Source organism: Podarcis vaucheri (genome assembly GCF_965113315.1).
Source record: "Podarcis vaucheri genome assembly, chromosome: 10".
Taxonomy (NCBI): Eukaryota; Metazoa; Chordata; class Lepidosauria; order Squamata; family Lacertidae; genus Podarcis; species Podarcis vaucheri.
Window position 1 is genome coordinate 30,681,420 of NC_138748.1, and position 288,358 is coordinate 30,969,777.

General features: G+C 40.8%; 1 protein-coding gene across 1 annotated transcript; it reads left to right on the forward strand.

Moving 5' to 3' along the window:
* Positions 1–35,685: 35,685 nt before the first annotated feature.
* TRHDE (thyrotropin releasing hormone degrading enzyme) lies at positions 35,686–238,713 on the forward strand. The gene is made up of 19 exons (XM_082241082.1): positions 35,686–36,661; positions 44,142–44,415; positions 88,101–88,227; positions 133,796–133,950; positions 138,587–138,700; positions 150,003–150,140; positions 160,854–160,919; positions 185,238–185,303; positions 186,830–187,017; positions 202,544–202,632; positions 211,814–211,947; positions 212,053–212,108; positions 220,111–220,258; positions 223,027–223,124; positions 224,066–224,173; positions 231,451–231,618; positions 233,990–234,130; positions 236,905–236,986; positions 237,938–238,713. Exons 1-19 carry the CDS (start codon positions 35,811–35,813, stop codon positions 238,079–238,081), a joined length of 3,147 nt encoding a protein of 1,048 aa, XP_082097208.1. The 5' UTR covers positions 35,686–35,810; the 3' UTR covers positions 238,082–238,713.
* Positions 238,714–288,358: the final 49,645 nt, after the last annotated feature.

Here is a 288,358-nt window from a genome sequence, read left to right on the forward strand (position 1 = left end):
TAGTTCCTCGTAGAACTGATCCTTGGTCTGTATGTCAAAGCACATAGTTTGGAGTGTAGATGCTCAAGATGTTAACCTGACCAGAGATGGCTGAGAGGTAGAGGGAGAACAAGCATTTTGAGCTCTCACTTGGTGGCTCTATCAGAGACAGAAGAGAGTTTGTCACTGTAAAACCTATACTATGAATATGTGGTTCTTCTGGCTGCCCTCCTTGCTATAAAGCAGTATAGTTCTTCTCTGAGAGGCTGATATTAGAAGCGAGTCTGGTCAGCTAAGCAGTGGAGGTTTAGGATCAGAGTATTCCTTCTGCTAGATGGACCAACTTGCCAGATTGATGAACCCCATTTGCCCTTCATTTCCCTCAATTGCCTTCTTAACCATTGAACTTGCTATTGGTGTCATCTGCTCAATTTTCCAAAGCTTATCTTCACATGCAGGGGATAGACAATTCCCCAAGTCACCTGATTTATCAAGTGTTTAAGACCCATTGGCTGCCCTCACCTGGTTTAGCCAGTCAGTCGAAGCCATTTCCTGGGGTGTGGCCACTGTTTCATGCTGATAGCTTCTAGGAGCCACAAGGGAGAGCTGAATGCAGGGTGGAGCCCAAAGTGGATGAACTATCCCAGAAGAAGCATGACATGTCTCCCCCCAGAGATCATCAAATCCCCAAAAAGGTATATAAGACACAGGCCTGGAAATGGCCTGAATTTAAAGCCGTTTCTGCACTATCAGTTATGCTTGCCAGCTGCATTTGTAAGTGTGGATTAAGCTATACTGTGGTGCAGACAGAAGATTTTGCTGATCCGCAGGCTGCAAGAGAGTGTGCTTTTTCAAGCAGGACCCAGCACTAGGGCTTTTCTTCTTCTCTTTTTTTGTATTAAACTGGTGTATTCTTCCATTTCTATCAAGAAAATGCACTACAGACAGTGCCTGTGCTATAATCCCAATCAATACCTACTGCTCAGTGCCTGGAGCCTGAAATTGCTTTCCATGAACTAAAATATATTAGGGCAATTCAGGTTATTTCATGGAATCAAATTCAGAAAGGGAAAACAGAAGGCTGACTATCAGCAGAAGCATCCCTTCTGTGAGATGCATTAAATGGTTGCTCAGCCTCTCACACACCCTCACAGAATCCCTTTTCCTGGGTATAAGAATGCAAAATGAACAATATCTAAAGAACATCTGCAGAATGTTACAAGGGCTGGAAGACAGTGAGACTTATTCAAAGCAACCTATGCCAATTTATTTACTTGGAGACAAGGTCTGCCAATTCCAAGGTTTAGTCTCAATTATAATTAAACAATAATACAGGCCATTCTAGAGAAGAACTAAAGTTGGTTACAAAAATTTTCTCCCCTCCCCCATGTTGACCCTGTGAATGTGGGCTCTGCAAATGTTGAGTATTTGATATCTAATTATATTTTATATTTGACTGTATTTTATAGTTGATATACAATGCTATTTGGCATTTTACTGTATTTTGACAATTGACATACAGTACTGTTCAGTATTTGAGAGAAGATAATAAAAATGGTATTTAATTGTGTTGCAAAGCTGGTTGGCAATAGAATTTAGTTTCTCTGCTACATAATAACTGACGTGCAATGGATTTAATACTTTAATGTTAGTCGACAAGTTATAGAATTTGCGAAAAGCAAACGCTGAAGAATTTGTTGGCAAATCCATAACATTCACATTTTACTTTGAAATGTTGATAGTTTTTATTCATGCCACTCGCATTATCCAGAGACCAGGATAACCTAAAAAAAAATCAGTGAAATTTGTACGAAACTATGCTCATCTCGATTCTGTGCTCGATTGTGTTCCTGTGTGGAAGAGCGCATCAGTATGAAGTCACTTCCATTCTTTCTGGGATGTTGTAGTTCCAAAAGGAAAATAGTAATTTGTTTTGTGCTGATATTTGCTTGACAAATACTACTCATGGTTACACTCCCTGAAGCTTTCATTATGTACACATTATTATGAATGCAGATAGTTTTCTTTCTCTTGATGCCATAATAAATAAATACTGTAATTAGTCAAAAGTGCATTTTTGGAATCCGAAACATAGCCAGAAAAAGATATTTATAGCTGTTGTGACTGGCATATTTTAGTAGATAAAACTGAATTGATTTAAGTACTTTTTGTGTGCATCTCACAATTGATGTTGATTGATTTTGAGTAGCCTGTGAGTTATGGGAATTGTAGATATCTTCCCCATTATGACCGCTTTGAGGTTTCCTATTAATCTATGTAACTATTGAATAACTTGCTGTTTATTTCACCACAGATAGCTACATTTCTTTTTATTGTAAAAATGTGCATTAATATGAATGGAATGCTTGGTCTTTGCTCTTTCAAAATGTGTTGGAAACCACCACAGACCACTCTGTGTAAGCATTTCTGTGCTCGGGATCATAAGGATTTGAAGTGAGGTCAGTTTCCAAATTAAAAAGTATCTGGTAACACCTAGATTTTTCAGCTAACCTGTGCTTCCCTTTTTGTTGAATCCACAAAGTGAAAATACAGTGCTAAACATCAGGAGAAAACAATCTATTGCATTCCGGCCTTTTAGTCTAAGCAATAAGATACATTGCCCCCTGAGACGTTCCCCATGCATATGTGCTCTTAGACACCTCCCATTCATTTCAATGGGAGTTGGGGCCACCAGCATATCAGCCATAGGCACCCATGTTCCTGTCAAGACCTCTAATAGCACTTGTGAAAGGTCTCAGTAGACATCCGCTCAAAAAACCAAAGTGCACAAGCAACTGTTTGCTCTTCCCGCTCAGCTCCTATTTACACAGGCTTGGGCTCTCATGCGATGAGCATTTAAATACACCCAAATTGCAGTGGATGCCAGGTTTAGACACCCATCCTCCCAAACACATCTCAGGTACAAAGAGCTTCTTTGAAAGCAAGTGTGGCAGTGGCTAATGTAGATTCCTTTCCCCCATTGATGGAGCTGGGACTCGGAGGGCAGACGAAGGGCATATCCGCATCATTTTCAGGTCCCTTATCTTTCCCTGGTCTTTCAGATGCAGCAGGCAGACATCCTATTTATTTATTGAATTGATTTCCTCTGAGGAGATCAAGAGGGTGTACAAAGATCCCCCATCTCCTCACAACAACTCTGTGAGGTAGATTAGGCTAACAGACGGCAACTGGACCAAGATCACCTGGTGAGCTTCGTGGATGAATCTCAAAGGGCGTTCCAAAATCTGGCACAACAGCAATAAAAAACCCTCGCTCCTTGATTGCTGCTCATTTCCCATAAGTGTTTGGAACAGGCCACTCCCACTGCATGTAGGGAGAATGAGTCCTAAAGCATTTGAGTCCCGAGTCATGAAGGGGTTTAAATTTAAGCCCCTTGAATTCCATGCAGAAGCAAACTTGCAGTCAGCACAGTTCTTTCAGCGTTTGCCAAATACCTTCCCATCTCCTGCTACCCAATCAGGACGAGCGATGGCATTTTGCCCCAGCTGCAGCTTCCAACTTGTCTTCAAGGGCACTTGCCCTGACACTTCCAGGTGGACTGTACAGTACTCTATTGTGGAACGAGCAGCAGGGAAGGGAGAACAAATACATGTGTGTATTGTAAAACCTTCAAAGAATCGGTAGAGAGGAAATGTTCCATGTGATATATGAACTCTTGTCTGATACTACACAGCAGCAGAGCACTCTTTGATTGTTTCATTTACTGTTTGCAACTTGCCATAAAGAATAAAAAAGACTATATAGAGCTCTTGGCTCAGGGATTCTTAAACCTTGCCTAAGATACAGCGAGGGGCAGGTAGTGGGGAAGAACGAGACAAAGCAGAGAGAGAGAGCTCAGCTTGTGCCTCTTGCACCCATTGAGACTGCATCGAAAAGCTGATCAAAGAAAGGAGGGAAAGGCCATGCATTCAGGTCCAGTGCTTGCTAGCTTCTGAGGGAGAAAGCACAGGAAAACAAAGAAGCCTACGAATGCTTGAATGCTGCCTCCTTGTCTCCAGTATTATGGAGAGACAAATTGCTTGCATAGCTACCCATAAAATGTTAGGCTTATTCACATGTTACACTGAACATCTACATGCCCTCTCTATCCATGTTCAAGTGTTTGTGTGAACACTTGTTCAGGCATAGGCAAACTTGGCCATCCAGATGTTTGGGGACTACAACTCCCATGATCCCTAGCTAACAGGACCACTGGCCAGGGATGATGGGAATTGTAGTCCCAAAACATCTGGAGGGCTGAGTTTGCCTGTTCCTGCACTTGTTGATTTGTACAGCTCAGCTGCTGTGTTCACAGGTGCACCTCACTTGTGAAACATACGTGAATAGCTGCACAAGTTTGCAGCACAACTATTTGCGTGCACAAGTTTGCAGATTGCACGCTCCTTGAATGTAATGTGTGAGTAGCCGTGTGATTCTTATAAGATGGGAGAAGTGTGGCATTGTGCCTTCTGGCCCTGAGAACTTGCTAACAGATTACTGTGGGACTTCTTGTTGGAAAGTTTTGTCCACTTCTCTTGCATAGGACTTAAAAAACACACAACCCAGTTCCCAAGATGATTTTAAAGAATAGAGAGGTCAAATGCCATTGGCTGCATTGATTGACAATGCAATGTCCATAAGAGCCTTTTGGTCTGTAGTTCATGTCATTGGAAAACTGCCTTCATTGTGTGTTATTCACACCCTTTTCACATTTTGCCAGTTGCAGAGAAAAAATGCCTTGGAAGTTACATGCCTTCATTATGGGTGAACAGGCAGATGAAGCATGGGCAAGTTGTGTCCACTTATGGTGCCCTTCTCTAGAGTTCAAGGACACCCATTCTGTGAGGCAATGTAAAACGGTTGCACCAGGAAGCAGTTTCCATGGGGATCATTTATCTCTGTTTCCAGTTTCCATCTCTCTTCTTAAAAAGAAAAAAGAAAATTAAAAATATGTGTGCATGATTCTAAGCCCTATTCATGCACCAATAGTATTGTGTTTGACAACTCATGTAGGGAAGCACAGGGGTGTGCTTCAGTCATCACCTTCCATCTCTATAATATCATGGCCCAATTCAGACAAAACAACAATTGCATAGGTGACTAAAAACCATGTTCTATTCCTGCTTCCACATGCAAGAGGAGGAGAGTAAAGGCTTTCATATGCCTTTTAGAGCAAACCACAGTTCTGAACTTGGGGACATGTGTTTGCTTGTTTTTTAACCCAAAGCTGGTTAACAAACCAGGCTCTGAAACCACAGTTTGATTCTGATTTCTTTAATCTCACCTTCGTTAGAAAACACACACATACTTTTCTGAGTTTATATATAATGAGGGGCTGTGGTTTGTTCTACAGCAAAACAGAAACTTCCATTCTACTCCTCTTGCACTCAAATGAGGAGGTTAGGAGGGAGATGATGAGTGAGCTTGAGACTTACGGCAACTCATTCCTGATCATCTACAATAATTTAGGTGATTATCTGAACTGGGACTGTGCTTCCCTGATGGCTACTCTTTCAGTAGGTGGTTGTGGCTGGAGGTCATCTTGTAATGCTCAGCAAATCAAACTTTCTTTGGACACTCTTGATGATGATGATGATGTGGCTTGTATGTTCTTAAGAGTTCCTATAGACAATCCTGTTCTTTACCTTATGTGTGTTTTCAGGAGAGTGGCATTCATATCAAAATCCAGATTGATAGCTACATTTCAAGTAAATCACAATCATAGGAACCATAAAAACATTTTCTTGGCACATTATTTACTTGCAAATATTCAGTGGTCTGTGGCAATTAAATGTATATGTCAAACTCTTGTCAGTACACAGCATGCTCTCTTGACACCTTCAGTGATAAGGAGCTAAGGCATGTAAATCATTAAATGAGGGAAAGAAATAGTTTCCAAATCATTTCACTTGAATGGGTGGTTCTTCCGTTAAAGTAACAATATTTCTCAACTTAAGGTGGCCAGAGACCTTTGCATCCCACACACTATGTAAGGGTTTTCAGTGCCCTACTAAAAGCATTCTAAAGTCTGACTTAGACTAAAGGTTTGTAAACTCACAGCATCTCTAACATTTCTGCCTAAATATAAACCTCCAAGCGACAGCCATCAACATAAATTTATCAGAGGAATGAATGGGAAACACTTGGGGGTAAGCTATTACCCTCTGGCAAAAATGTGTCATATGTGAACATTCTGAAATGTCTGCTGGGCTGTATGATCAAGTTGAGATTTAAAGGGAAATCTAAGCTATGCTTTTCGTTTTGGTCTTCGGAAGAAGGATCTGTCATGGAATGCTTAGAGGACTCCTTCCAGATATAGCTAAGCAGACCCATGCAGAGCTTTTCTGAGGCCTGGGGTGGGGGAATGAAGTTGTTATAAACTCAAACAAAAAAGCAGTCGGTCCCTGGCAGGAGCCTCTAAGCATCTTAGCCCTCCAAGACTCGAGGCAAGTATACTCGGCTTCTTCCTGCCCTGCAATGGGCCAGCAGCTAAAGATAAGTGCCTCATAGTGGCTAAGCTATATAATTATTAAATTTCCCTCTATTTAAAGCAGGAAAAAAATATTTTTAAACAATGAAGGTTATTTAAACAAACTAATCAGCACTGTTAAATGTTTGGTAATTAATCATACCCTCCAGCATCTCTCTGATAAAAATAGGGACATCCTATTCGACAACAACTACAGCAATTTTATCATTTATAGCCCACCCATTAAAAAAACTTCCCTATATAGTGCAGTCTTTAGATGTCTTCTAAAGGTTGTATAGTTACTTATCTCCTTGGCTTAGGGGTCACATAACTCCATACCTTTCAACATTTATCCAATGAAAATGGGAACAGCCTAAGGAAAAGCGGGACATTCTGGGATCAAATCAGGAACTGGGACGGCTTCTGTAAATCTAGGACTGTCCCTGGAAAATAGGGACACTTGAAGGGTCTGTAATTTAGATAATGTCACACCTCTCAGTTTCAAAGGTTTGTGAGTAATTTGAACCTAAGCGAGTGACAATCTGAGTAGCAACATTGCTGTCTGTTTTACAACACTGCTCAGGCAGAGTCTTAAAATACGAACCTGGATTTTCAGATGCCTCTTATGTATTTGCCAATTGTACCTTTCAAGGTAAGGGTAGCCAGCATTGTGCCCACCAGAAGATGTTGGACTCCAACTCCCATGAGTGCTAACCAACATGGAAAATGGTCAGGGATGATGAGAGTTGTAGTCCAACAATATCTGGAGTGTGCCATATTGGCTGTCCCAATTCTAAGGAAGAGGAATAAGATGTCATTTGGAGGGGGGAGGAGAGAACCATTAAGGCTGCAATCATAAGCGCCTTTGTTTGTTGCATTTCTATCCTTCTGCTGTTTATCTTCACAGCAACTTTGTGAGGTAGGTTAGGCTAAGAGTGAACAACTGGCCCAAGGTCACTCAGTGAGCTTCATGGCTGAGTGAGGATTTAAATCCATCACTTCAAAGTTTTAATTCAACACTCTAAGCACACTGGATCTCATCTGCAAATCCCACTATGTCTCACGGAGAGGAAGCATACCTAGGACCTCGCAGCACATCAGCCCACTTGCCTTCTGTAACATAAGGCTTGCACCCCAATAAAATGCTTATAACTGCTTGTTTATGGTTCATCTCTGAAAACAAAGGTCTTCCCATATTTTTGTTACATACATGTGTGGAAGATTAAGTGGCTAATGCTTGTAAACTTCCTTGAACATATGATGAGAGTCATAAATGTTAAGCACTGGTATTATTTATTATGAGATGCAGTTATTGCCATCAAAATGTTGAACGAATCTTGCAGTTTTTATAGGCACAACTTTTTCCTCACAGCCACAGTCTACCAAATATGTGATCACTAAATCAACAGCTGCTACACCTCAAGCAAGTTATGAATTTTTCCTGATTTACAACAGCCACTTTCATATTTGTTTTCAGAGAGCAGCTGGGAAGGGGAGGGGGGCTGAGACATGCTCTTGGGGGATGGGAATGACATAAGGCCTGAACTTCCTAAAAGAAGGTAGATTTTCAAAGGCAATTTCAGCTGCTAGGTTCCATTACATTTCGGTGTGGGCAAACATGCAATTTTGCCTTTGAAAAAGTAGTTCTTTATCCAAGTGCATAAATCTGCATGGAAGCACTTAAAAGTGAGACTTGATTTCCAAGGGCATTGAACACCCCTGACTTCAATGGGTCCTGGATCTCAGGATGCCTATATCATATGGGGGCAATTAAAGTACCCCTTACAGGTTGTGTGTGTGTGTGTGTGTGTGTGTGTGTGTGAGAGAGAGAGAGAGAGAGAGAGAGGTTCATCTGCCTGAATGGTCTGCTGACTGTCTCACATGTTTGGACTTCAGATGTAAAATGGGTAAAGGTAAAGGTAAAGGTAAAGGGACCTCTGACCGTTAGGTCCAGTCACGGACAACTCTGGGGTTGTGGCGCTCATCTCGCTTTATTGGCCAAGGGAGCTGGCGTACAGCTTCCAGGTCATATGGCCAGCATGACTAAGCCGCTTCTGGCGAACCAGAGCAGTGCACGGAAATGCTGTTTATCTTCCTGCCAGAGTGGTACCTATTTATCTACTTGCACTTTGATGTGCTTTCGAACTGCTAGGGTGGCAGGAGGTAAAATGGCTACATGATAGCTAATAGCTATCTGATATACTTTGCATCATGGCAACATTGGGCAGCTTTGTGTGTGCAGCCATTGTTCCTTGTGTTGAAAGGTTGCATTACTGTTGCTAAAATCCATCCTAATGACACTTTCATGTTTATACATGTTAGAACCAAAGAATCAAAGTTCTTCAGTTTAGCTGAATTGTGGATCAGGCTGCAAACAGTCACTGAATGACTGCCCAGTGCCACAAGAAAGTGTGCTGAAGATTGTGGCTTCAACCTAGTCACCTGTTTTCAACAAAGTTGGGCAGAAGTGCCAATTCTGCAGTCAAACTCTGTCAGTGGGCACCAGTGGGAACTGGGGAACTAGTCAATCCAACCAACCCTCTATATTTCAGGACTTTAGTGTTTCTAATATAATATGCACTTATTCACACAATTCACTTTCTGATAATCTGCCACACCCACTTTTCTTTGGAAGTATAACCACTGCTGCTGATCAATGGGATATGAAATCCTATAGTTAAAAATTTATTCACAGCCACTAGCTACCTAGCATGAATCTAGGTTTCATATTTGCCCATTAGCTGATTTTTACAAACCCTTCATGCAAGTGCATAAATCTGTGCATAAGTATATTATTATAAAACCATGAACTACCTCTAGATTTCTCTCTGGTATTCTATGGCACACTTCTCTCCCCAAATAAAATATATTATTGGAAAGGAGAGAGAGAGGAAGCCACAAATAAATGGACTCACAGCTTGGTGCATCAGGTAAGAGTAGAGTGGATGGGGTAATTCTAACCCCACCTCGAGATGCCAGGAAGACTGCCATATTCTCCTGGTACCACTAAGCTCCACCCTGAGATAATGCTGAATGACTGTAACCCATTTTCATTGCAGGGAGAGGCAGACATGAAATAGTTTTTTCACAGGGGACACCTAAATGCTGTCTTGACATCAGGAATTGGAGCGAACTTTTTAGATCCGGCAGTCAATTGTCATGGTGATGTTTTATTTTGACAAACCTTTTGATATACTTGGCTAGTGTATTGTTGGCTGATTTTTTAATTTTAGTTTTCATCCCCCACCTATTCTTAAAATGATTTTTTGGGGGGTGGGGTTGTATTTCTGAAATCTATTTTGTCTTCCTTGGAAAATCACAATGGTCATTGGCTGAAAGCACCAAAAGGACTGCCTAAATTCTTAGTTCTACCATAACCTTTTGTCCCTGGATAGCAGCCTTGCTCTTGAACTATTCCAGACTTGTGAGTGTCCTGCTATCCATCACGTTAGCCATCACAGGCTCCTGGGCACCTTCCCAATTTTATTTTCCATATCTGCACTGGTCCTTCTGCTATCGGAAAGGGTCAGCCTAACTTAAAGCTTTTCATTTCCCCACAAGCCTGTCAATAAATGCCTTGATACCTGTTGCTTTGTTCCTTAAATAAATATCACAACTTCCTTCAGGCAAGCAAATCCCCCTTCATCAAACAGACAAAGGTTTTCAGAAGCAGGAGGTAGCTGCCCAGTGGAACCTATAACCAAATACTGATGGGAAATAATGCCGAAACCTCTAGTTATTTTGCTCCCAGTGCACGCACTATGACCTCAGCAAAATCCGTTTAGCTTCAAGGATTTCATCATTGCTTTCTATTTTCCACTTTTGAAATTAAAGCCTTTGGGAAACTCACAGTTATTATTTTCTCAAAAACTTGAGCCCATTCTCATGCAAAACTCAACCCAGCTCCATCTTCCAGACAGACTGGCATTAATGATTCCACAAGTGAACGCTATTTTTTACTTATGGTTTGACTTATCCATTGCTAATACAATGCTGGTAGCATTTGTTATATTAAGTGGTAATGTAATTGCATAGTTGCAGAGGGAGAAGAATATCAGAGGCCTGAAAATGGTTTTTTTGTGGAAATAGGCTGTCTGCTCTATCACAGTGGAAAGATGTTGGGTGGTTCATTCATTCTTCTTCCTGAAGATCTTCCAACATACTTGGATGTTCCTTCTAGTTAATTTCCCACTGGGCCCTTTACCAAATAGCTCTTTCTCAAGTAAGAATTCAGCCATATGTGATGAATCCAGTGATATTAGTATGTTTCCTAATTCTTACTTAAGTTAGCTGTGTAAGAACAACATAAGTTTCAGTCTTTGCTGCTAGTGAGTGAAGGACATTCCAAATAATCCAAAAGCATTTATAACATTTCTTTCTTTCTTTTCTGAACTGAGATGAGAGAGGGTTGCTCTAAAGAACAACAAAAGTCCGTAAATTTCTGGTGTTGAGAATGTAAGAAAAGACCTCAAAGCCTCTCTATCCTTGCATCCTGTTTTCACAGTGACCAACCAAGTCGCAGTGGAAAGTTTGCAAGGGTTTCTGTGCCACTTCTATACCTCTTTTCATAAAATCCCTACTATAAAACTGTAGAACCCACCTCATAAAGATCTGACAATAGTTGTATTTAGAAGAAGGCATGCTATGACCAAAAACCATAGTTATGGAGTGAGGGTCCATAGCTCAGTGGTTGTCAGGGACATGGCTGAATCGAGTGCCTAGGAAGAGTCTGACTCTGGAGATGAGTGATTGTAGCCACAGACAGAGCAGGAGTGGGTTAGTCCCCCCTCCCTTCATCAGGAGTTCCCAGACTCAGATAGAGCAGCAGACTTGGAAAGCTCACAGGCAGAGGGAGGGGAGGAGATAGGTGACATTGAGAGGGTTGCTATGCAACCAGGAGGTAGGTAGCATTTAAAGGGATCTTAAATTGATAGTGGCAGGGGGGAGTTCATCCACCTTCTCCCTGAACCAGAAGAGCTGAGAGGGTTAAAATGCAATGGAAGTACAAGATAGGAAGGACTGGACTTTTATGCCCTTCATGCTGTGAAAGGGGCGGAGACTTAGAGTGACCAACCCGTACCATAAAACTGCCGGAGATTCATTACTGTACTTTTCCATGTGTAAGACTGGGTTATTTTACTGTAAAACAATGTAAAAAATGGAGGGGGGAGTCTTATACATGGATAGTGCATAGGGTGGACATGCGATAGGTTGCATCCGTGAGCAGGAGCTTGTCATCGGCAATTGGGTTGTAGAATGGTGTATGCTGCAATGCCTGCTGTGGATTGGCTGCCCCTGCAGGAGCTTTCTTGCAGATGATTATTTTGTTCTGCGTCGTGTGCGATTGGCAGCATTAGTCAGTCGGGTGAGTGATTTTTGGCATCTCCCCCCCCCCGAAAAGCTCAGCAACTCTGGGGACAATCCTCCCCCCCCCAAAGCTCAACAACTCTGGGCCATCTCCCCATTTTCTTAAATTGTAGTCCCCCAAAATAGGGGTTGTGTTATACATGGAAAAATACAGTAATTCTTATAGGGGCTTGCCTGCCTGCCTACCTGAGATCATTACAATGGTAGAGTTTGTGTTTTGAATGCAATCCTTGACACCTCTGGTTAAATGGTGCTTGGATAGAAGGTTGGTTGGAAAAGACTCTACCTGAAGCCTCAGAGAGCTGCCATTGATCAGGGTAGACAATACAGACCCATGACCTGACTTTCAGGTATGAGACATGTTCATGCAAACTAGTCCTTATTCTCTTCAAACAGCAAGATGATGTGGGGAAAAACCCAGTTTGTTGCCTGTAGCACTTCAGAATGCAGGTGGCAACTTCCGTGATTGAAATCTGGCATGACAGTTCCAACCTGTGCCAATCTGGATACCTCTTGAAATATCGTTGCCAAGCTCAGCACAAATGTTTCCGAGGTGGAGGTCTTTATCCATGTTTGGATGTCAGGCACCATTGGTAACTCATGTGGATATTGGGAGTGACTTTTTACAAAAGTTAAGAAACAGACTAGGATGTTTAGAAGTAGCTCCACTTGCAAGCTTTTTCTTGTTTCAGCAATTACGCAGTTCCAAAAATACTTTGCTTTAATTTCCCCCCTCTGTTATTATCTTACTGTGTTTAGAAAATACTTTTGTACCCTTTTCCTACTATATTTTCAGCTTCTGCCAGATCTCTGTCTCAATTAATGTATTTGGGCAGCATGGAAGAAATGTTTCTTATTTGTACAAACTGATACCATGATGCTCTAAATTGTAATTAATTTACTACTTGGTATATGGAGATTGTCAGCGGGTGACTGGGCGGGTGATTGTTGGCTGCAACAAGGGCTGCTGTCGATTGGCTGCTGCTGGCAGCTTGTGGGCAGATGCTTGATGGCTTTGGCGATGTGTGTGGTTGGCAGCGTTGGTCAGGCGGGTGAGCGTATTTCGGCCACCCCCCTATCTCAACAACTCTGGGCAATCTCCTCCCATTTTCTTAATCTGGACCCCCCCCCCAAAAAAAATAAGGGTTGTCTTATACACAGAAAAATACGGTATTTCTTCCTGACATTATACCTTTCTATAAACAGGGAATTATTTCTATGGGAAAGGCTTCATATGCAAAAATGCAATGCCAATATCTGCCTTCTGAAGTGGCAGATTTCCAAGAGTGCACTACAATATGACATCTGACGTGTGATCATTACATATTCTGAATATGTCTAAGACATCTTTTGGCATCTTTTCCTATTTGGCGGCATTTGAAGAATGGTATATATCACATTACACCATGTGTATCACATTACACCACGTTCTACCTGATGACAAACAAAGCTAATGTATTATCTAGCCGGCAGTTAAGCTGGACTCTTATCTTTTTATATTTTATCAGGACAAGGTGGCATTGGCACTAAAATTAATCTATATCTATCATTGGCAAAGTCGAAAATAATGTGAGTTATAATAAGAAAAGCATCTCTATACAAATCAAATTCATGTTAGGGGAATTAATTAGTCCCCCGACTTCATTTCAAAGCTACAAAAGATAGCCTTCCTCCAAGGGACTGACTCTTCCATTATTTCCAAATATGATGTTCAGATATATTAGCCAGTCTGTAAGTTAACAGGATTCTGGAGGGTCTGGAACTTTATTCCAGCCTAATGATTTCAAGCGGAACACAGTTGTAGTAAAAAGGTAAAGGTAAAGGTAAAGGACCCCTGGATGGTTAAGTCCAGTCAAAGGTGACTATGGGGTTGCGGTGCCCATCTCACTTCAGGCTGAGGGAGCCGCTGTTTGTCAACATGAATAAACCACTTCTGGTGTAATGGAACACCGTTGACAGAAACCAGAGCGCACGGAAACGCCATCTACCTTCCCGCCACAGCTGTACCTCTTTATCTACTTGCACTGGCGTGCTTTCGAACTGCTACAGGTCGGCAGAAGCTGAGACAGAGCAACAGGAGCTCACCCCGTTGCAGGGATTCAAACCGCTGACCTTTCAATCAGCAAGCCCAAGCAGTTCAGTGGTTTAGACCACAGCACCACGCATATACAATTGTAGTAGGTGATGGTCTCCCCATGTCCCTGTGTCTTGCAACCCCCTCACCATCATACAGATCTAAGTGGAAAAGTGATAGTGAAAACAGTGTTGAAATGGAACAAGCCCAATGGAAGACTAACTGTCAACTGCTTTCCATGTGGGTAGCAACAGAGTGGCAACAGCTCTGTCTCTTATTTTTGGCAGGGAAATGCTTTCTCTCTTGTTCAATACTGACTGCCCTAAACAGATCTTCAACTTCTTTTGGTTTGCCTTTCCAACAAAATGTGTGATTTTATTGGCCATAATATTCACACACATAAGACTCAACATCTTAGAGCTATTTTATACTTTTAGGTAGTGAGTGTACTGTAGTACTTTCCATTTAAGATAGAAACTTGAATCAAAATTAAGTTACTGTTCTTTGAAACTCAAAACAGTTGGTTTCCTCTATATCCATATTTTTAAACTATACCAGCACAGCAAGATCAGAGTCGATAGAGGAAAGAGAAATAAATCATCTGGTGAGCCATTATCATTCACTTTACATGGGGTGGAAAACAAATATCGCTGTCATTTTCTGACATTCATTGTAGATAAATTGGAAATGTATATCATTCTTTAACATAGTAAAGAAACAAAAAAGCACCACCTATTATTCTGTGATATATGTTGCTTTTGTAATACATATTATCAAGAGAAAAAACAAACTAGTTCCCTTGACTCCCAGATGTTGAAAGCATATCTTATCATGTCCCCAAATCATAAAAGCCTCATTTAGAAGAAAAATAAAGGAAAAGCTTTTCAATTATAGGAAGAGCAAAATAAATGACAATTGTCTCTGTCTTCCTACACTACTGCTCTTGGAAAGAAAAGCGAGGAAGAGTGGGCATGTGGACTCTTGATAATATTAGAATTCATATGAGAACTTAGTTCACAAAATAGTGAAGGGTTGTAGTAATGTCTTAGGGTGCATTTTTTGGAGGTTCAGTCCCTAGGAAGGGGTAGGAAAGACGCTTCTCTGAGAGCCCGGGAGAACCATTGCCAGTTAGTGAAAAGACGACTGAGCAGCATAGACCAATGCTTTGACTTGATTCAAAGCAACTTTCCATATTTGTAGTCTTGTATTATCATGGTTGTGATTCGAGTACCTGTCCCCCGCTTTGGGTTAATAAAGACACGTGGACACAGTATGTTAGGTTAATGGGCTAGTAAAGGCCACAACTTTATTGATTACAGCATGTGAGAAGGTATTGGCTTAGGCATTGGACAAGAGCAAATTTGACTCCACCCACTCGGAGAGGGGTGAGTCTGACGAGGGGTTAACCACCAGTAGGGGGAGCCTGTTGATGCCAATACAACTATAAGCTCTCCCCTGATGTCACCGGGGGTCGTGCCATGGCCCCCAGCCACACAGGGCAGGATCCACGACCGCCGGATTCCTTTAACGGAATACCCATAAGTGAAGGGGTAGGCGATGGCCACACCTTGCCCTTCCACACACCAACAACACATTCCAATGCCTAACCACCACCCGCGAAAATTGGCAGCGCAATGGCGGGGAGAGCTGGCGCGGCCACATTTGAGCGGCTAAACCACACCCCCGCAGTGTCTTCCGATTGGGTGCCCAGCTGGGAGGCGTGGCGCGCCAGCGATGATGGCAGGGCAGGGGGCAGACACAAGAATCTGGTCCCGTTCACAACCCCTTCCCTCCGGAAGGAGGAGAGGCTTTAAGAGTATTCATACAGCATTGCGTGTCTTTGTTCTATGAATTATGCACAAGATAAGAGAAAATAATTGTCTCTTTTTCCAAATACCATTATACCTATTTAAATTCTAAAATTCTTTTTTTAACATCTTATTTTCACTCTAACTGAAATAGATTCACAGATATACTCGGCCCACAAATGTTGCCTCTCTCTTTATTTACAAGTTTTATTTATACTGCCTTGTTTTTGTTTTTTGTTTTAGTTCTGAATACAGAAAAGCAGAATCTCTTCAGCCCTCAATAAAACTGAAGATTTTAATGGCTAAGAACAGCCCTCTCCAAAGAATAATCAATGTCTGGCTGAAATTCTGTGGTGACAACAGCTAATTGAACTTCAACTGATGAGAGTCGTACACACTAGGATAAATGTTACCTTTCAGATTTAAGGTAAATATCAAGTAATCTCATTCAGATGTCTCCTAGATTTGTGATTGGTACTGTCAGTTTACGGCAGTGCATTGATTATCCTTTTGTTAACACAATTAATTGTTACTCAGAGATTTTTATCCTTGCAATAGGAAAATACTAGTTGTCAAATTCCATTCAGTGGTCTATACACAGGTAACATTTGGCTTGCTGAAGGTTTGATATAGACAACTAATTGCATACATACCAATAAGGTATCATGAGAGCTTTGCAGATCTAAATTAAAATTTCAGTGCCCTAATGTTGTTGGCTTAGAGAATAAGAAATAAAGAAAATTCATTCCAAATAATATACCTGACAAGTGCCTATTTGGATATTTTGCCCGAAGCAATTTTCTGTCTTGTAGCCTGTCTAATTAAAAAGTTAAGGAAAGCGTGTATCATTGACAGTTACAAAAGTAATGGAATGTCATAATTCATTTAGAGATAACAGTGAAAGATAAAGATAAGATTTTTCTAGATGACATTAAAAAGCTTCTACGAAAGAACCACTAATAATCTGGGATGGAAAATTGTCAACCGTACTTAATAACATGGTTTGCTTTTCAACATTTAAAATTATCCTATTGCTATCTTTACATTTTGCTTTGTATTCTTGTATCAGCTTCCTAGATCCTAATTCAAGATGGTACTTTTCTAGCTAGGTAGATAACTATCTATGAAGAGACAGTTCCTTTCCAAAGAAAATATGTTTTTAATTTATTTTTAGATGCAGATATGTACATTAATTGAACTTGACTGGTTGATACAATTATCATTTTGCCCACTGACATTATATACATGGAATTTTTGAAAATGTGATAATATGGCAATTTCATTTCAATGAAGCTTTAAAAATCATATTTATATGGCTTATTTGCAGACTGTAAGTTGCAATTACATTTCTATTCTCACCACTTAATAACATTTGCTTGGTCTTTGAAGAATTGACATCGTGTCACATAACATTAATCATTCCCTACTTTATGAACTGGATTTGATTGGTTTTACAATAGTCTTTATTCCAACTTCTTTGTGAGTTTTCCTGCCTTGTGCTTCTCAGAGCAGCTGATAAACTTAATTCTAATTAACTGATGTGCATACATCTTTAGCCATATATGCATTTAATCCTAGAGGTACTGTCTTGACTAAGGCCAATGTCAGGACCTGGACTGTTATGTAAAGGCAACATTTTGTCAACTGAACTGAAGGACAAGATGGCACTCTCCCCCAAGGCCCATACTGGTAGTTGAATCTCACTCCAATACTGGTCAAAGGTTAGTGACCTCCAGTGGCTATTGTAGGGGTACCAGGGCATGCCAAATGGCACACACAGCTCTGTCCCTTCCCTGCCTCACTCTGCCTCACCATAGAGCCAGCCCTGGTACCTGGACAACAGGCTTAACTGAAAGACAAGTCACTGGGCCACAGACCTCTCCAACATGGTGAGCTGTAAAAAGGTAAAGGTAAAGGGACCCCTGACAGTTAGGTCCAGTCGCAGACAACTCTGGGGTTGCAGTGTTCATCTCGCTTTACAGGCTGAGGGAGCCGGCGTTTGTCTGCTCGGCAGACAGTTTTTCTGGGTCATGTGGCCAGCATGACTAAGCCACTTCAGGCACAACGGAACACCAAAACCAGAGCAGCGCACAGAAATGCTGCTTACCTTCCCACCGGAGTGGTACCTATTTATCTACTTGCACTTTCTGGAGTGCTTTTGAACTGCTAGGTTGGCAGGAGTTGGGACCGAGCAATGGGAGCTCACCCTGTCGCGGGCATTCAAACCGCCAACCTCCTGATCGGCAAGCCCGAGAGGCTCTGTGGTTTAGACCACAGTGCCACCCGCATCCCCCATGGTGAGCTGTATTTATATTTAAATTGCAGTCATTGTTTCTACATTTGCACCCATACATATAAATTAGCATATGCAAACATGCGATTCTGAGTCTTTTTTATCTTTTTTGTGAAACATTTCCTCTTTTTCAATAGTGAAAAAATGGCCACTCTTAAGAGTAAACTTTACATAGTGTCATTTCAAACTCAAGGGTCAACATACAGGTGTCTGGCACTTCTTTTTGTAGCTTAAATTCTGCATAGTTCTCCTTTCAAATTGTATGGTGATGGTACAGATGGTGAACAAATTGAGAATATACCACAGCTTTGTGGCAGTACATGTGGTTTGTATACAAATGATCCCAGGTTTAATTTTTTTACATCTCCAATTTAAAGGATATACAGAGAGATCTGCTAGTTAGACAATACGTATTGGTCTCTAGATAGATCAATAGCCTGATTCATTATAGGGCACCTTCATGTCCATATGCTTCGTTGGTAATGTCAGTTTTGATGTTTATAGATGAATGTGGCAATGATCAATCTTGAGGCGTCATGCAGGCTTGCATCAGGTCTTTCTCCTTTTTTGTTGTAAATTAATTTTTATCGGTTCTATAATTATGACAACACGCATAAACATAACAAATACAGTGTTCCAAAAGCAATTAGGTATACAGATGAAGACTGTGTCCATTGTAAATTTATACTTTTTCTCTTGGTATTTCTTCCCCAAATGAATCTGACTTAGTAAAGTGTGATTGCTCCAATCTCAAGAAAAAAACTGGCAGTTAAGAGTTGCAGATAAGAGCATTAATATAATGGTTGTGCTCTATTTTTATCCTTCTTGTTAGCCGAAGCAACAAAATCAAACTAGTCTGAAACAAATTTGCCTGCTTTTATATTTACCCTGGCCATTCTCAATTTCTCTACCAATTCTCCAAATTCTCTTGTGCCAGTATTCCATTGACCCCTGCTTTCATATATTTCAAAAACTGTATGACTGTCAGTCTGGTTGACAAATCAAGGTGTTACTTTTTAGGTCTGTATTGCTTTTAGAAAAAAATATTCAGAATGGCTGTGAGTCCATATCTAACTGTTGCTTTGGTAGATTTCATAAATTTTGGAAAACTAAAGACCCAGAAAGAGATGTTGACACCACCACCACGTGTGGTGGTCTGTACTTTTGGCCATGCAGCGTCCCCAGCAATTGTGAGGGAAGCTGTAGGTTGGTTTAGGAGAGCTTTGGGTAGATAGTATGCCACCAGTGTGTCAGTTTTAGTATGCTTTCTTTGGGGTGTGCAAAAACTGATTTTAGGTGTAGTGAATTCCAAGCCTTTCCCTCTATTTCTCTGCAGTAACCAGAGAGCTTAATTTGCATTTCTGAGGTAGAAATGATACCCAGAGTCACTTACCTCTCAACCTACCTGGTAGATTACATTGTCATTAAATGTTGCTTGCTTTTTGTGGTAATTTATGGTCTCATGCCAATACCACTTTACTATGTGACTGCTGAAGGGCAAAAGCCAACCAACAGACTTTTCCATGTCAAAAAATGTTGGTTTCAATTAGCTTTGCAGCACAGTGTGAAAGACTTGTGGTATGTGGTCTGTTTCTAAAGTTTAAATAACAGCAAATTAAACGGGAGGTGAGACCAATAATTTAAAGAACCTCCCTTAAAGCGTTCCACTTAAAGTCTGTATCTGCAGCAAAAACATAAAAGATTATGTATACAATTTACGAAGAATGTTTGCAAGCATTAGCAGCAATGTCTGCACCTTATCAACGTACATTGATTTAAAATGCATCCTTTCGTTTAAATGGTTTTGATTTTCTGCCTGGAAGACAAAAGAGAAAATTAGTAGCTATCACTTACTGAATTCACAGAATTGTACATTTGCCTTCAGGTGGAAAGATTTGTTTTTCCGTTTATTCACAGGGTAATGTTGACTTGGAAAGTAACCACATCAATTGCTTGCTCATGCATTTCTCATGTACAGACAGTGCCATTAAAGTGAAAGACCAGGTCATGGGATAGTGACTACCACACTGCAATGACAACATACATATTGGGCCTGATGTAGGAGAATCTTATGACACTTTCAGGAAATGCTTCTGCTATTCAGTGAGAAGTCCTCCCAGGGTGGTGGGAGGACAGGTAAATGAGTTCTGGAAATGTGGATCCGCTACTGGGAATAACATTATTTATACCTATCATCAGATAAACTCAGTAGGCATATGGATAAAATCACAATAGTGACCTCAGTTGATCTTAGAGACTAAGACTGAGCAAACAGCATGCAGCTGTTTCTCATCTAACTCTGTGAACCTTTAGGTCAATATCAGCTAAAAGAATCATACCCAGAAGGCTATTGGAATCCAGTGCAGATATTGGAATACTGTCCCCTTGGAAATCTCTTCCATTATTCAATGTACTCTCCAGGTTCATCCTCTTAGTAATCTTCTTTTCCAAGTAATTTACAGGAGTGTAGTAGAACCATAAGCATGAATGAAGGGTTGTTTTTTTTTTTTGGGGGGGTGCATTTCTATTGCCTCTTCCACACTTAGAGTGTTTCCACACAGGGGCTTAATACTGCAAACAGATCTTAAAATATCACAAAGGAGTCATTGACCACAAACTTAATGGATTTTCTGCAGGAAAGGAAAGTCTGGATTAAACTGGAGGGGGCTGAATATGATCTGTGATTCCTGCATTGCAGGGCATTGGATTAGATTAGTTTGGGGCCCCTTCCAAACCTGCTTTTCTATCATTCTATGAACTGTATGTTTCTTCCAGCAACTTTGTGTAACACTTGCATGTACCAATTCCCACAATAAACACCTGTTTGGAAGCACCATAAGGGTGATATCCATCTAAGTCATACCCAGAGTAGACTCATTGAAATTAGAGGGTGTGTTCCCTATATTTGTAAAACCCATCTAGATCTTCCATCACTGTCTCTTGCTTCTCTGATCCGCACAAAAGCTGATGCTTGTACTTAGGTGAGATTCCCCCCCCCCCAAGCACTTTATGATTCTGTGGAATTCTTGTTTGCTTGTTGTACAACTCTATGACCGCAGCAATTTGTAGTCTGAGTTTCAGTGACCATTAAATTCACTAGTGCCATAGTATTATGTCTCCAGGACCAGATTAAAAACACCAGCATAATCTAGCTTGTGTAGACAATATATAAAAAAAGAATGTTCATGAGATATTTAGGAAATAGAAAGAATAGATGTCCAAAGGCTATTCTACATTACTAATAAGGCATATGAATATGCACCACAAACCAAAAATAATGGAAACATATTGCTGGGAAAAGATATAGTGTAGCAGACTGTAAATGATGTTGCCTTAATAGAGGACAAAATGAGCATGGCCTCTCTGCTAAGCCATAACAAAAGCTGTCATATCTAGTTCAATTCAGTAGGTTTATTTGTACTAGCCAAAGGCCATGACAATTGCCATATCTAGTTGTGAAAGCTAGGAAATGGCAAACAGTATGAATTTGTGTCCTCAGATTTTCCGCCTTTGAATCTGTTCATAGAATGAAACATACCATTCCAGTATCTGAGGGTTGACAAAGGAAAATAATTTACAGAAAACTTTTTAAAATATCGCAATGAGGGACAAAGCATTCATTTTGCATGTTAATAAACTTATGAAAATCTGATATAACTTTAGGGGAAACAAATATGAAAAAGATATAACAAGAACTAGCAGATCAAGGTTAAAGGTAAAGGTAAAGGTACCCCTGCCCGAACGGGCCAGTCTTGACAGACTCTGGGGTTTGTGCGCCCATCTCACATCTATTGGCCGGGGGCCAGCGCTGTCCGAAGACACTTCCGGGTCACGTGGCCAGCGTGACAACGCTGCTCTGGCGAGCCAGAGCCGCACACGGAACGCCGTTTACCTTCCCGCTGGTAAGCGGTACCTATTTATCTACTTGCCCCCGGGGGTGCTTTCGAACTGCTAGGTTGGCAGGCGCTGGGACCGAGCAGCGGGAGCGCACCCCGCCGCGGGGATTCGAACCGCCGACCTTTCGATCGGCAAGCCCTAGGCGCTGAGGCTTTAACCCACAGCGCCACCCGCGTCCCTAGATCAAGGTTAGGAGCATACAAATTCCAATTACGAAAAGGCTCAAATTTACCAGTGAGTGAACTTAGTGTTCAAGGAATTTTGTATGAGTTAGCTACATTTCTTAACTATATGTTTTCATCAAATTCTGGCCTGCACAAGATGGAAGACAGTTTTGCTAGAGTCAGCTTAAATGTATCAAATGTGATAATATGTATCGAATCCTGTCAAAGAAAGGAGGTGGTGGTTTCTTTGTTTTATTAGAAATTGTAATATTGGAACAAGGGCTTGTGGGATATGAAGATAACTTGGGTGAAGTTCTAACAAAATGCTTGGCTGGCATCCAACTAACGGATTCTCTAGGAGGCTTAGTTTGGTCAGAATTGAGTATACACAAAATACATTACTTCTGCTAAATGAGCCACCATAGTCACTAGACGGCTGTGAAAATTTGTGTCCTGGGCTTTTTAGACTCGTCTACCCATGTACTCTCTGAAACCAAAGAGGCACATTGCTTGCCAGATGTGAAATGTATTGACATTATTTTCAGCTCTCCTACCCAACTAGATGGGGACCAACTTTTCCTCCTACTTACCCGGTATTGGGTAAGATAGTAAATGGATCTACCAGGTTATACATTGGTGAAAATAATTATTTTTTGGACTGAGGTACCACTTGCTTTTTTATCCAGGCTGATTGCTGCTGGTTGATAATTTGCTATCTGGGAATGACATGTTTTTTTTTTAAAATATTCCTTATATTCCTTTAACCCAGGGTCTGATTGGGGTTATCTTACACATTCTTCTTAAAATTGTATTAATGGATCACAACATTGACCAAAACACTAGGGCTTATGTGCAGTTTAAATATTGGTAAATACCATTACTGAGGACAGAACTCTAGTGTACTTCAGCTAGTAGACACAGAAGACACATAAAAGCATTAGGAAATTGAAAATAAAATAAAATAAAATAAAATAAAATAAAATAAAATAATAATTTTCTTTGTATCTCGCCCTCCCCTGCCGGAGCTGGGTTCAAAGCAGCTAACATCATATCAAACACAATATACATAAAAACAAATGAACAATTGATTAAAATGCATCCCAAAATTAATTCAAATAAATTAAAATTAAAATTAGACTGGACAAATGGCCATCCTCAAGTTTAGCAATAGAGATAGATAGATAGATGATAGATAGATAGATAGATAGATAGATAGATGATAGATAGATAGATAGATAGATAGATAGATAGATAGATAGATAGATGATAGATAGATAACAAAGTCTTAGGTTTTTCAAGGAATTATCAAGCCATGCATCCAAAATGGAGTGTCTTAACAGCCAAGTTTAAGCCAGTAGCTAAGTGCTTCAGCACCTTGGCCAGTTCCATAGTTCCAGTCTGAAGATCTCATGTCCTCGGCATACCATTTTAAGATACCTCTGAGACTGGGAGGTAGGGTGATGGCGCCGTGTGCCTATGACATTCAGCTCCTCCTGTGCGTACTCTCCATGGGTTCAGAAGCTTAATTACCTGTGCAGATTGTATTCCCAACCAATCTGGAGCATTTCCTTGAAGTCTGCCCTCCCACGGAGATTTATAATTAATATACAGCAGCATAGGGGAGTTTTAAATGTTATCCAGTTCAGGCTCAAACTTAAGGAGATTTCTCACACCTGTCTATTTTTATCATAATCCAACTTGGTTTCTGGTAGTTTAACCATCTGGCTGGCAGGAAGTCTTTCTTGATTAAAGAAAAAGTGCACAATGGGCGTGACTCGGGTCATAGAATTTGCATTTTCAGAAGTGCATGAGGCCAGTATTGGTCAGGCCAGCTGTGCAGTATGTAGTAAATAAAGCAACCCCTGTGTTGCAAAATATGAGTCAGCAATATCAAGAGATGGCCAGAAACGATTTATGGAATAATTCAAAACACCAAAACTAACAAACTGAAGTCTATGAAAGTCTCTGGAAGTCCTTAAACGAATCACAGTGGCAGTCTTTCAGAGACTTCAGTTCGTTAGTTTTGATGTTTTGAATTACAGTGGTACCTCGGGTTACAGACGCTTCAGGTTACAGACTCCACTAACCCAGAAATAGTACCTCAGCTTAAGAACTTTGTTTCAGGATGAGAACAGAAATCGTGCAGTGGCGGCACGGCGGCAGCGGGAGACCCCATTAGCTAAACTGGTACCTCAGGTTAAGAACTGTTTCAGCTTAAGAAAGGACCTCCGGAACGAATTAAGTTCTTAACCTGAGGTACCACTGTATTCCATAAAGTTTTTCACATTGTTATTGTTTCTGGCCATCGTGTTGCTTTTGATATTGCCAGCTGCGCAGTATGGCTACACTTGAATCCCACCAAAATGCAAAGGTACAGAACATCACACATACAACCTTTCAACCACTGTACTTGTTGTGGAGTGATCATATGGCTGCATGTCAGAATTCATTTAGAGGGCACTTGATCTCTTGCCCACTGAGACTCATAAATATATATTTAGAAATACAACAGTATTTGCATGTGAAATATTTTGGTTTAAAAATAAAATCAAAATAAACCAGGAAGGTCTTTTGACGGATCTTACTGAAATGGGGGGGGGGGGATTGGGTGTGAAATGGAGTGTAGGATCGCTGCCCTTGTTGCTGTCATTTAGTTCGTTTTAGCGGTTAATAAGACTGGTTGCTTTTAAACAAAGACAAATATCTGGCAATGGAACCCCCAAAAGAACTGGCAGTGAAAGCAATAAAAAGCTAATTTAAAAATTATAGCATCCTAATAACTCTGTCAGATGCTCACAATGGGAGGATGATGCTTGCCTGCGCTTTATCTCTGTGGTGATCTGAGGACAACCACGTACATTCCATTTTAATTCTCTAGGGTTTATTTGCCAATCCTGACAGTGTGTTTTCATGCTGAGCATTGCTCAGAACCTACTGCGCTCATATAGCCTTTGGATCTCGATCCTGTTTGCTAAATTATTATGTTTCTAAGTCATGTATATTTGTGTATATCCATATAAAACCAGCATGATATTTGGTATCTGAAGAAGTGTGCATGCACACGAAAGCTCATACCAAGAACTAACTTAGTTGGTCTTTAAGGTGCTACTGGAATGATATTTACAGTTAGTTTTGCCATCAAGCCAAATCTGAACATATATACATTCTTTCCCCCCCTTTTCTTTTTTTTACTGAAAGAGGATCAGAGAAAGTTCAAAATGTATTAGCTTTGCTTCTTCTGTCAGATGGTTGAAAAATGATACAGCATAGACATCTGCATCTTGTTTACCTGCTCTAGCTAGAACCTTCTTTTCAGTTTATTAGGACCCAGTTTGGCAATCTGAGCAATCCCTTTCTTTTTCCCTACATCCCAAGCCTTAGTACAAGAAATGACTGTGAATTGCAGGTTTAGCAAATCTGGAACTGGTGACTCGATGGTACAAAAGTCATAAGAGATGCTGTACTAGGGTACCAATAAAACGTTGATCCCTCATTGAACCCTACCCCCCAAAGAGCTACTACATTCATTCAGTGCAGCAGTTTCATGATGAAGCTATAAGGCAATTTCCAACACAAGAGTGCTGTTGACTTCTTTTGTGGATCATATAGTTGGTACAAATCATGATATCGTTGGGATCCAGGGTCATAACACCAGCTGTGCCTTTCATACCAAGTCCCAGGGCATGGCCTGCAGGCATATGGTATAGTAACCTTGTTGAAGTTAAGCAGGTCTGGTCAATGTCTGGATGGGAGATACCTGGAAACCTTGGTAATTTTCCTGGAGTTCCATCATGAAAGAAAATTGAGATATGAATAGAAAGGAAGAAGAAAACACCAGTGTTGGAATGCTACCACTAAGTCGTAAAAGCAGTTTTCTCATGCGGTAACCAATAGTATTCAACCATATACTTGGAGTGCCTCTTCATATTGTCACTCATACAAAGAAGACATTGTCATGAATCTTTTGCATTTGAAGATTATCATGTAAATGACTATAGATTTTTGTGCAGATCCCATTATTCTGAATCCCAGCCATACTGCTCTGTCTTTCCCCCCATGACAGACACAGAAGTATGTCTGCAAACAATGTTCTCCTGGGTTTTTCTGTAAAATCAAAGACTTTCTGTGTACTGTACAATCTTGCTCCAGTTTTTAGGATCATACTTGCCATATACTACAGGAAGAGATACCTTCTTACTTATTTTTGCTGGCTGACCCACAAGATGGCACTAAAGAGAAAAGCGACAATTTTCCTAATAAAAAGTGAAAAGCAAATGCAGGAGACCATATGTTGAATCAATGTTGTTTTAATTAGAAGCATGCTTCTTTCATTGTCAGTTACATTATATTTTGTGACAATCCCTAAAGCTAAATAACTGAAAAGATGGTTCATTTTTGCTCGATTAGCTGTTACTTTTGAAAGTAAATGAATAAGACTTAAATTGTGTACCATTCCAGAATACTATCTCAGAATCATGTGCATATTGTCATCAAACTGATGTTCGTAATTGTTTCCTGCTGCAAAGCACATATATAAAATATCAAACAAGAAAACAAATTGGCTTGATGCTTTTCCTAAAATGATGATGATGATGGTATCTGCAATCCTGGAGACACTTAGATTACTTACATCCCATTGACATCATCCAGCACTTTAACTGGTAGTATTTGAACAAACAAAGGTAAATTAAGTTGCATTAGAACACAATACATTTTCCTCCATCTGCAACTAACAGAACAATACCCACTTGCATAAGGCTGTAATTCTAATGTTTAGGGTTGTGTTGTGAATGTGTTTTATGCTTACTTCAAAGTCAGTCCTATCGAAGTAAGCAGGATTTATGTCTGAGTGCATGGGAATATGAATGTCCTGCATGGCTGCCATCTGATCACCACTTTGGGGAAGTAAATGAATTTAGTACACCCATTTTTTGAGTATGCAAATTGAGGGTAAGGTGGTAAAATAGTAAAGGGATACTTACATAATTGCTCTTAACCAGTGACAGAAGTCTGCAAACTGGAGATTTCTGATCATGGATTTGTTGCAATGGGGACTTAAAAGGGTGTGTTGTGTGTACGAAATACTGCATTCAGAATCCCCCAGAGCTTAGACACAGCTCTCTGAGAGAGGATATGTGCAGTCTTAGTCCGATACATCTATGCTCCCTGATCAGCATTATAGGGGGGCTATAGAATCCTCAGAAGGGCAGTAAGATTTTGCTTTCTTGCACACTGTTATCACTATCAGAAATGGGACAATGATGGATACATTCAAAGTAACTTGCACTGAGTGAATCTATACTTTTGAACTATGAGTTTTTATGACAATGGTTAGCTATTTAAATAATTCATTTTAAGCAGCAGAAAATGGAACACATGAGTAAAGCAGAAAGAGAACCAAAGGCACTGAGATATTTCCAACTGAAAAATACAGAAAATATTGACATTTAAAGGGTAGGTTAAAAAAAAAGCCTGTGTGGAAATATTTCTGCATATGGAGCTCAGGGAAAGAAAAATGATGGGACTACATCATAGCTGGAATGCACAAAGTAATGAACAACATAAAGAACAGCACTTCCTGTTACAGTGGCAAAAATAAAATCTATGCATTTCAAACTAAAAGAAGAAAATACTTTTAATGCAATAATACATCAGTGACATGTAGAACTCTGTTGCAAAATGTAACCAAGGGCAAAAATACAACACTTTTCAAAGTTTTAGATATGCAGATGAATTAAAGTACTTGTGCCTTAAATTAATTAAGACAACAAAATTAGGGATGAAGATATTTAAACACTGAAGAAAATGCAAACAATTTTCCAAGGAAAGACTTATAGTCATTATAAAGACTTTTTTGGTTTGATCCCATGCATCTAATCCGGCTGATTTCAGGACCTATGTTACATCACAAGCTGGGGCTGTAAGCCAGTTCAGGGCATCATGCTGGCACAAGATGTCACCAAAACCTGGAGGTAGCCCTGGGCATACTTACGCATAGCACAGCCTAGTTCAAAAGACTGGACATAAGGGAAGTCATTGCTGAAATGAGGACACAACTGCTTATCAGCGCGCTGCTAGGACATGAGCCCAGCATCCAGAGAAATGCCGGACCAGAGGAGCTGGCACTCTAAGGAATGCAATCTCTTCTGTAGCAAAAATATATTCGTTCAGATGTGTACCTTTTAGAAATTGGGGCTGGGATAGATGGATGGGTGTGTCCTAGTAGTGAAGCATAGGCAGACATTAACTGCTCCACAGCCTCTTAAATGGAAAGGATTCGACCGCATTGCTGCAGCAAGAACTAAGCATGGGAAAATGTTGAGGTCAGTCAAACTCTGCTTTGACAAATGTGGTCTTAAACATACTTGTGTTTTATAATCTAACATCTTCGTCCACTGTGCCACTCTTCATTCTTCCATAGCAAATTCCTTTGGTGCCATAAGCCATCTTTGCACGAGATTCTCTTTTCAGTAAAAAACAAACACATATTCTGCTATTCTCCACTCAAATGGACAACCATTAGATGAAGAGAATGAACACATTATTTCACCACAGTGTTGGGATCCCCACCTTGTTATGAAGCATCAGAGGTTGTCGCAGCTAGATAGAGGATGTTGTCAGTAGTGGACATTCTACATAATCTTAAAAATAGGAATTTGAGGTTTAGTCATGTACTAACATAATGACTTGAGAAGAGCCTGCTGAATTAGGCCAATGGCTTATCTTGTCCAGCATCCTGTTGTCACAGTGCCAGCCAGGTACCTATGAGAAATCAGGAAGCAGCAGGACCTGAGCACAAGAGCATTCTGCCCTCCTATGGCTTCCTCTTGTAACTGGTATTCAGAAGTACTGCCACCCCTAACTGTGGAGGCAGCAAAAGCCTTATACTATATGAGGGTAAGTAACCCATCATCCTATTTGGAGCCAGGAGGGAAATAGTCCATCCCAAGACTGGCTTGGGAAAGGCCTGTCAAACTTCTTCAAAAGTTCCACATCTATCCAGTTATGAAAGAAAATATTTGATGTATCCCGAAAAATGAAGCATAAATCAAAAAGGTTCAAAGGCATGTTTAAAAACAACACAAGCCCACATGCATTCTCTGAAATTTATACTGCAACGCTTTCTGTTTAGGTGAGTTCGGATCCATGAATAAATTGTCCCCCCACCTGTATGATATATGGCTAAGGTCCCTTATTTATAGACTCTTTCTGCTAAGAGTACAAAATGGCAATATAGATGCTGAGTTGCACCACTGGAATCTCAACAAAGAGAATTAAACTGATGTTGCCAGTCTTTTTTTTAAAACTCTCTTACCACAAGATAGGAAAAGCATTATCTGAAGTGTATCCAAGTGTGTTCTGAAACATCTTGTCCGGAAGGACAGTTTTTACAGTGAATGTGTGTGATGATGTGCTCCTTTTTCAGCACAAGTGAAGTCTTGTCCTGTATCTCATAAAATGTGATTGCATACAAGATGCTGATGGCCTAGAGGAATTTTTTTAATAATGGAGTCTCATTACCAAGATGCTGCTAAAGAAATAAGACTTGATTTGTTAACTTTTAGCAGCGTCATAGAGAAAAGTCAAGGTGAAGAGTGAACTTCAGAGGGAATGTGTAGGAAACCCATTTGTGAATTTACCGTAGGAATAAAATACCTAAGGCTTTGGAGGACAGTTAGGCTGTCCCCCACACACTTACCAGGAACGAGTCCCATTGAACTCAACAGGTGTACAGTTGTACCTTGGCTCTCAAATGCCTTGGTACTTGGACGTTTTAGCTCCCAAATGCTGCAAACCCGAAAGTGAGTGTTCTGGTTTGCGAACATTTTTTTGGAAGCTGAACATCCGGCATGGCTTCCGCAGCTTCCAGTTAAGTGCAGGAAGCTCCTGCAGCCAATCAGAAACCATGCCTTGCTTTTCAAACCATTTCAGGAGTCGCATGGACTCCCGGAACAGATTAAGTTCGACAACCAAGGTACGACTGTACTTCTGAGTACAGGATTTCCTTCTAATATAAATGAATTGTCCCATAATAGTCAAATTTATTTTCTCCTACATATAAATTACCTGTAAAGTCATAGATTAACCTCCAAATATTCTGTTTCAAAGATAAAGCGGGAATATTGAATTGCCATGGTTGAAAGTATTTCTGAAGCACCTCAGAGTCACCATCGCTGCCACAGAAAATGGTAAAATGCCAATGGCAATGAGATATCAAATCAGTAGTGTTTTGAATGTTGCTCTGGAAAATCTGGATCCAGATCATAGCTTAGCCATTTTCCCATGGGGTGGCCCTGACCAAATGACCTTCTTCCTGCCTCTGTGAAATAGGAATAACAGCTGCTTTCTCCATTGAAATACTGTGATAGGAATTCAGTAAGGATTGTAAAACACATGGCACCCTTTAAATAACACTGATAAAAAGAGTTGTTCCTTTTCTAGTCAGTATAAAACTTCTCTGCTGGGGTATTTTCCCCCCAGACACCTGGGAACAAGTGGGTTTTTCTCTTAAAGGAGTAGTCAAGTGATGTTCATTATCACACCAGTCACCTGTCCTGTCTCCAATGGATAAACTGACCTTTTTGGTGATCTTGGCATGTTGAATATAAATGCTTCAAGCATGTACTTGGATCGTAAAGCCACTCTGTAAACCTTCAAAAAGTGAGTTAAATCAGGATGTGTCAGGTTAAGATCTGAACATCTGTTGAAATATTATGTTGACCTCTACATACGAAAACTTCAATGTGACTTTAGTGTGAGAGTTGGCCTTTTGAGAGCATAGGAAAAAATTTTTTACAAAGATGACTGTGTTTCTGATGGGTGCTTCAAACAGTCTGCACATAAAGGCTTCAAAACAGTTAGATGCATGTATCCATGTAAAAGCATTTAATGAAACACACACACATCTATAAAGCTCAATGTTTTGTTTTGTAGTCTTTTCCTCTTTCTCCATGTATCTCCTGGCCATAGTTTCCCAATAATTGCTTCCTATAGGAAAACCAATTAAAATTACACAAAGCCAGCAGTGCTTTTTGGGAACACCTCTTCAGGAAAACTACTTCTACAGCTCCACTGTCTCTACACCTCCCACACTGTCAGTGTCTCCACATTTCCCCTCAACATGTTAACTGTATGCACTTTTACATTTCACGTTCAGCACACTGACCGGTGCTACATCCGTAGCATACCACCTTTATTGCCCATCCTGGACGGATCTCTCTAAGCTCTGTGGTAAAAACTGATGAATGTTCAGAACTATGTCTGGAAGGACAAAGCTCCTAGTTATTACCTTTCATAATCCGTGAGCTTGCAAGTCTGCAAGAGAAACCATTCCAGTTGCAATAAAACCTTGGGCCATGTGGCAACAAGATATGATGGAGGAAAAACTAAGGGGCTGAATGACAAAAGAGGGCTGGTATCTGAGCTCCCCAAAGTTCAGTGAACCAAGTACTTCATCAGTGCAGTGGGATGTTTAGAAAATCAGTCAAAGCTTGTGGTATGGATATATGGACATATGAACCCTCCTCCCTCCACCACGTGGTCTTTGTTTTCAGTGCCACTTTGTAACAACTACAGACGGGGAAGGAGCGTTTATACAGTGGTACCGCGGGTTACAGACACTTCAGGTTACACGATTTTGGGTTGCAAATGTGCCTCCCACATGGATCACGTTCGCAACTCAAGGTTCCACTGTACAAAGGTGGAGGAGCTTAATGTAGCATGGTGGAAGCAAACTTCTTTGAGTAGTGAGTTCCTAAAGATGAGCGGTTTCTCTGCAATGGCTGGCTGAAAGTGGCCACCACGTCAAGATAACTAAACAGTATGCCCCATTTACCATATTTTTCCATCCTTAAGACGCCCCCATGTATAAGACACCCCCTATTTTGGGGGACTCAGATTTAAGAAAATGGGGAGAGATGGCCTTGTGCATAAGACACCCCCTAATTTTTGACATTATTTTTTAGGGGGGGGTCTAGTCTTATACACGGAAAAATACGGTATATATGCATATGTGTAAAATGCCACTTGACATTTTGCTTCCCTCTTATGGGACCACAACAAATGTGTACAATTAAAGTTGAAAGAAATTAGGTTATGAGCTACAGAAATACGCATAGTCTAAATAAATGCAAGCATGAATGATATAGATATAGGGCTGAGCTGAGGACAATGGCGGATGAAGCTTGTAGTAAGAAACAAATCTAAGGTGCAAAATAATTTTGTAGAGAAATCCTGTCTCATAATTCTTGAAATGAAACCTCAACTTTTTTTTTTGAGGGACCGTTTATGTGCATAATTCTGCATTCAGCATATTAGCGTTGTGCTATTGATATATTCTAGGTGTTGGAAAGTTGTTCTCCTTAGAAATGTATTTGAGAAAAATGGCAAACTCCTTCTAATGATTCCAGCTCTTTGTGTCTCTGCCTCCTACCCTCTTTTCCTACCTTCATTCATTTTGCCGATTTCCTTTTTTGCTTACTGTCGGGTACTATTAAAGCCTTGGAAATGTGCTCAAATGCCTTTGTAAAAAGTTTTACACATATGCTAAAGGCAATTTCTTACAGACTTTAATGTTTCCATCCATACAGGCAAAAGAAGAATCACTTTGCCTGGGAGAGCAGCCACATTTGCTGTGCAAGAGGGTGCTTCTTCAGCCGCTTAGTTGCTAGAACTAGAACTGCTGAAGCTTGGTGCCTGGGAATTCCAGATTTGCAAGGGCTCCTTGCACTACCTTTTATACTCAGGTCCAGGCTCTTAAGTATGAAATGCATGTTTAGCTGGTCAGTTTTGAGGTGGCTGCCTATGCAGAAATAGCCACTTTTACCTTCAGAAAACATACTTCTGTATGTATAAATTTTTAAAGGCCATCTTAAGAAGTCAAGTATTTCTCTTAAGGAGGAGCATGCAGTTAATCACCACATGCACTTGCCTACCTAACCTTAAGTATTGTTCTGATATTGTAAGCATCAAAACATTGTGCCTATTTGTGCTGCGACTTCAATCCAATTCCAACAATCGGTAAACTTGTACTGAGCCTCTTTACTTCCAGTCTTGGTTCCTCGTCCCCTTTTCCTTTTGCGTTGTGACTTTTAGACTCCAAGGTTTCTGACAGGGACGGTCTTGTTTTAATTGATTGTATGTAAGCAGCTCCGGGAGCCTCAAGAGCAGGTTGCAAGTGCTCTCCATGGTAGTAACAATAATAATAAAGGTGTGTCCTTATGGTAAACTGGTCGTGGGAAACCACTTCAGGTTTTCAGCCTGGTGTACAAAATTGTGCCCCGTGCTTATGATGAACTGCTTTCCTCACATAAGTACATTTGGGCTGGAAACAAGAAGTAAACAGATCAGTCAACTGACTCACTTAAAAAATGGAAAGAAATCTGTCTGGTGTGTGATGATTGAGATGTTCTGATGACAATAAATTTCTCAGCAGTGTTGTCACTGTTGTTAAGGGGCATCATCAGCTGTGTCAGCGTCACTCTGAGTGGCTCTGCAGCTTCAAGGTGGGAGAAAGTAGGCAAAATGTTCAAGGGAGGCATCCTGCCACTTTGGTCAGGTATAGTCTTTGCATGACCCGACCCAAGCAGTGCTGCTTGAACCATAAGGACACTGGCCCATTGGGATAGGTAGTTTTTTAATGTATGATGGTTTGCTGTGGTTTTTTTTATGTTGGAAGCTGCCCAGAATGGCTTGTGCAACCCAGTCAGATGGGTGGGGTATAAGTAAGTTGTTGTTGTTGGTGGTGGTGGTGTTAGCCTGCCTTGAGTCAGGAGGCATCTACTCAGGCAGCCCACAGATAGGGTTAGGAGAAGAGAATGACTGACCAATCAGGCATTATCAAGTGTTGACCGATTTGGAGATACTTGAAACAGATGCCTGTCTTGGCCACATGACACCGGAGTCCTCAGGGCAACTTTTGATAATGCCCTCAGAGTAATGCCCTCAGATAATGCTTGGCAGGGGGTTGGACTCGATGGCCCTTGTGGTCTCTTCCAACTCTATGATTCTATAAGGCAAGTGTACTTCAGTTTCCTGCAAGGCATGCATCGCCCTCAACGTTTCCTCCTGCCATTCAGAAACAGCCAGCCATTCAATCCCCCTAAAGTATATCGAGCACAGACTATATACCCTGTACATGTTCAATATTTATGTGGAGAACAGATTCGTTTACATAGTATCCCGGCAAATCCTGCGGCGGCGAGGCGGATTTATAATCTGACACTTGCCAGATCGTAAGAGCAGGATCTGCCAAAAAAGAGAGGCTGTCTGTCATCATCAGCCTGGAAGCCTTCCATGGACTCGGGAGCCCGGCTGGAAGAAACACAACATCTTCGCTGGAAACGGCGAAGCTCCTCCCGACCCATTGCCCAGAAGAAGAGAGTGATGACTTGGGGAAGGAGCCGCAGATCTCCAGAGAGTGTCTCGTCCTGTTGCCCGAAGCGACTTCATTCACACTGCGCGCCGGGCGCGAGCGCCCCGAGGAAAGCTCTCTAACCTCTCGCTCTTTGTTCCTTCTCCTGGGATTTGCTCAGCTTGGCAAAACCCCTTTAAAGTGGTTCGTGCGGTTTGGTTAGTTAGACACACACACACACTCGCCCGCGCGCTCCCCCTTCCCCCCTCTCTCCCTCCCGACAGGAGCTCTGTCAGTTCTCTCTAGAGGGCTGTGGGTAGTTCCCAACCCACAGACCTCGAGCGAGCAGCCGAGCGCGGGACCGCCAGCTACAAAGCCACCGCCTCGCGCTCTTTCCTCCTCACTCGCCGAGAGGCGCGCACCACAGCAAGAGCCGCTCGCTCGCTCGCTCGCTGTCCGGGCTCGGGAGCCTCGCCAGGTCTTCCGAAGTGCGCAAAGCGGCGCCGAGGAGAGACTTGGTGCTGCCTGCAGGTGCTTGGGAACCGCTTGGAGACAAGGAGTTGGCGCCCGGCGTCGCCGGCGTCTTCCTTCTACAACAATCCTTCTCTTTCTCTCTCTCTCCGCTGCAGCTGCTGCTTCTGCTTCTCTTCCTCAGCGTCCTTCCCTCTGCGATAACCTGGGCGCGAACTGCTGAGGAGGGGAAAACCAAAACCAAAAAAGACCCGGCGAGGCGAGAGAGCGAAGCCAACCCGAGGACCCGGCAAGGCGAGGAGAGTTTGGGGCGGCGAGAGTGTGAGGGGAGAGCCGAAAGGACGCCAGGAGCCGGAGTCCCCGCCCGCTCTCCTCGCCTGCCCTCGTCCTCAGCCGCCCGCCGCGCACGGAAGGGAAGAGTTGCGCTCGCGGAGGGCGGCGATGGCAGCGAGGCGTCGCGGCGGCGCCCTGTTGAGCGGAGCGCACCGGGCGCCCTGAAGTGTGGAGCTCGGCGCTGCCCAATCCGCGCTCCGCGGGGGGTCCGGCGGCGGCGGCCCCTCCCCCCGCCCCCTTTTCCCGCCTTCCTCCCACATGGGGCGCCAGGAGGAGGCTTCCCTCGGCCGCCGGGGCGGCTCTTAGGGAGTGCGATGGGGCGCCTGGCAAAGTGACACCCGCAGCGGCTGCGGCAACAGCGAAGGAGAAGAAGAGAGAGAGCAGGCGGGGTGGGGAAAGAGAGAAAGAACAGGAGGGCAAGCAAGCAAGCAAGCCAGCAGTCGGGCCAGCTCCCCCCCCCCCTTCTTCCCGAGGTGCTTCTCAGTCCTTTCCCCCGCCTTGGCTGCTCTCCTGGGGAGCTTCGCCCATGCCTTCCCGGCCCCGGCGGGGGGCGGCGGCGGCGGCAGCCCCGGCGCAGGAGGAGCCGTCCCTGCGGCTCCTCTGATGTCCCTGGCCGAGAAGCGGGAGGCGAGCTTCTCCTTGACGCCCATGATGATCGAGGAGGACGCGGCGCTGAGGAACGGCAGCCGGGGGCTCTCGGGCCAGTGGGCGGACGCGGCGGCCGTGCGGCCGCGCACCACGGAGCGCCACATCACGGTGCACAAGCGCCTCGTGCTGGGCTTCGCCATCTCCATCCTGGCGCTGCTCGTGGTCACCATGATCGCCGTGCTGCTCAGCGTGCGCATCGAGGAGTGCAGCAGCAGCAGCAGCGGCGGCGGCGGGGACGCGGACGGCTCAGCAGGCAGGGCGAGCAACCGGAGCGTCCCGGCAGCGGCAGCCGCCTCGGCAGGAAGTGCCCGCCGCAACCATCCCAGCGCCGGGGAGCCCCCTGGCCGCGGAGGAGGGGAATCGGAGGCGCCTGGAGGGGAAGAGGCGGCGGAGGAGGAGGAGGAGTGGCAGAGGCGTCGGGAGCAGCCGCCCTGGACGCAGCTGCGCCTGCCCGGGCACTTGCGCCCCCTGCACTACAACCTGATGCTGAGCGCCTTCATGGAGAACTTCACCTTCAGCGGCGAGGTCAACGTGCAGGTCGAGTGCCTCAACGCCACGCGCTACATCGTGCTGCACGCGCACCGCATGCACGTCGAGGCGGCCCGCGTGGCCGAGGACCGGCTGGCCGGAGCCCTGCGCGTCTCCAGCTTCTTCCTCTACCCGCAGACGCAGGTCTTCGTGGTCGTCCTCAACCGGAGCCTGGAGGCGCACAGAAGTTACAACCTCAAGATCATCTACAGCGCGCCCATCGAGAACGAGCTGCTGGGCTTCTTCCGGAGCTCTTACGTGCTCTACGGCGAGAGAAGGTAGGCAGCCCGCTCCCACCCTTTGATCCCTGGTCCTACTACCACTACAGTATTTCCCTGCCTGTATTGACTCAGCGCACGAATCCATATGCCCCAGATACCATCCCCGATTTATTCCCTATAAAAATGGAAACCATAGGAGCCCTTTTCTCTCCTGGTATCCAGAACAGCTTTATTTTCAATCCGTAGTTTTCATTAAAGCCCCACTCCCTTTATTTAAGACAGTAGGTTTTTTATGACTGTCCCCAGGTAATGGATTTTCTGAGCATCTCAGAAAAGGATACTTTTGCAAAAGTTTTCCCCATCATAACTTAAATGCTATCCCCACATTCCATATTTAGGCTTGTTAGGTTCCTATATGTGCATCTAAAACTCATCCCACAGATGTGATATTTATTTACCCTCTGGCTTTTAAAGTACATATATATCTCTTAACTTCCTTGCCAGAAGAGAGGCAGATAGTGGTGGGAAGCTAGGACCCTGCAATCTGGAGGCAGGAAGAGCAAAATGTTGGATCTCCCTTATAGACTTACCGGACTCTTTATGTTATAGATCTTACAGCTGACACTTCTGCCCTTTAAGATGTTTTGATTCTGAGATACAAAGAGAGAAGGTCTCCTGGGATGTGGCCATCGCATAGAAAGGCCACCAGGGCTCTCCTTTTATTCTTCTGCACCTGCCTTTCCATGCTGGGGTCCCCATGCCACTGCCCCTGCTTTTGTGTCGCAGGAAGGCAATGTCAGAGCAGAGGAATTCATAGTCAGAGCAGAGGAATTCATCAGAGAGACTTGCCCTGGGAAGAACCACGAATAAAAAGCAGGCAGTCCTGCATAGTTAATTCTCCCATGGTGTGGGTGGCACTGGCTTTTATAAAGGCATGAAAGGCAGGATTTCTCATTTTGGATCACCTGATAAGCTGATTTGTCTAGGCACCGGGCAACATCTATGATATGGTACTGAGAAAACCTGAGGACCACTTGCAGCTGGCATTCAGGATTCTAGAAAATCAGTACTTGACTAGCTTTGCCACTTTCTCCTGCACTTCAGCGTAGTTTCCTCCCACCACATTTAACCCCCTTATTTCTCTCTCTCTTTCAAATAGACACTCTTCACTTTCTCTCATTTGTACAATCAACAAACAGAAAAACTGATAAAAATGGAAGAACAGTGCTTTTTTTAAAAAAAAACTAAACTAAAAAGAAGATAGATTTGGAGAACTTAAAGTTTTAAGTTACTAATGAGGGACTTCCCACAAAATAGGCTACTTGAACCATAGTGTATTGAAGATACATTTTGTGATGCGTGTAAGATTCTAAAAGCAGTTCACTGCAGCAACCTGACAACTTAGGTGCCAACTTTATGTTACTGTAAAGCCATGTTTAAGGAAGCCTTGGTGGACTGCACATGTAGCATTTGAAACCCGTGTTTGCAAGGTGGGGGCTGGGGTAGGGGCTGGGGGAGCAGCAGCAGAAGAAGATGGAAGCTTCAGCAGAAGAGTCGCTGGTGGGAGGTGGGTTAAGCAGTCGCTTCTCTGCCATGTGCAGATCCCACCCTCCCAAGAGAAGTCTGCAAGTGAGAAAGGGGAGTTGGGGCTTCCTTACTGGGGTTAAATGGGTGCTTTGCCCCTTAATCAACTAAGACGAAACCTAGAGTCTGCATTTTAAAGTCCCTTAAGTGTTTATCTGGCTCTACTTATATGAACTTACATATCAAAGAATACATGAATCAGCAACTTTTCATCATATGCTACAGTCAGAGGGACAGGCGTGTTTTAACTTTGAGCTCTCCAACAAAATAGTAATGTACACTAAGAGCCGAATGTAATCAAATATTGTAACATGGATCTGATTCACATTATTTGTAGAAATGTAAACAGAATGCATAGAACTGGCTTTCCTTTCATAAGAATGGGACTTAAAGAGACTTTTCACCTGTTTGCCTTCTGGCTGGGTTTTATTAACAGAGTTTGAGGCAACTCTGAGAGCTTTGTGCCTCTTCTGGTTGTGAGACACCGCATACACACAAGTCTGTGTAAGTGCAGGCTTAGGGTTTTTATTCATGCAGCAAATCAAACATGGAAAGCGAGGCTCTAGTTTAAAGGAAGCAAGGCTGGTTTCCTGCTAGCTTTGTTAGCAGAGATCTATACTGAATTTATTTTTAAACTGCTTGTCATTGAAAATCCAACCACAGAATCTTATTCTGTAAACCTCATCATTTCTTTGAGAGTCCCTGCTGAGCAAATGGTTTACTTAAGCAATTGGCACCCGGAAAGTAAGAAGAATGTCTTTCAGCTCAGTTATGCCAATAGCCTCATCTTTAAGCATGCTAATGTTTAGTCGTTTAGTCGTGTCCGACTCTCGTGACCCCATGGACCAGAGCACGCCAGGCACTCCTGTCTTCCACTGCCTCCCGCGGTTTGGTCAAACTCATGTTTGTAGCTTCGAGAACACTGTCCAACCATCTCATTCTCTGTCGTCCCCGTCTCCTTGTGCCCTCCATCTTTCCCAGTATCAGTGTCTTTTCCAGGGAGTCTTCTCTTCTCTTGAGGTGGCCAAAGTATTGGAGCCTCAGCTTCACCATCTGACCTTCCAGTGAGCACTCAGGGCTGATTTCCTTAAGAATGGATACGTTTGATCTTCTTGCAGTCCATGGGACTCTCAAGAGTCTCCTCCAGCACCATAATTCAAAAGCATCAATTCTTTGGCGATCAGCCTTCTTTATGGTCCAGCTCTCACTTCCATACATCACTACTGGCTAATGTTATTACATATATATTAAAAACTCAGTGTTATAATCATGGTCCATGTTAGGATTTTGTCCATTCCACCATAATGGCTGATATAAAATGTTTTCTTTGCAGTTAAGTTTCAGGAAAGGTGCTACTATGTTGAATCTTTTATTGCATGAAGATCAGAGTGGGGAAGATATCAACAGTCTTTCTCAGAAACTTTTCTAAGTGATTTATTTGTATAATAGTATATCGCCTCACCACTAAGATATAAAGCATTTACTTGTATTATTTTCAGATTGACAAAAAGATCTTGGTTAGCTGTGAAATACAACAAGAAGAAAAGAAATGTAGCAAAATTTTAATAGATCAGTATATTTAGTACATAAATTTTACAGCATAAAGTCTTTACATTGCAATTAAAACATAGTTCTACAGTGTCCAGAGATAAATTAACTAAAAGCATGACAACTCACATACAGTCCATTTTTTCAGTTGGATTAGAATTCCCTGCTGCATGGTTTTCCTTTCTGAAATGTGAAAACTTTTATAGAGCACCATAATTTAGAATTCTGTTCCACGAGTCCAGAAAGTATGGCAACTTGGTAGTACTTTGCCACAAGATGGTTTGAAGCTAACATTATTTAATAACTGCTATGGTGTTATAAGATAGTTGAAGAAATTAGTAATCAGAATGCTAAATTAACCCAGACAAAAGTTTACTTAAGTTGTTTGATAGTTTTATGCAGCAGACTTGAAACATATTGTAAAACTTTCATAGTTTTACAATGTAGCAGAATTGAAACATATTTTACTTGTTTTGTACATTTGAAGCAAACAATCTTATTCTCTGAGGCCTGACAATGCACTTTCATGGAAAGTTTTACTAACCTTTTCCTAAGTAGGGCAGAGCACTCACCTTAAGCAAAGCAGGAGCCCTTGATTTTATAGTCAAAAGTCATAAATCTCTCTATAAATGGCACCATAGAAATGCTAATTTTTGCCTCTCAGGTTATTTCACCTTTAGTGGAGAAATGAATTGCTTATTCATATATATACAGACACCCACCCACCCCTTGTGCTAGAACATAAGTTTTTTTGCTAGAGCACAACATTTCCTTCCACCTAACTGCTTGATTTCCTTTCCCCCCTCATATCCCCCAAGGTGTCAAAATAGACAAGTTGTTGAGAAAACATGTCTACATTTTAATAGAAGAGGTAGAATTACCGTAAGATAGTTGCAAATTACAGTCATCTGTACGCAAAGAAGCCAACCTGCAAGTCTTTTATAACTATAATTACACATTTAAGATTAAATCCTGTCATCAGTTTATGTGTGTGTAAGTTTTTATGTGTGAGCATCAGACTGCCATCCTGTATACACTTATCCAAGAGTAAGTCTTGTTGAAGTCAGTGGGATTTATTTCTGAGCAAGCATGCATAGGATTTCACTGCTTATGCAGGATTACAGCATGACAGTTAAAATTGATTTAATTGTACTTTTCTGATAAATGATTTTTTGATCGTCAGGACCTGTAGTATGTCTTCCAGAGCACATTACCTCATGTTGAAGTCACCATGTATTCAGAACCTCAATGTGCCCACTAGCTGTGATTTTTTTCTCTCCTTTACTTTCATGCAGTATTGGGACATTGTAGATGAGATCGTATTGCATTTTCATGAATGTAACAGATGTGACATAAACATTTGTTACTTGTCGGGAAGTTAATGCAAAGAAATCATTGGTCTCTGGCATGTGTGTTTTAGTATAATGCTTTGAGGACTGAAAATTGCATTTTGAGAACTTTCATAAAACTGAATTTATCACTAGCTAAACTTCGGTTCCAATCCTAAATAATTAAAGACAAAAAGCATGTCTTGTATCTTACTGTAGATTTAAAGTATGTCAAACATTTGCATTTTTGCCTGTTTGGGCATAAGCCCATTGATTCCATTGCCTTTTAGACTGCAAACAATGTGCAACAATGTTAGAATGTGTATTTTACCACCATATGTTGCTGAATTTATGAAAATTAATTGTGAAAGACAACTTAAACATTCAATTTTATACATGTCTACTCATAAGTAGATCCTATTGAAATCAGTGGGACTAACTGCTAAGTAAGGTTAGGATAACAGCGGTAGCAGTGCTAGCTTTTATCACAAGGGTTCTACCAATTATTTCTTAGTGAATGGACCCAAACTAGGTGGTTTAGATTCCCAGTGAGTGATGCTGAATGTTCACTTGAGATTGAGAGTCAACAAGTAACATACTGAAAAGTTGAATAAGGCCTTCAGAAATATAGTTCAAGAGGATAAGAAACCTTTAGGTAAAGGTTCACATTGCCTGTTTATTAATACATACCCCAAAAGTTCTGTTTTTGATACAGCAAAATACCGAGTAATCCAAGGGCTCACCCACACTTCCACTTGTCCCATGCCTAGAAAGCATGAGTCCAAGCTGCTTTCCGCTTGTCCCAAGGCTTGTTATGCACAGGTCTAAGCAGTTTTGCCATTGCCCCGCTGTTTTTCCATGGAAAACCTGTTCTTTAGTGCTAAATCAGAGCAAAGGTCAATCCAGAACAAACCCGATGGATGTTTGCTCCGATTTAGCAGTAGAGATCAGTTTTTCCTAGGGGGAAGTGACAGGGCAAGTGGAAGTGTGGAAAGCCTTTTCAGACGTTGAGAATAAAACTGGTTTTAACAGAGGCTTTTCACCTTGTGAAACTTGGTAGTTCAGATAGGAAATGCATTGCTTGAAAACTAACAATTAATAGTATAGTATCTTGTTAATTTAAGACAGCGATAGAATGTTGCATATGGAATAGTGCTTTCAATGCACTTCAATGCAAATTACAGTGTTCAAAAAAGTAAAGTAAGATAGATGCTTTTTGCCTGTCAGACATTCAGATTTAAGGATGAGGGACACTGAACTCAGACACAGTGTGTCTTTTATATCTAACTCATCCAGGAAGAAAAAGTAGAGAGTGACAGAGGACTAAAAGGTAATCTTGAGCAAGTCAGTATCCATAACCATATTTTAATCATGGTCAGAGTTCTGTGATACAGATAGCCATGTCCACGTTTTCCCGACTTTTGCATAGTAGGATAATACCTTCAGCGTTCACATAATGACACAGACAGCCCTGGGCTTGCACATTCCCTCTCACACATGAGACAATGGCATTGGCCACTTCCACTGTTGGTGCTGAATAAACCACAGTTCTCCATTACAGTTGTACCTTGGAAGTCGAACAGAATCTGTTCTGGAAGTCCATTCAACTTCCAAAACGTTCGGAAACCAAAGCACGGCTTCTGATTGGCTGCAGGAAGCTACGGAAGTTCGCAGACCAGAACACTCACTTCTGGGTTTGTGATGTTTGGGAGCCAAAACGTTTGAAAACTAAGCTGTTCGAAAACCAAGGTACGACTGTATATCTGAATTTGGGAATTGTGGTTTCTTCTGTTTCTGGTTAGTTAACGAACTAGGATCTGAAACGAGCACCTCATCTCGATTTGTATGAGGGAACCACATTTAGAATAAGCCACAATTTCCTGAGTTCAGACATAATTGGAAACTGCAGTTTATTCTAAAGTAGAAACATTTAAGGGGGAGGAGGGGGCACAAGCGTGAGGTTTGCTGCTGGTCATTTTCTAACGTTTAGCATTGTGTTTGAACTGGGTCAATAATTTTATATAACTGCCCTCATTTTTTTCTTAACGGAGATGTGTTTCATTCATGTTAGCAGTGTTAGGAAATTGTTACTGGTAGAGCCATGATTTGTCCCCTTCTGCAATTCAACTCTGCAATAGTAATGAATTAAAAAAATAACTTAGTGATTGCAGTTATTTATATCTCATCTTTCAGGATATAGATATTCCCAAGGTGCTTTTCTAAGAACAAAATACATTTAAAAAACCTCCACAGTAAACACTTACAAATCTCCAGGGTCCTTTCCAGGGCAGGTTGATGTCCCCGGGGGGTGGGGGGTGGGGTGGGGAGAGTTCAGCTGCAACAGGCTTTTACAACTCCTTCACCTGCCTTCTCTGACAACGAGACTGCAGTAGCAGATTACGTAAGAATTTGTATTTAAAATGCTAAAGCATTTCTCTCTCCTCCCCCTTCATGGAAATTTATTCTGAAATAAATTGGATCTGTATGCAATCATGTCAATCTGCTGCTGTTTAGATATTTGCTTTGGATACTTTCATTACTTGCAGTACCCAACTTTGCTGCTATATTGGGAAGGTGTTACTGAGATTTACAGGTATCGTCAACTTTTGGAAATAATGGCTCTCCAAAGCCTTCTTAAGCAAGAATACTTTCTATATGGCCCTAAGAAGCCAGTGTACCCTGTCAGCACTGAAGGCCCTAGAGATTTCCCTGAGGGTAATTAAATCACTGACGCAGCAGTATTTATTTGTTTTACTTTGTAGGGGTTAATACTGGCTGATGTTCTGTTGGTTTGAGGTTTAAATGTCAACATAAATAAATAAATACTATATGTAGTGCTTCAGTATTTATTTAATCCCAGCATCCTTTCTCAAGTGCTGCTCCTTGCAGACTGAAGCAAGCAGAAGAATTTAGCTGAAAATAAAAACTAACAGTTTTGGGGAATGCTTCATAGTGACTTTATTTTGTATATCACACTGCAATTTCCACCCCCCTTGTACATTTCACTATTTTACCAGCTATCTTTGCATTAAGATCTGAATAGAAATCAGTGTTTCTTTCATCTTTTTTGTCTTCAGGTTTCTTGCAGTTACACAGTTCTCTCCTACCCATGCCAGAAAAGCCTTTCCTTGCTTTGATGAGCCCATCTACAAGGCCACGTTCAAAATCAGCATCAAACATCAAGCAACCTATTTATCTTTGTCCAATATGCCTGTGGAAACTTCTGTTTTTGAAGAAGATGGATGGGTTACGGATCACTTTTCACAGACTCCGCTCATGTCCACATATTACCTAGCCTGGGCTGTTTGCAACTTTACATACCGTGAGACTACCACAAAGAATGGAGTTTTGGTAAGTATTTTATTTTATTTTTTTAATCGGCTTACATATATTTATTGAAAAACCTTCCTTTTTTGAGGGGGGAGGAAATGGAAATGACATGCCCCCCCCAATGCTTGCATATTCATTATCTATTACATTTAAAGTCCTTTCTGCCTCCTGGTGAATCTGTTATAGTACAAGCAGAAAGAGCCTAGGATCAGGCTATTAATATCTGCCTTCATTGCTGCTTCCATGTATGAACAAAGGTTATACAGATGTTTGTGAGAGGAATTTGTCTCTCTTAGAAGTGTTAAAGTGCATGGTTTTTTCTCCCTTCAGTTCATGGCAATGATTTTTTTTTTTTACAAGTAAACAATGCTTTTACATATATACGTTCAGCCATCTCTCGTTGTAGCTGCTTCACATACTATCAGTTAGTACAGTGATGGCCAAACTTGGCCCTCCAGCTGTTTTGGGACTACAACTCCCATCATCCCTAGCTAACAGGACCAGTGGTCAGGGATGATGGGAATTGTAGTCCCAAAACAGCTGGAGGGCTACGTTTGGCCATCACTGAGTTAGTGTATATATTTCAAGCGTAGCTACAGTGCAGCTGATTACTTGAGGGAATGCTATAAGTTTGAGTTTTCTTTTCTGTGTGCATTCTACATGTACATTGTGTGTGGATCCAGTCTCAGGGCTAATTGTGGCTCCATGTGGTATGTACACATGGTGAAAGAAAGGCATGACTTGCTGGTTTCTGTGTCCTGTGAAGTAGCACTTAGTTAACCAAATATCCTGTGGGTATAGTATAACACCAGTCTGTTTTCTGAGAATTCACATACACTAAGAGCATTGTGATGCTAGACCACCACTAAGCATGTAGGCAGCATACTGCAACTCATGTGTGTGTGATAGCATGAAGATGACAGTGAGCGGCATAGTAGCTGTTGCTTGTACTTCATTGACCGGCTCCATGTTGGCTAAACAAATCATTAGCTTAAAAGTAATTATTATCAGGAACAATAACTAGTATTTCTGTTGCAAAAGGAAGTTGCCATTGATTCTTTCTCAGGGCCAGTGGCGTAGCGTGGGTTGTCAGCGCCCGGGGCAAGGCAAGTAATTTGTGCCCCCTAACCCGTGGATTTGCGCCCCCTAACCCTAACCCCCAGATGTTGCGCCCAGTGCGGCCGGCCCCCCCCAGCACCCCCCACGCTACGCCACTGCTCAGGGCTGCAGTGAGCCAAGTCCTACAAAACAGTAGACCTATTGAAATTAATGAACCTAAGTTAGCTATGTCTATTTACATCAGTGGGTGTACTCTGAATAGGATCACTCTCAGGCTTTATTCAGTTACTACAGGAATAATTGTGGAACAACTTATATACATTCAGCCATCTCTCGTTGTAGCTGCTTCACATACTATCAGTTAGTACAGTGATGGCCAAACTTGGCCCTCCAGCTGTTTTGGGACTACAACTCCCATCATCCCTAGCTAACAGGACCAGTGGTCAGGGATGATGGGAATTGTAGTCCCAAAACAGCTGGAGGGCTACGTTTGGCCATCACTGAGTTAGTGTATATATTTCAAGCGTAGCTACAGTGCAGCTGATTACTTGAGGGAATGCTATAAGTTTGAGTTTTCTTTTCTGTGTGCATTCTACATGTACATTGTGTGTGGATCCAGTCTCAGGGCTAATTGTGGCTCCGTGTGGTATGTACACATGGTGAAAGAAAGGCATGACTTGCTGGTTTCTGTGTCCTGTGAAGTAGCACTTAGTTAACCAAATATCCTGTGGGTATAGTATAACACCAGTCTGTTTTCTGAGAATTCACATACACTAAGAGCATTGTGATGCTAGACCACCACTAAGCATGTAGGCAGCATACTGCAACTCATGTGTGTGTGATAGCATGAAGATGACAGTGAGCGGCATAGTAGCTGTTGCTTGTACTTCATTGACCGGCTCCATGTTGGCTAAACAAATCATTAGCTTAAAAGTAATTATTATCAGGAACAATAACTAGTATTTCTGTTGCAAAAGGAAGTTGCCATTGATTCTTTCTCAGGGCCAGTGGCGTAGCGTGGGTTGTCAGCGCCCGGGGCAAGGCAAGTAATTTGTGCCCCCTAACCCGTGGATTTGCGCCCCCTAACCCTAACCCCCAGATGTTGCGCCCAGTGCGGCCGGCCCCTCCCAGCACCCCCACGCTACGCCACTGCTCAGGGCTGCAGTGAGCCAAGTCCTACAAAACAGTAGACCTATTGAAATTAATGAACCTAAGTTAGCTATGTCTATTTACATCAGTGGGTGTACTCTGAATAGGATCACTCTCAGGCTTTATTCAGTTACTACAGGAATAATTGTGGAACAACTTCTGCTTGGTCATTTGGACTTACCTCCCTCCCTTCTCACTTGCTCTGGTTGGGGGGAAAACCCAGGACAGATTTAGCAGGCAAGTGGGGGGAGGAGAGGGGAGAGAGCCCCTTTTGCACAAGCAGAAGTTGCTTTGCTTACACAAAGAGGTAGAAGAAGAAGAGTTTGGATTTGATATCCCGCTTTATCACTACCCGAAGGAGTCTTAAAGTGGCTAACATTCCCCTTTCCCTTCCTTCCCCACAACAAACACTCTGTGAGGTGAGTGAGGCTGAGAGACTTCAGAGAAGTGTGACTGGCCCAAGGTCACGCAGCAGCTGCAGGTGGAGGAGCAGGGAAGCGAACCCAGTTCCCCAGATTACGAGTCTACCACTCTTAACCACTACACCACACTTAGTGCTACTTTGAATATAATCCTTATCTATAGGGCTATGCGTAGTTGGAATGTAAAATCTTGAAGGGGTTTCCAGCTGCGCTTTTGGATCATTAGGGGGTGACTTTGTAATGGTTTGCAGGTGTCACGCACAAGGTTCTGCAGAAGCATTTCTTTTTGGAGGCCGTACAGTATGCTTCTGAATGCCAGTTTCTAGGAACTGCAGAAGGAGAGAGTGCTATTATTCTCGAGTCCTGCTTGCCGGTATCCTACAGGCATCTGGTTGGCCACAAGTTGCTGGACTAGTCGGGCCATTGGTCTGATCTATCAGGCTGCTCTTACATTATTTGCAAAGACTTCTTGGAAGCACTGAATGGTTTATCCACAGACACCCTTCACTTGGTTCACCACATTGAAGGAAACGTTTGGTTGTCCTGGAATGTGGCTTAGGCTTATTGGCAGCGATCCAGGAGTTGCAATGTGTGTGAGAAGAAACAAAACTGTTTATGTCAGCTTGTTTTGTTTTACAAATCTCATGTGCAGAACTGTGTAATAAGCCAAACATTTCACCAGAAATTCTGGCAGTTCTCTCTCTCTCTCTCTCTCTCTATATATATATGGGAAGAGGGACTTTTCCTTTACAACAAGTTTAATACACATAACAAAGCATATTTGTGTTAGAATTGCTGATTGTGACTTGGGCCAAAGAGGTGGAAAGCATCTTCTGCATGCCTGTGAAAAATATCCAGTGTTTGTGTGATTATTATTATTATTTTTTAAAGTAATGAACTCTGGAGTGTTTTGTCCTTTGGTGTGGGTGTTCTATAAAAGCAGATAGTCAGGCTCTGAGGGTAGAGCTTTTCCTAAACATGTAGCACAACCCCTCCGTAGAACGTTATGGTGAAGGGCAGGTAATAAAGAATAAATGATAGTAGTAGTAAATGTGTGTAGTCAGTCTTCTGTTTGTTGGGCTGCATATCAAAACCAGCGTTAAGTGCTTTAGAATTTGCTTGGCTGCTAGTTTGAACATGTATTTTGTCTTCTCTCCCTGGAGAAATGCATTGCAACCTAAAGATTCTGCTACTTATGCCCCAGCTGTAGCTGAGGTCCATATCATAACCATCTTGGCACTTTACTAGTTCAATTTCAGCTGTATTGAGCGGCAAGTCAAGATAGTCCGAAAACAGCAATAACCAGCCATGCTATTTTTTAGGCAGTCTTCTGTGGCTACACTGAAAGGACTTGGTGGCCTCACTGAATTAACCTCTACCTTCAAAAGATCTTTTTCTTAATTGTAGTACATCGTACTTGTAATGGCTAAGAAGTACTTAAGTGATTTGGTCAGGGGAAAGCAAAGCATTTCTGCTGTAGCAGTCAAGGGCTCTTGTTGCTTGTTATAGCAAAGGTTCTCTTTTTACCTGCGTCGAAATAAGAGCTGATGACTTGCACTTGAATAGGTCTCAAATTCCATGAAGTAGAGAGCAGTGATGCACAAGCACATTAATTTGTGAGAGCATTGTAAAAAATATTGTGGATTAACAAAGCTCATCATTAACCGTCTAGAAGTTTTATATAAAACAAAAATGCCAGGTACAACCATTCTGTATGCTGCCAGAGTATTGAAATATTGCAGTTTCCACTACAGGTGCACGTAACATATTATATAGGATGAATTAAAGGATGTGTGGAAGGAGAGCTGCAATTTACTGCCCCACCATTTAAGGGTATGCAGTGTTGTGGGCTGCACTCACTTCTAGGTGACAAAGTTGCACATATTTCCATAGGCCAGAAGATCAGGCTGTTGGATTTGCAAGTGGGTAGTACAGTTATACCTCGGCCTACTGACGCTTCAGGTTGTGTTTTTTCGGATTATGGACCTGCCGAAACCTGGAAGTACTGGAACGGGTTACTTCTGGGTTTCGGCGGTCACGCATGTGCAGAAGCACTAAATTGCGCTTTAAGCATGCACAGAAGCGCCGAATCGCAACCTGCACATGTGCAGACACAGCGCTGCGGGTTGTGAACATGCCTCCTGCATGGATCACGTTCGCAACCCGAGTGTCCACTGTACTCTTCTTATGCTAGATGGTATGGGTGCTATTGCAAGTTAGAGCCAGTGTTTAGTATTTGGCTGCCATACAGAACTTAACTATATAAGTTCAATAAATAATAACTATAGAAGAGTAGTCCAGAACAAATTTGCCCTCTGCAGTTAGGCTAAGGATTTAAAGACATTTAAGTCATGGACTCAAACCTGTTTGACATTCAATATGCCAGAACACATCTTTAACATATATTTTGTTTTGATTGAAGTGTGCTACGAAGTGAGAGAAGAAATGGTTAAGGTGCTCTGTCTCCTAAACAGCTAGCCAATTAAAAGAGTAGTAATAGTTGCTGTCATAATGTTATAAATAATAATAGTAATAATAATAATAATAATAATAATAATAATAATAATAATAATAATATAGCACAGAACATCCTAGAAAGCTCAAGGAAATGACCTGGCATCTTGAAGGGAAAGCCATGCTTTCTTCTTTCTTTTGCACCTTCCTTAATGCCCCACCACTAGCTAATCTAGTTATGGGACAAAACTCTTGTACTCCAATATGATGGTTAATCTGAACATGATTCCAGGCTGGTCAGCTGAGCACAGCCAAGAGAAAACTTCGTCGCTTTGGCATGCTTACTCTACACAGCATGCCACTTCAACTAAGTGGTTCTTTCAAGCTTCATCGGAAAGGAGAAAATTACAAGATACTGTAGAGAGAGAAAGGGGGAAATAAATCCCTAGTGCCATTTGGTATTGCTGTTAGTCAGTTTACATGCATCAAGCTTGCACACAGACTGGCACAGTATGTGTACAGCAGCCAAGGGGCATCCTTTCGGAGGCATGCGGAAGAAAAACTCTTCAGCTCTGTTCTCTCCCTTGCTATATCTGTTTTGTAGGGCAATTGCATGCCAGTGTTAGGGTGATGGTGCTGCACTTGACTCTTAGGATGCTGTTATAGGGGAGGGGCTCATTTCACAGAAATTTCTTAGAGGGGTAGTTTTGTACTTTGCTTCATGACTTTCTTTCTAGGGGGGCTAGAGTCCTAACTTTTTTTTTAAAGCAACACTCAGAATTTGTGGCTCTTGCCCAGGAGAGTGTTTTGCTGACGAACTCTGTGGGTTCTTTAAAGGATCTTTGGTAGTCAATATATGAGGGGAAAGACGTTATTATTTCAACAGAATAGGACAAACTCATTAAATGGTAACAAAAACAAAACAGTAAACCTCCTTAAACCTTCTTACACAGTAATACAAAGCCCTCTGCCACCAAGGAATAACCCCAAAGTAACAATTCCCCTCCACCAGATCTTCACACACATACACCACCAGATCCAACCTTGGGAAGCCTCAACAGTGTTTGGTCCATCATCCATCTTCCTCCTGACCACATTGCCCTTCACTATTTGTACCTGCCTCAACCAGGTGGGGCTGGATATCTGCACGGCTGCCACCTTTGGCAATTAGGACTCCTAATCTGGCGAATCAAGCCCCTTTGTTCCATGGAACCCATGGGTCCCATATTGATGAACCCTGTTAGGTCTTCCCACCTCACACTTACAGACCCTTTGGCAGCACATCTTTCTCCAGCCTTGGTAACTGCTGTGGCCTCAGCACAGGGAGAAAGATTGACTCAAAGTTTTCCAGTCCAACCTTTTTGAAACCAGTGATGTTTTTGATTATACATGCGATGCCATTTTTTTTTTGCATTGAAATAAAAATCCCAAATAGAAAGTAAATTTTTATTATCCATAGTAGTTGAATAATGCAAAGACTTTTGACTACAATACTCTGTGCTAAGATAATTTAAAATACTGAAATATCAGTCCAGTCTAGGAGTGACCACTAGTCCTAGTTTGCTTCGAATACTTAAATTTTAGAGGAATAATTGGAACTGAACAGCTAATTTAACCTCTTTTCTATTCCTGGAGAATTTGTAAGCAGTTCACAATTTTTCCCAGTTCATTTGTTATTTAGATTTACTCAACAATTATTCTGCATTTGGGGGCTGATTGCAGATATTCTACACTTGAGCTCTGCGTTGTGTAATACTGAGTGCTCTGATAAATCATGCATTCACATAGTGCAGGAATTTGGCTTCTGTAGTTATTTTCATCAGTAAAAATGTACTTGCTATATGATTTTTCTAGGAGGCAAACACAAAAGGGATGGACAGTGGCGTAGTAAATTAATCTGAAATGCGAATGAATATTCATAGCGATTCAAGCAGGTCTACGTGTTGCAGCAGATAAGTGGGCACTTACTATTCTGGGTGGGGTATTTCAGTGGAGGTAGCTCACAGTTCATGGCTGCCTTTGTAAATACATAAAGAATTCTAGACACTGGTTACTGTCATTCTGGTACTTCGGTAAGCTCTGAAGTCATTAAAAAATCACAAACTTCCTTTGCACTTTGATACAAAGCCAGCTTTCTAATAGCCACCCTTACTTATCCATGTTTTGCTGCAGTGTACAATTTTTGTCTATGTTCTAGGTCACCTAAAATCCCCTAAGGAGTAGAACTGTTGCTCAGTAGAAATTGCTGACTAGATGTACTAAATAGTTTTACTTTTAATGCATGCAGTTATTTCAGTAGAACCCAACATTATGAACAACTGGATCACGGGTGTGTGTGGAATCTTCCACAAAACCAATGGGTAGTTGTGGATAAAAGTGTTGGGCTTTGGCCAGGGAAACTTGGGATCAGATGACCACTCAGCTATAGAGCTCAGTGGAGTCCTTTGGGCAAGTTGCTCTCATTCACCATCATCTATCTCATTGGGTCATGATAAGGATAAAACTGGATAACCCCACACAACCTGCCTGGAAAAGCAGGATACAGATATGATAAACAAATGAAGAGTCTTGTATTAGTGTGCGTGCATGGTATAAATAGGTAGGGGGAAATGTGGAGAAGTCCCTTTCTGCAGTTTTATGCACATGGAAAGCGATAGTGTGATATGCTCGGCATTGTTGTTTTTCACATTATTTTTAGAGCTTTCTTTATTCAAGCAGATCTGGAAGCATCCTTCCCATATTCATGCCTCCCACAACTATGTCAGGTAGCTGTAACATCCATTTTTACAAAGTGTTACTGATACTGAAAGAATAGTTTAGAAATATCCACAGTTGAAGTTCTGCACAGAAAGCATCCTTTTTTAATTTGGAAGTATTTCTGTTGAACTTTGGAGAGGCTTAGAAAGCAGTGGGATGTATTGCAGCTTTTTAAACCTCCCCAAGGCTTAGCATGAGACCTGAAAATAGTTCCTACCATTATCCAGGCTTGGAATAATAGCATGAGCTCTCATAGGAGGGAAAAATGTGTCAAGCTGCCAGGCATAGACCCTTGCCTTTTTATTCTCATGGAGCTTGAGTTGGTAAGGTAAACACAGGCACCAATGTGTTTGGGTACCTGTGGGTAATTCAGCTGAGATGTCTAAGAGTTGTTAGGGCAAAATGACTGGCAGGGGAATGTTCAGGTACTTCCTTCCCACCTTGTTCCTTTCTAATGTGAGTCTCCTTCAACTGAGGACTTTTTGTAAAGAAGGACTGTCAGGAATTTGCTACGTGCAGCTGTAGAGTAGCATGTAGTTGACCTTAAGCTGTTGCTCTTGGGTGGATGCAGGCAGCACTGTGGTGTAAACCACTGAGCCTGGGCTTGCCAATCGGAAGGCCGGCGCTTCGAATCCCTGTGATGTGGTGAGCTCCCGTTGCTCGGTCCCTGCTCCTGCCAACCTAGCAGTTCGAAAGCACGTCAAAGTGCAAGTAGATAAATAGGTACCACTCCAGTGGGAAGGTAAACAGTGTTTCCGTGCACTGCTCTGATTTCGCCAGAAGAGGCTTAGTCATGCTGGCCACATGACCTGGAAAAGCTGTCTGCAGACAAATGTTGGCTCCCTTGGCCAGTAAAGCGAGATGAGCACCGCAACCCCAGAGTCATTCGTGGCTGGACTTAACTGTCGGGTCCTTTTTCTTTACCTTTTAAGGCAGTGATATAAACTCAGTTATCTAATATAACTGATAAATGGCACCTTAAACACAGGTTGCGGTCACCACAATGGAATGTCTAGGTGCCTCTTTTTGTTTGTTATTTTACAGTGGAATATCATCATCATCAACATCATTTTCATTCCTGTTCTGCTTTATATTAAAAAAACAAATCTCAAAGCAGTTTACAACACATTAACACATCCAATAAAACAATCCAAAATAAAACAAATTCAGGCTTCACGGAAAATATTTCAGACCCTACTCTAAGGGACATTTTGCTTTCCCCAAACACCAACCTGGCATTCACAGATCTCCACATGGTCGCAATTGGATCGGTGCCAGTCGCAAAACGCGCCTTGTACCTGCCTAATTTCTAACACTGGATGTAGGGACTTTGCACGTGGTTGCAAATTCCAAAAGAAATGTTGCTATGTCTTTCAACTTTTTGGTTTTAACTGTTAATCGAGTACTTCAGTCTCTTCTTGGAAATGCCATCCTCAAAGCATCAGCAGAGCATATACCCCTTGTCAGTTAAATTTCTTAGTTCAGAAAGATGAACTTTGAGAAGAGACCATTATAGAATGTATGCATGCCCTCTTCCCTTTTATATGACTACCCAGTCTCTATATGAAATGTGCCATTAAGGAGGGAGCCCGTATGTAGTGTAATCCACAAATAATGCAAGTGGAATGAAATATTAAGGAGAAACCCTGTCACTGCTCTGGCTAGAGTGTCAATAACTAGCTGCTTGGCAGTGGCTTCCACAAACATAATTCAGTATCTGAGGCAACATGTCATCCTGCTATTAATTTTTCAGTAATGTAAAACTGAAGTTAGTTAAAATTTATATTACAAGTAAGCAATAAGTGGGCTCCGCCTTAAGTCTTCGCTGTTCACAGCTGGACTATTTAAATTCCTAAAAATACATTCTCTGTCAGTGAGTCATTGCTTCAATAATAATAAATAAATAATGCTGAAATGTTTTCATGGGTGAGTCAATGCATTGCAGTAGAGAAACTCAGTAGGACATCGACAATATAGGTTTTCTTTTTAAATCCTTCCCTGAAAACACCTACACAGTTTAAGCTGAACATTGTGTGTATATGTATATAATAAGCATAATATGAAAGGGTGCATAATTGTATAGATAATATAAAATGAATTGTATTAATCTGACTCGGGGAAGTATTCTGGATCTGTATGATGCTAGGCATTGTGCTTTGCCAAGCATGATTTTGAAATGCCCTAGGACAGAAGCTTACATGTGCTGGACCTATTAAGCTAAGTGATGCTTGCAAAGCGATTGTATCCAAAGCTACAGCTTTTGTTGTCTTTGGAACTGTACTAGGGCCAGATCTCCTAGCAGAGAGTTGTGGAACTTTCAGCCCAAGACCTAATCTTTGCCCACTATGGGGTCAGATTTGCCCCACAAGGCCATTATCTTAAGACCTGACAGTCAGGGCTTCAAAATGCAGCTTCACTATGACTTTAGGTGATTTGAAAGGTGGGCTGCCCTTTCAAGGATGGAATTTAGAGCAGAGGAGGGGAGGAGGAGTGCTTAAATTCTTTGTCGCCAACCATTTGTCTGCTTCAAATTACTCCCAATATGCTTTCACCCCATGGGATTCCAGATGTGGATTTACCATTGTATTTGGGGAAAAGCAGCCGGGTGGATGATGAGGACCTGGAGTAGATAAAGGAAAGTTTCAACAGCCTCTTCTACTGCTGCTTATTTCTTCAAGATGTAACCATTTTTAGCATACGTCTCTGCAAAAAGTGGCAGCCTTCTTTATACTACATTGCATGCAATATGTCGTTTGCCCCTTAAGCTGGTTGAGGCTGCCAGCAGAGCGGTAGGGATTTTTAAAAGTTACATTTCAGAATGATGAAAAGTGTCTTGTTGTAATGGTTTTTTATTTTATTTACTCACCCCTTGTCTTTGGATGGAACCAGTACAAGTTTGAGTAAGCAAAAAACAATGTATCTTAGTACATTGAGTACTTAAAAAATAATAATAAGGTGCGTGTGTATTAACAACAAACAATATCAGACTTGCAAACAAATTCACAGAATAGTCTAAAACCCATGAATTGCAAACATACAGCCTATTGTTATTCATCTCCGTTTGAATTTGCAAGCTGAATGCACTAGGAAAATACTGTACATACATAGTGCTTACTCTTTCGGGGGGAAAACTCCTCAGTCAGCATTTGTGGTACACACAGTATTTAAATGCATACATATATTACCATAAATTCTCTGCTGCTCTTGAATAGAATGGCATTTAATGAAAAGAGGTGCCACATTTAAATCCTTCACCTCTGCAAGCAGTTGTAAGCATGGAAAGTGACAAATGCACAGAGAAGAACTGGATTTTTCAATCTGCCTTAAGTAAAGACTACTTCATACACTATTAGGGCTGGTCCTACCATTAGACAAAGTGATGCTGGGGGTTGGAGAGTGGTAGTAAGGGGGCTGGAGGACAGAGCTGTGCGTGCCACTCTCCTGCAAGCTTCCCTCCTGCCCTCAGATGTGGCAGATATTGTTCTGTTGCCAGCCCGGCTATCTTCTGTCTGTGAAATTGGGAGAGGGTTCCTTTGCCTCAGGCAACAAAATGCCTTGGACCAACCCTGCACATTATCTTAATCATGAGATAATCATTTCATCACATGGTAAAACTGGATGTTTGGATGCTATCCCTCATGGTCATAGAAATTGTTGAGTTGGAAGGGACCCTGAGGATCAAGAATATGCAGCTGTCCTTTACGGGCATTGAAATGTCAGCTTTGGCATAACATAATCATAATCATAATTTATTTGTACCCTGCCCAAGTGGCTGGGTTTCCCCAGACACTCTGGGCTGCCAACAGAGATTAAAAATACAGTGGTGCCTCGCAAGACGAAAAGATTCCGTCTGTGATTCTCTTCGTCTAGCGGTTTTTTCGTCTTGTGAAGCAAGCCCATTGAAGGATTAGCGGATTAGCGCTATTAGCGGCTTTTAGCGGCTTTTAGCGGCTTATCTGCTGATCGGATCAGCTGATAAGCGGCTTAGCGGCTTAGAAAAAGGGGGGAAGGGGAAAAAAACAGCAGGAACTCGCAAGACATTGTCGTCTTGCGAAGCAAGCCCATAGGAAATTCGTTTTGCGAAGCACCTCCAAAACGGAAAACTCTTTCGTCTAGCGAGTTTTCCATCTTGCGAGGCATTCGTCTTGCGGGGCACCACTGTACATTAAAACATCAGTAATTAAAAACTTCCCTTAACAGGGCTGTCTTCAAATGTCTTCTAAACCTCAGGTAGTTGTTTTTCTCTTTGACATCTGGTGGGTGGGCGTTACACAGGGCGGGTGCCACTACCAAGAAGGCCCTCTGCCTTGTTCCCTGTAACTTGGCTTCTCACAGTGAGGAAACCACCAGAAGGCCCTTAGCGCTGGATCTCAGTGTCTGGGCAGAACGATGGGGGTGGAGACGCTCCATACTCTAACCAACTGCGGTATTATTAGGCAGTGATTTAAGAATGGGTTATGGAGGTGAGAAACACTTTCAGATATTAGTTGCCCCTGAAACAGAATGCATGGGATCTCTCAAAGAATTGCTTTCCTACCCCCATCCCTGGTTTTTTTTAATCAGATGAAGCAAAGGTAAATTTATATATTGGCTGAATTTTGTTGACATGGTTATGTGAGCATTCCTATCCTGTGTCTGGATCATAATACAGCACTTCCTAGCTCAACTTACTTCTCAGCATGTTTTTCAGGATGTTTTGAATAATTAGCAGGATATGTGGTGAGAGTATTCACAAGTCTGGTTTGATAATGCAGGGAGGGGGGAATCCATTCATGTTGGCTTTACAGAAGAGAATGCTGAGGTAAAAAATGTTGTGTACACCATTACTACAGGTGTAGTGTGGAGTGGAGGGTAAGTCCACTCTGAGAGAAATCCTCAAAGGCATGAATAATACCCAGCCTCTCCCTGCCTTTGTTGATATGTTGTCCAGGTCCGTAGCAAAGTCTTGCAGTCTTGGTACTTCGAGCGAGGACAAAAACATTGCGGGTCTCCCATCCTGGGTATGGAGAAAGATAGTGACAATTACAGCGTTAGTTCTGGGAGCTAAAAGCTACAGTGACCAGACAACCTAGAAAGTTAAGGAGGCATAGTCAGCAGCAGAAGAGACTGCCAGAAGCTCTCATAGAAAGAAAAGTGCCTTACTAATGAACACCCACGCCTGACTCATGGGGGTAGTCTATTGAGGAAATGGGAAAGCCCAGTCACAACTGCTTCCTAGTTGTATGCTAGACACTGGGAGTTGTCAACAGGGGATAGATAGATAGAGACATAGATAGATAAAATTTTATTTGTACCCCGCCCTCCCTGGCCGGAGCCGGGCTCAGGGCGGCTAACATCATAAAACTAACACAGTATACAAAAAATTCCTTCCGGTAGCACCTTAGAGACCAACTAAGTTTATTGGTATGAGCTTTCGTGTGCGTGCACACTACTTCGACTACGGCAGACCCACACAGCTACCTACCTGTAGCAGTATACAAAGAACATAAGAACATAAGAACATAAAACAGGAAATCAATTAATTAAAATACATCTTAAAATTAGTTCAGAGCAAATTAAAATCTGGACAGATGGCAGTCCACGGGTAAAATTGAGAGTGGATTGGGAGTAATGTGCCATCGATGACACCCATTCCATCTGAATAAAAGCAGGATAATCAGGTGCTTGCAAGATGATTTGGAGATGGTAATGGGCTGGATAAATTGAAACTGAATCTGAACAAGATGTGTTGCATCTTGAGCCTGAGAAGTAGATAGAATGGCAGTTCTGTATGGGGTTGCGCTCCCCAGGAAGGAACAGGTGTGTAGCTTTGATCCCTCTATGTTGCTTGAGGCATTGGCGGTTTTGGTTGCTTGGAGTGCCTATTTCCATCTTTAGCTGGTTAGCTAGCCTGTCCTGTATAGGGCTAAGTTGGCCACAGTGATCCAAGCTCTATTAACTGCAGATTTAACTATTGCAGTATGCTCTGCATGGGGCTGCACTTGAAGACAGTTTGGAAGATGCATCTACTTGCAGCTCTGAGGAAGGTTTCTGCCTATCTGGGTGGGTATGGAGCTGGACTCCTTGTGCATGTCCACACAAGCTCGGGAGCGTGCCAGTTCCATCCAGAGATAAATTCCGGATGAAAAACCCAGTCTGGGCTTTCCAGTAATAGGTGGTGAAATTTTAACGAGGTTGTTCTGGCCACAAAATATTTGTTTTCAAAAGAAATGCATGCCTTTTTTTGTTGACAGACACAAAGCAGGTACCAACATGACGCTTGCGTTTTGATATATCTCTTCCATCAGACAATGTAGCTTCTGAGGAAATTGATTTCTTTTTTCCTATTAGAGATCTGCTGGCTGTATGCAATCAAGTTCTTTAGCTGGAAAGGAATATAAAATAGTTTGTGAATCTACCTTTGCCTGGGCCTTCACAGAGAATCAGAATTGCAATGGATCATCTGATCCTATCCCCTGCCTTTAGACAGGAACTTTTTGGGAATGTATCAGAATATCCCCTATAAGTCAATGAATGTAATAAATAATGAAAATAATTATTTTGAAAATCTCAACAGAAGATCTTCTGAGGAAGATTACATATGCTTTAGTTACAAAGTTTTAAAGCACTTTGTTAGCTTGCTTTTGACTTCTTTTCACCCACCCATCTTGCTAGTTCCTATATATATATATATATATATGCAGGTTTTGGTGTCTTCGGGTGTCTTCCCGTGGAAATTAGCCCTCCCCACAAAAACCGACACCAGAACCAGAGGCACACAGAACGCCGTCACCAATCAACCACACCAGACCCAAACCCAGACCCTCTCCACAGACATATTACAGACTCCATCCAGTATCCAAACTATAGTGGCACCTCCGGATGCTGCACCCCCCTGCAATCCCTACACAGATCTGGCTGGCACAAGGCACAAAACCACAGCTCGCCCCTATACACGAAGCCAAGCCAGAGCACAACTAAATGCAGCACAGCCATCTTCTCAGAAAAACTCTTCACAAGCTCAAGAGGTCAAGACACGAAAGCTTTAGCAACTAATCTACACTTAATGACCCACCCAGTGGTATTCATAATATCACTCATGAAATCACCCAAGATATCCCTCAAGTAATTAAGGAACAAAAGAAGAAAAGGCACACTAATCTAGGAACTTCCTCTCTGCCCAGAACGTTGGAGGCTATACACCACACCCCTCAACAGTATTTATAGGAACTCAAACACCAGATTCTGCTCTGTTCCAGTAACAAGAAGCCGAAAGCACCAGCCTGAAGATGACGAGTGAGACCTCGTCGAAACGTCGCACAGACACCCCGACTCTTACACGGGAAGACACCCGAAGACACCAAAACCTGCATTCCTGTACCCGTGAAAATCTACGAAAGCATATATATATATATATATATATATATATATATATATATATATATCTAAACCTGACAAATGTGGACCATGTGATACTTTTGCTCCACAGTTTGATGCCTCCTCTAGCTCTTATAATCTTCTATTCCACTACCTGACACCAGTGATTTATTTCCTAAAGGTGTGAATCCTGCTTTACTTTATCAGTTTGACCTTTGCTACTGATATTATGAGCAAGCTTCATATCCATTATCTTAAAGTGTTTCTGTATGATTAAAAACACTTTCTGTAAAGGGAATGTGAAAGCTAAGTGTAATCTTTGGGCAGAATCTCACCCTAAGAACACAGGAAGGTGAGCACATTCCCGCAGTAGTATGAACATCTGTCAATCAAGCCAGTGTTTTCCTGGGCACCTACCACAGCTGCATCATTTCAGCAGAATGAAAATGGAACTGCTCAGGCGATACTCTGCTCATTGGCATCTGTTTGAGTGACAGATACAGTATTTACGAGACAGGAGAGTGATGTGTGCTTTTATTTATTTATAGAACAGCCTCTCCTAAAGGGTTGAGTATGTTTTAAAACTGTACTTTTTGGAAAGGATAAAGAAATTAGCTGTAGTTTTGTTTACTCCTGTGCTGTGGCAGGAGAGCCAGCGGCTGCCAAGTTTCTAGTTTCATGCATGCAACGCGTACTCTTCAATTACCTTCATTCATTTGTGGCTCTGATACAGCCCGTTTTAAGCCTGATCTCTTAGCAAACAGGAACCCAGAAGAAAAGCTGTCAAGAAGGAACAGAGTAACTGAGGATGAGCTGACACATTCACACGAAGTGATGGCCTTCATGTGACAGGTGATAGCCCAAACCCTAAGAAGCTGATCACCTACCAGCTTTGCTCCTGTTGAGGAGGCAATCAGATTCTAATGGAACTTGATATAGATTACTGATTATTATTGCTGATCAGGATTGGGAGCTTTCTTGCTAAATCAGAAGCACATGGCTGGAAGCAGAGCTCAGGAGTGATCGACTGACTCTTACGGAGTGCAGCTGCACATTTCAGAAGGGTACTTACATCAAGAGAACAACGCAGATATTGCATTCTGCAAGTCAAGGTCTGTCACCCCTGCTTTCGTACAACTTTATGCCTTCCAGATGTTTTGGATGAGAGCTCCAATTATCCCAAGCTGCATGGCCAATGGTCAGGGATCATTAGATTTTTGAACTCAGCAACTTCTGGAGAGCAACATCTGTTTTTGACCAATAGTCAGATATGAAATTTTGTGGCCCAGAGAGATGGCTAATAGCTGACCTGATGCTGCAGTACCTCAAACAAACATAAAATTTATGCATACTAATTTTATTCATGTATACTCAAAAATGAGGTCTGCTATGTTCCGTTGGGCTTATTCTGTAGTGTGCATAGGATTACAACATTTTCAATTGATAATTGCAGTTATTACATTAATAGCATAATGCAGGAATGGGGAACTTCTGGCCCTCCAGATATTGGTGGACTGCAATTCTCATCATCCCTAAGCTGGTTCTGCTGGCTGGGGCTGATGGGAGTTGGGGTCCAATGATATCTGGAGGACCACAGTTTCTTCACACCTGGCATAATAGCATGAACTTGCCTAAAGGACTGTTTTATGCAAGATAGCCTAACACACAAAGTAATTGATCATAAAGGGTGTTGGCTGTAATGGTTATTTTGACCTTGGGAGTCTGTGGGGACCTCCTTGATAGTACAGGAGCATTCTCAGTGCAGTTTTTTGTTGGATGACATTATTATTATTATTATTATTATTATTATTATTATTATTATTAATTTGCTGCTTTATGCAAAAATTTGCTTCTAAACAGTCTACAAAGCATAAAAACCAATTTTATAAGCACCCATAGTTAAAACACACAGTAAAACAGAGAAAGTAAAATGGGAGTCTCAGGTCGAGAGATCAGGAGAAGGCCGCTCCCCTTCCCTGGGGGGTGGGGTTGCAGGCAGACCATGTGCTCTCCCCATGTACAGCGGGGTGTGTGGTGATGCCCCCCGCGTCACAAGAAGTCCCAGCTGCGTCCCAGCCCCCGGCTGACCAATCCGGCTGGCCGAGGGGCGTGGCTTGCGCCATTTAAATGGCCGTGCGGCTGGGGGTCTCTACCTTCTTGCCTCTTCCTTCCTTGGTGTTCATCTTTCCGATTGGGGAAACAATGTCTGGTTGGCCGATATAATTGAGGGCATTAGGTGTTGGTTGCAGGTGTGAGGGTGTTGCTGACGAGCTGTTTGGCTCGAGTGGTGGTTAGGCATTGGTGAAACCTGGTTTATAGGAGGGGAGGTTGTGGCCTTCACCTGCCCCTCCTCTTTAAGGGTGTTCCATTAAAGGGATCTGGGTGTGTGGATCTTGTTCAAAGCCACAACCCCATCGGGGACCCTGGGGGGAGCTCGCAGTTGATGTACATCAACAGGGCTCCCTCTACTGGTGGTTGACCCTTACCAGACTACCTGCATGGTGGGCAGCAGTCAGATATAGTCAGTTCAATTCCAATGCCTAAGCCAATACCGCTCACATCTGCAACCAATAAAGTTGTCTCATTAACCCATTATTTATCCCATTAACCCAAATTTTGGTGTCTGTATGTTTTATTGTCCAAGAAATGGGGGGGGGGGACCTTGACCTGCAATGGCTGTGCATTTTCAAAAGCTGGTTGAATGCCAGTACGGTCAGGCCTCTTGGATTTCAGCTACCAATGGTGCTACCAATGGAAAAGCCTGCCTCTGGGTTACAAAAAGCCTATACAGTGGTACCTCGGGTTAATAACTTAATTCGTTCTGGAGGTCTGTTCTTAACCTGAAACTGTTCTTAACCTGAAGCACCACTTTAGCTAATGGGGCCTCCTCCTGTTGCCGCCGGAGCACAATTTCTGTTCTCATCCTGAAGCAAAGTTCTTAACCCGAGGTACTATTTCTGGGTTAGCGGAGTCTGTAACCTGAAGCGTATGCAACCCGAGGTACCACTGTACTCATCAGGCTGTAGCAAGACTTAACTGAGTGCCAATTGTTGATTTTAAGGCACAACTCTAGCATAAAGAAGAGTTACGAACAGACATTGAAGTGGGAACAAAAGTGCAAGCCCTATGTATCCCATATGGAAAACTCTCATATAAGAAAATAACTTGGCTCCCTTCTGCTTGTTGGGGCAGCAGAAGTGCTTTTGTACCAATTTATAACCTTCCTGCAGGGATATTAGCTTGTGAGGAAAGAAGGGAAGGAAAGGGCAGAGTGGAGCATAGTTTGTTGCATGGCATCTCGTAGGCCACAGGAGCAACTCCCTAATGGGTAATATTGGAAAATATTTGCATTGGGAGATTAGTGTGACAGAAGGACTTTTTCTTTTAAGGCAGGTAGTGCAGAACTACACAATTCTGCCTAACTTGCCCAGACAGAACACTGTATAAGCCTGCAGCTGTAGAATTCTGTGATCATTTTATCATTGGGGGCTTTTAAGGAAACATTAATTTACTATTTACCTAAGCCTGTTTTTCTGTGGTCGTGTGTGTGCATACACAAAGTACAGAGATGTTCTAATGACCACAAACAACTGAAACTCTTGTTTGATTTCTCAGTAAAGCTTAGTTAATAAAACATGCTGAGCACCGGGTTCAGTAGAAATGATTTCACCTGCTCAATCCCAGCATCTCATGTTTCAGCATTTATTATGGTCTTTCTGAGCTTCACCATCTATGGATTTGCACACATTTTTCTGGCTCCCCTGGGCATTGGCTAGATTGATGGCTTGGCATCAGCATTTATTAACTGATACTGCCTATTGTTGTTAGCTTTACATGGTTATGATGTGCAAAACCCATCTAAATCAATTGGACTGAGCATGCATCTACTCAGTTTTTATGCTGTGATGCTTTGCCCTCTTCTGCGTTCATAATTCCTTCTGAAATCAGTTAAATGTATTTGGTTGCAGCTGAGTGGAGGATTATGTAGCCTGATTGAATTTGAAAAGAATGTATGCAAGTCACTTTTCTGTCCTTAATACCACCGGCTTGTAGCACCTTTGACTGCGCTGTGGGATACAACTTTCATGATGCAAGCTTTGAGCCTTACTAGATTATGCATATTCCTTTTTCTTTGATCTTTAGGAAATGCTTCCTTATTGTATTTGAATTCACTTCTACTATTTGACAACTACCTATTATTAATTAAATTTATATACTGTGCTTCAGATCACAGGGTGGTTTACATCATACCCAGGGACATATTACTAGACCCAGATTGTATGCACTGGACAGTCATCACATTGCCCCAGGTATACAACAAACCCACCCCCCTAAAAAAAAGAAAGCAGAGAAAGCTATATTGGTTCATTAGGAAAACATCAAAATCCAACAACTGGGAAATGCCTTTATTAGACAAAGTGTGGGGTAGGGCTGTAGCTCAGTGCTACAGCATCTGCTTTGTATACCACAGGTCCCAAGTTCAACCCCAGACATTGCCAGGTAGGGCTGGGAGAGACTCTGCCTAAAACCCTGGAGAGCTGCTGCCAGTCAGTTTAAGCAATACTGAGGAAGCTGAACCCTTACTCAGTGTCTTATGTTTCTTTCCTATGTTCCAGTCACAAAATGGCAAGCAAGCTTTCAAGTTCTCCCAAACTGATGTGTGGTGTAGTGGTTAAGAGCAGTAGACTCGTATCTGGTGAACCGGGTTTGCTTCCCCGCACCTCCACATGCAGCTGCTGGGTGACCTTAGGCTAGTCACACTTCTCTGAAGTCTCTCAGCCCCACTCATCTCACAGAGTGTTTGTTGTGGGGGAGGAAGGGAAAGGAGAATGTTAGCCGCTTTGAGACTCCTTCGGGTAGTGATAAAGCGGGATATCAAATCCAAGCTCCTCCTCCTTCTTCTCCTCCTCCTCCTCCTCCAGTTCTTCTTCTTCTTGTTGTTGTTGTATAGTATCTGTATCTAGCATTGCAGTCAATGCACAGGAACATCATTGTAGATCAGCATTCAGGTAGGGCTGTAGCTAATCCCAAGGTCAACCCCTGGGACCTCCACGTAGGCCTGGGAGAAAACCCTTTCTGAAAGCCTGGAGAGCCACTGCCAATTAGTTTGGACGTTGCTGAGTTAGATAGACCCTATGGTTTCACTTGGTATAAGGCAAGTGAATCGTCCTATATTTCCTGCCTTTCTTACATGGAGGATTAATAATGACATAATGAGGCAAGCACAGGTTCTAGCAATTATGTCCTTATTACTCTGCCATGGAAGAAAGGCAGGAGACATCGGACAATGGTTTTCTCCCAGCTTAGTTGTTCTGCTTTAGGAGACATTAAGCCTTGCTCAAGAAGCAGTGCAACAGGAGGGCAGCACCTTTTGAACTGCCGCTAAAATTAAAAGCTGCCTCAATATGCCCCACAAATCAAACATCAAGAAGGTATGTTTGGGCTGCAGACTAGAAATCCAACAGCTTATGGTGAGATTTATGCCCAGAATTGAAATGTACATATAACTTGCTGTTTTGAGGCAAACTTGCAAAATGTATTATTCTAAATATATCTACTATTCCTGTCACCTTCCTAAACTTTCCATGTAGGACCCTTAGTGTTAATTGCAAATTAGATGGGTCTCTGCTCCTGACACACTCAATGCTGAGTACTGTAAGGAAAGTTTGATGCTGGGGCATAATGAAGATGGCAGGGATAGCTTCAGGGTAAGGGGAAGTGGTTCTTCAGCTTTCCACGTCCATTGATAAGTACCAAAAAGAATGTTTTAATAAATGAAAATTGCTACTTTGCCGGCAGGTTAAACAGAAACCTTTTTGGTTGATTAGGGAAGCGAGTGGAGAGAAAGCGGGATTTTTTTCTCTCTCTCTCCTTTGGAAGAAAATATCATGCTGTCAGCTGTAATAATGAAATGAATGTGCTAAAAATCAATGTCTTGGGAAATGTTTTGGCTTCAGTTTTGTTAGCTTGTAAAATACTATGGAATAAGGTAAAACCAATAAGTGAACATAACAAAGTGATCACACATACACAAACACACAATATTCAACCAGTCCCCAGTTTAAGACCACAATTAGTCTAGTCCGGAAGAAATAGTGGCATTTTTGGTATGTCATTTGTGAGAGTGGTGCTATTTACATATGGTTATATGAATCAGTTTTAAAGTTTCAGCCCTGAGACATTATTTCAGTAACTATATTTCTGGGAGAGCCCAGCATCCTTTTAATGCAGCAGCAACTTTATCACATATTTTAACACTGGGAAGTTTGGGAGGGACACGTTAGATGCTCTCCTCTTCTATCAGAACTTTAATACCTAGAGGGGTCACCAGGACAGAGTCAGGAGCAGCTGTGGCAAAAGTGATTTAGGTTAGAAATGCAAACACACCCTAATTTGTAGAAGAGGAACTGGATCTCATTGGTGGGCCAGTTCCTTAATTCCTCCATCCCTTACAGACAGGCTTTAAGCTGTTAAGGAGGAGTTAAAATGGAAGAGGTATGAGGCTGTTGGGTGGATAGGAAAGAAAGAGAATGAAGTCTGCTTGTCAGGGATTCCAGGAGGGAAGAAATGAGGAGGTGAGTTGCTTCCTTGTCATTTGCTGTGCTCCTTCCATGGCCCTGTATTAGCATCTCCTTTTCTGACAATGCATTCTGTCTCCATCCCTATGACTGCGACTGGGAGCTTGGATGAGACTTCTAGAAGCAAAACAGGCAGCCACTGTTGAATCACTCTTCCCACCCCACATATGATAACAAGTGAAAAAGTTCAGGGCTATAATCCTCTTCTTCATCTGATGACCCAACTCTGCCTGCAGTACCATGTGATGTTTTTAAATTTTAATAGTAAGCTTTTGGTGGTGTGTCTGTTTTCAATGTGGACCACAACACCTGTGAAGGGAATGTAACCCTCCCCACTATGCTGTCCTGCTGCAACAGAAGTTCCCGTTGGTAAGGGGCCCCCTTTCTGCTACCAATTGCAGCACAGGAGGGCATTTCTTCCTGGAACAATGTATGTGTGATACATTTCGTGTCACATGTAGTTAAATGCTAAGAATGGGCAGCCAGATACAGCTCTGGTCATAAGGCGGGCAGAAGATAACTGTCTTGTTATTAGTGGAAGTCATTCTGGGGCCCCTGAATCAATAGTAGTAGTAGTAGTAGAAGAAGAAGAGGAGGAGGAGGAGTTGTTTGGATTTGATATCCCACTTTATCACTACCCAAAGGAGTCTCAAAGTGGCTAACAATCTCCTTTCCCTTCCTCCCCCACAACAAACACTCTGTGAGGTGAGTGAGGCTGAGAGACTTCAGAGAAGTGTCACTAGCCCAAGGTCACCCAGCAGCTGCATGTGGAGGAGCGGGGAAGCGAACCCAGTTCCCCAGATTACGAGTCCACTGCTTTTAACCACTATACCACACTAGTGGTGACAAACCTTGCTTCAAAAGGAAACATCACCTGCTGTCTGGAGGGAGGGGACTCCAAGCTGGGGATCAAGCTGAAGTCCCACAAAAATTCCCAAGAGTAAGGGTTCCTCCTTGCCTTCTGGCAATGGAACTGCTGCCACAAACACCTGGTTAGAGGGTTTATATCTAAACAGAACCCTTATGCTATCCAGGAGGAATATCACCCATAATGTGGCCATGCAGTCTTGATGATAGCTGCATTAGCATTGGACTTGAAAGTATTGATGTGCATTCTAGATGGGTGCAGCTGTACTCAAAGGTCAGTCACACTGAGTTCAGCAGAGCTTACTTCAAAGTAAGGATGCGAGACATTGCAGCCTTTCAGAAAGCACTGATTTTTGCCATATCAAATCCAACTAAATGTTTTGGGGTTGGACATGTAAAACAATTGCTTGCGAATTGCTGGTTCTGAAACTACTACTAGGATTTTATTTCTTTAAAAAATCATCAATATTATTATTAATCTTATTTATTAATTAAGATTAATTGATGATTATTATTCAATATCATTCTGTGTCGAAAGGCCAGCCTGGCAGTCTGAGAAACATGATTTCTTTGCACTGCCCAATGTTAATAGAAATAAATAAATAAATAAAAGACAGTGCATAGATGACTGCCCTGTGCATTTGAAAAGCACTGAGCACTTTTGAGGGTTCAATAGTGTCTTCTCTGTACAAACATTGTTAACAGAAAGAAAACATTTTAAAAGGAATTGATTTTGTGTGCATAAAAAAATCCTGTCTTTTGCTATACTTGATGCTCATTACATTTCATTGCTACCTTATCAGTATGCGCTATCAGCCAGGTTTCTAAACCAAAAGTAAGTAAGTTTTGAAAAGAAGAAACGCCACATAGCTGCTGCTTTGAAAGTTCCATTGGGCTAGAGGTAGACCAACAGTGAGATTCTGAACAGGGATAATGTCACAGAGACACGTAAACCTTTCAGGAAGAATTCCATGTTACATAATGAATAATATCAGATGTTTGCAAGCTGAATCTGTCACCTGCAAGACATTTACTGTGATCCAGAGAGGTTGAAGTGTGCGCAGAGATGTAGTTTGATGGTGCGGGAGGATGCAGGAGTTGCAAAGATCATCCTTTGGGAACTGATTTGCAAGCACAAGAAAGGTGCTCTGCAAGGAAATAAATCAGGCCCAGCACATCGTGTCACTCCCAAATAGATGTTTGCCCCACTGACAACACCAGTAATAATTTGGCAGATGCAAGGACTATTCTGGTCATCCCTCTCCCTAAACTCAGGAAGTGGTCAAAGTGGCTAACTGCCTTTTTGTTTCTTAAGATATCAGGCAGTGTCAACAAGTGCTCTGCAAATTGAGTTATTTGTGTGTCTGTGCAGTTCATGTAGAAGAGCTATTTCATCTTAGGTTGATTTTAACATTATTGTACGTTTTGCTTAAATAAAACACTTGAAGACAATTTTAGATCCTTTGCTGTATATGCTGTTCTTCCTAAATTAGCATTCTTGCTTAGTTTCAAATTGCCAGGCATTATTAAGGCTGTAGCCTTATATGCACTGGCAGCTGGGAATTTTGTAAAAAGAAGAAAGGACCCAACTAAACTATGGAAAGCTTTTATGGTTTGAATGTTTTATTTATTTTTGAATGTTTCCCTCTCCGTGTCTCAGTCTCTCTGCCTCCCGGTTGTATCAGGATGAATTTGCTGTTTTTGTACTCACAATATTTGTTATTGGTATTTCCAAAGGCAATTAACAAACTGAACTGAGTTGAACTGTAGCTGTTCAATCATGCAATGCCATCTGTTCAGCAGGGCAGATTCTTGCTTCAGCAATGTGTGCCCAGACCCCTGCCACATACAGGAGTTTTTTCAGTCTGGTTTTTGTTTTAACATTTTTCTGCATATCAGTGTTTGGCAGTTAACAGACAACAATGGAGATAGAAATGGAAAGAGAGCAGGAGCCCCAAAAGAAACAAAATACTTCTACACACACACACACACACACACACACACACACACACAAAATGCAACTGAGAATACAGTATGTGACTCTGTGTGCCTTGATTCAACTCATTTTAAAAATAAATATAATGATTTATTTTAGTGCATTGTATCTAAACCTTTTCCCCAACCTCACTAATGAAAACAAATGTAATGGAAGGAGAAAGTTTTCAGCAAAAGATATATTCATCCTTCACCTAATACATCCAAACTATATCTGGTATTATATGTAGATAGTTTGGATCATACTTTTGCATTGGGTAGGAATGTCCAACATTGCCAGTGTTCTGAAAAATGGTTGTTGATCACTGCCAAGAACTTGTTCACATTAGACCATACATACATACCTCCAATAGCTGTGCTAATTCATGAACTTGAACTTAATTTCCCTGGATTCCTGCCTAAAGACATTATTAATCAATTATGTACAGCATTGAAGTTGGGTATATAATTGGAAGTCTCCCACGCAACTTTCTAAATGACGGTAGATTGATAACATTTGGGAAGCTCTGATTTTGTACCAGCTTAATCAGCAAGTGCAACAAGCAAGGAATCCCAGTTTTAAAAATTATATTATGACTTCTTAGTTTCCATTTATCTTCTATGATGGAAGATCACATTCTAATCAGATGCACTGTATGTGCGCATGAATGTAGATATTTATTATGAGTAATGTAAGCCGAACATTTAATGTACATTATAACCAACCATTGTGCACATTCATCAGCCTCAGGGAGAATGTGCACATAATCCACCCCAAAAGAGGAAATTGTGCACATTTCCTGGTCAATATCCAACAGGCCTAGGTGAATGTGCGTGCGTTGACTTAATTTTGTACATTCTCTGGTCGTTACGCATGATCTCCAACTGGAGGGGTGAAGGTCAGGATGACCAATGGAGAGCCAGACCAGAGCCATCTAAAAGCTAAAAGCATAAAGTCATTTTAGAAAGCTAAAGACTATTTCTCTTTCTTCTGTTTACCACTTTGCCACCTTTCGCAGAGGCAAGCTTGCAAGGATGCGGTTAGGGTAGCTTGCACCTGAGGTTAAGCCATTTCTGAGAAACGACCCCTGACAAACAGGACGTAGCTAACCGCCTAGAGTCCAGATATGGCTCTGGGAGAGAAACTGTCAAAACCACAGGACGCAGTTCCAGTAAACACCTGCTCAGGGGTACTTCCTGGAACTGGTAAAGAGGTTAGGTAGTTTGTGGGCCAGTGGCGCCACCTGGTGGAGTGGGCAACTTGGAACCGAGAGGACACACCAATTTGTTCATTGGTTGAGCTTTAATGAATATGCATCAATGACCATAGGAAATTGTCAATCATTGGCTAAAGGGATGCCAAGGGGCTGAACTGTGCTTTCCAAGAAGGTATATAAGTAGGCTGTCCCTAAGGAGGGGGGGCATTTTCTCATTTTCCTAAATGCACCCACATTTGCTTTTTGTCTGACAAAATCCAAATAAAAAACTTTTTCTTTAAGAAACTTTGCTGCCTGGTTTTTACATTCCTGGTCTGTATTTCTGCAGTCCCTTTCACAACAAGCCTTGGAGAACAATTTGCCTGCTCCCTTGCCTTTTGCACTGAGCAGCAGGGTTGTGCATGAGGTCCTGATGCTCTGATGTTCCTCTTCCAAGGTTTAGACTATGCCTATAGCTTATGTCCTTGACCTGCCAACATCCAGCCCTTGAGCCTCGAAAAGACTGCTGCAATGAGAGAAAGAATGGGCAAGCCTTTTTTCCACTGATAACTGAAGGATCTTGGAGGTAATCTGTCAGCAGTGGACAGGGCCAGAAATGGCAGAGGGTGGGACCAGATATTTCCGCCACTCTTTTCTCTAATCGTAAGAGCAGCAATGGAAGCAATTTCAATCAGGATTTTGGGACAGGGTGGGAAGGTTTAAAACCCTTCCTATCCCCCTTGTGCTGCTCAGCTGCCTGGGAAAGGTTGAGAGTGGTGAAAAGGAGGCTGGACTGCATAAAAAGCAATAATATTTATCTGGAGCCCCAGCTCATCTTTCAGCTGCTCAGCCGATCAGTGGGAGAATATGTAATGGGCCATGTAAGATTAGGCAGAGATCCAGGAGCAGCCTGGTGGGGGCAGATTGCACCTTTCCTAAAGCTTGTTGGAGATTGTGCATAATGACTGGGAAACGTGCACCCCTCTTCATGGACACATTATGTGTATATCCCCCATGAATCCTGGTGAATGTGCATAATGATTGCTTGTTATGTCCACTAACCACTCAACTTACAATACCCCTAATAGACACATTTATTTATTTATTGACTGACTCTGATTGGACTATGTAATTAGCACATCCCAGTTCTCTTAACAGTTAGTTAGCTTGTCCTTAGGATGTTTACACTAATTGTCTGACAAGGTTACCCCATGACTGTAATCAGCCACTTTCCCTTTATCTTTATTGTATTAATTGCTGTTCCTTTTTGCTGCCTAAATTTTTAACTATATCTGTGTTTTTTTATGTAAAAAGGAACCCTTATTCCATTTCCTTTCTTTTTCACGGACAAATGTGTTTCTCTAGAAATAAAGGTCCAAATTCTTGAAATACAGAAGACATTAGGATTTCTCATTAATACCTGCCACATTTTTAATTATGGCAATCCATATATGCTCCTAAGAGTATTGAGGTTATGGCTGGGCAAGTTAGAATGATAATAATAAAGATACAGCGACATAACTCATAGGAATCCACTTGTGTATTTGGAGAATGTGGCTTGAAGCTTACAGCTGACAATGCACTGCTAGTTGAAATACTGTGACCGAGAAGAACTTGTTCACAAATGGAATGTAGAATAAGGACTTACTGATTTAAGACAGTTATTTCATTTCTGTAATTGTTATTAAATAATCAATGTATTCTGTTTATCAAACACCTTCCTTATTACAGGACTGCAGTGTGTGCATATCTGACTGTACCAGTAATGGGAAAAGCAATATCGCATCCATTGCAAAAAAAAGGGAGAGAGAGAAATCTTTCTCTCTTTGGAGATTGGTGGCCCTTTGGAAATGTACCTTTCCAAAGAGTTGCTGCAGCTTAGGTGTTTTGGGGAATCAGGTAGAATAGAGCTCACATGAGAACCAAATTTTGATTGGTTCAGAATGAGGCTAATTATTAAACTGGTTTTGAGGAAACAGCTTAGATTTTTTCCCTTGCTACTCTGATTCATGTCAGGAGTGGGACTTGGCCTAAGTCTGGGTCTCTTGAGCTGGTATTTTGTAATCTGACATGTAAAAGTGATCTTAAAAACTTAATTATAAAAGGTTTTGTTTTGTTTTGCATTATAAACAACATGTGGAATTATCTCTCTTTTTGAACCCATAACAATTTCATATGAGTTCAGCAGCACCAAACTGAGTACACAAAGTGAAACTGTGGCCTCTAAATGCAAACCATACAGCCATTAAGCAGACTGTGAGGGAACACAATAGTACACATGAACTGTTATCTTCTGACTTAGTTAGATATTGTGTTTCCTTAATTATATGACTATTTATATCAATCCATTCACTAATTAACTCTTGTCGTTTATCCATTTATGTTGGTTAGGACTTGGGGACTTGGTACCTTGGTTTGCAGCCATTTTGGATTACAACCACGTCAAACCCGGAAGTGTGTGTCCCTTTTTTTGGATTACAACCAGTTGTGTTTTTTTTTGGAGGCCCCACTGGCGAAAGCGTGCCTTGGGTTATAACCTGTTTTGGTTTACAACCGGACCTCCGGAACGGATTATGGTTGTAAACCAAGGTTTTCACTGTATTTTTCTTTTAAGTTGCATCCTGGAATTAATCTTGAAGACTCAAGGCATGGCTGCAGATTGCTCACTGCCTCTTTCAAAGTTCATTCTAATAGTCTGCAGCCTGGGTGTGCCTCCTGAGACGCAGTGTTTTCCTAGATTATAAGGAAGTGTTAAGAAAGTGACTAATGAAGCTGTTAGAGGCCCTGCCAAACAGTGAAGAATGTGAAAGTAAGCAGGGGAATAGCTTCAGTCTTTCCCCATCAGTTTAGGAATGGAAAAGCCATTGACTTGCCTCCCATCTCACAGGAAACTGCGTCTAATATATTATTTTTAAATTACACACTGGTAGTCAATGAAGCTTTACTCAGAGTAGACACATTAGACACACACTAATTTCAGTAGGTCTGTTCTGAATAAAATTTAGTTGAATACTTCCCAGGTTATTCTGTGTCCAGTACCCCTGTTACCCACAGAGGTATAATTACAGCAGAAAGATAAGTAGGAAATAAATAAATGGTCATGGTAAGTAAGTTAAAATGCTGAGTGGTCTAGAGAAGGAAACCGAAACAAGCATCCATGCTTTGGGTGGACCTAAGAGCAACAATTGTCATGTGTAAAAGCCTTTAAAAAATGTTCAAGAGTTAATGTGAGCAAGCAAAAGCTACTGGCTGGGATGCACAATTGCATGAAAATTGGGTGACTCGTCCTATATGGATGTATTCTCCAAGGTTTTAGCACAACAGTGAACTTGTCTTTTCTACATTTCTGCTTGTAATGCAGGAACTCATTTCTCCTGGGCCATGTTTACATGTATAGTTAAGGATACAGTTGAAACAACAAAAGCATTATGTCCACAAGAATGCAGGAAGAAGAATGATCATAGCTAGTCAGAAGGAAGTGATCATAATGGCTTTCTAAAAATCTATTGAAAACTGCACTTGGAATATATACATATATACAGTTCTTCCCCTCAAAAAATATACTGTGGAATTGGAAAAGGTGCTGATAAGGATGACCCAAATGATCGGGGTGTTGGCACTATTCCCCATATAAGGAATGGGTACAAACTTTTAAGGCTTATTTGGTTTAGACAAAGGCAAATAAAGGGGACACTTGTTGGCACATGTCTATCTCAAGAGACAATGGAGTGTGCCTCTGGGGGTGAGTCAAACCACTGGAGAATCATAGCGCCTGCTGTTGCTGCAGAAACCAGTAACTAATAATTACTGCCTTCCATGTTGTTTTCGCTGCATTAGCCACATCAAAGTGACCTCTCTGGGGCTAAGGAGTAAACCCTACACCAGGGGTCAGCAATCTTTTCCAGCTGAGGGCTGGTCCACCGTCCCTCAGACCATGTGGTGGGCCGGACTATATTTTGAAGAAAAAAATTGAACAAATTCCTATGCCCCACAAATAACCCAGAGATGCATTTTAAATAAAAGCACACATTCTACTCATGTAAAAACATGCTGATTCCCAGACAGTCCGTGGGCTGGATTGAGAAGGCGATTGGGCCACATCTAGCCAGTGGCGTAGCGTGGGGGGTGACAGGGGTGCCGGCTGCACCGGGCGCAACATCTGGGGGGGGCGCGAGTCCAGAGGGAAGGGACAAGTTCCTTCCTCCGCCGGGCTCCCCGCCACCACCGCCAGCCTTGCGCCCTAGCGCGCGCGCCCCCTGCCGTCGCTGTGGCTGCGCTCCACTCACTGCTCGCAGGAGGAGCAGCCGCTGCAGCAGCGCCGACGCCGCCACCGACGCCTGGCCGGGCACGGGCAGCCTCTGCACCCTGCCGCCGCCGCCATCCCCTCGGCCCAGCCACAGGCGGCGGCTGCTTCTGCCTCCATCCTCCTCCGGGCAAGCAGCGTTGTTTGCGCGGCAGCGCCAGCGGCAACTCGCAGGTTAGGGGTTGGGGGGGGCGCAAATTACTTGCCTTGCCCCGGGTTAGGGGGCGCAAATTACTTGCGTTGCCCCAGGTGCTGACAACTCACGCTACGCCGCTGCATCTAGCCCACAGGCCTTAGGTTGCTTACCCCAGCCCTACACTAATTTTGTCATCTCGACAGCCCAGGACCTCCATGCACACTGCTGAGGCTCACGACCCAGGGCGGTCACTTCAGTGTTGCTAATGCAGTGGTTTGACTTCACCCCCAGAGGTGCAATCCATTGTCTCTCAAGAAGACAGATGGATGCCAGCGGTATTGAAGGAATTGTGCCTCTGAATATCCATTGCTGGAAAAAGCAAGTGCAGTCATGTCCTAATTGTGGGCTTCCTGAAGGCATCTGATTGGTCCGTACGGAAAATGGGGGTGCTGGAGTAATTGGGCTTTTGGCTCAATATTATAATCTCATTGATTATAATAGAAAATACATTGCATGAAAATGAATTAAAATTGAATATAAATCTGTTAAGCATATCATGAAGAACTCCCCCTCCCCATATAAGGAAATATATCTCAGGTATTGAAGGTTTTCCTATTGGAAGTGTAGTTTGGATGATAAAATGTGCTGCAGGTGATTTTCACAGTCATAAACATCTAAGTATTTCCTATATGGTAAGTTGCCTGATTAATAGCCCTCGAGTTAAACAGGAAGCATACAACATTTTTCAATTTTGGCCGAAACCATTCACAATTGCTTATGTGGATATGTGCTCTGTTGATTATGGCCCATACATTTTAAAGCCTTGCTCATAATACTTGTCAGTGTATGTATATACTGGAACTTGGATTGTGCAGCTTTCCCCACTTTTGAGCCACGGAAAGCTTCTGTTTTGCCAGTTTGGATGTGTGTGTAATCTGCCACTTCTTATCTGCATCTCTGTTGGCTGCTGGTTAGTCAGCTAATCACTTTGATCTCTAGCTGAGGCCTTGATCTTTTTCAGAAGGGAGTCCTGAGATATGAATAGTACTCTAATTGATTCAGTACTTCCATTTCCCCTTCTTATTTATAATCTTTAGAGCTTTAATTTGCCTTTGTAAAGTTTCTTTTTAAAATTCTCCTTACATTTTGACATGCAAGCCACTGGGCCGGGGGCCAAGAAATGGGCTGGAATCCTTTCTCTTGGGGTGCAGTGATTTTTCTCCCAGTCACCTGAGATTTCCTTAGGCAAGCAGAAGCTTCTGGGGATGTGGACAAGGCACCTTTGCTCCCATCATAAAGTTCTTCATCCAATTGTGTAGTTTTAAAGAATCTTGATCACTTCCAATTGCAGGGTTTAAGGGAACCCCCCCCCCTCATGAAATCTGTTTACTTTGTGGTGTTCCCTGCCGCACCTTTGATTGAATGGATTTTTTTTGGGTAGTAGCTTATGTGAAAAGTGTGGGTTTCTTTTGTTTTTGTTGTTTCCCTATTTCATGGTTAATGGGTTTTGCTTTTCCAGGCCAAATTGTGTGTCTTTTCCCTCAGACTTGCTTCTAGCCTCAAGAAACCAGCCCCCTCCAGTTCCATTAATATTCTTGCTGTTCTCACTGAGGTAACCCTGTTTTGTTTTCACAATCAGAGCGGAGAATTTCTCATGCACGTATTTCCCCCAAGGGCTGATTCTCTTATTATTGTGGGCCTGATCGTGCTGTAGTGCTGAGCCTTTTCAGGATTAACATTTGAAGGTGTACGTCGTGCCTTGTGGCAAATATTTGGTATTTTGCAGTATTAGACCTTCTACCTAAGTAATCAGGACCTACTACTGGGGCAGTTTTATTGTGTGTGAGAGAGAGAGAATGAGCGAGATTAGGGTGGTGTGCATGTGTATAAAGGGAAACTTAAGCAACATTTTGTTCTTCTTATTTCTGTCATTTAAAACTATTAGTGACCTAAGTGTGTTGTGTTCTGTTTGGCTTTTTTGGGTCCAGTACAACTGTTGTAGTTCGGGGTAAATATTGAAGCAGTTTTTAAAAATAAAATAAAAATAAAACTGTATATGTGACTGATAATGTATGCTTAATATAATACAAACAAAATCTCACAAATTTTCAACAGAACTCAGGCAGTATGTCTGTCACTTTTTGCCCTGGTGCCATGTGTTCATCATATATATAAATTACATATAAACAATATACATGAATTGAAATATGTAACAAATTCAAAAATGTCATAGTTAAAATAAAGTAGGCTAAAAGGCAATGGAAGTTCACAGACAACAGAAATAAATTTAGTGAATTAACTTAAAATTTTTGCCTACACTCACAGCTGCTCTCCAAAATATTTCAGATGGGGTCTCTCCGATCCCTACCTAGATATGCTGGGGTATGACTTGGGACCTTCTCAAGTGTACTTGCGGGAAAACATGGTCTCTGATACAGCAATTGACAGTGTCTAGACTCTGCCTGTCTTGGTAGAGGTGGGTGTCCTCCTTCTCTTGATAAGCTGAAGAATGTCATCAGCTCTCAAGCATGTGGTAAAATCCCTGGACAGGATGGAATCTCAACAAAAGTGCTAAAAGCCAGCTTCAGTTCCTCCTTCACGACGCACCTCCATGGCCTCCTCTTGTAGTGTTGGGAACAAGGATCCATACCACAAGACACGCATGACTCCAGCATTGTCGCCTTCTACCAGAACAAAGGTAACTGCCATGACTGCAACAACTACTGTGGAATCTCCCTGGTGAGTTCTGTGGGGAAAGCCTTCACCCATGTAGTTCTCAACAGATTACAGTCGCTTGCTGACAGGGTCTATCCTGAGTCACAGTGCAGCTTTAGAGCACAGTGGTCAAGAGTTGAAATGATTTTCTCAGTCCTTCAGCTGCAGGAGAAATGCCAAGAGCAGAGAGACTCCTTGTACATTGCCTTCATAGATCTGATGAAGACCTTTGAATGGTCAGCCAAAAAGAACTCTTCATACTTTTCAACAAGATAGAATGCCTACCTAAACTTCACAAGATAATCATGTACTTCCACAAGAACATGGTGGCACCGTCCAATATGATGGCTCATCCTCGGACGCGTTCTGTATAAAGAGCGGTGTGAAACAGGGCTGTGTTCTTGCCCCAACTCTCTTTGGCATATTCTTCTCCCTGTTATTCTCCTATGCTATTGGCTTTCATCCAAGGAGCGATGGGGCATGTCCACATGCCAATACAAAAGTTTGATGGGTCCTTATTGGAGAGAGGTTGTTTGCAGATGACGCAGCCTTGACACCACACTCTGAGGAATCTTTACAGAGACTCATCTACCATTTCCCCCAAGCCTGCAGGGAGTTCAGCCTTACCATCAGCCTGATGAAGTCCAAAATCATGGGTCAGGATGTCACCAGCACTCCACACATCAGCATTGTAGACTATATGCTTGAGGTAGTAGACAATTCTGTCTACCTGGATTCCACCATAACCAGCAGCCTCTCCATTGACACTGAGCTGGACAAGCGCCTGGAGACAGACAGTCAGGTTGTGTATCCACAGCAGTGACCACAGTAGGAATGAACACTGGGAGGAGAGCAGAGAGAATAAACGCCATGGTGTACTTCCAACAGCACAACCAGATGCCTTCATCTGCCCTAGCTGCAACAAAACATGTCTCTTCTGCAGCAATCTCTACAGCCACAGCAGGTGCTGTAATTCTCTAACGGTTTGACATCGCCCCCAAAGGTGCCCTCCTCCATTGTCTCATGAGACAGATGCATGCTAACAACCATATTCTTATATGCTTAGCCTATCAATTATGAGGTTACTCTTGTAAACCAAGCATTGCATCTTAAATGAGGTTGTCAGATCAGTTAAGAGTTTGTATGTTGGAGTGGTGAGCAATACAATACTGCTCTCTTTAAAAATGAAAAGCTAATTCAAGGTTAGTGTGCAGATGAGTCTCTAACCTGTAAATAAATGTGTGTGTGTGTGTGTGTGTGTGTGAGAGAGAGAGAGAGAGAGAGAGAGAGAGAGAGAGAAATGTTGGGTTGGAAGACTGGTTTATAAATCCATCAATACCGACAACTGAATGTGCCAACAGGAAGGATTAAGAAGTGCTGCATTTTCAACATCACATCCATTATTTATCGAAGAGAAATTGTAGGGACAATTAAATGAATTATGCTTATCTCAAGGAAATTACACAGAAAATACACAGAAGGCCAGCTTGATGGCAGTCTCGCAAACAATGCACTTAAGGCTAGCTTACTTAAAGTTTAAAGCATTTAACTAGCAAGAGAGTTTAGCAGTACCCATCTAGAACTTTTAACCGTTCTGTGGCCTGCTATATTGTCATCAAAACAAGTTCACAGCAAGGTCATTGAAGAGAAACATGAGGCTTGAACCTTTTAAATTCAGTCCAGATCCTCTCTGGTACAATCAGTGTAGCTTGATTGATTCTGGGGAGAGCATATAGCATTCCCCCCCCCCTGCACACTTTTGTCTAGAAGATTATGCTTTCCTTCATGCTGCTCTCAAGAGCTGGATACGGTGCAGCAGAACTAGAGACAAGGCATTCTCAAGGAATCTAAAAACCTCTAATTGGTTTAAATGTGCATGGACTCCGAGGTTCTAGAGGGGTTTTGAGACCATAGGCTCCTTTCAGCATCATATACCCACAGGAAGGAGTTTCCTCTGTGTGTTTGATCCATAGTAATTGACTATGAATGACATTTGTAGTAAGATTTAGGATCCTGAAAAAATCCAAACACAAATAGTCAAAGAACCATGCTGGTATGTTCATCTTATGTGTATACCTCAGAAGGCTTTGATCAAAATCACTGTCAATGAAATGTTTCATAGTTCCTTTTTCAGTAACCCGTTTCTTTCAAGGTTTTGTTGTGTGGTTCCCACATTACAGCAATGGGATGGCTGCTTCATGTGAGATTCTTGTTGCTTATTGGAAATACCTTTTTCTTTTCTTTTTTATAGTCAATAATGATGCAGTGCTCTGTTCTGTCACCATCTGCTGCTGTTCATGAGAAGACAGCATATAGCTCTGTATGACATCATGGCAGTAGACCAGTTCTAATTTAAAACCAACCAGAGTGTGGGAAGCTGGAACAGGGAAAATAGCCCAAGAGTATAATGCACATTTAAACTGGCAATTGTCAAAGGGCTACATGTATCTTTCTTCATAAACATTTATTTGGTTGGTGACCACCTGCAAAACGGCAACTTCATACAGTGTAAATATAAACTATTTCATTGAATTTTCATCCCCCTAGTCTAGAAAACTATCTTTCATTTCCATTCTTAAAAGCATAATGTAGCATGCACTATAAAAATATACAAAATTCCACATAGACTATAGTAGCCTGCAGGGGAAAAAAAATACAGGATATAACGAGTTGCATAAAATCATAAAAGCATTAGACTCAAACATATCACTAAAGGTTTCTCTCTGAAATAAACTGCCTTTCACCGTCTCTCCTTAAAGATTAAAAAAAAATCTAGATTTCATGGGCTTCTTGAGTAGACAGTTTTAAAGAACTGGGGTAACTAGCAGGAGATTGTGGTGCTTGCCTCACATATCTTCTCCAATGGGAGAAAACTCTTAACTTGTTTTGCTGATTTTAGGACACCTGGGGGGGGGGAGGGTGAGGGCCATAAAGGTTGTTGACTTTATATTTATTTTGAAAATGTATAAAACGTTTCACAGCTTCAGGCCATTGGAGGTGGTGTGCAAGATATATATATAAAAAGATAAAGTAACTAAGTATAGTAATCAATTACATTTTACTCAGAGTATACCCATTGAAACAAATGAACATGACTAAGCTAGATTCTGTTCAGTGGTTCTACTCTGCGCAAAAGCTGAATTAGTTCCTCCCCTCCTCAAGTTTTAAGAAACAATAAAACCAGAGGGGTTTTTTTCAGTTGAACTCTCCGGGGTTCCCTGGCACCTCTTAGGTGGGCGCCATTGCCATTTTAAAAGAATGAGGGAGGTGTTCATGGTGCGTTCTGGTTTTTAAATAGAAAAATAGCCTTGAATAAAACCACCTGTAAAATTATACACACTAAAACCATGTCTCCAAAGTACAATTTCAGTTCCACAAATGATTGGGTCACACTCAGGGAAAGCCTTCTTAAACAACAGTGCTTTCAATAGGTGCCTAAACGTCATCATGTTAGATGCATATCATAATTTCAGCTAGTAATTTGATTCCAGAAGTCTGGAGCTGCAACACTTAAAGGCCTGGTTTCCAGTACAAGTTAAGCCACCTTCTGGGGCATGTGGTTCTCTGCAATGCCTCGTTTGAGGAGCTCTGTTGCCAGGCAAGGATATACGGGCAAGACACTTGGCAGAGGACAAGTATGTCTTGTTTGGACTGCAATGCTCTCTACATGGGGCTACCTTTGAAGGTGACCCGGAAACTGCAACTAATCCAGAATGTGACAGCTAGATTGGTGACTGGGAGTGCCCGCCGAGACCACATAACACTGGTCCCGAAAGACCTACATTGACTCCCAGTATGTTTCTGGGCACAATTCAAAGTGTTGGTGCTGACCTTTAAAGCCCTAAACAGCCTCAGTCCAGTATACCTGCAGGAGCATCTCCACCCTCATCGTTCAACCTGGACACTGAGGTCCAGCGCTGAGGGCCTTCTGATGGTTCCCTCACTGCGAGAAGTGAAGTTACAGGGAACCAGGCAGAGGGCCTTCTCGGTAGTGGCACCCACCCTGTGGAATGGCCTCCAATCAGATGTCAAAGAAATAACAACTATCTGACTTTTAGAAGACATCTGAAGGCAGCCCTGTTTAGGGAAGCTTTTAATATTTGATGAATTATTGTATTTTAATATTTTGCTGGAAGCTGCCCAGAGTGGCTGGGGAAACCCAGCCAGATGGGTGGGGTATAAATTATTATTATTATTTTATTTTGAAGTTGAACTTACTTTAACAGCCAAAATGAAAAGAAAAGCCACAAAACACTGTACCGTTAAAACAATTTGAAACTGAGCGATAAGTTATCAGTGTTATACATATTCAGAATCACAGCCTCTTTTTAAACAGACTAGCATCTCCTCACTACCCTGCCCACATTGTGATCCCTGCTGCCTAGTGATACAATTTGTGAAACCATTGTATGCATCCTATGATTATACATTCATTTGTTCTTTTCAAAAAATGAAGTTTGAAGTAAGTTAGAGAAGCACATTACTGAACTTTAAATGATAATGTGTCCTTTTGTGATGAATGATTTTCTCTGCTTTCCTCATATTTAGTAGTTAAACTAAATGTTGATGGAAATTGCAAAAACGGAAGATTATGACAAAAATATATACATGTAATTCACAATAATTCCAATTTAAAAACTAATTATAACTTGTTAATGAGGTACTTTATTATCTGTACTCGTACTGCAAAATCTCCTCATTAGTGCAACATTGACAAGATTCATTTGAGAGCAGCCATATTGCTTTATCATATCTATATAATCTTCATTTCAAAGGTTTTACCAGTTTGCTCACCCATTTTTTCTTTGATGTTGCAATACAAGGGGCATATCCAGGAATAATGGATTTCCCCTTGATAAGGCTTTGTTTTGTTATCTTTCAGATGGCTGATTTCATCTTTGAAAATCTTAATCTGTCAATACCATCCCTCTGGGTATGACCACTTTGCAAGGTTCTCTTGAATATATAGTTTAAAAATGGGAAAATATGAGAATTCCTGAAATTTATGTCCATTTGTATGGTTGTTTCTTTTAAATTTGTTTTTATCTGACTTCAGAAGGATTCGACCAAAGTAACCATGGCCATTTTTCTGAAAACATTGCAAGTGTCTCTTAGCAAACAGCTGATTTATAATTGACATTTTGTATCCCTATAATATACTAAATACATTTTTGTTACAAAGCATCATAGAATTGTAGATTTAGAAGGCACCTCAAGGATCATCTAACCCCCTGCAATGTAATTCAGGAATTACAGCCAAAGGATCCCTGACAGATGGTCATCAAACCTCTGCTTAAATACCTGCAGTGAAAGAGAGTCTACTGCCTTCCAGACTAGTTCATTCCACTGTCAAACAGTTATTACGGCCAGAAAGTTTTTCCTCATGTTTAGTCAGAATCTCCTTTCTTGTAATTTGAGTCCACTGGTTTGGGTTCCATACTCTGGAGCACCAGATAACTAGCTTGCTCCATCTTTGAAGATATTTGAAGATGGCTATTGTATCAGCAACCAGTCTGTTCTCCAGACTAAACATACCCAACATCATCATTATAACCTTGGCCACTCTCCTCTGCACATATTCCAGCTTTTCAATATTTTTCTTAAACTGTGGTGCCCAGAACTGGAGACACAGTTTCTCCACACATTGTCTGACCAGGATAGAATAGAGTGGCACTCTTACTTCCATTGATGTGAACACCATACTTCTGTTTATGCAGCCTAGAATTTCTTTGCTGCCACATCACACTGTTGACTCTTGATAAGCTTGTGGTCTACTAAGACCCTAGATTATTTTCACATGTATGCACTACTGGCAATCCAGGTGTCCCCCATCTTAGTCTTGCTTATGCAAGTCCCAAACTAGGGAGCCTAGTAACCAAAAGGTAACAGTTTGATGGTATTGATATGGTCACACTTGCCATGTCTTCTCTTTTGACCCAGATACATCTCGTGCACAAATTCCCATGCAATGAATGGTGTTTGTACAAGTCTACATATTTTCCTTTTCATTTCAGTTGTCCTTACTCAGTAGAAAGTTTTGGTAAATTTTGCTCAACATGAGTTACTTTTTGATAATGTGTGAGTAGCAGCTGACATCCACAAGGCACCTTTATTAGTGGGGCTGTCTGGATTATTCTGACTCCAGCAATTTAACTCACTCATCTTGTTCTGATGTCTGCTTGCTTCAGTGACAGCTTGCATGCACTATTCTGTATTATGGCAAGTTTGTTTATACTGTTTAAAGCTGAACATATACTGTGTGACGATTGTTTTCCTTGACTTAGATCCAACTGTGCAAAAAACATTCAAAACTATCATGGGTCTAATCTTGTAGAAATGAAACTAATATACTATTAAGCCCTTAGTTTAAATATCAAACAGCCTTCAGGGATATAATAAATAATTGCATATTTTTGTCAGTCAAATCTGTTTCACCATGAAATAGAGTAAACATTGTTTTTCTTGAATTCTGAAATATCTGCTGACAAGTTCATGGTATTGATCTTCTCTATTTCTTTTTGAGTTATCCTGTGGTTTATTATTGAGCTTTGCCTTTGTCTGGGTTTTCTGGCTACCTATCTTGCAATGTTTAATTCAACTAAATTGCAGGGTGTTTGTCATTTATCCACTCCTGTTCACACTCCCCCTATTTATTCACAGTTACTTTGCTCTACATTTACACAAGCAGTTTTTTTGAGGATAACTGGGCTGCCCTGTGCGTGTTTGTTTTCCATCCTTTTCACGTATGAAGATTTAATGTGATAAAGTCATCACAATATGACTTTTACCTCACATGTCCCACATGGTGAATATTTCTTGTCAATGTTCTCCCTGTAGTGACACCTAGTATTTGCCATATTTAGCAACGTGTTAGTTCTCAGGCTTTTACTCATACATGATAAATACTAGCTGTCATCTTGTAAGACCACATTCACAAGAAATATTCTCTTCATGAACAGAACATTTAAAATTCTCTTGTGATGACTTTGCTACATAAAAAACAATGCATGAATCAGCCGTTGGATTTCTCTCTCTCTTAAAAACAGCCTGTGAGCATTGACAAGTTGCAAAAACTTTTAAAAAGACTACAATAGTATATTCCTTTCAAATTTGTGGGATTTGTGGAATGGGCAAGTAAGAGGGGAAAATATTATTGAACAGATAGGTCACTGGGAAACCGCAGCACTGAAATTGTGAAATGGACAAAGAAGGTACAAGGATACAGATAGATTGACCAGAACAGAACAATGTTGTGGCAATTGTCTAGGGACAAGTTTCTCCATGCAGTGGGGTGCATCTAGAGTTAAGCTCAGCAGAGCTTTGCTTCTACTGGAAGAAGGGGTGTGATCTTCATGGATTCCTTTGCCTCCTGAAAAGTTGCTCCAGTGGTTGGGAGGAACTCCATAGCAGCATGAGCTGTGTGTGTGTGTGTGTGTAGGGGAAATGCTAAGTTGATGAAGACCATCTTCACACTTCCTTAAGCAGGTAGTCTCTGCTGGATCTCTGTTCCTTGTCTGAACATAAGGAGCCTTCCCATTTGCAAGTAGCTAATCTGGACCTACTGCTCAGGGATTATAGTGATTTTCAGTCAAGAATGTTGGTGTCACAAATGAAATAAGTGTTAAACTCATGCATTGAACTGTATTCACTACAACACTTATGGAAAAGTGTCCTTACCCCCAAAGACACACTCTTCTTCCATTGTCTCTTGAGACAAACTGATGCCAACAACATGGGGGGGGGTTAATGTTTTCTAAAGAAAGTGGATACGATCATGGAATTCATGTATATACTGCATTGCTTCAAGTGTTGAAAAGTAGAAAAAGGGCTCGCCAGAGAGTAAAACTCAATTGTACTACATGAATCATTAGCTTAATTGTTTTTTCTATTTTACATTTCCTCAGAAAAAGGCAATAATTAGGTACTCTACTAAGATTCTGCGGTATAAATGTGAAGATTAACCATGACCTGTGTTTTTGTTTTTGTTGGAAAGTACAATTTCATAACTCCCAAGAAAAGCTTTGGGGAAATTATTCTGTCTCCCCACTTCCCATTTACCAAAAGCAATGTGGATTATGATCCTGCCATGACACTCATCTGCATGTGAATGGATGCAAGTCAGATATTAGTCATGGTGTGGAACAGGGGGAAACAATGTGCTGCTCACCAGATGGTGTTGGACTGCAGTTTACATAATTCTTGACCATTAAGCGGTACTGACTAGGGCTGATGGGAGTGGGCATCCAACATCTGGGAGGCTTCCACATTGAGCACATCTGGTCTGTACAGTAAGGAGTGAGGAAACACTGACCAGCACATTTCCCCCATTGCTTATGTGAGAGGTAGCTTTTGAGACTTCGTTTTTATCAAAGATTCTAAAATCTTGCTGAGAAGACCTCTTTCTGTCTTCTAGAACTTATTACTTATTCCAAGAATGGATGCCTCACCAACTTTCTTTATAGCAGTCTAAACATAATCTTTGAGTGGCGAAAGCATAATATGTGAGAGAGCCATCAAGATCCCAAGCATCCGTGTTACTTCTGTAGCTGTGATGCTGATTGTGGTGTTTTAATATTTTGGCACCGAGGCCAGCTGAACTGATTGGAACTGGAGGCAGCCATATTAAATATCATTCCATTGTCTCACAATGGATGCTGTTGACTTCTTGAAGTCAGAAGAGAACATGCAAGACAGTAGCAGGCACAGGGGGTAGTGTGGCAAGACCGCTATTCACCAACAGTTTTTCTCCAGTTTTTTCACACAATTCTGCACATAACTGACCTCTGCTTTAGGGAAGATCTAACTATAACATTGTATTGTGTTGTAAACCATAGGTGCCACAAGTCACAGCAGGAGAGTCTGTGGGCCTTCCTTTGATGTTTACTCAGGCATGCACATTGTATGGGTTTGCCTCTATAGACTGTGGGCCTATAGCCACTTACATGGGTGTAAGCCATTTAAACTCTGGGAGCCTTTGTAGAGAACTGTGCTTTGAAGAAGAAAGGGCTGCATGCATAGCAGGGATGTCCAACAGGTCAGTCGCGATCTACTGGTCAGTCCCCAGGAGGTTTTGGTGGATCGCGGTCAATTGCTGGCTCCTCCATCAACCCCCGCCCCCTCACCCCACCCTCTAGATCGCTAGAATGGAAGAAGGAGCTCTCACTGCTAGGCTGACTGTTTCATTAGTGATCTCTTGGTGAGATACTTTTTTTCATTTATTCCTTTCCCATGCTCTCCCCCCCCATGGGATTCAGGTCAAAGCTCAACAACTTTTACCTGAACCCCTGAAGAAACAAATTTGACCTCAATAGGGGTAGATCACTGCCAGTTTTTAATTATGTGAGTAGATTGCAGTCTCTTGGAAGTTGGCTGTCCCTGTCAAGTGGTACAACTTCATAACTTTGGATTTGCTTTGTGGTGCACTCTTTTCAAGACTGATCCCCATTGGTGTAGATTTTTAGGGAGCAGAGTGTGCAACAGACCAGAATGGCAGTCAACCACATTAATGGTTTGCATATTGGCCTTGTTTACACAATAACCATGGTTTAAAGGTAAGCATGTGGCATGCTGGGAGAAAAATCACCATTGCCACTATTAAGAGCTATTCCATGGTTTGGCTCAGTGTTAAATCAAACAAACCATGAGTACTACACCAAGAACAAACCTTGGTTACGGCTCATGGATTGTTTGGAGAGAGAGAGAGAAATCATGAACCTGGGTTCAGACACAACTCTAAGCCAAACTCTAAGCACAAAGTGGACATAGCTTTGACCCTGAGCATTCCACATGTTCTTCTTTAAACCATGGTTATTCTTAACTGAGGCTTCAAGTGACATGGGAACTGAGCCGCTGATTGCATATAGCCCTGCTTTGGGGTGAATAGCAGCAGTGTTTGAGGTGCATTAGCTTATAGGCTGACAAATTCTATATGCTCTGTGAGGCACTTTAAAAAACTTTGGCTGACAGGAACAGCCTACAGAAGCAATGAAAGCTGCAACCCACACCCACTAGATGAAGAAATGGCTGTTTCATTTTGGTGATTCATACAGGAAGACAGCTGAAATGTTTTATGCTGAACGCAGCTTCAGCATCTACATTGTGTAAGAAGTATGAACAGCTTTAATATACTTACTGCATTTTGAAAATAGAGATACTGGCCTGGAGCAGTCATGGATGGGCTTCAGGAATACTAATTGTTTGTGTACACGAATAAGCTTATAAATGGTTATTTCTGAGGGCTTATTTTGCTCATCAGTGCCAGTATAAGAAAGGGTGGGTGAATTATTATATTACCTACACAGCCTGCTAATGTGTTCAGGGTTTGATGGAAAGTGCCTTTAACTTGCCATGAACTCCTTTCCTACTGAGCCACCTCTACATTTAAAGTAGGCAAAGAGCCATTACACTAATCCACTGTGCCATCATATCTCTGGAAAACACATGTAAGCAATTGCATTGAATATTCATATTTGATGCAAGATGTATTAAAATCTGTGTATTTGGCACCATATACAGCTACAGTTTTGGATTGGTGGCACTTTCAGCTTTGTTATTTTTAATTGTGCAAGTTTGTTATTTCAGTAAAGCCATCTATGCTGCTCATATTGGGATTTGGAGGGAGGGGAGGGCAGAGGGAGACAGAGAGACCTAACAGATTTGGACCTTTTCACTTTGTAATCCATGTAAAATGGCAGAAAACATAATGACCAGTCATTTCATTTGTTTTGTTTTCCCAATCAGATCCGATTGTATGCAAGACCTGATGCCATCAGAAGAGGATCTGGGGATTATGCTCTAAACATTACTCGGAGACTAGTTGAGTTTTATGAAGACTACTTCAAAGTGCCCTATTCCCTGCCAAAATTAGGTAAGCTTGTCGAGAGGAACTGAAAGATCAGAGTATGGAAGGCTAAAAATAATGGCTTAGATCCTAACATAAGTTAACTTAAGGAAATAAATTTTCCCCATTCCCCACCATAGCCACACCTCTGGCGGGTCAAGAGTCAGGTCTGAACAATGTGGGATGGGATATGCGAGGTTAATTGCCTAAAATTGGGTGGATCTTGGCCTCATTTTGTAGGGTTCTCCCCTTTATACTCTCCCATATTTCTTAGGAGGGTCCCTGATCCTCCAGAGAGTTTTTCTGGGGGCAGAGTTGGATGTAGGAGGGAAGACAGGAAACTTTGCTTTTGTGAACTTCCTTGAGTTTACTTATCTTACTATCCAAGCCAGTGAGTAGTACATTCATTTTCTAAAAAGTTGAATGAGCTGGGTGGTCTACCTGTAGTCTTGTCTTAAACAACAATCAAATGGTATGGACCAATCAGGAACATTACACTTAGTTGTTCAGAGAAAGAAAGCATGTATATATGTTTGTTCACATGCTCAGAATAATGGGTTTCCCTTCCATTTGAGCTATGTTTCGTTGGCGCCTCTTCTATATAACCCCCCCCTCCTTAATCATGATAAATACTTTCCTGTAACTCTGCTTATTGAAGTGAATGACTCTAACCTTACTTTGCATATACCTAAAAGTATATGCTCTCTTCCTTTGTTCTGTTAGTACTCTACTCTCGTACGCTGGAATATTTCAAACTGTGTTATTATATGTACCCTCTTTAGAAACACATGGGACTGAGATCCAGAAAACACATTACTCAGCTGCTCTCTTTTTGATCGCAAGTGTTTTCTGATTTCCAACCACAGGTGTTCCTCCCTGGAATTCAGGTGCTTCTTCATTAAAGCACTAGCCTGCTGAGTAGCATCATTCTTAGCCTTGCAACTAATGGTGTGGCAGGAGATACATTAATTTATACTGTTCCAAGTGGGCACTTTATGCATTTTTAATAAGTCTGAAATTGTATTTCTTTCCCCCCTCTCTTAATTGTTTTGTTGCATGTAGTACTCCATTAAAGTCAAAGTAGCTAACATAAGATTGGACTAACTCCAGCTTACTGCTTTGCCTTTTCATTCCTGTCTGCAATTTGTCCTGCATAAGTCTTTGTCATGAAAATATGATGCAAGTCATTGACCTATGGGGTGGGGGAGTCTTTGCAAAATAAGCTTTTGATCTCAAGAAGGTAAAAGGAAAACACAGTATCTTTCTTAATGGGCAAAAAGAAAAGAGTTGTTCACTTAAGTAGTCTGAACATGGTAGTAGATAAAGAGTGGGTAATCTTGAAAATGTAATTTTCTATATATCTTTCAATAAAGTGTGGTCTCTTATTTCAATGTATTTTCTAGACATGATGGAATCAGAATCAGAACTTTATTAGCAAAGCCAACAGGCCACAGCTATACAAGAATTAAAAATAAAATAAAATAAACATAAAGAGGGGATAAAAACGAACAAAAGAAGGTCCGTCAGGTGAACACGTCTGTCACTCAGATGGTGGCCCTTAATTTCACAGCTCTCTCGATGTACCTTGCGACCTTCTCTGTTGTCTGACTGTCCGTATCAGATAAGAGAAAGAACAGTATAATGTCTTGTGGATGGCCGGGGTTGGGGAGAATGAGTGGAGTAATAATCTCATTCCTTAGGTCTTTATAAAGGGGGCAGGATAGAAGGACGTGGGACACTGTTTCCGTGTTACCATCTCTGCATGGGCAGAGTCGTTTTTCAAATGGAGTCTTTTGGTAACGACCTTCGAGTACGGCAGAGGGAAGAACATCCCATCTAGCCAATGTAAAGGCACGTCTGTATTTTGGGATGGTTAGTTTAGACAAATATGAAGCTGGGAGGTCAAAGTGGGCAGGGGGAAAGTAAGTATACCATGGACACATTTTCTTTAGAATGGCCAGGTTGTTTTGCCGTTCAATGTCTTTCAGGCGCTGGCCTATTAGGCTCTTTGCTTTACTAAGGCCCATTGATAGTAGGGATTGCGAATGCAGACCGCATGTAAGGAGTTTTTGATGCACAGTTTTGAACCACATGCTTTTATGAGGGTCTTGCATTACTAGAGGCAGTAGACCGGGTGGATTTAGATTAAGGCGAAGCCAATAGTTGAGTGTTCTTTGCCAGCTCTGAGTTTCTACAGATGGGAGGCAGGCCTCGAGGCGTAAAGCTGCGTTTGGGACACAGGAGGGGACACCGAATATCTGCCTTAGGAATTTAGACTGAACAGTTTCAAGACTTGAGCAGTGGTTCCCCGTCCATATTTGTGCCCCATACAGTAACTGCGCCAGAGGTTTTGCCTGAAAGACTTCAAAGGCTGCTGGGATATATCTGCCCCCCTTCGTGTAAAAGAAGCGCGACAGCATCTTAATGCTTTGAGCTGCTTTTTCTTTGGCATATTTTTGATGGACATCCCAGGACCCGGTCGACTGGAAGACGATACCCAGATATTTAAAGGCTTTGACCTGTTCGATTGTCTGGTTGTCCATCCTCCAGCTATACTGTCTGCATTTCCTTCCAAAAACCATGATTTTGGTTTTCTGATAGTTTATTACCAGTTGCTCTCTCCTACAGTATGCTGAAAATTCACCTATGAGCCTATTTAAGCCTATTCTTGTTCGAGATAGAAGTATCGCATCATCAGCATACAAAAGCACGGATATTGATTTGTCAGCCAGTTTGGGGGCATGGAAGTCCGGAGATGACAAGCAGTTAACCATATCATTGATGTAAAAGTTGAATAGAACTGGGGCCAGGATGCAACCTTGCTTGACCCCCTTGCTGACAGGAACTGGTCCTATAAGATGGCCATTTAACGAAGTTCTTACATACAGCACCGTGTCTTTATATAAACAGCTAATCAAAAATAATAGTCTTTTGTCTATACTTGATGCGCTCAATTTATCCCAGAGTCTTGCACGTGGAATTGAATCGAAGGCAGCCTTTAGATCGATAAAGGCTGCGTATAGCACCCCACGGGATTTTTTTGGCATATTTGTCAATTAGGTAGGCTAGGGTGAAGCAGTGGTCTATGGTGGATCTGCCTTGCCTGAAACCCGCCTGCTCTTCTGCTAAAATAGCTTCAGTTTCCAGCCAGCTGGTTAGCTTAATATAAAGATGTTTGGCATATAGTTTGCTGGGTATGGGCAGAAGGCTGATTGGTCTATAGCTCGCCGGGTCTGGCCTAGGTCCTTTTTTGTAGATTGGAATAACTATTGCCTCTGTCCAGCCATCTGGAAGTAGGCCCGTTGAGTCAATCCAGGAAAATAGAGATGCCAACAGGGGGGCCCACCAGCCACTGTTAGACTTCAGAAGTTCAGCAGGGATATAATCGTTCCCTGGGGCCTTATTGTTCTTTAATTGTGCGATTAGGTTCTCAACTTCCTTTACAGTTACTGGTGGCCAATGAGGTAGGTCCTCCAATTGGATGCGTAGTTTGTAATGTTGGACTTCCTGGTCATGGAACAAGGATTGAAAATGACGCAACCACTGCATTGGTTCCACTGTGCAGATGGAATTGGTGCGCTCCTGGTCCAATAGACCAGATATGATTCGCCAAAAGCAAGTAGTATCTCTCTCGTGCGATGCCTTAACCAAGCTTTGCCATGCGGCTCGTTCAGCTTCCAATTTCTTTCTCCTTAATAATTGTTTGTAGGACCGTCTCACATAAATATAAGCATTAAGTAGGGTGGCAGTCCCTAATTTCCTATATCTCTGGTAGGCTGTTCTCGTTTGTCTCCTTGTTTGCCTGCACTCCAGGTCAAACCAGCTAGCTCCGTCCTTTGCCCTCTTTGTGGCGGAGCTGTGTATCGCTGTTGTTAAGTGGGATTTCAGACTTTCCAAAAGTAATTTAAAGCGTTCCATGATCACGTCTACTGAATTGCCTGTCACAATAGCGGATCGAATAAGCTTTAACTCTGCTGACTGAAGGAGGTGGGTTAGATTTTCATTCAGTATTGGGGACCATTTGAGTCTTTTGGGAGCAATTATACCCAAGTTTGCAGAAGGTATATATTGTGGCTCGGCAATAGAATAGTCAAAAGGCCGACCTGCAAGCTCTAGAGTTAGAGGTAGGTGGTCACTCAGTGTGTTGTGGCCTACTTGGAACTTCCTCACAAAGCTGTAGGCAAATCTTGAGATTAGAATATAATCTATGACGCTTCCCCCTGCTTTGGAAAAATGGGTATATTCCCCGGGGCGATCCCCCTCTATGTTGCCGTTTAATATCAGCAGTTCCCTCCGTCTGGCAGCCTGCACTAAGCAGAGACCTGAATAATTGCTTCTGCTATCTTTGGACAGTCGTGTCGCACCAATATCCGTCTGTTCTTCAGGGTCCATAAATAGGTTGGAATGAGTGTATAGACTGTTGTCATCTGTTCCTATACGAGCGTTGAAATCTCCACACACAATAGTCAGGGCAGACGGGTAAGTAGATTCAAGAGGTTCTAAAAACGCCTCTAGTTCAGCCCATAAAGCCTTGGCAACAGGGTTTTTTTGGCCTGGGGGAATATAGACATTGACCAGCAGAAGAGTAGTTCTCTTGAGGCTAAGTAAAGCGGCTGTTGCTAAGGAATTGCAGCTGGGTAGGGCTGTTAGAGAGTGCGCCAGCTCCGTGGAAATGAAGCAAGCTAGGCCGCCACTAGATCTGCCGCCCTTTAGAGATGGAGAGGCAGGCAGGTAGTGGCAGTTATATCCATTGAGAAATATGGGATCATTCTGCCATGTCTCCTGAAAGAAGATGATGTCAAATTGCTTGAGGTAGCACAAAAATTGTTGGTTATTTTTCTTGGCGTGCCAACCCGCGATATTCCAAGACAGCACTTTTAGGCCCCGGGCCCTTCGAAGAGCTGGATCTATGTCACCACCACGTCCAGCAGTTCTTTGGTGTCTAAAAAAACACACCCGTTGGCTCTTTTCGAGGATGACTGCTTAGAGAGAGTGTAGTGATCCTCTCTTCTTGGTGATTTGGGGCTAGGTTTTGGATTAGGGGGGGAGGCTAATTCATTCGGAGACAGTTTAAGGTAGCTATGCCAGGAGCTTTGAGATTTCACACATTGATTTGGTTTTACTTTATTATACATCACAGGGGGCTCAGATTGTAATTCCACGTCTACACATTTAAAGGTACCTCCCACTGTCTTCTTATCCACTAGACACTTGGGAGATATGGGCTGCACATAAGGGTCCTTCATTGTCTCACTTTGGTCATCCTTTTTTGCTAGTCTGCTTCGAAGTATATCAAGTCTTTTCAAGATCTCAGTTTGGGTTGGAGAATGCAGTGACCAGAAACGCTTTATCAGCGAGAGTTCTTCCTCCCAAGCGGAGTCCTCACTATCACACGTGAGAGGCCAGGCATCGGTTGGATGTGGGGCTTCCTTTTTTTCATTTGGTACTGTTTGATGGAGCTGATCCTGCTGAAACTTATGCTTTCTATTTTGGTGGATTTGATGGTTGGTTTTTTTCCTTTTGTGAACTTCCATTCCTATGCTCTTGGTCCCCATCAGAGAGGTTAAGGGTGCTCTGTTCTCAAATGTTCTTAATAGGACTATTCTTTCTTTTTTAAATAGGTTTTTAGCTCTGAACATAAAACTGGCCAAATTATGATCTGAAAAAGTAATCAATGCTCGTACCGAGCAATCATCTTGATGTAGATACTCTATAGCGGCTATGTCAGTTGCTTTTACTACCCCCGGCAAAATGCCACTTATAATAGACAATAAATGGTCTATACGGTCCGCCCCTACATAAAATCTGGGTGGTTTGGGGTAATAGACATGATGGATAGTACACAAGCTAACTTACAGACCACATTATATTTAATAGATGGTGCTGTTGGTAGCTGGTTTGTCTAATCAGGGAAGTGTTATTTTCTCCCATTCTGGTTGCAGTTTTATTCTTTCTAATGGATCAGCTTGGCACTTAGCTCTGGCCCTTATTTTTTTATGTTGAGGTGGCATCTGTAGCTGAAAACACTTTTACTGTTTCTTATATGAGTCTGGTGCACCAGCTCTTACTTCTCTCTAGTCACAGTTCTTTGTGCCCAGATAACATCTAGGTTAGAGTACTGATGCCTTTGCCAATCTGGTATTGTCCAGATGTTTGGACTGCAACTTCCATCAAACCCTACCAAGACAGCTGTGCCAGATGGGGCTGATGAGAGTAGTAATCCAAAACACCTAGAGGGCACCATACCTTGGAAACTACAGCTGGTTCAGGAAACCTGCAGCTAGATGATTAACTGTTGTTGTTGTTGTTTAGTCGTTTAGTCGTGTCCGACTCTTCGTGACCCCATGGACCAGAGCACGCCAGGCACTCCTGTCTTCCACTGCCTCCCGCAGTTTGGTCAGACTCATGTTTGTAGCTTGTAGAACACTGTCCAACCATCTAGTCCTCTGTCGTCCCCTTCTCCTTGTGCCCTCCATCTTTCCCTCTTTCCAGGGAGTCTTCTCTTCTCATGAGGTGGCCAAAGTATTGGAGCCTCAGCTTCACGATCTGTCCTTCCAGTGCGCACTCAGGGCTGAATTCCTTAAAAATGGATAGGTTTGATCTTCTTGCAATCCATGGTACTCTCAAGAGTCTCCTCCAGCACCATAACTCAAAAGCATCAATTCTTCGGCGATCAGCCTTCTTTATGGTCCAGCTCTCACTTCCATACATCACTACTGGGAAGACCATGGCTTTAACTATACGGACCTTTGTTGGCAAGGTGATGTCTCTGCTTTTTAAGATGCTGTCTAGGTTTACCATTGCCTTTCTCCCAAGGAGCAGGCGTCTTTTAATTTTGTGACTGCTGTCACCATCTGCAGTGATCATGGAGCCCAAGAAAGTAAAATCTCTCACTGCCTCCATTTCTTCCCCTTCTATTTGCCAGGAGGTGACCAGTGGCCATGATCTTCGTTTTTTTCATGTTGAGCTTCAGACCATATTTTGCGCTCTCCTCTTTCACCCTCATTAAAAGGTTCTTTAATTCCTCCTCACTTTCTGCCATCAAGGTTGTGTCATCTGCATATCTGAGGTTGTTGATATTTCTTCCGGCGACCTTAATTCCGGCTTGGGATTCATCCAGCCCAGCCTTTCGCATGATGAATTCTGCATATAAGTTAAATAAGCAGGGGGACTATATACAGCCTTGCCGTACTCCTTTCCCAATTTTGAACCAATCAGTTGTTCCATATCCAGTTCTAACTGTAGCTTCTTGTCCCACATAGAGATTTCTCAGGAGACAGATGAGGTGATCAGGCACTCCCATTTCTTTAAGAACTTGCCATAGTTTGCTGTGGTCGACACAGTCAAAGGCTTTTGCATAGTCAATGAAGCAGAAGTAGATGATTAACTAAGGATGGTCAATCAGTAGACACATCCTTAGTTTAAAAATAAAAATCATTGGATTCCTTTTTGTTTCTAGGTACAATTCAAAGTTCTGGATTTAACTTTTGAACCCCTATATGACCCTTAGAGCTGGGTATCTGAAGACCTTCTCCAGGATGTAGAGCAGGCATGGCCAAACTTGGCCGTCTAGATGTTTTGGAACTACAATTCCCATCATCCCTGACCACTGGTCCTGTTAGTTAGGGATGATGGTAGTTGTAGTAGTCCCAAAACATCTGGAGGGCAAAGTTTGGCCATGCCTGGTGTAGAGGGATGGGAATTCAACAAATCTGAAGATAGCAATAATGATTGTTTGTGGGAGTAGCTTGACAGACTGACATCTTTCAGTGATAGTTATGTGCAGTCAGCACTTCTTGCTGTAATACTCCTGTTTTGCTGAATAAATAACACGAGAAGTAGCAATGGGGTTTATACCCACACTTTTGAAGTTTATTTCCACATTTATTTCAGTAAAGTACTTTACTTTTGTACTGCTGGCACAGTAATTACAGTGAAGATAAAACTACTGCTGTTTCTGTCTGGTTTGTGCCTGAGCAAAGAAAAACAGAGGCCTTCCCATTTTTCCACATAGAAAATGCTGCCTTTGAAATGGATATTTAACCACTCCTGATTCTAAACCATCCACACTGTTTATTTGCAAGACTCTCTGTAAAGCATTCCTGGATCCTCTGGCAATAAGCCACTGTTTATTAAGAAATAAGTGGAGAAAGAAGTACTGTTAATTAAGCCCAAATATATCAGTAGTTATATAACAGAGATGGGGAACCTGTGTTCCTGCAGTTGCTGTGCGACTCCCATCTCCCATTAGCCCCAGCCAACATGGTCCAGTGGTCAGGAATTATAGCTGTCATCCAGCAATATCTGGAGATGAACAGGTTCCCTACCTCTGGCAAAGCAGTACACTAATACTAATGTAAATATTTTGTACGCATATGAGAAAAATCCCACTACTACTATTTCTTCTTCTTCTTCTTCTTCTTCTTCTTCTTCTTCTTCTTCCTCTTCCTCTTCCTCTTCCTCTTCCTCTTCCTCTTCCTCTTCCTCTTCCTCTTCTATACTTCCAGAACCCCCTGAAAGTTGGTATGTCCTAGTGACCAGAGTACTTTAGTCCTGTTAACTTGCTATGAATAACTACCACCAGTATCTATTTATGTTTGGTATATTTGTTCTGGTTATTTCAGGTTGTTGCAGAGCATCTTGGGATATTTCTACCTGTCATTGTGCACTTACTTTAAATTCTCTCACCTTGCAAACACTGCACTTGTCAACAGATCCTTTGTGTGTTCTTGGTCTTTTTTGTAGTCCTTGGAGGAATGCAGCTGTAACTTAAAAGTTTACATAGTTTGTTTGTTTGCCTCCATAAACTGGACATGTTTAAAGTAACTGCACATGAGATTTATGTGGCAGTTCACACACCTGCTGTCAGTCATTGTAAGTGTGCAAATTGTGTTCTCCACTTGTCCAACGGACACTTATATTTGTCAGTCAAAACCATATATGAGAATTCACTAAAATTAATAGCAGACAAATAAAACTCTGGAATTCTCCAGTGTGAGGTGTGCTTTGCATTTCTTAAAAAAACCATTGTTGCTCTAAATGCAGGGTTAAGATAAACAATCTAAAATGGCAACTAGTTATTTCTGTAAATATTTATGTGGAAGAAATTGCCATGAGCTTTACTGAGATAGGGTTTGCTTGTAATGATAAGCCAGACTTTCTGGCTTATCGTGATTTATTGTGAAAGAGCAGCATGGTGTTGGATGCTGCTAGGTCACTCCTACTTCACTCTTCCCCTAGTGCGAATGGGATAAACAATCAGCACATCAGCAATTAACCACGGCTTAAGGTTGTCTCTTGATTGTGGTTTGTTAAGAAGCAGCAACAAACTGTGTTCTGAAGTACAGACACATAGAGAAGCCAGACTTCCTGATCTGTTTACTCTGCTTGTGCCTGGGGCTGTGTGAGTGCAACCAGTGTGTTCAAACATACTGTGTGTGCCTGTTTTAGTGGTGCATAAATAATGTTTCAAAATAAATAAATAATGTTCTGTTAATTGAATCGTGCATACTGAAATTATCCATGGATGAAATATATCCATGTGATATGTATTGAAATTCATGAAATCTCGACCCAGAAATGATTTAGGTGAGGTAAAAAAATAAAGCAGATAGATAGTTCGTCCATTTCACTTAAGAGAAATAGGTAATTGGGGAATATTAAGCTCTTTTTGAGATTCATACATACATTTTCTGAAGATTACTGTATAATGATAGAATGAACTGACTTTAACCCCCCCCCCCAGCTTATTTGGTGTTCTTAAACTAGGACTTAGTAGATGGGGGGCGGGAAGAGAGAATTTTCTAGAACTTACGTGAAAATGAATGAAAACATGCAGTAAATATGTTTCTCAAATTATTATACTGAAGTTAAGCGCAGACTACAGATTTTCTAATGTAGTGACATAAGAGACTGAAGCTATGAATCAGGCACTCCATTGTTTATGAGTTGTTTTTGTCATTAACTCACTTTTAATAGCCTCTTCTTTCATAAATAAATAAATAAATAAATAAACAAATAAATAAATAAATAAATAAATGTTTTCTTCCCCCATGGTACTCACCTGCACATGCTCCCTCAGAAGCCTTCCTTGGTTCCTGCCAGGTCCTGTCCTCTTCTCCCCAAATGGAACTTAGGCTTGAAGGAAGCCTTTTGTACATGCGTACACATGTTTGCATGGCTGTGCATGTGCAACTGTGGAGCAGGCAAATGTGCCCATGGGTCCAAAAAGTTGGCAAACTCTATCCTACTATTTTCAGACTTCTTCCCCCCCCCCCGAGCTCTGCAAATCTTTGTTGAGCACATTATGTGAAAGTAAGAATTATGAGCCAGTGACAAGAATAACATAAAACCTCTTAGAATAAACCCTGGAGTAGTTATTAAGTTATAACGTCGAACCAGACACATTTTGTGCAGTGCCAAAAAATTGTTGGCAGTGTGAAATAAGTTTTTGTGCAGTTGGGCATATGAGATTTAATAAGGAGCTATGTAGTTTCTTTAAAAAATAGATAGATGAGAAAAGATAAAAATAAATAGAAAATGAAGATGAATACTGGTTCATTTGAAATCTTCATAAGCTTATATAAATAGTATATTATGGCTCTAACTACTTGACTAGTCAAGCCATTTATGGACTTTGGCATTTATTGAACTCTGTTTTAACAGTGTATGTAAGTATGCAGCTGTTACATACCAGCACAAAGCAAGCACAAAACTGAATATTACACAGTTGTGCCATGGTACCTCCTTTCACATTGTGCTGAGTATGTTTCAATTTATTTGTTTCATGCTGATCAGACTGTCAACACCTGGGACTGAGTGTTTTGAGTTGTTATGCTTGCAAGCCTCTGAAGAAAATTCCTTAAAGCACAACTGCTGTCTTGCTGTGGCCATATTTTTGGCCCTCTGCACACATATTTTAATCTACAGAAGCACTGATGCCCTGGAATTCCATTCGATGAGTGGTGGCATATTGTGATGCAGATGTTCAGTTTCTGAATCAACTGAGAGTTTGTTTCCGTTGATGGACTTCAAGGTGACATTTGTGTAGGTGAGATGCTCAGCAACAGCGCTGTGAAGCTTAGCTGCCAGAAGAAGGATAGTGAGCACTGTGACATTTCTGTGTGGATCAGATAATGCAAGAAAGTGAAACAAATGTGTCATCATCTGTGAACATCACTTCTACTCCTAGAGTAGGGAATCTCCCCTACTCTAATGAAAGTTCGGTCAGATCAAGTTTTGCAAATAGCACCTTGTAAACTTCCTCCTGGTTTACTGAAGGTTTCGAAAGGCTTCCCTTTGAGCAGCAGATCAGAATCAACTTCAAAACGTTTATTCAAGAACTCAACAAGAGAGTCAACCACTTCATTACAGAGAGCACCAACATCTCTTCTATCAGATACACATAAGGTTGTGTTCCTTGTTTGTGTGCTTTCTCATCAGCTGAATTCCTTTCAGCATCACAGTTCCATATGCCTGTGTAATAGCTTAATCCTTGAAAGCATTGACGCGCCCACCAATCAATTGCTGTGCTTTCAATGCCAAGCGTTTTGATTCTGTTGATGTAGTCAGCTGGGATTCACCCTGAGTATCATAAAGAAGCTATATTCTTCCATGGAGCCAAGAGAAGGCATGCAGGGAGCTGCAGCAAACAATGCAACAATGAGCTTACGAATGTTAGAAATTACAAATATCTTCTCTCTTATCCCCCTTTTTCTCATCAGTTCTTTTAGATAGTATATACAAAACATGAATGACAACCACATTGTTACAATCCACTTAAGATCTTACTGTCAAAGGCGAGGTAAGAGAAGTTATGAGAGGCTAGAGAGTTTTCCAGTTTTGACAGATATACAGGTCCCTAGAAGGAATTTGGTGTGTGTTTCTCCTGGGAACCTGCCATTATGCACAAGTAAATTTGCATTCAGAAGGGGCGCAGACTGCTGAAGATCCTGAGGAACATACATGATAAGAAGTTCATAGAGAAGTTGGGACACAGGCCCATGACACTGACCAATAGATGGACTGCTCTGCACAAATTAAGGTGGTGCATTTTGTAGTGCGACCAGCCGCTATTTACGCAAAGTATTTTCTTTCAAGTTTTCAAAAGGTGGGGAGAAGGCAGGAGCTCTAGGGCCCAATAGCTCAGGAGTTGATCCTCATGGATGACAACACCTTTGCAGAGGAGCTCCAAAAATTCTGTGGGGATGCTGTGTGAATAAAGTTAGAAATGTTTGAAATTTTGAAATGTATGAATTTTTCAAGTCTTTATAGGTCCTGTTCTTATTCAGTAGTCTTGTCCTAGTTTCAGCCACCAGTGATGTCATCATGCTTGTACATTCATCCTACAAGACAGAGTAGATTGTAGGTTAATTTGGCTGCTTATTTGATTTTCCCTTCCTGGAAATGTTGTCGACATTTCAGGGCTCAATTTGGGTTATGGACTCAGGACAAAGATTTCACAGATTCTTGAGACAGCTACTGGATAAGGTTACACTTAAAGTAATACAGTATTGAACTGCAGGGTGCTTTTATGGGATATCTAGAGTATTCTGCTGAGCTAGGTTCTCACAATTTGCATAGAGATGCATTGACATTTTATTTAATTATCTCGGGTTAGATTATATTTGTCTAGCTAGATTCAGTATCCATTTAGGAGGATTGAATAAATTCAAACACAATATGGATGAAGTACTTTGAGAAAGTGTAAGCTGAGGTTTATATTCTGCTATTTGACACATGACTGAAAACATACATTGTTGTTTTACATGGAGTGTCTATAATCTCTTGGGAATGCTTTATTTGTTTCTAGATTGGGCAAATGCCTAAATTCAAATATGACTAATTTTATCATCTGAAAGTATCTGACCTTAAAATTCTATTACCCTGCTCTGTTATGAGTTCTCTTGCTTGATTTAGGAGAGTAACCTTTCTTGTAAAGTTGCCAATAATATTTTTTTTTGTCAATTTACCACCACCATTCTTCTGTAGTGACTTCTGATAGTCAAATATTGAGGGGGAAATAATAATCCTGACTGTAAAGCCCAGTCCATAGAAAGGCAAAAGTTCAGTGCTAAGCATAGTAATAATGACAAAACTTGATTGAGTTTGCACATTTATTTTAATTTTTGTTCATTAAATTTGTATACCACCCTTCACCCAAAGATGTCAGAGTGGTTCAAACTAAAAATACAAATAAAAATACAATAAAAATAAAAATAAAAATACAAAATAAAAACACAAAATACATCATAAAAATAAGAAACAGAACAAAACAAACCAATACTCCCTCAACACATTTAAAAGGACATAGAATGTTAATTAGCCCAGGGCTTGGTTGAAGAGGAACACTGTTGCCTGGTGCCTAAAGATGTATAGGTGAGCATCCCACAAATGGGGAGCCACTGCAGAAAAGGCCTGCTCTCGTGTTGCTATCCTCCGGACCTCTCATGGAGGAGGCACACCTAGAAGGGTCTCTCAGGGTCATATAGAGAGAGGCCTTCCTTGAGGTATTGCAGCCCTGAACCATTTTAAGACTTTATAGGTCAAAAGCAGCAGTTCGAATTGGCAGCCGGTGCTGTTGGGCACACTGCATCACTGAGACTACCTGAGCCTCAAGCGACAGCAAAGGACCCCCAAGCTACATACCCACTCCTTCAAAGTCAGTGTAATCTCATCAATAGCAGGCAACCTCTCATCCATCCAATCTAGGGAACCACCCACTAACAGTGCCCCAGTCTTATCTGCACTGAGCTTCAGTTTGTTGGCTTTCCTCAAGTCCATTATTTTGGCAAGACAATGGTCCAGCACATCCACTGCCTCACCTGCATATGTAAAGGGGAAGTTGAGCTGTGTGTCACCAGCATTTTGATGACAACGTACTCCGAACAACCCCACTCGGTGGTTTCATGTAGATGTTAAACATCCCAGGGGATAAAATCAAACCCAAGTCTGATGAACCCCACACTGAAGGTTCAACAGGACTGTAGAACACTCTCCAAGCATCCCCTGGAAACATCCACCCAAGTCATCAATGTATTTCTTTTTTAGTTTATCAAAACACTTCTGTATCCTAGCACATTTTAAAGTGTCTTTCCAAGTACTTGATAAGCTGTTGGCTTTCTATTTTTAGGAATTTTGTTTCATATTATAAGTAAATATATCACATCCCACTAGTATACTGTAACTGCCTACGGATACGTGCTTTCATGAAGATTTACTAAACAAATACGTGCCCTGATTTACAGTGGATACATTTACATATATTATCAAACTTCTGTCAGTAGGGTTGGTTTCTAGATGTTATAGTTTTGCCTAGGGAGGGACCCTGTGTGAGTTACATAAAGTTTACCTTTATTAAGGAAAAATTCAAATGATTTAGACTCATATCTATACAAAAAAAAGGGGTGGGGGTGGGGGTTAAGGACGTTGAACGGAATACTTATTTTCTGTAATTTCTAGATGTTTTTGTTTGGCTCTAGGATTGGCAACTGTAATTGAAAAGGATAGATGGATGCATTTTTATTTTCTTTGTTAAGAATACTGTACTGGAGCTGAAAAAAAATGCCCTTGAATGCCTGGTGTTGCTTAAAATCTTGCTTGGGGTAATATTAATTATTAGTGCAAAACTAAATATATTAAAATGGCCCAGATGGGGTATTTTTATATATATGAAATGATAGAATTGTTTGATTCTGTTTCCCTGTAAATTGGCAATTCTCTGGATTGTCAGAATTACAAATTTACAACCACTCTCCAAATACTTCCATAACATAGTTGATGGTTTAGTTATCTTTTCATTTGTTATGTAAGTATTCTTATGTTTGTTTGTTTTTGTATGAAAATGTGCTTGAATTCACTCAGCACACCAGAGCATATAATTAAGCATACTTAAGCCAATTGATTCAGTGGTCTTAAGTATGCATAACTTCTGTGCTGGATTGTGACCCATCTGTTTAGCTAATTAGCAAAATAATTAAGTAAATATGCAATAAGAATATAATACAGTTTACAGTTTGCTGTAGTGGAACCCTCTTGTTTTTCATATAAACGTAGACACAGGGTGTGTTCACATGTCACACTGAACCATGGCTTAATGTGATGAATAAAAGTTAGGATGATCCCAGGTGAGCCTCAGGTTCACATGTTCTTCCTTCCCTCTTCTCCTGCAGACAGCAGGAAGACATCAGCAGCTTTTACTTTTCCCTAATATTAGCTTGTTGTGTTGAACTGTGGATCATAAACCCATAAACCACAAACACTGGTCAGTTTCAACACAAGCCAGCTTCAAACCATGAGTTATGAATTTGTTAAACTACCTTGAATTTGTTAAACCATAACACCGATTTTCTTTTTCTACAAAAGTAGAAACCACTGAAGCCCACTTTGTGGTCATGCAGGACAAATGGAGAAGGGAAAGATGTGAACCCAAAGCTCTCTAAGCTTCTTCCAGTCAGTGCCCATCATATTAAACCATATTTTAGCATAATGTGATAGAGTGGTCTTGGGTATTCAGCTACACAAGGGTTAGGGTTTCAGGAAATTCAAGACCCCTTCTCATTTTCTGTAATGCTCAAAATTGAATATGTTGATACTTCAGACTTCACAGGTGCACAAAATGTCACCATCTTTAGCATCCCACCATGAAGTAGATAAGGAGATGCACAATTCATTTTGGATATTGTGGAAAATATGAAAGTGTCAGTTGTGAAGTCATTGTATTCGCTTTTCCTCCATATTTCTTTTAATACACAAAACTGTTTATTGTTGCTATAACTAACACATTATACTATGCAAGTATGTGAAGCTATATAGCATAGTATAGCTATATGTTTTATGTCCCTTAACATTATGGGAAAAATTGTGCCTTACAGTGCCTTCAATGATGTGATTCTAGAACAGAAAATTGGTTAAGGGGGGAAAACAGGAAAAATTACTAAGGCATCCTTAACTGCCAGAGGGTATGCTTGTTAAAGAAAGAAAGAAAGAAAGAAAGAAAGAAAGAAAGAAAGAAAGAAAGATGCTTGTGTTTAGATAGGCTTTTGCCAAGTAGTACTACTTATGGTATTAGTTTACAATATTATAAATGGTATATTGAACACAAACAGGGAATCTCATCTTTCTCAAAATACAAATATCATTAGTCATAATTAATGGGCAGCAGATTTTATGCAGCAGAGTATCTTGCTACATAGTCAGCACAATTAACTTGAACAATCTATTCTATGGGGAAATTATGAGGGCAGTTTTCAAATGGGCTTATTAAGGAGTCAGAGAAGTTGTGGAGGTGTTTGTCCGAAGTCAGACAGTTCATTCATCTCTCCCATTGTTGTCTACTCTGGCTGGCAGCAGGCCTACAAGTTCTCAACCCTGCTACCCGAGACGCTAACTAAAGATGTTGCCAATTTATGATTTTTTAGAGAAATAGTTTAACATGTATATATAGCACACCACCACAAGGATCCTATCATCCTGGTTAAAGTTGGGTGCTCCTGAAGTTCATAGATGTTCATACCACTAACTTAGCCATACAGTGACCTGCCCAACTGTAATTGCAGCTGTATCCGAAGGCATTTCTGATGAGTTTTAGCTGTTTCCTGGCCATTGTTTTGTGTTAGTGCTTATATTATCTCTCTAGATATAATAAATCACATGTCTTTATTATTCTGGCATTTGATATGGGACCTACTGAATGCAGAACATGCTCTCTCCTATTGAACCACATGGCCCTTGCACTATCACCCTATTCAGAGAAACTGGTGGTGTTTAGATGCACGCTAAAGATTGTCAAGGAAAGCAACACCTTTCACAAATCCCTGTTACAGATTATACAAGTGAACAGTGGGTTGGGAAGCTATATAATACCTGTTGTGTTTATGTGTGTTATATATATATTTGATCTTCTTCTGGCCGTAGCTTGCGGTAAAGGCTAAATTAGCTTTTGATCCAAATTAGTATTATAGACCGCATTGTAATTCGTCCTTCCAAATATTTGTAGAAACTGTGAGGAAGCTTTTAAGTGATGGAAATATTTGAACTGCGAGCCAAATGTTAACAACACTACAAAAAAAATAAGGATGCTATCTTCAAAGGATGCTCAGGAAGTGCTTTAAATTAGCTGGATATAAAAATGGACAAAGAGTCTCCTTTTCACATTTGGATACAGCTGAGTGAAAATCCAAATCCAAAAGAATTTAATCCTTCCATATTATTTATCAGTCTAGTTTGAAAGCCTTTCTTCACTCTAAATAACATGCATTTGTAACAATAGCAATGTCCTGAAATGGGAGAAAAATCAAACAATAATAGTCAGGATTTCTTATATAAAAGTTATTTTTGTGGTGCAAGGATCAAAGTACCTGAGATGAATTAAACCATGATAAAGTTTCGCAGATAACACCAATGCTGTTAGTTTTCTTTTGCCTTGAAAGGCTGCACTGCCTACATACTTATCTAGCGAACATGCTCCTGGATAAAATTAATCCATATACCAGGCAGTTTTCAAAGCTGCATTCTCAATGGGCATTATGCCAGTAAATAAACTTATCAGTTCACCCTTTGTAAGTTGATTTGCCAGTTACACTGAATAGCTTTATTGAGTCTTCTTTTTCCAGTACTCCTCCTCTAATATGTGACATAATAGCTCCGTTCAGACACTAAACCCTGGATTGTTCTGACCATAGTTTAGAACTTTGACTTGAGCTTTCAAATGATTAGGCAAACCATAGCTGCTTAGATGCTTTCGTCTTTCATTGCTCAACATTCCATCATCAACATTCAGCAGCCTCTGGGGTGATGAAAGACAGCTGTAATTGTGATATGTTGTTTCCTGCTTGGCAGGGGGTTGGACTCGATGGCCCTTGTGGTCTCTTCCAACTCTATGATTCTATGATTCTATGATATCACACCATAGTTGGTGGAGATCATTGTTTACAAACCCATTTTAACCTATTTTAAACCATATTTTCTGTCTGCCAACCTAGCAGGTCAAAAGCACACCAGTGCAAGTAGATAAATAGGTACCACTGTGGCGGGAAGGTAAAAGGCATTTCCATGTGCTCTGGCACGCATCACGGTGTTCCGTGATGCCAGAAGCGGTTTAGTCATGCTGACCACATGATCCAGAAAGCTGTCTGTGGACAAACGCCAACTCCCTCGGCCTGAAAGCGAGATGAGCGTTGCAACCCCATAGTTGCCTTTGAGTGGACTTAACCATCCAGGGGTTCTTAAACCATATTTAAGCTTCAGTTCTCTTAACTGAGTCAATGTTGAACCAAATCATAAAGCTCATTCAGTTAGACTACTTAACTGATTCAGTTAGTTCAACACATCTGGCGGGTACTGGCTTGAGGAAGTCTGAGTGTGACACCTTGGTTTATTGTCAAGTGACCAGAGCTGAATTAATGATAAAGGTTATAGTAATATAGGATGTGACTAGACATCATTTGTCTCTGTCATCCTTGTAACTTCCACAGTGGAAAGACGGGAATTAACTGGGGCGTGCCAAGGTGAAAAGGGAACCGTTTGTTTTATTTTTACCTTTGAGAGGTTGAAATCTGAAGTAGCAGCTAGATGATCAAAATGATCTCTACCCAATTAAACTTTAAGTTGTATATCTCTTGTGGATTTATTCCTACCACTGTTAGAAACTTTTTAATTGCTGAACACTTCAGGTGCCCTCTGTTGTTTACTAGCTTTCCAAAAAACCCAGGATGACTTGTCCTTTTTAGCCATCTAACTGGATACTGCACAGCATAGGATACCAAGCCCTCGGGCTCAGTCAAGCAGTCTCTTTTGAAAGTGAAAAAGCAGTCATGCAGCCAGCTCCAAATAATAATAAGAACCATAATAAGAAAACCACAATGAGAGAAGATGCATTGCAGTTAGTAAATAATAATCAGCTGTAAATATTTGAGATGCAAATTTCTGTGTTTGCTTAATATTGTCTACTAAAGTGTGGGTCTCTGCCTTCCACAGAGCCTGTCACTGATGACTTGAGATGAAAACCAACATCTCCTGAAATCTGTAGTCTGTTCTTTAGCTTCTGCATCTTAATGAAAGTAAATATTTTTATATGCAGGTTTAAACTAATTTATTTGAAATACAGTAGATGGTCCAATGCTCTCATTGGAAATAAGGTTTGAAGTAAGCAAATATCCTTTTTAATGGCCTGATATAGGCAAGCATTTTCTTTTGCTGCAGTACATTATGAGATGACCTCATATTCCTAGTTGTTGTGAAAATATTTAAACTCATATGTTTCTTAAGGCCGGTTCACATCAGCAGGTCCATTTATTCCTTCATTCAATCAATCTATCATGTGTTGCCCGTCCCATTGCCCCCGCAAGCTGGCTCCTCTGCTAGAAACATAGCATACCATCTATTTGGCAAAGAAGAGAAGGGCTAAATCCAAGTCACAAAGAACATTTCAACCTGTTAAAACAGTTAATATACATATATTTTTAATTTTGTTAAATTAGGCTAGAGCTCATTAGTAGAGCTCACTTGTGTGTGATTCTCCACATTAGGGGTTCATAGGGAGCCTGCATTGCTGTTGTGTGGATCAGGGTGTATGTCTTCTGAATAAATTTAAAAAGCAAGTCATATGGCACATCAAGCTTTGAACAAAAAGCTTTACATCAGACATGTAGGAATTTAATTGCCACTATCATTTGTCTTTAACAAAGATAGCAATACAGGCACTGGGTGGTATTTGGGGGAGCTTTACCCAGAGTAGACCGACTAAAATTAGTGGACCTAACTTAGTCATGTTCATCAATTTCAACAGATCTACTTTGAGTTGGCTACTGATATCAAACAAGTCTCTCTGGCAACCAATCTAGCATAGAAATAAATTATAAGTATATGAATGTACCAGATTAATCTAATAGTTCTATAGAAGTGCTCAGTAAAAAAGATTTCCCCTTTCCCTTGGTCTTGGAAAACCACTTGAACATTTGAGCCCAGTCTTCCAGCTAAAGTATGAAATGAACTATGACTAATCTTACTTTTTAAAAGATCACTTGAATTCTCTGCAAACCCTTCCATTGTCTGCAAAAGTTCTATTTTAAAGTTCAAAGTACTTGCAAAACCAATAATTTTAGTCTTGTGTTCAGAGTAATATATTTGAAGAGAAGCTGGCAGCCATAATTTCTGTCTAAGGACTCACTCTCTTGCACATACGTGGAATATTCTCTAGATGCATACTGAAAACATATAAGCAGTGAGGAAAAGGAAGAAGAAAATCCTACTAAAATGTCAAATGTGTTTCACAGTAAATGCTTTTGAAGTATGAAGGATAATACCCAATATTATTGATACAGTTCCATAGATGCACATGTTATTTTAAAGAGTTTAATCAGCAGAAGAGACTGGTCCCTGGTCCAAGGAGCTTACTATCTTTTTCATTAAAACTATTTTAGGATGCTGGGAAAATGTGGAAAGTTTATTTTAAAGAACACCTGGCAGGATCCATCTAAAAGCACTTCTGCTGATTTCTGTGAAGGAAATTTAAGCATATGCTTATTTCTCCTGACAAAACCACTGAGACTTAAAACTACTGAGACTTAAAAGATACTTCACTTGGAATAAATTGTGCCATTCATTAAGAAATGGGAGATCTTTTGCCAAATCTCCCACCCTTGAAGCTGTCATAAGAACGACCATTATGACCTATTAAACCTATTAGAAGATAACATTACTTTTGTAGGAAATTTATTACGTGTTTTATGTGTTTTTCTCTTATGCTGGTTTACTGTAGCAGAGAGTATGAGTATGTGTATCTTCTACTTCTGCAGTTGCCCTTTTGCCTATATAGCATGTATTATTTATGTATGGGGGTGCTTTTATCTTATGCTGGTCTATTACCATAATAAATATTTGGGTTGGAGTGGATTGGATTGGGTTGTAGGGAATCTGAAATTAACATCCCAGTTCAGCTGTTTCTTATGGTCAGCAGTAATGCCTCAACATACCAGATTGAGGGGGTGTACAGTGGTACCTCAGATTACAGACGCTTCAGGTTACAGATGCTTCAGGTTACAGACTCTGCTAACCCGGAAGTAGTACCTCGGGTTAAGAACTTTGCTTCAGGATGAGAACAGAAATCGCACAGTGGCAGCAGCGGGAGGCCCCATTAGCTAAAGTGGTACCTCAGGTTAAGAAGTTTCAGGTTAAGAACGGCCCTCCAGAACGAATTAAGTTCTTAACCCAAGGTACCACTGTACTGTGGATGTTGGGGTTTTTGTGAGACTCTTGGTTGGCATCCATATGTTTAGGGAGACAATGGAAGAATGCGCCTGATGTCAAGATGAAGGTGCACAGAGTTTATTTATTTTGCAAGATTTATATAAGAAATTCATAAGAAAATACCAGTTAGATCAACAGACTTTAAAAGCAAGCATAAATAAGAAAGTTATCAAAATATAACTAAAGACAACCATTTTAAAAACAAAATATTAATTACATGTTTGGTTGGCTTGCCTAAACTTAAAGATTTTTTTGTAGGCATTGAAAACAATGCAACAAAAACTCCTTGCTAATAGTGAGAGGCAGGGAGTTCTTGGGTGGCCACATGAACAGAGCAATCCTAAGCATATGAAGCTAGCAGAATTTACGCTGGCTTAAGATAAGCCAATGTAAATTACCTCTGTTCCAAAATCTGTTCAGGAGCCTTATTATTGTGAGCTGAAGTTGAGTGGGAAAACACCCCTTTAAAATATAGTTTTACCGCCATTGTTGCCTGAGTTAAGTTCCACAGGATTGCCAGATACCATGACTGAGCTGAAAGGGATTTGAAATAGGTGTGAGTCTCCCATTGCCCTGTCCTCCCCCGCCACACCTCCCATTTGGACTTATGCCAGCTTAAGTTTTGCCTCCTTCAGTTCCATTGCCTGAGCTGCAGCTCACAGAGGCTTCTGAGGGAGTTCCACCAGTGCAGCTCTTGTGCAGCTGGGACAGCCCAAGTTCAGCGCATTTGAAACTCACTCATTCTGGGCTTTGGATTGTGTTGTAAATGACTGGTTCCTTGTAAATTTCCAGTTTTGCACAGCTAAGTGGTCTAGTGGGAATATTTGGGTTTAGTACAATAGTTATCTCTGTTGCAGATAGTTACATTAGATCTGATATGGAACAATAACCTACCCTGATTTTTTGTTAGTAGGAGCTTAGGTTAGTTTTTACTATCCTGTAGCTCTTTCCCTCAGTTTGTTTACTAACAGGGCAATCCAGGGAGCCAGCATGGTGTAGTGGTTAAGAGCGGTGGACTCGTAATCTGGTGAACCGGGTTTGCTTCCCTGCTCCTCCACATGCAGCTGCTGGGTGACCTTGGGCCAGTCACACTTCTCGGAAGTCTCTCAGCCTCACTCACCTCACAGAGTGTTTGTTGTGGGGGAGGAAGGGAAAGGAGATTGTTAGCCGCTTTGAGACTCCTGAAGGGGAGTGAAAGGCGGGATATCAAATCCAAACTCCTCCTCCTCCTCCTCCTCCTCCTCCTCCTCCTCCTCCTCCTCTTCTGTATAGTCAGCTCAGCTGAGTTCAGTGGGGCATATTCCCAGGAAAGAAATTTGAGTGTTACAACATAAAAGTATATTACTAATAATATTGTGTTCTTGTTTCTACTTTGATCTTGCTCTACTGAAAATGTCTTGCCTTGAGCGATGTAGTGCAGTGATATTGGATGGTATTGGATTTGATCAGTTTTTGAAGGAAAGATCTTCAAGGAAAAATTACATTTTGTAGGATGTGAACCTTATAACCCATAGGAGCTTCTCTCAGCTCTGCAGCAGAACTGAAATACACACTTGCCAGCTATTGCATGCCATTGACAGCCTTATCTTATCCTGCTTGAATTGATCTAAGCCGTCCAAGTTTGTGACAATCACTGCCTCCGGAGGGGGGTGAGTTCCATAGTTTAACTGTAGACTGTGGCCTATATTTGTATCTTGCTTTTCCACCAAGGAGCTCAAGGTTGGGTATATTTTCATTTCCTCCCCCTTTTATTTTTGTGAATAATGACCCCCCCCCCAGCTTCCTATGAATATGGAAAGTCTAAGTTTAACCCACAGTACTATCATATTGCCTTTACACAAGTTGTTAAGTTATCTCTAGTTATACTTTGCGAATGACTTATTTGGCATCTGTTCAAATTGCACAGCACTATTTTGATTTCTGTTTCTTCTCCCACTGTGCTGTCTGCTGCTTTCCTTCTGATAGTTAGGAGTGTCACCCTTCCAGTGTGGTAAATCAGGACCTCCCCCCAAACGCTGAAGAACTCAATGTAATTAGGGTTCTTTCTGATACACAAAGCCATCTAGCAGAAAAGGATCAATCCAGCTTGTCTCCCACAATATCTGCCCTTTGATTCTTCACATCAGCTTGACATGCGGTATAGGAAATAAGAGGCCTGAACTGCGGGATGCTGCCTTCCGAGGCATTGAGTGTTCTGTAAACTAAAATTTGTCCCTCAGAGGGTCTAAACCAAAGGTTAGCAAGCTGAGTTAAAAGCAGAAATGCTGCTTCAATATAATTTATATCAGGGCCTGGCTGCTTAAGAACACTAGGGGATGTTTTGTAATAATGTCAGGCAGAAATAAGTCACAGCAAAATATTTTTTTTTTAAAAAAATAGATTTATTTAAATTTCTAGCACACTCTGTCTGTATGACTCCAATTTAAAACACACACACACCTGAGAAATTGAACACACACACACACACACACACACACACACACACACAAAATAATCTGCAGAATTCCAAGATAATCAGAAATTTAATCATGACTGCTGTGGGTTAAACCACAGAGCCTAGGATCAGGAGGTTGGCGGTTCGAATCCCCGTGACAGGGTGAGTTCCCGTTGCTCGGTCCCTGCTGCTGCCAACCTAGCAGTTTGAAAGCACGTCAAAGAGCAAGTAGATAAATAGGTACCACTCCAGCGGGAAGGTAAACAGTGTTTCCATGTGCTGCTCTGGTTCACCAGAAGCGGCTTAGTCATGCTGGCCACATGACCCGGAAGCTGTACACTGGCTCCCTCGGCCAATAAAGCGAGATGAGTGCCGCAACCCCAGAGTTGGCCACGACTGGACCTAATGGTCAGGGGTCCCTTTACCTTTACTGAAAGCTAGCCTAAAGTCATAAGATAAAGGGTTCATAGTGTAGTGGTGGCCAAACTTTTCAATGCTGAATGCCTCAGACCCCTGGAGTAATTTCTTAGAGGCCACATGCACCACCCCTTCATATCCTGCATCAACAATCCATTCATTAATTGACCTCCCCCTTTCATCCATTCATTTATCTGTTTGAGCGTGTATTTGCACATACAAACAGAATTCCAGCATCCTTCTGTTAACATCCCTATAAATCTATTCATTAATTCTCCAAACAGACAGATTAGAGGGCAGCTTCTGGAATTGCGACTTCACAATTATTCCATTCATGAAGGCAAGAAGGCTTTTGCCAACCAGTTGCTTTCCTTGTTGCATATGCTAAAATAGGTGCTCCTTTTGGGGTGGGATTTGTAAAAGGAAAGGCTGTTGCAAGATCCTACGAGAGTCGCAAGTAGCCTGCAAACCACTGTACAGTAATGGCTTAGTGTCATAGATAGCTTGCAATGGCAAAGGAAGTCTAGTACAGTGGTACTTCGGGTTACATACGCTTCAGGTTACAGATGCTTCAGGTTACAGACTCCACTAACCCAGAGATAGTACCTTGGGTTAAGAACTTTGCTTCAGGATGAGAACAGAAATCGTGTGGCGGCAGCGCGGCGGCAGTGAGAGGCCCCATTAGCTAAAGTGGTACCTCAGGTTAAGAACAGCTTCAGGTTAAGAACGGACCTCCAGAACGAATTAAGTTCTTAACCCGAGGTACCACTGTAACTGTAGAGCAGCCCAGTATGCTTCTCTTTTGGGTCCCCCCCCCCTTCTCAAAGGAAAATAGGGTACAATCTGTGTATAGGTGAAATTATTAAGGTAATGGTTTTTTGATGAGACAAAGAAGAAGAGATACATAATAACCTGTATATCACTTTTTATATATTTATATAACTTACCTATCTCCCTTCCTCTTTATTAGAAGATCAGAGCATTATAGATGAGATTCTAGGTGATATCCTACCCAAGCATGGACCTTCTTGATGGTATGAGCTAATAGACTCCCTTCTTCAGTTTTCAGGGGTGTTTTAGTAATAGAGTTCCTGCAATGGCAGAGGGTGAGGCCAGGTAAATTTCGATTTCCCTTCCAACTCTATTACAGTATTAAGTTTCACAACAGAAGTGGAAACACCATTAGGAATCTTATTCTTTAGATCTTAATAAAATGTTATGTGTAACATTTTGTTATAGGAAATCTGTTTTTTTTGGGGGGGAGTAGCAGGGTTGGTGGAGAAATGACTGGAAGGTTCTACAATTCTGTAATAAGAAAAGAATATGGGGAGTTGTATTGGATATGTGGTGGAAAGAGAATAGGTTAACCCCCCGAAGGAGGCCTTTAAATAGCCAGAAATTAAGGCCTGGCTAGAGTGTGTAGAATAAAGTGTTTTTCTTTGTGCATGTTTCCTATTCACACCCAGAGTTTTCTTCTCTTAAAAACAGAAAAGATAAAAAAAAATAGCTAGACAATCAAAATGATCTCTACTCAAGTATACTTTAAGTTGTATATCTCTTGTGGATTTATTCCCAACACTGGTGTTTTTTTCCTTCTTGGTATTTTCTTATGTACATTTTATTAAATATATGTTTTTTTATTTTTTAACACAATATTTCAAACATTACATTAACAGTATACTTTTTGCTCTGCCGAGCTCGTGGCTTCCCTCCATCTTTTCAATTGGTTTTTTGTTTTCAGATAATTACCTATACTCACACTTTAAATCACCAATTTCTGACCTTAAATTTCTGATTCTTAAAGTCATCTCTTTCTCTCTGGTCAGAAACGGTTTCCCAGTTTATTGTTGCAATATTTATTTCAATCCTGCCAGTGTCTTCACACTGTTCATATACCAAATAAATTTACTCCAGTCTCTTTGGAATTTTTGGTTACTTTCCCAACACTGTTAGAAACTTTTTAATTGCTGAACATCTCAGGTGCCCTCTGTTGTTTACTAGCAACAATGGTCATGTTAATTGACCATTTTTATATATTTTCCATAGAGCAACTACAGTTATATGTGTTTTACCAAATGAGGTGGAAGTATAGATATTTATAATAGCGTAATCATACTTGCTGTTTCAGTCTCCTGAATGCCAGCTGTCTTTTTTAAATTTGTTTTTCAATCTCCCTTCTGTTTTTAAAGCAGTGTCTCTAGGAATTGTGTGCCTCATTTTAAAATACTGACTACATTAGCTTGCCATGGTAAGCTATGGTTAATGATTTAGCATTAATGCACAGATCAATGCTGCATCACTCTTTCTCGCTAGTGAATGGAAACAACAACCGATGACTCTTAGTCTTGCCTTAGTGTTATGTCCAAACCTTGGCTTCAGATCATAGCCCCCATTTTGAATGTATTGCTAAGTTAAGATTTATGATTCATTGTTCCTGCTTGCTAGCAAGGAGAAGAGAAGAGTGAACCAATCTTTGTATTCTATGTAAACCATTAATGATGGCTTAACATGACATCAGAGTGCCCCCATTGTGGTTGGAGAGCAAAACTGCAAAGGCAAGAGACCTCAGAAGACTCCAGTGTTTTGGAAAAGCTATTTTTCTAAGTAAATACCAATTAGGTTTATTTTAATCTGCAGAAAAATCTTAATGAATTAATTATACTATGTTGATCTTAATCAAGTGAAACTAACTAGCTACAATAAGAATCTGTTATTAGGTCCATTACTTAATTAATATGAAATCATGATGCACGTTATGTGGAGAATGATAAGACCTTTAATACTTGAATTGCAAACATTATTAATAGCCTGGTCCTTGCTATGTGTCCATACCATTCTGTGTAAGCTGATATACAGACCCACAACGACCTTGTGGTTTGTCCTGGGCTGTAGAACAACGTTTTGTATCAGCGCTGTCTTGGGGTTCATGAATGGATTCCTGAGGAGGGGGATTGATGCTAGATTTCCCTGTGCCATAACACCTCTGCTTTTTGAGATTCAGCCAATCCTCATTGCCCTTAGTTTTATGTCTTGCGCTGCATCAGGGCCATGGGATTGGAGAACGCAGAGCTGACCTTAAGAACTAGGCAACAGGCACTGGAATAAATCCTTTTGATATGCTTCTAAATATTTATTTGGTTAGTTCAAGTTGGTTAACTTTACTGTCTGAATTGACAAACCATGACCATGTTTGGGTTTTCTCTCTGTGTGAGATGTTGAGACTTTGCTTTCTTGCTTTCTTGTTGTTGCTGCACAGAGTTTTGAAATGATAAGTCATTGGGCTGGAGCTGGAGGGAAGCATGTGGACTGGAGGCTAGAAGAAACTGACTTCCCTGCCCCTCCCTCCCAGCAGCTCCCCCCGCTGAGTGGTGGGGACCAGCTGAATGGGATGAGCTATGGCATAGAGCAGGCATGGCCAAACTTGGCCCTCCAGATGTTTTGGGACTACAACTCCCATCATCCCTAGCTAAAAGGACCAGTGGTCATGGATGATGGGAAGTTTGGCCATGCCTGGCATAGGTGAAGAGGGGTGTCCCAAAAATCAGCCAAAGGGACTTTCCACAAATGTGTTTTTTTCTAGATCCAGCCATTGCGTAGGTAAGGTAAAGGGTAAAGGTAATGGGACCCCTGACCATTAGGTCCAGTCATGACCGACTCTGGGTTTGCGCACTCATCTCGCTCTATAGGCCGAGGGAGCCGGCGTTTGTCCGCAGACAGCTTCCGGGTCATGTGGCCAGCATGACCAAGCCACTTCTGGTGAACCAGAGCAGCACACGGAAATGCCGTTTACCTTCCCGCCAGAGCGGTACCTATTTATCTACTTGCACTTTGGCGTGCTTTCAAACTGCTAGGTTGGCAGGAGCAGGGACTGAGCAACGGGAGCTCACCCCGTCACGGGGATTCGAACCACCGACCTTCTGATCGGCAAGTCCTAGGCTCTGTGGTTTAACCCACAGCGCCACCCGCATCCCATTGCGTAGGTAGCTATGTACAAACAATAAATACAATTGAATGTCAATAAAACCACATTTTGTTTTGAATGCAGTCTGACAGGTTTCTTGTAATGTAGCCCCTGTTGCTTATATCTTTGCCATACCACCAGGATGTTAACATTAGACTGGACATTCCAGGAAGCATGGGATGACAGGAGATGTGATAAGAGTTAAATACAAAATGTAGAAGTCTCTTTATCTTTCTTGAAAAGGATGATCTTCTGGTAGTTCTTTGAAAGCACCTGTTGAAATCCTTAAAAAGAAGAAGAAGAATATGTACAACAAGGCAAAATGGTTGTGATATAACTTAAAACAGCACACAAGCATTGTATGTGGATTTTCATTTCAGATAGCTAGAGGAGGTGTGGCACCTTTTAGGAGAGGAACAAAACAAGACTAGCTTGCTTTAGAGCCCTTGAAATACAATGACAGCCACCAGCCACAGTCATCTGGTGAAATGGAATAGAATCTTAAAATTGTATAGTTGGAAGAGAAACGAGGGTAAATCTAGCTCAACCCTCTGTAATGCAGGAATCTTTCACCCAACACGGGTCTCGAACCCCCAACCCTGAGTGAGATTATCAGTCTCATACTCTACAGACTAAGCTATCACATAACTAGTTTTCAGGATATGATTGTGCATTTTCAAGTGGTGAAGAAAAGCAGGAAAACATTTTTCAAAGTAGCACTTCAAACTGGCCTTTAGGCAGGGCAATGGAAACTTTATAGCGTGTGCAAGTTAGAATGTGGTTTCTTTGCATTATAATGAGAGCTACATTTCCCCGCACTGGTTCCGTCAGAGTTCCATTTGACAGTCCTTATGAGTTGGACTGGATGACAATTCATTCTACTCTGTTTCTGGTACCACTTTTCCTGTTTGTTCACTTGTCTTAGCTTCCCAAACACCTGCAGCTGAAAGCCTTGATCTTTTCTTCTATTACTCTATCCACAAAATTTGGCAGCAGAAGAGGAGCGGTTGTGAGAAAACAAAAGCTTGCATCTTTTTCTTTGTTTCTTGATTACTTCTGTTTTGACTTTTAAAAAAATATGTAGCCTCGTTGCACTTTCTATGTGGATGGCCAAGAAAATCTAATTTGCAAGTTTAGGAAGAACAAGTGGGTTGGGGGTAGGCCCTTGACTCCTGCATATTGCCAGGCTAATGGTGTACTAAACTGGCACCCCAGGGGCCTGATTAAAGAAACAGCAGTGTGGCAGGTTGAAAGGAAGTGAACATTCTGTTGTTTACTTCTCCGTTACCTTTGCAAGTTCCCCTGCCATCTGTGCCCTGCTCCTCTCTGAAGGAAAAAGGGAAAGGCACTGATTATCACTGCTGCTACCCTTACAAGATGGTTGCACTATCAGATGTCCTGGGGCATAGTTGGACTTCTTGTGGTAGCAGGACTTGCAGTTTCTGGGCCTCTCTCTCTGTGTGTGTTGAGTTTTATTATGCACCACTCACTCTTCCATTGTAGACCTCATTTCAGTGGACTCCCTGCAGACGGGCAGGAGTCAAGATATAGCCTGGCTTCACTTAAGCCAAACCGCTCACATCTGTAACCAATAAGGTTGTGGCCTATTTGAACCCATAAACCAAAACACTTGTGTCACTGTGTCTTTTTGTTCTCCTGGGAACTTTGTGGCTTGGGTGCCTTGGCATGCAAAGCACCACTCACTCTTCCACTGTAGCCCTCATTTCATGGCCTGTTTAAGCTTCTTTCCAACCTGCAGTTTATACGGGCTTGGAGGAATGACAGTGGATTTTACTTCCTGTTTCTGTATCCTGGTAGGTGATGCCATTCTCCTCCAGTTCCTTTAATTGATTCTGTGTCCTCGTCTCTTCCTCTTCCAGCCTTCCCCATTGTTCCCCTGGCTTCCCATTGTTGCTTTAATTTTCCTGGCTCTTCCTGCAGTGCGTAAGCAGGATGGGAGAAGACAGAGGATTTTAACAAACTCCTTTACCAGTGAGTAAATTTCCCTTTCATGTCTGCTGTGTCTTCTTCTAGTAGCATCCTCCATCATTTGTTCTGTAGCTGATGCCATTGTACAAAGAGCAAATGGACTGTGGTGTAATTTGACTGGTGTGTTTGCAGTCCTGGGAATCATGAGTACCAGGAGAAATATTAGGAGTAAAGCATCTTCAGACATTTTATTTATCTTTTGGATTTCTTACCTGCCCTTCACAATAAGGTCTAAGGGTGAGCTACCACAGAATAAAAATGCAATAGTAAAATCAGTTAAAACAATTTATAATGCTATATATCCAACTATCCAAGGCCATGTGTTTTCAACTTACAACAAAAGCTACAAAGTGAGGTGCCAGATTCACCTCTGTGGGGAGGGAAATCCACAACACAGGAGCTGCCACAGAGAATGTTGTCTCCCAGTCTGCCACCCGACCCCCAAACTTCTGTAGGCAGTGGGATTTAGTAAGAAAAAGGCTGAAATGTATATCGTCCACCTTTATTTCTGGTTTGATGAATGAAAGCATCAAACTTTCATTTCCAATTGTCTGGGCTTAAAACTATCTTTGCAGCTCACAATTTATAGAGGATATATGTATATAATGTAGCCTGAGGTAACACAGACAAGTTTACAAAACAAAACGTAGGTCAGTTAATAGAGATGTGTTGCTGCAGTAACACCTTTTATTATACTGATATATTAAACTGATGCATTAAAAGCTGATGGACCACTTTTGAGATGCCATATATACTGAACAAGGCAATCCGAAGCAAGACTAGTGCATTAGATTTTAAAATCTAGAGGAATTATTTTTTTTATTGAAAATGGAAACTGTATTATTTTAATGTAAATATTCATTGGCTATAAAGTACAAATTAAGAGGTTGATAACATGAGCCCATTTCACCATTTTCCAGCAGAAATGTGGAGTATGCCCTTTAGGTAGTGAAGCACCACTTGATGAAACCATTTTGGTGTCTTGCTAATTAGAACAGATTTACATGCATGCGTGCAGGGTTCATAGTGGGGTGATGCTAGGCTAAGGATCTTGCTACGTAAGTTACTATTCCACAATGTACCAGGCAGAGTTTTCAGCCTTTAATTTAAATAATAATCCACTGAGTAAAGTTACACCATGAAGAAATAATGTATTGCACCAGTGTTACCTGCTCAGAATGGTTATGTGAGCTCTTGCCTTTTTAGTTGTCAGTCTTAGGAATTCTGCTGTTGAGCTAAATGTAGGCTCATGATTGAAGAAATGAGTTGAGGAAAAGATCTATAGCGGTCTATTACCTGGTTTTACAGGCCATTTGTGGGAAAGAGAGAGGACTGCTTTGATACGTAAGGTCTAATGGACAAGTGCCTCAATCTTCACCTGCTAAACTACTCTGTGGTTCTCTTGCTTTACACCACTAGGCTGGCAACAGGTAAGGGAGAAGAAGAGCATGTGGAACTCTGCAGGGGCCCAGGAGTTTCAGCTGCTAGCTACTACTCTAGAACCATGATATACACAATGAAGATAAAACAACTTTTATATTAAAACAGCAATGGTGGTTGTATGCACTGTTAGTCATACTCAGAACAGACCAATTGAAATTAGTAGGCAAGACTTTCTTCACCCTATTAATTTCAAGCCTAGTAGGATACAAGCCAACATTTTCAGTGCTATAATTTGGTTAATTTTTATACATATTTGTCACGGTACATTTATGTCTATGTAGACAGCTGTGTGTATATGGATGGGCAAAAAGGCAAGCTATGCATTTTATTAATAAATACTGAAGAGTTGGGGAGGGTGTATGGGAGGTTTTGAACTATACAGATCTCATATAGATTGGAAAGACAGAAGCTGCGCAGATATTCATTGAGCAAACTATTTATGGATTAAACTGTTTCATTTCAGGTGGAAAGGCATCTCATTCATAATGCTGTCAAAATAAGACTTTTCTGAACAGTAATAAATTGAATTAAGGCAAAGTTGGCTTGAGTATCCTTATTGGATTTTTTTCTTGATTATCTCCAGAGAAGCATTACAGTGGGAGCCAGTGTTTCTTCTGATTTTTTATGTAAACTGGTATTTAGAAAATATATTGGCAATTATTTCTCTAGCCTTGCACACAGTCACCTTCATATTTATGATAATTATTTTATACTTCTACTGTCTATCTACTATTTTGTGATGCTAAGCTACAGACATTAAAAAAAAAAACAGTAGTAACATGTAAGCTACTGACCATGAGTCCTTTTACCTTTTTTTTTTTGTGTGGTGGTAAATTCCATTCCTTGATGAAAAGGGTAGAAAAGGGAAAAGAGAAGAGACTGTGTGTGCCAATAATCAGGCTTGAAGGTAAGGAATAGCAAGTTGTTAAAATAGCTAACTAATGATAAATAAATACAAAGTTGAAATGGAAAGCTGTCGGGCACCATCCAATAGTTAGTTCCACACTTTGCACGTGAGCTGTGAAAATTATTATAGGATTTTCGGGGGGATTTATATTTCACTCTGTTGTGTAAATAGAAGATGTACAATGACTAAGCCAGAGCAGTGCTGAGCAGCTGAAAATGTGCTGTTGCAACAAGATATCCTCAAACCAATAAAAGTAAATCCTGTATTTCAAATTAAACCCCATACACTTCATCCTAAAGCCCCAACGCCTTTTACGTTTCCCTTTCTTTTGAAAAGTGCTGCTGACTGTTGTATCTTGCGCTCCCTTTTGGCAACTTCTCCTTAGTCTCTTAAGGCATCATTTATCAGCTGTCCAGGCTACATTTTTCATCCTCTCGTCTCGTGTCTCGGATTGTCTGGCTGTCTTCTCATCTACTTTGTTGTTCTTCTAAAGCCCTCTGGCAGTATCCTTCAGCTTCTCGGGCAACTTTTTCAGTTCTTTCCTTGAGAATCAGTCCCTCAGCTTTCTTTTCTTCTGCTACTACCCAAATGGTTTGCTTTGTCCTCCACTTGACTGGCTACTCTAGTCACCACATTAAGCTGCTATATCAGTGACTGCATCACAAGAAGGTGCCTTTTAGCTTAGCCAGACCATTGGGTGCATTTAGCTCATTAGGGTCTACATTGACTTGCGGTGACTTCCCAGGGTTCCATACAGGGACCTTTCCCAGCACTACCAGGAAGTGGACCTGGAACCTTCTGCATTCAAACCATGTGCTGCTAAGTGAACTATGGCCCTTCCCATTAGTTTAGATCTGGCACAAAAGCACATGCAAAGCGTGGAAACAGATGATATACAAGTACAGTAGAGATTTTACCAGCTATGCTAAAGATCCTTTATATTGTGATTTGATGAATTGATGCCAGGCATTTTTACATGTGACATGTTGAACATATTTAGCTTTGACCCTCTAAATATATTTAAACCAATAGTATAATGTGTCATCGGTATTTGTTTTGGTCAGCCGCTTTTCTCCTAGATGTTTGTTTTTAAGCAATGCATACAAGCTATAGACAAAGACAAACTTTGGCTCCGTCAACCTGTACATAAATTGCTGCAGCTGAAGCTGATAAATGTTTGAGACGTAACTTGAAAAGTCATTCTTAGTAAAGAGAATGTGATTTTTTAAAATGTTCAGTACTGGATTATCCTGTTGTCTGTTTTCTTCTTCATCTGTGTAATCATGTTATAACCTGTATGGATGGAGCCACAACATAGTCCAGTATGTTTACAAATGCTTACAAATGCTCATTACTAATCATCCACTCTGTTGTTAGCTAGTTTATAAAGCAATACTCCATAGATAGCAATTTTAGTCGCCATGTTTGTTCTCTCTCATTATCCCTGGCCACTGATCATGTTGGCTGAGACTGAGGTATAGTCCAATCAGATCTGAAAGCCTATCCCTGCTCCAGAACATCATCTTGGCATTTATACAAATACTACTAAGATTGTAATGAACATTTACAGCCTGCTCTTCAATTCCTGGGTGGGAAACAAGGAAATGAAATAGCAATAAAAATATACACAGAGAAAAAAAGTTACAAAATTTACAGAATCCATAAAAGATCAATAAATAATTCAGGCAGTATAGCTTCTTCATCATAAACAAAACAACAGTGAGGACAATAATTAGGATCTCCAGTTCAACCAAATATTTGGTTAAAGAACTGGACATCCAACCAATGAAAACAACCAAAGAGCATTGCGTTCCCACCCTATTTCTCATCTGGGGCACTCACTCCTCCTGTGCCTCTCATATAAAGAGGCCCCCACACTGTGCCAACAGACTCTCACTCTGCCAGCTTGGCTGATAGGTGTGAATAAAGGGTTAGCTGTGAGGTTATGACACTGTTCATAGTGATGCATCAATATGATAGCTTACTTCAAGGTAAATGGCGTCATGCTAAAATAGATTGGCATTATCTGTCATATGGATATGACCTTAGAGAATTCTATTTCATATTGCGACTTTCAGTTCCCATGAAATGTAATATGAAGATGAATGCACCTGACAAACTATTAATCTCTATAGAACAAGCAAATTATTATATAAGTTATGAAATGCTCTGAAAACCCAGGAAAGTTCCTTAAAGGGGGGGGGCGAACCCAGGAAACAATTAGTCAAAGCTCCAGCATTGGTCCTTTTGACCTCTCGGTATACCATTGAGTGAGCACTGCAACATCTAATTGGGTAGCTTCTTACAGAAAGATTAGAGGTAGCCATATATTCAGATATACTAGCAAATCCACTTGGTATGGCAAGTGGGCACTGGCATCTGGTCTGTGTGAAGAGAAGCCAGATGTCCAGCTTTTAAGCTAGACAGGTGAATGAAGATTGCTTGCAGGTGTTACCACAACTGCCTCTGCTCAGAAGTTGGGAGAAAAGGAGGTGTCTGAAGAACCTTGGCCACACAGAGGCAAAATGGGCAACGTTCCCCAGAGCTGATCTTCCCTGCTCTACTGCAGGAAAGGAAGGTGTGGGTGAGAATTGGACTCTCCTGCCCAAAAGCCCTTGTAGTGCCTTCAGGCAGTGAAGCACAGAAATGCATGCTCCTTGTTGAGCCCTCATGAGAAGCCAGGGGAATTGTTGCTTCAAGTCGATGACCAGCAAGGTTTGCTCTCTGTCTGACCTTTCCTTCAGAAAAGGAACTATAGTCCGATTTGCTTGCATGGAGCTGTAGATACACTGGATCTGTATCAAAGAGTGCAATTCAATGTGAATTCAATTCAGAAGTAAGTCCCACCATGTTTAATGGAGCTTGCTTCCAGGGAAGAGAGCAATAGAATTGCATTGTAAAGATATCCAGATGTAAATGCTTAAAAGTATTCCATTCTTTTCCTCCCAGCTCCTCCTCTTATTTCAAGATTTAAAGTCCCCTTAAATGTCCCCAGGCTCTGCTAGTAGCTGATGGAAAATGGTTGGATTCTGCTAGGTGAGGAAAATATGGAATGCTAAATGAGACAGACATTAATTAGCTGGCTTTCACAAAGCAGATTTCTTTCCACTTATTGAAACAACAACAACAACAACAACAACAACAACAACAACAACAACAACAACAACAACAACAGCAGCAGCAGCAGCAGCAAAGGCTGGTCATCCCATGGGCCATTCAGCATTCAGATCCCAAGAGTGTTTGGGGTTTGCCAAGCTAGGTTTCCGGTGCTAATGTGGAGAGGAAGTTCTTGTCAATACAGCAGAGGGTGGGTTTTTTGTGTGTGAATTGCTCTGTAAGACCACAACAGAGTTATAGAAGTGCCTTCAAAATGTAATGCAGATATGTGACTGAAATGTCTCTTAGCTGCAATATTCTGAAACAGAATTTTAAATGTTTATATTTTATTATTATTATTATTATTATTATTATTATTATTATTATTATTATTATGATTATTATGAGCTGTGGTTCGGCACTTTTCTTTTATGCTTCTTAATTCAGCTTGCCACACCCGCCCCCAAAAGGCCACGTCTTGCCTAAATGGTATTTTTAAAAGGAAAAGTTTCACTACTTTAAAATACATGTATAACATGTTTTTATAATGTTTTTATAAGTGTGTCTCCTAAAGCAATATATTCTATTTTATGTTTTAACTTGGCATACTTAAATGAAAGGATGCCTGGTTTTGCTATGGAAGTCTTATATTTGTAGTTGGTTGTTAGAATTTTTGCAGTGTAAAAGTGTGCAGTGATCAGATACATGTTGTTTTTAGCTATACAGTCCTCATGCTCTATTAACTGTGGTGTTAGGAAAATAGCTGTTGGCAATTTCCCATCCTGTCGGTACACTTAGTATTTATGTTAAAAACACCGCTTTTGGGAGGGCTGCACCAGTTCTCTCATCTAAATATTTTCAGATGAGAAGGCATTTCTTTCCTTGATGAATGTCTTATATACCACAACGGCTGAACATTGTGCACTGTCAGTGCAACTTAGAATTGCCACAATCTGGCTGCTGCCTCTGTATGTATTCTGTCAGTGTCAATTCTTTGATCTAATATAGACTGAGATGGGGCAGGGAGAGTGTGCATTAAGAACTTACAAGCAATGAAGCAGAGAGGAAATATTTATGTTGTGAGTTCTGCATTAGCTTTCCTCACTAGAAACTTTCTGAAAGTTGCTTGCTCTCGCAAAACACCATGAATAAATTCCGATGGATTCTTTCAGGTATTGTTTCATAAGACAAAGCATTGCTTATAATTTCAGTGCTGTTTGTACATGAAATATAATTCACTGTCAGTGGAAAATTGAATTCATTTTTCAGTTCATCACTGAATGATTTGATGCTTTTTTAAAATTATGGACAATGAATAGGTGCTATAAAAATGTATAAGGCATTTAAAAATATGCATGTCACATACTAAATATAACAGAAAAGGGCTTTTTAAAAATATGATGACTTAACTTTTCTTTCCATGTAGCAACTTATTTTTTCCTTCTTCACCTTCTCCCTACTCATAGTTCTTTCTTCTCTTTTCTGCCCTTGGGATCTTTAAATTTTACAATGCATTAAGCATCTGTTATATCAAAAGCCATCCATTGTTTATGCCACTTAATATTAAGAAATACTTCGTTGTGCAATAGGAAGCAATAAAAAGTCAACAATGAACTGCTGTATGTCAGTTATTTTTCCTCGGGGGTCTCTAACATGCATTTGACTCTGACTGAAATAATGACATACAGTTTTAGACTCAGATTGCTATCTTATCTCCACAGCCTTCCACAGTAAAGGTGAAACGAAATGCAATAACTGCAGACTTGTATAGAGAATTGGGTCTGCCCTCAACTACCTATAAAATGCTTAGGTATAAGGGCTGTTTAAAGTGGGAGTGGGCCATTGAGCCCTTCCACCCAAATTGCTTTATTTACATGCTTTTCTTCTGGCTAGGTTCCAGTGATAAAAAGCCTTCCCCCGTCCGCCCACCATGGATGAAAAAGCAGTCTTTAAAAAGTGGGTTGGGGTGGGAAAATTGTTTCCTGCCTGCCCACTCTCTCTCCATGCAGTTTTAACAGAGAATTTGCAGGACCTGAGTTCCTTCTTGGCATTGTCATGTCTAGTTGTGCCCTAAAAGAGCATTTAAATATGAAAAAACAAAGATTGTGTATCCACTTTAGTCAGTTATGAATGCTAATATATGTATTTCAGTAGACAGATGTATTACAGAAAGGTGCATGCATGGTATTTTGAGTAAGTGTTATAGATTACTTCATCATTTCAGATAAGACTATGTAAATCCCTTTCCTGAGAGCATAAATAATCAGTAGCACTGCTACCTACATGGGATTAAAAGAAAAGAGAAGAACAGCTTCTGCTAGCTTTCCAACAAACCCATTAAATACATGTTTGTTTTAAAACTCTGTGTTGATAATTGTTTTTTAAGGATTAATATGGCTCTCTACATCTTTCCGTTTGAGGGACACTCCATATTTGTTTTCATTTTTGACAGCTGTCTTTCCTTCCCTGGTGGTTTCTGTTCCACTTGTTTGTTTTTCTTGAGTCTTTGGGACAGGACCTTGAGTAGCATGGCTGATCTGTGTATGCAGCCATGGAATTATGTCCTTTAATTTAGAAACTTTCCACTATACTCTCTTAGTTGGAAAAGACCTACAACAAACAAGTATGTGTTACATGTCTTTTTCCAGGGAGAGCTGAAGCTCATTTGGAAAGTAAAATGCTTTGCATGCTCCTGGATGGACCAGTGATCTGGCTTGGTATAAAGGCTGCTTCATAAGTTCACATTTAGGTGTTGGTTGTTGGCGCCTGTCTTTTGCGAGAGACAATGGAGTCAAACTGCTGGGGAATTACAGTGCCTTCTGTGGCAACTGCTACTTGCTGTGTTGTTTTTGCTGCGTTAGCAGCCCCTAAGTGACTTTTCTGGGGTGCAATTCTGGGCAGTGTGTATGGAGATCCTGGGCTGCCCAGACAACAAGACCTCAGTAAGGTGGTCCAAAACAAAGGAGGGCAATACTTTTGGCACCAGCTTGGCCATAGGAGTTGCTGGAAGGAGGCGTACAAGGTGCCATCCAACTGTCTTAGGGACTCCACTCTGGATTTGTGTAGTGTTTGCTCCCTAGCCTTTTATTCTCCCAAAGATGTTCCACAAGGTATTGGGTGTGGATTGTTCCTCAGGGTTTACTCCTGAAACCTTTCTCACAAATAACTATGGCTGTAAGGAAGCAGAGGTTTAGGACCAGAGTTTTCCTTCTCTTAGATGAGCTACCTTCACCGGTTGAGGAGCCCCACTTCATTTCCCTCTATAGAACATGGAGAAACCACCTTCTTGACTGTTGGACCTGCTCTTGGTCTTGTCCTCTCAATCTTCTGGAGCCAGTCTTTGCATGCAGGTGATAGACAACTCGCTAACTCCACTGATTCAGCAAGGGCTTAAGACCCACTGGCTACCCTCACCAGGTTTAGCTGGCAAGTCGGAAGCCATTTCCTGGGATGTGATATACCGTATTTTTCGCTCTATAGGACACACTTTTTCCCCTCCAAAAATTAAGGGGAAATGTGTGTGCGTCCTATAGAGCGAATGCAGGTTGTGCAGCTAAGGCCAAAGCCAGAACAGGGAGACGGAGCGCTTCGCAGTGCTCTGTCTCGCTGTTCTAGCTTGGGGTTAGCTGCGCAAAGCCTCCGCAGGGCAGCGGGGTGCCTTCACCCCACTGCTCTGTGGAGGCTTCAAAGGCTGTCCCCGAAACTAGGTGCGCTCTATGGTCCGGTGTGCCTTATGGAGCAAAAAATATGGTGTGTGTTTATACACACACACACACACACACACACACAAATCTATGGTAGGATCATATTTGGAATACTGTTTACACTTCTGGTCACCATACATCACAAGCATAGCCCTGTCTAAACAGTCCCACCATGAGGAATGTGCAAAGGCCTGGAAGTGATTTGATACTGAGTTGATGAGCTTTCGGCTTTGGTACAGCTAGAGAAATAGACTGGATGGTGGGGGAGGGAGCCACAGTTTGGTTCTTGCTGCTGCTGCTGCTGCTGCTGCTCTGTACTTCCAACAGGTATCAATGGTGAGGCCTCTACTTTAGTATCCTGTGTCTCCTGCTCTCTAACTAAATTCATTCTGAAAGTCAGATCATGAGCAAGAGGTGATGTATTAGTTAGCAATTTCCTTTATTAAGTTGCCTAGCATATCCCATTATAAGGGAACACTTTGTAAAAGTTCACACACAAGTTCTAGTTTCCTTTAATTGCCACTTGAAGCTTTTGGGAAAGTGTGATAAATGTAAGTTGTAGATTTCTGCTTTTATAACGTAATAAAGGGATATTACAGAAAGCAAAAGAAAATTTCTCTTAAGAGACCAAGGTTTGTCTTGTCTGATAAATGTTTTCCTTTAATGTTGGATTGTTTAGCAACCCTTGAGTTTCTCTCTTTTGTAATTTGTAGCTCAGCTTACTTGTTTGGTCACTCTGAATTCTTGTATTAAACTGATTATTTGAATAAGGCGGGTCCTTCTTATATGAGGCACTTCTATCTTGATGTGCTTCCACAAGAACAGAGTCAGTTCTTTTTTAACCTAAATAAAAATGCAGGAACAAAATTAGATGATATAATTCAGATTCGCAGGTTGAAAAGCTTTAGTACTGGCCATGATTAAGTTTGGGCAAAATTGACAAAAGGCACTTAAAAGTATTCTTTGTGATTTCTTTGCAGCCCCACATTTTTGCAGCCCCTTTGATAACTTTCTAAAGCTAGCAAGCATTTTGATGGGAAGTCTGCTGGCCTTCGAGAGGGATGCGGGTGGTGCTGTGGGTTAAACCACAGAGCCTAGGACTTGCCGATCAGAAGGTCGGTGGTTCGAATCCCTGCGACAGGGTGAGCTCCTGTTGCTTGGTCCCTGCTCCTGTCAACCTAGCAGTTCGAAAGCACGTCAAAGTGTAAGTAGATAAATAGGTACCACCCTGGTTTGAAGGTAAACGGCGTTTCTGTGCACTGCTCTGGTTCGCCAGAAGCGGCTTAGTCATGCTGGCCACATGACCCAGAAGCTGTACGCCGGCTCCCTCGGCCAATAAAGCAAGATGAGCGCCGCAACCCCAGCGTTGGTCACGACTGGACCTAATGGTCAGGGGTCCCTTTACCTTTACCTTTACCTGCTGGCCTTCAGTGTGCATACCAAAGGAGGATCCCCCCCCCAGCGTCCCTGCACCCTCGCCTCTTTTGTGAGGGAGCCTATGGCTCAGAAAGTCCCATTCCACAACTGTTGAGCATACAGCAACAAGTTGCCCTCCCTCCTTGATCTCTCCCACTAGGTTTTAACACTTGCTGGATTTAGGAATTAGAAGGTGCTCAGGCATGCAGCCTAACCCTCCCCCCCCCATAACAATACAAATACTTAGCTTAAAATCTTATTATGGATTCGGATTCACCTGAAAAAGCATAATCCAAGCAGAAAACGAATGCATCAGAAGGCTTTTGAGAACACAAAGAGTTGCAGAAGTACAAAAAAATGGAGGGGGACCCAAAATATCCTAATGAGTGCAGCACATATTCACTGGGCATGACGTATGAGGGGAGGAGAATTGAAAACAGAGGAGAATGGAATAATGTATCCTTGAAAAAGTCATGGCTGGCTGACTGTAATTATGTACCTTTCTTCAGGTCCTGCTTTATTTTAGTTTTAAAATTTGTACCACTTTTGCAACATCTAGGTCCCACAGCAACTTTTATACAAAATGACAACATATTGCCTCACATCATGCATAACTGTGTATCTATTTAGTGAACATTACTTAATGTGTTTGGAGTTGCGGCTAGATCCATTTGTAGCAATACATTTATTTGTTAAATATTTTTCACAAGTAAGTGGGGAATATGAGTGTTACAAGTCACAAAATTCTCCTTATTTTATCTGTGCATTGTTATAAATTATACTTTGTATTCAAAGCAGTTGGTGTGACAACATGTTTCATTGCTTCTTTATAAGTATAGCTTTATGAATAGTACACACTTCAATAAGAGCATTGAGATCATATCCTTATATCAGATACTGAGTTTATGGCTGTCCTACCCTTCTTCTGAATCATCAGATATGGCTACAGTGCTGTATGAAACAATAGCATTTAGATCCCACACTATTTATCGAAAAGCTGTCTTTATAAAACACTAATTAAAATACATTTTTTTCAGTGTATTTTCACATCCTTTGTATTTAACTGGTCAGCATTAAACATGAGACAGAAGTGTGAATATGCTGGGAATGTGGGCTTGGGATAACATATCTTTGTTTGAGACTCTGTCCTGCCATGAGATACCCAAAATCTTCCTGATGCAGCACGTGTAGATGGCGTTGAGGCGTCATTCCTGGCGGGTATAAGTTGCCCATGTCTAAAGACGTGTGGTCACCACAGTCAGTCAGGTGGTGTACCCACAGCAGTGGCCAGAGGAGGAATGACCCCTGAGAGGAGGAGAGAAAGAAGAAACACTTTCATCTGCAGCTAAACAAGTCTCTCCCATAGTAGTTTCTACAGCCACATCAGGCTATACAGCCTGAAGTTAAACAATGAGCTTTTTTACATGTTCTGGAATTATTTCTGTGCATCTCTGCATCAAAATAGTTTGCTGCTATCTTGTGAGTAGGGAGCAGCCATGATATTCTAAGAAAAGCTGCAGAGTATTTTAAAGAATCCCAGTGCAAGGAATTGGACTGGACACTTTCTAAATAGGAAAATTCAAAGATAATTGCACAACAGCAGGGACTCCTGTTCGGTAGTTTACTTAGCATTTGGTTGAGCCAGGCCTGCATATGGCTCTGCGCTATGGGTCAATTAGTTATGTTTACCCACACAGAAATTAATAGCTATATGACAGTCTGCAAGGGAACAGAGCCTCCTGGAATTCATTGCAGCTACAAAGAAAGGTTTTGCCTAGAGAAAGAATAGGATAGAATTTAGTATGTATAAATAAACTGGGACTACATTTTGACCAGGAACTGATGATAATATAGAAGCTAGTCCAGGAGTAAATTCAGTACAAGTTAGTACCGGTATTTTCTAGCATGCCCAGGGAAAGGGAAAAGGTAGATAAACAACAGCTGTGTAAGCAATAGTCATGGGGACACATGCAGAGAAGTTGCAAATGTAGGGCACACCTGCTGCAGGTAGATGTCTTGCAAGCTTTTCTGTTATGCATACTTGATAATTTCAAGGTAGGAGTGCCCAAGGGCTTTATGTAATTGACTAAGCAAATTGAAAAGGAACCACCACTTTTAAATTAGATAGCAACAAAAAGAAACTTAGATGTGAGCCCAAAGACAAATGTGAAATTAAAAAACAGGTTGTTCTTCAAATCACTTTTAAACGGCTTGTGTTATACTGATAGTTTCTGTTTTGCATCATGATTATATTGGTTAGGAATAATGGGTTCTAATCATATACTGTTGCACAACTCGAATAATTATGATGCTTTAATTAAATGTTTGGAAACAAAAGATACCAGGACCTTACATACAGATTTTGCTACACAAATCATTGAATCATATCTGCATGATATTATTTTACTGGGGAAAAATGAATTTCTAAAACCCATTTATCCAGCTGCCAAAAATGAAGTAGTTACTCCATTTGCTTTGGCACAGGGTGAATATGACAAGCAGACAGTACTACACTAGAGCCTTTTCTCAGGGCCAGCAGATGCTCCAGGTGTTAGAAAGACCTTCAGTGATATCCATTGTTAGTTATATGAAATCAGTGGATGCATATAGCCTACGTACCCTGGAGTATAACTTAGTTGGATATACTGCCTTTTATGAATAAAGTGATAGGACCACACTACCCACCAATACAGTGGTTAAGAACTTAATTCATTCTGGAGGTCCGTTCTTAACCTGAAACTGTTCTTAACCTGAAGTACCACTTTAGCTAATGGGGCCTTCCGCTGCTGCCGTGCCGCCGGAGCACGATTTCTGTTCTCATCCTGAAGCAAAGTTCTTAACCCGAGGTACTATTTCTGGGTTAGCGGAGTCTGTAACCTGAAGCGTCTGTAACCCGAGGTACCACTGTATAAGGAAATCAGTATTTTGACTGATTTCGCAGATTGAACAAAATGGAATGAAAATAATTCAAGGAGACCAAAATAAAAATTGCTTCAGTTTCCAATTAAGTAAGTTGTTGTAATGCAAACAGAAATTGTGGTTGGTCTCGGCTATGGCTGGAGTGGGGAAACTTTCCTCCCAGCAGAGTGATTCCCTGTCTCCCCATACCTGACTGGCTACTTGGATAGGTAGGTGGGGCCATGATCTCTGGTTATCAGTTCTTCAGTTTGCACTCAAGCTGAACTGCAAAGGAAGATGTCAGCCTATCCAAGCAAGGCTTGAAGTTATTGTCAATCAGCTGATTGGTGGTAACTTTAAACCTGCTTGGATCAGCTGCACTGCAGAGTGCCTGACTGTAAATTCTTGGAATTTAGCCAGTTGAATTAGGGCTTGAAGTCACTGCTGAGTGACACTAACTTCAAGCCCACCTTTGGCAGGGATAACCTCCATTCCAGAGTTCCTAATTTAAAAGGCACTGCACACAATACACAGTTGCCAAGAAACAATAAACTCTTAGAGTTGTTCCTTTGCAGACTTGTCTTTTACCACTCTTGACACCTGATGGAAACAAGCCAGATTCAGAAATCATGAAGTTGTCTCGCTTGCTGCTCTAGAAGAGAAGATTTTTTTCCGGCTAAAGTGGGCCATAACAATGCCACAACACAAATTTCAATATGCAATATCCCTACAGTGTTACAGAGTAAAACATAAGAGATAGTGGTACTAGTAAGTACCAGTTTTGGAAGGCCAACTTTGACAGGTGGGTGGGACAACCCACTGAGGAGGATTTAACACAGAATGCAGTCAAGCCCATCAGCTGACATCAATAGTAATGTTGGATGATTGAGAGGTGGGTGTGAGCCAGATTGCATCCCTTGATAGGCCAAGATTGGCTTGTGAGCTGAGGCTCCCCATTCCGTCTCAAAGACTAGAACAACTATTAATGACACAAGCTCTTGTGGACTAGAGTCCATTTTATCAGATGAATGAAGTGTTATCCTAAACTGATTGATGTTTTCATTTTTTAATATGGTATGTATTTTTCTGTTTTATATTGTAACCTACCCACCCCGTAATCCTCGGGTAAAGGGCAGTATAGGAATTGTACTAATAACAATAACTGCCTATAATTAGCGTAAGGTACTGTAGGTTACTTTAGGCTGAGAAATAGGAGACTGTCTCAAGGATACCCATTGAGACATGAGCTTCAAGTCCAATATTCTAATCGTGGCTGAGCCAAATGCCATTAGTTTTGCTTCTCACCTTAAAAGTAGCAATTTCCTTTCATTTTACGTATGACTTTGTGCCTGATTTCATTTATGACTTTTGTTTTCTCTCTTTGCTGCTATTTCAAAAATTAATGTTTTGAATATTAATATTTTTGCATGTGTTGATCTGAGTTTGTCCTACCTATAAAACATTTGCTCCAAAGGTTTCTATTAAAAATCACATTTTTAAAAATGACAATTTTTGGCATGAGGACAAATGTTTAAAATTATCTTTAATACAGTATTGATAATGTTAGCTGTGAAGAATAACTGAGTAATGCTGCACATATCTATTCAGAGGCTAGTTCCATTAAGTTCGAGGGTGCAAGTGTGTGTTACTCCCACATGTGAGTGGAGGAGTAATGTTCTGTAGAACTGGAATTTGCGGGTCCTGATTTAAGACAGTGTCTCAAGCCATTATATTACAGCTCCAACCTGATGAACAGGGATTTCCCATATTTTACAGTTTGGTTTTTTATTGTTATTGTTTTGCTACCAAAAACAGTGAGTGATACCAAATCCCATTCAAAGTATGCTACAGCATGTTGAGACAATGGAAGAAATGACACTAGAAGAGAAGCGTCTCTGCTAACAAATAATTATGAGTGTTACTAGTGTGTTATTGCAAAGAAACATAAATTAATGCTTTTATTTGTGCAGAGTTGTTTGGAAAAATAATTCTAAATATGGTTTATGGTTCTTTTATTTACCAGGAATTTTAGATCATAATAGATCCCACAAGCGCAGTAAAAGTACATTTCATTCTGTTTCTAGATTTATTAGCTGTGCCTAAGCATCCGTATGCTGCTATGGAAAACTGGGGACTAAGTGTTTTTGTGGAGCAGAGGATACTTCTGGATCCAAGCATTTCTTCCATATCATACTTACTTGATGTCACTATGGTCATTGTGCATGAGCTATGCCATCAGGTAGGAGATAAACCTTATCACTTGTGAGCATGCTACTTAAAACTGTTGTTGTCGTTGTTTAAGTCAAAGCATTTTCCATGTTGACTGTTCTCTCGGGAAAACTCAGTTACCCAGAAGGGAAACACATCAATTATGGACATTACTATGATAAACAGACAGACATTAAGTAAAATAAACACTATAATGATAAGCATAAGAAGTTCACCAACATTCAAGAAATGGGAACCTGATCAATATTGTAAAATTTCCTTCCCTTTGGTGTGATTTGTAATAGACTTTTGTCTTTATATAGTTAAGCATAGTGGTGTTCTCAGGAAGTGATTAATTATAGCACCATAACTGTTTCAAGCCGAGTTCCATGTTCTTGTCAAAACTTGCAGTGACTGAAATAAATTTCATAGTCACTCTTACTCACTTACATAAACTTGGGAAGCGGTTTTTTCTTTATGTTTCTGCAATGGTTCTCTGTATATGAACAATGAATATTATACTTCTGTGTTTATTGTGATTCTTAAATATACTGAAAAATATTACAGTTAACCCTTTACATTGATTTCACATTCTTCCCTCTGTATCGTCTTTCTTTAATCTAAATATGACATTTTAGTACCATAAGATGAGTGCAGAAGTTAGACATAGTGTAGAGGGACCAGAAACTTAATTTTTACCTCTTGAAACAAAGGTAATATTTGATTCTAAATGTAATTCATTCACCTTACAAACAACCCTTTCACAAATACAGGAAATGTCCAACATTTTCCCACAATAGCACTTAAATAGCACAGGAATAAAGGCTGGAATGGAGTTGTGCCAACCCTGTGAGGGAATGTAGTTTCCCCAAGGGCTGCTGTAATACCATTAGGGCATTTCTTCCCAATTCATTACCAGCACACCAGGCAAGGGAGGTGAGATGCTACCACTATGTGGACCTAGCCAAGTAAGTCTTACCTAATGGGAAAGGGAGAGTTGGAGATCAGGCTGACTTGAGTCAGTTTGGCTTTGGAAAATGAGTATTTCATTTGTGGGTGGAGAAATAGCCTGGCTTTATTTTTTTTTTAACCAATGTGATGTAAGCCAAGAGGAGAGAGTAACTCATCTCTGGTTGTCACTAGAAAGAAATCAGAAAGTAAGGCTATTGTGCTGGACAGGAAATGTGACACCTCAATATTCTGCATTTAAGGCTCTGAGTCTTGTCAGGGAGAGATATCCCACTTAAGACCTTTCTCAAAGCCTAAAATCTCATCCATTGCCTATCTCGTACCAGAAATAACCAGCCATTGTAGCATACAAATAATATCTCAAACTCACAGAGGAAATTAAATAATGTAGTATAACTTGAAAAAAATATTGAACTAATTGCAGATCATGAGCAGGGAATGCCATAGGAACTGGTTAGATGTTGTACTTAGTATGCAGTGGTAGATACCCTCTCACATGGAGATGTGATTTGCTGGAGAGCTAAATAATCTAGAGACTAGTGTACTTTATGGTGGTCACTGATAAAAGGCCTGCTATTATTGATACAATATTTGATTTACCAGAAGTGCTTCTCATCTCTGGTTAGTCAATACTTATATACCTGCTAATTTTTAATTATTACGGATCGATCAGAAGTGCAACATATATTTCTTAGTAACAAGACAGCCAAGGGGAAATCTCTTCTGTATGAATGTAATGAACTGACAGAGTTTTCCTCACCTCTGATTAACTGTAATAAGTGGATTATCCCCTCATCCGTTTTAGTTAATATCTTCCTTCAGAAAGCATCACTTGATAAGATCCATTCAAACTAAAAAGTGAGAATATTCAAATAAAAGTTCTAGAAGCTGTTCACTGTTTCTTAACTACAAATGCTAAATTGGTAGAATATATTTTGTTCAAAATGCATCACACTGTTTCCTATTCTTACAATTTTGTTTCCATTAGGTCATGTGTTTCAAATTTAGTACTCTTATTAAAAACTGAGATTGAACATCTGTGAAGTAGGCACCTGTGAAATATAAGGAGTCTTTTGCTAGTTGAAAACATTTCCAGAAGGGTTGGTTATATACTCAGCATAGCTATTCATCTAATAATAGTATTTTTTCCCTTTGATTAATTTAGAATGGCTTGGATCCAAACTTCCTTCTCACTGGTGTAAAGTGAGATGGAGGGAGTCAACTTTTGCTGATTTTTCCCTGCAGTTCCTCATATACTTTGAAATGTGTTCTGCAGGCTTCTCATTGTGGAGGGATAGAGAAAACAGGGAATTGGTGAAAATGGTGGTCTTGCCCCGGCCACCAGTGGGTCCAGTCCATTGGATCAAAAGCCTTCTATGGGCAGAAGGATCTCTTGGTTTGGATCCAACCCAACTTATTTAACACCATCAACAATTTGTGCATAGAACACTGATTATATGATTCTGTGACATGAGATCATGAAGTATCCTTCTGTTTCAATTTGATAGTCTTACGGAGTTTCTAAGGTGTACTGTTATAGGGCTCCGGACTGATTACTTGCAAAATATATTCTAACTAGGACTCTGATTTGGTTAATCATGTGGATTTAATCTGTTAATTGATTAAAAGTGCAGAGATTTGCATATGAATGAATAGTTCTTTGGAATGGGCATCATTTATTTTTAGAAGATGCAGATGTATTTCATGGTGTACAATAACTCAAAAGAGACATTCCCTTCAAGTCTGTGAGAAGTGTCTCTTTTTAAAGAAAAAAACATGCTACCCATGCATTTTTAAGGACTAGTATTAAAATCAATATTTTTAAATAAACCATCTAATTAATCAAGAGCACTTAGATTTGCTATGTTGCATATGGTAAAATAGAAATGATAATCAAACAATAAAAAATTGCAGTGGCTTACCTTCTTGTATTAAATGCTGGGACAGCTATCCATCCTTAGTCACCTGACGCTCTAACCATTACACTACACTGGCTGTCATATGATTTTAATGTTACTAAACATTTGTAACTAGGTTTACAAGTGAATAATTTGCTCACAACCCGAAAAGGTGAGAGAACAACAAACTTGAGTTTTAAAAATATGGTTTGCTTGTTTCAAAGATTTGAATATGACCACTCTACCATTGTTTGACAATGAAATGCATCCCTAACTAATTATAGGATGAGAGCACTAAGCACTGTTCTCATTTGACGTTGATCTTCAGCTCCTTCGACATGTTTTGCTTGAAGCTAACTACAATGAGATAAAAGGTTCAGCAATATTTTATGGGTTCACTTCGTTGGAAGTCGTTTTCATTAGAGGCAGTTTAAATGATCAGTGGTGATAGTAGCATACGGTTATCATGAGAAAGTCAGAGCTGTTGCAAATGCGAAATACATATCTGAATCTTAAAAAAATAAAAATAAAAATTAGAAGCAATCCTGTTGCCCTTCGGAGGGTTGCTGAGGGACCATAAGAAGTTGTAGGCCTCCTACACAGTAGGAGAAGAAAGATGTTCAATTCTGAAGGCCTACCTGCTGTTATGGTAGATGCCTCTTCTGCTTTTGTTTTTCCAATGGCGCTCTGCCTGTTGTGAGGCCAGAAACAGGGTGCTTTGTCAACATGTTACAGGCTCCTAAGCACCCTTGTTCTCCCAGCACCCTCCCAAAACAGACCTGCTTTTCACTAGTCATGGTAAATTCCTTTCCATTGGAATCATTAGAAGGAATAGGGGAAGATTTTCAAAAACAAAACAAGATGGAGATGTGTGTGTGTGTTTATATTTTGGTGTGCTTCACCTTCTCCTTCAGTTGTTTCATTTTTTATATTTCAGAACTTCTTACTTGGTAGCTATCATGCCTATAAAAGCTGTTTGGAGTCACAGAGACAGCAGTCCGAAGCAATTCCAAGGAAACAGTATAGCAAGGCTTATAATAGAGAGAAGGGATAGCTTAGAAGTGATCACACCAGGAACTTTTCAGTGGCTGGAGATTAAATAGCCCACTCTCCAGTTAGTGGAGGTGGAGCAATTTTAATTACACATAAGTAATTACATTAAATAATAAATCACCTGGGAGCGCCTGTTAATTGGACTACATTTGCAAGCCCTTGAAACAAGCATAGATGGTTTACTATTCTGAAAATTCAAGAGGTTCTTTTGATACCTGGGTAGGCAAGATATTTCTGACCTTCTGTTATACTTAGTGAAAGTCAGGAACCATGCTGGAAGAAAAAAGCAAATTTTCTCTGCCCTACTTTCTGGGGCCAAAGACCACCTTGCAAAGCATGACATAGCTTTTTCATTTCTTTCCAGTATTGCAAGATTTAAGTGCCTTTTCTTGTTGCAGCACAAATTCATTGTATACAGTTCATTGTTAGCTCTCCCCATATTTTTTAAAGCAAATGTTTAATTCTGTTTCTGAGTTTCTGGTGTAGTAATTATTGAAACCTTAAAGGAGGCTTAGTAGCAAATGTCTAGGATGAAGTTATCTTACAAGCCACCTTTTTCTGCTTATAGGTGAAACCTATAGGAATCCCTTATTAAAATCTTTTGAAACAATTAAGGAAAAGGTATAAGAAGTCACCTCTGAGAAATGCAGTAACTTTTCATCAACTACCTTCAGAACTTTACTTCTTGCATAAATAGAATGTGAACAAGTGATATTTTAAAACCATAGTTTTGTTCATTTCTTTTAGTGGTTTGGTGACCTTGTGACTCCAGTATGGTGGGAAGATGTGTGGCTAAAAGAAGGCTTTGCTCACTATTTTGAATTTGTTGGAACTGACTACCTCTATCCAGGCTGGAATCTGGTAAGCTGGTCCTTTTTTTCTGTACTTCACAAGTTACTTTGTTTTCTTGTTGTTTTGCTCATGAAAAGGAAGCTAGCATAATGGTAGAACATACGTTTGCATACGGAAGGTCCCAAGTCCAATCAAGTGGACATCCCGTGAAGGTGAATGATGGAGGAAAGCAAGTCCTTATTCATGCAACACATAGTTAAACGATGGAACAAGCTCCCACTAGAGGCAGTCGTGGCTATCTATACTTGGATGGCTTTTTTTAAAAGGATGAGACAAATCATGGAGAAGGAAGCTATCAATGGCTACTAGCCAGGATGGCTCCGCCCTGCCTTCTGCTCAGTTGGAGCCTGCAATGCTCCTGTTTCTCTGTGGCTGGGAGCCACAGCAGGAGAGAGTGTTCTTCTGCTCAGATCCTACTTGTTGTTCAGCCACCGTGAGGACAGGATGCTGGAGTAGATGGACCCTTGGCTTGTCCTAGCAGACTCTTTTTGTGTTCAATCCTTTGTATCTCTAGTTCAAAGGATCTTAAGTAGTGAGGCCAGCAAATACGTTTTCCGGAGGTCTTGTAGACTCACTGTAAGTCCCAAGACTGACAGTGGGCTCAATATTCCAGCCTTCTGAGTTAAGTATGAGACGTCTTCATATATTCGCAGCATGCTGCCGGAGCGCTGGAGAGAAGAAGCCAAATGGTATGTGCAGCCATCAGATATTCACTAAAGCAAAGTCAGTAGGTGTGAAATCAGTTGACAGGGTTCCAGCAGTGCAATATTCCGTTCGCTACACAAGAAATAAGGTCAAGTTAGTCATCAGCTGCATCGTAGAATCACAGTTTTGTAGAGCTGGAAGTAGCCCTGAGGGTCATCTAGTCCAGCCCCCTGCAATACAGGAATCTCAGCTGGATCATGCATGGCAGATGGCCACCCAAGCTCTGCTTAAAAACCTCCATCACCCTTCATGGGTCTCTTCCACTCTTGAACAACTCTTGAGGCAACCCAGCGAGATGAGCAGGGTACAAATCATAATTATTATTACTATTATTGCTGTTACTGTCAAAAAGTTCTTCCTGATGTTTAGTCAGGCTCTCCTTTCTTGTAATGTGAAACCATTTGTAATAATAATAATAATAATAATAATAATAATAATAATAATAATAATTTATACCCCGCCCATCTGGCTGGGTTTCCCCAGCCACTCTGGGCGGCTTCCAACAAAAGATTAAAATACAATAGTCTATTAAACATTAAAAGCTTCCCTAAACAGGGCTGCCTTCAGCTGTCTTCTAAAAGTCTGGTAGCTGTTTTTGTCTTTGACATCTGATGGGAGGGCGTTCCACAGGGTGGGTGCCACTACCAAGAAGGCCCTCTGCCTGGTTCCCTGTAACTTGGCTTCTTGCAGTGAAGGAACTGCCAAAAGGCCCTCAGTGCTGGACCTCAGTGTCCAGGCAGAATGATGGGGGTGGAGACACTCCTTCAGGTATACCGGACCAAGACTGTTTAGGGCTTTAAAGGTCAGCACTAACACTTTGAATTGTGCTCAGAAACGTACTGAGAGTCAATGAAGGTCTTTCAGGACTGGTGTTATGTGGTCTCGGCGGCTGCTCTCAGTCACCAGTCTAGCTGCCACATTCTGGATTAGTTGTAGTTTCCGGGTCACCATCTAAGGGTCCATGCTAAGTTAAGTAACTGTTGCCTCTGCATTCAAGAGCATAAATGGTAATTACAGAGCAACATTTTATGTGATTCTTAACACTATTACATTTAACTTCCCATAATAATATAAATGGGCTCCTTAAAGCATTGTGGTTCTCAGAGTGCCAAGTGATTCTATTTCCAGAATAGCAGCAGTGTTTGAAAAAAAATATTGTGTCACCTTAAAGACTAACAAATTTGGCTTATGTCACAGCTAATTTGAGTTTATTTAATATATAACATTTGTCATATGGTAATAAGATTTTTTTTGTAGTACTTCCCTTGGGAAAACATTGTTTGTACTGTTCTTGTAAGAATATTTGTGCACAGGTATTAGAGCTTAATATTTTTGTTAAAACGTGATTTATTATTTTTTGACAGATTTATCCTTTTATTTTTTTAGTTTAAAAATTCACTATGAAAAATGCAAAGTAACCCTTTATCAAAGCTGACACATCTGTTTTTCAAATGTAAATTTTTTTGATTCACCTAAGCACTCATTATAATATTTATTATTCTTAAAGATTTTCCTTTCAAAAACACATCTTGAATTACAATAAAGTCATTCTAATTATAAATGCAATGGAATCTAGCAGCTCTTGTTGATTTTACCATAGTAAAATGTCATAGATTACGTTGGTCATATTCTGGATTTTATCTTTGCTGTACCAGAGTCATTTGTTCTGCTCATAATCACTTAAACAAAAACAGAATAATTTTGCCTTAGAAGTTGTCTTGCAAAGTAAGCATATTTGAAAATGGCTATTAAATGATATTGATATTCATTGCTAAGTAAATTATGTTCCCCTCATCTTGAGCTCTAATCTAACAGGCCAATGCAGGAGAAAGAGAAAACCTGCTCAGTGTCCAGATGGGTTGAGCAAGGTGTGTTAATGAAAATGAGAATATGTGGTATTTAATTAAAATGGGCATGAGGCAGAATTATATACTTGACAAGTAAACAAGAAATTGTCACTGAAAATTGAAATAAATATAACATTAATAGATAAAATTATTATGAGCAGGTATAATTGAAATTTGTATTCTGATGGCCCAAGAAGACGGTGACATTAAATGTTAGATACTTTGTGGTGAACAGAATAATTCTGAAGCTGGAGATTGCACCTCAAAAAGGATATTGTTAAAAAAAAAAGTTTCAGAAAAGGACAATCAAAATGATCCAATAAAATAAAATGGCGGAAATAAAATCTCAAGATTTACAACGTTTGGGCTAAAAGATTGCTGAAAAGCCCAGAAACCTCTCCCAATACATATGCTTCAGGCCTTCAGCAAATGTTTCAATCCAATCAGCGCTTGCACACCCATAGGCAGACAATGTCCAGTAAGAATATTTTATTTAATAGCAGAAAATAAAAAAATAAACCAACCACAGCCTTTCACAGCAAAGCATGCAAACTCAGGAGGATGAAGGAATACAATGTAACCCAGCAAATTTTGGCTGAAAAAAAAAGTGAATTCCCTATTTTAAGACTTGTTCAACTCAGTTTCCAGGTCTTAATGGATAAGAGTTCCCTAGCTCTGAAGCCTATCATCTTTCAGATACAAGCAAAGCTGAAGTCACAGATCCTCATAGGGTGACCAGAGATCCTGTACCTGTAACAGTTGTGCAGAACTTGTGTGTGACAAGTTACTTCTGTTGAAATTCTCTTTTCTGCACAACTATTAAAGATGCAGGAGTCCTGGCCCCCTTTTCACCTGGCCACCCGAAAGCAACATCTCTCATTGCCTCCTATTTGTGAAATATTATATTGATTTACACACCTTTGTCTTCAGGTTTATTGTATTGTCATTCATCTTCTGCCCTCAGGTCTTATATGCTTCCTTCTACCTTGGTTCTTATTTTTAGCAGTTCAGTTGAAACTGAACTTTCAGTTCCTTTCAGCTCCTTTCTCACAGAAGCTAATTTTGTTTTAGGTTTCATACATTTCCATTTGGCAGCCTGCTGTTTCACAGTATCACTTTCCTTTCAAAACATTTTCTAACATATTTCTAGATGTAGAAAACTGCATCCAGATCTCTCTATCTGTTACTGTGATTTCCTTTAAAATATCCCCATCATCATCATCATCATCATCATCATCATCATCATCATTATTTTGAAGGATGAAGGGTATCCTCAGATATCGATTGAGATATTTCAGGCACTGCTAGATGATTTCTGTTCATGTTTTCATGGAAGAGAAATATTACCAATATTAACCCGAATGATTCAGCTGTGTGGAAGTGATGTGTGAACAGAGCGCACAGTCCTGTGGTAACATTTCTCTTCTTGTGGTTTAACCAGTATTCCAACGTTTGCAATTCTTCGCCCTCCAGAACTTGCAGCTGTAGGTGTATATTTTCCTTAACCACAGACGGTTGATCTTCTAAAGTAGCATCTCCTTTGTTGGAGAGTAGGAAGAAATTATTTGTTATGATCCCACATATCAGTTTTTATGGGATATGTGTAACATTTCAGGAAACTGCTTTGATACATGGTAGTTCAAAATTCAAGCCACGGTTTCTAACAATAGATAATGGGACCTCTTTGTTCTAAAGTCTGAGAACTCATATATGAAGTATCCTCATTCTTTCGATCATGTTTTTATTAAAAAAACCCAAATTTTGATAATACAGAATATGGATTGAGCTATATGCGTATCCAGAAATTGTCAACAGCTTCCAATGGTTCCTACTTTTGAGTAGGTGGAGTTGACACACTCTCTGTCCTTGAATGTCTATATTAGTAGAACGGGGATGGGGGGCAGGGGAGAGACTATGACAAAAGCAATTGCTGGTGAGTGATTTTCCTTTTCATCCATAAAATACAAAGTGTCAAATGCTTTAGCAGTCACTACCTCACTCAGCGCTGAGAAAGCATTTCACAGGGCTGAATGGCCTTCTCCCTTTCATTCACTTTATAAAAGTTTGGCTTTGCTGATAACTTTATTGGATGAGTCAAGGCAGAGTACATCAGTGATGGCAGTCACACTGAATTTTTCTCTTTCCCTGTTGGAGAAAGCTACTCTGTCTTTTTCCATATCTGTCTTCCTTTAAAAGAAAAAAAGAGAGAGTAATGCTCATAGTTTCTGGAGATATGTGTTTTAATCAAACACCTCTATCACATATCTGCAGGAACTATGAGCATAATATTTTTTCTTAAAGGGAGACAAATATGAGAGAGACAGAGCAGCTGCCTTCTGAAAACACTTCATGGAGGAAGGAGAATTCAGTGTGACTGCCATCGTTGATATACTCTGCCTTGACTCATCCAATAAAGTTGCTAGCAAAGCCAAACTTTTAATCAAAGATTAAGCGCAGAGCTCCAGTAGTCATGCAACTATCCTTCATCTTTCCTTAAGTGATCCACAGTGATCCATCACAGTATAGTACGCCATGGTCTAGATGATTCTGTCATTTCTTCTGGAAACTGAAACTAGCTTAATACTGAAATATCTGCATATCATTTTCCTTTTATAAAACCTGTGCTTAAGCAGGCTTGTTTAAGCATAAAAATAAATATTAATGGAAAATCATTAAACTAAAGTTCATTAAACTAAATACTCAGAGTATCTCAAAGTGCACAGCTCAAGATCCTGATGAACGGTCTCAATTGCTGATTTCCTCCATGGGCAGGATTAAAATAAAGAAGAAGGCGGCTGTGATTAGACTTGTGCATATCTTTGACTTAAATTGCCTGCTAAAACATTTATCTTCTTCAGTAAAATGTTCTGATACTTTCTGAAACTCGCAAGACAGATCCGGAAGGAAGTATTAAAAGTTCTCGAAGTAGAGTTAAGACATCGCCAGTCTTGGTTTATTTCATTATTATTTTTGCATATTATATTGGAGCTGCAGTCTGCTTGATCCTTCTAGACCAGCACACATATCATGCTGTCTCAGCATGGAGAGAAACATGACTTCATTTTCTCACTTTCCTTTCAAAAATACTTTCATCTCTCTCTCCTTGGTTAAGGGCTTCAAATAATCTAAAAACGAAGCTTTTAATTAATACCACATGGAATTTGACATCTTTCAGTAATCATGCACTGAAATAAGCCTCTAGTGTTATTTTTCTGTTGCAGTCCTTGAAAGAAAGCTTTCTGTGTTGAACCAGAGACGAAATTCATTTGCAGCTGAATATGACAAGAAACATATAAGCAAGTTTAGAGCCAAAACAGTTGCTAGCTTACAGTTCTTAAGGTCAGTCGCCTTGTCCACATGATCCAGTAAGCCAAACCATGTCTTATTGAGAACTCACAAAGAAACATTGGGTATGGCTGATGGTTAGCAAGGAGAGAGCTTAAACATGGATCCTGCTTTGGACAACACAGGGGTCAGCAAACGTTTTCAGCAGGGGGCCAGTCCACTGTCCCTCAGACCTTGTGGGGGGCCAGGCTATATTTTTTTTGGGGGGGGATTGAATGAATTCCTATGCCCCACAAATAACCCAGAGATGCATTTTAAATAAAAGGACACATTCTACTCATGTAAAAATATGCTGATTCCCAGACCGTCCGCAGGCCAGATTTAGAAGGTGATTGGGCTGGATCTAGCCCCCGGGCCTTAGTTTGCCTACCCATGCACTAAGCCATACTGTGCTGTAGCAGTAAAAATGACCAGGGATCAGCAAAGCAGCTGCCGGTCCCATTCCGGAGGCTACATACTTGTATGGATCCACTAAACCATAGTTCAGCTTACCATTTTGTGCAAACCAGACCATTATCTTTGCAGCTGTGAAAGTTTTTCTTTTTTAGAAAAGAATCCTAGAAATTACTTTCCAATTATGAATATTTATTTTAAAAAGACACTTCTTGTTGTTTTGCCCCTTTTACTCCTTGATTTTTGAGGGCCTGCGTTTTCTTTATGATTGTGAGGCATGACGGAGAATGATGGATGCTGGGTTGTTTAGAAGGACCCTCCTCTCTGCCCAGTCTGTGTTGGGGAGGAACTGGGAGACTGACAACATGGATTATAGTACAGTGGTACCTCGGTTTAAGAACTTAATTCGTTCTGGAGGTCCGTTCTTAATCTGAAATTGTTCTTAACCTGAAGCACCACTTTAGCTAATGGGGCCTCCCACTGCCGCTGTACCGCCGGAGCACAATTTCTCTTCACATCCTGAAGCAAAGTTCTTAACCTGATGTACTATTTCTGGGTTAGCAGAGTCTGTAACCTGAAGCGTCTGTAACCTGAAGTGTATGTAACCCAAGATACCACTGTATAGAATCGCCAAAGGAGGGTGGGGAAATTAAAAAAGACATTTAAACGTGAGGGGAGAGGTCCAGTGCAATGGAAGCAACATGCGCACAGTGTTGCCCTCTCCTTTGGAATGAATGGGGAAACTCAGGTGTGATGTGATGGACAGCTTCATGTGGACACTGGAGCATCTTTGAGATACTTTTAGAATGGGTTTTCTTTAGTGTATCTTGGAATAGTAAATAAAAGACCCCCGAGACACAGAGTCAAGACCCTGTAACAAACCCATATGCCAGTCCTAACACAAAAGTATCAATGAACACAATTTTGGCACCAGAAATGGCAATATTTAGAGACAAGTAAAAGAACATTTCAGCTCAGGAGGACTCTCTGTACTTGACTTTAAAGTGGTCATCCTTAAACAGAAGAATTTCAGTGGGAGGAAAGAGAACCATAATGAATCAGAATTTGTTAGGGAAATTAAGTTTTAATACCTGTGCGCATGATTCAAGGTTATAGATTTACCACACTCCTATGTATTAATTAGTTACCATTTCCAGGATGTTTCATGGTATGAAACCTTGTGCCATAATGCCGCAAGACTCGTTCTTGTTCTAGATTGGGATGAATGAGTTTGGGAAAGGAATGTGAGCCTTAGATGGCAGAAGGTGCAGCTTACAAAAACATTGGCTGAACAACAGAGATGGAAATCATTTCAACCTGAGATGTTATAGTTTATATACACCACTCTTCCCTTTTTGCTTTTTCTGCTCTATAAAATTATAGGGAGCTATATTTTGTAAATATTTGTATAATAGTAAACTGCTGTGAGTCGCCCAGAATGTTAAAGAGTGTCCATAGTCCTGGGATGAACCTGGCATGTCTTAGTTCTAATAGTGGCCCACTTCACCAAAATGGCTTGGGATGTTAATATCTGCCTTATGTTTTAGAAGAAAAATAATATATAATTATATTAAATAACCAGACCCATTTTTCAGCAAGACTAGCTCAAATATGAGCATCAATGAGTTTTTAAATAGCTATGAGGATGGAGGAAGAAAGCTAAATGTTGCTGTTGCAAATAAGGAATCTTAGAATCACATAGGTCAGGCATAGGCAAACTCGGCCCTCCAGATGTTTTGGGACTACAACTCCCATCATCCCAAGCCAACAGGACCAGTGGTCAGTGATGATGGGAGTTGTAGTCCCAAAACATCTGGAGGGCCGAATTTGCCCATGCCTGACATAGGCAGTCCCCACTGTTTCAGTCGTTTTCTGCGCTGAACATTACAGGCAGAAAATTCCTGGGTTTTAATTTTAATTTAAAGTGGAGAAGATTCTACTTTCGCTCTCATAGGCATAAAATATAGAAAGAAATTCAGACAGCATATATAACCCTTTCCTATTCCTCTGCCTAATAAAACATATTTTAGAAATGCTAAAGCATTTTGCCAGGGATATGATTTAGAGAATGGAATGACCTTATTAAGTGTTATTCACACAGGTCTCTTAATCTGTGAACCATATGAATGCCTATACCAGAACAAAGAGGTTCTGTTAACATCCAGGCCTTTGATCTCTTATGTACACTAATTATCAGTTATGACTTACATTGTGCTGTTCCTTTTGTTCGCTTGTTGGATGCAATTCAGTTTCTCTCCCACACTTAAATTCTTTTGTCCTGCTATCTCATATTATGTTTGGGAAACTTTTTTTTTTTTTAATGTGGCTGGTTCAAGTATTGCATCATTGTCATGCTAACAACCTTAAGCTTTTGTTTATGTCTCAATAAGTATTATAAAATTCATACAGTGACTGCTAAATTACATTATCTTTATCATGGTAGATAGGTATATACAATTCCCTGAAGCTGGGGTAGGGAGGCGAGGAGAAGGAACAGATCATTTCCAGTGAATCAGGCACAGTAATTGAATGAACTTTATGTTGGGAATCTTTCCGTGTATATTTTTCTTTTATTTCATTTAACAATTATAAACAAACATTGTCACTCTTTTCTGCCAGTCTTATGTCCACAGATATTTAACTGCTGCTGTTTTGTTTTCTGTTATATAGGGCCGTATACTGTAAATTACTGTGTCCTCCCCCCCCCCCAAAAAAAAAAAAAAACTTCCAGGAACAAGGATGTGCAGAATTTATATGTTCTCATTAGCTTTCCCAAAATCTATGATAAAATTGGTAGTTGTCTAAAAATAAACTACAGTTGCCCAAACACTGATCTCAAGTTAGGTCCATTTATTTCAGGCGGTCTATGCTGAGTAAAACTTAGTTGATACCTAAATAAAAAAATTCCTTCCAGTAGCACCTTACAGACCAACTATGTTTGTTATTGGTATGAGCTTTCGTGTGCATGCACACTTCTTCAGATACAGTTCTTCAGATACATTTGATACCTGTGAGACTGCTCTCCAATATTTACAGTGTCTGATCAATGGACTGCCGATGGGAAATCATAAGGTATCAAATAGTGGTCCCTTTTCACTTATTAAGAGGATGGTTTGGCCTGGTTTGAATAACATTGTAAGCTGAACCTTGACCGGATGAACATTCTGGGTCTGGAGAGGAGCCAGTAGCCACCAATCCTTTTCCTGCTGTTCAGTGCTGAGTTAAACCAAGATTAGCTTTCCCTTCACATGCTTGTGTGGTCTTGCTAAGCCAAGGTTTTGCTAATTATGTCATGAAAGCTTGGCCATTGTGGAAAAGGCACCAACATCCTAGAAATGGAATGGGTTCTTCTGAATTGAGTAATTTCATGATTTTTGCTTTTCTTCATGAGTGAAATCTGAGAATCTTTACTCCCAGGTTGGCTTACACACCAGTCTTTTTAGGGCCCATAAGCCAATAGAAACTGAAAAACAACATTAATATGTATTCTTGCTTTCGAAATACCTGATTTTAATGTTGCAAGGCAAGTCCAGGAAATCCAGCTTCAAAATCCATCTCTACCAACCTTTCAATAATTTTCAAGGTCGATTTTGAGGACATATATATTCAGCATAGGTAAATTAAACAATCTATTCCTAAATACACCTATTCTCTTCCTTCTGCATTTAAATTTAATATTGCTATTAATAGCTCCATCCTCTTTGAGGATAACCTATTTTGATATTCATAAAGGAGCAAGTAACTTGTTCAAATATTCTGCAGTCAAGGCAAGTAACAAGCTGTTGCACGTTTATTCCAAGTCCAATCTGATGTGCCTAGTTTCTAAACCCCCTGGGTGTGTTCAATGGTTAGATCTAGTTTTTCAGTAGTTTAAATATGTAATAATACCTTCCATGTACTCTAATGCATTTTCACATAAAAGTTGACTTCCAGATGGAGCAGGAGTGGAACAGCTTTTCAGCTGATTCACAATATAATTTAAATTAGCTCACTGATAGCCATAACATTTCCATATGTAGAATTACATGAATTGTTATTTCATCTGTCTGTTATATATCTTTACAAAAATGCAAAACACCCAGAAAAGTGATATATCAGTAGGTCGATGTCAGTGCAAAAATGTGTGCAGTGTAGATAAACGTGAAACCGTAATTTCATGGCAACGTACAAAGTAAGACCAGTCAGTACGTTTAACTCATATACGTATGATTTGAAAACCCAGGGATAAGGCAGCTCATGAACACCAAAAGGGAAGTACAACACTAGAAAGCATGCTTTCTGTGAAGCATTTTATTCTCTGAAGTTCCTGAAAGTTCTGCATTGAACGAGCCATGCTCATGACTGTTTATGAGAATAACCGCGCACCCATCAGAGGTGGGCGCCATTTGCGGCCCTGCATATGCCACCTTCGATCTTCTGGGTGACATGCTGGGTTGCCAGCCGGCCCACCTTCCTGGCACCGCGGAGCGCTGGGGGTTCCCGCCAAAACCCTATTCAAATAAGCCAATCTGCGGTGCTGCTGGGGGTGTGGCCACAGGAGCGGACCGAGAGTGAGAAGGCTTCACTCAGGTCCACTCACTCGGTTTAAATAGAGGGCGGAGAATCATTGCTCTTGGTCTGTTGCCTGGAGGGGCGGGGGTTTCCACACAGGCATGCAAGGAGTGCACCACCTCTTATTCTCCATGGTGTGTGTTGTTGGTGGTGGTGTTTTGCGCTGGCTGCTGCTATTTGTGCTTAGAAATAGATAAATGTCTAGTATGCAGTTATTATGGTGCTGCATTTCGTAATATTCCTTTCCTTCAAAGGGCTTTGGATACCGTGCTGCAAATGTGGAGATCCTGTTTGAGCAACTGTTTCACTGTTCATTCTCCAGATGAGCTGCCAGCTAATAAATCCACATAATATCAGAATGCATAAAGGAATGTGTGAAACTGCTATCTTCACAGTTTCAGATTTTTATCTGTGCAACTGCAAATCTCTATGTAATTGCAAATGTACGAGTGTGTTTTGTTGTATTTCAGGAGAAGCAGAGGTTCCTGACAGATGTTTTACATGAAGTAATGCTGCTTGATGGCCTGGCTAGTTCACATCCGGTGTCACAGGAAGTGCAGCAAGCCACAGACATTGACAGAGTGTTTGACTGGATTGCTTATAAAAAGGTGGGAGCAGAACAAAAGTCATGTTTGTTGGATTTTTTTTTTTGGGGGGGGTATTTATCATCTCACATACTATTATTTCCATAGCTTGGAGTTACTACGTTTTAATTGCATGGTGATGTGGGCTTTTGATTCTTCCACAGCAAGGAAAAGGCTATATTTGGCAAAGTCTGTTCATTATTCTCCCTTATAACCAGCTCCAAAAGTGAAGGCAATCGGTCCACTGTCCATTTTAAAAACCTGATTTTGTGTCAGGCTGGCCATGTGTCCTGAATCAGCTACAGATATACAATTCTTCACATGGCAGTTTGCAGAAGTTGATTTATAAATTGCATTTATAAATGCATTTTTAAAATGTAATCCGTTTATTAGTTTAATATTCTGCCTTCCTCCCAGTGCAGCACCCAAGGCAGTTCACAGCATAAATTACAACAGATACAACTAAAAGCACAAATAAATGCAATTTTTTTTTAAAAAAGAAATAATATTTAAAAGAGCACTGAAAACACTTTAAACCATTTTAAAAGTGTGCATGCACATAGTACAACACCCATCCTAAGAATAAGATTCAGTAGCATTAGCCAGTTAGTGGCCAAAGGCTTCAAAGGAATATTTGAAACCAGACTGCAAAAGATTAAATGCCTTTTCACTTTAACAATAGTATATTTTTACTTAAATAATGGGTAACATCCAGTGATAGCAGCCTAAAAATATCTAATTTCCAACGTGAAATAGAAATGCATTTATTAATGCTATTTTTAAAGCAAAACAAAACACAAGGATCACACTCCTGGAACACGGAGTTATGTGCAGTTATGAAGGATAGATTGTGGTTATTATTCTTATTCCACAGTTCTGGCCCATCAGGTTCATATATTTTTACCCATCTGTGACGTTTGCAGAACACCCTCTCTTTTTCTCTGGGAACTCAAACTCAATCAGAACCAGGACAGAATATTATTATGGATATGTGCCCAAGTAAAGTTTCCTTTTGGCATTTTTCCATACTCAAATTCTCTCTTGCTGTCATATCTGGAAATTCTGTCTGATTCATATCTGAGATCAGGGAGCATTCCATCTGTGTGGGGTTGATTACTTCTTTGAGTCATCTGGTGTGACTTGCTCTGCTCTTTCTCCAAAGCTGTTTGTGAAATTTCCCCCTAACCACTTTTACTCCTTTCACAGAAGCTGCACCGTCGGGCAGTATTTCTTGGGCTGATTCATCCTCCTAGCCTCTAGAGTATCATAAATTCTCTTGATATCCTAGCAGGTCAGCCAATGAGTAGGTTGAACTCCCACACAGATAATAGGAATATTTTGGTTTATAACAGTTAAATTAGTTTGTCTTTAAATAATAAAAAGTCCTACATTTTTGTTTCTGTCTTTAATTTTCTTCTATCCATATTCATTTCTCAACCAAACACTAAGATAGAATTTGCCTATGTTTTCTTAAGTGTAGTGCCTATCAGGAATGTTACTGTTAATAGATTCATTCAACATTCTGAATAAAACAATGCTTTAGGGGTATTACCTTGATTTTAATGCACTCTGGAAAGAAACCTGACACTCTCTGGGATGCAAGCCTGGGCAGTGTGTGTGGAAGTCCTGGGCTGCCCAGCCAACAAGACCCCACTCTTGCCCTTGCTGATGTGGTCCAAAGGAAAACAGAGCAATACATTTGGCACCAGCTTGGCTGCAGGAGTTGCCAGAAGGAAGCTTATAAGGCACCATCCAACCACCTTAGGGACTCCACTCCAGATTTGTGTAGGTTATCCCTCAGCCTTTTCTTCTCTCAAAGATGTCCCACAAGGCAGTGGGTATGGATTGTTCTTCAGTGTATATTTCTGAAGCCTTTCTCATGAATGAGTATAGCTGCAAGACAGTGGATCAGAGTTTTCCTTCTCCTACATGGGCTATCATGGCAGGTTGATGAAACCCATCTGCCCCTCATTTCCCTCTACAGCAAATGCAGAAATCACCTTCTTGACCATTGCACCCATGATTGGTTTGTCTTCTCAATCTGCCAGATGCTGGTTTTGCATGTAGGGGATAATACAAGTCTTTAATTTACTGAGGGTTTGAGACCCATTGGCTACCCTCACCTGGTTTAGGTGGCGCTGTAGTCTAAACGACTGAGCCTCTTGGGCTTACCGATCAGAAGGTTGGCGGTTTAAATCCCTGCGATGGTGTGAGCTCCTGTTGCTCTGTCCCTGCTCCTGCCAACCTAGCAGTTCGAAAGCATACCAGTACGAGTAGATAAATAGATACTGCTGCAGTGGGAAGGTACACAGTGTTTTTGTGTGCTCTGGCTTCCGTCATGGTGTTCTGTTGCTCCAGAAGTGGTTTAGTCATGCTGGCCACATGACCCAGAAAGATGTCTGTGGACATACGCCAGCTCACTCAGCCTGAAACGAGATGAGCGCTGCACCCCCATAGTCTCCTTTAACTGGACTTAACTTTTACCTTACCTTTACCTTAGTTGACCAGTTGAAGCTTCTTCCTAGGGTGTGGCCACTGACACACGCTAACAGCTTCCAGGAGCCACAGATGAATGCTGAGTGCGGGATGGGGACCAATGATGGATGAACTACCCCAGAAGATGCACAACGTGCTCCCCACCAGAGATACTGCTCATCCCTTGACATCCCATAAATGCATGCTGCTTAAATATCTATCAAGCTAAATGTACTTGTCTTTTCCACTTTCTGCCCTCCATGGCTACCATGTATAGAAGCTCTCTGGGAGGATATTTACTTAGGTTCAGAAGCAGATTGAAACAGATAACCTGGGACTAGGAAACAGTTTTACCATCTGGATGATTTTTAATTCTTTTGTTGAATCCATTAAAGAGCATTATGTACTAGCACATAAATTGGCAACTGCAGTTTCTCTTCTCAAATCAAACTTGTGTTTAAAGAAAGCTATAAAGGTAAAGGGACCCCTGACCATTAGGTCCAGTCGTGGCCGACTCTGGGGTTGCGATGTTCATCTCGCTTTATTGACCGAGGGAGCCGGCGTACAGCTTATGAGTCATGTGGCCAGCATGACTAAGCCGCTTCTGGTGAACCAGCGGTACCTATTTATCTACTTGCACTTTGACGTGCTTTCGAACTGCTAGGTTGGCAGGAGCAAGGACTGAGCAACGGGAACTCACTCCGTTGCGGGGATTCGAACCGCCGACCTTCTGATCGGCAAGTCCTAGGCTCTGTGGTTTAACCCACAGTGCCACCCGCGTCCAAAGAAAGCTATAATAGATGTCAAATAATAAGTTATGATAATAAATAAATCTCTCTTTTCTTCAATTTTATTTTCATTTTTTCATTTTCATTTCTCGGGGCTGGCTTCAAGCTTTCCTGTACTTCATCGTTGTCTTTTTTTCCAGCTTCTTATTTGACTCACTCTGGAACAGCTATGCCTAACCCTCAAAACTTTCCAGCCAGACCTCCCCCCAAACTAATCACACTTAACTTTGCCAGCTTGTATTTCCGTATAACGGTGAGCCAATAAATAAACATAGAATGTTTCTATCACATCCCAACTTTGCCCTCCCACCCCGACAAATGTAAAAAGATTGACTCCTAATGTACTGACAACTGTAAACTTCCTTGGGGATGGATATGTTTCTATGCTGATAGACTATGATTCTTGGTAGGGAGCCAACTATAGGTAGGCAACAGGTAAACATTGTACCCCTAGATCTCAGAGGTAACTGCCAATTGTTTGACCTCCTACAATTAACCATAAAAACATTGTGTCCCTGGATCGCAAAGGTAACTGCTGGCCTTTTGACCTCCTGCAGGTAACTGTATAAACATCATATCCCTGGACCTCAGAGGTAGCTGCCAACCTATTGACCTCCTGTAGTTAATCATATAAACCTAACTGACCTTTTCAAACATTCCCATTTATAATTCTGTGTGCATTCTGACCAAACTTTCTTTTAACATTTCCCTGATTCTCCACACATTGATTTTAGCTGTACAAGCTGATCTTCAGAAAGGGACATTCAATGGACTCATCACAACTGTGTTGCAACTTTGGGGCACTGCTTTAGTCCACAACTATCTATGTAGCATGCAACGTGCATAGGGGAAAGCCAGAAGCCTGCAACTATTGACCTTAGACCTAGTGGACAACTATTTCTGCTCATACTACTGCTTTATAAAGACAGAATGTTAACACCACATTTTGTCCCCTCTGTCTGGGTTGGGCTCATAATTTTAATACCTATACTGTATTAGTATGCCATCCTCATACCCCAACCAACCTCCATACCATCTCCATACCATAAGGATGTTCCCCAATCTTCTTTTAACAACATCAGATTTTAAGTCTCTCTCATTTATTATTTGTCTCTGTAGGCAGGTTCAAACTACTTGGAATACATTTTCCTCTTATTGTGAAAATGCTCAAACCATACTTTGCTACTATGATTCCATTACGATGAGCATTTTTGTTGTACATTAGTGCATTTGGGACGCTATTTCAGTGTACAGAGCTAGTTTAATATCCAAAATAAGTTAATGAAGCAGTGGAAGTTGTGATAAGCATTTAAGTACTATTTTTATTCAGTATTGTACTTGAACTTCAGTGATGGCTCATCTGTGTAAATAATTTCATCAACCTCCTGTGTTTGCCCATCCTTGAAGATTTTCTCATAAGGATGCTTAATGAAAAAATATATTGTGCTTTTGTCCTTGTCAGTGGTGTCAGAACACATAAGAGAGGCCCTGGTGGAGGGGCTAAATGGAACTGCTGATATAAATGAAGTCCCAGCAACATTTTGTCTGAACAACTAAGCAGGCTGCGCTATGTTTTTTTATTTACAATGAATGGTTGGGGAGGATATTTTCAAGTCCATTTGAAGGACATGTTTGTTTATGTTTATTTCCTGTTGAATCTCATTTTCTTTTACACGCTCTTATAAAAATACTAGAAAAGCACTGGCTTCTAATAGTCTCTAAAGCACAAGCCTAGGCTTCATATATTTTAACAAGTGTTATCAGTGGTAGAATACATCAGTGGAGTTTTTTCACCCCTATGTTGACAGAATGGCCATACTATGAAGATGCTAGATAGCTTTCTTTTGAGAAGGAGAAGTACATTATTTGCAGTCCACCCACATGAAAAGCTTGGAGGAGTTAGAAAATGCAACTCCTTTGTGTTGAGCCTACCTTTTCAAAATACTGTGCAACACTGCTGGAAATGTGGGGAGAGTAACATGGATCACAGGAGGAAACTCCATTATATGTCTTCCATACCTCACCAACAATATGGCAACATTATTGATTTCATTCCATTTATGAGGCACTTCCTACAAAATATCCCAAAATATCCCAAGTAAAACAATTTATATAAAACAATTTCAAATGTAATACAGGTATAGATTGGGGGGGGGGAATCAGACCCTTTGGAGCTCTAGAAAAAGATTGTGGGCATACAAAGGAATCCATATTTTCTGCTTCTCCTATTTCCTTTTCTTTGCTTTCATTGTCATGATAAACATATGGAAAATGCTCTCTAAATCCTAAGTTTTAAAAGCCTGTCCACAATTGTTCTGTGAGATCTTCTGACCATTTAGAGCTCAAGAGTGTTCAATTTAGTTTGTTAGTTTGGGAGATATTGATGTTTTGAGCAAGAAATATAGCAGCAATTCTTGGAACTCTTATTTTGTGGTACCTTCAGTATTTATTTTTTATCATCGATATAAAAAGAACATGCTTTGTGATTTTTAGCTTTTTGTTCTAATGTCTGGGTTGGGCTCATAATTTTAATACCTACACTGTATTAGTATACCATCCTCATACCCCAACCAACCTCCATACCATCTCATATTATTCTTAACAGGAAGAAACTATTAACAATTTAGACAAAACCAAGAAATCACTCAGTATGTGAAGTAGCTACGTATTACGAAGAGCATTCACAGATAAAGAACTGCATAATAGTAGTTAATATTTATACTGTACTCCCCTTAAGTATTCAAAGAGCTACACATCCTTGCTCAGTATCCTTATCTCTAGAATATCCCAGTGTAATTCTCTCATTATTTTTGGAGACTGGAGTTTAGTGGAATCCCTAAGGCTACCCAGTGAGCTTTAAAACTAAACTGAGATTTGAATAGAGAACACCTCTTGCTCATAGCTTGTGTTCTTAACAACTGTACTCCACCAGGACAGTGCATATTTTTTTTAGTAATATGATTGATAAATATAAAGTATAAAGTTGTTCCCTCAAGATACACTGTCAGTTTGTATTCATGATGCTTCCCCATCTGATCATTTTCCTCAAAGATTTATTCTATCTTTAGTATGTCTATATCCATCCCAGAGAAGAATTGTTCAGTACTGTAAAGTGTACCAGGAGGCAGAGCTGCGTTTTCTCATTCTCTGTCAGATAGATTTCTCTACATTTTCTCAGATAAATCGTAGAGCAGACCCTTAACTATTTCAGCAAAGCATCTTCCTTCCTCCTGTAAAATATTGCTGGAGTTCTCGGTGACATCACCATCCATTTCAGAAGGAGGATGCAGATATTTCATGATCTATAAGTATCCTCCACTGAGCTGATGCAGCCTTCCTTGTAGGTAAACCTCAAGCATATATAGAAGAACTTCTGATGTGTAATTACCATTATAAATGACCTTTTCCAGAGAAATATTGCATTGGCTGTTGCCAGCACTCACAAAACATACTAGGCAATACCTGCATGACTTGTGTGGTATGTGGTCTGCAGGTATACCTGTGGTTTACTGGGATAAACCTACAGGTTTAGTGTAACTGTGTGTAGAGCACTCACAACAAAGCAATGGAGAGTCCTTTCTCATTTATTGTTATGGAGAAATTAAGTCGTCACCTGCAAAGTTAATTAATTTTCTAACTGAGTAAACCATTGGTTGTCTCAGCCATAATCAAGCAAGGAAGCAACATGGTAGGCAAATCTTAAACTGTATTTTTTCCTGCAAAATGCAGTTCGGTGTTGCTTACTGTGATATTTGCTTTTTGAAAAAGCTGAAGTAGAAACTGCCTGGTGATTCACAGATATATTTAGGTCTGTTCTAAATTTATTGTTTAGAGCTTTGGCCCCAGAGCGCAAAGTTTTTGCCCTACATAGTAAAAATAAAAATGGCTTACAAAATGAAGTAAAGCTATAGAATACAAACAAATTTATTAACCAATTAATCTCAATCAAGTATTAAATAATAACTATTAAACAAGAAATATTAGAGTGGGGGGCAGTACCATCTGCCTTGAAGGAGGCAATGGTGTGCCCCTTCCTTAAGAAGACCTCCTAGGATCCAGAAGTGTTAAACAACTATCATCTAGTGGTAAGTATTTCCTTTTTTGGCAAGGTGGGGCTGCCTCTGGATATGGTTCAGAAACTTCCGCTGGAGCAGAATTCAGTAGCCAGGTTGCTCACTGGAGCAATATAGTTTGAACATACAATGCCAATCTTAACCCAACTACACTGGCTTTCAGTTGGTGGCTTCTGGTTTTGACTTATAAAGCCTTAAGCAGCTCAGGAATGCAATTCTTCAAGAATCACCTCTTCCCATATGAATGGATCCAGACCCTGTGATCATCACCTGAGGCTCTTTTAAATGTGTCTCCTCTGTGAGAGGTTTGGAGGGTGGCAACACAAGAATGGGTCTTTTCTGCAGTCTGTGGAATGCTCTCGCCTGGGAGGCTTGCCTGGCCCCTTCATTACTTATCTTTAGGCATTGGGCGAAAACCTTCATCTTCTTCCATGCCTTTGGCTAATTAAACAATCTATGGCCTTTTGAACTTGTATGTGTGTGTGGGGGGGTGAGGGTTATTACTTTTGTTTGTTATTATGCTAAGTATTTTTGTGTAATATTGTAAACTGCTCTGTGATCTTCAGATGAAGGACAGTATAAAAACCAAATAAATAAATGCATAAATCAATATTTGTTCTGCAGGAAGTCCCACTGAGTTCATTGGGGTCTAATTCTGGGAACTTGTGTTTAGGATTTCAGCTTTAACCCGCCATCATTTGAAAAAGCAAAAACAAACAAACAAACAAACAAACAAACCCCATTTATATACATTACAGGGAAATCATATTGATTTCACTGAAACTTCTTCTACCTTTAGGATTTGGAAATTTATCAAAACACATTTGATGATGCTCATGAAGGTGCTTCAAATCTAATTCATTTATTTTATGAAAGATTTTTCAAATGTCATTTTAAGAACCGAGTTTGACATGCTTTGTTCTCAAACTTGAATTCATGCTGTGAATTTCTTAATGAGCTAAATTTCATACTGGCATCCAGCTGTGTCTGTCTAGTGTCAACAAAATAATTGTTCGGTAAAAGTGACTTGGATATTGCTTGTTGGCTGCTATTCAAATGACAGAAATGTGCAGATTCTTGTGTGAGTGCTTTGCAACCTGTTGTCGTCTTCTTGTTTAAATGGATTTGAGATCACAGGGTGGTCTGAGTTTCTGAAAAATGAATGGTGATTAATTATTTCAGAAACGTTTTTAGTGAAATGAAAGAAGATTCACAACCTGCATGGGCCTGTTCTCATTCCTATTGTTTGTGAGTAATAAAATTACTTTGTTCTCCTAGAAGGAGAAGGAAGCTGAACTATCAACTGCTTCTAAGCAGCTTCGGTCACTGTTCACTAGTGTAGGTGAGAATGAAGCCTTTGTAATTGTGATAGCAAATAACGAGGAGGTGACGTTGATATAACAAATTGGTTTTGAGAGTAGGTTTCGATTCAACTATTAAGTTTAATAACCTTAATGGGTTTAACAAGGTAGTGTTCATACATAAACTCAGCATGTATTGGAACATTCAGAAGATGTGTTCCTCTTGACAAACTCCACACCCATCATCTTAGATCAAGTTATGAGGATTTCACCGCATAACCACCTTGGTTATGCGGTGTTATGTTCATTGGCTCTAGGTCATTTTAGATGTCTTCAAAAGGTCAACGATTCATACTTTTCTCTCTGCCTTTGTAAAATGGAGTGGTATGTTAATGCAAAAGATTTTGAATGTTTCCAAACTTACCTTTCTTTCACAGCTATTGGATGGTTTCCGCCTCTCCAATTCAGCTATGTGATCTAGAGGCAGCATCTAGCATGCTTACTTGTTCTCTAACGGCTATTGGAATCCCATAACATATTTTGGGAAATCATTCTGCTTTTCAGGACAGAAGACAGTGACCACCCCACTTACTGAAGTTCTGCATAGTTTGTTGCAGTGGAACTGGTTTGTTTCAGTGGAATTGATTATAACCGTTGCCTAATGCTCAGAACAAGAACCTACCTTAAACTACAAATTAGTTTATGAAACGTCTAAGTTTTCTTTAATAGTAAATATACGGTATGATTAACATACTTACTGTTAACATAAGGTATGATTTTAAAAAAACCTATGAATTGATCATTTGTTAAATGTGTTTGTTTAATATGATTAAAGGGTGGACATTTTTTCTTACTTTTGCAAAGTTGTCTTTAAAAATAAAACAAAACCCATTTTGCAAACTGCATTGGGCTTGCCACAAAAAAAAAGTCCAATCTGGTCACCGTTGATGCATCTGACAAGCTAAACGTTATAATCACCAACTTGAAGCTCTAGAGTGCATTCTGATTGCTCTGGTGCACATGCAACTTCTCTGTGAGCAGTTCTGGTTGCCACATCTCAAAAGGGATATTGTAGAGCTGGAAAAGGTGCAGAAAAGAGCAACTAAAATGAACAAGGGGCTGGACAAACTCCCTATAATTAAAGCATGCAATATCTTGGGCTTGGGGGAAAGGTGGGAGGCTGGTTAGATGTGTATAACATTATTCTTGACATGTGTGAAGAAGGTGGAGAAAGAGAAGTTCTCTCTCTCATAATGCCTGGGGTCATCCAATGAATCTGAAGAGTAGAAGATCTAGGACAGACAATGGGCAGTACTTCTTCACATGGCGCATAGTTAAATAGTGGAAATTGCTATGTGTGGTTCTGCCCACCAACTCAGATGGCTTTCAAATGGGAATAAGAAAAATGATGGAGGACAACAAGGGTTATCAATTGGCTATTTGCTACCTTCAGACAGCATGCCGGTATCATGAACATGGTTTGAAGTCTGCTTGTTTCCTAAATCATAGATAAGGCTAACCACATTCTGCCTGCATTTAGACAAAACAGGTAACCAATGTAAGTTAAAAAGAGCTGCACCCAAGGAGGAGGGCAGAGGGCAGAAGCCCATGACTCATGTATGTAATGTCAACCCATAATTTAACATTACATAGGGGCTTGTGACTGGACCTCAATCAGCCATGTTTTCTTAGCCTAGTTCAATCTGATATACTCTATGTGTGTTGCACCTATCATATTTTATTCTTGTTTCATCCATCTCATTACACTTTTCTTCTTAAGGTGAAACAGTGTTGTGCTAGCTAATGAAAATAATGTGCTTTTCTAACATGTCACTACATTTGGTAATATTTATGTTTTATGGTTTATTAGCTTCCCACTTCCAAATAATATGTTTCTTTTATCTCTTGCTTCCACAAAGCATGTGTGAGTTCGTACTCGGCATATGTTGAATAAAAAATTGCCTGCTTCTAAATGTAATTATTTATGATAAGCCTATAATAATCATTAAAAGGACTAAATGTATATTACATATGCTATTGCTATAAGAATGTTTGTGTAAATGTTTTTTCAACATTTCCTTTTGTGAATTATGTTCACAGGGCGCAGCTTTAATTCGAATGCTGGCTAATTTTATGGGTCACTCAGTGTTTCAGATGGGCCTACAAGTATGTAGAAAATATTCATTCTTTTCTTGTGTGCTGTGCTTGCATTTCTGCCATTGTGTTTTTGTTGCATATATTTCTGTTAGTTTTTGAAACTACAGCTGTTGCATTGCTGATATATATTTAAGACAAGCTTTAGCAGGAAAAAATAGATAGTGCAGTGTAAAACCTTGTGCCATTTAAGAAAATAAAGGTGCCTTCCGCCATTTTTTAATCCATTTGTGAATCCATCATGAACTTGCACCTTTTTGAGAAATATTGCTATTTTCACTGATATATATGTGTGTGTGTGTGTGTGTGTGTGTGTGTGTTCAGAAGGAATGGGGTTAGATTTTTAAAGTACAAAAGCAATGAAAACTCAAGCCATTTTTTTAAAAACTATCATAATATTGTGAAGAAATATTTCTCTCTCATCAAAACCCTTTTGCTTTTGATTAGCATGATTTCTTCATTGCCTTAATGATATTTCAGAAACTCATTTTGCGTTTAACAGTAAATTAATGGCCAGCACATCTGGATGAAATTTTGAATGGCGTGAATGTTAGCTTGCGCTTTGCCAAGGATAAAGTCTTTCCAAGAACAATTCCAAGTAAATTAAAGTTTCCAAAACAATTTAAAAGCAAACAAGCCAATGCAGAAAAACAATGCAACTCCCTTTATTCCATTGAAATCTGTTTAAGTAAATCATGTAACAGGCAGCTGTGATTGATGAATTATGTATGATGCAGTCTGTTACTTAGAGGTGTCCTTTAAAGTAAATTGATGTTCACCTGAAATACAATTATGCTAAAATGGAAGGAGCAATCAATCTTATCTGTTCTTAGTAAGCTTTTCAATCTGAAATTTAAATAAACTACATCTGGGATCAGGTCATATTTTAACATGGTAATTCTATCTTCAACCCTGTAGACTGGAAGGTAAAATAGAAAACAAAAGTTAAATAAGCATACCATCTGTACCATATAAAGATGTGTGTAATATGGCAATGACTGAAATAATATCAGAGTACTTTTTCTCTCTCCCAGAAATTTGGCAGGATTTTGATTGGTGGTGTTTTGAAATAGAGTTTTGTTGAATTGCCTCCAAACATCTGGTTTTCTTGTTTCTATAATATGTATGCATATAGACCTTTCTTTTTAGGCTTGCTTGCCTCAGGGGAAGGGAACCCACCAGAAACTTGTGTGCATGAACTTAAAAATGGTTAATATACCCATTCTAAACTAATCATGTTTACCTGTATTTTGGTTTTAGTATTGTTATGCTTGTCTGGATGTTCTTGTTGCTATTGATACTCTTGTTTTTACTGTTAAATTGAAAATATATGGCAGTTTATGGTTACATTTGAGTGTTGGTTGGATATTCCGTGTCTTTTTAATACATTGGAAGCCATCTTGAAAGACCTGGTGCTAAAAATGTGAAAAAACGTATTAAATAAATAAATGGAAATGACTACCTGAAGAAATAGAAGGTAGAAATAGACAGCTAGTATGGCTTTATAGCACTGGGGAGACTGAGGTTCAAATGCCCCCTACCTACAAATCTCAGCAGGTAAACTTTTATGTCACTATGTCTCATTTTATGTCACTATGTCTCACCCTAACCCTAGTCCAACTGTTGCTGTGAGGATAATATGGTAGAACCCATCAACATCATTTTCAAGTATTTGGAGGTTGTCGTAATTAATAACACCATGCTTTTCCATGTATAAGACGAGGTTTTTTAATTTAAAAATTATGTTGAGGGTTGTCTTATACACGGATAGTGCATGGGGGGGGGCGTGGGATTGGTTGCTGCCAAGAGCAGGAGATTGTGAGCGGTGATTGGGTGCGTTATTGGTGGCTGAGGCAAGGGCTGGTGTTGATTGGCTGTCACTGCGGCAATTGGGCGGGTGATTGTTGGCTTCTGTTGGTGAGGGGACAGGCGATAGGTGGCTTTGGCGACGCTTGTGAGTGGCAGCATAGGTCAGGCGGGTGAGTGATTTTTGGCAATCCCCCCTAAAAAGCTCCACAACTCTGGGCCATCCCCCACCCTCCAAAGTTCAACAACTCTCAACAATTCCCCCCCCCCCATTTTCTAAATTTGGAGTCCCCCCAAAACAGGGGGCGTCTTATACATGGGGGCGTGTTATACATGGAAAAATATGGTAATTCCCATCATGCATTTTGTATGTTTTATATTTATATCCCACTTTTCTTGTACAGAGTTCTCATCCTCCCCATTTTAGCCTTACAACAAACTTGTGAAGTTAAGTTAGTGGCTGAGCTTCATGACTGAGTTGGGATTTTAGCCCTGGTCTCCCAGTTCCTAGTCCAGCATTCATCACTGCATTAAGCTGTTTCTGCAGTGCCTATTTCTGGTAGAAGTTTTAAAAGTAATATGGCAGCTGATGGGGGTGGGTGGAATGGGGAAATGGTTAGCATTCTTCTAAAGCCCTCCTTACATCACTGTAAATGGATGTCTATATCAAACCATTAGGGGAAAGTTTTCTCTCTCTCCTGGCTGACGGCCATTGTGACGATTTCATTTAAAATAGTTTTGTTTGTGGTTATTCCTTACATGAACTGACATTGGTAGAGTTCAGTTTGGGTAACTTGGCCTGTTTTTAAGAATGAAGTATCCTAGTAAAATAGTGTGTGTGTGTGTGTGTGTGTGTGTGTGTGTGTGTGTGTGTGAATAAACACATTTTTTTTACCCATACATTTTTAAAGAAAACTCAGTTTCTATATTCATGTTGCGCTTTGGATGTGGGTTGTAACTATAGTGTTAAAGATCAAATATACCTTAGTATGGCTTTGTTTAAAGAGGTATGTGCTGTCATATCCAGCCCTAAGGGGATAGCTAGCTTAGAGTCCATTTGCATTTATCTTTTGCATGATTTGATTATTCTTAGACCAATGTGTATTTCTGTGAGTTTGTCTACATTACATTTCATTTGCCATTTGGCAGCTCATTGATCACACAGATCTGTATCCTTTTGAACTTCAGTTGCTGCTATATTTGTGTTCATCACTCACTTTGATTTAGTGCATCATCAGCAGTTTGCATTAGTTTACTGTGGGATCTCCTGTCTCTGTGATAAATTAACATCTTTTGTGGTTTTGGTTGTACTGTATACATCATGCCAAGGACCTTTTATCCACTCTACTAGACAGACACTTAAAGCTGAGAGGCCCTTTAAATGTTAGCCTAGCTGCCTGGGAAGTATTTGTAAGGAATGCCACCCAAGTTGCTGGGAAAATATGTAATTTATAAAACCACATGAGCTTATCACATGAATCTTTCTCACAGAACTGACCCATATATGCTTAGGACTTCCAAGATACACCCCACACAAACACTCCCAGTTATGTGGTTGGGCTTACTTTTTTGTTTATTCTCACACGTTGCCTCAAGGTATCTTACAATACTAATTTAATGAAACCCCTAAATAAAAGATAAAACCCATAAAAGCAGCGGGAAAACACTCACACCTAAACAGTAAAATACAATAGCAGGTAAAGCCAAAAATCAATAAAATCAACAGAGAATTTTCAAGTATTAAAAACAATTAGAGGCAGGAGATCACAGGATATACCTTAGCTGATGTTTGTAAAACGGTGAAGAGGATGCTCAGGATTGTCCATGGATACTCCTAGATCAGATTACAAGTGAAGATAGTTAGTTGTCATGATACCACCCAGTTCCTATGTTCTAAAACAGCATAGGAAACATGCCACAGTACTAAGTTAAAATCCCCTGCCATCCCCTTTTGGAATCTGACATTTTCATAAGAGTGAAACCATGAGCACAGTGTTCCCAGTCCCCATCTCTATCAGCTGGTTCACAAGAATTTAGTGGCCTGGGAGACTGAAAGCCAGTGTTCAGCTGGACTCATTTTGAGTTTCATTCCATTTGTGTTCCTCCTGTCTCCTCAACTGCTTCATTAACACCCCCCAATCCGTCCAGACCTACTGGGATGCGCAGGTGTCCCTTTGAGGATTGCCAGAGTGCCTTCCTGGAAGGCTTTCTAGCAATTGCTGTGGGGAGCGTGTAGGGCAAAAATCACCCTCCAAGCCTCCAACCCCCACCCAGTGGGTCAGCCGAGGAGAGGGGCGGCCACCCTGCTGTGACGCTCCTGCTTCTTTCTGCCTCCTGGGTCAGAACTGATGCAGTAGCAGAGCTGTGCCTGGGCACCACACAGGCCTGTACAGGAAAGGGGTAGCAGCACAGCAGGGCTGCCCCTCCTCCACTCCACCCCCAGGTCAGACCTGACTCCTTTTTTCCATCATAAACTAGTACTTTCTACTGGTGCAGGAATGTGCACGGACATTGCAGCAATTAACTAGTCCCTCAACCAAATGCAAACAGGAAGAAATAAAGCTAGATTACTTGGAGGAAATCAGCGTTGCACATAACAAAATATTATTTATTTTGCTTCCTGCTTGGGTCTTCAAAACACGCATGATATTTTAATTTTCCTTGAGTCTGCTTTTTTCCTATCCATTGGTAGGCACTTTAGTTTTTGGGGGGTGGTCTATAGCTAAATTGAAAATATTCTGTACATTTCCTGCACATTTCTCTCTCACACACTCTGTCTCTTTCTGTTTGTGTATTCTTGCCTGGATTTTCAATAATGCATGATAATCTATTAAGATATCCAAATGCTTGTTAAGATCTGTCTAGTAATACTTGAAACTGAGGCTGATTAAAAAAAAGTCCTGGGTGGTTGGGCAGAGTGCACTGCATGGCAGGTTTTCATCTTATTTCAATAAGAAAAATTAATAAATCATTTTTTTTCCTGCTCTGTTTCTTAGAGACATTATCACTATATGAGAAGGAATATAATATCTTTGTTTCTAATAGTTCAGCTGATTTATTCTTTGTCCCATGGCTACTATACAATGTGTACTATATGCTTTGTCTCTTCTCAGTCTGCTTGACCCTATAAGACCCTATAAGTTGAAGATATAAGTTTTTGTATAAAGTGGTGTTCAGGGGGTGAATGTTCGGACCCCAGGGCACTTACTTGTGGGGTACTACAGGGCTCTGTCCTCTCCCCATGCTTTTTAACATCTATATGAAGCCGCTAGGAGAGAGATCAGGGGGCTCAGGCTGAGTGTTCACCTGTATGCGGATGATACCCAGCTCTACTTCTCCTTTATATTGCAACTAGTGAAGATAGTGAATGTCCTGTGTGAGTGTCTGGAGGTGACTGGAGGATGGATAACGTTTAATGCCGGGGTTCCCAATGTGGGACACAGGCCCGAAGGAGGAAATTTGATTTTTAAGGGGGGCAATTTGAGAATTAGTTATTAACAGCTAATGGCCTCTTAGGCTTCCTCCATGTGAATAGGAGTTCACTTTTTGAATAATAAGAATTATATGTCACGGGGAGGGCATCAGGATTTTAGAGATGCTTAGGTGGCGCATGACCAAGAAAAGGTTGGGAACCACTGGTCCTAATGGATTGAGGTAGACTCCCAAGAAGACAGAAGTTCTGTTTCTGAGGGATAGAGGGTGGGCGGGCGGGGGGGGGGGGTCCTGAATGGGATAACTATGCCCCTGAAGGACTAGGTATGCAGCCTGGGAGTCATTTTGTACTCACAGCTGTCCATGGAGGCTCAGGTCATTTCTGTGTCCAGGGTGGCTGTCAGTCAGCTTCATTTGGTATGTTAGCTGAGACCCTACCTGCTTACACACTGTTTCACCATAGTGGTACATGCACTGGTTATCCCCCGCTTCATCTACTGCAAAGTACTCTATGTGGGGCTAGCTTTGAAGTTGACTTGGAAGCGACAACTAATCAAGAATGTGGCAGCTAGACTGGTGACTGGAAGCGGCCAACAGAACCATATAACACTGATCCTACAGGATCTACACTGGCTCCTAGTATGTTTCTGAGCAGAATTCAAAGTGTTGCTGCTGACATTTAAAGCCCTAAATGGCCTCGGCCCAGTATACCTGAAGGAGTGTCTCCACCCACATCGTTCAGCCCGGACACTGAGGTCCAGTGCTGAGGGCCTTCTGGTGGCTCCCACACTGAGAGAAGCGAGGTTACAGAGGACGAGGCAGAGGACCTTCTTGGTAGTGGTGCCCACCTTGTGGAATGTCCTCCCATCAGATGTTGAGGAGATAAATAGCTATACAAATTTTAGAAAACACCTGCTGTTTGCTTGTTTTCCCAAAACAATTGCTAAGATTAACCACAGTTTGTCCCAGTTCAGAGATAATTACAAACGGTGGTTAGTTGAAAATGGAAACAAATGCTTCTATTCTCCTCATGCCTGCAGCAAAAGAGGAGAGGAGCAGGAAGAATTCATGAGCCCCAGGCTCATTCATGTACCACCAAACTATAGTTAAACATGATATCTAAAAAGTCTCTTACATCAGCTACTTTTCCTACAAAGAAACTTGTCAAAGAACCACCTGAACAGAGCTGACTTATCTATCCTGACTGACAGTCTCCCCCTGTCTTTTCTCTGCATGTTCTGTGATGTTGAGTTGCTGGGCCAAATCCTGAAATAGAAGATATTCACTCTACAGTGAGAGTTTGAGAATGTATGACTGGATTTATTTATTTTCTAAGTACAGTCATACCTCGGGTTACAGACACTTCAGGTTGTGTGTTTTCTGGTTGTGCACCGCGCCAAACCCAGAAGTACCGGAACGGGTTATTTCCGGGTTTCAGTGCTTGCGCATGTGCAGAAACACTAAATCTTGCTTTGTGCATGTGCAGAAGCGCCGAATCGCGACCTGCGCGTGTGCAGACGTGTCGCTGTTGGTTGCGAACACTGCAGGTTGCAAACATGCCTCCCACATGGATCATGTTCACAACCTGAGCGTCCACTGTACAGTAGAACAAATGTTTCTCATTGAGAGTGACCCTGACTTTGCTGGTGTGTGCTTGAACCAACTCAGTCAATACTGGCACAATTAACAAGTACTATTACAATGCCTCTGGAAAATACTCCATTCCATTCTCTGGTAGAATGCCATTATATGAGTTTGTAAAATGTCAATCAATATTGTTGCTAAGTTTCAAGAGAGAGAGAGAGAGAGTTAGTTAGAAAGTTACTATATAGGAATTCTCAGGAATGCTTTGTTTTTCATTGACACAATCCATCAAATAATATATTCCTTAAAGCAAATTTAACCATCTAGTAGAGGTACCTTGAAACTTTATGGGCACCATCAAACCATGTTCAGTAGTGGCTGTGCCACCCCTTAAACATTTTGTTTCAGATTTCAAATGCAGATTGCTTTGTGACCACACTCTCATTGCCTTTGTGACATTCAAAGCTAGCTAATAGGGAGCTTTAGTACTAATAGGAAAAAAGTGGTCTTTGCATATACCCATATTAAGAAACTGGTTTCTGAGGGGAAGACACAGCTACTTCCTTCAGGTCTGTCAAATTTAGAGCTTCACAACTGCAAACATTTTATTCAAATCACTACGTGTATGACTTCATAAATGATACATTCTGTGTTTTTCTCAGTTTGGGGCCCTGGTTCAGATCTTAGTGCACTGCTGTTTTCAGTGTTCACTGATTACTTAACTGTTAATGTAGCCATAATGAAGGGTTGCTAATCCATAATGTTCATTAGTAAACACACAGAGAGACATTTCCCTCACTTATTACCTCTGCCGGGTCTCAAAATGGACCACCAGCATGCCTTTATTTGATAGGCCTCCAGAACTCGAGACAACCTGCAAATAACCATCTACATCCTATGGCCACAGGGCCCAGTAAGCAGCCCTTCTTTTCAATCGGAATGGGACTGCGAAAAGGGGGCAGAGCACCACAATGCAAGGGCAGATGGACTTCATTCAGCTTGGCAGCCCACAAGTTTTAGAGATCTGTTATAAGCAACAGTGGCGGACTTTGGGCTTTCAAATTTCAGCAGCACCCGACGTTTGGCACACCTGCCCTTGCCTTCCATTTGACATCATTGTTCTGGTGCCCTCTCAGCTCGGCGCCCAGTGCAGGTGAACCAGTAAGGCTCCCCTAAATCCATCTTTGTAAGCAAAGAACGCACTAGAACATTTTAGGAGGAAGACAAGTAACAGATGGTATGGTGGACCGAGGTGCTTACCTGATGTATCAGCTGGTGAGTCGCTGCTACTTCCCCAGAGGGTGTGGTAGTGTTGAACGAACACACCAACTGAGCTAATTTGATGCTCCTGCTAGTGGATTTCCTCCTCGCTGAAGTTGCCGCCACTTCACCCCATCCCTCCTGCCTTGTGGTAAGCAGCAGTGACTCACCTGGTAGAAGGTCAGGTTATTGTCTCTGCCCTACTACACCATCTGCAGAGGAAGATTTTAATGTTATACTGCCCATCCCCAATCCTCTTCAAATCTGGTGCTATCATTATCTGAGCCATCTCTAGCTCTTTCAGGTACATGTTAATTCATCTGAGGGAAGAAGGGAGGGAGGAAAACCAGAAATTGCACTAGGAAGGAAAGTTCCTGTTTTAAAGAGTAAGTTGAGCCATAGCAATTTCAGGTGCTGGATTTGTTTGTTTTTTGTGTGCACATGTGGTGTCTTTTTTTCCCTTTTCTTGCTTTGCCTTGTGTAATTGAAAGGAAACGGCAACAAGAGGAATTTTTGGAAAACTGGGATGGTGAATGCAGAACAAGGCCAGAAGTAGCCATGCCTCCAAATGCTGAAACAATTCAAACTGGTTCATGAAAGTGGGATATGGGACATAGACTGTCAGACATATTTGTGGATGGAGTGACAGAGAGGTGTAGAGAGAGAAACAAGGGCAGAGGAGTAGGACAGAGTGGGATGAGGTACCAATTTAGCCCTCCCACAGTGCCTGTGAGGATCACTTGGGGTAAACTTAAGACATCTTTCTGAAAAAATTGCATTTATTTATTTTTATTTATTTACACCATGTAATCTTTTTGAAGGCAATGTGTTTCAGATTTAAGAAAAGCGTAATATAGGGTGGCCACATAACTTTACCTCACCAAAAGGTAGCACGTCAACAAAAAAGAGGACACAGGTTTCCATAAAATATGCATGTGCTAATTCATGGGTATAGATAAAAAAGCAGAAAGAATTACTGTATTATAAATAGAAATAGAGTACATCTCATGGTAGGGGCGAAAACTTCCTGCATGCCTGCTCAGCATGCTCTCCAGGTGCTGCCTGTTGATGGACAAATTCAAACACCTTGCTCTTTCCCCCAGTGGTTCTTTATCTTTAAACCAGACTTGGACTAGACTGCTCTTCAAGCAGAGAAAAACTTTAATGAAAAAAGTAGGACAAATAGCCACCCTAGCTTAACACTGATTTTTAAGTTGGGCACATTTAAGTGGTTTTTTAAAATCATCATCATCATAATTGACAGTGGACTATCAACTGTAAATTGCAAGGAGGGAAAGAATTATCCAAATTATAATTCTACAAATTTATGTATCAGTGCTGGCTCCAGAAAGAATTATAAGATACTTGTATCATTTCTCTTGCTTTAGTACTTAAAGCTGCTTGTTTGAGGATAATAATTTAATTGCACATATGCCTTTCTGGTAGCAAAGTTTTTTTTATTGCTTCTAATTGCACTCACTGTTGAATTTGAAACATTTTTTAAAAATAAAGGCATGGAATAAACCTAGTGTTCTTACAGTATGTCATAAGGCATTTTATGGTGCAGTGAGCAACTGCAAGGGAAGCAAACCTCTGCTCAGCTAGTCCTGGTTTTGTAATATTTTTATTCTAAGTTTGACCTGCCCTCTCCTTGTAATACTTAAATGCCCTTCAACTTGTCTGCTCTGATTGAGCTGTAATGCTGCTTTCTTGTTTGGGGTCATTTTTTCCTTATCCTTATCTGGGAACTTTAAACAATGTCATGTGGGTCGTCTTCTTCCATTTCCCCTAATGTTTCTTATCCTTGTGCCTATCAGCCAAATAAGTTCATTCTTCTCACAGTAGATTCAGAATACCAAGTTGATCCAGAAGACCACAATTCTCATGTTATAGGCTGGTCTTTTTAAAGTTTCTATTGCCAAATATTAGTGGTGGTGGTGAATATTATTTGTTGCTAGGGTTATGTTTATTTTTTATACTCCCAAGGCTAATAGATGCAGCCAGAAAGAAAACCCTAATATGCTGAACAACAGCAAATAAGTTGTTCTCAGGATATCTGAAGCATCTAGCTTAACAATATGCCTACTGCAGCCCCTTTCGGACTTTTGCCTGTGCACATCCAGAGAGCTGTGAAGAAGCTGTCAGTGTTTTTGAAAAACAAGAAAAGGTTCTGACCTCCCTTTGTCGCCTCAGCCTGATCCTTGGACCCTTGTCGGCATAAAAGAGCCCACAAGAAAAGTATCCTTGCAGAGTACTTTCTGCTTTTTATTCTTAAAAGTCTTTCTGCAAAAGCAACATACATCAACACTACCAGCTTTCACTAACCATCCAACCAACCCAACAACAAACTAACATTTCTCACTCTCTATATAGGGTGAAGGCCGCTGATTCATGCTGACCAGCTTCTTAAGTATTAAAGAAACAGCGGCCAATTTTCAGCCGTGACAGAAGCCAGTAGGGCTGGTGCACTGGTCATACTCCTAACATGAATACCCATCCCAGTCCGAGTCCCAAAACCTTGGCACATTCAGTTCAGTTGTGAAATAAGACCTTAAGAGTAGTAAGAGTACCTGATAGTGCAGAGCTCCCAATCGTTAAGAGTTTTATATGCATATACCTGTACTTACATAGGTTTCTCCTTCAGACTCATGACTTGTCAGGTATCTTGGGAATGGAGCTGGAAGGCATTCATGTTGGGAAGAGGGTTAGAGTGCTCATCCCCCTTTGTGCATTCATTCTGGACCCATTATCAACATGAATGCCCTGCCAGCTCCATCCCCTAGATCAGGCTTCCTGAACCTCAGCCCTCCAGATGTTTTTGGTCTACAGCTCCCATGATCCCTAGCTAGCAGGACCAGTGGTCAGGGGTGATGGGAATTGTATTCTCAAAACATCTGAAGGGCTGAGGTTGAGGAAGTGAAATATACTCAGAGTCGCAAAGTGATTTCATGCTCTTTATTCAGCTCATAGTGGTGAGGAGGAATGAATGGAAGTCCCCTCACAGTATCTGCTTTATATACATTATTTACACAATGGGCTGCACATGATTGGCTAATTCCGGAATTCTACTGTAAGCCAATCAGGTTGTGGATTCACTTCTATCTGGAGCAGGATTGGGTGGTTCCTGCCAACCAATCATACTGCTGCATTGTTCTAGGACCAATCAGACTGCTGCATTCTGAATCCTATTGTTCTAGGACCAATCAGACTGCTTCAGTTTGGATCCTATTCAACTCAGTACATAACACCCCTCCCCTCTAAGTTCCAGTCCTGCCCGGGAGGTCGCATTCATAGTCCTCAAGGTATGCCGGCGGCCTACGTGTGCGTTGCGGCCTGGGGTGTTCCCTGGTCCGGGCTCCAGGTTCTGGCTCGTGTTCCAAGGATGCTGGCTGTGATGGGGTTGTTTGGTCTGGTGCAACCGGCTCGCTCAGTCGTGGTTCTGGTGTCCTTTCGGCCTCACGGGTCCTCTCTGTATTTACTGATTCTGCCTCTCCTGCTGGCCCCTCCTGCTCTATGGGCCTCACTGCCCCGCTGTTCCCTTGGGACTCCTCTGACCTGTCCTCCTCCTGGGTTTCTCCCGGGAATCGTCGCCGTATCTGGTCGCAGTGGCGGCGCCAGCATTGCCCCCCATCCGTTAGCACCTCGTACGACACTGGGCCAGTGACCCTGGTGACTGTGGCAGGTACCCATGCTGGGCCTGCCCCAAAATTCTTTGCGTACACTGGGTCCTGGGCCTCGAAGGTCCGGGGGTTCCTGCCTTCCCCCACCACTACCTCATCCTGAGCTCTATCGGGGTGAAGGCGGTCCAATCTGATTGCAAGGCGCCGACCCATTAGTAGTTCAGCGGGGCTCCGGCCAGTCGTTGAGCTGGGGGTGCTGTGCTGTGCTAGAAGGAATGTGGCAAGGCGGTACTCCCAGTCACCTTGCGTCATGCGGCGAAGGGTGTCCTTGGTGGTCCGCACCATGCGTTCTGCTTGGCCATTGGTGGCAGGGTGGAACGGCGCCGAACGGATGTGGCGGATGGCGTTCTGCGCTGTGAAGGTTTGGAATTCTCCTGACGTAAATGCAGTCCCGTTGTCTGAGACGAGAGTGTCAGGGAGCCCGTGGGTTGCAAACAGCCTGCGTAGTACCCGGATGGCTGCGGACGTGGAAGTGGACGGTACCAGTGCGACTTCCAGCCATTTGGTGTAGGAGTCCACCACTATGAAGAACGTTTTCCCCTGAAATGGGCCAGCGAAGTCCACATGCAGGCGTGACCATGGTGCTCGGGCGGACTCCCAGGACTGGACTGGGGCCCTTGGGGGATCTGGGCGGGATTCTTGGCAGGCCTGGCTGCCTCTATCTCTCCATCGATCCCTGGCCACCACACATAACTTCTGGCAAGGGCCTTCATTCTTACTACCCCTGGATGTGTCTCATGTAGGGCTGTGAGGACCCTTTTGCGGAGGGGCTGGGGAACAACGACTCTGCTTCCCCATAACAGGCACCCCTTGTGGGCTGACAGTTCATGTTTGCGGGTTGTGTAGCCGGCGAATTGTGGCCCGGGGCTGCTGCTGGGCCATCCCCTCCACACCCAGTCCAGGACCCTGGAGATGACCCTATCTTTCTTGGAATGGTGTGCAACTTCTTGTGCCTGAATGGGGCGGTCGGGAAGCAGCTCCAGGCTCATAACCTCTTGTGCAGGTGCTGGGTCAGGGCCTGTTTCCGGTAGTGGTAGCCTGCTGAGGGCGTCCGCATGGCCCATCGCCTTCCCAGGTCGGTGAATCAGTGCATACTGGTAGCTGGCAAGGAAAATTGACCACCTGAGGACGCGAGGAGACAGCACTTGGGGGGTCTGCTTTTCGGGGGCAAACAAGCCAAGCAACGGCTTGTGGTCAGTCACGACGGTGAAGGGCCGCCCGTACAAGAAATCATGGAATTTTTTTACTCCCTTCACGATTGCCAGACCCTCCTTGTCAATTTGCGAGTAGTGTCTGGGAAAAGTACGCCACCGGTACCTCTCTTCCATCCGGGAGTTGGTGCCCCAGGACAGCGCCAATGCCATAGGGTGAGGCGTCGCATGCTAGCACCACCGGCAGCCTCTCGTCGAAGTGTGCCAAGACAGAGTTTGATACAAGCAAGTCCTTGACTGCCTGGAATGCGGCCTCCTGGCGCTGGCCCCACACCCAAGGGGCCCGCTTGTCCAGGAGTCTGTGTAGGGGCTCTGCTACCGCCGCCTTGTGGGGAAGGAAGGAATGGTAAAAGTTTAATAGTCCCAAGAAGGCCTGAAGTTCAGTCTTGCTCTTGGGCGCTGGGGCATCACAAATGGCCCGTACCTTGTCCCCAGTCGGGTGGACCCCTTCTGCGTCCACCATAAATCCCAGAAAGTCCACCTGAGGCACTCCTAGTAGACATTTTTCCCGCTTCACCTTGAGATCCGCCGTCTGGAAACGGTGCAGAACGGTGCGGAGGCGGTCCTCAAACTCCTCTGGTGTGGGCCCGGCAATTAACACATCATCGAAGAAGGGGGTGACGCCAGGAATCCCATCCTCGTCGCCAGTGAAATATACTCAGAGTCGCAAAGTGATTTCATGCTCTTTATTCAGCTCATAGTGGTGAGGAGGAATGAATGGAAGTCCCCTCACAGTATCTGCTTTATATACATTATTTACACAATGGGCTGCACATGATTGGCTAATTCCGGAATTCTACTGTAAGCCAATCAGGTTGTGGATTCACTTCTATCTGGAGCAGGATTGGGTGGTTCCTGCCAACCAATCATACTGCTGCATTGTTCTAGGACCAATCAGACTGCTGCATTCTGAATCCTATTGTTCTAGGACCAATCAGACTGCTTCAGTTTGGATCCTATTCAACTCAGTACATAACAGGAAGCCTGCCCTAGTCTAGGGCCCCTAGACCTTCACATTTGGGTTTGAGTGGAAACTTAGAGATATGGAATTTTCTGAAACATGTGAACCGTAGGGGGAAATAAAAGGTTTCTCCTAACAGTTATTGGGGTGGGGTGGGGAGAGATATAATTGCTAAGTAGTTTGTTATCAAACCCAAATCTTACTCCCCCTTGAACAATATAAAAGTTGCACCATGTATTACTTAGTTATAATACAAAATTGTGCCATGTGGCATATTTATGACATTTAAAATAGTTTTGTACAAGCAGAATTGCAAATATACCAACTTGTATTCCACTTCCTTCTGTGGGTCAGTTTTAGAGCTCAGTTTTCAACCATACTTTCTGATTTTACACGCAACTAGTCTGCTGTAGTTTCTGCCCTATGTCCTTCTGACCTTTTTATCCTCCTACAAGGCAGGGCAATAAGCTGCTTGTTTCTTAGTCTGTAGCAGAGTGCTCATATCACAAGTCATTTGAGGATAGAGGTAAAAAGGTTAACCATAATGGATCTGCCAGGTCAAAGACCACAGAAGCAACATACGTAGTATCTCCAAACTACCCTGAGGGTTCTCAGAAAAAGGCAAGCAGCAAACAACAAAGATCCTTTATGCTCTTCTCCTAAAGATGGCACCACCTTCTAGGTGCAATTTTGAGTGTTGTACTGCATATGCAAGAATCATCATTCTCTAATGCTGTATGTGCAAGAATTATCATTCTCTAATGCTGTATATTCCTAAATAAAAACTGTTAAAATCGCCTTACTCATCCAAACAGACAACATTTTTCTTTGGAGTTTGTTTTCTTCAGTTCAAACCCCCCCCCCCATTAACATTGGGGGGGGGAAGGAAGCCTCAAGGAAAAATGGGACCCTGCCTCTGCTTTTCAGTTTTCCTCCAAGCTGTCTTGTATCCATCATCCTAGCGCCCTCTGACAAACGTACTTAAGAGTAAAATCATCCTGACCCATTCTGAATTACCAGGCAAGACATAATTGTGTTTCTAAGAGGTAGACATATAATTCTTTCAGTATCCCTGTTATTCGCGTAAAGGGGGAACATCATTAGTATCCTTAAAAATTAGTCACTGGTAAACACAGTCAATAGTATTGACTCATCAGCTGATGAGTCACCAAAAAAGGCCTGCCTTTTTGTTAACAAGATATTTCCCATCATTTTTATCACCTAAGGAGGCCTTTCTCTGTACGTCAAATATTTTATCAGCCAGGGCATAATCCATGCAATTTATTTGCCTTATGAAAAGTCTCTCTGACCGACAATAAGCTTCCCTGTAGACAAATGTTAGATAGAGCCAAATACTTCCACCACGGCTGTCATGTGTGTTTTCATTAATCCTGGTTGACCTGGGATTTTTAAATTCCACTAGTACTTTGGGCCTGGCTGGGTTGGATTAACAGCTACTGTCCTTGTTTGGAGTAATATCTGGAAGCACTTTGAATATGGAGTGAATTCACTGATCTAAGTTGATCTGTGCAGAGGGGAAAAATAGGAAGTTGAATCATTTTTATAATTTACATAATTCTGATATTTTCCTTGTGCTTTAAAATATATGAATTCAATTGAAACCTAATTTTGATATGATCTATCATCTTGTTTAAAAAGGGACGTGGGTGGCACTATGGGTTAAACCACAGAACCTAGGACTTGCCGATCAGAAAGTCGGCGGTTCAAATACCCGCGACGGGGTGAGCTCCCGTTGCTCAGTCCCTGCTCCTGCCAACCTAGCAGTTTGAAAGCACAAAGTGCAAGTAGATAAATAGGTACCGCTCCGGCGGGAAGGTAAATGACATTTCTGTGTGCTGCTCTGGTTCGCTAGAAGCGGTTTAGTCATGCCGGCCACATGACCCGGAAGGTGTACGCCGGCTCCCTCGGCCAATAAAGCGAGATGAGCGCCGCAACCCCAGAGTCACCCACAACTTGACCTAATGGTCAGGGGTCCCTTTACCTTGAATCATCTTGTTTTGATGAAGAGTCAGGTAGAATTGAGAGTGAACATAGAAAAGGGATAAAGGCCTTCTTCAGTATGAGTGGACAGGTTTTTCCTAAGCAGAAGCACACACTTAAAAAAGGACTTGTAAACTTATTCAGAAACACTGTTGCTACAAACATCTGTCAAAAACCTTTAGGAGATTTTATTCTGTTTTCTCTTCAAATATTCAAGCCATCTGCCTCAGTATTCAGGTAACACACTTTCCAGATAATTTAAGCGTTTTAATTTTCTTCAGAGACCGACTATAATTTGACAAGCTTTTGCAGTTTTATTTTTTATGTCTAGGGATGTGTGAAAGATAGAGGCACAATGCAGACATTTTGTGATCTTCAAACGATGTTGTTAGTCTTTAGTTCAATGCAGCCATTTTTAAATGCCAATCCCAATAGGTTAATGTATTGGAAAATTTGTATTATCTTTGTTTTGTTGCAGGCTCCCTATTTGATAAACGTGATATATTAATAAGAACTGCTACAATAAAACATAGTAAAGTGGTTATAGGAAAAGACAGTGATTATCGTATTTTTCTCTTACCCTATTAGATAAAAATGCCTTGCATGTGTCATAAAAACAAAAGAGTAACATGCAAAATCCCATTAGATTAAAATATTATTGAATACTTCTCATGCCAACATAATCCTAATCATTTCATCTATAGTCTAGGTCAGTGTTTCCCAAACTTTTTTGGGCAACGGCACACCTGTTTACTGAAAAAAAATCTCGCGGCACACCACCATTAAAGCCCCGCCCCGTGACGTCAGCGCGCAGCATCACGCCGGGAGGGACGCACGAAAGTGAAAGTTTTTTCCCTCCCCCTTGCCGGGGAACCTCCAAGCTTTGGGGGTGGGAGGAGGCAGCAGAGCGAGGGACTGAGGGACGGCGGCAACTGAGGCGGCGGCGGCTGTGGTGGTGGTGGCGGCAATAGCGGGCGGAGGAGGGGGCGGCGGCGGGGCTTGAGGAGCCATCGCCGGGAGTTGCTGCTGCTGTTGTTGCTGCTGCTGCCCGGACATGCCGGCCTCCTCCTCCTCCGCTGTCTCGCGCTCCTCCCTTTTGCACGCGCTGCCCCGCCGCTCGGCACCACCACCGCGGAGCCGCCCCCGGCTCGACGCGGATCCTCACCGCCGCCGCCTCTCACCGCCCGACTCCCTCCCACGGCACACCAGCCAATGTCTCACGGCACAGTAGTGTGCCGCGGAACACCGGTTGGGAAACACTGGTCTAGGTTTTTGTACTTCTATGAAAAGAAGTCATCAAATTCATACTTTTGGCAATTCTTTAAGAGAAATAATGCTATGTGTGAGGAGAAACCATCAAATACACATTCTTTGTTTCTCTTGTGGGTGGCTGGTTTGCAGGCGTGTCACTTATGGACACAGTGCGGGAGTCAAACTAAATGTGTCACAATTCATGCAATTAGCAAATCCCTGAATTGTATTTGTAGAGGAATTTATTTTTTTTTAGCGTAATTGGCAGATGCAGTGAGCAAAGCTCAGATCTGGACCCTGGTGGGGTAGGTAGGCTTTATTTTTTTAAAAAAAAAAAAATTCTCTCCACTACTTGTCCCTATCTAGTATAGGGGCCCCACAGCTGCTATCTATCTTACTGAAAAGAAAGGTTCTATTGGCTTGAGTTAGAGCCTTCCTTTCAGTGCATATTGTAGGGATGGTGTTCTAATCCTTATTAAAACCACTGACACAGGCAACCAGGTTAAACTCTCTTCTGCCCCATCAGGTTCGCAATCTAGACTGGGGCCCTCACACCTACCACTTACCCTTTCAAAGCCACACAGCTGCTCCTATGGTTGTTTGAAGTTTGGTAACAAGGAAACATCCCTTTCCGTCCCAGCACTTGGTCTATGGAATGTTCAGTGCTAGGCAAAGTCTTTTCTCCCAGGCATTTGACTGTTAATTCCCCTTTTCATTAGCAACAGTTGGTGATGTTTTCTTTTTTCATGTGTTGTTGGAAGATGGAGGGATTGTGGCTTTACTATTCCTCATTGTGATTATTTTCAATTATATCGTTTACATATATTGTATTCTTTATTGAGTGCCTTACTATTACTTGTAGGTCACTGTGAGGTGCTTTTATAAATTGACTAATGATGTTAAGAAATATAAATACACATCTGAATGTTGCCACTTTTAGTTTGGCCTACAGAAGGCCAACTGTGCATGGCTTTCTGTTTTTGCTTTGAGCATACTACAAAGCAAACCATTTTTGGATTGTGGTTTGCCATGTGGTTCACAGGGCTGTTCTTTGAGGAAGAGAGAATGATGTCCAGAAATGTAACTGAGTCTGTGGAGAATATAGTCACATGTCTCTTTGCTTTCTGAACTCAGATGCTTTGAATTTAAACAGAGCCAGAGGTTGCAGTGGCTAGCTGTTCAGTTTCAGTTTGGGAAACCTAGGTTCACCGTGTCTTCATCTAACATTCCCCCCTGGAATCTCTTAATACAAGCAATATTGCTCTAAACTCCTTGGAGAAAGGACAAGATACAATTATGTTATAATAACAGAACCATGATGAAGTTAAACTATGAAGAACAATATCCATCCCTCCAGTTTATTTATATATTCAGCTAAGCTAACATTTCTTTCCCCTGCTTCAGCTTTCTAAAGTGTCTTTAATTGTAATCAGCTTAAATAGCTTAAATTCGCTTCTGGTGAACTGGGTCACAACATAGGGTCTTCTGCATGAAATAGGGCCCATTTATGAAAATTATGGCTACATTTGAGGTATCCTTATGTTGTAGAAAGCTGGATTTTCCAGAATGGTCTCTTGAGGGGATAGGATACGATTGACAGCTGGCCTGGCAGGTGGATGAAGACATTAGTGTGTGCATGCGCGCCTCAAAAGATAAGTTAAAATAATGTGCTCTCTGCTTGACTTATTTTTTCCCCTAGTAGTTTGCCAATTTTATTTTTGCATCAGCCTTTCTGAATTCAGACACAAACCTCTGCACACAAGAACCTACTCCCTGAACTGAGTTGTCAAGCCACCTCACGACAAGTTACTTTGTTTTCTACTCATTCACTTAGAATTATGTGGCCTGTCATCTCAGATCAGCCTTTTAGGAATCAGTCTTGACATTGAGAAGGCAGGATGGATGGGGATAAGTTGTGAGGCACAATTAAATCTTGGAAAGAGTAATAAGTAAGTGGCAGGAAAGTCCTTTGAGGAGATAAAAGTTTAAATGAATGTCCTACGGTGTAGTAGTTCTTTCCATTTATTGCTATTTCTACTTTCCATTTCCATTTACTGCAACCTACTATCCCATTATAGTAGATATTGATATACTGACAATTTTAAAACAACATTCCTGGAATATTAGCACCACAAAAGATTCACCCAAAATGAGGCTTTAGGGCTAAACTAGATGTGATGGGGACACCAACATTTGCTCTCCATATTTCTGCTCCGTTCAAGTATAAAGTGAAGAGAACTTAATTTTTACATGAATATATGGATAGGGAGAACTAAGCCCCTCTCCCCACACCAATAACATTTCTCCCAGATTGACTGTGGTATCAGAAGTGAACCATTTTGGCACTTGAAGCAGCAGAGCCCCAGGAATTAATGTAGCGGGGGAGGGGATAATGTATCCATTTTCATATAAAATATTAAACATATCATTTTCTCCCTTTTATGTGTAAATGAAGAAGATATGTAGATAAATAATAGCAATGTCCAGTTGGGATTCTTACCTAATGGACAGGTCTCTGATAACATTAGGCAGCTGTTCAATGTTTCATAAATGTATCCCTGGTTATTAAGCGGTTACAAGGGTGGGCTTGGGACATTCATTAAAGTAATTGAGGGATTATATCACAATTGGGAGCAGTTGCCTCTTTGAATGGGACAGTTGTTCAATTAACAAGTGAAAAGTGATAGGCGTTCCCGTTAGATGTTTAGCTGACCCCATCATAATACAATTAAGCAATGTGTCAAATCTGCATTACTTGAAGATGGCCAGAAGAACTATTCTGGAGAGATTCAACATGAACTTCAAGAGTATGGAACTATATTGCATTTGGAAATTAGTTTAAAATTAATGATGGTAAAAACTCAAGCTGTTTAGAACCACCCTGATATGGTTAACTCTGAAATGTACTCAATTGACTCAAATCAAGTTTTGGAAATACATGGTAATTATAATTGTTTTGAATCTGTGTCAGATTGAGGAGAGAAATAATAGTTGGTTTGTGTTTTTTAACCATTAAGGAAGATATTAAGTGTGTGGAAAGCTGAAATTATGCTTCTTTGGCAGGATTACAACCACTAAAATAAGTATTCTACTTAGAATCAATATTTTATTTCAAGTAATGTCATTATAAGTCTTAGAGCAAAAAACTGAAAGCATGGAAAAATTACTTAATGGCTTCATTTTGGGTGAATAAAAGCCATTACAACTGAGCTAAAGAAGGAGGTTTAGCAATCCCAAATATGTCTGTATGCAGGCCAGGTGAGAGCTGTCTTTAAATTGAGGACAGATTCCCCAAAATAGGTAATCACTGATGAAGTCATTTTCTAAGGAAACCTTGAACGTTTTGTTCTGGCAGATATAATAAGATAAAATTCTCTCTTTAGGATGGAATCTGGTGGTTGCCTTGTGCCTATGTGAAGCCTTTTTTGATCTAGTGGATGGCTTTGCTAACAGAAGGGAGAAATTATTTGTGCCAATTCTTCCACTCACTTGCTGCAGCAGCACCCCACAAAAATTGGTTCTGGAGAGTTAGGATACTCTCCAGAGCAGGATGGGTGTGTGCAAGAGGCTGCAAATTTGCAAAATTCACCTCCACTCCTCTTCCATTGTAAAGACCTCCCATAAGTACATGGGCAACAAATTGATCTCTAACTTAGTCACTTTATCAACACCAGAGTTTGGGAAGATCAAATTGTCATGAGGAATTCTCCTTCCTGCCTCCCCCAGGAGTTCATTAATAAAGGTAAAAAAAAAACCTAGATAAATTTACTGGACATGCAAAAATAAGAGCTTTCTGGATGCATGGGTGTCCTGGATTTTAACAACTGAAAAAGAATTTACCTGTCCATTGGTTTATTTATTTACAATTTTAAAACGAATTCTCTCCTTGATTACCCATTTTGGAGAACTTATCCTCAATTCACAGCAGCTCTCTCTGTGGGGAGTAGAAAGAGATAACCTTTCTAATTCTTTACTTGTATAGTTTATTATTTTAATTATGGCATTGTATGGTAAAGACAGCCTTTCTGCATATTCTTCATTTTTATATAAGATGGATTGAGACCTACTTTTGAATGTTTTGTGGTATTAATGGTCTTCCTGGAAGAAAACTGTTAAATGTAATGTGAAAACATGTTTAAGACCTAGAATATGAAAAAGATGGTGGTAGAGTGTGTGCTAAAATGTTGGCCTGTGTTGGCTCATAGTCTTCCCACAAAGATGGGATTTGGGGGATTCCATTATATTTCCTTGCTGTTTCTCACAGCAAGGTACTTGAGCTGGAATTTTTGGGAGGAGGAATTTGTACTGTGTTCATTATAATCTCCCTGTGGATTGCCCAGCAGAACCTGGCATTGCAAGAGGCACAATGCTACAGTTGCTAATTTTACAAGCCACTTGATTGTTAAAGGCAGAGTGTGGAACAAAATCAATCTAGCCCTAGAGCAGTTGAATAGTGCAAAAACAAAAACCCAAAAACCAAAATATAATGAATAGTGCTGTGTATCATGAGTTTGTAGCTTGCAGTTCATTTCAAGTGTCATTATTTTCTCTTTATATAAGCTCTACATATTAGTTTTTACTGAAATGGCGTATTTGGAAATTAAAAGGAAAATTCAAGCTTCCATGGTATATAAAACAAATACCAAAGGAAAAAAAAGTTTTCCTCTTCCTACAAAAGTTCTGTAGGAAGAATTAAAACAAACGGTAGCAGCTAATGTAGTGGCTTAATGTAGATTGTTAAGAAACATGCATTGAATTGTTGGCGTAAATGTTGGGGCAGCTTCATACCTGTTGTGTACAGTAAAACATGGCCAATATACAGCTCAACATCAGGAGAACATCAATGACAGAAGTGAAATACTCTTCTTCTATCAGTCATGGCAGCATAGCAGTCAAATTAGCTTTAAGACTGAACTTCATAAATTCCTGACAACTATTGTGGTCTGTTGGGATTTGAAAAGTTCCTCATACATTTCAAGATCTTGGTCTTTCTTCCTTTGACACTGAGGGCTAATTCTAATGTAACATTTAGCATTAGCATGGATACATTTTTAAGTTATCCCCTAATTGCATATGGTGGAACTGGGTCACAATATATCATCGCTAGCAGTGATCTTCTGAGCATAGAATTTTCCATGTGAAGCTGAGAATGTGGAGTTGAGAAAGGCAAATATTGGAAACCCTTCCAACATATGCATCTACTGGTTATAGCAACTAATGTGGAAACAAAACCAGTTGTACCCTCTTATAAGTGGGGCTGACTTAGATAACCCATCTTGTTTATATGCTTACTGTGGGTGTTTTTATTATAAAAATAATCAGCTCACCTGGAGAAACCATTGAGTTGTTTATTTTTAGATATTAGCACAGTATGTTGGAGGAGCATATATTCTGCTATCTTTTCTAAGGCGTATTTTCATGACATTTAAAAAACTATGCATTGTGGTTAAAGTGAGTCAGTGTTCTCATTTAACTTTTCTAAGCTGTGATTATATGGGAGTTTCTGCTTCTTGTACAGCGAGTTCACAGAAATAAAGCTAAATCTGTCATGAGTGCTTGCAATTTGTGCATCAGGATGTTTGCTCCCCAAACACTAATTACCATTGAAATACCTAGTTCACACACATACCATGCAAAAAACACAGTCAGCACAATTTTTAATGATTTTGCTTGAAATTAGGGCTTGCCTTCTACTGCTTTTCTTAAGTGAAGGTGGTGAACATTCACATGTATGGGAATCCCTCTTTTTACCTGGTAAATAAAATGCATTTTAATGTATTCACATTTTATGCTTAGATCAAGTAGAAAATCTCTTGCTCTATATCCAATTTAATATGCTTTATGGAACTCCAGAACACTGAACAAAATGAAGCTGGATCTATAAAATGTAATCCTAGCCCTAATATGGTGTAGGTAGGGAGATAAAACTTAGGAATGAAAAGGACAAAAGAAATCAATATTAAACTTACATTGTCAGAAACCTTAATTACATTCATTGAAAGACACTTGCTGATCTAACAGTTGCCTTAGCATTTAGTAAAACCCTTGCACATAAGAAGCTTCTGTTCCATGAGATGAACCCCACTTCTATAAGAGAAGTTTCAAACTAAAATTTGTGCACTTGGTTTGATAGCATTATATATTTCTGCAGAATCAAATTGCAAGACCCATAAAACCTTAATAGACATAAGTCTTGAATAGACTGTTCCTTTTAAAAATGTTTAATAACAGATTTAGCTATCAACCAGAGTCTGTGGTTTCTTGACACAAACCACAAAACAGTCTGCTGAAATAATAAGTAGCACCTATCTTTCGAAAGTTTCCCAGAGCTGGAAACTGTTGCAGAAGCTGCAATTTATTTATTTTTAATAAAAAAGTCTGAAAATTTAAAAGTTTGAGAATTAATTTGAGAGCAAAAAGTTTGTTCATCAAATTATAGTTTTGAAAGTTGTTTATCCCTACCTTTGTTTACATATTGTATTTCACTCCTAATACCATGTGTTGTCTTCAACATGAAGTTCCAGATTCAATGTACGTAGTATTTGATTGACAAGCAAACACCCATATATGTACAGCATCCATCAACTTAACCATTCCTAACTGGATAAACTAATGTTGCTGGGGGGAGGTGTGTCTCCGTGCAAGGGAAAGTTGAAAAAAGGAAGAAGGAGGCGGCAGGGGAAAGAGGGTGGAAGAGATTAGTGGCTTCTGTGCAGAAGGTGTAAAGGGTGCTTAGTAGTTTTATGAAGTGGTAAGGGGAAGCTCTAGGGCAGTGGTGGCCAAACTTGGCCCTCCAGCTGTTTTTGGACTACAACTCCCAGCATCCCGAGCTAACAGGACCAGTGGCCAGGGATGATGGGAATTGTAGTCCCAAAACAGCTGGAGGGCCAAGTTTGGCCACCACTGCTCTAGGGAGTTAATATGGAGGGGATGGCTGAGGGGATTGGCAAATGGAGTGAACAGGGGCGCAGCCCCAAATTAAGAAATAATATTGTTGTAACTTATTGTTGTAACTTATAAGATACATGTATATGATTTGTGTATGAGAATATACTTAATTGTTGTATCAATAGAGCACCATAGTTTGACTTGGAATAAGTTTGCTTTTTTTTACAATAACAACTGGTTTACATATGTTTTGTAGGATTATCTAACCATTCACAAGTATGGCAATGCTGCCAGAAAGGACCTATGGAACACGCTGTCAGAGGTAATACAGTTTAAAGTTTTCAGGGAACTTGGGTTAACCCAAGGAATAAATATCCCATGCTGAAACTCATATTCCTGTTAATGAGTGTTTTATTTGCGTTTCTGTATATCATTTTGGAAAATTCTTAAATAAAAATTTATGGAATGTGAAAGACAGAGTATCTAGAAATGGATAATCAAAACAAATGGATCCAGATATCAGCTCCTTTGAGATGAACTAAAGGGGAAGCAGGATGCAACATAGAAGTGTAATGGACTAAAAGAGAAGCTGTTTATGATTTGGTGCAGTCAACTATAAGTATTCTAGGGCAGTTAATAGCTGTAATGTCAGTCATGATGGAAAAGAGCATGTGAAAACTCCTCCTTCCCAAGTATGTGCTAGCTGTTGCTTCACAAACAAAAAGACAGATTAAAATCATATTGAATAAAGTGTAAAGGGGCATGGGAAACAGAATGTTGCCCCAATACAGCTCTAGTTCCACGTGACTAAATGAACCAGCATGTGGCAGGGAATATACCTCTAAATGCTCATTGCTAAAGAAGGGGCCATACTTCACTGAGATGAAAGGGTTTGCAAAACGCGCGCGACAAAATGCATCGTTTGAGCAGGGCAGACACAAGATTTGAGATTCTCTTAGATCAGACAAAGAATGCAATATTATGTACTTCCTTTTCTAGTTCCTCCCTTTTCTGGAGAACAGTTGTCTAGTGCCACTTAAACATTACGTCAGCACCATTTTAACTGCAGTGAAAGCAGGTCCCGGTTCCACCATGACGAAGGTTGAAATTCTTTGCATAAATTTGGTAATTAAAATTGTCAGATTACAGTCCTGTGTCCACTTTCTGTCTAGTTCCTTTTAATATGTTGCTAGCAATGGGACACGGGTGGCGCTGTGGGTTAAACCACAGAGCCTAGGACTTGCTGATCAGAAGGTCGGCGGTTCGAATCCCCGCGACAGGGTGAGCTCCCGTTGCTCGGTCCCTGTTCCTGCCTACCTAGCAGTTCAAAAGCACGTCAAAGTGCAAGTAGATAAATAGGTACCGCTCCGGCGGGAAGGTAAACGGCGTTTCCGTGTGCTGCTCTGGTTCACCAGAAGCAGCTTAGTCATGCTGGCCACATGACCTGGAAGCTGTACGCCAGCTCCCTCGGCCAATAAAGCGAGATGAGCGCCGCAACCCCAGAGTCGGTCACGACTGGACCTCATGGTCAGGGGTCCCTTTACCTTTACCTTAGCAATGGGCTAGCCTCTGTTGTAGGACTGGGGAACCTGTGGTTTGGCAGATTTCATCGGCCCCAGCCAGGGTGACCAATGCCAGGGATAATTGGAATTGTAGTCCAGCAACATCTGAAGAAGCACACGTTCTTACCCCAGACATGAATACCCTATGTTACTTTGTGAATTGTTGTTTTTTGAAGTGAAGCAAAGAGTAGTAGTCCTCTATTCTCTCCCCCCCCCGAAAGGTAACAATACTGGCAGCACTCCCTGAATATATTGAATGAAATTTTCTCTTCTTTTTGTTTTGAAGGCACTTAGGAAGGTTGGGAAATTTGTGAATATCCAAGAAGTAATGGATCAGTGGACACTGCAGATGGGTTATCCTGTTATCACCATCAAGGGAAATGAAACTGCAGAAAATATTGTAGGAATCTCCCAAGAACACTTTATTTATGACCTTGATGTTAAAAACAAAGATCGTGGCCTTGGAAACAACAGGTACTCAACATTTATTGTTAAAAGAATTATGCTTTACCTTATTTTGATGTCATTGTGTTGCGATAATGTATTCTCACAAAACTTGTTAAATGAAAAATTATAACTAAAGTACTGATAGCACAGTATGGCATTCCTGTGATTAAGCCACATTCCTTAAATAAGTTAAATCAGAACACTGAGTATTTACACATTTTCTACCTTAAAAAATATTTTTGCTTTTAATCTGCTGCATGTCTATTAAGAGAGATACAGGTATAGAAGTAAAATGCACATCCAGATGGAAGTCTAAACTCCAGAACATTTTTGCACATATTAAAGCTTCTGAGAATAGAACACTATTCTCAGAAGCTGCAGAATACTATTCTCAGAAACAGGTACTTCTGATTTATCCCAGTCACCTTATCCTTTTGTTCACTATGCCAATGGACTAGGATTTAAAGAAGGAATAGTTAAACATATATTACATATGAATGGGAAAGTTTTCTTGATTTTGCAGTCTTGAGCTCATACTCTATTCAGCAGCAATATATAAGTGATAAACATGACTAGGTCCATTAAATAGAGCACTGAAGCATTTTATTAGTTTTAAAAAAGGATGCAGGCAAGCTTGTTGGATATTATTGGCCTTATTCCTATGTTGTCATGTCACTCCTGTTTAAAATACTTGGCTGAAATAGGATTTCCTGTAAGTACAAGTTGAAGAGTACACAAATTAGCACAGGCATAAGCAAACTCCGCCCTCCAGCTGTTTTGGGACTACAGATCCCATCATCCCTAGCTAACAGGACCAGTGGTCAGGGATAGTGGGAGTTGTAGTCCCAAAACAGCTGGAGGGCCAAGTTTGCCTATGCCTGAATTAGCAGAAGGGTTTCATCTAACCGAGTTACTGTATTTTTCGCCCTATAGGACGCACCTAGATTTGGGGGGGGGGGAATAAAGGGGGAAAATTTATTTCCCGACCCACCCAGGCGCGGGGCTGGGGTGGGGGAAGCCCGAGCTTCCCCCAACCCCAGCCCCCAGAACGGGTCCCAGAGCAGCTTCAGCATTGCTCTGGGAGCTTGCAGCTTCAGCATCGCTCTGGGAGCTTGCGCAACCTTTGGGAGCCTGGCGCAGCTTCGCGCCAGGCTCCGGGGGGTTGCGCGGAGCTGTGCCGATCCCGGGAGGGCAGGCAGCTCTGCGTGACCCTCCGGAGGGTCGCGCAGAGCTTCCTGAAGCCTGGAGAGCGAGAGCCTCTTGTTCTCCAGGCTTTAGCGAAAGCCTGTATTCGCCCCATAGGACGCACCCACATTTCCCCTTCATTTTTGGAGGGCAAAAAGTGCGTCCTATAGGGCGAAAAATACGATACTCTAAATTCAACCTTCATGACCTCCCTGTATCTTCTGACACATGTGCCCTTACACATTTATTAATGGTTGCATGCAAAGGAGCTGTCCATAGCTAATAATGATGTCAGCCACCAAAAGAGGTGCAAGAAGCAGAATCTGAGCCCTGAACATCTCTCCACACTCTACAACTCTTTATCAATACCGCACAAACCCTGATCTGTTGCTAGACTCCTTGCGGAGGTTGTTTACTGTTGAGATGTAAGGATGTTTCTGAACATTCTGCGGTATCCCAGCAGCTCTTCCAATAGTTGAATGGGTCATTCCAATAAACGGCGACTTGGTCTCAGGGACTGGACTGAGGAGGAATGATGGAGGCTGCCGCCCTCCTTCTGAACCTTCCCTGGAGGAGGAGGGCAGTAAAGATTTACAGTGGTGGTTTGCAGAAGGTCATGACTCTGAGACAGAAGAAGGACAAATCTGGGAGATAATGGAAGAAGAGGAGGGTGGAGCAGAAGAGCCAGAATAGCTGGCTGACACGTTATCAGTAGAAAGCACTCCAGACCCTCCTTCTCCTAGGACCAAGAGGGCAGTGAAAGTGGGAGAACAGAAAGCGAATAGACTAAGGGCCTCACGCAGCCACCCATATAAGGGGTGGAGCTGCTGTCGACTGAGAGTAAAGTGGGGGAGGAGATTACTCAGATCAACACCATTATCCTAGAGACAGCATCCTGCATCTCTCTCTCTGTGAATATTCAATAAAATACCTTGGTAAGATTTTATTGTATTTCCATTACTGGCAGCCTGCTGTGAGGGGGGCGGGTTGGATTCCCTGAAGCCTGGCACTTGGAGGCTTCTGTAACATCACAGCTGCACAGCCTGTGCCTACAGATGTGCCCCTTATACTAGGTTGAGCAAAATAGGGAGAGGTGGGCTTAATCCGGAAAGAGATGTGACTATGTAGGGCATTGGAGATGGGCAACGGACGCTTCCCCTTCTGGGGTTAATTGCCACTTTGGAGCAGAAGGTATGTTTGGTGGAGGACAAGGGTTTTCAGTTCAAGCAAAAAGACCGCCTGATTACATAAGGTACCACTAGGAACGTAGTCATACCATATGTCCATGTAGCGCATTGTCTAGATTGACTGGCCGTGACTCTTCAGGGTTCTGACAGAGAGCATCCTCAGCCCTACTGAGAGATGTTGGGTTTCCACCTGGGACCTTGTGCATGCAAAACCTATAGGATGTGTTTCCATGAACATTTCCATTACTTGGTGAGCACCTTGCTAATTTATTTGTAATAAACCCATGAGTTTCTCCTGTTTTATTTTATTTCAGCATTTATAGTGTTTTAGTCAGAGAATATTAGAGCAGTGCACAGAAACTGAATGTAGAATATAACGAAGATAATAAAACAGTGTTAAAGCCCACAATAATTCATAAATAATGTTTTTTCCCCATCCCTGCCTGCTGCTAGATGATCTGGTAGTGCTGGCTCAGTAGTGGCAATCCTCTGATTTGATTTATGTGGCAGTGTCACTTCACTCAGCTGTCACTGCACCTCATTAATGAAATGCAAAAATAAGAATGTGGGAGGTAGATATTTGGTAGATTAGTCTTCACAAGGGCAGGTTTGGTTATCTCATAGCTTATCTATGATCATGAAGATTTCTACATGGTAGAAAATGTCCCAATTAAACTTAGCAATGCCATGTTTCTCATCCTCAGTATTTTTGTCCTGGTTCATTTTCTCTCTCTCCTTTGTTTCTCATTTGATTGACTGTTTAGCTCAGTTTCACTAATAGATAAAAAGCTCTTTCACCATGAAAAATAGATGAAACATGCTTTGCTTCAAAATATCTGAAATCATGTATATGCTTTATTTATTTTTATCACTTTTATAAAGATTAGAAACTGCTACAGACATGAAACAGCCGCATCCACATGCATATCATTCAGTAGGCATGTGCTTTCAGTAGTTACATACGAAAAAGGAAAATTAAATAACATTGTGCATTAATCACCAGTCTCCATAACTCTCAGAAGAATGTTCAAATCATTGTAAATAATGAGTGGAGTCTAATGTCACTTTGGAACCTATATTTCTAAAACACGGGGAATGTTGCCCATTTCTGCACCAACTCATTCTCAAGATAATGATTTTCTCAAGCCCACACATAGTTAGCTTGAACATAAGCTGCCAAGCCCAATATTTTTAAGTCCAACAGTGGCAGGGTAATCGATTTTTGCAGTACAATGCAAATACGATTTTAGCTGTGGTCCATATTTTAGTAACCATTTCCACGTCTTTATTGTTCACACAGCCATGTAAGTCATTCAAAAGAAATCTTAAGGGGTTACTCGGGAATAGTATAATTTGTTCTACGTACATTTAGTACATTCTAGGTACTAAAAAAATCTTTTTAAAAAATCAAGTCCAAAAAAGCACAATCTTTGTGCAGTTCACACACTGCCAACACTAACCATGAATCGAATTATTGATCTGTGCAGAGTAAGATAGCACTTTTAGAGTGTCTTTCTTTCAAGTTTGTTACTAGCAATTTCTAACCCACATATCTCGAAATTCCTTCTCTCTGTGGTGTCCAAGGCACCATACCCTTGCTGGAAGATAGCGTAATTCTTCTGACTTCCCATCTTCCCAGACTAGCCCATCTTTTGGACAGAAAGCAGTGTTTATGTAGAGTTCCCTAGAGTCCTCACTCCAGCAGGCCTTTCAAGCTAGTTTTATTTCTTCCCTCCACCCCCTTATGATAGAAACGATTTAGGATTGGAGACATAAAAATGGGGGAAGGGGGAGAGATGAGAGAGAATCCTGTACTTCTTCCCGGTGCTAGGAGGTGGTGAGGCTCCAGTGAAGATAGCTGATCCACAAAGCATATAGACATCATCCCCCATTACAGCTTTGTGCTGCCACCAAAGGAATACTTCCTTCTCCCATGACTGGGGTTAATGAGAAAGAGAGAGCTTTCCTTCCCTATGAGAAGAGTTTATGGCATCTACAGAGGTCTATCGCTTTCCAAGTGGTCATGCAGGAAGAAGAGGGCAGGCCTCAACTTAAGAGAACTCCTTCCCACCACATCTTCTTACTTGAATTATCAATTCTGCACTTAGAGACCTTTTGCACTAACATGAAACCCAAGGACATGTAAGTCAGGAGCAAATCACCCCAGAATTTCCAACGCTTTGGTGCTCTGGGCTGAGCAGCTTCCAATTATGACCTTGGTGTTCATGGAGCTGGCCTAGCCATGAGGTGTTGTGAATGAGGGCGAAAGAAAGTGCACAGGTGTCATTGTAAATTCAATTCTGGACATTACAGGCACTTCATAGTTATTCCAAATTCAGGCAACACCTATCTGCCTCAGTAACACTTATTGTTTTCCTAGTCCCATCTACTTTCGGTTACAGTCCTCATTCTAGGCATACTGGGAACCTCCACTGCAATTTCTGAATTTCTCCACCATTAGTCATAATCATCTGCAATAAAAACTTTCAAAACCTCTCCAGCTACACCTCTGGTTCTCCTCTGTCTGTGACTGTCTAGGACTGTAATTTAAATCTCCCTAACATTAGGGAGTGAAATCTAGTCAGTATTTAAGAGTCTGTACGTCCCATATAACTACTGAAAGCCTTCATAGTACAAACTAGTATACTTTGTGTGCTATTTCCCCCCTTTATACTGTTCACTTTCGTTGACTCTGCTGTAGTGAATCATAGATATAATTCCTTGTAAATTCTTTATGGTTACCCAAGGGATCCATTCTGTAGCTCTTCTTCAAGAGGAGCAGCATTTACAAGGAGAACTATCCCTTTTAATGAGGTATAAGTGTACTGTTGACAGAATAAGGCTTCCTGTTCTTTTGATGGGATAAAATAAATATAGTAAGCTTAATGTGTTTTAAGAAAGCATATTGTAGATTTTTTTAAAGGTCTTTGAAACCATCCAGTTTTGCATTTCTCTGCTCTAGTTTTGGCAGCAGTGGGAGTATGTAGGCTCTTTCTCTCTCCTTGATATGGCAGCCAAATTGTCTTAAGAACAGAAAGAGGACTAACCTAGCTTCAAATATGTAGTTTACAAAGTATGCTGGGTGTTGCTTGTATCACATTCTCAAACTGTGTTGGTGCATCTCAACATCATCAGCTGCTTGTCTGAATAGGTACCTGCATTGTTTCAGCCATACTGTTATAGTTACACCTGTGAAATCCTGTTTTCAAGTGGTTTCATTTGTGTGGTTACAATCACCCTAAACTGTGTGGTAGAAACTCCTGACAGTTAAACATTCCAAAAATGCACGTCTTGAAATCATTTTCAGCCACTTCCTTAAATAATATTCAAAATGCACATTGAGAAATATAATGTCAAAGGAGTCTTTGTAGGAGCTGGGTGTCCCCAAGAGGTAACTTCTTGATTATACCTTTCAAGATTATACCTGCCAAGCCAAGATACAATGCTTTTCAAAATTATATATGTGTCACTGCAGTAAATAATTTGAATAGTTTGCCATGGTTTTGGTTTTCAGCCAGAATCCAAAAAATTAAAAAATAATAAACAATGAGAGAATAAAAAATAGTTGGTTGGAGATTTAGAAAAATAAAGAGCTACGAAGCTGAGAATGCTCCCAGTGATTTGACTTATACTGTTGTTGGAAAGTAGATATAGAATCAGTTTATTTATAAACTGGGAATTTGGTCCAGCCACTAGATCCTAAATTCCCCCTGTCCCCACCGGCCTTTGACAGAAGAAAAATGACTGTTTGCTTGCTTGACTCTAACCATACCTGCAAACAGACAAAGCAGGATTTAACAGTGAGCCCCTTTGATGATGCACTTTCAGCAGCAACCAGCTGATAGTTACTGAAAGCACACCTTAAAGGAGGCCAGTCAGCTTATTAGCGCTGGTGGTGAGCCTCCACAGCTGCACTTGGGAGCTCCTGGTGGGGAATTCTCGAGTACATCTGATTCCAGCAGCCCTGGAAAGGAACAATTGGGAGCTCACTTTAAGCTCTTGATTGGTAGCAACATGCTTACACATGGTGTCAGATGTGAGGCAGGCGGGTGTGGTTTGGGGGAAACTGACTCACAGGCCAAATTGGGACCCACAACAAGCCTCATTAGACCCATGGGCTGAAAGTCAATGAATGCATCATATGTCCTCCTGTCTCTTGTAATGGCAAGTACTACTAAACATGCAAATTGATACCGCATTCAGCTCCCCAACCTCTGCAAATGGCAACCACTGAAGTGCAATGTGTTCAAAGAAACTTGGAACATGTAACATCACAACATGTTCGCATTTCTCGACATTATAAGGACAGAGATGAGACATAGGGGTGCTGCTTTGAGCAGGAACCAGACATCCTCTATAACATCTAGTTTCAGTATTACTTGTTTATCTTTCTCTTTTTCCATGTCAGTAATTTGCTGATTCAGACATCTAGAATTTCTCCGTGCAGAGCGATCCATGGCAGCAGTGATATGGAGAAAGTAGCATCTGTCCCAGCATTTCCAAGAATGCAGGCTCCTTTTATTGCCAGCAGTTCATGTGAGCACAAAAGCCCCTTTTTAGCCACCTCAGTAGTACAAGTGACTACTGAGGAACAGCACCTGTATATGTAATTGTGTTTTGTCAGGTGCTTTTCCATGTCACTGAGTCCACATGGTTGCTCCATTTTACAGAGTTTCAGAATTTTGAAGCAGTCCATAGTTTCAATAATAGTTAACATCAGCAAAGCCCACAGATGTCTAGCTGAATGCTTTCACATTCTGTTCCTGTTTCTGATTAACATGAATTTTCCCCCATCAAGAATTTGACCATTCCTTCTGTTTTAAAAACAAGTTTAATGACAAGGTTCAAAGATCTAGTAATTCTCCTGTTAATGATCTTATGTGAGTGTTCCACCATGATGAAAAAGAAATAATAGCATGAGTTTCTGACAGTTCCTGAACTCTAGTTTTATTTATCTTTAATCTTGATGATGAAAAATAATAAACATGCAAACACAGCCCCAAACTTTCCTTTGTCTATCTCTTTAATTTGACATGGCTTCTCTTGAAGTATGAAATTTTAAACAGACCAAAGACCCCAATGTAGTTTGCCTTCATATTTGTTAAAGCTCTTTTTAAAGGGTGCAGCTATTATTGATTTAAACAAGGAAATTGTATTAATTATAACCCTCTCTTTCTGTGCATCCTCAATTTTTCTGTTTATCCCAGAATTTTATGCCATTGACTCTTGAGTAGTCATATTCATTGAAGTGCTTATAATAAACAGTAATCAGTAATTTGGCTACATGCTCTAATAAGCAGAAAATGTGGAAGAAAATGGGCTTTGAAGTAGGAAAGAATATGGGGGGGGAGTGGAAAATAGAATAGCTTCAATGAAAAGCAAAGTAATATTGGAAAAATATGAAGACAGTAATGACTTGAAAGAGAAAACGAACCCCATTTTGGCAAGAGAGATTCTGGCATGCAAGCAACCTTCTGGGCAAATTGCAGATGCCCCATCTCCACCCATGTTGCAATGGTAATCCAAACTCTATTGAACTGGCTAAGTGCCTCTTTTGCAGAGACACTCCAACATCTCTTAGTTGCTTTGAAAGCAAGGTAAGCAAAGCAAAAACCTTGCAACCCATGATATTTTAATAGTTGTCATAATTTTTCAAATATAATTCTTTTCTTTGTAAATGGATGGTCAGGAGGATTTTTAAGCAGGGCACTAATATGTACATGCAAGGACCTGTGAGTTTCTTTCAACTGTAGCTGAATAAAAGCAAACCACCATTGGTTTGCATCCCGATGTAATCTTCTGTGAATGGAAAGTCTTTTGATCCAGCAGAGGGATCCTACTGAGAGAGGGGGAGACACAACTTCAGCTGATATCCCATCTCCCTGCTAGCCCTAATGCTACCTCCCACACAGTTCCAGAAGGGACCCACCTCTCTGGAACAGTGTAGGAGGCATTGGTTGGAGTGGAAGTAGAAATTGGCAAAAGCCACATTTCCCTGAGATCCTTCCATTCAAGTGATAGCACCACCCACAGGTGCAAAGTCTGGATCCAAGCCATAATGTTTATGCTTTAGTGCAGAAGTGCTGATCAATTATAGCAGCCGTGTTCTAATGCAAATGACAGTTTCCCATTATTCTTTAGGATTGGTGCATTGCTTTTTAAACTGAAAAACATTTCTGTAATAAGCTTAAATTATTGGCAGGAGTTAATTAATCTTTAAAGAGTAGGTGAAGGAAACAGGAACCATCAAGAGAAGTGCATTAATTGCTTTACAGCAATTCTTCAGCAATTGTTTCTACTTGTTTCTGTTTTCCTAGTTGCATGGTTTTGTTTTCAAGTATTCAGCCTACCATTTTACTGAAAGGCAGTAGCATTCATGCTCTTTAATAGTTTATAGCAGCTGTTCATATAACTTAAGCAATATTCAAGTATACGGGCAAATTGTTATAGCAATTAAAATTAATTGCCCCACGATCAGCCGCTGTTCAAATGCCTAGAATAGTATGCTGAGTGTTTCACAACTCTGAAGACCGAACTGTCCAATGACATAAACTTTTAGTCATTAGTATTATCATGTACCTCCAGGAGGCAAGTTTCCTTTCTTGATGATATACAACAAGCCAGAATAGGTGGTGTACAGTCAGTGAAAAACTAATATTTGCTATATAGTTATCCTTCAGTTCAGACCAAAAATCCATCACTCAGAATTCTGATTCCATGAGAGGAGGACTGAACAACCTCCAGGTGTTTCTGGCCTACAAATCCGATCACCCCTGAACATTGGCCATGCTATCTGGGATTGATGGGAGTTAGAGTCCAACACAATCTGCTGAAGCACAGGTTCCCCAGTGCTGCAGCAGATGCTTGCTTCTGGGAAGCTCACAAGCAGACCATGAATGCCAGAGTTCTACATGCTCAGTGGTGTACTGGAGCTTCCATTTCCCCATCTGAAAACCACCAGGGATTTGTCCAGTGGTGGCCAGTATGGTGGGGCCTCCCAACACCGTCACTGCAGTTAATGGAATTGGCACTGGAGCAGGGCAGGGAGGTTGGGACTACATAGGCCCATTGGTGGAGCCATTTGGCTGCTCTTGCCAATGCATCTGCACAGCCGCAACTTCACCATCACCCTGCTCCATTCCAGCAGCGTCCAGGTAAGCTGCAGTGATGCTGGTGTTGGGAAGGTGTCTCTGTCCCAGCCACTACTGGATGTCTCCAATTGCCCCTCTTTTTGATATAGTCAGTAGATTTTGAATTATACAGAATTTTAAGAGAAACACAAATAAGAGACGCAACGTCAATTGTCAGTTACAGGCATTAATCCTAGTTGCATAATCCCCTATTGAAACTGTCTAAGCCAGTCACTATCGCCACTTTTTCTGGCAGTCTATTCTGTAAGTTAATTATGTGTTGTATGAAGAAGGGCTTTGTTTGTCCTGAATCTCATGCTAATCAAATTTGTTATATGACCTTGAATTATGACATAATGAGGCAGGAAGACACATTTATTTATATTCCCTTTCCCCACACGGTGCATTGTTTAATAAACATTGATAGCATGTCCTAGTCTCCTCCTATCCACAAACCCAGTCATCCTTCCTTCTAAACTAAATAGCTGAAACCCTAACCCTTTTGACCACCTTTCCCCCATGAATTTCCAGTTCTATAATCCTTTTTTTTAAAAAAAGGAGTTTGGCAACTAGAATTGTACACAGTAATATTAATGCAGCAGCACCATGTTTGTATAGAAAGGCATCACAATATTGGCCATTTAAGTAACAATTCCTAGTATGGGTTTTCATATTACATCAATATAAGAAGGCAAGAAGAGCCTTCTGAATCAGGCCAATGGCCCTTCTAGCTCTCCATCCTGTTCTCACAGTGGCCAACCAGATGCCTATGAGAAACTCACGAGTAGGACTTGAGCACAAGAACATTTTGGTCTTCCACAGCATTGCTTCCTCCAACTGTGGACAACAGAGTACAGCCATCCTGGCTAGTAACCATTGATAGCCCTGTGAAGTGCTTGACCATTGCCGATAGACAACTTACCTTTGTGCAGGAATGAGTGCCTCCCCTTTGTGTGAGGAGCACTGCCCCCTGTTGTTTTGGGCAAAGAGTGTTACAGGAAAGGAAAACCAAGCGTAAGTAAGTAAGAGCTTCTGGGTCCCCAGCCCTCAAGATTTACGTTGTCCTTTCAACCAGCCTTCCAGGCTAGTGGTGTTTCTAGGTTGGTGACAACCAGGTCAGTCCAGCTAGGTACTTGATGGGGTTCTTGTACATCACCAACCTAGAGAGGTAGAGGGGTCACCATCATCTTTGAGGAATAAATCACTATCACCAGGAAACCTAAGCACTTGGTATTTAGATTTAAGGGCTTGTATCTGAAGTTTGGTCAGAGAGGTGGAGTAGAAATAATGTTCATGTACCACCCTCCCTGCTGCCCAGCCAAGCATCCATTCTATTTGAGCTGGCACAGATGAGCTCAGGGGTGGTGTTCTGGGGGACCTGCCATAGTAGTGCAGCTTGGGATTTCATGGCCACCATGACAAAACCATGATGCTGTCTCAACACATCGCTAACTGGGGACATTGAACTGGGCTTTGCAACAGGGCAGATGGAGAGTGGATGGAATTGGGGGGGGGGGGTTGAATAACTCAGTTGTCATAATCAGACTACTTCCAGGTGAGATTTGGACTACCGAGGACAGTTCTCTCCTGCAGTGCTGGGAGCCTCTTAAGATGGCCTGCCCCTAGATGGAAAAGGCTTTCAGTATAGTCACTCCTAAGTGGTCTCTCAGGTGTGGTAAAGACTGTGATGCCCCTTTGTTTTATGGGGAGTTAAAAAACAACGAAACAACCCAGTAGAGAGATATAGCTTAAGTGAGGCAAGTACCACAACGAATGCAACCAGACAAAAGTGAAAGGACATAATGCCTACTATGTGGTGGTGATGAGAGAAAATAAATCCTATTTTGCTGCCTCCATTGCATTCCCAAGGAACCGCCCAGCCAAACTGTCCCAAGTGATGAAGTCTTTCTTGAGAACTAGCCCAGAGGAGAGGGGAATGGCATCTTTGGAAGCCTGCTGTTCCAAGTTTGTAAAGCACATTGAGAATAAAGTCACTTGTATTTGCTTGGAATGGGATTCTCTTTTTGATATGATCCCTGTGGAGTTGTTCAGAGCAGTGGCAAGTCAGACTTTGTGGGATCAGTTTCAATTGTTGTTGCTTGAGGATGTGGAAAATACATTTCAACCGCATGTAGTCTTGGCTTTCACCCATCATAGCCAATAACGTGTAACTTGGTGGGTTTGTGTTCAGTGTGGGTTCAGTAGGTAATTAATGCTGGGTTACATCAGGGAGTGTTTCTACTGCCTTTAAGTTGCACTGTCATCCCATGATTTTCCTCTGACAGCGGCATCATGCCAACAAATTCCTCTCCACTTCTGTCATTCTTCTGACATATCTGAGAAGTTCTGCCAGCATCTACAATGCCTGTAGCTATTCTCAAATCCCACTGGTTCAGAAGAGCTGCTGCCAAATGCTACAGCCCTTCATCCAGTAGATTTTATGTATATGATTGCACCCTACATTATATAGTAATATAATATTACTATGTAGAATAAAAGGAGAAAAGAAAATCTGTGTGTGTGATGGCTGTCTGTCAGAAAACTCACCAATGCTAGCATATTCAACAGCCAGTGCCTTTAGTAAAGATATACAATGGTATACTGAAGTACAGAAATTATTGCAGACATATTTTTAACTCTGATATCACTTAAAACATCTTTTTTCAAAAAGCAAATTTTACCTTAATGGAAATTTATGACAGTATTATGTATTTTATTATATAACTGGATGCAATTTAAAATCTGTTACATTGCACTTCATCTTAAAGTGGCAATAAAAGATGGACTGCAGTCCAGTATAATCAATGAAGTTTAAGCACATAACCATGTTCTGAATTGCAGCTATAGTAAAAAGCCAGCCATACCGATACACGATCATGTCTTCTCTTTTACTGCTTTGTATTTTAATATACTGACTACTTAGCTCTTTCAGTCCTTCCTAATAATCCAAAGTCACTGACCTCTCAGTAAATTTAATAGCATTGTTTCTTTTCTGTTAATCCCACTTGGCTCATTGTTATCCTTTGCATTTGGCAGGGAGGGCAGGGCGTGTGTGAATAATATGGCCGCATATTCATCTTTTAGTCACAAAGAGCCAATCATCTGAGGTAGTTATTTCTCCTGTTGAGAACATTTCCCAACAGTAGAATTAATCAGTTTCCTCTTAGCTAGCTATTCTAATGATCAAAAATTCATTGTACTAAATTAAATTTCTGTGTCTTGGGTCAGAGCTACATTTTACATTGGCAAGTATTTGTCCCCAGACCTGTGCTTGCCAGGGTAGTATGACGTAGATCAGGGATGTCCAACAGGTCAATCGCGATCTACTGGTAGATCCCTGGGTGGTTTTGGTAGATCGTGGTTCATTGCTGGGTCCCTTTCCTTAGTGTATGTAAAATATGGTCCGCCCTCCATTGTTGCGCGATCTGCAGAATGGAAGACGGAGTTTACTCAGTGAGGCTGTTTGTTTCCCCAGCGATCTGTTGGTGAGTGGCAGTTCCCCTTTCTCCCTTGAGCTTAGGCTTGAATTCTCAAAAATTGGGGCTTCCCTCCTCCCTAAAAAAAGCTAAACAGCTTTGACCTGAACCCCCCAAAAGGAGGTAGATAACTGCCAGTTGTTAACTCTGTGAGTAGATCACAGTCTCTTGGGAGTTGGCCACCCCTGATGTAGACAGACTGGGTCATTTGTAGGGGAGAATCAGTAAGTGGGATTTTTAATTTTACAGTCTTGGAGCTGGACTGGGTTGTTGCTGCTGTTGTATTAAAGTAAAATACAGTATGACCTTCCTCCTGCTAATTATCTCCTTCAAATGGCACTTCCCCATTAGCACTACAAATTAAACTTGAGGCTGGGGACCTGGTGTTTGCCTCAAAACACATGGTTCCATTTCTAGATTTCCTATGCAATTGTAGGGCATCACTTCTGTGCTGCATATTTCTAGCCACCAGAACTTAAGAAATCCTATGTTTCCCGGCCTACAGCAAGGAATGGGAAGAGAGCTCCTTGGTTCACTTTTTAAATGATTTATTTATGAATTTTGTAAAGCACTTTGAGGGTTGTTGTTTTTTCTACAATCAAGTAGTATATAAATTTTATGACATGAACAAACAAAGGTACTGCTCTTTGGCCCAAAGTCCTTCAAAGCTTTAGTCCAGGGCTCGGCAAGCTTTTTTTGGGGGGTGGGCCAGTTCACACACCACAAACCTCCTGGTGGGCCGGAGTGTGTGTGTGTGTGTGCATGTGCATACAGAAGAAGGGGTTTATCTCTCTCCCCCCTCTCTCCCCCAGCACCTCCCATCCCCCTGCCTACCTAGGGTGCTGCCCAGAGGCTGGTGGTGGCGAAGGAACGAGCAGCCCAAAAGTGCTGCTTTTGGGTTGCTCGTTCCTCCTCTGCTGCTCGCAAGGGCAGTCACAGGAGCCGCGCTTGGCAGAGCGGCAGCGGCAAACAGCTTGCTCCGACGAGGGGCTGCTGGAAATGCACTTGGCCAGCTCAGCCCAGCCCCCTTCCCCCTCTCAGCCACGTGCAGCCACCACTGGCCTATTGGCCAAGGCCTCAAACCTTAGCAGGCAATTGGCCAGTGATTTACTGCACCAGGATGAGGGAGGGAGGAGGGTAGGAGGTTCTGCTGTGGTGAGGGAGAGGGTGGAAAAGGTTGGTGGGGAAAAATGGTGCCCACGCCGCGGGGGGGGGGAGTGGAATCTCCACGCCGATCCACGGAACCAGCCATGGGCCTTAGGTTGCCGACCTCTGCTTTAGTCTAGGGAAACTGTGGCTCTTCCTGTGGTTACTGGCTACAAGTCCCATCTCACCCAACCTTTGCTCATGCTGGCTGGTTTGATGGTAGTTGAAGTCCAACATACATGCACACGTAATTTTATTTGTATTCCACTTTTCCACAGTTCAAACCGTGCTCAGGGTGGCATACAACATGAAAAAAGACCTAACTACAACATAACACAATTAGTCATAAACAATAAATAAAACATTAAAACTGAATGATTTTCACATAGATCACAGCAAGAAACCCTTTCCCAACGAAAACTCCCAAGAGTCTGTTCAGCAGCCTCAGCTTTTGTAGCGGGGATCATTGAGAGCCCTGCACTCCCAAGCAAGGTAGAAAAGGCTTGCAAAGCAGGGAGCAGGTCTTCCAAGTCTCACAACCAAGATAACATTGCTGAGAATCTTGTTCCCGCCTATTGACATATACAATCTCCTTAAATCCGAAATGGTGACCCTCATCTGTATGCTTACATACAACTGTATTTGCAGTACTATTTAAGATTGTGTGTATGGCCCCTTACTTTGGTTGATACATTTTGGAGAAGAACTACTGTGGCTGGATATGTTCTTTTTTATCTTTTACTTACGAGGAGAGAGTGTTCATCATCCTGCAGAAACCACGTCAAATATTAAAAAGGGTATTCAGTATAAAGCAGCTCCTGTTGCAAATGACTGCATAAGGCTTTGGGTCCATTATTCATGTATGAATTTTATACTATTCATAAACTAGAGCTTGATTTCACCAGTATGTTACATCTGTGTAAAATGGGTATAAACTGTAGCATTTTACACTTGATTTACAGAAATACGAATAATTATACAAGGCTGTAAGCAATTGAGGATAAAATTTTATCGTCAGCAGCCTTTAAGAAGATACTAAAAATGGCAGTAGTAGAAATGTATATTGTCACTAAAACCAAAGCATATGCTTGCTCTAGATTATCTTCTCCCTAAATTAATTTCAGTTATACTCTTCTTACTATTGGAAATCATTCCTCTGTTTTGTAACTTTATTTTTTACTAGAAACTATCTTGTAATGATAGTATGTAAAAAAAAGGGGGCATCACTGTCTTTTTGAAAGATGAATGACATTCTTATTGTTTTGTTGCCAATAGCAAATTTATTTGAAAGGCAAAGTAACATTTGAATCAACATCTTTGCTCTACTACTGAAATTGTTTGATTCCTTTGATGTAATCCCTGATTGCTGTAAAGTGAGAAGAACCAGTTCAGTATTTTTGTTCTTAGATCGCCCTCCTTTGTCTTGCAGCTACTTGTGGCAGATCCCATTAACAATTGCAGTAGGAAATACGAGCCACATCTCATCAGAGGCAATTATATGGGTGTCTAACAAATCAGGTAAAAATAAACTTTCCTCCCAGTGGAATCTCATAAAGCATTCATGTGTTTTTTTCCCCCTGAACTGTTTCTTCACAATTGATCTTAGGACATTGATTAGCTGTGCTAAACTTTATTCCTGCTGCTGAAAAATGAATGGTAAGAAAGACATTTTTGTTTTAAAGGAGGAAATGAAAGAAGAGTGTTGTTAATTTTAACAAAAGTCAAAGAATAAATTGAAGAGGCTTTAGACTACAGAGATACACTGAGGAAGGTGAAATCTTATATTGGGCCCCATGCATGGAACGCCTACATGCAACTCATTTCACTTAATCCAGACCCTGAATAAAGTATAGTTGATGCTTATGGAGGGTTTGTGTTTCGTTTTGAAAATGAGGCACAGTGAAGACTGTGGTGTCTTTATTTATTTACACATATATGCAACCTAAGCCAGTGATAGAGGGATTCACAGCATTAATATCCCAAAAGGGGTCTTACTTCTCCAGTAGCTACATTATTGGAGTCAAACAGTAATCAGACATTGCTCTCTCTAGTTTGCTGCTTCTTCTAACTAACCACGAGCTAGGAGAGGGGCGCCACCCATTTGCCATCTCACACAAAGCTCCTTTCTTCTGTTTCCTTAATGGCCCATCACCCAGTCTATCACTTCAACACAGGAAGATAGCCTGACTTGTATTTTAACACTTGCTGGATCTACAAGTTAGAAGTATCTCACTTATAGCCTACGTTCCTCCCCACAAACTCATAATCCTATATTAGACCCCATGTACAGAGTCCTTACATGCAACTTATTTCACTTAATTCAGAGACTGAATAAAATATAGTTGGGGCAATAAATATACAAAACAATATAATGTACCTAGCTCATGACCAGTGTAATGTAGTCTAAAATTCATAAAAATCCACATCATTATTAGTCCAGGAAGGCTACCGAGAATTGCTGATTCTTCCTTGTCCACTGATACCCCAAAGAGCTTCTACTGGCCTTAACATAGTTACTGGATGTTGGGCTTTATGACATTCACATTCTTACAACCATCTTTTGCCACCACCAGGCATTTTAGGCTCTGATGTAGCTGTAATAACAAATCAATTCCATGATGCTTAGTGTTGCTTTCAGATTATGCTTTTGTATTACTCTGAAACAGAAAGGAAACTCATTTTGCAAGTGGTATGTGCTGCTTCTCATTGCTGTTTTTCTCATTTTTGCTACTAAATTTATATCGTAGCTGAAGTGGCACAGTCTGTTCGAATGGCAAGATACAAATAATAATAAAAGTAATGATAATAATAATAATAATAATAATAATAATAATAATAATAATTTCCTCCCCATATGTGGAAAAAAGAAAAAACTGAACTCATTTCATAGAATAGAAAAGTTATTTTTTTAAAAAATTCCTCAGTGAAGTTAGGTGAAAGGAAGCAATCACCTAGTCTGAGTGTCTTTTTGCTCTTTAACAGACCATTAAGTAGTAATAAAGGAAGGGACGCGGGTGGCGCTGTGGGCTAAAGCCTCAGCGCCTAGGGCTTGCCGATCGAAAGGTCGGCGGTTCGAATCCCCGCGGCGGGGTGCGCTCCCGCTGCTCGGTCCCAGCGCCTGCCAACCTAGCAGTTCGAAAGCACCCCCGGGGGCAAGTAGATAAATAGGTACCGCTTACCAGCGGGAAGGTAAACGGCGTTCCGTGTGCGGCTCTGGCTCGCCAGAGCAGCGATGTCACGCTGGCCACGTGACCCGGAAGTGTCCCCGGACAGCGCTGGCCCCCGGCCAATAGATGTGAGATGGGCGCACAAACCCCAGAGTCTGGCAAGACTGGCCCGTTTGGGCAGGGGTACCTTTACCTTTACCTTTAAGTAGTAATAATATCTCATTGTGTCCTCTCATGTATAAGTGAGATCTAAGAATACAAACGTTCTAATTGAACGCATAAGGTATGGCTTTGGCTGCAGAAGGTTGGGTCAGGTTATTTGGCCATTATTATATCATATTGGTGCCAGCCTTGCTGCTTTCAGTTAATCTGTTGCTTTGTCTTTTTTCCTTGCCCTCATTTGCTTAATCCATACATATTTCACATTCTCAGAATTCAAGTTCACTGATGGTATCAAGAAAAAAAAACAAGCCAACAATAACTAGGATCACAGCAGTCGCTGATCAACTATTATATATATTTCTAAGAAAGTTTATAAGAAGTTATCAAGCTGTGAATAAAACTAATTCATTTGGAAGCAGTATTTATTCATGAGCAATTCCTTTAACTTCATTTATATGCTAATCAAGATGCAGATAGCCTGAGTGGGTTAGAAAGGACCATGGGATCTTAAGTATGAGCAAAGTTAAAATCAATAGCAACTGTGATTTTAAATGCTAGTCAGTGTATACAACAAATAGAACAAATGGCTGGCTGATCTAGCCCAGTAATAAGTGAGAAGTCCCGCAAGCCTTTACTGAGTGGTAAAAAGTGCCCAATTGGTAAAAGAACAGAAGTGACAAAAATGAATTATTATTCTTTGTTGGGAGGGGTATTTAGATGTCCATAGTTATAACTTTATGATAAGATTGCTAGGTTCTAATAGAAGATATACCAAGTGTATGGGAAAAGGATGGTCTGTAGGGATTACTCTCCCTGACAGTTGTGTTGTATGGATAACCAAGCATGTTTAATAAATTCCCTTTATACAGCTTCTATTGAAATTTACTTACCTTTGGGTAAGGAGTGGTAGTCAGTGTGGTAGTCCTGCTAGCAGATTTGTAAATGTTAACATATTGATTGTGAGAGCCTTCTTGGGTGTGGGATTCTTCTGAAACTTCACAAATATCAAAGGAGATTAGAGGAAACTGAAATTCTCACCTCCCCTTTCTTCAATATAACATCTGCAGTACCACATTTAGTAGTAGTTTAACATTTACAGATTTAGAAAGGTTTGAAGAGTGCATTCTTTTTTTGAGAGTGGCTGGATTGAAAAAATTGTGGTACGCTTTTACATGGTGGTCTTCAGCAATTTCAGGCCTCAAGCAGCCTCCTTGAATCAGCACTAGCAGCCCATTTATATTACCACCACCAGAATATATCAAACACCAGGGCATCACTTCCTATAGGTAGAGACTCCCAGAAGGACTTCCTGCTGGTGCAAGGTTCCACATCCTACAAGCTTTGTACTGTAAAAGCACATAGCATTATCAACTTGAAAGGCCTTTTGACATCAGGGGATCATGCTCAAACTCTACCTCCTTTGAGCTTCCTATTGCCACAGTTTTTCATTTCCCCCACTCTACTCCCAGCCCCAGCTTTATTTAATTAAGTAATGAATGAAAAGGCGTAAGGAAGCATTCCCTTTGTGGGATTTGATAGACGGGTGATTGAAACTGAATCATGTGAAAGAGCATCTTCTCTTCTGTAAGATTTTTATCAATCAGAATCCTCCCCCCCCCGAATGCAATAAATAACTAATAAATAACCTTGAAAGTCAAACGGAATCCATTCTGGAAGTCTGTTTGACTTCCAAAATGTTCATGAACTAAGGAGTGGCTTCTGGTTGGCTGCAGGAAGCTCGGATGTTTGGGTTCCAAAGAATGTTCGAAAACTGGAACAATCTCTTCTGGTTTTCAATCATTCAGGAGCCAGAACATTCAACTCCCAAGGCGTTTGAAAACTAAGGTACGACTGTATGTGTTTACTACTTGAAAGGCTAGATTCATTTTAAACAGAGAGTATTGTACGCCACTGCATCAGTGTGTAGTGAACTCAAAATGCATAAATTATATTTACACTTACCTTACAGCATTTTTTATAGTATTTTTAACACTAATCCTAAATGTATATTTACTAGGAATTAAGCCCGCCTGAACATAGTGGGAGCTACTCCTGAGTAAATGTGCACGCACTTGCACTGTACATGTATCAACTGACCAAAGAGTAAATTACTATAGGTTGGAGCGGAAGGTTGTGGGTGCCTATGCTAAGAGTCGGGGTCCTCCTGAACCATATGGCTGATATCATGAAGTGCTGCATGAAAGGGTTAATAAAATATTTCTCATGCAGTAACTTAATTACACACATGTAGGGTTCTCAGTGTTACATTTCATGAAGCCTACAACAACAGTTTTGTATGAATTACATGCAATGTAACATCTTATATTTGTAAGGGAGATGAGTAGGGTTGGGTTGTGGAAATACAAAAAACAGCTTTGTAGCTAAGAGTTTATACACAATCCTAATGTTTACAGAGTTGTCCCTGTACAATGAAGAGTGGTAGGTCAGCTGCTTATCAAATGTAACAGCAAGCATTTGTCCTTCCAACATCCAAAATACTAGTCATTTTGTTTCATACACTTCTGGAAGGTGTTTGCCTGCTAGAAAACGACTAAGCTATATGCCTATGTATTCTAGAATGCATGTTTTTTGCAAGCACAAATGGACCCAAATTCATGTCCTGATAAACGAAGTTTCAGACAATACTCTAAAACCACCCTTCATATTCTGAACAAACAAAAATAACAAAGAAAAGTTAGTCACCAATATTAGATATTTATATCTTGCAACAATTCTATGCATAGGATAAATATTATTTTTGGATAAAATACCTTCTTTTGTTGCCAACATGACTTTTCAGTAAATATTTCTGATAATTAGAGAAATTGCACATGATTTCAATGAAGTAAGCACACCAGAGAGGCATTGGTAAAGAAAGCGCAATCTATAGAAATGTTGGGAAAGGCTCAGACATAAAATTCTAGTAAATTATATAGAACTTTGTGAAGAACATTCATCAGACAACCTTTACAATAACCACCTACTTATTTGAACTAGAATAACATGAAAAGATTCCTACTCTCCTTTGTAGGAAAAGGTCAAAATAATCATGCCCTTATCTAAAAAATAATAATGGATTGTGATTCTACTGAAAACTTACTGAAAACCATGATAACAGAAACACTTTTCTTTTTCTTTTCTTTAAAGATACTGCTGTAGCTTTCCTTTATCAAAGAAATGTGTAGTGATAAAATAGGTGTTTTGAAGCTGTCATCTTTGACTGGCAGGTTTTCATACTACTTTATAACATGTATGAAAATAGTCTGGAATCTAGGTAGCTAGACTCTAGATAGTTTGTGGCCAATATTCAGTTGATCTAATCTACAAAGGTTATATGCATACAACTGTCATTATGCCATATTCATTTCTTGGTAAAGGACTGGAAGGGAGTTGGGCAGACTTCAGAATTGTAGAATCTACTTTAAAAAAAAAAAATCAGAAACAAAGATTTTACTGGAGCCTAGTATATAAGACAAGCACCTAGAATGAAAGAATTCTGGAGCCATGGATTTTTTCTGAGTTCCAGAACTGAGCAAAGTTCACTGTCTTTCCATACAAAAATCTACTTCTGGATATTGTCCCACTCCTATTTTCTATTTCAGTAGGTTAATTTTTGGGGGTGAGGTGTCATTTGTTGTAATATTTTGAATTGGATCTTGCAGAATGTCAAGCATTTTTTAAAAAAGAATCCAACCCCCCAAAAAGATTCAAACCAACACATTCTTTCCCATCTCGGAGACATTTTGTACTTTTAAACTAAGCTCCAAGACACTGTTTGTCTTTCCCAATTAGCTGTTTGCCTATTTTTATTTGATTTACTGAATTTAAATTTTACTGAAGTGCCTATTTGTGTAGGTGAGCACCCCCAGACAATAGTGTGTGTGTGTGTGTTTACTTACATCATTTTTTGTGGAGGGCTTTGATGGGAAAGAGGATCATTAAGATTACTTTTTTAAAAAGGTGTTTTCCAATCCTGAAGCAGTTACCACTCATTAAAAGCTTGATGGGCTAAATAGGATAATTAATTATGCTAAAAAAGAAGAGGGAGTGACTTTATAGAAAGGCATGCTGGGACATGTGTTTATTTTCGGATCCTATGAATATGGCAACTTGTTGATACAGATGTTGCTGGAAATAGTGCTTGCAGACTGATTTGACCTGGAATAATTTATTGTGTAAGAGTACTGAATGCTGTAGACAGTTTGGTGTGGGGAGACAATCGGGATAGGTCATTTGGTAGAGTATGAGACTCTTAATCTCAGAGTTGTGGGTGGGTTTGACCCCCACATTGGGCAAAAGATTCCAGCATTGTAGGGGGACACTAGATGACCCTCAAGGTTCCTTCCAACTCTACAATTCTATGTTCTTATGACTGAGTGCAGAACGATGAAGATGTACTCTTTACATAAAGGGTGGTGACCAAACCATTTTATTTAGAACAAACTGGAGCACACATTAGGCCCACTTCAACAGCCTCAAGACCCAGGTGTGAATAATTTTATCCTGCCTTAATTATGTCAATTTACAGCCTGCCTCAGTTGATATGTTACTATCCATTTAAGTTAAAACTAAGTAGAACTCTGGGGAAAGAAAATGTCTGGGCTTCTGGGGTGGCTGAGAAAGGGTTCTAGGTCTGCTGAGTTGAGTGCTGTTTTAGGACTTTGTTGAACTGCAGGAATAGGTCTGGATGAAAATAAAAGTTAATTTGTTTGCATGCTGCTTGTCTGGACTGTAACATTGGCTCCTGGTCTTTTCCATCAAACCTGGCCTGGAACTGCTCCAGACTCTGACTGGATTCTGTTAATGTTACGGTGACTTTAGATTTTTAAAAACCTTTTGTAAGTTTCTTAAAAGTTCCAAAAGCAAATCAGTTAATGTGTGTAAAATAGAAAACACAAGCATAGAAAGCTGGGGCCACTGACAAAGCGAATTAATAAATGAATCTGCACTTTTATATACAGTGATACCTTGGGTTAAGTACTTAATTTGTTCCGGAGGTCCGTTCTTAATCTGAAACTGTTCTTAACCTGAAGCACCACTTTAGCTAATGGGACCTCCTGCTGCTGCCGCGCTGCCAGAGCACAATTTCTGTTCTCATCCTGAAGCAAAGTTCTTAACCTGAGGTACTATTTCTGGGTTAGCGGAGTCTGTAACCTGAAGCGTATGTAACCCGAGGTACCACTGTATCTCTATATACTATATTTTTACTACTAGTCCAGCATCAAACTGTTTTCATTGGCCTTTTCTAAAGGTTCTAAAGGGTGCATGAAACAGGAGGGGGAAAAGGAGGAAACTCATATGCAGTAAATGATGGGGGGGGGTAAGGGAAATTCTCTGTCAGTGAATTTCCCCACTAAAAGGGGCAAAGTGTTGGTTTTAAGCTACAGCAAAAGTTTGAGTAAAACATGGGTGAAAGAACACTGAAAGGGAAATTGTGAAACTGCGGCAGAAATTTGAATAAAGCAGGGATAAAATCATGGTGTTGACCGTCTTTAATAGTCTTTGTGTAGTATGATTGTTTTTCACTCTCTCTTTGTTAACCACTAAGGCAAAGGGTATGCCCCAAAGAGACACTGGGAATAGCTCAATGAATATTTAGACGAACCAGTATGCAGCAGCTGTGGGGGAAAAAGCAAATAATTAGGAGCGGGGACTGAAAAGAAAACTTTCAATATCATGACTCCGTTACATAAATCTATGGTATGGCCAGACTTAGAATACTGTGTACGGTTCTGATTGCTTGAGCTGAAAAAGCATATTGTAGAACTGGGAAAGGTTGAGAAATGCACAACCAGAATGATCAAAAGGCTGGAATAACTTCCCCATGAGGTAAAGTTGGGACTTCTAGTTTAGAAAAAAAGGGGGACATCATAGAGGTATATAAGAATCTGCATGCTGTGGGAAAAGCGAATATAAATTTGTTTTTCTTCCTTTCATAGTATTGGAGCCCATGGCTATCCAATGAAACTGAATGTTGAAGATTCAGGACAGACAAAATAAAGTATTCATTCATATAAGCACATAGTTTAAGGTGTAGTGATTGTCATCAACTTGGATGGCTTTAAGGGAAGATTAGACAAATTCATGGAGGATAGGCTTTCACTGGCTTCCAGCCATGACGGCTGTGTTCTGTCTCCATGGTTAGATGCAGTATGCTTCTGAATACCAGTTTCTGGAAACTACAAGAATGAGGAGTGCTGTTGTGTTGAGGTCCTGCTCACAGGCTTCCCATAAACATTTGGTTGGCCACTGTGATAACCGGATTTTGGACTAGATGGGCCTTTGGCCTGATCCATCAGGGCTCTTCTGTTCTTCTATCACTTTATACAGGCATAGGCAAACTCGGCCCTCCAGATGTTTTGAGACTACAATTCCCATCATCCCTGACCACTGGTCCTGTTAGCTAGGTATGATGGGAGTTGTAGTCCCAAAACATCTGGAGGGCTGAGTTTGCCTATGCCTGACTTTATACTTGGGCTGCATATAGTGTGGGTGAGGTTAATTTGTGCAACAAATCAACTCACAGCGGAACTGCATCTTGTTTGCAATCCATATGTCATAAAGGCTCCCTCTCCCTTGCATTCCAGCCTGACTTTGGTCCACAAATCGGATATTTAGAATTAAGCAAGCATTGTCCAGCCGATTTAGTGACTATGGTTCAATTCCTTTATTCACTTCGGATGCAATTAAGTCCTCATGATATAATTTTCCTCCATCAGTTTCATGTGGTGAACATTCTTCATGAATGAGCTCTGTCGTGGCAACAGTTGGTCTTTGCCGCCTCAGTGGTAGACACTGAGAACTAACAAGCTTCCTGATGTGATAAATACTAGCTGTCACCATTTGAGGGTGCATTTATAAAATAATATTCACCACATGAAACTGATGAGGTAGAGCTTTATCTTGTAACATATTTATCACATCAGAGATGAATGTAGGAATTTTGTCCTAAGCCGAATTAAAGCCAGCTACCTGGTTTGGAGTTTATTAAAATCTTGTGGGTAGAAAGAACTAGCATTTGGGCTTCAGTTTTTGTTAGTATCATCCAGGATAACCAGATTTTTCTATCGGGGGGGGGGGAATATACTAAATGCATTCTATATTTCCATTGCAAATTTAGAAAAGCATTTTTATAGTCAGCCCAAACCATATCTATCTGGATATGAATATCAATAACTGTCCTCTTGAAAGAATGGAATTTTTCATTTACAGTGTTTTATGAGAGAAATTAAAGTAGCCTGTTCAAATTAAAACATTTTACTGTGCTGAAAGAAGCGGGGAAATTATATTCTAGGTACAATATAAAATGTTAAAACTTTTTGAACTAGTAATTTTAAGTTCCTCCCTCCCTCCTTGTGTTTTCTTTGCAGAGCATCACAGGATTGCTTCCCTTAATGAGGGAAACTGGCTGCTGGGGAACATCAATCAAACTGGCTATTTTAGGGTTAACTATGACATTAGAAATTGGAGATTATTAATTGACCAGCTGATGAGGAACCATAAGGTAAGCCCATTTCATCATATTGCCTGAATATTTTTGTGATTTCTGAAATCCCTCCTGTTTTTGTGCTATCCTTACGTGTTCAATTTTTCTTCTTTACCCTCACAGGTAATCTCTGTCAGTAATCGTGCGGGTTTGATCGATGATGCATTCAATTTAGCCAGGTATGTTTTTCTGTAGATAATCTATTCTAATACATCTCCCTGTAATACTCCTAGATTTGCCTGGTTAGCCTAGGCGTGCTTTAAGGTTGAACCTATCTTTTAAAAAGTGTTTCAAATCCCACCCAGCTTTCTTCAATTTTCTGTCTTTCCATGAGACGAAGCACAAACACCGTCAGCCGCACTTTCCTCATTCCTGATCGATAAAAGCCTCAGGGTATTTCTGTGTATAGATGCTTGATTAATTTCCCTTTAAAGTCAGTTTAATACATTGCAGATTAATAACGTGTTCCCATTTCACTAATGAACGACTTTTTGTCCCCAAATGATATTTGTGCAATATATAATTTCTGATGATAAAAATCTTCAAGCTTCAGATTTCTCCTCCCTGCTCTGACACACATATTTCTTGCTCTGCTTTGTGATACTTGGTTATCCAATGCAGAAACAATCCTCAAGAATAATGAGAAGAAAGCAAGGCATGTATAAAAGGGTAATAAATAGATGGAAGTCATTCATAGAATACGTGAAAACAGTCGTAAATAGCTGGAACAGAGTTCGATTATATGCTGATGTAATATATATAATATTAAGTATGGAAAGTAATTATTTAAATAAACATTTCATATTCATAATCTTATTTACTATTTATATATTTTTACGTTTTACCCCATGTTCATAAGCTTGATTCAGTTTTGTATATATTCTAATACTGTTATATTACTAAAATTGTGGGGTGGGGTGTGTGTGTGTGAATGATTATATGTATATTTATTGTCTACATCCAAAATGGGTTGCATAAATTAATGGTTCTTAAAAAATTGGCAAAAAAAGAGAGTAGTGCCACATTTTTCTTGCTACTGCAGAGATCATTATTTTTCTTGACACAGGCCTGATTTCTCAGTATGAAGAAATTATGAGCTAGGTCCTAAATGTTTTTATAAAACAGGATAAATTGTCTCATGACCAAATTGGTAGCCAATACAACTATCCCAATATTGCTCAGATATTCTGCTGCCTCCCCACTCCTGTCAGGTTCTAGGTTGTGCATTCCCCACTGTTCTCAGCTTCTGAGCTGTCTCCAAGGAAGTCTCAGAAGTCCAGAGGACCGCCTCAATCATGGATGCAATTCCAGCACTGGTTGTGGTGTTTCAAGAGCTCCAATACAAATGAAGTAGTCAAGCATTCCTTAGTTGGAGACTTTGTCAGGCAGCCACAAGGAGGAGGAAAGGGGAATTGTTACTGTAGTACTTGGAAAAATTCAGCAGAGTGAGTTTTGTATACATACGCTTCAGGTTACATATGTTACATTTCGGGTTACATACGCTTCAGGTTACATATGCTTCAGGTTACACACTCCGCTAACCCAGAAATAGTGCTTCAGGTTAAGAACTTTGCTTCAGGATAAGAACAGAAATCAGGCTCCGGTGGTGGGGCAGCAGCAGTAGGCCCCATTAGCTAAAGTGGTGCTTCAGGTTAAGAACAGTTTCAGGTTAAGAACAGACCTCCGGAATGAATTAAGTACTTAACCTGAGGTACCACTGTACTTAGGGAGAAATGAGAGTGCCATATATGACTCTGTGGACTACAGGTACTATATTCTCAGTGCTACTGCATGCCACAATACAGAGTTCTTTATTGTCTGTTGACAATAGGTGAGGGATTTTTGAATGGGAGTTATGTGTGTTATATAGCTAAGGTAATGTAAACCTTTCAATAAATGCTAATTAAATGTGAATGATGGCCAGTACTTTATATGATAAAGTATTTGATGATCACACACATGCCGTGTATTCCGTGTGTGTGTGTGTGTGTGTGTGTGTGTGTGTGTGTGTATGAAAAAGGAAGTGAATTGTATGTATTTTTATCATTTTCCCAGTAGCAATACTGTTTTCGGTAGCATCTTCAGGTTCCCTAAAGGTTCCTGTGGTGCTAGAGATCTCTCACTGATTACAGTTATGTTCACATATGTTAGAACACTCTGTTTTGGAACCATCAGCCCCATCTTTTCTGGATGAAGAGCTCACCCACACTTACCTTTTGCCCCACAATTTCCTGTTCCGTGTCAACCCACTCTTTAATGGTGAATTGGAACAAACGACAATTTGGGTTTCCTGTGGAATGGTTTCCAGTGGTCAAGAGCATGTTTTTGCAAGGAATGTGCCAGGGAGAAAAAATAACACTTGGACACAGAACTTTAAAGCACAGACCTATGCCTATAAATTCAGCAGTAAAGGAAATCTGGATGAGCACTGAAGCACATATTTTTCACCCTTATCTAGCTAAGTACAACCCCAAAACACTGGTTTTAAAGCATGTGTCTTCTGTCTTCCTAAGTTATAATTTTAGCCCTCTTCTGACACTAAAATTAGGGTGAACACATGAGGAGGAGAATAGGGGAGGCATACACTAGCTCTGCCTACCATCACTATTCTGGTTGCTTCCAACTTATGGACAATGACTGCAGTAGTGTGTGCTATGATACAACAGGGCTACCCATGTGTTATTGGGGCTCCAATGCATGTAGAAGTATTTATTTCACTCCTAGTTGTAATGTCTGAAGGGGGCTATAGTGTTGCTGTGTTCCGTTTCACTTGTCAAAGCAATGAATATATTTTATTATAACATCAGTTAATGTTAATTTGCTTACTTTTCTATTTTGCGCTGTAATAAAAGTTGTGAAGTGTAGGAACAAGTTGACCAAGAACAGGAAATGCCAGCCCCAAATTAAGAATTCTTAAACTGTTTCCTGAAAAGGCTTGAGGTTTTTGCAAACCTTAATAGAGTTTCATGATTAATAAGCCACAGGGCTCTTTTTTAAAGTGCTCTTTCTTTGAAATTGATGTAAGGATGTCATTCTTAAGAGAGTTGCATCTTACGGGTCACAATGAGGCACATGAAAAAGGTTGTAAGTGATTTATTTATGGCTTTGTAAGTCAAAAACTGACTTTGTACTGTCAGTTTTGACTTATACACATGATACTTGTATGATTTCCTCATGGACAAATAGCAGCTTCTGGGTAGGGAGAAGGGGATTTAAATGGGGGGAAACAGTATAGGGGAAAGTGTTAAGTTTCTCTCAGGAACACAGCTCCTATCCAATCTCTGCCAGAAACTGCTTTTAACTTAAAACACACATGCACACCTGCCCCTTAGGAGATCCAATCACAGATCTCCAAAAGCCTCATCTAGATTGACCTTCATTTCGTCTGTTTGGAAATCTATAAAGGCCTTGGAAAGACGTGTGGGAAAGTGTGGGAATTTGAGGAACTGGGAATGCTTGTTAGATTATATTACTCACAATGTGACAATATTGATTGAAAGGAATGGGAAAGCTGGCTTACTTGCTTCATAAGGTATTCTCTTACCTAACAATGCATACAAAGCATCTGTTATTGTACTTCGGTGCAGTAGGTTACACCTAAGTGATCTTTACTTATATTCATTTCACTGGATGAATTTTGAACTAAACATTTTAATAATGTCTGTTGCAAGGAGCAAAAGCTTGTAAGTCATAAGCCTATTGATATATCCTTCTTTATTTTCACAGCAGTACTTTGTAGTAAGTAGATGTTATTATTTTATTTTGGACTTCACTGGTGGGTAAATTCAGCTTAATTATAAGCACTTGTCTAGTCCACTGATAATTTAGGACTTGAAAACTGACCTCTAAGATGAAGAGTGCAACACATTCTTCCTCTGGTTCACATAGGCTCATTGATTACAGTAGCTAAATGTTATGCCTTCATTTAGATGAAAGAAATATACAACCCCTTAAATGCTCTCTGTGTTTTGGAAATGATAGTTCCCTGAATTGTCTGTTGGGAGCATCTGTGTAGCAAAATTAAAGTGTGAATTTGTAGTCATCTTTATCACACTAATCCTTCCCCAGAGAGCCAAATTTAATTCATTACAACATCCAAAGTCTTCAAGCATATTCAAGGTAATTGGATCCATATTATCCCCTAATGATGTTGTTTAAACCCCTGTTCAAACTAATGACCAGAAAAGTCAGGGTTTTCGGACCAATTTAAGCATCAGAAATTAGAGCAATAGACTGTGAGAACATTCAAGGTTTCCACCAAAGCCAGTGAAACACATCCAAAACCTTCCCAAATATCAGCTCTCACATGCAGAGTTGTTGATAATGTTCTCTTAATGCATTCACAAGGAATAATACGGTTTCTGTGTAAATGAACATTTTGTTTATCTTGTATTTAACCTTCATTATTGCCTCTACATTAAAGTTTGAAAATCAAGACCACAGCCCTCAATGGTGAACAATTTAATTGAGTAGGATTACTGCGAACTAATTACTTTGAGGAGAGCAGCTTTTTCTTTCAATAGCTTTCTGAATTCTGTTATGCACTAGTATGATCCATAGCAATCTAATGTGTGATTCACAACTTAGTTAGCCATTGACTTTAATACTTTTCACATGTTCCAACACAGTCTATGGGTTAAAAAAAATCTCCAATTATTTCCTATGAATTGCCAAAGGCAGTAATAAATCGATTGATTTTAGATACTGCCAATAGTTGTGTTGGCCTGATACTTTATTTAATTGTGTGGTTATAGTCTTTTGATATTCTTCATTGTGTGATCCATCCAGGAATCAGTTTCCACGAAGGGTGATATAAACATGTTTAAAATAAATGTACCAAGGCTGAACCTTGTCAGTAAAATATGGTTCCATTATTACTAAATACTGATAAATGGTAAATAATATGCTACCACTCAGTGGATTTGTAACTGGGACCGAACCCAAAGGGTGCTCATCAATGGTTCCTCTTCATCCTGGAGAAGAGTGACTAGTGGAGTGCCACAGGGTTCTGTCTTGGGCCCGGTCTTATTCAACATCTTTATCAACAACTTGGATGATGGACTCAAGGGCATCCTGATCAAATTTGCAGATGACACCAAACTGGGAGGGGTGGCTAACACCCCAGAGGACAGGATCACACTTCAAAACGACCTTGACAGATTGGAGAACTGGGCCAAAACAAACAAGATGAACTTTAACGGGGAGAAATGTAAAGTATTGCACTTGGGCAAAAAAAAAATGAGAGGCGCAAATACAAGATGGGTGACACCTGGCTTGAGAACAGTACATGTGAAAAGGATCTAGGAGTCTAGGTTGACCACAAACTTGACATGAACCAACAGTGTGACGCGGCAGCTAAAAAAGCCAATGCAATTCTGGGCTGCATCAATAGGAGTATAGCATCTAGATCAAGGGAAGTAATAGTGCCACTGTATTCTGCTCTGGTCAGACCTCACCTGGAGTACTGTGTCCAGTTCTGGGCACCACAGTTCAAGAAGGACACTGACAAACTGGAACGTGTCCAGAGGAGGGCAACCAAAATGGTCAAAGGTCTGGAAACGATGCCTTATGAGGAACGGCTAAGGGAGCTGGGCATGTTTAGCCTGGAGAAGAGGAGGTTAAGGGGTGATATGATAGCCATGTTCAAATATATAAAAGGATGTCATATAGAGGAGGGAGAAAGGTTGTTTTCTGCTGCTCCAGAGAAGCGGACACGGAGCAATGGATCCAAACTACAAGAAAGAAGATTCCACCTAAACATTAGGAAGAACTTCCTGACAGTAAGAGCTGTTCGACAGTGGAATTTGCTGCCAAGGAGTGTGGTGGCGTCTCCTTCTTTGGAGGTCTTTAAGCAGAGGCTTGACAACCATATGTCAGGAGTGCTCTGATGGTGTTTCCTGCTTGGCAGGGGGTTGGACTCGATGGCCCTTGTGGTCTATTCCAACTCTATGATTCTATGATGAATTATGTCAGTGTCATCTTTTCTTCCAATGTTGTGGGGAGCCATCCTAACTCCTGGCCATGGGGTACTGGGGCTGAATGGAATAATGGAGCTGCTACTTCATGCAAAGGCATGTCTCTTGTACCAACCAGATCAGAAGGTGGCCGGAGAGTATTTTTCTTAAATTTAGCTGTATCAGCTCCAGGCTGACACAGCAGAGGGGCTTGAATTGGGCTTCTCTCTAGCTGCACAATCTGTTTAGGATCTAGTGGATCCTTGGCCGACCTGGTGCCACCCCCATTCTGCCCAACCAGATATCTGGTTGTCCCTATCTCTAATCCCAGGTTTAACGTTCAAGCAAGCCTTGACTGCGCTCTCAGATTGTCTGCATCCAACTGAAATTCCACCCTCTATCTCCTGATTGGACTTGCCAGTTCCCACTGGAGGCAGACCCAGGGTCTGTCCATCACAGGCACCAGCAGGGACACTGCCCATGCCATCTCATCTTCTCACTGTTGCCTTCCAAGGCCTATACTGTTTGTCCATGGCTCCGGTAGCTGTGATGAGCAGCAAAAGAAGCACCAGGAAAATATGGGGCTTAAAATTTGCCAATAACTCATAATTCTGTGTCATTCTCAACACTCATGCCGTTATCATCTACTATACAGTAATACAAAAGAGCTGTGCATAACCATTGAATCGTTAGAGTGAAATGTAGCACCTTTCCTTTCATGTCGTACCCAATGCAGTGTATGAATTGAACATGCATTGCACTAAAAATAGCCTTAGCCTTTGCTTTATTTTCAAGAGGAAAAAAAAAATCTCTGAACAATGAATTCCACTGAATTTTGTGTTCGTGTCATTTCCTTGTGTTCCATGACAATGCACAGACACAACGGTGCAGGCACGAAACAATCTTTGTTACAGATTTACATAAGAAAAAGTAGGAGTTGTCACTTTGTAAGTGGAGGTGGGGATATATCTGAACAGCCATAAGCTACTCACGTTCTGTACATCCCATATGAAGCAGATGATGCAGAGTGCCTTTTAGAACGGTAGCAACTAAATCAACTCATTCCCATTGTCTCAACACTGTCAGCCAGTTTGTGACCAGCTTGGGTTTTCTAATTTTGATTTAAGCACATCTCAGGATGGCTCTGGTGGACAGTGGGCTCATGAATTTATGGCGCACTTGTATGTGGGACTCTCAGCACTTTACTGCAACACTGTTGTTTTTGTGACAGAGTCTGTTTGACGGGTTTTGGATTTATGGTGGAAATAATTCAGAATGGAGTAATAATTTTCCCTTGGCAATTACACTAGCATTTGGTACTTTGTCCCTATGGGGAAAATGAATGTACTGAGCTCTGTCTGTGAGTTCAGTTGCACAATGTAAGTGAAGAAACCAAGGTCAGAATGCAGCTGCACAGCTCACAAATCGTCCCTTCAGAATTAGATATGTGATCTTTAGCTAACTCATTGAAAGCTCCTGTAATCATTTCAGCAATTTAAATATTTATTTTCGTGTCAATCAGTTAGGAATCTTGGGATTCATATGATGTTATGGTTCTCTTTTTCTTTTTTTGTGAATTATTTGAAAGTATTCTGTAGTATTTTCATTTAATTGTTCCCCCCCCCCGAAACAGTCATGATGCTTCTCCACTGACTGATGGGATTATGCCTTCTAAATCTCCCCATGTTTCATAGGAATTGCTAGCAAATGAATAATAGCTAATAAATATGAAACACGTTACTTTCATAATTATTCCAAGCTACTATTATATCAACTATCATGGCGACATTAAAAGGTTGACTGTGGCCTATGTCTTCTCCGTTGAATTAATAAATGTTGTTGGGAGAATGTTGGAGCAAGATGGGACTATAATGAAAAATGGCATCTTGGGAGTTCGCTTCTTCCTGTTTAATCATAATGACCTTATAAATATTTTCTGTAACAAATGTTTGTGACTGTTCAGTTCCTATCATCAGGCTTTTTTAAAAAAATCCTTTTGACCTTACAGACATGAGTTCATTTAAATTATATGTTATAATGCATAGATTCATTTCTAAAGAACACTTCGTACTTGAAAACTTAAAGAATATTGACCTCATTGTTTAATATAATGAAATGATTATAGTTTTTTATTTGTATCTGCACAAGGAAAAGCTTACCTCAGTTTCTAGTGTCACCATGACCTTTTTCCAATTAATGATTCACAATAACTTCTTTGATTATACAGAGCTGGCTATTTGCCTCAGAACATTCCACTAGAGATTATCAGATACCTGTCCAAGGAAAAGGAATTTCTGCCTTGGCATGCTGCCAGCCGAGCCCTTTATCCACTAGATAAACTGTTGGACCGCACAGAAAACTACAACATCTTCAATGTAAATATATTTGTCTTTCTTTCTTGTGACCACTGAACTATTGTTGCCCACCCCAGTAAAATCCTGTAACTTGCTTAGGGCCTTTCTGCATAGTTAAGGTGCATCCCAAATGCACTTTAGACCCTGTGCCACAAGTTCCTTTTTATGTGTATGTGTATATAGTTGGGCAGGGGGAGGATGGACTATTTGCCTTTAAAACAAAAGAAAACCAGCAGATATGCATTCCCAGTACTGAAGAGAAGGGCACACTGTCTTCCAATGAATTGAAAAAGAAAAGAAAAATAAATAAGGGGGTTGTATCATGATTCGTCTAATAAGTTAGGAACATATGAAACTCTGAGTCACCTCAGTATATACTAACTGGCATCTGCTTTTCAGTGTTACAGACAGGGATTTTCCCCAGTCCTATCTGCAATATAGAATAAAATACAGAAATTGAGGTAGCTCAGTTGGTTAGAGCATGGTGGTGACATCACCAAGGTCGCAAGTTTGATTCCCATGTTGGACAGCTGTATATTCCTGCACTGTAGGGAGTTGGACTAGAAGACGATCCTTAGGGTCCCTTTCAACATGATTCTATGAAAAAAGACACATTCTGCATGAATTAAATGCTCAACAATATATGGTCTGGTTTAAATGTAGCCCAGGACCAGTTAGAAACCTAAACCAGCTAGCAACAAATACGAGATGAAAATGTGTATGTCCTATAAAAGTTTATTTCATTTTTTTTAAAACTTAGCTCATGCATTTTGAGCTTTTCCCACCCTTTCCCGAAGGTCCTTTGCCTTTGCCACCTACATTGACATGGGGGCAGAGGGAGGCAAGGAATTATTGCAGCTCCATGCTAGCGTGATGTTTCCATTCTTTCATCCTTCTAATGACTGCCAATGGACACTGACCTCTATGCGGTGTACCCTTCCTTCCCTGTCATGCAATGCTGAAATCAGAGTTGTTGTAGCCTGTGCTGAAGAATCATTATAAATGTATCTTTTGCTGACGCTCTATTTAGTCTGACTGGGGGAAAATGCAATTTGAGTAAATAATAGCAAAAACATTGCTGGCTTATTCTGCTTCTTCCCAAGGTATCCTGCGAGAGCTGACAACAGACTTCGTAAATTAATTTTTGTCACAAGAATAACTTACTTGCCAAAGGACGGTATATTGTCATATACCATCCTTATGCAACTGAGTGAGCTGCTGTGTAAATAAAAATTATTCACTCATATTGTGCTACTATAACGTAAACTACATTCTTAAAACTGAATTGAATTTATATTTCACTTAAACATGGATTTTTGGCAGTAAGAAAATTACAATATGACTGTGATGGCAGAGGCATACTTTACAGCTTGTCATAAAAAGTAAAGGTCCCTATTGTGTAAGGGTCAAAAGCAGGAAACTTGTTACGCTTGCCTTTGTAAAAGTGCCAACAACTAAAATGACATTGAAATACAGGCATCGTTAAATTGTCCAATCTTGATATGCAGCTCACATTATTCAATATTATCACATCAATTGGCTGTGCCTACGTAATGGTTTTGCCATATCTGTGCATATAAAGACAGCCAAGCCTATCAATTTCATCTCTGTGTGTGGCCTAAATGTGTCACTTGTAAATGTTTAATGACGGACATTACTCAAACATGCATTTTTCAAGTCAAGAGTAGCCTAGCAAGGTAAATACTAGCCTGTCTAAGCTAGTATTTTCATACTTGTGTCAAACATACATCAGTACATGTTTAAGAAAACCAGGAATGATCCAGCTGACTTCAAGCACTTCTAAACCCCATTCTTTCAGGAGGATTTTTGAGTTGAGCTGGGAAGAATTTTTGGACCCAGGTTTTCCTGTCCATTCATTGTGGTTGGTGTAGAAAGAAACTTGTGAACATAAAATGTGCCTGCTGGATCAGCCCAATGGCCCATTCAGTCCAGCATCCTGTTCTCACAGTGGCCAAGAAGGTGACCATGAGTAGTCCATAAACTGGACATGAGCACAACAGTACTCTACCTTAAAATTTGGGGGAAAGCATTTTATGATGTGGCCAGGGGGTCCAAGAGAAAAAAAAAACTTTTGAGGGTACAATCATTCTCTCTCTGCTTTGAAAGTGGATATGGCACTAGTGATTCTCTCTAAGGGCTGCATCCATTTGGAACTACAGTGGAACCTTGGTTCTCGAATGCCTTGGTACTCGAACAGTTCTGCTCCTGAAAGCCGAAAACACGGAAGTAAGTGTTTTGGTTTTCAAACATTTTTCGGAAGCCGAATGTCTGATGTGGCTGTCGGCTATTGTTTCCTGGTTGCCTGTGCCAATCGGATGGTGCACCTTGGTTTTTGAATGTTTCAGAAGTTGGAACGGACTTTCAGAATGGAATACGTTCGAGAACAAAAGTACCACTGTACTCAGCCTCTGAAAGCTAGGATTCCACTGATGGTCACTGGCATGGTTCCCACTTTAAAATCAGACCTTCTACACACACACACACACACACACACACACACACACACAAACACAGCCTGCTGCCAAACACAAAGCCTCACTGTGCAGGTTGGTAGATGTGCATGTTCAATACGACAAGTGACATTATCTCATACTTTGAGCCCCACTGATGACACACATGGCCGAAAAGATAGGCCACTACTTATCTTTAAAATGTCGCATGTAATAAAACTATTTTAAAAGCTATCTTTGAACTGGATGGAGCATGTTATCTTTTAACTATGAAAATATCTGATGCAGGCTTCTCTCCCCCCCCCCTTTGTGTTTCAGGAATATATATTAAGACAAGTTGCTTCAATGTATCTTAAGCTTGGATGGCCAACAAATAATTTGGACAAATCATTTGTTCAAGCTTCCTACCAACACGAGTACTGTAACACTTTTCTTCTTTTCTTTTCCATTTTTAACAGTTGTAGAGCATTTGTAGTGAACCAAACTCCATAGGCTTAATGAACCTGATGCTTATTTCTGGGCACGCTCCACTGATTATCGTAAGAGGGGGCTGAGTATATTTCCACCTCTCTTGTTGAATCAGTGGGACATAAAATTGCAAAGGATTGTGCCTTTTGTTTTCATTTTGGGGCTTTACTATTATGAAAGTGTCTACTTTTACTAGACTCGGAAAACTAAACTGCTCCTTTGTTGTGACTTAAGTTCTAGCTGCATTTGGGAGTAGGACCAAGACCAAGGGGCATGCATGCTTGTAACTGGCTGGCTTTGTAGAAATGTAATTGCTTATTAATTTACCATTGTAGGATGATTTACCATTGTAGGATACTGTGGTCTGTGCATCACCAGTGGTCCACGAGCTTTGTTTAGGTGGTCTACAGCGAATCTGTGGATTAGTGATTCAAGACAGGAGAGTGCACAGCCACCTTATTAATTATTCATATAGATTTTTAATTATATTTAATTTCTTTTTTTAAAAAAATAATTTTTATTGAATGATTTTAGGTCACATATTTAATTTCTTATATTGCATTTGATTGTATTACAATCTGAATTTTATGGGATTCAGTTTTAATACAGTAATATATAACATATAAGAAATAAAAGAATAAAAATCTTTTTATATATTATTTTACAAAATAAAATTGTAAAAATACAATAAAAAATGCAATACAACATCTAGCACAGTGCATTACAATTGCTACAACAAGCAAGACCCTCAGCAATTTTCAGGTAGTTCATTGGGGGAGAACCACTGGCTTAGATCTTGTAAGCAATTGTGCATTTTCATTTGAGCACTTGAACATATTCATTAATATGACCCTAACGCAATTTTTGTTTCTGCTTTGGGGTTACCCAGGGAGTTACGCCGTGAAGTCATTATGCTGGCTTGCAGCTTTGGTAACAAGCACTGCCACCAGCAGGCTGCAACCCTAATATCAGACTGGATTTCCAGCAACAGAAACAGGTAAAAAGGATTGCAGCATGCATCTCCTCTTTTCCTCTTAGTTGGAATTACTGGAATTACTCCCCACCTCGCTTTTTAAAAATACATTTTACCTAGAGATTGATATGATTTTTAAAAATTAGAATGAATTCAGTAGTTGAAATGCAAATTCCAAGGAAGAGAGGCTAAAGCTATTATTGTTGTTATTAAAATTTATATCTCACCCTTCTGAAAGTGCCCAGGCCAGCAAACAACAAGCAAGAAAAAAATAAAAACATATTAAAAACAGTTCCAATACAGATGCAGATGCAAACTGAGAAAGGTCTTACTTATAACACTTGTTGGAAGAGAAAGGTATTCAGTAGACACCAGAAAGACAACAAATTTAATCTTAGTATCATTTCACTGAGCCACTAGACATCGTTGAATCTTACCATTAAGTGAAAACTAGCAAAACTATTTAAATACATGCATTTGTTTAAATGTGTATTGTGCATCAAAATGGAGTTTCTGAAATTCATCTCCTGTACTGTACTGTGAAGCAATTGCTTTCGGGAAATTAAGATGTTTGCTACAGCCCTTTCATGTGTGAAGAAGTGCATTACTCACACTCCTTACTTATGACAGCCTAGTGGCTCAGCCTAAAAAATTAAAAGAATTACCATAAGGTCTGCCTGTGCTTGAGAATCAGCCTTGTTAACCTCTTTAACCTTCGCAATGCATCAGCTTTGAAAGCAAAACGTGTTTCAAAATACATTATCCTTTTCAGAGTTTCTTCTGGAGATAGATTCACTTAATCTGTATTCTTACTTACGAAACACAAGAAAGAAATGGTGACAGGAGGAGGAACACCAATCATGTACAAGTTCTCCAATTATATCATGTTTATTTATGCAGTTTGGCTACTCCTGGATCTAACATTGGAGGCTCAAGTAGCATTGGGCTAGGAGTGCATATTTCCAGCGCCATCTGCTTTCACCAGCTATGGCCCCTCTGGGACACAGATCACGAGGACTCTGTACTCCCTCACTCTGGTAACCTTCAGATTGGACTACTGCAGTGCATTCTGTGACTATTCAAACACATTAACTCAGGGGTCGGCAAGGTTTATCTTGCCTGGGCCAGATCAGTCCCACGGAGATCCTTCTGTGGGCCGAATTGTGCACGGTCCCCCCCCCATTATTTCTGGCATTTGCGCATGCGCAGACGTGATTTCCGGCGCCACAGAAGCGAGTCCACGCGCTGCACCAGTTTAGTGCAGCATGTGAGTGGGCACCTCGGTTCGGGGGTGGCTTGTGGGCCGGTCGAAGGACCTCCGTAGGCCACTTCTGGCCCATGGACCTTAGGTTCGTGATCCCTGCATTAACTGATCTAAAACACAGTAGCCAGATTATTGCCCAGGGTTCCATTTAGAGCTCATATAACCCATGCTTTGAAGCAGTTGCACTGGCTGTCACCTTATAGAAATAAGGCCCAATTCAATGTGCTTACACTGGTGTTTAAAGCCCTGAACAACTGAGGCCATGTGTCTTCGGCCTTCAAAGTGGGTGGGTAATACTGCAAATCAGAACAACTTTCCGCCTATGTTTTTATGCTTGTTTGTTTCCTTAAACTCATTAACAGCATATTTAACTAGTCACAAAATGAAATTGGCCTCAATGGAACTTTCTCAGCCTTCTGGACATTCTTGGATAAATTTTTAATGTGTCAGAGAATCTACATCTCCCTGCACATATAATTCTTTGTTCTGTGCTATGTATAGCCTTAAGGATGTACTTTAAACAAATGGTGGCTACATTATCTATGCAGGTGTAAATGAAGTCATACAGTATATTATTTTAGAATAGCACAGAGAGAGGATAGCAACCAATGTTGCCGAAATTAGTTAATTAACAGGCTATTGCAACAACGGAGTAGAGTCTTGCAGTGAAATCAATAAAGCTGTTTTAAGTAGAAAGAAGAGTGTGCTGAGTACAACTTAATCAAGACTTTAGTGTTGTGAAAGAAGACCCAGGGCATATATCCAATAGGATTAAGGATTAACATGATAACAAGTAAATACAGGCTTTATTGTCTGGCAATGTCATTAAGAAGACAGTTTATTCCCTATGTCTTTTAGATTGTCAAGTAAAGCAAAGGGTTGCTTGCTAAATGCTATGGACTGGATATATCTATTAATTTAAGAACCTCATGAGTGACTTATAAGCAATTTAACCACAGAACACAAGGACTAGTAGGGCCACTTAGTCCAAACACCACATTGAAACTTAACTATCCATTCCAAATATTCCATGTACAGACCAGTGATTATAGTTTTATTTTATTGTTTCTAATATTCAGACAGGGAGTTGCAGTTGTGTAGAGACTATTTCCAGATTTGCTAGTGTGCATAACCACGTATCGTACACAAGTCCTAATTTTGGAATTAACAGTACTACTCGGGGAATCTTTACTAGAAATAATTGTCTGCATGCTTACAGAATTGAATTATCTTGGATAACATTGCTTACTTTGTGGAATTTCAATCAGTATTTGTGTGCTTGCTCCAGAGAGGCAGCAATAACCATGCCCGTTGCAAGTGCAATGTTTATTTATAAACCAAGGTTTAAAGGTGATAGCAATACTGGTCAATACAGTCAATAGCAATACAGTCAATTGGAAGTGACTTAGAAGCAAGGAAACAGCTTTGTGGGGTGAAGCACCTGTAAAGAAACACATAATAGAAAGGATTCATGTATTACATGGGTAAGCCAACCCATATGCTGTCTGGACCATGTGCTTAGTTACTGTAGCAGAGATAGGGAATTATGAGGTGGAATCTTAGATCCAAGTTCGTTATAGAAAAATGAAGATACCAGGAAAGTTGCATGCAAAGTAGTTGCTTTTCTCATCTCAGAGAGCCACAGGCCGGTGAGCTATGGAGATAGGTCTGAGGAGTGAGACACTGTAGTTATGGGTCTCACTGAGGAAGGGATAATATGACGTGAGTTTCTGCAGTTGTCTCTGTGATGGAAGGAAAATTGTAACAGCTAGATTGAAATGTTCTGGCAAGGGAGAAGCAGGTGGTTAAGGTAATTCTTCCACCTGTGAAAATGTTGCCCCATACTGGGGTGCTTGGTTATCCAAACCTAGGATAAAATCAGCAATCCATGATTAATAATAATAATAATATATTTGTTGGAGGGAGGGTTATTGATTTGTTTTTGTTGTATTATGTATTTTGGGCTCTCATTTTGTATTTCTATGTTGTGAGTATGGTTTGTTAGGAATTAATAGTGCTTATACCCAAATAGCAGCAGCAGTAGTAGTAGAAGAGTTTGGATTTGATTTCCCACTTTATCACTACCCTAATAATCATCATAGCATTTAAAAGAGCAATTATTACGTTCATCCAGAATTTAGAAAAGTTAGTTCTTATTCATATGGGAGTGTTATATAAAACAAATCTGTAATCAAACACACTGAAAAGCTTTGGCTAAATTCTCAAAATTAAAACGGGACATCTGATTAATTTCCTTTCTTAAATGTTTCCCTAAATGGTTTGAAGCATGCCACTAAATCAAAGAGCTGCCTAAATTGCATCCAATTACTTTTTAAGAAATTAGAACACCATTTGCCTAGAAGATAAATAATTAAGGGCCTATTTTATAAATGTATTTCCATTTGTTAGAACTTAGTTTAAACAAGAACAAGCATGTACCAATTAATTATAACTTAAAAGATTATTCTTAACTCTTTGTAAAGCTTTATTATTAATCATTGAAAAAATAGATTTCTCTGTAAAGGCACAGCATGATTTTAATTGTTATTTTTTTCTGTTTAATTTTTAACATTTTCCAAAGTGCTTAATTTTTAATCAGCAGCTATGCTAGCCACATATTTTATCCTTGCCATGTCTCCTATGCAAGATAAATAAAGTTAAATAAATCACAACAGTACATGTATTCAAATGAAAGCCATTTAAAATGCTTTCAAAACTGAAGCATACTCTCTGAAGTATTGATCATAGCTTTGGTTTAAAAAATGAGTGCAGGCAAGATAGCCCAGGAGGGGTTTATTCTAACAAAGGAAGATCTTTGGCAGTATATCCTTAAATAACACTCAGCCACCATTTCCAATTCCCTCTAGTTAACATAGCAAGTGAATGCTTTCTGCTCTTGCATAAACACTGAAGTTAGGCGACTAGAGCTTTAAACCCATGGAACTGTTAAACCACCAGATGTAAACCTTGAAGATACCTTCTGTCTAAAAATCTCAAAAAAGAGAAAGAAACCCAAATGAACTAGAGGAAAGAAAGGGTATATAAAATTATCCATGGTGTGGATAAGTGAATGGAGAGAAGTTCTTCTTCCACTTTCATAATTCTAGAGCCTCGGCTAATCTAAAGAAGCTGAATGGAATATTCAAAGTGACAAAAAGGAGTATTTATTCACACAACAAATAGGTTACAGAATTTGTCAGAAGTAATGGTGATCACCACTAACTTGAGCCAGTTTGAGCCATATGCCTGTAATAATAATAATAATAATAATAATAATAATAATCTTTCTTGCGGTCCAACGACCCATAACATGGATTCAGTATAAAACAGAGATTCTGAAGCGTTATTTGTTTAGTCGTGGGCCTGTTGATCTTTGATTCGTACGACTACTGAAAGAAACTTTGCCATGGCCACTGTGATATCATTGGACTTGTCGTCCAGAAGATAATTGATATAGTAGGCTTTGGACTGACCCAGTCGATTTGACAATAGTGGTTTAGTCAATAGTTCCCTAGCTTGATCATATTGTCTGCAATGCAATAAAATATGCCACAAGCAGTCGACGTCCTGAGAGCACACGCAGATCCTATTTTGATAAGGGATACCTCTCAGTCTGCCGTTTAACACTTCTGAACGGAATACATTTAATCTGGCTTTGGTGAAAAGACACCGATATGTTGGTACAGACAAATTTCTAAGATATGCAGGTGTCTGAAACGCAAACCCATAGTGGATTCCTACTGCTAATGGGCCACAGATAACATGAGATTGAGATCGGAGATCACTATGTGATATGTCGCAGAGCCTTTGCCTTACAAATTCAAGGGCAGTATCATAGCCCAGATGGTACAGGAGAAAAGGTGGCATACCAATCAAGTGACTTTTCTAACCATAATTTTCATCCATGAGCTGGTAAACTCCTTGTTGTTTAGGTATGGAATCCATATGCCTCTGGATTCCAGTTGCTGGGGATCACAAACATGAGGGTGCCATGAGGTCGTATCCTGCTTCCTGGCTCTCCAAACACATGGTTGGCAACGTGCAAAGCATGATGCTAAACTAGATTGGCCTTTGGCTTAATCCAGCAAGTCCTGCAGCAACTGTTATTACAGATAAAATTTGGGGGGGTGGAGATTGTTGCTTTTTTATATTTGTGATTCTGCTCTTTTTAGATATTAACCAATTTTGATGTGAGCGTTCGTTGTTTTATGTATTTCTTTTTTATGCATGAGTGTATTTTTTTTGTAATTGTCCACTAATAATTCAACAAAACTGCACTCAATGCAGTTTGAAGTATAGTGGAAATAGATGTGAAGTGGATTTGTAAATGTATAGTGCAATCCTATACATATCTACTGAAGAGTAATCACCACTGAGCAAAGGATACATGGAGGATGATAAATAGACTGAATTTTCATAGGAGGCCAGAGATAAGCACCTTCTTATTGTAGGAAGTGATAAATATTTTCAGATGGTGCACTGTTCTGCTCATGTATACTGCTGATTGTATCCCAGCATTTGGTCAGTGTGCAAAGCTAATGAGACAATCAGCTTGAAAAGAATTGCCTCTATTTTTCTTTTTGCAGATGTCTTGTTGGCTTACAGCCCTACTAGTAGGGAAAGTCTTTTGAAAGCCACCTAAATGATAAAAAAGATAATTTTAAATAAAAATATAAGTGATAGTTGTCTGCTGCCACTTGACGGTACAACCTAACTATGGCTTCAAGTATGGAAAAAAGTTTTACACTAATAAATATAAATGTTTAAGAATAAGACATATTTGAGATTGGGACCAATACGGTAATCATTTTTTCATCGAAATTTTGTATTGGACTGATATGAGCATTGAAGTCTATTATTTCCTCAGTTTACGCCATTCAGCCAAATGCTTCTAAGGAGGTTGTGCAGGTATGAGGTAGACAGGTGATGAATTATTCTCCCAAATCCTCTGTCTATTTTTGTTGTTGCAAGTCCAGGTCAGGGATCCTGTGAAGTAGACAGCAACATATTGCAGCTTTCCCACCCCCAACTATAAAGTTGATCCCTATCTGCAGGTGGGAATACTCCACCCCACTGAGGAAGGATGTTTCACTGGCTTTCCTTGGGAGTAGAAGGGGGGTTTCTCCTTCACACTTGGCCTGAAATAGGAGTGGGAGCTTGCATAAATAGCTTGGTCCTCACCTGAGACTTCCTTCTCTGACTCACAGTGGCATCATGCTCTCCTCCTCTTGAGCAAAGTGGGCTTAGCCAGTTGCCAAAATGGAGCTGAGTGGGGAACATCCTAATTTGGGGGTCCCTTTTTTAATCCACTTCAGTCTGCTCTGAATTTGATTAGCTTATGGTGGGTTAGGGCTTAATTTGGCTATTTGGTTGGTTTGTCATTTCGTGCAAGCAGATAGTGGTCAGCACCCTGAGGCATGTTGGGTGGAGGGCACCCCACTAACCAGCCTTTATTCTCGACCGCTTTGCAGGGCTGTTTGGTCTGGTGCTCTTGGGGCCTGGCAGGTGCCACCTGTTGAACGCTGAACAGGGGTGGGACACGTACCTATCAGGACACGTACCTGCAGCTTCCCTTTATGGGAAGATGGCTTTGCCTCCCTTCACGATACCTTGCATGAGGGAGTTTCTCTGGGGTGGTTTGGCCCTTAGCCCTTAGCAGGCAGGCAGGAGATTTTCTGCCTGTTAACACAGATTATACCTGCCCAAATTTTAATTTGGTTTGGTTCAAGTTTTCCTTGTTATATTTCCTACAGGTACAAAAATTTTGCCCGTAGTTCCCTGCGCCCCCCGCAGTTTATAGCTCGGGGAGGGTATTTTAAGTCGGCGAATCAACATAAGGGTCATAAGTTATATTCCCTTACCCTTTCCCCATTTTAAAGCATAGGGAAGTCAAATCACAAAAACATAATTTTAACCTGCCCAGTCCATTTGTGTCACATGACCAATATAGCTTTAAGATGTATATTCATTTGTTGGAACATCTTATTAATATAATATTACTAGGATATGGTTTTTTCTCCCTTCTTTTTTTTTAAAGAATACCTCTTAATGTAAGAGACATCGTCTACTGCACAGGAGTTTCACTGATGGATGAAGATGTATGGGAATTCATCTGGATGAAATTCCACTCTACTACGGCAGTATCGGAGAAGAAAATATTGTTAGAAGCTTTAACTTGTAGCGATGACAGAAATTTGTTAAACAGGTATGCTAATTTAGTTAACATTTCCAGTTCCGCGCCCCCCCCCAAGCTTGTTGTTGACATGATCACTCCTGATCACCTTCTCCAGCTCTGTGGAGCCCATCTTGCTCCTTGGTATGCGCCAGAGCTGAGGGTGAGGAAACAAGATGGGAGACTGCTCAAATGCAAGTGAAGGAAAACTCCAATCAAATGCAGTCAAACAGTGATGAGGGCTCATTATCAAGCCTAGCTAATGGCAGTGAAGACAGCAAAGAAGGCATAATTTGCTGCCTCCCTTACTTTCTCATTGGGCCATCCAGGTAGTGCGGGCCTTTTACATTCTGTTCCGAAGGAGGTGACAGAACCAACGATAGCTTGCTGTGACTTGTTTGCAAAGTATTTTGAGGATAAAATCACTTGCATCTGCCTGGACCTTGATTCTGCTGTTACAGCAGATGAATCTCGAGAGGTGTCCTGAGCACTGTCCAGGCCTGTTATGTTGGTTGAATTTCCATTAGTAAGGCTCAAGATGTGGACAAGGTGCTTGGATAGGTCAAGGCCACCACTTGCACTCTGGATTCTTGCCCCTGTTGGCTCATAAAAACTATCAAGGAGGGGACAGCTGGCTGGGCCAGGGAGGTGACTGATGCTTCCTTGCAAGAAGGAGGCAGCGGTAAAACCACTTCTCAGTAAATACTCCCTGGATTTGGAAAATCTAAGTAATTACTGGCCAGTTGTCTCCTCTTCTTTGGCAAGGTTCTAGAGTGGGTGGTCACAGATCTGATCTAGGTGCTCTTGGAGGAAACTAATTTTCTAGATGCATATCAATCACGGTTTAGGCCCGGTTTTGGCTCAGAAACTGCTTTGATGCCTGGTGATTTCTGTTGGGAGAGGCACAGAGGAATATCAGCTTCAGCTGGTGGCCCAGTTGTGCCCCTGTCAGGACAGGGACAACCTAAACTTCTGTCATCTATGCTATGGTTTCCTGTAGGTTAGATTACTGCAACACGTTATACATGGGGCTGCCTCTGAAGTTTGGAAACAGTTTGGAAACTTCAGCTGGTGCAGAATTCTCCAGCTAAGTTGCTCACCGGGGTGGGGCAATAGAGTTTGAACATACAATGCCAATCCTGGTCTGACTGCACTGGCTGCCAATTAGTTTTGACCTATAAAACCTTAAACAGCCCAGGATCCCATTACCTCAAGGACTGCCTGTCCCCATATGGACCAATCTGTACCCTGCAATCATTGTTGGATGTGCTTCTTCGTGGGCCTCCTCTGTGAGAAGTCTGGAGGGCAGCAACACAAGAATGGACCTTTTCTGCAGTGGCTCCCTACTTGTGGAATGGTTTCCCCTGGCATCTTTGTTACATATCTTTAGGCACCAAGCAAACGCTTTCTTTTTCTCTCAATCCTTTGGCTAATTAAACAATCTTTTAAACTGGGGGTGGGGTATTGCTTTCACTTGTTATGGTATGTATTTGTGTGTTTTTATATTGTAAACTGCCATGTAGTCTTCGGATGAAAGGTGGTATAGAAAATTACCGTATTTTTTGCACCATAACACTCACTTTTTTCCTCCTAGAAAGTAAGGGGAAATGTCTGTGCGTGTTATGGAGGGAATGCCTACGGGTGGCATGCCTACGGATTTTCCTCCTCTAAAAACTATGTGCGTGTTATGGTCGGGTGCGTGTTATAGAGCGAAAAATACGGTAATTAATTAAAAATAGGAATATTAGTCATAGTATCACTTTGTTCATTCTTTCACAAATTTAAGCATTTTTAAATCTCTCTTGTGGAAGTGTTTGTGTGTGTTTTAGTGGTTTTTCTTCTTCAGATTAGTTATTACTTCATTAGTTCCAAGAGAATAGCATATAGCATAGAAGAAAAAACAGAGCAATACAAATAATAGTATTTCAGATCTGCTCATGGCACAAGAAACACTCAGGACATATTTAAAGCTTTTTCCTAATAATCAAAATTGATATCTCCTTTTTGCAGATTTTCAAGACATATTTGTGTTATGTGGGTAGCATTTCTTCCAAATCATATATTCCAAGTTTACTTGAAAATGATTGCAAATCTCACTTAAATTTTGGGTAAGCATAATCTCAGAGTAGCATTTAGGATGACATCTAAAATGAAGCAATTCAGTTTCAGGTTTTATCAAATATTTGTCATAGACCAATAGTGGAACAAAACCCTTTTTTTATCACACAAAGTTTTACTTCTTTTCTGTACTTTATAAAACAAAAGTCCAGGAAAGCTTCTGCAATGAATTTCAAAATCATGTAGCAATTTCTACATGGAAAGCCAGGATGTCTAATAGCTCGATATTTTAGTATTTATGCTGGCGACAACTAACCATTTCTCCTCCCTTCTCTTATTATTCAAGGCTTCTTAACCTGTCTCTCAATTCAGAAGTTGTCCTGGATCAGGATGCAATTGATGTCATAATCCATGTAGCTAGAAATCCACATGGAAGAGATCTTGCTTGGAAGTTTTTTAGAGAAAAATGGAAAATATTGAATGCAAGGTAAAATGTATGCCTATCAATACAAAACAAGTGAGAGTACTGGCCACATCTTTCTGACAGCCATTTGCTTCTTCATTGTTTCAAATATTTAGTTTAGTATTTATTTTAACTTAACAATAGTACATGTTATACACATGCGTAAGTAAGCGTTTTGGATCTAAGCCTCTTGTGCATGGGGAAGTTAACAAACAAACACACCCATCTTCCCACCTGCTGTAGTGAGAGTTGAGTCTGGGGAGAAATCTGTGACCATCCCCTCTCAATGCATTTGTCATTTATTACTTATAATGACAGTTAAAATACATTGCAGTTTTCATTACCAGTACTAATACAGTACAGTTTAGTCTGCATATATGTTATTTAGAGTTGGATCCAGACTAACAGAGCAATTCTAACCCTCAAACCTCCATGCTGGAGAGGGTTAGGATGTGGTGGAGGTTTCCTCCACTCAGATATGTTCAGCTCTACAAGCAGAGGGGGCTGTGTTGCAACAGAAATCCCCACTGCCCATTGAAAGTACAGCCAGGCGGAATGCTCCCAGGCATTATTTAGGATTGCAGCCTAAATTAGCTGAACTTTCTCCTTTCCTTTCAATGGGAAGAAATTATAATGACTGCATAGTGACATCCGTGGGAACCGAGTTCCATTAACTTAAGTCTGGATCTAGCCCATAAATTTTATGAAATGTCTTCTTTTCAGGTATCAGATTTTTCATTTAATACAATTTATTCATTCATTTTATGAAGTTTATTACCAGGGACCCGCTGGCTGCATTAAGTTTACCGTATTCAGATAAATAGCGAAGCAACAGCAGAGAAGAAGCAGGAACTTTGAGTTGTATTGAACTAAGTACTCAGCACTCGGAGTTGTATCCAATTCTGAGTACTGTGTACTTAGTTCAATACAACTCTATAAATTGTTGTATCCAACTCTATAAGAGTTGTCTCCAACTCAAGAGTAGGAATAAACATACTGAAATTAATTGCCATTACTAATCTAAGTCTATTGATTACAGTGTCTACACTAAGTAGAACTCAGTTGGATACAACCCCTAATTGCTTTTCTTTACCTGCAAATGAGGGGAAAGAGAAAAGAAAATGTGCCAAGTCCAATGCTCACAGCAATTTATTCATAATTTCCCAAGTCATGGTTTTGGAGAGTCATCTGAACTGAGTTATTGTTTTTGATACCATCCAGCTTTATTTTACTTTTTAAAAAGTTATGAGCTGTCAACTTCACTATTGTGGTAATATCCCAATCTAATATCCGTTCTTTCTTTGCTGATACAGCTCTTGGTATCCAGTGTTTTGCAAGAAGTATGTTAGATGTTAGCATAATACCCAGGGGACCTGATATTGATTTTGTTTTAGTTCTTTTCTTTTGCAATATCCTATGAATCTATGACACTCTCTAACAAACAAATAGCCAACAAATTACAAATCAAAATTGTTTATTTTGGTAAGGGTGGGCTGGAAAATACTTATTAACATTTCAGCAATGTATAGGACAAACATGGGGGGGGAGAGAGAACAACATAACTTAAAAGTGAATTTAGAACTAGAATCCTTGAGGCAACAGATAATGTGAAAGAGAAATGGCAAGCTGTGACAAAGAGCATGATCCTTTGTAACACACTTACGCAAATGATATCCTTAGTGACCCACTGACAGGTCATAGAGCCCAGTTTATCCTCTTCCTCCTTGCTATACTGGCATAGGTACTCAGTACACCAAGTCATTGTGATAGATAGGTGGTTTCCCAGCTTATGTTCCATGAGTAAGTGGAGCGGATCATGTTGGATGGAGATATGGGAGGTATGTTCAGATCACCCATTTCCCATGACAACCTGGCTTGTTCCCTGTGCGTATGCCAGAGGCAGGGGGCAAGACTTACTTGGAGAGGAGGCTACCTCACCATCACAAGAGCAGGGAAATGCCCAGAATACCTATGATACAACAAAAGCAGAATTAAAAGCATCAGTATTGCATAGGGAAAAAAGTATCATGACATAATTCACTTGAGAATGGGAATGAAGGAGTCTTATCTTTTCCACTTAGAATACAGAGTCATTGCTATGTAATTGCCATGTAACTTAAACAATTAAACTTAGAGTGGTTGTGTCTTCCATTTTTAAGCAAAAGAGTGGATATAGCCAGTCAGATCCAATAAGTGTTAGTTTATGGTGGGAAAGGCCCTACCTAAACGGTCATATAAATGTTGGTGAGTTCCCTCGCCTTTAGGCTGTTAATACCAGCATGTATTATGCAAAGAAGTTACAAACCAGCCAGAAAGTCTGTAGTTTGAATATCAGCTGGTCTTCCTCTAACTTCCTATTTTTCGTTCTGCCCTTAGTAAGCAGGTTCTTGACCCAATGTGATTGGCTGGCTATGCTGCATATCATAGACCAGAGGAAATTATTTATTTCATATTGCTTCAGTGAGCCAAATTGCTTTGAATGGAGTTTAGTAGTATGGTATGATGAGTTCAGATTTAGTGGATTCATATACTCAACAGAAAGCATTTAATAAGTTTAGTGACAAGGGGGAAAAAACATTATGCTGATGTAAATGTTAGGTTTTAGCCTTAAGGATATGGCCTAGCCTGGCTATTCTCTGCTTTTATGGATTAGACTGTATATATGGACCAGAAACCTCAGGAAAAACTGTAACTGTCATAATAAAACTTAAATGTAATAGATATATGTTAACATGTAAATAATCACGGCATTGTTGTTCAATCTATTTCATATTTGCATTTTTGACCTGGTGTTGAAGATATGGGGAAGCATTATTTATGAATTCAAAGCTTATCAGTGGAGTCACAGAATTTCTTAACACAGAGAGTGAACTAAATGAGGTAAATATTATGCAGTTCGGTGCTTGAAGTTATTTTGTATTCATGTTCATTTTGATGTCTAAAGTCTTACATACCTGAAAGTAGATGGGCTACATACAGTAGCCATAGTGTTTTGCCATGTAATGATGCCTATCTCGGCTTCCTCAGCACCTTATAATGGTGTGTTTACAGAATGGCTGCACTAGAGTTTCATTTAAGGGAAAGGCAGCCTTGTCAGAACATCTTCCCCCCAAATCCTTTGTGTTTCTACTCAAAAGTAAATCTACTGAGTTCAGTGGGAACCTTTTCCCAAGGACTACCTAACAACAAAAGCCTACATGAGTAGGTGGTGTGGGGCCTCTTGGCATTAGTTCAGGCATGCCTCCTAAGTTTGCTTAGAGTAAATTTGCACAGGATTATAACCTCTAAAAAATGGTGCTCATAATAGTGTCAAGCAGCCCCTCAAATTGGTGCATAAACACCCAGCCATTTACAATAAAGAATTAAGGATGTTTTACTAGCCTAATTGAGCACATCTTTTATAATGGTTGATAAACTGGGGCTCTTCAGAGAAGAGCCTTTTAGTTTAACTTTAGCTTCTAAGTTACATTAGGAGTGTTTCCAATTTTCTGTATTTAGTTTCTTATGTAGGAGTAAAACTTGATAAGAGCCCAGCTGTCTGCAACATAAAGCAGCTGGGCTACAGGAGAGACGGAGGAAGTGATGTTAATATAATCAGGCATTGGCGCGTCAATATCTTCCAGCACAATTTGAAGCAATTGCATCACACCTAATTGATGCAGTCTGTTGCCTTATTGCATTTTGTAATAAATCTCCCTGTAAAATATTACAAGAACTTATTTCAAATGTAGAGCTTTGTCGTCAATATCCAACTTGTTCATATGCTTTGGAAGAAAAGAAAATATGCACATCTATTCAAGTCCAAATTAACCTGTGAAAATTGCATTTCAGCTAAAGAACTTTATAAAGACCTATGAGGAGGGATCTGCTGCCTCTTTCTCACGAGCTGTGGAAACAGTGGAAGCCAATGTCCGGTGGCAAATGCTTTATAAAGAAGAATTATTTCAGTGGCTGAGAAAATCATTGGCACACTAATCAGTGTTTCTGACCAAAACTTAGCACCAAATTGTGCAGCCCAGAGGAGAAGCACAGTGTGACATTCCAAGAACTTTTGACTGGAAGCACAATGAAGACTGGTTAAAATGGAAAGAATATATAGATATATTATATTTTTGCACCAATCTCCTCAAAACTAAAAGGCAAGGGAAAGAAAGAACTATGACAGAGAGAAAAGGTCATGAATGCTTACAAAACCAAGTCCCCACTGTACCATGGCCAAATGTGATATTAAGTGGTGCATGTAAATGTTAATGTCAGTTTTTTTGGGGGGAGACCCTCAGAATATTTGTGCATGGTTGTATGGTTCCTACCTGTATTCTAGCATGCTTACTTAAGGTGTCCATGTTTGTGTGTGAATTTCTGTTACATCGAAGATGGGCATTATGCAAAAGCACAAAGACTATGACAATCAGTGTCACAACAGCAACATAAGGTGGAAAGAAGAACGTAAACGATCTATATGATCAGCCTGTGACTAACTGTCACCTTTCCATGGTGTAGGTCAGTTATGTCAGCACTTAGATTGTCTCAGTTACGATTTGGACATTGAGCCTCTTTTTGAGTTGCAAATGATTATACAAATTAAATGCTCCCCTATTTTAAGTCAATGATACAGACACGATTAGAGAGATTTTATTCTCGCAATCTGTTATTATTCCAAAATTTATTCACTGTTGAACAGCTAACAACAAATTTAGCCCTCTGATCACCATACGTTTAAATGGTTTATGAAATGAGTTTCACATATGTTCTTGGACAAAGTCCATAAATCACCCTTATGTGTGGATTTTAGTGTGCAAAAAATACTCATTAGGTGTGATGCAGAAAGTATGGTAATTAATTACACAGCTACCGATGCTTGATATCATGAAAAATATCAAATCAACAGAGAAAAACAAAACAGAATCTGTAGAGAAAGAAGATCTTCCTAAATAATGATCCAGTTGTAATGATCCAGTTCCCCCCAATGTCTTTTCAGCATAAGAGTGCTATTTATTCACACAAGCATCCCATAAAAATTAAACAAGATGGCATTTGCAGCAATTTTTAATACTGTGGTAGCCTATGTTTAAAAGTAGTCTCTTGTATCTGTTCTACTTTTCATGTGAGGTATCTTCTAGATCTTTTCAAAAGCTAGATCCTAAACATAGTTACCACAGAATAAGCCCCACTGAATATTGTGGCAGTGCACATTTTTTCTTCAAATACCTGTTAAATAATGAGCTTGCAAAAATGAAATAGTTTCTCTTCACAATTTGTACAACCCATTCATCAATCTTTGGAATGAATATTCACCCATATTATCTATCTAGTATAGAAAATCTTGGCTATAACCTACCAAGTCAATAGTCTTTTCTACTTCCCACCATATTTAGTTGCTTATTTTCTCTCTGTTCTCTGTCCTTCAACACAGGATTTGAATCATCACAGTAACCAAAGGAAAGAAATAGTTTATCTTGTCGTTCATTTTGGAGGGTGGCACAGCTTAGATAATAATATCACAATAACAGCAACTGCCAGTTTTCACTTTATACAAGAGTCGTAAGTGGTAGCTTGGCTACAAGCCAGTCAGTAACACAACAGCATTGCTAACTGCAGAACTGGCAGTATTAGGTGGGTGTGGGGTGATCAGATATATATAATTGCTTCTGTGGAGCTTTGTTCTTCAAAACCTGTCCATAATTGTGTACCTTGATTATTTTAATTTTGTTCCAGAGGCAGTTTGCAATTTAGAAACATAGGAAGTCAAAGAAGGAAATAGAAATATGTATAGCCCTTGATTCGTACTGCCCTTTTCTTCACTGACTGGCAACTATAGGAAGACACTTATGCAAGCTATAATTTGAAATAACATTAACAAGCCCTTGATAGTACTCTATTCCAGTGTTAAGGAGTTTCTCTTTCCTATAGCAAAGCATTATCTGGAGCTCTCTTTGTTCATCGAGTGAAGCCAAAAGGCCTTGTGAGCCACATGTAGCTTGCTGGATGTTCAGATACTGCTCCAAGACAAATGTATGGCAGTAATGTATATTTGGCCTTATGACATCCTCATTGTTTCCTGCAGCCTTTGTAGAGTAAAAGCCCAGGAAAAGGAATCAGAGCCAAGGCAAAGGGAGTAGTGTGACTAAATGATAGATCAAAAGAAAAAGACTGCCATGGCAAGAGAAAGGGATCTGTAGAGAAACAAGAAGATCTTCCTAAATAATGATCCAGTTGTAATAAGCAGAGAAAGTAATGGCTATTGCTAGAAGGTAGGGAAAATGAGGACACCATGGACTAAGGGAGATTTGTTGTTGAAGGCAAGGTTTTGGGGCAAGGTTGGGGGTGGATAACCGGTGGCCCCCTAGTTGTTGGATTCCAACTCTACGGAAGCTTTGAACCAGCCAGCATGGTCAATAGGCAGGGATGGTCAGAGTTGTAGTCCAAGAATAACTGGGGTACCACAGGTTTCCTATCCCTCTCTTATATTTTATATTACATAAAGTTAGAAAATCTGGCCATGGTGTATATGTATTCTATATAGCAGTTATGTCATGAGAATTAATTAAAATGGGGGGGGGGGTTCCCAAGGCTTTTTAGATCACATCCTAGCAAAGTGTTGATGCAGTGGTGCATTTTGTAATTTCTTGCTTGGGGGGGGAGAGGGAATCTGTGAATGCAATGCGAAGAAAAGCATTCAAATATTCTTGAATACTGAGCTTACTTTCCTATTACATCTACAGTAACCAGTTTTAAATTACTGAAAGACTGTGTCTAAGTCCGTGTTATTCTTGCACATGGAGATCTCCCCATCAGTGCAATTGGTTTCTGAGCATTGATTTCTAACTTCATCACAAAAGTTGAATATCACAAGCTTCTGACCTTTCCATTGATTGTGAGCTAATATAAGCAGGATGGCTCAAATCAGTGTGCACAGGATATGGTTTGCTGGTTGCTTTTATTCTGCTCTAAGTATTACTGTTCTTAAAAAGCACGTTACTTTTCATTTAAATCTATGCATTTCAGTGGGAAATCAAAGACCTTTGGCTGGATTGAGCCCCAAACCTCTAACTTTCATGGATACAGAAAGATGAGAGCTGAGTTAGAAAGATATTCTAGCCAAGCCTCTTTGCCACTTCCTATTTTATCTTCTTGGGGTGATCTCTTTTGTTGGCTGTATAATGGTGGAGGGCTTTCTTACAGAAGGGTGGTCTATCCATGTGGGTACCTGGCCTTCATGAGAAACAAAAATTAACAGCATAATCCTATACATATCTACTCAGATGCAAGCCCCATGGAGACTTGCTCCCAGGTAAGTGTGTATATGATTGCACCCTTTAAATAGATGTTCCAGGACTATAAAATATTGACTACAATAGAATTGTAGAGTTGGAGAGGGACCCCATCTTGTCCAACCCCCAGCATTGCAGGAATCTCAACTACAGCATCCCTGACAGATGGCTCCAAAGAAGGAGAGTCCCCCACCTTTTGCGAGTGTCTGTGGAACAGCTCTTAACAGTTATTGCTAACGTTAGTCGAAATCTCCTTTCTTGTAACTTGAAGCTATTGTTTCGGGTCCTAGCCTCCAGAACAGGAGAAAACAAGCTTGCTCCATCCTCCATGTGACAGCCCTTTAGATATTTGAAGATGGCTATCATAGCTCTTCTCAGTCTCCTCTAGAATAGAACATATCCAACTCCTTCAACTGTTCCTCATAAGGCTTGGTTTCCAGACCCTTGATAATCTTGGTTGCCCTCCTCTGCACATGTTTCAGCTTGTCAGTATCCTAAATTGTGGTGCCCAGAACTGGACACACTACATCAGGTGTGGTCTGACCATGGCGGAATAGAGAAGTACTATGACTTCCTGTTATCTGGACACTATATTTATATAGATGTAGCCTAGAATAGCATTTGCTTTTTTGCTGATGCATCACACTGTTAACCGCATGTTAAGCTTGCGGTCTACTAAGATCCTTTTCACATGCACTACTGGCAATCCAGGTGCCCCCCAGCTAATATTTGTGCAGCTGGTTCTTCCTACCTAAGTGTAGAACCTCACATTTGTCCCTATTGAAATTCAATGTATTTGAATGTGTGTGGGGGGGGGACCTGTCTTAAATCCAAATTATCCCATTGAGCTTTGTCATGCAAAGGATTGGAATAATAGTTCTTCAAAGGGTATCATAATTGGTGTGTACAGCACTGGAATTTTATGAAGTTTGAATTTCTGGGCTGCTGCAAAATATCTGTTTCTTGGTCCAAGTATGTGTTGTACTGGTCAGCCGTTTTCACTTTTTAAAGAATAAAGCTGTATTGGGTATGTTGCCAGAACTACAATAGCCAAACCTCAAACTAATACCAAAAACCATTAAAACTGACACTTTAGGGCCAAACTAGATGTGGCTAGAATCACACAACTTGCTGTCATGTCATTGCTTTTTGTTGAGCAAATAACAGCTGCAGGGGGATCTGCATTCAGTTCAATGAAACAGGAATGGGTATTTAACTTTGACACTACCCATAATGATTATCCATAGCCTCCTCCTATCACTGCTTTTTATTAAACAAGCAAAAACAAGAATCAACAATGCAATTGCCAGTTGCGTGATTGTTATCATGTGTCCCTTAGTTTGGAGGGAGTAATTAGGAACATAAGAGCCTACTGGATCAGGCCAATGCCCCATCTGGTCCAGCGTACTGTTCTCACAGATGCTTATGGGAAGCCTGCAAACAGGACTTGAACACAATAGCACTTTCACCTTCCACAGATTTGTGGAACAGCGTTGTATCAGTCTTTTATTTTTAATTCCTTTCCTCATGATCCATAGCATGAAATTTGCCTTCTTTACATCAGCTACATACTGGGCTGATATTCTCATTGAGTTATCCCCTACGATCACAAGCTCACAGGAGGTCCTCTCCTCTTATTTCATGACTGCTAATCTTACTCAGAAGTCTTTGGTGAAATACCATGTTGCAAGCTTTTTGAAAGTCAAATACACCCTTGTCAACCAGATCATGTCTATCTGTGTGATTGTTGATACTCTCAAAGAACTCTAATATGTTCGTGAGACTAACTTGTCCTTGCATAGCTTCAGCCAGGCTTGTGTTGCTATATTCGCTTATTTTATCTTTAACGATACTTTCCACTAGTTTCCTCAGGACAGACATTTAAGCTTACTGGCCTGTAATTTCCAGGAATCCTCCCACAATCCTATTAATAAATTCATGATACATAGGCCACTTTCCAGTCCTGAGCTATGGCGGGCAATCCAGGATAAATTTCACATCTGGATTCTTTGAGAATTATCAGGTGGATGCCATCTGTACCAGGCAATTTGTTAGTTTTTATTTTGCCTACTAATCCTAGAATCTCATCTGCCCTAACCACTATTTGTCTCAGTTCTTCAGACTCCCTTCAAAGTTAGTTTCAGGCACACGGATCTGCCCTGTATCTTTCATTGTGAAGACAAACGTACATAATTCATTCAGCTTCTCAGCAATCTCGTTATCATCCTTTAACACATCTTTGAGTCTCTTGTCATCCAAAGGTCGAACTGGCTCCACAGACAGTCTTCTACGACTTATATATTTAAAGAACTTGTTGTTTGTCTTAATGTTTTTCGTAATGCGTTGCTCAAATTCTTCTTTTGCATTCCTTGCTTTCTGCTTGCTTCTCCCTCCCCCCCCCCAAATTGTGTACCTTTTTGTTCTCCTCATTTGGGCAGGACTACAGTTTTTTTGATGGAAATCTTCTTGTCTCTAATAGCTTCTTTTACTCTGATTGTTAACCACATCTCTTGGCCCTCGCGGTACCTTTCCTGAACTATGGTATACACTCCAGCTCAGTTTCTAATATTGTGTTTCGAAACAACTTACAATCAATTTGGAATAATCTGACCTTCTTGACTTTTCATTTCTACTTGCTTTTCACCAATCTCATTTTAGATAATTCTCCTCTTTTGAATTTGCATGTGTTGGGTTTATTTATTTATTTGGCAATTTAATTTAATCCCACTATGGTCACTGCTCTCGGCCTTGACAAAACTTACATCTCACACTCAAGTCCAGGGTCTCCACACCTCTGGTCAGTTCCATGACCAATTGTTGTAGTGCACAGTCACTTAGGGTATCTAGAAATTTTGCTTCTTTGTTGTGAGGAACACATATTTAGCTCATCTGTGTGAGGGTGGTTCAAGTCAGCCTTGCTGCATTTCCTCTTTTTGGATTCTTCCATGATCTCATTCTTCATCTGAAGGTCTCTCCCTGATAGTTTTGACTGGGGGATGATGGCCCATCACCTGTGCCAAATTACTCTTGGTATCACCACCCACAACAGCCCTATGGAAGAATCTACCTCTTTGTGGACACAACCCTTGTATGCCCTTCCTGTAGTTTATATCCAGAGATATCCATGTCTCAATGGTTCTCTCTGTTCTACCAGGTTTCCTTTATGCCTACCTACCATATCAATGCCCTCCTCTAAGACCAAGAACTCCAGTTCACCCACCTTGCCTCAGAGGCTTCTAGCATTGGCATAGAAACATTTGTATACAGTCTCTCTTTCCAGGTGTCTCTGGCACTTGTGTTTGACCTGCAGTGCTTTGGCCTCTCTGAATTGTTATCCCGTGGACTTACATTCACAATACTTCATTCTATGTATCCCCCATTAAAATTTTCATCAATTTTATCAAGTCCAGCTCCAAGAGCCTTCTGGCAGTTCCCTCACTGTGAGAAGTGAGGTTATAGGGAACCAGGCAGAGGGCCTTCTCGGTTGTGGCTCCTGCCCTGTGGAACGCCCTCCCAGCGGATGTCAAAGAAATAAACAACTAACCGACTTTTAGGAGACATCTGAAGGCAGCCCTGTTTAGGGAAGTTTTTAATGTTTGAAGTTTTATTTGTTTTTAATATTCTGTTGGGAGCCGCCCAGAGTGGCTGGGGAAACTTAGCCAGATGGGTGGGTTATAAATAATGAATTATTATTTTCAATCTGGGGGAGATTTGTTCCAAACTGGATACTTTTCAGCTTCTGTTGGGACTCCCTCACACACAGACACCATGCAATCTGTTTAAAAGATGCTTTCCCACTATTTTGATTTTAAGCGCCAATGGTTTCAAAGGGAGCCTGTCCCCCTTAAACAAGTCTAGCATGTCCCGGAATATTCCCCAGTGACTAACAAATACAAACCTACATCTCATAACACCATTGTCTCATCTATGCATTGACACTACAGAACTGTGCCAAGTGAATTCACCAAAGTATGCTTAAAATGAACACACCACCACAATGTTGAACTTGGATAATATGAGTTTGAGGGGGTTTTTCCCCATCACTGTCTGGCACAACTGGCCTAATGTGAATGTATCGCCATAATCCTGGCATCAATTTACATATTTGTTGGTTCAAATCACCAATAGACTGATCCTGGGATGACAGGCGGTATAGAAATTTAATAAATAAATAAATAAAAGTAAGTAACCTTTTGAGATGGCCTCAGCTTTCAGAACTTAGAGCGCTTTTGGCTGGTAAATCTTTTCCATTTGTTTCTGGTGTGTTTATTTTATTTTTCTAGCAGGCAAGATACAAATTTCAGTGAAAAGTAGAGGGAGGGGGAATCTGTTATAAATGTTACTGCATTTTGTTGCCGTGTTTTGTTAGCCACGATTGAGATGGAGGAGTTGGTTATCTATGTAGCCCGAAGAACGACTTCTGACTAGCACAGCACTTGGTTTTGTTCAGAGTAAAAAAACAACCAGCCTGTGATGCTCAGAAATACACACTTAGCATGTTCATAGTTATTTTATATATGCTTTCATAGTTGCATATAAATGACTCAATATTTTGTTTCTTTTCATGTAGCATTGTGATCCTGAACACTGGCATAATGTAGCAGCTGAGAGTGTTGTAAATGTGGAGGGTCATAGTTTAAATCTCACCTCAGCGACAAACTCACAAGCTATCAATTGACCTAATTTACAGGGTTGTTGTCAGGATTTGTGAGATAATTTAAGTAATGCATTGTGAGCATACGGAAGTGATCTATAAATGCTAAGTGTTACGAACACACACAATATTTCACTATTATGATCCGTTATATTATAATTTGCAACTTTCAGGATATTGTATCATTTACAGTGTCGCAACTTTCACGGCTTAGAAATTTGGAGTCAGAAGACTCAGAGTCTCCAATATGAAACATACATTGTATTTTGGACTGCATTGATGATGGCATTACTGTAAACTAACAACTGTTCATCTATATGTTGACTAAAAACAACTAACTAAAATACATGTAAATATAATTTTGATGTCTTGTTATGATATGTGAGTAAAGCAGGCATTTATGTTGACAAGAATGTCATAGCAGATCCTGAATCTAAAATTGTATAGAAGAGGTTCATTTCCCCCCCTATTTTTACAGAAGCTGAATATGTATATGAGGCACATTATGCTGATAGCTGATCTTTTGTTCTCTACTATTCAGATACTGTACAAGTGGCAGTGGCAATAAAGAATTGATAGCAAAGCACATTTTATCTAAGAAATATACAGACCCTAACATCACATAGCAGAAAAGTACTGTAGATAAATGGTAATAACAGAGGAGGTATAATTCTGGTAATTCTGTCTAGCATTTAGATTGCTTTGTACTTTAAAATTAGAATCCCCGCAACTTTCAAATCTTTGGGTTATTTTTGGCAAATATTCTTTATAATGTACATATTTATACATGTGTTATCAGTAGTTCTGTACACAAGATACAATTCAGAAGAAATAGAAGACTAATCCAGGCACAGTTTGTGCACCGGTGCACACTGAGTGCATGGCTATGCGTACATGAGAATGGTCCCTAGCACAACAAAGAGGAATTTCATTCCACAATATGTGCACAGTGGTACTCCTGTGCAACTGAGGAGCATTTGACCTGAACTACCTTTCTATTTTAAAACAAAACACAAGTCACTGTAAAACAAATAGTCCTCACTCTGTGTATACACAGGTGACCTGATTCAGAAGTTCTGATGTTCATAGTGTGGAAGATCCCCCAATTATTATTTTTTTAAATTAGTTGGAAAAGAGCTCTGTGTGTGCACTGGAGCCCGTGCAGTTTCAGAGTACATACTATAAATTTATGTCTCTTGGTCTTAGACTCATTGTTTAAGCATAACCTTTGTTTGTTTGATTTTTGACTCTGGATTCTGCCTAATAAAAGCCCTGCAGTCTTTTATGGATATCATTGATACACTTGTATTGCCAGTGCATCCTTAAAGGTTCCAATTCAGCAAATCTGTTTGATCACATGCTTAAATCCATTCTTCCTGAGAAAAGCACATCAATTATATTCAGTCTCAACACAGCAGAAGATAAGCACATAAGTAGTACAGAAACTCTGATGGTAGCTTAAGTTTAAATACTGTTCTGTATTTTTGTGTGGCTGATTTAACCATACAGGCCTAAAGGCATATCCGTTCTTCGTATTGAATATAAAGATAGATAGCTTAAGTCAGAATTCTCGACGCCACATGATTTCAAAAAATCTTACATGATTTCAAAAAATCACACCTATCTTCATTTACTTCTCTTGGGGATAAGAATGGATGCATTTGTAGTAAATATTACTGGAAAATAAAAGCATCAAGCAATTTAAAGCATTGACCAAATAAAATATGAGTTTATATTACCGTTTACTGCAAGTATTTTTGTATGATATGCCTTTAAACCTAATTCCATACTGAACCAGTATGTATTCAACATGAAATTTTTATTCCATTCTAACCAAGGATTCACTAAATGGATTTTTTTCTAAATGAGAAACTTTATCTTCTGTATTTTAAGCAGAATAAATTTGAATTTTGTCTCTGATAATAAAATTTTGTATAGTAATGTATAATTCATCACTGTCTTAATTTTCCCACATGTGGAGACAAGTATAACAAGAATCACACTCTCAGCCTTTGATTGTGTTTTGTTTTTTGTTAAGTCTAATAATTCCAAAGGGATGCAATATACAGAGCCTTTTAGAAACACACAAGGTAGAGACTCACTTTTGACATAAATTTGGGGAGTGAAATTACATCAGTGGAAATATTTGTATAATTTACAGACCATTTCCTTAAAAGAAAAAAAAAAAGCTAACAAGTCCTTAAGATAGGTTTATTTATTCATGGGTTACCTTTTCATAAAGAATCCCATGTGGGGATATCTGTTCAAGCCCCCCCCCCATAAGTTTCATGAAATCAAAGGATTTGTACCCAGACAGTATGTGTTAGATTAAATGCACATTATACCTATGGTAATTCACATGCAAACCAGAAGTAGTTTGATCCAAACCTAACAGTCAATAATTGTGCTTAGAATTGCAGCCTATTATACTGACTTCCAACCAAAATTCCCCTTTTTAGAAAGTTTGTAGACTGAATTGCCTGGGGAACTGGAAATCACTACAGAGATTACGGATACTACTTTTATTTGGCTTTCAAAAGCAAATCCAGAAGGACATGACTTCTGTACTTCTAGTCAGGCTTTTGAGACTCCCATTTCTGACCATAGCCTCCAGACTGACCTTTGGTAAGCTGTTATTAAAAAAAAAAGAGTACTTTTACAAAGTACTAGGAACTGAACAACAAACAAACTGGGAAATGAATTCCTGGCGCACATCAGCACAACATATGATCCACCATGAACAACATAACCTACTGAAGAATTCTGCCCCAACCAGAAGATCTTATAAAAATGTCACACGCACCCCTAATACAACTTGGAATATATCTTGAATATTTTTGAATGTATGTGAACATACACAAATATGAAGACTGTCTTTCAGGAAATCAAAGTGATAGCCCACTCATTTTATAACCAAACTGCATCCTGTCAGGCTAATGCCCTATCTGAGAAGCACCACAGCAGCACTACTTAATTAGGAAGTGTTGTTTTCCGCTCCAAGTCTCAACCCTGTGCTCCTCCTTTGATAGCATAGGGCAAAGGAGTGTTCAATACAGTTGTAGTAGAAGGATCGTGTATGAAGTTACCTTCTGGTGAACATTGGTTCAGTAGCACCACCTGTGCTACTGTTGCAGCAGACACTTTCCAATGCCTCAGATTGAGATCTTTCCCAGAAGGGGGCATTTCTGCTACACAATATCACTAAAACTTTAGATCCTTGGGACTGAACTTTGGACTTTCCGTAGATGCTCTCCCTCTTGAGTACGGTTCCTCTTCATGCTTTAAATCCTGTGATTTAACTCAATGGCTTTGCTTCCACACCAACCTGCAATTTCACAGCTCCATGACAAGGTAAGTATAGCTTGCTGGATGCGTTACATTTCTGGACATTCAGAAATCATTCAGGTAGCTTTCACCACCAAGGCTAATAATGAAATATTTTGATAAGATATGCTGTGCAATACCCTCCCCATATTATCTTTGTTAGTCTAGCATAAACCTTAAAGAAGATCTCTATTTATGATGGTTAGTAATCATTTTCTTGTATCAACAGAATGTAGAGACAAATGAGTTGTCCCCCAGGAACTCAGTCTTGTACCTCAGAACAGGAGGGGAGTAGGGAGGGAGGTGCTATGTAAGTTTGGTGCCAGCAAAGCCTCCATAGGAGATTTACACAAGGTTGCCATAGCATATGGCAGAGTTAGTTCTGACATTTTATTCTTATTTGTGAAACCGAGATTTGTTTATTCAGAAATCCTCATTAAATTCAAATGCAACAGTGCCATCTCAGAGCCACTGCCAAGAACAATCACTAGGCTGGGAGGGAGAGACTAACAGCCTTGTACCTAATTCTGATGACAGCACATCTTGGACTTAAAACTTCAAAGAAGATTGTTCCGTTCCCTCCAGCCAGGTCACTGCATACATTGCAAGAGTGTTCCAATAAGCAGCCGAGCTGCTTAAAAATGTTACATTTCCATAAAGCATTGAACAGGGGTCTCAGCTTTCCTGTGTACTTTTAGAATTTAAATTTACTTTGTTAAAGAAATTGCTACTAACATGTTTAGCAAGAGAGCCATGCAAATTAGTTGCAGAAGTTTGTGAGCTGATCTGAGAGGCTTTAAGAAAACACATCAGTGGATTAAAATACATATGATCATTTTCCCTCCTGGACCCCTTTAACAGGGTGCTCATTTAGTTAAAATTCCAATGCCTTATCTGCCGTAAGTTGTAACAATTGCTATGAGGCAGGCAAAAACCAATAGGCTAGCCCATTTGTCTGCAGGAAAAAAACCCTCTCTGGCCCTGAATATGTCAGCCAAACATTCCATGGCAAGGTCTAACCCAGGGGTAGGCAACCTGAGGCCTGGGGGCCCAATCGCCTTCTCAATCCAGCCTGTGGACAGTCCGGGAATCAGCGTGTTTTTACATGAGTAGAAGGTGTCCTTTTATTTAAAATGCATCTCTGGGTTATTTGTGGGACATAGGAATTCGTTCATTTTTTTTCCTTCAAAATATAGTCCGGCCCCCCACAAGGTGACGCGGCAGCTAAAAAAGCCAATGCAATTTTGGGCTGCATCAATAGAAGTATAGCATCTAGATCAAGGGAAGTAATAGTGCCACTGTATTCTGCTCTGGTCAGACCTCACCTGGAGTACTGTGTCCAGTTCTGGGCACCACAGTTCAAGAAGGACACTGACAAACTGGAATGTGTCCAGAGGAGGGCAACCAAAATGGTCAAAGGCCTGGAAACGATGCCTTATGAAGAACGGCTAAGGGAGCTGGGCATGTTTAGCCTGGAGAAGAGGAGGTTAAGGGGTGATATGATAGCCATGTTCAAATATATAAAAGGATGTCACATAGAGGAGGGAGAAAGGTTGTTTTCTGCTGCTCCAGAGAAGCGGACACGGAGCAATGGATCCAAACTACAAGAAAGAAGATTCCACCTAAGCATTAGGAAGAACTTCCTGACAGTAAGAGCTGTTCGACAGTGGAATTTGCTGCCAAGGAGTGTGGTGGAGTCTCCTACTTTGGAGGTCTTTAAGCAGAGGCTTGACAACCATATGTCAGGAGTGCTCTGATGGTGTTTCCTGCTTGGCAGGGGGTTGGACTCGATGGCCCTTGTGGTCTCTTCCCACTCTATGATTCTAAAGTCTGAGGGATAGTGGACCGGCCCCTTGCTGAAAAAATTTAACCAGCACTGGCCTGCTCACCCTTAGGCAGGACCAACCAAAGCAGGGTGGGAGAGTGTGGAATCCAGGGACGATCTGAGCAGGCAGAGGCTAGGCACAGACTTAATGCAAGACTGCCAGTGTGATGCAATGCAAGGGGGCCAGTGTGGTGTAGTGGTTAAGAGCGGTAGACCCGTAATCTGGTGAACCGGGTTCGATTTGCTGCTCCTCCACATGCAGCTGCTGTGTGACCTTGGGCCAGTCACACTTCTCTGAAGTCTCTCAGCCCCACTCACCTCACAGAGTGTTTGTTGTGGGGGAGGAAGGGCAAGGAGAATGTTAGCCGCTTTGAGACTCCTTCGGGTAGTGATAAACCGGGGTATCAAATCCAAACTCTTCTACTGCCGCCACCAGGTCTGCCACCGCAGCAATGCCTCCCTGCTCTCACTGGATTGGCCCCTTTGAAATGGGCACCTTGATGCTTGCCTGCACCGTTGCAGGGGAAGGCACAAGCATTCCCATAATGGCCTCACAGAAAAATTGGCCCCAGGCCACATCGCGCCTGCAAACTGCTGCCTCCCGAGAATTTTCAGGTAAGCGCCCATTACTGCAAATGTCAATACACGGAAAGCCAAACTGAAGTTTACTCCAATTCAGCGGTAAACAGGTTTCCCAGGGGAGAAGCGGTAGGACAAGTGGAAGTGTGGACTTGCAACTGTTTTTTTTTTTGTTGGAAGGCGTAAGTCTTTCATAGAATGATTGATATTGCATTTGTATGGTACATTGGCACATACACTTGTCCATAATTAGCATGTGCAATGAAAAAGGAATGTAAGTTGTGAATAGAAAATGCAGCCAGTAAAGATTAATAGATATTTGTATCATTGACTTAAAATATTTGTGCCAAGTTAAGCAAATTAAAGATCCTGAACTAGATAGGAATGCTTTCCTCAATCAATGCTTTTTTTGTAGTACAAAAAGTCCATCAACAGCAGTATGAGCAATTGCTACTGTTCCATCAGTATTATCAAAAAGATGGTGTCTATAACAAAGCACGTTCAGTTTGCAATGTTGGTTTCTCAATGTAAAAGCCAAGTTTTGCAATTTAAAATACCCTTTCATAAAAATTGATCATCTGTTACACTTATCATCGACTTTTGACCTGCTCATTGTAGAGGGTTAAGAAAGAAAAAGTGGAGGATGAGGGGGAGGATAATAAGATGCGATTTCCTGGCATGCTTATTACAGTATTTCATTTCATACAGCACAAAGCCTTTCCAATGATAACTGTGTTAACGGTGCAATTGTTTGTTACATCTTGATTTCAACAAGAAAGTTGCCAAATGGCTGTAATATGGATAAGAGTAAAAGCATTCTTTTAAAAAATGAAGGAACTCATCAATAGAGTAAAAATAAGCATGATTGCAGTCAGAGGATTTTTGATTCTCTGATTATTTGAGTTCAGTTGGGTACAAGAAAAACAGAATATGCAATTTTTTGTATCAGTCTGTAGTTTAGCTTTGCTTGGATCACTTCATTTGTAAGGAGGCTGGGCTCCCTTTTTTTAGGCTGTAGACTACATTTCAGACAATATTATTTAAAAGCTGAACTTGAAAATACTTATACAGTAGTTACCAAAAACTGGGTTAGATGCAGGTGCATGGGCCATGATCTTCTCTTTTACTATCTTTGCATCAAATGAACCAGCAACACCTATGTACACCAACTACAGGCCCACCCGTTATATTTGACACTGTTGTCAAAACTAAACCACCCAGGATTAAGGTCATGAGACTACTGGCTCATAAATCATAAGAGTATAAGAAGTTCTGAGCTGAATCAGGTCAAGAGACTGATCTAATCCAGCATCCTGCCCTCAGTTTCCCATCGGGGAGAATCACAAATAGGCAGAGTGCTGCTGCATCTGGTTAGGTACAACAAAGCTTTCCCCATTTGTGATTCCTAGCAACTGGTATTCATAAGGCCATGTTGTTGTTGTTCAGTCATGTCCGACTCTTGGTGACCCCATGGACCAGAGCACACCAGTCTTTCACTGCCTACCACAGTTTGGTCAAACTCATGCTGGTAGCTTCGAGAACACTGTCCAACCATCTCGTCTTCTGTCGTCCCCTTCTCCTGGTGCCCTCCATCTTTCCCAGCATCAGGGTCTTTTCCAGGGAGTCTTCTCTTCTCATGAGGTGGCCAAGGTAAGGGTATAGTGCCCCACAATTGCCACATGCATGCGTTCCTGAGAATATATATTTATTATAGCAATTGGACACATGGGGGAACAAATAAGGCCATCTGTGCTTGTTTCAGCACTAATGGATAGCACAATTGCTAGAGCATGAGACTCTTAATCTCAAAGTTGTGGGTTCGAGTCCCACATTAGGTGAAATATTCCTACATTGCAGGCAGTTGGACTAGGTTATCCTCATAGTCACGTCCAACTCTACAATTCTATAATTATGCAAGAGAGGGTGTGCAAGTGCTCCTGGGAGGCTTAAGCTGTCCTACACCAAGAGGATGTGCATCACTTCATAGGGCAGAAGCATCAATTCATCCTTACAACTAAGAAGATCCTTATACCGAGAGAAACATCGTTCCATCTATCCCACCACTGTAAATGTTAACCGGCAGCTTCTCTTACACGGGTGTTTAGAGCAAGAAATATCAGAGACCGAACCTGGGAAATTTTACATGACAATTAAATGCGTTATCATTCGGTTATGGACTTCTACTAAAGATGCAAACAGAGCCGGGAGTTGATATCTTTCCGCAGGGCCTGCAAGAAGGAGCTGTTCCGGTAGGCCTTTGGTCGGGGCTCAGTCTGACCCCTCTCCTCTTACAATATCCTGCAGACAGGTGGCTTCTCTAACTCCTCTCACTGGCTCATACAAATAGCTGAGCCTGGTGAGTACTTAAGGTTCCCAACCCCTATAGTTATAATTTGTGGGCAGCCATCTGATCTTATTTTGATTTTAATCTGATTTTAAGCTGTATTTCAGTCGACTGCTGAATTTTATGTCTTAATGTATTATATATTTTGATGTTAGCCTCCCGGAGCCTGGTTGTGGCTGGGGAGGGCAGGATATAAATAAAATGTATTTATGATGATGATGATATGATCCATGGGACAAAATGAAACTGCAACAAAGCATTTGATTCTAAACCAATGCGTTGAATTTCAGGTATCAGCTCAGCATGATGGGGAACGTCTATTTGACAGAGTATATGGGAGAAGTGTCCACAAAGCTCATTGGCAAATATTTGCCATTTCAGTCAGATTTAGGATTTTGCCATGTGCTTAATGTTACCCTGGGGCTTCTCACTTTGGCTTTGTTTTTTATACTGTAGCCTGAAAGCTGCACTTTATATCCAGACTGCTTGCAGCATGTTAAAATAAATGAACTGCTAAGAAAATCTTCTGCTTGAACTAAGCCTAGTTCCTACTATTCAAGAACAATTGGGGGGGGGGGCAGGGAATGAATGATTCTGGTTTCCCTCATGTCCTCATCATATATGGCATTCAAACAATCAGAGTTCAGTCCAGTGATGGAACTGCATAAATTGGTCAAAGTTTTCTGGTAACTTTTCATTACTGCTTTTTTTATTATGTTCTGAGGATTGTGTTCTGTTGGCCCTGTATTGAAAGGTGGCCTGCTATTTATGGCAAGTATTATAAAGTTAATTTTCACCTGCCTGTGTTTTTTTTACAGTATCTTATGTCTCTGTATTGATTGTTGTTTATGCATTGTTTTCTTATTGCATTTTATTTAATCTATTACAAGTTTCCTTCAGTGGGAATTTTGCCTAGAAAAACAAGATATAAATTTAAATATAATAAACAAATAAAACATTCCAGAATCAGATCCAGAAAAAAAAATCCAACTATGTATGTAATTGATTTATAAGTCACAGTATTTGCAGTGACTTGGGAGTTAAACATGTTAACCTAAGTTAGTGTGTACCATATCCTTCACTCACATTACTGTTTGTGTTGTTCCACATGCAGTAGTATAATTCCTTTTCCTCCCCTGCTTGCAGCCTAATGTGTGCATCAGCTTGGCTGGATAATCCTTTTAGGAATTTTTATTCTTATGCAAACCACTACTTTATGCAACTTGGTTATTATTATTTTTTTCTTTTTAAGTCAAGTGCTCAAAACTGGCAATGATAATAAACAGAAAATACAGTAAAAGTCATGTTATTAATATCAGTAGTTTAGTTATAATATCTAAAATATTTCACTTGCATTCAGTTGCTGTGGCCACTAATAGGATGCAAAATGTGGTTATGGATTTTAAGCCACTAAGTAATTTGTTTAGTCTATAAGAGGAGAGTAGTTTAGTGCTTGCTTCCTGCATACATTATCCTCACAGCTTCTGCTGGCCCTATGTAAATAAAAGTGGAAGGGAGAAAAGAAATTCAGTTAATTGTGCTGCTTTTACAAAGGCAAGGAAGTGCAGTGGCAAGGGGTGGAATTAAGATAATATAGCAAAACGTAATTTGGGCATCCTCCAGATTTTGCATTCACTATATTCATTTTGTCTTTCACTCCCCACCCCCGCACTAGATGCAAGTATGGAAAGCGTAAGAGCTGCTGCTTTTGAAGATCACAGCGACGCCCAGGCAGAGGTTTAATTAATGCTCACTGTATCATCCTCTAAGGTGGCACTAAAATACATACAAGGTACCATGATTCTAAAGATTAGCATTCATATCACAAGGTGCTGTAAAAGCTGGGAATATACAGAAGAATCCTAAGAAAAACTGTTGAGAAGAATCATTACATTGTCAACAAATAATGTTGGCTAATAACAAAGAAGGTAGGTCAAAAGTGACTAGGAGACTAAATCCCTACAAAAGCCTTCATCAAATGAGATTTTCTAAGAAAGCAGTTGCTGTATAAGTATTAGAAAAGGACAAATCTCACAAGTTGCTGCACTAATAAATATTTATTGTATTCTGTTTAATATGCTGCCATATCAACTGCATGTTAATGTGAAATATTTTAGTGATGTAATAGGGTGGGTTACTGCTGCTGCGTCTGTTGCATTAACAACAGTCACCATCACATAGTGGTATCAGGGCTATGTGGTGTAGTGGTTACAGTGTTGGACTAGGACCTGGGAGAGCAGGGTTTGAATCCCCACTCAGGCATGAAACTCACTGGGTGACCTTGGGCCAGTCACTGCCTCTCAGCCTAACTTACCTCACATGGTTGTTGTGGGAATTAAATGAGGAAGGGGAGTACCATGTATGCCACCTTGAGCTCCTTAGGACTGAAAGGTGGGGTATAAATGTGTGGAGATACAGTCCACTTTAACAGTGGTGTAGCATGGGTTGCTTGTGCCTGGGATGGGGCAAGTGTTGCACAAGCCCCCCTTTGCAGTAGTCTGGGCAGCCCATACGGAGGGTGAACCAAATATAAGCAGAAATCTGTTTGTAGGATTAAGCTTGCAAATGATGTGCGCGGGGGAGCGTGGTGGATGACCTTTGCTCTGAAAAGCATGGTCACAATTAAAAGATTCAGGAACTCAGACCAAATTTCATAAAATCATGCAGATTTTACTAAAGCAAAAACTCTACCAGAGTGAGAAACTCCAAATAATTACACAGATTAAAATAGCTCAGAAGGTAAGAAAACAACAAACACTAACTTATTGAGCAAATTAACATAAACACTTACACTTAAATCTCAGTAGGCTGAGCGACGGAAGATGATGATGTCAAAAGCCCCAACAGACGCTGACCTTGGCTGGCTGGCTGCCGAGAGCTCCCACCGATACAGGTTTTATGGGAACTTAGACCATGGGCGTTCACCTCTTCCACCCAATAACTTGTGACACCGGCCTTGAAGCCTTAATGTGATGGAAGCTGTATGCAAGCTCATTATTTCTGAGGTTCTAACCCAGGCTTCCTCAACCTTGTCCCTCCAGATGTTTTTGGCCTACAACTCCCATGATCCCTAGCTAGCAGGACCAGTGGTCAGGGATGATGGGAATTGTAGTCTCAAAACATCTGGAGGGCCGAGGCTGAGGAAGCCTATTCCCATAAACTAGGGGAGACAGGCAGCTCTAGGGCTGTGCCTTGCATCCACATCAGTAGCCACTGGTTGCTGCTTAGTGGTAAGCCAACCATTGAAAAGCTAATGAAGCAGGGGCAGATGGGTGCAAATGTATGCTGGGATGCATGTGGCCCAGCCAATTGTAATCTCTATCAGTGTGGCTGATGAAGATGTGTCTTCTCACCCATCTGCAGTGTGGAATGTTCACCCTTATGATCTGCTCTCTGCCTCCAATGACCATTTCTTACCCCTTCATTGCTAAACATGCTCAGCATCTTGGGCAGGCTCAAAAGAGCCATTTTAGGCATTCCAGGAAGCTTGTGCATGACCCACGGGGTTGTGAACTTTTTTTCCCCAAATGTCAAAACTCCTTCTGCTATATCTCAAACTGCTTTTTTAAAAAAAAAATTATTGAAGATTTTCTTGGGTTACAGAATACATCATCTCTATTTTCAGATCATAAAGTCCTTTCTACAGATCAGTTACATTCGATGTGAGACTTTAATGTTCTATATACTATATAGTTGGGAGAGAACAAGGGTGGGAAGAAAGAGCGAAAGAGCGAGGGGGGGAGAGATAAGGGGGCTAGTAAACTTTCATGCTTTTTGTGCCAGCATCATGTGGGTAGGTTCTATTCATTTATTAGTTTCCATTGGCATTGAGATAGGTTGGGGGCCCCAGGGTGTGGCTGGTTGCTTTCAGTTGGCTGCAGTGAGTTTTGCCTTACTAGAAAAGCTAACCAACAAACTGAAACTAGCATGGGGACAAATAAAAGAGGACAACTTTACTCCAGTGTGGCTCCCCTTTACGACACACACAGCCCAACAAGACAACAACAAGAACCCCCCAACAGTATACGAATCTCAAACTGCTTTTGAAACTCCCCACAATTTCAGTGGCACTGTACTACGTAACAGAGACTGAAGTGGGAAAACTGTATGACCAACAACTATTGGGCTTCTAGAATTAGCCGCATAGTACCAGGATCCCATCCTTTGTTGCATATGTCTATTGAGGCATGGGCTAAATATATTTCAAGTTGTCCTAATCTAATGTTTTTTGGGGGAGAATCCCCCAAAGGGATACAATAGTTGTGCACACTGAAATCTAGAGAAGAAGTCACTAAGTATATCTCAAATATGCCAGCAACCTAAACTTAGGAAGTTAATACTACTTAAGGAAGGGCACTGTCTAATGAGGGTTTACTAAGATGTTATAGTGTGCTTAAAGTTTACTGGCTAATCTCAATAACCCTGCATGAACATCATATCCTTTCTATTCCTAGTATAACTGGCATCATACTGTGAAAAAAAAAAAGGCAATCAAATTTTACTGCACTATCTAAGGGTGGTTATTGTCAAAAAGGATGGCTTTGGATAAGTAATTATTGATAAGAAAATATTAAATGTGCCTTTTAATTTTAATTTATAGCCTTCTTTAGGCTTTTTATGTGAGTCGCTGTCCCTTGAAAAATTGGCAAGTGGATCTTGATTTTTCTAATCCTCACTCTGAACAAATTGGAACGGTACTGAAAAGCCTTACTACATTAGTAATTGAAAGCACTTTTGGCACCTTAAAAATGAGATTTTGATGCATAGATAAATCTAGCATCACATTACAGCGCTGCCCTTCGCAAAGTGGGCAAACTCTTCCCGCCTTGCAGTAGATTGCATAACATAGTCATTAAATGCAGATTATCTTTCAGAGGAGAAGCAGAGATTAATGAGTCAAACCAAAATGATGAATTAAATGAGCCCAATCGGACACACTTTCAAAATTAGCCTGCAAAGAGGGTTATGGTAACAAGAAGGAGCAGAGCTAGATTATCCAAACACAGTCCAGAGAAGTGTAACAACGCACAGAAGCATACATTGTTTTATGAAAGTGTTTTTGTTAGATTATCAAGAGTTTTACAGCCCAGCGTATATTACAGAAATAACACATAAATTTTATTTTTCAGATTCGAAGGCATCGACACAATCTAGTTGGGGGGGATATCTACTTATGGCATAGGGCAGTACAACATATGATGTGTATGCACATCCAATTCCCACAATACTTCTAAATAAAAGAAGACAGTAATGATGTATCATGGCTGTAGTGCTTTTGTGGGCAGGCTGTGGGGTCTAGCTGGCTTAGGGATATTGCAGCCCCTCCCTCTGAATTCATTAAAGTAGCAGTGGTTCTAGTGGTGTACCTTGCCTTTTCCAGCTTATCAGAGAGGAATGAGTGCTTCACCTGTGTGTCACGCTAAATTAGTGTGTCGGCTGCAATGTGTAGGTGTGTTGTGTGAACGCACCCCACACTCCTCCCAGGGCTGAAAACGGGTTAGTTTAAACTCCAGTTTGCTAGTAAAACTGAATTACTGTGTCGCAAAATGATGCATGTCTAAAAAATGTGTCACCAACATGAAAAGTTTGGAAAGCTCTGATCTAGTTTCTTTCACTGCAGTGGTAACATTTCTATATTACTTTTCAAGGTTAAATTTACAGATATTCAAGGTCTGATTGATGTCACAGTCCTGGTAGTAAGTGAAAATAGAAGCAGAAATTATAATGGAAGTTCTCTTTAAGCAAGAATATGTTCTGAAATGCTGATGTTCTTGGTCATACTTCCCTTTGCAATGGAGGATATGCTACTGGCTGAATGGAGCTAATGTAAAATTTATTTGACGTATATCTCTTTATTGAGCCCATTGGTATAGATTTCCCATAAAGGTTGTATTTTTTTTCAACTGCTACTATTACCATAGCACCTGTCTTGAAACGTGACTAAGGTCTTGTGCACATCTATTAATCTTCTCGCCACCTGTACACTTTACAAAGTGGTGGCCATACTAATAGATGCACATTTTATACTGAAATAATGGAGAAAAGGAAGGCAGCAATGGAAAGGGTGTCTTTATTACGATACAAAAGCACATTTATGCCAACAAGAGGTTGCTGGTGGATTGCTCAGTATATTTTCAGCTTTGGAAATCTTCCGCCACTAGCCTGAAGTAGATGGAAATATGGGCTTTCAAGTTATTTTCCTTATAGGGAAGATATAAGGTGGTGATACAGCAAATTGTGCAGCACAGCTGGAGGCATGCCAGAATTGGACAAGGATTGTATGGGTTCAATTCATGGTGAAAAGACTGCAAGCTTGACCACAGAACTTGGAAAGAGATCTTCACAAGTGGACTATGAAAGAATAGTGTAGGTTGCTAACAGAGACAATTTTGATAGCAAGAATCAAGCTGAAAGAAGGCTGTAGAGTTCTGCATTTGGCACTGGGACGTGTTATATTTGTTCTCAATATGGTGTCTTCAGCCACAGCATTCTTCAAAATGTGTGGGTAGTGCATGAGTCAGAGGACACCAAAATTGTATTTTATTTCATTACCTTATATTAGGATGATGGTATGCAAAGACAACACTCTTTGTACACATCCACAATGCTGAGGCCCTATTTATTCCATATCACGCCTTCTTCTGGAAAGCAGAAAAAAGCCTGCATTGCCCCTTATTGGTGGGCTAATACTGTACTTGCTGGTACTTGAAAAGACTACAAAATCTGCAAATATAATTGATGAAGAATGTGTTAACTGAAATATTTATAGTGAGGTAAGTTCATGTGATGGGGAACTTTTACTGACTACCTGGGTCACTCTCCATCAGATTCCATTATGCTTGCTGCCAGATTTAATATTTTTCTTACATAGCTGCTCCAAATTCTTCCCTAGAGAAGTACATTTATGAAAAGCACATTCTGAACTGTGAAAGATATTCATCATTTCCCATTAACTCAATGTTATCAATATAATTAAATATGTTGATTTTGCAGAGCCCATCCATTTTTATTCTATGTGAGCATCTTTATCCAAATATCTTGTGTACTTGACATCTGTGGCATATTTCAAGCATATGATTCCTGGCAGCACAGGCCTTCAAAACAAAAAAAGCTTCATTTTTTGGGGCCTACATTTCTGGGGATGGCAAGAGGTAGCAACATGAGCGGTTGCTCCCAAGAACTTTAGCTCCTAGTCAGACTGAATTTTTACATAATTAATCAGAAGTAGGTCCCACCAACTTCTGTGCCTGATGCTTTTTCAGCTCCCCCCTCAGTTTAATTCAGGTTTATACATTTTTGAGTTAATGGGAAAAGAATATCTGTACATTTTATGGAAATTAGATCTAGACTTTAGCATGCGCGCGCACACACACACATATATACTAAGCACAGTTATAATTATTCAGATTTTGATTAAATGAAATCTTCATTCCCCATGTACAGTTCACTTCATTAGACACTTCAAAGCAATGCATCTTCTAAAATATTAGTGAAATTAGCCATTGAACATTTCAGTCATTAACTTATACACACATATCTTTAATTTAAAATGTGGGAAATAAAAGTTGACTAAGATATTAGATTTCTTCTTTCATGCAAATCTTCTTTTAACTCATCCAAAAGTTACCATTAGCAGACTATCAGAAATATGCATACAGTACTTCACATATTACATACTGCACGTAGGAAAGGGTGATGGTAGCAGCTTTAAAGGAAGTTATTGGCAAGAAATTTAGCAGGTGGCATTGGCCTTTGTTGGGAACAGGCGCCATCTTTTTGCTTTTTTTGGGTTATGACCCGGAAGCCATATGCCGGCTGCCTTGGCCAAAAAAGTGAGATGAGCACCACAACCCCAGAGTCATTTGCGACTGGACCTAACAGTCAGGGGTCCCTTTACCTTTACTGTCTTTCCTGGGTGATCGAACCAGGCTGTTCTTATGTTTCTTCTGAGAGGGCAAAATTAGGACCAGGATGTTATAATAGATAAAGGAGGGGTGAGATGAGCTGGAATGGGATGGGGTATATATCAGTGCTTTTCCCATCGCTTCTTCTTATATCCTGGGGAGTTCCCTTACTGCTCCAGTTTATGTGTGGATGAATGTGTAGAAGGGAATAGGTGCATCAGTGCCTCTAAAAGCCCCTGAAGTCACTCTGTCTTGCTTGTCACTCACCTGTTGAGTCTCTCTTTTGGAGAAGCTATGGAAATAGTAAAGGTAAAGGTAAAGGTACCCCTGCCCGAACGGGCCAGTCTTGACAGACTCTGGGGTTTGTGCGCCCATCTCACATCTATAGGCCGGGGGCCAGCGCTGTCCGGAGACACTTCCGGGTCACGTGGCCAGCGTGACAAAGCTGCATCTGGCGAGCCAGCGCAGCACACGGAACGCCGTTTACCTTCCCGCTGGTAAGCGGTACCTATTTATCTACTTGCACCCGGGGGTGCTTTCGAACTGCTAGGTTGGCAGGCGCTGGGACCGAGCAGCGGGAGCGCACCCCGCCGCGGGGATTCGAACCGCCGACCTTTCGATCGGCAAGCCCTAGGCGCTGAGGCTTTAACCCACAGCGCCACCCGCGTCCCATTATGGAAATAGAGTGGTACACAAATAAGATGTCTCAGGCCTTGACAAGGTAGCTTGAGATGGAACCTGCTGGTTTCCTGGGTGGGACAGTAGGTTTCTTGGAAATATCCGGTTTGACACTGTTGGGGTGTTGTGGTTCTAGATATTTATTTGCTGCATTTTAGCAAACGTTGTTGTAATAGCAATGGAAATGAACAACAGAACTTCTACACACTTCTGAACAGCTGGTGGTAGAGAGAAAGATTGGAGCGAGAGCTGTTGCTTCGTAATCCTTGACAGCTGATCTCACAGTGTTGATAGAGATGTATTACCATGCATGCATGTGTGTGTGTGTGTGTGTGTGTGTGTGTGTGTGTGTTTTGTATTATATGAAGATAAGCATTTTTAATCAATAGAGCAATCACAATCACATCTGATGGAACATTTACTGAAAAGTAGTTGAACAGCTTGCAGGTCTAAAAAAAATATATGTACAGCTCAAACTATCTTGAACATTGAAGTAAATGGGGAAGCCCCTGCTTCTCTAGGCATTTTGATCTTTGGAGCCCTATAGAGCTCTGAAATTGGGCCAACCATGTTTATTTTATCTCATTCATTTATGGGTTTACTTCTAACCTATTCTGTTGACACAGGGGGGATATTACACAGTTCTCAAAATAAATTGTAGGCGTTTAAAGAAGAAATCACAGCAAGTTCTTTGATTGAAGAAGTACATAAGACTTGATTCTTCAGAAATGCTTCAACTTTAGCCTTACTGAAACATATTCAGGGAGCAGTCAACTCCAATCATGTCTGGTTCCCCAAGAATTTAAACCAGAGCTGAGATATAGCTGACTGAATTTTTGGGGGTGGGGTGGGGTGGGGGTTTGCATGCAAGTGAGGTGTGTGAGTTCTGCCTGCATCTCTTTCCCTGGCTAACAAATGACAAGTAGCGCTGCTATATGTCTAAGTCCGCTCACCTTTTCTGGTGGGTGGCATTGCAGCCAGACATCTGGGCCCCTGCAGTGATCTGGCGGGCGGCGGAGATTGACGCCCCCTCGTGCCATCACAGCCGCGTCACCAGCACTGGGCAGAGCCACATCCAGGGGAGGCCCAGCCCTCCAATCAGCCCCAGTAGAGCATGTGGCCACGGGAAATTTAAACCACGCCGCGGCCAGGGGGCCCTCATCTCTTGCCCTTTACCACCTAGCCAGAAACTGGTTTCAGCACAGCTGTTAAGTATTCACCCTCTTTGGGGGACTAGCTCACAGGTTATATGACAGTAGATACAACTGCTGCTGGCACCCAACAAATTTTCTCTGAGGACAGGCATTTTGAATGCAGAAGAGGGTAGGATGCAAGTTTCTTTTCCTGCTCCAATGCATGCAATGGCTTATTAGACCTGGCAGCTATTTCCTCTTACGTTTTGCTTTGTTATTCTCTTACTTCAGTATACTCTCTCAACATCATTGCGCTTCTGATCCCCCTTGATTAGCCTATAACCCTCTATCATTCTGAAACTGAGACATTGCCTCCATCTTTTTCTCTCTCTCAGGCTATAATCCTATCCTTATATAGCTGGGAGTGAAGTCCGCTGAACACAATGGAACTTATTTCTAAGCAGACACACATAGGGGGTTGTGCTGTCAATCATAGTCCAACTGGATCATGTCAGCAGTAGCTGCCTGAGAGGGACCAGAAGCTGGGCAATGAGAGTATACAAAACTAATTTGGACCACCTTCTGCCTTAAGTAGGTGGCTGGTGGATATGACATTATACTGACAGGCCTATAAGAACTGCTGCTGTGGCTACCACCCCAGAGGACTCCTCTGCTCAGTGTCTGAGGCCCCCAGTCCTGCCACTCACTACCTGGCCCAGGGCGGGGCCTGATGGGCTCTTTAAAGGACTGCTGCCCCTGCTGGGCAGAGAGGGCTCCATTTTGTATTGTTTTTGTTTAAATTGCTGCTATTTGTTTGCCTATGTCATTTTAAACTGTGATATTAATGCTGTATTCTTAGCTTTAGATTTTGATTTATGTGGAAGTTGTTCCCCATTTGGTTGTGTATTTTTTTTAATGTGGTTTATTTATTGTTTATGACTTTTGTAATTATGTAATTCTTGTTATGCTGTAAGCCGCCTTGAACGTTTTTTTTAACTGTGGAAAGGTGGCATACAAATAAAAAATGTTGATATGCATGTTCACCTGGGGAGTACCGTACTTTTCCATGTATTGGACGATGTTTTTTTCCATTAAAAATCATGCTAAAAAGTGGGGGTTGTCTTAAAAGAAGACTGGAGGATGAAATTGATGGACTATGCAGAATTAGATAAACTAACAGGAAGAATTCAAAACCGGCGGGACCAGAGATTCACAGAAGACTGGTGTATATTTACGGACTATTTGAAAAGTAATTGTGATGATCAGATTACGTTTGTTGGTTTGCAAGAACATTTATGAGGTGAATTATTTGAATTATTGCAAAAATGGATAAAGTGGAGGATTGTTAGTTAAGACAATTAAAGGCAATATGAATTTAAGAAATGCAGAAGAAATAATAAGAATGGTGGATCATCAGAGGTGCTGAGGGAAGTCCAAAAAGATTGTATAAGATGTGACGTTTTGTGGTATGTATGACAATTAATAGGCTAAAATTAATAAAAATTATTATTAAAAAACAAAACAAATAAAAAATGTTGATATGCATGTTCACCTGGGGAGTACCGTACTTTTCCATGTATTGGATGATGTTTTTTCCATTAAAAAATCATGCTAAAAAGTGGGGGTTGTCTTATACATGGGTAGTGCGTAGGGTGGATGTTTGATTGTTTGCTGCCATGGCTGTCAGCAGCTATTGTGTGTGTGGAAGGACCTGACCTGTGGAACCTCCTACCAATAGAGATTTGCCAAGAAACATTCCTCCTTTCCTTCAGATGTATTTTTTTATTTTTTTGAAAACTTGCTTGTCCACACAGGGCTTTGCGACATAATCCTCCCCCCTTAAGTTTCACTGATGTTTTTAATCTTGCTTTTAACTGATCTTTTGTTGATTCTATCCTCAAGTTTTACCCCCCGCTATATAAAAGTATTACATTATAAATTCATAAATAATTCTGCTTAAGAAAAAAAAATGCAGTTTTAATGCATTTTGGGCAAGCCAGAAACCAATTTTAAATATAATTGTTTTCTTTTATTGTTACTTTCTTTTGTAAGTTTCTTGTAAACGAAAATTATAAATATGGAGAGATAAAGTATTGCCACAGCAACTTTAACAAACCCACATAGCAATATTAATTACTTTTTTTCTAAGGGAGCTTTTTATATATTAAAAAAAACCCAGCGCAAACACAGTAAGCAATTCTCTTTATGACAATGGACCTTAACGTATATAAACAATAATAAAGCAACTCATAAATCTGTGTTCCAAGTATATAAAAGATTCCAATTTACTGAAGGCAGACTATCTCTTCAGCGCACAACAAACTCATTCCAGTACAGCAAGCTAATTGAAGCAGAGGGGACTGTCAGCTAGTTTTGGCTCTAATAATGCATTTAAGAAAAACTAACCGAGTTTCATACTAAAAAGAAAGGACAATTTCACATTTTTAACAACATATCCATGGCATATTCTGAGATATCAGGCCAAACTAACCTTTTTAATTCCTTCAGAATCACAACATCCAGAGACGTCTCAAGAAGAATCCCAAGAAGAACCTAATTATAATTCAACAGTATAAATGAAACAGCAGCAGCAGCTGAGAATCAATCATTTGAACCTGTGTCAGGATTGTAGCCTAAGGGCCAAATCACACATCTTTGAATCCCATTGACTGGGCTTCTTCTCTTGTGGGGATGGGAGGCAATGCATATGTCAGATTTTAAGGTGGCAGAGATGTTTTCCGGTTTTGCTGTAAACCTTGTTGAAATGCTGCATATTGGTGGAATAATCAAATTCAATTGGTGTAATATCAGGGGCTACATTTACTGTAAATGAAACATTTATGCTGTGATGATGAAACCTGACTCGTTTTAAATGAAAAAATATAACACAGTCCATAAAATATATGAAATGTGGCAGTGCTTTTCACAGGGGACGTATAAATGCAAACGCTGGAACATGCTTTAGCTAAGATCTTAAGCTCATTATATGATGTGACATATTTATATATTAAGGGGTAAAAATTAATGTTCTTTTGGGCTTGCTTGCAATACAATAGTTTATACAATTTTCTATATGTTCAGAATACTTTCTTATCTTCTCATGATGATTACACGTACCTTTCTTTATTGAAAAATCAGTTTATAGGAGTTTTAGCATTTCATCCCATAATGCCATCTAAATAATCATTTGTCCATAGGGATAAATTAATCTTAATCTCTCGTACTTCATATCAACATCTTATCCTATCAACCTCAGGAAAGGATTCTTTTTTCATATATTAAATAAGAGCAAAAAAGCCTCTTTGCGATCACTCAGCATTTCCAAAGATATATTTACAAGAAAGCTAGAACACTGGGAAAAAAAATCAGGCCTGTTTGGCCTTGAAGAACTGGTCAGAAATCATTTCATGTTTAAGGACATTGTTTTTTTGGGGAAATTAAGAGATGGTACAAATTTTGCTCCTAACAAAGAACTCAGGTGGTGAGTGTTGCCAGGATTGTAGCCCAATCAGTCCCACTGAGAAACAAGAGGGGTGCACCATCACACTCACAGAAAATCCTGAGGTCAAAGAAAATCTTTTTTAAAAAAAGGCACCTCATCCCCACCTCAGCTGCTTATAAGAGGTGCTCATTAGCTATGTAATGCAGAGTGGCTGTTGAGAAAGAAGTTTCATGGAGCTAAGGGGGATGGTCTCAGGGCCTGATTTAGGTTTGATGAGGCCTTAACCTACTGAAGGCAATGGGGCCCTTTATATGTCCAGCTGTCCTTTGTCAACAACAAATTGTTGCTGTTTTTTGTGTTGAATATATGCTCTATGGTAATTTATGGACCTAATAGGTATCTAAAGCCATTTGCACATAACAAAATATGTATTTTCTCAAAGTAATTGTTGAACGGAAATACAATTAAGAAGAAGTATATTAATAGTGGGGGGGGGAATGGGGGGGGCCCCAAGAGGGTGTGGCCCTAAGCTATAGCTGGTTTAGTTCATATGTAAATGCGGCACTGGATGCTCTGCTTGGTGGGAAATGGGTGGATAGAAACTTAAACAAAAGGACACATTTTAGGTTGGGGTTGCACAATATTTTGTTGCAGGTACAGTGTGTGTGTGAGAGAGGGGGGGTTATTATATAACAGAAGAATGGCCACTCAAACAATGCTTCCAGACCCTTCTTCCATTGCTCCATTCTAACAGGATTTCTGGCCATTCTTGGTAATCAGTACGCCAGTTTCAAGGCCAATTTGCATTGCCTTCACTACTGGAATCCTTGAGATTAAGCTCTGGTCAGACTATCACTTTGAAGAAAGAAAGAAAGAAAGAAAGAAAGAAAGAAAGAAAGAAAGAAAGAAAGAAAGAAAGAAAGAAAGAAAGAAGAGACTGCAAACATAGGTCTTCAGTGGTCACAAGGATACATAAATGGAAAGATAGGGTTCGAGAGATTAATTCATCGTACAGTGGAGCATAAAACTCACATCTGTCCTTTAATACAAGCCAGTACACCCCATTTATTAACGCTGTTCTCTGCACTGCCAGGTCTAAGCAATTAACTCACACTGACTGGCTTCTCTAGCATGGATACTCTGCCACTATGTTTATCCTAAGAACATATTGAATTCCAGAGCAAATTGCATCATTTAAATAGTTGCAGGCTGGTAGATAAATTCCCAGAGACCTGAAATAATTAAGAAGCTGGCTTAATTATCAAGATTTTGAGACGGATAAGCTGCTAAAAATCAAAAAGGCATAACATGGTTTTTGGTAAAATAAAGCAAATTCTTTATGCACACTCTAAATCCACATCTGCTCTCCACATGCCAGGGGAGAAGACCCTTTGTGATTAGATTTCAGGTAGCAGGAAGGCTACTATTCAAGCATTCCTACCCCATAGCTTTTTTCAAGATTTATGTCTGTAGTCTGCAGGCTCCATGTTGTTCTCTGTATGTAAGAGAATAAGTTTTCAGTTTTTTCTGCTGCAAGATTTCAACTCTGGTGCATTAAATGGGTAGATAGAACCAGTGTCCCCCCCTGGGGGGGACACAGGGGTACGCATACCCCTAAACATTTTGTGAATCTAAGTTTGGCCTCATTGAGGGGCAGTATTTCAATATGAGTAGGAAAATGAGATTACCCCTGAACATTTTTAAAGAAAAAAGAAAAAAAGCACTGGATAGAACTTTCTTCTCTATTCCTGGGCACATAGCTGCCCCATCACCATCAGTGGGTTACATGTATGTCAGAAACTATCGTTTCCCTTATTTTCTCATTAGTTCTGCTCAGGAGTACATACAGGCATGCATACACTGTATCTCTATAATGTTTCAAAGCAATAAGGCTTCACTGTATGTTTCTTTGGAGATCACAAATGTTACAAATCTGTGTCCCTTGAGATTAAAATCTATCAGCTTCCAGGCACATCTGCGTAAATTGATATTTGCATGTGTCCATCTGAGCGTCTTGAACTTGATGAACTAAAAACATGCAAAACTGATCTTTGCACTTCTTTTTTCAAATTTGTCTATTAGCCTTTCCAGAGGAGAATAAAAACAAGCGGCTTTGGAAATGCCCACCACACATAGTCCTTTTCACTGGGACGGTCCCATGGCTGGCTTCCCTTCCCTGTCCTCTGTGAGATGCCCTGCCTCTGAGATGCTCATGATGCTGCGTTAGCCCTTTATCCTCTCTGTATTAATAAGGGATATGCTGCAAGCATCTTTTGTTTAGGCCTTGCTGATGGTGCATCAGATTAGCCTTACTCAGCCCCAATCTTAGATATTAAAGAAGAATAGGTGGAAAGGGGTGGGGTGAGGGCAATGTGTGCAGTTGTGGATCTACCATACCCCAGGACTTTGCAAAATTCAAAGTCCAAGGGTTTTCTGGAAGTCAGATCTCATTGGGACTGACTTTTCCTTTATGGAGTCATTTGAAATTAATTCAACATACCACACAGTATTGCGTATTTAAATGGTTATTTCATCTCATTAGTTTTATGTAATTACGTTGAAGCTGTTACTTAGTCCAAGCCCTCAGAATGGGACAGGATAGCAGCCTACATTGTATGTATGCGCCTATCTTCTTCAAAACATGGATATATCACATAATTGAATGGAATTAACTCTGTCGGTTCCTGCTCCAGCCCCCAGCACTGTCCAGGGCTTTGGATCCAATTGTTAATTCTGCTTACCTGGTTTCAGTTTTTGTTATAGCTGCATGGGTGCTGTTTTATTTTATTTTTATTTTTTGCTTTTTATGATTGCTATTTTGTAGTTTTATATTGTTAGCCAGTCTGTTCCCAGCTTCTCGGCCTTTTGGCTAAGATCAAGTGTAGCCCAGCTAGAAAAAGGACAGGATAGAATAACATTGAAATAAATAAATGGCTCAAATAGTGGACAACTGCTAAACTGTTATAAAACAATAAACCAAAGCCTTATATGATTGGATTGCCAGGGATGGGGCATCCCAGAACCTGAAATTTCAGGGCCCAAACCTGAGACTAAGAGGTGGCCCCTAGTGATGTCACAGCTGCCAGGCCCTGGTTATTCATCCCTGTGCATTCCCTCCCACCACTGAGCCCTGGAGACGGAGATTAATTGGGAGAGGGAAGGAAGGAAGACACACCTACCCCAAGAGTTTATGCAATAATTTGCAGCTGGCTCCTGCCAGTTTGCAAGCTGCATGCATAGCCCTTTATAATGCCCCCCTGCCAACCTGGAGGGGGCCAGGCGGAAGACTTTAGGTTAGCATCCATTAAGGCAAAAGAGAAGAAAGAGGTACAGCAGATGAAAATTATCACTTTAATTCGTATGCAAAATATACCTGCATACGTTTAATAAAATGAAATATTTCAGAGATTGGAATAATGCATCTAAATTCGACTGGGATATTTCTAATCAAATGTCATTTCAAAATCTCACTACTTTCTGATTCATTTCCCTTTGCCTAAACTTATTTATTTTTCCCATATTCTTATGCCCTGATGAAGTGTATGGGTCCAAATAAGTTTAGGTCTTTTTCTTGTGTCAAAATTGTAGCTTTCATTTAGCTTGGGTGGGTGCAGAGTGTTGTAAGCTGCTCTCGGCATTGAAATGATATTGCAAGCACAGGGCTCTGAAACGTCAATCGATATGAAGCCGAGGTGGTAATCAACATGCAGATTAATGAACAGGATTCTATCCACCAGGGACCAATGGAACAAAGACCATCTAGCATCTTAATTGCTGAGTTATAGCTAAATCTCAGTTCTGTATCAATCTCTATCCATTATGACTATTGATGCATGACAGACATTAAAAGGAAAACAATAACATAATGATTCATAACTGCTAGGGTGCAAATGAACGGTGAGCGTCGTGAGGAATACAACTGTGATAATTTTCTTCTCAGTCTGAGCAAAGGCTGTGAAATAATATTGCCACTTTTCTTGATTTTCACGGGACTCAACTGCAGCCCACTTAAACCAAGCCAAGTTTAAATAGAACTAATAGAACAGCAAGCCATTTTTCAGCCATCTCAGTTGTTATCAGTTCCAGTGCCCTTTTGAAGAACAGCTGAAGCTAATTCATTAATTCAATTAACCAAGGCAACCATAAAAATTAGATATTGAAAAGACCTTTCCACTAAGGTCACCTAGAGCAGCAGTTCTCTGTCAGTGAGACTGTTCTCTGTAGCATTTAATATAGTTAAATATGTTGCTTTATTGGTATCATAAGTTTGTGATGGATGGGTAAAATGGATTTCCCAATTGTCCAATGAATTCTGGAGGTACGTTTTATAAAGTTGTAGCTAACAGTTATTCTAGCATTTCATTAAATGAATTCTGCTTGCTAATGTTTAGTTTACCCAAGATGTCTCTTTTTCAGACATTTATCCAACACCTGCCAGTCTATGTAGCTCTCAAAACAACACGTTTTCCTGTATGTGAATCTCAGGATCTTATGGATTCAAATCCCGCCCCCCCCCCATTTGAACATTTAATTCCCATCCAGCTGGGTTACTGTGCTCAAGTTAATTATCCTCCTTTCTCTTATCTATTCAGGTTAGAGAACCGCATCTCTGACAGAATATATGTTTATATCTAAGTCAAAGTTATTCTGCTTTCTCCCCTTGTGTCACTTAATTCTTATCATAGATTACCCTTTCAACAGTTCATTCTCTGGTTCCGGTGTCTTGCACATGACTAGAATGTATTGATTACTTTGTTCATTTGTATAGAAGAGTGCATAAAATGGTTTCAGAAAAGTATTTAGGGCTGATCCACACAGCTTGGTGAGCTTTTTTTGATGGTTGCTGCCTGCATATTCTGAAAGAGTAGCATATGTGATGGTTCATTCAAAGAACCAGGTTTCCAGTAATAATTACATTCATCATATGAATAGCAGACCCACGAATTGACCCTTACTTTATTGCTGTACAACGTATATATTTGACTTCTCATTCAAAATCTCCAATTTCACTCATTCCCTCCCTTGCACACCCCACACCCCTGTATTTCCCTGTGTCTCTAACACAAAGGCTGAAGCTTAGATCTGGATATGAGCAGAAATTCCCCAGGTCTGTTCAGAGCATCCTTTGACCTTCTTGTCACAACTTCTGTCCTGGCGTCCGCAGGGCAACATACCATCCTGTTCTTTTTATTTGGGTCACAGATGGCCCCAGCCACATTCTTCACTTCCTCACGGAAGAACATACACTAGATAAATTAGAACAGATGCAGGAGAACTTTTTCTTTTGGCATTTACACCACCCTCTGGTCTAATTAATCCTGACACTGTGACCATCATAATACAAACTGCATCAGTAGAATGAAATAACAGATTGTCCTTTTTGACGGCAAATATGCCCGTTTCTGCCATAAGTGAGATTGTTTTCTTATCTCTGTTGCACTGTACTTCCTCTGAACGCAAAAGGTTTGCAACAATAATGAGGCAAAGTCGCCCTTTCAAAGAGACCCAGCAGGGCTAACTAAGTTACATTTCATCAGGAAGGAAGTAGCTTGATTTAAGGGATGGCAATATACCTACAAGCCTCTTGTTTGAGCTCAGATTTTGCATGTGAATTCTAATTTGTTGCCTCAACAATATTCCAGGACACTAACAATTTTTTTGTTGCCTGTTAATAATATATGTGAAAGCTATACATATTTTATATAAAAGGCTGTCTTAAAGGCTACATCTTTATAGGTAATAACTTGCCTGTGGGGGAAATACCTTGAATTATTTATTCTTATTTTGAGCACATAATCAACTGTGTTTTTATAAGGTCAGGTACCAAACAACAGCTATTAATAATATAGTTATACATCTTGAGAATAAAGTAGATGCACCTTCACCTGACCAACAGGACACCTCTCCTTTAGACAATGTTCTGGAGTCAAAATAGATATATAATGTAATTTTACTCACACACTGTTTAAGTAAAGCAGAGGAACGCAGAGATGAAACTTAGATTTCAGACAATGCCAGAGGTTTGAAAAAAGCAGGGATGTAGAGATGCTGAGGGGTAGGGTGTGCTTTTTTTATTTTATTAAGAAGGCCAGTTTTAATAAGGAGAAATAGCAGAGATGAGAACAACCCAGAAGCCGACTCCAAAAAAGCTGACACAACAGAGCCTTTCCCACCTCCCTTTCTCAACATACTAAAACCTTTTTTTAAACTGCCACTCCCCACTCAGGGTCACCCCATTCACTCAACTAAATTTTTTGCTCTTATTTAAAATCACTATTTTTCTCTGTCTTTTGATCCCTGCTTTATTCAAACCTGTGCTGTGGTTTAAAACCCTGCCCATCTGGCTGTGTTTCCCCAGTCCCTCTGAGCAGCTTACAGCACCTATAAAAACATAGTAAAACGTCAAACATTAAAAACTTTGTTAAAAAATCTCTCTCCCCCCCCCCTCTGATTCTAACACTCAACACCTACGAGCTAATTTTGCCACATTACTCCCTGGACAGTAGTCTCTGTCTAGAAGAGTGTGAAAGCTATGAGAGGAATTCCATTTATTACTTTGGTACATTCTGTTTTCAAACAAAAACACCCAGTCCTATTCCACTAAAAGTACTATCGTTGATTTTGGGATTCCTTATAATCTAACTGATGCTTGCCTCTTTGAGAAAGACTCTCCTCCCTGCAAGAGAGGGGAGTGGTTGTGGGCGGGAGCCCGGACTCCGCCCTGGCAGGGGCCTTAGCCCCTGCCCCTCCTTACCTTCTCCTCTCCCTCAGTCCTCGTCGTCCTGCAGCGAGTCACCCACCCTCCACTCCCAGTTAGCTCAGGGTCTAGGTTTTTGGCCTTGCTATGGACCTTAGGTTGTTTGCCCCGGTTGTCTGGGGGGCCTGGTAGGAATTTTTCCATTTGGCATTAGGCTTTTTGGTTTTTTCGCCTACCTCATAGCAATCGTCACAACTTTTGTGGTATTGGTGGGTAGGTTAGACATTGGATTCATGTGTTGTGCTGTGTCAAGGGCTAGGTGTGGCCATCGCCTATGCTATCTACCGTGGGTTATTCCGTTAAAGGAATCTGGCGGTCATGTATTCCATCCGATGCCTGCTTGGCGGGAGGCCATGGCACGACCCTCGGTGACATCAGGGGGTGAGCCTATAGTTGGATGAGCATCAACAGGCTCCACCTACTGTTGAATAAACCCACCACCTATAGTCATCCAATGCCTAAGCCAATACCTTTTCACTGCTGTAATCAATAAAGTTGTGGCCTTTTCTTGCCCATTAACCTTATACCACGTGTCCATGTGTATTTATTTCACTTAGCGGGGTCGGGGCCCTCGATCCACAAGTTACACACTCTGCAACATGTTAGGAATATATGGCACAGTGCACTAGATTTCTCTTCTTGCTTATATAGTCTTTCTGAGCCTCAGTACCAGAGCAGGTTCTTGATGCACTATGCAGTGTCTGCAAGACGGGGACAAAATATACGTTTCTAATGAAGAGCCTCAGACTTACAAGTTTTACGGTACAATACATTCTGTTTTTGTTTAAAGGGATGCAGCTTTCCATGTTGATTTTTCTAAAGCAGACTAACACAGCTACTTTGGGAATTGATTCAGTCTTTCCCTCCTCCCCCTGCCCTGGTTCCTGCCTTGCGGGCAGCGCCAAACCCCATAAATTGCTGGTCCCTTCTCCTGGATCCTTCCTTTGGTCTCCTGCCTCCGCCACACACTCTTTGAAGCCCTACCAGACTCTGACACCAGGAAAGGTTTCCAAATGCAAAGCTTCCTGTGGCATTTGCCAAGCTCTCTGCATTATTCTATTCAAGCAATCCTACCCGTTTCACATAATGGATATTTGCATTTGCAGAATGTCATTTCTCACACGACTGCTTAGGTTGCCCCGAGTACATGCTTGGCTAGACAAGCCTATGTTTCTTCCACAACTGCTTAGGTTTACATGAAGAAGCTGTTCAAATCAGATCTCACAGCGTTACCACAATCCAGCAAGAACTTTGACATGGAGAGACATGTTACCTTTTTCTGTTTCGTTGTTTGATTTTGTTTTCATTTGGGGCTCTGGCCGTCTCTGTATAAAAGGGAGCTATTAATGGAACTTCTGTTCCTTGAAAATCAATAGTCTACCAACAACAGAATTGTCCCAGTCGAGATTTTTTTAAAAACAAAACAAAACAAAAAACCCCAGGCATTTGGGTTTCAGCTTTTCTATGAAGGTGGATGCAGTTGTTATAACTGTGGGAGCCATGAAGTCATGGCAAAGGCTTGTAGCACCACCTGGTGCCTCGCTGACCTCAGTGACCTGCATGTCCATGCCTTGCAGTGTATTAAGTGCATAACCTTATATGGGAATGGGTGGGTAAAAGCCATGACTGGATGTAGGTAACGTGAGACATTGGCAAACGGCCATGCGAGAGGAGAGAACAAAGGATAATAAAAGATACCGGAGAGGAGAGAAGTTCGAAAGGAGCTGCCCATACCATCCTGAAAATATTGCTGGTTCTCTGTGTCTTTATTTTATGATAAACTGCGCCATTTGTGATGGCTGGCTTCCGTTGTATAACTACTTGTATTATATCTTGTTCTTTAGATCATCCTGGTCAGGCTTGTTCAAAACTCCCTGAAGTCAACAGAAGACTTTCTTTTGACGTCTAGCATCAGGCTACTGGTAAACATCTATGGAAGCAAACCACCCTATGGTTATTTATTTCAGAACATTTTCAGCCTCCTAGCAATATAATGCTTCCTGTACAAAACTTTGTAAAATCATTGGAAGACTGGACCTTATGTTAACTTGACATATATGCTGTGTTTGAAACTTCAATTGTAGTGAATCGTACACAGATTAATTTATTGCAAAATACTAGTATTATTCATAAAAACACACCTTCAAGTGACAGTCTTTGTATTTTCTAACTGTTCTTCAGTTTTCATCCTGGGCTAGCTAGGAAGTTCCCCTCTTGACTGCCTTTGAAAATATTAATTGCCCTCTTGGGAGGAGAAGTTCAGAGCTGTTATTGGTGCTGAAATTTGTTTCTGCAGAAGTATGGATTCCTTGTGCTCAACCAAAATGTACACAAATTCAAAAGCAGAAATGAAATAAACAGAAGATGCAATTTCTGGTTTGTTTTCCTTCTGCAGTACGACTGCTGGAAATTATGCTCGCGATGCCTGCTTTTTATCAGGCCCTCTAAGACCCAGCTCTTTGTATCAACGCCAGACTGTTTTCTGTTTTGCTTTTAGCTAGCATTACTGACTATGGACTCACATAAGAAAGACAAAGGGCCTGGCTATTTGTTTAATTAAAAAGAAGAAAAAAGGAGCAGAGTGAGAGAGCACACTAGGAAAATAGAACTAGGGAAGGAAAAATATGGTTATGCACTCCCTGTTTCCAAATGTTGATAAATTTCAGCAGCAGCACTACAGAGTTTTGCTTTCTTTTTTTTAAAGCCGAGAGTGCACTGGAGACTAGAGTGTCTTTGTAATATTTGCTTTGCTTACAAATATACAAGCAAAGAATAATGGAGGCAAGCACATTCAAATGAACACAATCCTGCTCCCAGAAAGCAGCTGAACTCCAAGGATGCTTCAGCCAACTCACAGACCTCTTTTTCTGTCTGATTCCCTACCAGTTAGTTCATCTCAGAACCACTGGCAGTCATCTTTGAGAATTCCTGGAGAACAGGCGAAGTCCCGGCAGACTGGAGGAGGGCAAATGTTGTCCCTATTTTCAAAAAGGGGAAAAGAGAGGACCCGAATAATTACCGCCCAGTCCGTCTGACATCAATACCAGGGAAGATTCTGGAGCAGATCATTAAGCAAACAGTCTGTGAGCACCTAGAAAGGAATGCTGTGATCACCAATAGTCAGCATGGATTTCTGAAAAATAAGTCATGTCAGAGTAACCTGATCTCGTTTTTTGACAGAATTACAAGCCTGGTAGATGAAGGGAACGCAGTGGATGTAGCCTACCTTGATTTCAGCAAGGCATTTGACAAGGTGCCCCATGATATTCTTGTAAAGAAGCTGGTAAAATGCGGTCTTGACTATGCTACCGCTCAGTGGATTTGTAACTGGCTGACTGACCGAACCCAAAGGGTGCTCATCAATGGTTCCTCTTCATCCTGGAGAAGAGTGACTAGTGGGGTGCCACAGGGTTCTGTCTTGGGCCCGGTCTTATTCAACATCTTTATCAACGACTTGGATGATGGACTCAAGGGCATCCTGATCAAATTTGCAGATGACACCAAACTGGGAGGGGTGGCTAGCACCCCAGAGGACAGGATCACACTTCAAAACGACCTTGACAGATTAGAGAACTGGGCAAAAACAAACAAGATGAATTTTAACAGGGAGAAATGTAAAGTATTGCACTTGGGCAAAAAAATTGAGAGGCACAAATACAAGATGGGTGACACCTGGCTTGAGAGCAGTACATGTGAAAAGGATCTAGGAGTCTTGGTTGACCACAAACTTGACATGAGCCAACAGTGTGACGCGGCAGCTAAAAAAGCCAATGCAATTCTGGGCTACATCAATAGGAGTATAGCATCTAGATCAAGGGAAGTAATAGTGCCACTGTATTCTGCTCTGGTCAGACCTCACCTGGAGTACTGTGTCCAGTTCTGGGCACCACAATTCAAGAAGGACACAGACAAACTGGAACGTGTCCAGAGGAGGGCAACCAAAATGGTCAAAGGCCTGGAAACGATGTCTTATGAGGAACAGCTAAGGGAGCTGGGCATGTTTAGCCTGGAGAAGAGGAGGTTAAGGGGTGATATGATAGCCATGTTCAAATATATAAAAGGATGTCACATAGAGGAGGGAGAAAGGTTGTTTTCTGCTGCTCCAGAGAAGCGGACACGGAGCAATGGATCCAAACTACAAGAAAGAAGATTCCACCTAAACATTAGGAAGAACTTCCTGACAGTAAGAGCTGTTTGACAGTGGAATTTGCTGCCAAGGAGTGTGGTGGAGTCTCCTTTTTTGGAGGTCTTTAAGCAGAGGCTTGACAACCATATGTCAGGAGTGCTCTGGTGGTGTTTCCTGCTTGGCAGGGGGTTGGACTCGATGGCCCTTGTGGTCTCTTCCAACTCTATGATTCTATGATTCTATGATCTATTTTTAAAAATTACTTCTAAGTATACTGTCCTGTCTAGCTCAGTTAGTAGTTTGTCCCAAAGAGCAAATGGCACTTTCCTACAGTACATGGCTGAATAACTGGAGGGAACTGCTTTATTAGTCTGGATGGAGTGTTCACCTGCCAAGCAAACTAAGGCCCAGTGGCTGGATCTGACCCAATTGCCTTCTAAATCCGGCCTGTGGACGCCCTGGGAGTCAGCGTGTTTTTACATGAGTAGAATGTGTCTTTTTATTTAAAATGCATCTCTGGGTTATTTGTGGGGCCTGCCTGGTGTTTTTACATGAGTAGAATGTGTGCTTTTATTTGAAATGCATCTCTGGGTTATTTGTGGGGCATAGGAATTCGTTCACCCCCCCAAATAGTCCAGTCCCCCACAAGGTCTGAGGGACAGTGGACCGCCCCCCGCTGAAAAAGTCAGCTGACCCCAACAAATGACACTGGGGAACAAAATTTTTGTTGCATTGACACCTGCAGTTGTTCTAACCTAATTTCAATGTGCTGATTTCATATCTGAAGTTGGTTTTGTTCTGTAAGCTCCAGGGTTTTTTTTTGCAATTCATGTTTTTCACTTTTCACCATAATCTTTGTTTTTCACAATGCAAGAATTCAATATTTTATTAAACACATAGCCAAAGTAGTACAATATGAGTATAAATGTCAGTGACTTATATAACATTGAACATGACATATATAGCATTGAAAATGACATGTACAGTTGGAGGTATGCAAAAAAATGTATTCCTTTGGGATATACCGTATTTTTCGCTCTATAACACGCACCTGACCATAACACGCACATCGTTTTTAGAGGAGGAAAACAAGGGAAAAAACATTCTGAATGAAACAGTGGATGTATCATTTTTGTGCTTCATGCTGTGGCCACAGACATGTGATCTGATGGTGAATTTGGGGTGACCCAATGCAAAGATCCTGAGAATCCATATGGATCTATGCTTTGTAACCACATTTTAAGTGGGGAGCGAAGGAAAAACAAAGAAGGGACATGAGAGGGGTGTGCAGAGAAGCAGCTGGCTAAGAATGCAGGAGAGGGATTTAACGGGAGGGAGGAAAGAAAGGCAAAAGTTTCTCCCCACCCAAGCCAGCCATATCTCTCTCTCTCTCTCCCTCCCTCCCTCCCTCCCTCCCCCTCTCTCTCCCTCCCGCCCCTCTCTCTCTCTCTCCCTCCCCCCCTCTCTCTCCCTCTCCCCCAGCAGCACTGGAGCACAGAGAGGAAGGAATGACACTCTGCTTTCCCCTCTGCTTGCCTGGAGGGGAGGGGCTTTCCCTGCTCTTTGTTCCGTTTCAGCAAACACAGCAACGAAACAGAAGAGGGTGGGCAGTAAGACCCTGAGGCAGAATGCAGGAAAGCAGCCACTTCCTCTTTTCAGGTTTTCCTTCTCCGTGAAACACGATTTGATTTTTGCCTGATTTTTCGGCTCCAGGGACCACACATTCGCTCAATAACACGCACAGACATTTCCCCTTCCTTTTTAGGAGAAAAAATCTGCGTGTTATAGAGGGGGAAATACGGTGTGTTCTTTCAATGCTGATTTCAAATCTGAAATCGATTTTTGTGTGCATGCTATAGTTATCTTTCAATTTCCAACTTTTGCCGATATGTCATATTTACCTTGGGGATAAGTGGACACTGTCACATTGACCTACCCTAACCACATGGTAATTATTGTTTTGCAAACTTAATTTTTCTTTATTTTTACAGTTTTGTAACCTAAATATTTGTATTTTTCAGATTGGACCATGCTTCTTCAAGTAGACAAAAATGTGTAAAGAAGCCTGATGCAACACAAAATGTGACAGATGAAAGTGAAGCGAGGATCAGGAAAAAGGAAAAGCCACATCTGGAGTGGCTAAGGAGGCAAACCAGCAAGGTCAGGGCCTAATGGTTGCCCTTCCTTGGAAGTATTTATAACTTCACCAGGTCGTGAGGAGCTAACGAGCTGCCTGGAAAGTAGTGTGGTGGTGGAACTATTCCAAGATCAGATAGATCAATACTACACATTCTTTCTCTACAGCTTTAAGTGGCTTATTTCAAAGGTTAATAGATCACAAACCTAGATTCAGCAACTGTGAATCTTGATTCACATGAATCACGGTTTGGTTTTTCTCTACCGTTTTCATGGTTTTTCATCTTTTGTTGTTTACATGTTGCTGTACATCACCCTAATATTTTATGAATTGGGGATATATAAATACTTTTAGAAATGAAATAAAATAAATGATCTTGACGCCTGTCATAGTGCTCGCATTGATGATTGCCACAGTAAACACTTTCATGTGTGGAAGATTTTCAGATTGTGTTGCTGATTGCTTATATGCTTTTTGCTGGCTTCTGTATAAATCTTGAGGAGTCTTGTTATGATTTATTCCTTTAGCTAAAGTGATTAGCTTGGTTCATAATATTTTTTCCTCAGAGTTTCTTTACTTTAGGGTAACTTAATGGTACACTACAATACTGAATGCCCAAGGTAGAACCACATAGATATATTTTGTAATCTTTCCAGAAGTCTGGATTCCTTTTCTTCTGTAAGCAACAGGTCACTGAAAGTATTTCCTCACCAAAAAAAGTGTGTGTTGGGGGAATTGTCCTGCTCTTGATTTGCAGAGGCATGCCGTCTAACCTTGTTTCAGTTGCCACTTCAGAGTGCCATGGCTGTTTTAATGCAAATACACCATGTAATCAAAGACTTTGACAATTGTCCTGAGATGGAGCATGATGATCCAGCCAGAACTTTCAAGTCTCATATATTTCTGTTAGGAGGTGGGATATGAAAACAGCTTTTAACTTTCTTCAGTGTGTCTTAAAAGTGCTTAATATTTTAACTGAATTATGCTGCTGTGTAAATTAAAATTCTTTAAGATAGTGTCATCTTCCAAATCTTCCATTTCAACTAGGAAGCAACAGGGAGAAGTTTTCTTCAATCACTTTCCACAGGAATAAACAAATATTCTTCTTAAAGGTGATTTGCACTAGTCATGCTCTCCAGTCCCCTACAAAAGTATCCTTGCTTTCCCAGTTTTCCAGGCTTTCTGTTTGTATACAATCTCAATGGTAACAAGACTTGTTAAAGAGAAGAATACAACTGATTTCTCCATTCAGTCTTTGCTGAATGGCAGACGCAAAGCCTGCTAGTTTCAGAAATCACTGTAGAGTGTATACAAGAGCTTTCTTTTTCTCTCTTTGGAAATTAAAAAAATATATGATTATTTTAAAAGAAACTGAAGGAATGAATTATTAAAATGGAATGTGCCATTCTTTCTAACCTGGAGAAAAAGAAAGACCTCAGACTTTCCATTACATTAAATAAAATGCAACAAATCTGCTTTTTACAGGTAGAATGGCTCAGTGTAGGCTCATTATGTGACCACAGAGAGCCAAAGGCTCCAATCTCTGCAGAATTCTGTCATATGTTGTTCTTTTCATAACAGCACTTCAGGGTTCTAGAAATACTGCATGCTTCAAAATGTATCACAAGGGCACAGTTATTAAGATCCAAAGCTCACCTTGCTAAACCAAGTCCTTTATATTTGTTTATGGCCTGTTTAAGTCTGGGTTTAACAGTACAGCTTCCCTCCCTGCTGCATGCTTTAAGGTCCTTCTATTTGTCTGAACAAGAGAGAAGATAAAAATATATTTCAACACAACTTTTAACATTTTTCTCTCTCCTGGGAATTGTTACATTACTTATGACATAAAGGAAGTGAAGTATTGTACGTAGCATGTTTCTGCAGATACGCCTGTTGTTGTTGTTTAGTCGTTTAGTCGTGTCCGACTCTTCGTGACCCCATGGACCAGAGCACGCCAGGCACTTCTGTCCTCCACTGCCTCCCGCAGTTTGATCAAACTCATGCTAGTAGCTTCAAGAACACCATCCAACCATCTCATTCTCTGTCGTCCCCTTCTCCTTGTGCCCTCCATCTTTCCCAACATCAGGGTCTTTTCCAGGGAGTCCTCTCTTCTCATGAGGTGGCCAAAGTATTGGAGCCTCAGCTTCACGATCTGTCCTTCCAGTGAGCACTCAGGGCTGATTTCCTTCAGAATGGAGAGGTTTGATCTTCTTGCAGTCCATGGGACTCTCAAGAGTCTCCTCCAGCACCATAATTCAAAAGCATCAATTCTTCGGCGATCAGCCTTCTTTATGGTCCAGCTCTCACTTCCATACATCACTACTGGGAAAACCATGGCTTTTACTATACGGACCTTTGTTGGCAAGGTGATGTCTCTGCTTTTTAAGATGTTGTCTAGGTTTGCCATCGCCTTTCTCCCAAGGAGCAGGCGTCTTTTAATTTCGTGACTGCTGTCACCATCTGCACTGATCATGGAGCCCAAGAAAGTAAAGTCTCTCACTGCCTCCATTTCTTCCCCATCTATTTGCCAGGAGGTGATGGGCCCAGTGGCCATGATCTTCGTTTTTTTGATGTTGAGCTTCAGGCCATATTTTGCGCTCTCCTCTTTCACCCTCATTAAAAGGTTCTTTAATTCCTCTTCACTTTCTGCCATCAAGGTTGTGTCATCTGCATATCTGAGGTTGTTGATATTTCTTCCGGCAATCTTAATTCCGGCTTGGGATTCATCCAGCCCAGCCTTTCGCATGATGAATTCTGCATATAAGTTAAATAAGCAGGGAGACAAGTTAAATAAGCAGGGAGACAATATACAGCCTTGCCGTACTCCTTTCCCAATTTGGAACCAATCAGTTGTTCCATATCCAGTTCTAACTGTAGCTTCTTGTCCCACATAGAGATTTCGCAGGAGACAGATGAGGTGATCAGGCACTCCCATTTCTTTAAGAACTTGCCATAGTTTGCTGTGGTCAACACAGTCAAAGGCTTTTGCATAGTCAATGAAGCAGAAGTAGATGTCTTTCTGGAACTCTCTAGCTTTCTCCATAATCCAGCGCATGTTTGCAATTTGGTCTCTGGTTCCTCTGCCTCTTCTAAATCCAGCTTGCACTTCTGGGAGTTCTCGGTCCACATACTGCTTGAGCCTTCCTTGTAGAATTTTAAGCATCACCTTGCTAGCATGTGAAATGAGTAAAATTGTGCGGTAGTTGGAGCATTCTTTGGCACTGCCTTTCTTTGGGATTGGAATGTAGACTGATCTTCTCCAATCCTCTGGCCACTGCTGAGTTTTCCAAACTTGCTGGCATATTGAGTGTAGCACCTTAACAGCATCATCTTTTAAAATTTTAAACAGTTCAGCTGGAATACCATCACTTCCACTGGCCTTGTTATTTGCAGTGCTTTCTAAGGCCCATTTGACTTCACTCTCCAGGATGTCTGGCTCAAGGTCAGCAACCACACTACCTGGGGTGTACGAGACATCCATATCTTTCTGGTATAATTCCTCTGTGTATTCTTGCCACCTCTTCTTGATGTCTTCTGCTTCAGTTAGATCTTTACCACTTTTGTCCTTTATTATGGTAATCTTTGTACGAAATGTTCCTTTCATATTTCCGATTTTCTTGAACAGATCTCTGGTTCTTCCCGTTCTGTTGCTTTCCTCTATTTCTTTGCATTGCTTGTTTAAGAAGGCCTTCTTGTCTCTCCTTGCTGTTCTTTGGAAATCTGCATTCAATTTCCTGTATCTTTCACTATCTCCCTCGCATTTTGCTTGCCTTCTCTCCCCCGCTATTTGTAAGGCCTCGTTGGACAGCCACTTTGCTTTCTTGCATTTCTTTTTCATTGGGATGGTTTTAGTTGCTGCCTCCTGTATAATGTTGCGAGCCTCCATCCATAGTTCTTCAGGCACTCTGTCCAGCAAATCTAAATCCTTAAACCTGTTCCTCACTTCCACTGTGTATTCATAAGGGATTTGGTTTAGATTGTATCTTACCTGTCCAGTGGTTTTTCCTACTTTCTTCAGTTTAAGCTTGAATTTTGCTATAAGGAGCTGATGATCTGAGCCACAGTCAGCTCCAGGTCTTGTTTTTGCTGACTGTATAGAGCTTCTCCATCTTTGGCTGCAGAGAATATAATCAATCTGATTTCGATGTTGCCCATCTGGGGATGTCCATGTGTAGAGTCGTCTCTTGTGTTGTTGGAAAAGCGTGTTTGTGATGACCAGCTTGTTCTCTTGACAGAACTCTATTAGCCTTTGCCCTGCTTCGTTTTGATCTCCAAGGCCAAACTTGCCAGTTGTTCCTTTTATCTCTTGATTCCCTACTTTAGCATTCCAATCCCCTATAATGAGCAGAACATCCTTCTTTGGTGTCACTTCGATAAGGTTTTGTAAGTCTTCATAGAACTGGTCAATTTCAGTTTCTTCAGCACCAGTAGTTGGTGCATAAACTTGGATTACTGTGATGTTAAAAGGTCTGCCTTGGATTCGTATCGAGATCATTCTATCATTTTTGAGACTGCATCCCAGTACAGCTTTCGCCACTCTTTTGTTGACTATGAGGGCCACTCCATTTCTCTTACGGGTTTCTTGCCCACAGTAGTAGATATGGTAGTCATCCGAACTGAATTCGCCCATTCCCGTCCATTTTAGCTCACTGATGCCCAGGATGTCAATATTTATTCTTGCCATCTCATTTTTGACCACATCCAACTTACCCAGGTTCATGGTTCTTACATTCCAGGTTCCTATGCAATATTTTTCTTTACAGCATTGGACTTTCCTTTCGCTTCCATGCATATCCACAACTGAGCGTCCTTTCGGCTTTGGCCCAGCCGCTTCATCAGCTCTGGATCTACTTGTACTTGTCCTCCGCTCTTCCCCAGTAGCATGTTGGACACCTTCCGACCTGAGGGGCTCATCTTCCAGTGTCATAACTTTTATATGCCTGTTGTCTTTGTCCATGGAGTTTTCTTGGCAGGGATACTGGAGTGGCTTGCCGATTCCTACTCCAGGTGGATCACGTTTGGTCAAAACTCTCCACTATGACCTGTTCATCTTGTGTGCCCTGCTCGGCGTAGTTCATAGCTTCTCTGAGTTCTTCAAGCCCCTTCGCCACGGCAAGGCAGTGATCCATGAAGGGGGCAGATACGCCTAGAGTCTTGCAAATATTAGGCTTTCCTCCCCTAATAAAATAAAGGCAAGCAAAAAGTAGAACTGTTTAGGAGTTGAGTTTGAAATGAGAAGTATCCAGAGATCAAGTAGCAGAATGAACTATATAGGCCTTGAAATGTTTCATCTCTCTCGTTACTAAACAGATTGTGGTGTTAATGACAGGAGAAGACAGACTGCCAATTGCTAAGTTTGTCCTGGAAGGCAGTTTCCAGAGAGGTATGGTATTGTATAATATATGATTAGTACAACTGAAGTGTGGTCTAGTTCATGTCAAGAGCTGTTAAACAGGAAAGCAGGAAAGTGATCTAGTAGCCTTCAGTTTAGATTTCTGCAATCCACTCTATGTAGAGCTGCACTTGAAAATGGTTTAGAAGGTGCAACTGGTTCAAAATGTAACTGCAAAGGTTTTTTATTGGTTCAGCCACCTGGAACCATATTACTTCTCATCTGGTTGCATGATGCTTCCAAGCCCAACTCAAGGTTTTAATGATGACCTGAATGATGTAGTACCTAGTTAGCTGACAGAGCATTTATCCCTGTATTGTCCTGCTTAGGCTTTAAGATCTGCCAGTGGGGCCATTGTCCTTGTCCCATCTCTAAGTGGTATTCACAGTTCAATGATGTGGGAGAGGGTCTTCTCAGTGGTGGCACCCCAGTTTTGGAATGACCTTCTTGTGATTCAGCTGGTCCTGATACTGTGTAGTTTCTGCACTCACCTCTTCCCCCAAGTTTTTGATGGAGAAGAATAGGCCAATACTGAAAAGCAGCAGGTGAACTATTTATGTGCTCTTTTTATGCCATATTGATGTTTTACTGATTTTTTGAAAACCATTTTAAATTACAGTCGAACCTTGAGTTGTGAACGTGATCCATGCAGGAGGCACGTTCGCAACCCAAACCGTTCACAACCCACAGTGCCGCGTTTGCGCATGCGTGGGTCATGATTCGGTGCTTCTGCGCATGCGCAAAGCGCAAGCATCAAAACCCAGAAGTAACCCTTTCTGGTACTTCCGGGTTCGGTGCGGTGCGCAACCCGAAATCACGTAACCTGAAGCGTCTGTAACCAGAGGTACCACTGTAATTTTTGTGGAGCTGAGTATCATAGGGAGTAAACCCAGATCAAGAGAACAGCACCCAAGTATTCATAATTCCTCTGGCTGACAATTATGAAGTAAAGGCAGTACGAACTGTTCCCAGTATTCCAATCTGTTATGATGTAACATGGTCAGAAACTGATTTATTAATTTATATGCCACTTAATTGCCAAGATGATCTCTAAGCAGTTTACAAATATGAAACCAATTACAAGAAACACATAATTAAAATACACAAACAATTTCATCAAAATGTTAAAATAAACATGCACAATTAAAAGGTTCGATAAAACATGCCAAATAAAATAGGACAATGATTTCAAGTTAAAACAGCAATTAAAACAGGAGGTTGAAGTCTTGTGTAAACACGTGTGTCTTCAAAGCCGGCAGAATGCCCATACTGATGGGGCCTCTCATATTTCAGCAGGACGAGCATTCCACGACCCTGGGGCCACAAGTGAGAAAGCCCACCTCAGTGCTGCCACAATATCACATAGCTTGGTTCATTTGTTCAGTTCATAGTTCAACAACATCAAGGACTAAGTGGTACTTGTGTAAAAGTTATTTTAAGACCGTAGAAAATTCTGGTGTTTGGGGAGGATTTGCCTTGCTCTGCCTGTTTATGTTAACACAACATAGGCTTGGTCCTTGACCTGATATATAATTCTTGATTCATGCAGTTTCAGTTTCTAAACCAAACTTTTATCATTGTAGAAACCAAGCACTTCTCTCTTTACCCAGAATTCATGATCTTAGATAATATTAGCCTCCTTTTCCTTTTCAAGCTTAGATGACATTCATTAGCAGTTATCTTATGTACACTTGTCTGTTATTGAGTGTAGAATAGATTTTAAATTAGATGAGACACTAACAACTTTGAATCAATATGCTTCAGAAGGATTTCCTCCCCTTGCTATTCTTCACAGCTTTAATTTAATGGAGGCCCTTGATTCTCAGTATGCTAAGGGAGAGGTGGACTGACTTCAGTCCTGCAGGGTGTATCTTTCTTTTCTTTTTTCTTACTAGAACCTTTATGATCTATTGATGTATTTTAAATATACCAAGCAAAAGTATATGCCCAGGACCTCTTCAAAAGTCAAGTCATAATGCATCTTGCCTGTGCATTAAAGCTTAAGAACAGAAGAAGTGCTTTATTCCATTAGAACTAGGCCTGCCTTGGCCAGCAAAAATTCTAGCAACCAGCAAGTAATTTATCATCCAGCAAAAAAGAGCAATGTCCAGTGATAGATTAAAGTTCAACTACTGTCCACACCATGCTGAAGTATCTTGTATTGCTGTTTAAGCTGGACAGTAAGTATAAACTAATTGGTGAATCGTGAGTGAAAAGAACCCCCTGCTTTATCAAACATCTTAGGAAACTTAGTTCAAGAGAAATGGGCCTTTGTTTACCACAGCATTCTTGACTATACATATATATAGAACTTGGCAATCTATCCTTAAATTACTGGTGCTATCCAGTACTTAATGCCAATGGGTCTGTATCGTCTGAAGAGCAGTAGTGAAGCAAAAGCTGGAGCTGTATATGCATCAAATACGGTTGTCCTGTCTCAAAAAAGTATATTGCAGGACAAATATAATAGGAAAAATGCAATGATCAGGTCAGTAGTGGTGTGTACAATTCAAATAAAAGCTTGGGAGATTCGGTTTAAAAGAAGAACATGTAAGAGAAAGGATGATAAATCTTGATTTCTAGCAGGCCCAGGACAAACAAAATGACAATGATCTTCAAGCAACACATAGAACTTATTAAATCCACTGGCACAGAATGATCATTAGCTTAGATAGCTCTTAAAATG

Bases quoted from the DNA above. Each gene is read 5' to 3' on its own strand.
- TRHDE (XM_082241082.1), top strand. From the start codon at position 35,811: ATGTCCCTGGCCGAGAAGCGGGAGGCGAGCTTCTCCTTGACGCCCATG. The intron at 150,141-160,853 runs GTGGGAGCAGAA...TTATGTTCACAG, and splicing joins ACTGGATTGCTTATAAAAAG to GGCGCAGCTTTAATTCGAAT. The intron at 220,259-223,026 runs GTAAATATATTT...TTTGTGTTTCAG, and splicing joins AAAACTACAACATCTTCAAT to GAATATATATTAAGACAAGT.